Source organism: Ranitomeya imitator, chromosome 6 (assembly GCF_032444005.1).
Source record: "Ranitomeya imitator isolate aRanImi1 chromosome 6, aRanImi1.pri, whole genome shotgun sequence".
Lineage (NCBI taxonomy): Eukaryota > Metazoa > Chordata > Amphibia > Anura > Dendrobatidae > Ranitomeya > Ranitomeya imitator.
Genome location: NC_091287.1, coordinates 292,468,096 through 292,756,453, shown reverse-complemented (window position 1 = coordinate 292,756,453; position 288,358 = coordinate 292,468,096). Strand labels below are relative to the sequence as shown.

At 43.5% G+C, this 288,358-nt stretch overlaps 1 protein-coding gene across 3 annotated transcripts; it reads right to left on the bottom strand.

Moving 5' to 3' along the window:
* Positions 1-64,965: 64,965 nt before the first annotated feature.
* ELOVL2 (ELOVL fatty acid elongase 2) lies at positions 64,966-239,032 on the bottom strand. Of its 3 annotated transcripts, XM_069730659.1 has the most exons (9): positions 141,917-141,988; positions 141,632-141,715; positions 131,800-131,863; positions 126,189-126,376; positions 84,404-84,481; positions 81,466-81,637; positions 81,008-81,132; positions 78,863-78,997; positions 64,966-65,422 (listed from the first exon to the last, which is right to left on the bottom strand). In XM_069730659.1, exons 3-9 carry the CDS (start codon positions 131,813-131,815, stop codon positions 65,300-65,302), a joined length of 837 nt encoding a protein of 278 aa, XP_069586760.1. In that variant the 5' UTR covers positions 131,816-131,863; positions 141,632-141,715; positions 141,917-141,988; the 3' UTR covers positions 64,966-65,299. The 3 variants fall into 3 exon arrangements, with proteins under 3 accessions (XP_069586760.1, XP_069586758.1, XP_069586759.1); XM_069730657.1 differs by lacking the exons at positions 141,632-141,715; positions 141,917-141,988 and adding an exon at positions 238,890-239,032; XM_069730658.1 differs by lacking the exons at positions 141,632-141,715; positions 141,917-141,988 and adding an exon at positions 135,203-135,221.
* Positions 239,033-288,358: the final 49,326 nt, after the last annotated feature.

Sequence of the window (288,358 nt, the reverse complement as noted above, 5' to 3'; positions counted from 1 at the left end):
CCACCAAAAGGATCTAGCCACCAAATCTCTCGTACCAAAGATTCCAGGATGACCCGCCAACACCGAACAATGAACCTCAGAGATAACTCTACTAGTCCATCTATCAGGGACAAACAGTTTCTCCGCTGGACAACGGTCAGGTCTATCAGCCTGAAACTTCTGCAGCACGTGCCGCAAATCAGGGGAGATGGCAGACAAAATTACCCCCTCTTTGAGAATACCCGCCGGCTCAGGAACACCCGGAGAGTCAGGCACAAAACTCCTTGACAGGGCATCAGCCTTCACATTTTTAGAGCCCGGAAGGTACGAAACCACAAAATCAAAACGGGAGAAAAACAGCGACAATCGAGCCTGTCTAGGATTCAACCGTTTGGCAGACTCGAGATAAGTCAAGTTCTTGTGATCCGTCAAGACCACCACACGATGCTTGGCTCCTTCAAGCCAATGTTGCCACTCCTCGAATGCCCACTTCATGGCCAACAACTCTCGATTGCCAACATCATAATTGCGCTCACCAGGCGAGAATTTTCTAGAAAAGAAGGCACATGGTTTCATCACCGAGCCATCAGAACTTCTTTGCGACAAAACAGCCCCTGCTCCAATCTCAGAAGCATCAACCTCGACCTGAAACGGGAGCGAAACATATGGCTGGCACAACACAGGGGCAGAAGAAAAATGACGCTTTAACTCCTGAAAAGCCTCTACAGCCGCAGAGGACCAATTGACCACATCAGCACCTTTCTTGGTCAAATCAGTCAACGGTTTAGCAACACTAGAAAAATTAGCGATGAAGCGACGGTAAAAATTAGCAAAGCCCAGGAACTTCTGCAGGCTCTTCACAGATGTCGGCTGAGTCCAATCATAAATGGCCTGAACTTTAACAGGGTCCATCTCGATAGTAGAAGGGGAAAAAATGAAACCCAAAAATAAAACCTTCTGAAACCCAAAGAGACATTTCGACCCCTTCACAAACAAGGAATTTGCACGAAGGACCTGGAACACCATTCTGACCTGCTTCACATGAGACTCCCAATCATCCGAAAAGACCAAAATATCATCCAAATATACAATCATGAATTTATCCAGGTACTCTCGGAAGATGTCATGCATAAAGGACTGAAACACAGATGGAGCATTAGAAAGCCCGAATGGCATAACCAGGTACTCAAAATGGCCCTCGGGCGTATTAAATGCTGTTTTCCATTCATCGCCCTGTTTAATTCGCACAAGATTATACGCCCCTCGAAGATCTATCTTGGTGAACCAACTAGCCCCCTTAATCCGAGCAAACAAATCAGACAGCAGCGGCAAAGGGTACTGAAATTTGACTGTGATCTTATTAAGAAGGCGGTAATCAATACAAGGTCTCAAAGAACCATCCTTCTTGGCCACAAAAAAGAACCCTGCTCCCAACGGTGATGACGACAGGCGAATATGACCTTTCTCCAAGGATTCCTTTATATAACTCCGCATAGCGGCGTGCTCTGGCACAGATAAATTAAACAGTCAGCCCTTAGGAAACTTACTACCAGGAATCAAATTAATAGCACAATCACAATCCCTATGAGGAGGTAAGGCACCAGATTTGGGCTCTTCAAATACATCCCGGTAATGTGACAAAAACTCAGGGACTTCAGAAGGAGTGGAAGGCGAAATTGACAGCAATGGAACATCACCATGTACCCCCTGACAACCCCAGCCGGACACAGACATAGATTTCCAATCCAATACTGGATTATGGACCTGTAGCCATGGCAACCCCAAAACGACCACATCATGCAGATTATGCAACACCAAAAAGCGAATATCCTCCTGATGTGCAGCAGCCATGCACATGGTCAATTGAGTCCAGTACTGAGGCTTATTCTTGGCCAAAGGCATAGCATCAATTCCTCTCAATGGAATAGGATACTGCAAGGGCTCCAAGAAAAAACCACAGCGCCTGGCAAACTCCAAGTCCATCAAATTCAGGGCAGCGCCTGAATCCACAAATGCCATAACAGAATAGGACGACAGAGAGCAAATCAGAGTAACGGACAAAAGAAATTTAGACTGTACCGTACTAATGGTGGCAGACCTAGCGAACCGCTTAGTGCGCTTAGGACAATCGGAGATAGCATGAGTGGAATCACCACAGTAAAAACACAGCCCATTCTGACGTCTGTGTTCTTGCCGTTCAGCTCTAGTCAAAGTCCTATCACACTGCATAGGCTCAAGCCTATGCTCAGAGAATACCGCCAAATGGTGCACAGCTTTGCGCTCATGCAAGCGCCGATCGATCTGAATGGCCAAGGACATAGACTCATTCAGACCAGCAGGCGTGGGAAATCCCACCATGACATCCTTAAGGGCTTCAGAAAGACCCTTTCTAAAAATTGCCGCCAGGGCACACTCATTCCACTGAGTAAGCGCAGACCACTTTCTAAACTTCTGACAGTACACCTCCGCTTCATCCTGACCCTGACACAAAGCCAGCAAGATTTTCTCTGCCTGATCCACTGAATTTGGTTCATCATAAAGCAATCCAAGCGCCAGAAAAAACGCATCTACATCACGCAATGCAGGATCTCCTGGCGCAAGGGAAAATGCCCAGTCTTGAGGGTCACCACGCAACAAAGAAATAATGATTTTTACTTGTTGAACGGGGTCACCAGAGGAGCGGGGTTTCAAAGCTAGAAACAGTTTACAATTATTTTTTAAATTCAGGAACTTAGATCTATCCCCAGAAATCAAATCAGGAATTGGAATTCTAGGCTCTAACATCGGATTCTGAACCACAAAATCTTGAATGTTTTGTACCCTTGAAGTGAGATGATCCACACAAGAGGACAGACCTTGAATGTCCATATCTACACCTGTGTCCTGAACCACCCTGAGGCTTAGGGGAAAAGAAAGACAAAAAACACTGCAGAGAAAAAAAAAATGGTCTCAGAACTTCTCTTATCCCTCTATTGAGATGCATTAATACTTTGGGCCAGCTGTACTGTTATGGACCTGGTGGTAGGAGCACCCGGAACGACCTGATGGTTAAACTCTCACAGGACAAGCTCTGGGAAGTGGGAGCTCTGCCGACCGCAACCCCTAATCCTATCACACAACTAGAAATAGCCGTGGAGCGTACCTAACACGACCTAGACGCCTCTTCACAGCCTAAGAGCTAACTAGCCCTAAAGATAGAAAATAAAGCCTACCTTGCCTCAGAGAAATTCCCCAAAGGAAAAGGCAGCCCCCCACATATATTGACTGTGAGATAAGATGAAAGTCACAAACACAGAAATGAAACAGGTTTTAGCAAAGGGAGGCCAGACTTACTAAACAGACTGAGGATAGGAAAGGTATCTTTGCGGTCAGCACAAAATCCTACAAAAAGACCACGCAGAGTGTGCAAAAAGACCTCCACACCGACTCACGGTGCGGAGGTGCCACTCTGCATCCCAGAGCTTCCAGCTAGCAGGGCAAGATCATGATAGCCAGCTGGACAAGGAAAATATGAACAAATAAATAACTAGCAGGAACTTAGCTTCTGCTGGAGTAGACAGGTCACCAGAAAGATCCAAGAGCGAGCTGAACCAGTACAAGAACATTGACAGCTGGCATGGAGTAACGATCTGAGTGGAGTTAAATAGAACAGCCAGCCAAAGAATAAACCACGTCACCTGTGGAAGGAACCTCAGAAGCAGCAGCTCCACTCACAGCCACCAGAGGGAGCCCATGGACAGAACTCGCCGAAGTACCATTCATGACCACAGGAGGGAGTTCGATAACAGAGTTCACAACACCCATGCCCCCTTATGGTTTTGGTAGGGCCAGTGTAGTAGCGTTGATTCGGGGGCGTTTATTATTCCAAATGTAATTAACAAAGAAAGAGTTAATTCTGGACAGGTAGTGCTTTGGAATGTAGATGGGGAGCATCTGAAAAAGGTACAGGAATTAAGGTAATATAATACTTTTCAGGAGGTTTTTTCTACCCATCCAGGACAGGAAGGGGGCATTCCAGGAATGAACCGTGGAAGTAACCTGCTTTAGTAAGGGCATTATGTGGAGTTCTAAAAGCTCCCCTATCGACCTTCCAATTTTGATACCCAGATTTGTTATGAACTTGGGGGGCCATTTGAAGGGATAGTTTTTTCAATTTATCAATTTCGGGTTTGGAAATATTGAGGCTCAATGCTTCTGACTTTGTGATGTTAATTTTGTAGTTGGACAGGTCCCCATAAAGTTCTAAAGTGCGGACGAAGGCAGGGATACCCCTCCCGGGATCAGACAGCACTACCATGAGATCATCCGCAAATGCTGCGGATTTGTGGTGAAAGCCACTTACTTGAATCCCCTTGATATCCGCATCTTGTTGGATGCTCTGGATAAGAGGCTCCATAGCCAGCACATATAAGATCGGAGAGAGGGGACATCCCTGCCTCATACCATTTTGGATGTAGAAGGGGTCTGATAATAAGTTTTTAATTTTTAGTCTGGCTGAAGGGATGGTATACATTTGAAAAATTGCATTAACTAATTGGGAGGGGATAAGGAATGCGAGGAGAGTTTCGTGTAAGAATGTCCAGTCCACCCTGTCAAAAGCCTTCTCGGAGTCTGTCCCCAACAAAACAAGAGGAGTTTTGTAGACTTTTGCATACTCAATCAGGTGGAGGATTCTGGAGGTGTTGTCCCTCCCCTCTCAGCCTGCCACAAAACCTGTCTGGTTGGGGGAGATGAGTTGTGGTAATAGCTCCGCCAGTCTTCTTGCAATAAGACTTGCATACATTTTAAGGTCCACGTTAAGCAAGGAAATAGGCCTGTAGCTTCCACAACCTTCTGGGTCTTTCCCGTTCTTGTGAAGGAGGGAAATATGAGCTTCTAGCGATTGAGAGGGGAAGGGTTTTCCATCCAGAACTGCATTGCAGACATTTAATAAATGGGGACCCAAAATGTCGAAGAAGGATTTATAGTATATTTTGGGAAGCCCGTCCTGGCCTGGAGACTCTCCTTTTGCCCTTCCGGACAGGGTGGACTGGAGTTCAGAGAGGTCAAAGGTCTGAGTAGGCATTCTTGTTGAAGAACAGATAATTGGGGAAGGTGTAGGGAGGATAAGAAGGCTTGGGTTTTGGATTGTCTTTGGTTTTTGTCTTCTATTGAATCGTTTTGACGGAGTTGATATAGGTCTTTAAAAAAGGTCATGAAGGCGTCAGTGATCGGATTGTATTGTTGCAAGGTCTGGCCGTCTACAGATTGATTTTATGGATAAACGTTCGGGCTTGGCATTTTTTGATCAAGGAGATCATGAGTTTGGAAGCTTTATCTCCATGAGCAAAGATTTTGTTCTTCCAGGATAAATAGTATTTAGAGGTACGACTATTTAAGAGATCTTTTAGAGATTGGCGTTTTTTTGTGAGTTGGGAGAGTGTGTCATGTGATAACTCTTTCTTGTGGCAAGCATCCAAGGCCACAATATCATCATACAAAGCCAGGATTTTTGCTTTTTTTCTGTTTATTCAAGTACGATGCAAATGAAATGATTATTTCATGGATCGTGGCTTTATGAGCTTCCCACAACAGTGGAGGGTCAACATCAGGAGTAGTGTTAATTTTAAAAAATTCTTGGAGCGATTCGCGGATACGGCTTTTGATGTCTTCTCGCTGTAATAGTGACTCATTGAGCCTCCATGTCCTAGAGCTAGAGTATGGTTTGTGGAATTCTAAGTCGATCAAAACTATAGAGTGATCAGAGTGGATAGCGGGAATTATATTAGTATTTATGGTAGAATGGAGGATGGATCTAGAAATTAGAATGTAATCGAGGTGGTGGTAGGAGTTGTGAGGGTATGAGTAATAAGTCAAAATAAATAACTGAATCCAAAAACCATAATATACAAATATAAATAATTTTATTTGAGACACCAATCCAAACTAACACAAAGACATGATAAAAAAACATAAACGACAAATTAAAAACCAGTGGGAGCAGAGCACCACCCGTAATCTGAATAATTCATCAAGAAAATACTTTATACCATACAATTTCAACTTCCATATAAAGGGAAATATATACTAAATTTCATGAATCTAAATAAAAACTAGTGACGTTGCCGCAGGGCCGGTGACATGGTGCCGTGTTTGGCGGCGGTGAATCAAGCGCCGGATCATACACATGTGAGTGAGAGATTAACCATTGGCTATACTTAATTATGTGGACATATATATATACGGCCCTAGCCCTCACTCCCCATCACTCCCTGACGAAGCAACGTGTGAAACGCGCGTTGGAGTGCGGGGCAGCAGTAGCACCACGTGGGAAATGAATCCTGGTTAGTATATGGAGATTTCTCTTCTGACTATGTGCTGGTTACCGTCCTATAAGGGAATACTATAGGTGATTTCACTATGTGCACTTTATTTATGTACCTGGAGGTTATATATACCCTGTTATTTATGAACTTTATGTAATATTACCTGGATTGGATTGAATACTCATAAGCACTTTATCTACCTATTTATTTAGATTCATGAAATTTAGTATATATTTCCCTTTATATGGAAGTTGAAATTGTATGGTATAAAGTATTTTCTTGATGAATTATTCAGATTACAGGTGGTACTCTGCCCCCTCTGGTTTTTAATTTGTCGTTTGTTTTTTATCATGTCTTTGTGTTAGTTTGGATTGGTGTCTCAAATAAAATTATTTATATTTGTATATTATGGTTTTTGGATTCAGTTATTTATTTTGACATATTTTTTCAAGTGGTTCCTTTTTTTAGTTCATATTTAGTTGTCTGCTTGAGTCTTACTTTGTAAGTTATTTGATAGGTTCTTTTTGCTCCTATTCTTTTTGGGTTTATGAGTAATAAGTGTAGTCAATATCTGTTGGATGTAGAGAACGCCAGGCATCAACCAACTCGAGGGAATGGATAAGTGATTTGAAACGGGCAAGATCTTTTAGGGAAATAGAGCTTTTTTTTGTTGAGGTGTCTAGGGTGGGGTCTAATGATACGTTGAGGTCGTCTCCTAGGATAACAGCGCCTTCCTGGAATGATCGTAGCTTGATTAAAGCTTTGCGTAGCCATTTCAGATGATGTTTGTTGGGGGCGTATATGTTGCCTACAGTAATCATATTACCAGCTATGAGGCCTTTGATAAAGATATAACCGCCTTCAGGATCTGATAGGCATTCTAAGAGAAGGAAAGGGATATCTTTGGCAAATGCTATTGAGACGCCTCTCGATCCCTTCTGGGGGGAAGTAGCATGGTACCATCTGTCAAAGAAGCATTTTTCAAATGAAGGGGTTTTATCGTTGGGAAAATGGGTCTCTTGTAAAAGTAAAATATCGTATTTACCGTATATACTCGAGTATAAGCCGAGATTTTCAGCCCACTTTTTTGGGCTGAAAGTCCCCCTCTCGGCTTATACTCGAATCATATACCGGGAGGTCGGCAGGGGAGGGGGAGGGGGGAGCGGGGGCTGTGTAGTCATACTTACCTGCTGCGGCGCGGTCCCTGCAGTCCCTGGCTTCCCCGGCGCTGCAGATTCTTCCTGTACTGAGTGGTCACATGGCACCGCTCATTACAGAAATGAATAGGCGGCTCCACCTCCCATAGGGGAGGAGCCGCATATTCATTGCTGTAAATGATCGGTAACTGTGACCGCTCAATTACAGGAAGAAGCTGCAGCGCCGGGGAAGCCAGGGACTGCAGGGACCGCAACAGGAGCAGGTACGTATACGGGGAGCGCAGCGCTGCGCTATATTTACCTGCTCCTCGTTCCGGTGCGGCTCCGTCTGCAGCGTCCTCTAGCAGTGACGCTCAGGTTAGAGGGCGCTGTGACGTAGTCAGTGCGCGCCCTCTGCTGAGCGTCAGTGCTGGAGACGGAGCCGCACGAGGAGCAGGTAAATATTGAAAGCGCTGGCGTCCTGAGCAAGAGAGGTGAGTATGTGATTTTTTTTTTTATGGCAGCACCAGCAGCATTCTATATGGCACAGCATTATATAAGGAGCATCTATGGGGCCATAATCAACGGTGCAGAGCATTATATATGGCACAGCATTATATAAGGAGCATCTATGGGGCCAAAAAGTACGGTGCAGAGCATTATATATGGCACAGCATTATATAAGGAGCATCTATGGGGCCAAAAAGTACGGTGCAGAGCATTATATATGGCACAGCTTTATATGGCACATCTATGGGGCCATAAAGAACGGTGCAGAGCATTATATATGGCACAGTTTTATAAGGAGCATCTATGGGGAAATAATGAACGGTGCAGAGCAATATACCGTATATGGGGCACAGCTTTATAAGCAGCATCTATGGGGCCATAATCAACGGTGCAGAGCAATATATCCCACCAAGGACAACATCTGCAAAGAGTTTGTATGTTCTCTCCGTGTTTGCGTGGGTTTCCTCCGGGCACTCCGGTTTCCTCCCACATTCCAAAGACATACTGATAGGGAATTTAGATTGTGAGCCCCATCGGGGACAGTGATGATAATGATAATGTGTGAAAAAAATGTAAAGCGCTGCGGAATATGTTAGCGCTATATAAAAAAAAAAAATAAAAAAAATAAAGATTATATTATTATTAATATATATGGGGCACAGCTTTATAAGGAGCATCTATGGGGCCATAATCAACGGTGCAGAGCAATATATATATGGCACAGCTTTATAAGGAGCATCTATGAGGCCATAATGAACGGTGCAGAGCATTACATGTGGCACAGCTTTATATGGAGCATCTATGGGGCCATAATGAACGGTATAGAGCATTCTATATAGCACAGTTGTATATGGAGCATCTATGGGGCAATAATGAACGGTATGGAGCATCTATTTTTATTTTTGAAATTTACGAGTAGCTGCTGCATTTTCCACCCTAGGCTTATACTCGAGTCAATAACTTTTCCCAGTTTTTTGTGGCAAAATTAGGGGGGTCGGCTTATACTCGGGTTGGCTTATACTCGAGTATATATGGTAGATTTTTTTAAGAAATTTAAGGTTTGCGGCCTAGGGATTGGGGAATTTAGTCGGTGTACGATGTGTGATTTAACCTGAAAAGACTTACGGTTCACCGCCATAATGGGTGCAGTAGAGGTTGATTCAAGCAGAGGGATGGCTCGTCCTGTGGATCATATGGAGAAGAGGGATGAACAGGAGTGAGGATAGATGAAAAAGAGAAATGGTTAGAATCATGGGAACATGAGAAAACAAAGTATATAAAACATAGTATACATGGGAGGGTAGCTTTAGATGATATGAAGCTCTTCATAATTTTAGCAGGAGAGGGGCGAAGGAGGTCGGAAAAGGGAGTCAAATATAACAACAAGATATTGGAGATTAATACTCCAATGGTTGCAGCAAGAACGCTACACAACTACAGATCTTTACAGACCAAGTGGAACAACAGGAAATCTGTAAACTCTAGGGCAGGAAGCAAAAAGATTCAAAAAACATATGAGAAAAAGTAAAAAAAGGAGAGAATTTCCATTTTCTTTCAATCATTCTTCTCTTTCCCCTTGAGCTTAATCAATCCGGGTCGTGGTCTCTATCTCTTGGTGGTGTAGTCTTGGAGGAACGACGCTTTGATCGAGCAGATTTTGAGGCAGAGGAGTCTTGCCAAGGAGGGGGGGGGGGGTACAGGTAGAGGTTTTAACCTGTGGGCCTCATGGACTGTTTCCAAGACGGGTGAGTGATCGAGTTGGATCTCCAATTCTTTGCAAACACTTTTGATATCAGCCGTGGATTTAATCAGGAATTTCCGGTCTTTAGCTGATATAGAGATACCAAAGGGGAATAGCCAGTGGTAAGGATAGTGTCTCTGTTGGAGGACAGAGGTGAGGGGTCTTAAGAGACATCTCTTGTAGAGAGTAGAGGCAGAGAGGTCTTGAAAGATTTGGATTGGAGTGCCTCCATGGGTGATAGACTTCTCTGGCTCTCTTTAGTAATAGGACTTTGGTTCTGTAGTCAAGAAAATGGCATAGGATGTCTCGTGAGGTCTCATCAGGTTTCGGTTTTGGTCTCAGTGCTCTATGAACTCTCACCAGATCAATTTCATGGGGATCTGACGGGTTGAGGATCGAGCGAAAGATTTCAATGGCAGTAGGGATCAGTGCATCTGGGTGGATAGATTCTGGGACACCTTTTAGTCTCAGATTGTTTCTTCGCTCCCTATTTTCGTGATCTTCTAGTATGTTATAGATTCGATTAATGTGCTCTTCCTGTTGTACATGGCAGTTCAGGGAAGAGTTAGTGCACTGGGCTAATTCTGATTGGGAGGCTTCTACCGCTTCGATTCTGTGCCCCAGTTGGTTGAGGTCTTGTTTGATAGTCTACCTATAGGATCTAATGCTTTGCTTAGGATTCTTTTGATAAAGGATCTAGTAACCTGATCACCTCTGTCTTGATCATCTGTATCTCCATCACTTTCACATTCAAATTCTGTGTGGGTCTCCATGTCCCTCTCTTGCGATTTGGGGAGTTTGGTGATGGCGGCTGAGCTGTTTTGTTTTTTTTAGGAATTTTTCTATGTCAGCTTGAGGAGTAGAGCTGATGGATTTAGAGTTCGATCTTGTTGATTTTTGTGCGGATTTAACCATTGTGGGTAAATTTGCTGCAAGTCAAAAATAAGAGAAACTCCCAGATCCCCTCCAGTTCCCCTCAACGGTGGTTACATTTTACGTTATAAGAGAAAGGGAAGGAAATGGAGAGAATTTCGTTCAAGATGGTGGTAGTAGTATCCCAATGTGGAGGGGGGTCCTTTAAGAAAGTTTTAGGAGAGTAAGCTGCAGTAGGAATATTAATAGTTCAGGCAGCATGAGCCCATGTGAGAGGGAGGGCCAGTTCTAATATTGGCAAAGGGTGCTTGTAATAGGAGAGAAGACGCCTTATTCAGTGACCCCAGGGATGGCAACCGATCTAGAGAAATCTCAATAGGTGGGCCAGGGAAGCAGAGATTTTTGGAGCAAACGGGCCTCACCACTGCTTTATGACACAACTCTCCGCTTCAGGGATATCTCCGTGTGTGCCCCGTATGGGCAGCCTCTGATGCCGGACAACAGCAGCCGCAGTGGTCCACAGTTGACTCCCCTCAACACCCAGGACCGGGTGGCAGCCACAGCCCTCAGCCAGAGGCCAGCTCCCCGCTTCTCAGTGCCCGGTGGCCCATCCCAGGTCTCCAGTCGGCTGCTTGCTCTTCACCACCGTCAGCCCCCTAGTGATGATCGTAGTATTGCGGCGGGCACTACAAAGCGCAGCAGGAGTTCGGATGGCGCGGTGGAGGGGCCACTCCAGATCCCCCAGCTGGTGGGTAAGCAATGCAGGCGGCAGGGGGGGTCTCCTAGCGGGGTGCTGCCAATTCACTTACCCCTGCAATGCACGTCTCACACCGCTGATGGCTGCGGTGGGGATTCAGGCAGCGGACAACGCAGCGGCAGGTCAGATGCCTCTCCAGAGTGCTCGTCGGGCTGCCAAGCTGCGTGAGCACTCTCCTCTTCAGGTACCGCCCTGCAGTCCGGCAGCTTAATTTGCGGCCTTTATGGAGGAGGGGGATGACAGGCGGGAACACGCCATTCGCGGCCCGCACGGCCAACGCAAGTCCCCTTACCTCTCTCAGATGGCAGAACTCCTTCAATAATAGGTTTTAGGTGCATTCCATGTCCTGTATTCTGGTGTAAAGGCACGCCAGGGCCGCCGGTTAGTGGCAGACAGTGGGCTCCTCCGTTAGGCCTCGGGCCTGTTTGTAGGCCTCAGACATTCCTCCGTGCCCAGAGCGCGAAATTGTGGCACTATTAGTCTGGAGATGATTCTAGGGCTAAGAGGTATCCGTATTGCCTTTCTAATGCGAGGATGGGTCTATACATCCTCTGGATTGAGTAAATTATACGGGCCGGCCGAGGAGCTTAGGGAATGTGTGTCCTGCTTCCTCGGCTACTAGCCACGCCCCCCCGTTTCCCGGCCTCTTTTCACCAGCTGAGGAATAATGATGGGACAGACCGATCACTAATAGATCACTAACAGATCACCATACAGTATCATGTTATCAGCAGCACATCAACAGTTTACATCGGCGATGTGCTGCTGAGAACAATGCTTTTTGTTCCAGCAAAAACAATTTGAATATGCAGCACTTTACTTGTTTAGTAAAATACACCCCATAGTCCTCCATATATTATAATGTGCTTCACAGTCTTCCATATAGTATAATACACTCCCTATAGTCCTCCTTATATCAAAATTCACTGCTCAGTCCTCCACATAGTATAATACACTCCTCATAGTCCTCCATATAGTATAATGCACTGCCATAGTCATCCATGTAGTACAATTCACTTCCCGTAGTACAATTCACTTCCCATAGTATAATGCACCCCACAGTTTTTCATATTGTATAACATATTCCCCATAGTCCTCGATACAGTATAATGCAGCCCACATATAGTATAATGCAGCCACCACCCTACAGAGTATAATGCAGCCACCCCAGAGAATAATGCAGCCACCCCACAGAGTATAATGCAGCCACCCCAGAGTATAATGCAGCCACCCCAGAGTATAATGTAACCCCCCATAGGATATAATACAGCCCACCTCCTCATAATATATAATGTAGCCTCCATAGAATATAATGCAGCCCCCCATAGTATATAACACAGCCTCCCCCATAGAATATAATATACCCCCACAATTGTATATAACACAGCCACATAGTACATAACATGGCTTCCCCCATAGAATATAATATACTCCCCATAGTATATAGCAAAGCCCACATAGTATATAGCACGGCCTGCATAATATAGCACAGCCCGTGTAGTAGATAACACAGCCCACACAGCAGTACACAGCACAGCCCACACAGTACTACATACAGCACAGCCCACACAGTACTATACACAGCACAGCCCACACAGTAGTATATACAGCACTGCCCACACAGTAGTATATACAGTACAGCCCACACAGCACAGCCCACAAAGTACTATATACAGCACGGCCCACAGAGTACTATATACAGCACTGCCCACACAATACTATATAAAGCACTGCCCACACAATACTATATATAGCACAGCCCACACAGTACTATATACAGCACAGCCCACACAGTAGTATATACAGCACAGCCCACACAGTAGTGTATACAGCACTGCCCACACAGTAGTATATACAGCACAGCCCTCACAGTACTATATACAGCACAGCCCACAGAGTACTATATACAGTACAGCCCACACAGTACTATATACAGCACTGCCCACACAGTACTATATACAGCACTGCCCACACAGTACTATATACAGCACTGCCCACACAGTACTATATACAGCACAGCCCACACAGTACTATATACAGCACTGCCTACACAGTACTATATACAGCACTGCCCACACAGTACTATATACAGCACAGCCTACACAGTACTATATACAGCACAGCCTACACAGTACTATATACAGAACAGCCCACAGAGTACTATATACAGCACAGCCCGCATCTCTTCTTCTCCTCCCCCCCCAAGAATGGCCCCACAGTCCAGTAAAAATAACAAAAAAACACACTCCTCACCTCTCCTCGTGCCCCGCGTTGCTTCCTACTCCTGTCTCAGCGGCTGCAGTCTGCCCGGGACACAGCAGGTGTGCGATGATATGATATGACATCATTGCGCACCCGCAGTGTCAGAGGCAGAGCGGGGAATGATGGGAGAGGGAGCGTCTGTAGACGCTCTCTCCGCCATCATTGCATTCAACTGTACCGGCGTCATAGACGCCGGTATAGTTGAATGCGACGGCGGGGGTGTGAGGCGGCGGGGGGAGGTGGATCGAGCGGCCCACTACTGGCATTTGCAAGAAGTGCCCGATGGCCAGTCCGGCCCTGATATTCATAGAAGAAGGCACAATTCAAACTCTGACATATCATATGCCAACTGATGTAAACAATTATATTTCATTAGATAGTTGTCCCCTCCCGAGTTTGCTCTTAAATGTCCTTAAGAGCCATCTCATACGGGCCCACAGGAACTGCTCTAAAGCACAGGGCTTTAACCGAGAGGCTGATCTCCTGACAAAAAAAATCAACGATAAAGGCTATGCTGAAAGCTCCCTGACGCAAGCAAAACAGCAAGTTGAAAAACTACCAAGAATGCAGCTACTTCAAAATAAAGTGAAAGTGGAGAACTACACGCTACCTGATGAAGTTCATATTATCACCCAATTTAATGCCAATACCCACATTCTCAAAAGGATTGTCAATAGACATTGGGGCATCCTTAAGGAAGATATAATTATTGGGGAAAAACTACCTGAGCTTCCTAAATTCATTTACAAAAAAGCCAATAATCTACAAAAAAGCCAATAATCTAGGGGAAACAATAGCTCCCATTATCCCAAAATCTCTGGTGCCATTTACATATCAATCACAACAAAAACTATCAGGCTTCTTTTCTTGCTGGAAGTGCAAATCATGTAGGAAATTAAATACAAAAAAACAATCTAGTATCTCCAATGGAACCACTGAACTGGAGATTAATGATTTTATCACATGCAATACAGAGAGTAATTTATTCTCTGAGATGCCTTTGTGGGAAATTGTACATAGGTAGGACGAAACGCCCACTACGTGAGGATGAGCGAACACCTGTGGAATATTAATAAGAAATTTTTCTTGCCATCCACTATCTAATCACTTTTTGATGCACCATGGAGGTGCAGTAAAAGGTACTATCATCACAGGCCTCAAAATAGTGAAAAAAAACCTGTATAAAAGGCAATTACATCCAGCAAATGTACTGTGATGAAAGCAGGTTTATTTTTTAACTAATCACTCTGATACCCAAGGGCCGCAATAGCGAGATTGAATTGTTTGCTTTTAACATATGAAAGACTGCCACATGATAATCAGGAACTATAAAGGTACTCAGGACCACTACTGGACCATCCCTGACGAAGGAATCCGTGAATTCCGAAAAGCGTAGGATTATTGGTTCAACTTGTGCTCCATAGCCAGTCACGTGATTCATTAAGTGACCGTGACGTCACGCAAGGTCCTGGTACTCCAGTGTATCTAATTGGCTTATACAGCGGTACTCGGCTCACGATACACGCAGGCTCAGGACGCCTGTCACCAGCCAGGACAGCGCCCCAGAATAATCAGTCTTTTCACCGAAAACACTGGTCCCGCACTACAGAAGGTTCTGACTTCATGTGGACACCACAGACAACAGTCTCCTAGACGCATCTGCCCTGTATAAGGTAACACCGCCTAGGGCTTGTGTGGCTCCATTTATCTATTCATCTAACCCATGCTCAGCCAGGAGAGCACCATATAGGTCCAGGTCCACGGTGACATGCTCTCCTGGGTTGTAAGAACATTGTCATATAGGAACCAGCACTGCTTATGGGATTATCCCTGAATTATTCTTATTACTGACCGAGGAGATTATTGGGGTAAATTATTGTCTCAATATTGATAATTGAGGACCCACTTCAGAGCAAATAAAATACCTTTTTTCAGCTTTTTATAAAAGTCTGGGTATCAGTCTGGCCTTTTCGTCAGCCTTTCACCTGGAGAAGAACAGCCAGACTGAAAGGACTAATCAGTCTTTGAAGCAGATATTACAGTGTCTTGCCACGTCCAGACAGGATGATTGGTGCTCTTTGTTACCCATGGCAGAGTTCGCTTTCAATAATCGCGTCAATCAGTCCACTGGTACTTCCCCGTTCTTTTGCAATTATAGTTTTCACCCTTGCTTTGGTGAGTTGGATTTGGGGTGTCCAGGGGCTGATTTGGCCATTCAGTGGTTGGAGTATGTCTGGAGGGAGGTCCAGAGGAACATTGGGGAAACTCAGAGTAGGTATACATTTTTTGCGGATAGATGACGGTGGGGCAAGCATTCCAGGAGGGGGATAAGGTATGGTTATCCACCAAGAATATTAGGTTGAGGATTCCTTCTGCTATGTTGGGTCCCAAGTTTATTGGTCCTTATGAAATTTTGGAGGTGGTTAATCCTGTTGCCTTTCGGTTGCGTTTGATTTTGCTGCGAATCTCCAGTGTGTTCCATAAGTCTCTGTTGAAGCCTTTGGTGTTTTCCTCAGGTGCATCTTCCTCTCTCCCTCCACCTGTTGTGGTGGATTGCCAGACCGAGTATGAAATGGAACGGGTTGTTGATTCTCGTATTCTCTGCTGTTCACTTCAGTATTTGGTTCATTGGAAGGGGTACCATCCTGAGGACCGGTCGTGGGTGCCTGCGTGTTCGGTCCATGCAGATCAGCTGGATCGGGTCTTTCACACTCAGTATCCAGTGAAACCTGGGGGTCCGGTGGCCCCACATTGAGAGGGATACTGTCAAGATCCAGTCCGGGGTTTGTTTCTTGCTATTCTCTCCCGGTCTGGTCATGCAGTGGTGTTTTGTTACAGTTCAAAGAATTGTGATGAATAAGTAAATGCTCACACGAAAATTGAATAAACTAAAATGAATTTAATAAATATAAACAATCACTAAAAATAGCACATAATCAATAAAGTCATACATTACATTAGCATGGTAGGAGTTCATCACTGATCATCCGGGAAGCAAGAGCAGCCAAGCCACATGTGTCCTCTCATCCAATCTGTCTCTGTGTCCCCAGTCTCAGGCAATATTTCCATTTATATGTTAAGACTGACCATTGAATCTTATCTGAAGGCTTTTTATCTATATCATGGTATGTGTACTGAAGCCTTCAGGCCAAATAGATAAGAACACCACCTGGCATCCCTCAGGGCTTAACAGGTATCTGTCTAATTAACATTTACATGATACCATCGCATGGGAACACTTCCATTCCACTGGTTCTCATATTTGAAGATAAGTGTAAAGTGTACACTAAATGTAAATTACTAGATCATTTACATTCCTTTTAAGGTACCGTCACACTGGACGATATCGCTAGCGATCCGTGATGTTGCAGCGTCCTGGATAGCGATATCGTCCAGTGTGACACGCAGCAGCGATCAGGCCCCTGCTGTGATATCGCTGGTCTGGGCAGAAAGGCCAGGACTTTATTTCGTCGCTGTCTTCGCTGGTAACCAGGGCAGGGCCGCGCTTAGTAACCCGATGTTTACCCTGGTTACCATCGTTAAAGTAAAAAAAATAACCACTACATACTTACCTACCGCTGTCTGTCCCCGGCGCTCTGCTTCGGTATCGCTGCAGCGTCGCTTAGTGTGACGGTACCTTTAGACTGACCATTTGGAACAATTGACATGTGGCTGGACTAGTTTTTCAATTAGCTTTCTGCTGTACTCCTTGAAAGTACATATATACTGTATATTACATAATAAAACCAATCAATATCTCTATCATTCATGTGTTGAAATAATTTAAAATCTATAACATATTAAACAAGTGGTTAACCTCTTTTGACTTGTTTTGGGATTTGTTTTGCTATTTTAGTCCATAGCTGCCTGCAGGCAGCATCCGCTATAGTTCTTGCCCGACTGACCCCGTTACACCCTGATTTGTTCTCTGCCCATTTACCCAGTTTCCCTGCCTTCCCATTCCTGTTTTCCCGCTCATCTTGCTGTGTGCTCCCCGTGCTTTGACCTTGGTATCTGACCCGACTTGTCCTCTGACCTGTTTCTTTGTCTTACGTATCTGGCATTTCCACTCCTGACTGGCTCTGACTTCTTTGGCTTGTATCTGACCACATGTATTGCTTTTTCCCCTGGTATTGCATTTCCTGTCCATTCCTGACCTGGCTTGCCTGACCTCTTTCGCCACACTGCCACACTGAAGTGTTTCGCCATGAGTGCTACCTATCGTCCCTCTCCAGCACCCCCTGGGATAGGACGCACGATACTGCACTGCAACAGCATTAAATCTAACAGCCAGTTCCCCTCTTATAAAGGTCTCTGGCTTTAACCTCAGGGATATCTTTATGGAGTTTGCATGTTTTTTTTCATATGTGTGTTTGAATTTCATCATCATATTCTGGTTTCCTCTTGCACTTGAAAAGCATATGGTTAGGCAAGTAGTCTTCCGACAAAATGCCCGACTAGTGCATATGTAAGCACCATTTCAAAAATGCCAAAATGGATTGAAATGACTAATGACAATCTCTGTAAGTCGCTCAGTAATATGTCACACACCCCTGGAAGAAGCTTGAATGCGAAATGGCATAGATGTTGGGGCTGGGCGGCTGTATCTTTCCTCTTTCTGAACTCCATTTGCCCTTTTTCAGTCAGGTGATGTACAGATTTATGCAAGCCTTTGTTTTAATGTTTGCTCTTTGCTTATATCTCTGTAGATACCTATAACATGTGCAATGTGATTATAGGCAGTAATGTGTAGCCATGTGGAATATATAGGACTGTTTAGTCCTTTTCTATACATCTAAATTTACATTGCATAATTTATTGTTCTGATGATTGCTCGATGAGCACATGTTTGCTCTTTGCTGATACCTATATGTGCAATTGATCATAGGCAGAATATTGTGGCCATGTGACATATGTAGGACTGTTTAGTCCTTTTCAATATATCAAAGTTTATATTGCACTCAGCACTTTATATACAGGTCTGGGCAATTATACTGAATTACACATAGAATTTCTATCACCTATGCTGATATTTATGAGGACACTTTCAGTCCTGTCTCTATAACCTTAAGTCTACATTGTACTTAGCACTTTACTTTTGACAACTACATAGAACGACTTTATAAGTTCAAACTACCATTTTCCCCTAATTTTTTTAAGGGTCCACTTTGGGATTGTGAGGTTTCCGATAATATGCAGCCTCTTTGCACCTCTCCTCTAGGAGGAGGTCTTCTTTCCCCACCTTGTCATCTTGTTGTATTTAATTTGTTTTGTTATTTATACTGGTTTTAATAAATTATCAATAAAGTGTTTTATACTTTTTACTTAACCTGGAATAGTTTCGTATTTTGTTGACAGCTAAAAGAAAAAAGTACAGGTGTTAGCAAAAAAGATAATTATTGCATTCAAACTGTCTAGCATTTTATACTTTCAAGGAATTTGGAACATGTGTAAATCAGTAATGCAGTATGTCGGCTAGCGAGACATTAGCCAATTGCACAATTTTTTATGGAGTACAATGATGTAAATGATGGTGCACCACCTATGTAATCTAAAATGTGCAAATGTTGTCACCAGTTTAAAAGGGTCTACAAGAGTAGGTGGAGTTTGGCTGAAGTGGGTGTCGTCTTATTTTTGCTAAATTTATCAGGTTTAAAACCAGAAAAAGGCTCAAATTGTGTCACAAATCTTGGCTTGCGTATCTCCTTTTTATCACAGCAGATTTCATTTTCTAACTTTGAGACAGACTAAAATTGTTACTCCAGGGCATGGAGATGACCGGCGTGTGACACAAATAGAGGGGGTGAGGGAGTTGATAAAGGGGAGCCCTGACAATAGGGAGAGCGAGAAGATGGTGACCCCTCCACACTCACCATATGGTGATATCTACGCTCCCTATCGCCCTAAGTGGGTCCTTCCTCCTGTGCGTCATCACGTGTCTAAGCCCTGGATGACCAAGGGTCTTAGCACCAGATAGTGAGCTGGGCAGCAAGACTTACTCCTACAATAAGACAAAACAAGTAAAGGGACAGACTGGGGAAACACACAAGAAAGGATATCTACAGGAATCAAAAGTAGCAAAGGAACAAAAACAACTTCTCCAAGAACACTTTGGCTTCTACAAGAACACAACAGCTATTTCAGGTAAGTAAGGCTCAGAATAGTCAAACTTTTTGCTGACATGGGAGAAAGACAGAAGTGAGTTCAAACAATGAATGGGGAGTGCACCAATAATAAGCAGCTGAGTCCAAAGCCAGATGGAATATCAGCAGACTTAAAGCAAGGATTCTTAACTCCTTCTGTACCAAAAGAAAGCATAAACCTGCACCACCCACATGAATGGTTGTGTAGGTTCCAAAGAGGACCTGTGATCAACTAATCTCTGTGATCTTCAGATCCCAGTTGCACCACAAGTGTGCGACACACTCATGACAAAAATACACCAAAGTTATTAGGAGGGGAATGCCACTTGGAGTGTTATTATGAGTAACATGCCATTAGGAGTGTTATTAGCAGGGACATGCCACGAGGAGTGTTATTAGGAGGATCTGCCACTAGGAGTGTTATTAAGATTAACCCGCCACTAGGAGTGTTGTTACAAGGGATATGCCACTAGGAGTGTTATTATTTATATTATTTTTATAACGTGAGGTGTCCCTTATTCTTGGTAACCAGCCAAGGTAAAGTAGACAGCTTGCAGGCTTATATTATCATATTGAGAAGGTCTTTAGATATTGGGCCCTTCTCAGCCTAAAAATACCAGTTTGCAGCTGTCTCAGAATTGGTGGATCACATGAGATGGGCCAATTCTTGTGCTTTACCCGACTCTTCCCGATAACCCTGTTGTGGCAGTCAGGGTAATATTTTAGTTAGTAACGGAGCGGTGTCTATAAGACACCCCCCATAACTTCCCCCAATCCAGAAGAGTCGGGCAAAGCCCCGTAATTGGCACGTCTAATGTGATGTGCCAATCCTGGAACTTTTTTTTCTGCTGGGAAGGGACAAATGATCATGGGCATTTCCAGCCTGATAATATAAACCCTAAGCTGTCTGCGTTGCCTTGGCTGGTTTTAAAAAAAGAGGAAGATCCACACATCATTTGAAATTATTTATTTAGTACCCAGCAGAGATATTGGAGTCAGAGATGCATCCAGGCGTCTTCCCCGTGGTGTTCCTATTTCATTTGGGCACAGTTTTCATCCATTTCAGTAATTTTCCTGCCCCACCAGCTCTTGTGTTGGGAACTTCCCGGGAAACGGTTGAGTTTCTCATTGACTTCCAATATACTCAATATTCGAGTTGCTCACTACTTCAGATATCTTGTCTATGTCTCTATTTTATGCATCATAAATACAGACATTGCACTAGCAGACACATAATTACCGCCCTTGTATTTCTGTTTGCCTTCATATTGTGGCAGTCATGGATCATAAATGAGAACTAACAATTCAGAACAGGATTGCAGATCCCCAATATCGGGGTTCCAAATCCCCAGTCTTAATATCACTGGTGGTCTCAGCAGTCAGACCACCGGCAATCAGCAATTTATACCCTATTAGGAGGAGAATAGGGGCATTTCACTAGAAGTGTTATTAGGGGGGACGTGTCACTAGGAGTGTTCTTAGGAGGCATGTGCCATTAATAGTGGTATTAGGAAGGATTTGCTTTTTAATTAATTTAGTTCAATTTAGTTCAACTAACTTTAGATGGAAGTTTAATATAAATATGGTAAATTAACTCTGCAAATATTTTCTATGAGGATGATAATTCCCACCTTTGCAGATATCTTGTGTGTGGCTCTATTTTATACATTATAAATACAGACATTACAATAGCAGACATATAATTACCGCCCTCTTATTTCTGTTTGCCTTCATATTGTGGCAGCCATGGATCCTAAAAATGAGAACTCTCATATAAAACTACTGTGCTGTATAAAATAAAGACATAAGGAGACCGATCATTGATTTTAAACATATTTTATTAAATACAATCTTTACCATTACCTAAGACCAATGATCCAGAAGAAGGCAAAAAACCTGGACACGTTCAGTCAATTTGTGTTACAGGGAAAAAATTCCTTCTTGACCCCGAGAAAAGGCGATCAGTTCGAGAACCCTGGACCACGGCCATACTACAGCTAACTAACTGACATATATACAGCAATAATATTCAATATGATTACTCGTTTCTGGATAGAAGATCTTCTTTGTCCTGGTAACTCGCCTCACCTTTCCTCATCAGATCAGACCTTGGAGCTCATAGCTTAACTGTGTTCTTCTCCCCTGTAAAAAAACAAACAGAACACTACCCCCCCCCCACAGAACACTACCCCCCACACAAAACACTACTACCCCTCACAGAACACTACCCCTTAATATACAGACATAGGACAGTTGTATCAAATCAGGACCCTTATACAGCTGGCAAACAAATAAAGTTGCACTCTGTAGTGCTAAAGCATGTAAATATGTATGTACTACTCCTTATACAGTTGGGTAAGACAGCAGACACCTAAACAATATCATGTCATGATGCACTGATTCCAGGATTAGATCCATATAATCAGCATATAATGACATCATAAGACAACAAATATCATGTGCAGACATAATAAATGATTAACAAAAAACAATCGCTCTCTTTAGATTCTTCAATCTTCCTTCCAGGATCCAGATTCTCTCCCTGGTAAGAAAGAAATAATAATATGAGGGGAAGTATCAGTATAAAAGCTGTATAAAAGCGTCATAAAGATATTGTACTTTATGCCAGATAAACAAGCCCCCTTTTCTCTGCAGTTTTAAGCTTAGACATAGACACTTAAAATGGTGTAATAAATTTGATTTAAAAAAAATGTTGTAAATGCAGTTATATATAAGTTAAATAAATAGTACAATAAAATGGTAAAAAAATAAAATAGAAAGTAAATAAATAAATGTGTTTTTCCCCAATGTATGTGCACCAACCTCTGTCCCATGTGGGGGAATAATGGTACATTTTTTGCCCCAATAATCTTAAATGAAGGTGACAGAACCACCACCAACAATCTGTGCTAGCCACATATACCACTTGAAGTGTCACTGACCATAGTAGACTAAGTTCACTAAATTATATCCCTGTAAGGTTTCTTATTTACCTGTATCCTCAATCCAGGAACTTCCACTCTTCCACTCTTCTCATGTCCATCTCCTGAAATAAGAATCTTTGTTTTTGATCCTGGATCCTCTGCTCTCCTCATCTTCATCTCCTGAAATGGGAGTCTGTGTCCTCAATCCTGGATCCTGCGCTCTCCTCGTCTTCATCTCCTGAAATGAGAATCCGTCTCCTTGATCCTGGATCCTCCGCTCTCGTCCTCTTTATCTTCTGAAATGAGCCTTTGCCCTAGAACACCTGTTTGTATAGACCCACAGTCATTGTGACATCATGCGGTGAGGTAACATGGCCTCCTGTATTTGATGATGTCACATATGACCATGAGTGATATCTCCACAGGTGTTAATTAATATTCATAACAAGTAGTAATAATATGGACGATCACATTGGTTGGCATCAAGGCTGGAGGAGCCGGGCGATTAAGGAAAAGTTCTCAGAAGTAAAATGCATTTAAAACAAGAACATTGAGTGTTTCTTTGCTGGTGATACATCTAGCAATGCACAAATGACATGTAAGAGTATTAATCATTGTCTATGAAAGAAACCATTTCCATTGTTTCACATTTTCACACATTTTGTAGGTGCAGGAACTATGGACATTCCAGGTTTTGTGGTACTTCAACTCACAGCATTGTCAGCGTAGAGCACAGGCTAAGTATAAAAAAGAATTGCTTTTTATTTATTTTTTTCATGACATTCACCACACGGTATAAGTGATAAGACCGCTTTAGTTTTTATGCCAGTACAATTACAGCGATACCAGATTAATATAGGAGTTTGTAATATTTTCCTACTTTTGCACACTAAAATCGATTTTTTTTTTTATTGAGGTGCATAATATTTGCATAATATTTGTTTAACATTTTAACCCCTTCACACCGCAGCCCTTTTTCGATTTTGCGGTTCTGTTTTTCGCTCCCCTTCTTCCCAGAGCCATAACTTTTTTATTTTTCCGTCAATATGCATTTTAACCCCTTACCGGCATCGGACGTACTATACCGTCCGATGCCGGCTCCCCTGCTTTGATGCAGGGCTCCGCGGTGAGCCCGCACCAAAGCCGGGACATGTTTTGAACAGCTGACATGTGCCCGTAATAGGCGCGGGCAGAATCGCGATCTGCCCGCACCTATTAACTAGTTAAATGCCGCTGTCAAACGCAGACAGCGGCATTTAACTACCGCTTCCGGCCGGGCGGCCGGAAATGACGTCATCGCCGACCCCCGTCACATGTCCGGGGGTCGGCGATGCGTCTCCATTGTAGCCATAGAGGTCCTTGAGACCTCTATGGTTACTGATTGCCCGTCGCTGTGAGCGCCACCCTGTGGTCGGCGCTCACAGCACATGTGCAATTCTGCTACATAGCAGCGATCAGCAGATCGCTGCTATGTAGCAGAGCCGATCGTGCTGTCCCTGCTTCTAGCCTCCCATGGAGGCTATTGAAGCATGGCAAAAGTTAAAAAAAAAAGTGAAAAAAATAAAAAAAACAAAAGTTTAAATCACCCCCCTTTCGCCCCAATCAAAATAAATCAATAAAAAAAATATCAAATCTACGCATATTTGGTATCGCCGCGCTCAGAATTGCCCGATCTATCAAATAAAAAAAAGTATTAACCTGATCGCTAAACAGCGTACCGGGAAAAAAACTCGAAACGCCAGAATTACGTTTTTTTGGTCGCCGCGACATTGCATTAAAATGCAATAACGGGCGATCAAAAGAACGTATCTGCACCGAAATGCTATCATTAAAAACGTCATCTCGGCACGCAAAAAATAAGCCCTCAACCGACCCCAGATCACGAAAAATGGAGACGCTACGAGTATCGGAAAATGGCGCAATTTTTTTTTTTTTTTTTTAGCAAAGTTTGGAATTTTTTTTCACCACTTAGATAAAAAATAACCTAGTCATGTTTGGTGTCTATGAACTCGTAATGACCTGGAGAATCATAATGGCAGGTCATTTTTAGTATTTAGTGAACCTAGCAAAAAAGCCAAACAAAAAACCAATGTGGGATTGCACTTTTTTTGCAATTTCACCGCACTTGGAATTTTTTTCCCGTTTTCTAGTACACGACATGCTAAAACCAATGATGTCGTTCAAAAGGACAACTCGTCCCGCAAAAAATAAGCCCTCACATGGCCAAATTGACGGAAAAATAAAAAAGTTATGGCTCTGGGAAGGAGGGGAGCGAAAAACGAACACGGAAAAACGAAAAATCCCCTGGTCATGAAGGGGTTAATGCAATGTTGCGGCGACCCAAAAAAATAATTTCCTCAATTGTGTTAAAATGAAGAAAAGTTGCAATGGCGGTCATTAAAGGGGAGTCAAGAACGAAAAAAAAATTTCTTTATTAAACTTACTAGTGCACCGTTATTATGATGTCAGGCCTGGTGTGTCGATTTCACAGCCGATCCCAATTCAATTCCAGGTTTATCAGGACACAGAAAGAAAACTTCCCCGCTGTTGGCATGTGACATGTGCTCTGTAATAGAGCAGAGACAGACTGCCGTATAACTCGTGCGAGGATGGCATCGTAAACCTAGTACTGGCTGTCGGCTCTTCTGACCTGACAATTGCATAGAAATACATAACGCTGTCTTGCTCAGGTCAGTAGAAATGCAGGGCCAGGGCGTGCAGTGCCATGCGCTCCTGATAACTCTTTCCTTTGCTTCCTCTGGTCCATGTTGAGTGTGATACACACCATGATGTCACCAAACAGCACAGTGAGTATCTGTAGCCCTATATACAGGCCACTCACTGATCGTAGACACCTGTGATGCTAGTTAGTGGACACACCTTGATTTAACATGTCCCTTTTGTCACATTATTTTCAGGGGTACCATCATTTCTGTCCAGGCCTATTTCATGGGCTTTATTTTTTTTAATCCTGTGGGAGCATGGTTGAAAAGCAATGTCTGACTTTCATTTGCTCATTCTCATAGATCTTTTATTTATTCTTACTTTCGTCAGATTAAAGTTATTTCTGTGACCATTGTGGGTCTTTCTGTCATTAAACGAGGGGTAACAACAATTTTGACAATGTGTGTATGTATAAAGTGCCCGCAACATAATCGGTGCAAATATAAAATTGCAAGGATCTCACCCGTATCTTGAGACACCTGCTCATGGAAGCTCCGTACTGGAGAAAAGTGGGAAGAGAAGTGAATGTAGAGCCCTAAAATCCATGGGAGAAGGTTGTGGAGGTGACTTATATGCTGTTACTGAAGTACTGCCCTTGTTAGCACAGGAGTCTTTATATGGGGCACAACAGGGGGTTTTATGGATATACATTTACATTTCTTCCCCCTTTATTCCAGTGTGGTGCTTCCATGAGCAGGTGTCTCAAGAGACGGGTATTTTTGTAGCCATGTATGTTGGTTTTATATTTATCTGCAATCTGATTTGGTATTTTATTTGGTCCAATTAAAAGTTTTGCTTTGAAAATACTTTGCTCTATACACAAAATATAACTCTAGCATGAACTTTTAACGTTTTTATAAATCTCACCTAAAAGCCAAACATCCCTAACTTTTTGTAAGCATTGTTAAAATTAAATTAATACAGTAATATATGTGCGCACGTTCATGGCAGCGACAAAATCATCTTCAAATCCTGATGTGTAGGCAGGAATAACACTGGGTAAAATACACACATTTTTGCCATGTTTTGTGTTGTTTTTTATGCTATTCAATGTCTTTCCCCTATTCATTAAAATAGGTGAAAAATATTGGCAAAACCCTGAAAGAATTGACACGCTGCAGACTTGAGATTGCTTCAAATCTGCGAGGAAAAAACAAGAGGAGGAAGAAAAGGGGGAAAACCAAACAAAAAGCCCCACTTGTTGTGAATTCTGTGGCAGAGCTCCCTCCTGTGGTCACAAGTGGTACTTCGGCTGATTCTCTCTGGAAGCTTCCGTTTGTGGAGGAAAGTGGTACTGCGGCTTCTGAGTTTCCTCCCTCAGGTGATCTGGTGAGGTCGTTAGGTGCTTCTCTACTTAACTCCACCTAATGCTTTGATCCATGCTTCCTGTCAATGTTCCAGTGTTGGACTTGTTTTTCCCTGGATCATTCCTGTGGCCTGCTGCTCTGCATAGCTAAGTTCTTCTTAGCCATTTGTTTGCTATTTTTTCTGTCCAGCTTGTCTAATTGTTTTGCTGGAAGCTCTGGGACGCAAAGGGTGTACCTCCGTGCCGTTAGTTCGGTACGGAGGGTCTTTTTGCCCCCTTTGCGTGGTTTTCTTTAGGGTTTTGTGTAGACCGCAAAGTTATCTTTCCTATCCTCGCTCTGTTAAGAAAGTCGGGCCTCACTTTGCTGAATCTATTTCATCCCTACGTTTGTCTTTTCATCTTAACTCACAGTCATTATATGTGGGGGGCTGCCTTTTCCTTTGGGGGATTTCTCTGAGGCAAGGTAGGCTTATTTTCTATCTTCAGGCTAGTTAGTTTCTCAGGCTGTGCCGAGTTGCTTAGGCAGAGTTAGGCGCAATCCACGGCTGCCTCTAGTGTTGTTTGGAGAGGATTTGGGATTGCGGTCTGCAGAGTTCCCACGTCTCAGAGCTCGTATGATTCTCAATAGAGGGAAAAAAGAAGTTCTGAGACCATTTTTTTTTCTTTGCACTGTGTTTTGCCTTTTTTTCCCCTAGACATTTGGGTGGTTCAGGACACAGGTGTAGCAATGGACATTAAAGGTCTGTCTTCATGTGTGGATCAGCTCACGGCAAGAGTTCAAAATATTCAAGATTTTGTGGTTCAGAATTCTTTGTTAGAACCGAGAATTCCTATTCCAGATTTGTTTTTTGGAGATAGAACTAAATTTCTGAGTTTCAAAAATAATTGTAAACTATTTCTGGCTTTGAAACCTCGCTCCTCCGGTGACCCAGTTCAACAGGTTAGGATCGTCATTTCTTTTTTGCGTGGCGACCCTCAGGACTGGGCATTTTCTCTTGCGTCAGGAGATCCTGCATTAAGTAATATCGATGCGTTTTTCCTGGCGCTTGGATTGCTGTACGATGAGCCTAATTCAGTGGATCTGGCAGAAAAAAATTTGCTGGCTCTTTGTCAGGCTCAGGATGAGATAGAGGTATATTGTCAGAAATTTAGAAAGTGGTCCGTTCTCACTCAATGGAATGAATCTGCGCTGGCAGCTATATTCAGAAAGGGTCTCTCTGAAGCCCTTAAGGATGTCATGGTGGGATTTCCTATGCCTGCTGGTTTGAATGAGTCTATGTCTTTGGCCATTCAGATCGGTCGACGCTTGCGTGAGCGTAAATCTGAGCACCATTTGGCGGTATTACCTGAGATTAAACCTAAGTCTATGCAGTGCGATAGGACTATGACCAGAGTTGAACGGCAAGAACACAGACGTCTGAATGGGCTGTGTTTCTACTGTGGTGATTCCACTCATGCTATCTCTGATTGTCCTAAGCGCACTAAGCGGTTCGCTAGGTCTGCCACCATTGGTACAGTACAGTCAAAATTTCTTCTGTCCGTTACCTTGATCTGCTCTTTGTCATCGTATTCTGTCATGGCGTTTGTGGATTCACGCGCTGCCCTGAATTTGATGGACTTGGAATATGCTAAGCGTTGTGGGTTTTTCTTGGAGCCCTTGCAGTGTCCTATTCCATTGAGAGGAATTGATGCTACGCCTTTGGCCAAGAATAAGCCTCAATACTGGACCCAGCTGACCATGTGCATGGCTCCTGCACATCAGGAGGTTATTCGCTTTCTGGTGTTGCATAATCTGCATGATGTGGTCGTGTTGGGGTTGCCATGGCTACAAGCCCATAATCCAGTATTGGATTGGAAATCCATGTCGGTGTCCAGCTGGGGTTGTCAGGGGGTACATGGTGATGTTCCATTTCTGTCAATTTCGTCATCCACCCCTTCTGAGGTTCCACGGTTCTTGTCTGATTACCGGGATGTATTTGATGAGCCCAAGTCCGATGCCCTACCTCCGCATAGGGATTGTGATTGTGCTATCAATTTGATTCCTGGTAGTAAATTCCCAAAAGGTCGACTGTTTAATTTATCTGTGCCTGAGCACGCCGCTATGCGCAGTTATGTGAAGGAATCCCTGGAGAAAGGCCATATTCGCCCGTCATCGTCGCCATTAGGAGCAGGGTTCTTTGTTGTAGCCAAGAAGGATGGTTCGCTGAGACCTTGTATAGATTACCGCCTTCTTAATAAGATCACTGTTAAATTTCAGTACCCCTTGCCATTGTTATCTGATTTGTTTGCTCGGATTAAGGGGGCTAGTTGGTTCACCAAGATACATCTTCGTGGTGTGTATAATCTGGTGCGAATCAGGCGAGGCGATGAATGGAAAACTGCATTTAATACGCCCGAGGGTCATTTTGAGTATCTAGTGATGCCATTCGGACTTGCCAATGCTCCATCAGTGTTTCAGTCCTTTATGCATGACATCTTCCGAGAGTACCTGGATAAATTCCTGATTGTGTACTTGGATGACATTTTGATCTTCTCGGATGATTGGGAGTCTCATGTGAAGCAGGTCAGAACGGTTTTTCAGGTCATGCGTGCTAATTCTTTGTTTGTGAAGGGATCAAAGTGTCTCTTTGGTGTGCAGAAGGTTTCATTTTTGGGGTTCATCTTTTCCCCTTCTACTATCAAGATGGATCCGGTTAAGGTCCAAGCCATCCATGATTGGACTCAGCCGACATCTCTGAAAAGTCTGCAAAAGTTCCTGGGCTTTGCTAATTTTTATCGTCGCTTCATCTGCAATTTTTCTAGTATTGCCAAACCATTGACCGATTTGACCAAGAAGGGTGCTGATTTGGTCAATTGGTCTTCTGCTGCTGTGGAAGCTTTTCAAGAGTTGAAGCGTCGTTTTTCTTCTGCCCCTGTGTTGTGTCAACCAGATGTTTCTCTTCCGTTCCAGGTCGAGGTTGATGCTTCTAAGATTGGAGCAGGGGCTGTTTTGTCGCAGAGAGGTTCTGATTGCTCAGTGATGAAACCATGCGCTTTTTTTTCCAGGAAGTTTTCGCCTGCTGAGCGAAATTATGATGTGGGCAACCGAGAGTTGCTGGCCATGAAGTGGGCATTCGAGGAGTGGCGTCATTGGCTTGAAGGAGCTAAGCATCGCGTGGTGGTATTGACTGATCATAAGAACTTGACTTATCTCGAGTCTGCTAAGCGTTTGAATCCTAGACAGGCTCGTTGGTCGCTGTTTTTTGCCCGTTTTGACTTTGTGATTTCGTACCTTCCGGGCTCTAAAAATGTGAAGGCGGATGCTCTGTCTAGGAGTTTTGTGCCCGACTCTCCGGGTTTATCTGAGCCGGCGGGTATCCTCAAGGAAGGAGTAATTGTGTCTGCCATCTCCCCTGATTTGCGGCGGGTGCTGCAAAAATTTCAGGCTAATAAACCTGATCGTCGTCCAGCGGAGAAACTGTTTGTCCCTGATAGGTGGACGAATAAAGTTATCTCTGAGGTTCATTGTTCGGTGTTGGCTGGTCATCCTGGAATCTTTGGTACTAGAGATTTGGTGGCTAGATCCTTTTGGTGGCCATCTCTGTCGCGGGATGTGCGTGCTTTTGTGCAGTCCTGTGGGATTTGTGCTCGGGCTAAGCCCTGCTGTTCTCGTGCCAGTGGGTTGCTTTTGCCCTTGCCGGTCCCGAAGAGGCCTTGGACACATATCTCTATGGATTTTATTTCAGATCTTCCCGTTTCTCAAAAGATGTCAGTCATTTGGGTGGTCTGTGATCGCTTTTCTAAGATGGTCCATCTGGTACCCTTGTCTAAATTGCCTTCCTCCTCTGATTTGGTGCCATTGTTCTTCCAGCATGTGGTTCGTTTGCATGGCATTCCAGAGAATATCGTTTCTGACAGAGGTTCCCAGTTTGTTTCGAGGTTTTGGCGAGCCTTTTGTGGTAGGATGGGCATTGACTTGTCTTTTTCCTCGGCTTTCCAACCTCAGACTAATGGCCAGACCGAACGAACCAATCAGACCTTGGAAACCTATCTGAGATGCTTTGTTTCTGCCGATCAGGATGACTGGGTGTCCTTTTTGCCTTTGGCTGAGTTCGCCCTTAATAATCGGGCCAGCTCGGCTACCTTGGTTTCGCCATTTTTCTGCAATTCTGGGTTCCATCCTCGTTTCTCTTCAGGACAGGTTGAGTCTTCGGACTGTCCTGGTGTGGATACTGTGGTGGACAGGTTGCAGCAGATTTGGACTCATGTAGTGGACAATTTGACCTTGTCCCAGGAGAAGACTCAACGTTTCGCTAATCGCAGACGCCGTGTAGGTCCCCGACTTCGTGTTGGGGATCTGGTTTGGTTATCTTCTCGTCATATTTCTATGAAGGTTTCCTCTCCTAAGTTTAAACCTCGTTTCATTGGTCCGTATAGGATTTCTGAGGTTCTTAATCCTGTGTCTTTTCGTCTGACCCTCCCAGATTCTTTTTCCATACATAACGTATTCCATAGGTCATTGTTGCGGACATATGTGGCACCTATGGTTCCATCTGTTGACCCTCCTGCCCCGGTTTTGGTGGAGGGGGAATTGGAGTATATTGTGGAGAAGATTTTGGATTCTCGTGTTTCAAGACGGAAACTCCAGTATCTGGTTAAATGGAAGGGTTATGCTCAGGAAGATAATTCCTGGGTTTTTGACTCTGATGTCCATGCCCCAGATCTTGTTCGTGCCTTTCATGTGGCTCATCCTGGTCGGCCTGGGGGTTCTGGTGAGGGTTCGGTGACCCCTCCTCAAGGGGGGGGTACTGTTGTGAATTCTGTGGCAGAGCTCCCTCCTGTGGTCACAAGTGGTACTTTGGCTGATTCTCTCTGGGAGCTTCCGTTTGTGGAGGAAAGTGGTACTGCGGCTTCTGAGTTTCCTCCCTCAGGTGATCTGGTGAGGTCGTTAGGTGCTTCTCTACTTAACTCCACCTAATGCTTTGATCCATGCTTCCTGTCAATGTTCCAGTGTTGGACTTGTTTTTCCCTGGATCATTCCTGTGGCCTGCTGCTCTGCATAGCTAAGTTCTTCTTTGCTATTTGTTTGCTATTTTTTCTGTCCAGCTTGTCTAATTGTTTTGCTGGAAGCTCTGGGACGCAAAGGGTGTACCTCCGTGCCGTTAGTTCGGTACGGAGGGTCTTTTTGCCCCCTTTGCGTGGTTTTCTTTAGGGTTTTGTGTAGACCGCAAAGTTATCTTTCCTATCCTCGCTCTGTTAAGAAAGTCGGGCCTCACTTTGCTGAATCTATTTCATCCCTACGTTTGTCTTTTCATCTTAACTCACAGTCATTATATGTGGGGGGCTGCCTTTTCCTTTGGGGGATTTCTCTGAGGCAAGGTAGGCTTATTTTCTATCTTCAGGCTAGTTAGTTTCTCAGGCTGTGCCGAGTTGCTTAGGCAGAGTTAGGCGCAATCCACGGCTGCCTCTAGTGTTGTTTGGAGAGGATTAGGGATTGCGGTCTGCAGAGTTCCCACGTCTCAGAGCTCGTTCTATTATTTTGGGTTATTGTCAGATCACTGTATGTGCTCTGACCTCCATGTCCATTGTGATACTGAATTGCCTATCACAACACCCACTACAACAATGGTGAATGCAAATATGCTTTATTGGAACCTGGTGATAAAAGGGTAACAGAACAATGATAGAACAATAAAAATCATTAAAAATATATTTTTAAAAACAGGAAAACACACGCAGGAATATAGAATCATCCTGAAAAGAGAACCAGTGAGGCTAGCACAGCATAGTTATAATAGTATATAAATCATCCCAAATAAAAAAAGTGCAAAAAAAGACACTGTATAAAATTATTTTATTGGAAATTTTATAAAGTATAAAAAACTAATATAATCAAATATAGCTGATAAACATGCGCACAATATAATAGTAAAAACAGACGCCAACCAAATATTACAAAAAATGTCACCAAATAAATTATAGACCTCCACAATGATATGGTATATACCAGCACTATTCCAAAATAATAAATGATTAAATAACAGCCACACAAAAGTGCATAGTGTGTTAATTGTGCAATTTGTACAAATATATGTGCAAAAAATATTTATAAAGTATTTTTTTTTAAAAATGTGCAAAAAAAACAACAAAATGGTTGTGTAAACAATTATAATAAATGCACAACAAATTGCAATGGACCAAAGTGTAATGTGCTATATAAAGTGCCAAAAAAATTGCAAAACCAGGCCAATATTGCACAATTTAATTAGTAAAACCAATTGCACATAAGCCCATACAAATATAGTACCACTATTGCTATAATAAGAAAAGTGCTAAGTAAAACAATAAAGTGCAGGAAGTGCCGGATAGCTAATAATCACTAACACATTACCATACGAAGGTGGATAAAATTGATAAAAGTCCAGTAATATTGGAGGCTTCTAGTACCTACATGTGCTCAGGACCCTACGTGCGTTTCGGGGCTTGCCTTCTTCCGGCGGATGTATACAATAGCTTGAATAGAGCGGGTTTATATAAGGTGCTGATTAATGAGTTACTCACGCTGGGCAGTTCGAACGGCGCATGCGTGGCCGCCCAGTCAATGGCCGCATCCATCCAGCGTCACCCCGGCAACGCAAAACCCCAACAACCCCGCCCACGTATATCACATGACCAGGGAAGGTGGGGACCACGTCACCAGGGAGACAGACGCCGGAATGAATGAGACCAGAGAGCCGGGAAGACCGCGCACGCGCACAACCGCCAAACTGGAACTCAGAAAATCAAGAGAATATGATTCAGGGACATCTACATAATACAAGGGAAAAACGGATGATAGCTCATATAAAGACATAATATATTATTGCACTGTGCTTCAAAGTGATTCTGTAAATACCAAATAGATTATATAAATAAATAAATAATAAAGAATTTATATAATAATTAAATAAATACCAATACAATTACACTATGCACAAAAATCAATTACACTATGCACAAAAAAATCATTTTTTATATATAAAATAAAAAATATATCATAAATTATAAATCAGTGAATAGATAGATAATAATGAAATAAAATGAAAAGTTGATAATGGACTGACAAATATTCCAATACAATATAAATATTAGTCCATGTTGAAGAATACAGTCCACAAGGAGGTACATCATCCAATGATATTCACAATCTTCACTCCAAGGTTCCAGAATAAGTGAAAAAGGATCTCATAATTCAATACAATTTGTAAGGAATCATAAACTAGAAATAAATATAAAATAATTAATATGAGCATATAAAATCCAAAATTAATACGAGCAAGTTAAAATCCAAAATTAGAAATGTATTAAAAATAAAAACATTGATATTAAAAATTATTATGTAATTCAAGAGATGATCAGAGAAATGGCGAATAACTCAGAGCCTCATTGAGACCCAGAGGCTGAAGTGTACGGAGAGTCCATATCCTTCTACTCTCTTTCTGGGCAAGTCTGCGACTAACATTACCCCCACGCAAATCAGTGATGATCCTATCTATACCAATCACATGGAGACCAGTTGGATCACAACCATGATGGGTCCTAAAATGTCGTGGTAACGTTTTCAAATGTTCCACAGGTATTTCTTTCTCCGCTGCTTTAATTTCCCTTACATGTTCACGCACACGTATTTTCAGGGGTCTAGTTGTGAGTCCGATATAAATCTTGGAACATGGGCATGTAAAATGGTATATTACCGCTTTTGTGCTACATGTAATTGTCTGCGTGATTTTATAAGTTTTATTATCGGATCCAACAAAACTAGTAGCACAATCAATGTTGGAACATGCAATACAGTTCCCACATGGGGCACAGCCCCATTTTTCAATTGGTTTTGGGATAAGAGAGGGAAATAGCAGTGATTGATTATTTATAGGATAAAAACTTCTCGTAAGATGATCCTTTAAATTACGTGCACGACGTGCTGTAACGCATGGTCGTTCAGGTAGATATTGTTTTAAAATGGGGTCACTTGTGAGTATAGACCAGTGTTTTGAAAGGATGTCGCGCATCAACTCCCAATGGGAGTGATATTCAGTAATTAACCTGGCTTTGACATCTTTCTGGGGCTTATAAGTGGAAAAAATTAAGTTCTCACGTTCAGATCTCAAAGCCCGATAATAAGCTTTTTTAACACATCTGTGGCTATACCCACATTTTTTTCATTTCATCTGCCCTTATTTTAAAATCTTCCAAAGATGAACACAAAAATTGCAGCCTCAAAAATTGCCCGACAGGTATAGCATTAACATGTTTGGGATGTGAAGAAGAAGCATGCAAAACTGAGTTTACAGCAGTTTTTTTGCGAAACAGATCAGTCTGTAAAACACCAAAATCATCACGCTTAATAGTGACATCTAAAAAATCAACGGCATTCGCATCAAAATGGCATGTTAATTTTATGTTGAGTTGATTTGTATTTAAAAATTCAATAAATTTTAAAAGATCAACCGAAGTGCCACGCCAGATATAAAATATGTCAATGATAAAACGGGTCCAAAAAACCACCTGATCCATGGCATCGGTAGAGAAAAGCTCACTCTTCCACAGCCCCAGGAACAGGTTGGCGTAGGATGGCGCACAGGCTGCACCCATAGCTGTTCCCTGGAGCTGCTGGAAGAAGGAGCCATTAAAAGTAAAAAAAATTGTGAGTTAAAACGAATTTTAAAAGCAGAATAATAAAATCAATTTCCTCAACTTTAAAATTTAACATGCTTAAAAAATATTTTGATGCCTTCAGGCCATCCTCATGTTTTTTGCTTGTATATAATGCCTCGACATCACACGTAACGAGTAGCATATCATCATCAATCACCATGGATTCAATTTTCTGAAGAAGGTCCGTAGTATCACATAGATATGACGGTAAGGTTTCAACGAGTGGTTTCAAATGTGAATCGATATATCGACAGAAATTGTCAGTTAGAGCTCCAACACCAGATATAATGGGCCTACCTGGGGGGCATAAAGGGTCTTTATGTATCTTCGGTAATAGATATATAGTAGATATAGATGGTGTTAGGACTGGCAGAACGCACCAAGAGAGATGATATAGATGCGTTCGCAGTCCGGGGTCCACCGTGCAGGTGAAACCTGCTGCTAGGAAATGACAGACTATATGGCGGTATCCAAAAGTATACACGCGTGGGTTAAACCTCACCCAGCGTGAAGAAAGCGATCCTGTTGCGTCACAGGACCGCGGTACCGCACATAGAGCGCGAGCAAGTGGTCAGCGAACTTAACCCCAACAGGGATTGTAGTCCGATTAGACCCTTGCTGGCACTACACCGCTACTGGGTGTGTAAGGAAATATATAATTATAGCACCGAAGTGCGAACTGTGCCGTGCTGGCAGGTACCACTAAGGACCCAGACGTGGGTCAGGAAGCGCACACTGGCGCGTGGCACCGCACTGGTGGTCACAGCAATAGACGCTGATACGTGTGTGACACGTTGAGTGATTAGTCGGGCGCTAGATAGCAGCCATACACCATACGCGAACAGTCATACAATAGGGTAGGGGTATTTAATGAACGACTTGCACTCACAACAAACACACGTATTCAATTGTACACTAGCGCATGGCCGTGCGGTCATGCGCAGTTTATATAGTTGCAGGACAGGAAGTGGCCACAGAAACTTTGCCCTTGCAAGACCTGCCAAGAGGACCAATAGAATGCGCTGCAGAGTCTGAGCACATGACCCTCGATCTCCAACGGGAGATCTTGCCCTGGGCATGCTCAGTGTGCGCAGACAAGGACTTAGTCCCAGAGAAGTCCACTCGCTGCTGACCAGCACTGACTTTAATGGCAGGAGCTGAAGAAGCAGCAGTAACTCTCTGAACAGAGTGAGACCGAGCAAGACGCTGGGACCGACGTCCCTGCTGAGCAGGCTCCACTGCGGCTGGATAGGAATGGGGGACCGCAGCGGAGACGGCTCGAGATTCCCCCTGTGCAGAAGTGGGAACTCGAGACCTAACATTACCCCCCCTCCTAGGGCCCCCCCCTCCTTGGGCCTCGCTACGCTCGAAGGCAGCAATGAGCTGTGGGGCCCGAATATTTTCAGCAGGCTCCCATGACCTGTTCTCTGGACCATAACCCTTCCAATCCACCAGATAGAACTTTTTGCCGCGTACCACCTTACACCCCAAAATAGCGTTCACCTCGTAATCGTCCGTAGACGAACCCGATGTCCCGGCAGATGACTCGGAAAACCGGGACATGTATACGGGTTTCAAGAGGGACACATGAAAGGTGTCGGTGATACCCAAGCATGGAGGAAGAGCCAGGCGGTAGACCACAGGATTAACCTGTTCGAGAACCTTGAAGGGACCCAAGTAGCGAGGAGCAAACTTAGTGGACTCAACTCGCAGCCTGATGTTACGGGCGGAGAGCCACACCAAGTCGCCAGGAGCAAAGGTCGGAGCGGGGCGCCGATGAACATCGGCGGAGGACCTCATTCTCTCCTTGGAAGCCCGAATGGCATCCTGAGTGCGATCCCAAATGTCCCGTGCCTCCACAGCCCAGTCTGCCACCCTGGAATCGGCAGAAGACACGGGCATGGGCACAGGTACCCGCGGATGCTGACCATAGTTAAGGAGGAATGGAGTCTGTCCAGTGGAGTCAGCTACAGCATTGTTAAGAGCAAACTCCGCCCACGGTAGCAAAGATGCCCAGTCATCTTGCTTAGCAGAGACAAAATGTCGCAGATATGTGACCAAGGTCTGGTTGGCTCTCTCCACCAATCCATTCGTCTCGGGATGATATGCCGAAGAGAGATTCAACTCGATACTGAGAAGGCGACAAAGCTCTCTCCAGAACCGAGACGCAAACTGGGGACCCCGGTCACTGACAATTTTGTCTGGCATACCGTGAAGACGGAAGATGTGTTTAACAAACAATGCTGCCAAGGCCCGTGCAGAAGGTAGCAGAGGAAGCGGCACCAAATGCACCATTTTAGAAAAATGGTCGGTGATAACCCAAATGACAGTACAGCCACGTGACTTGGGCAAACCCACCACAAAGTCTATCCCGACCATCTCCCAGGGCCTGTCTGCCACAGGCAGAGGGTATAACAACCCAGCTGGCCGTTGACGGAGAGACTTATTTTTGGCACAAGAGACACATGCCCGAACGTAGTCTCCTACGTCACGAACCATATGTGGCCACCAATACATTCTCACCAACAACTCAGATGTCCTCTTTGCCCCAAAGTGTCCACCCACTCTGGACGAATGAGCCCACGAGAGAACCTCCGGACGCAAATTGATGGGAACAAAAGTCTTGCCCGGAGGCACAGACTCAAGCGAAACCGGAGCTACGATTCTCAGACTCTCTGAAGGGACAATGAGCCGAGGCTCGTCCTCCTCCTCCACAGTTGACACCAGGGAGCGAGAGAGAGCGTCAGCACGAATGTTCTTCTCCCCGGCGAGATAATGTAGAGTGAAGTGGAACCGGGAGAAAAACAAGGACCATCTGGCCTGACGAGAATTCAGCCGCTGGGCTGTCTGTAAATAGACCAAATTCTTGTGGTCCGTGAAGACTTGGAATGGGAACTGAGCACCCTCCAAGAGATGTCTCCATTCCGAAAAAAGGCCAACTTCATTGCCAGCAGCTCCCTATCCCCGATGGAGTAATTTCTCTCCGCTGGTGAGAAGGTCTTTGAGAAGAAGAAGCATGGGTGCTTCCGACCTTGAGCATCCTTTTGATAGAGGACTGCTCCTGCACCAACGGATGAGGCATCCACCTCCATTAGGAATGGCTTATCCACATCGGGACGATGTAAGATGGGAGCGCTAGCAAAGTGGGACTTAATAGAAGTGAAGGCCTTGGAGACCTCTTCGGACCACAATTTAGGATTCGCTCCCTTCTTGGTGAGGGATACCAAGGGAGCTACCAGGGTTGAGAAGTGGGGGATGAACTGACGATAGTAATTTATGAACCCCATAAAGCGCTGCACCGCTTTCAGAGAATGGGGTTCCTGCCAGTCCATCACTGCCTGTAGTTTGGCAGGATCCATAGCCAATCCCTGGGCCGAGATGATGTAGCCCAGGAAAGGTAAAGACTCCTGCTCAAACATACACTTCTCCAACTTGGCATAGAGGGAGTTTGCCCGTAGGAGGTCGAAGACTTTGCAAACATCTCTCCGGTGGGAGTCAATATCTGGAGAGTAGATGAGAATATCATCCAGATAGACTACGACCGAGGTGGAAAGCATATCCCGGAAGATATCGTTCACAAAGTCTTGGAAAACGGCTGGGGCATTACAGAGCCCGAAGGGCATCACCAGATATTCATAGTGCCCATCCCTGGTGTTAAAGGCCGTCTTCCATTCGTCCCCCTCACGGATGCGAATCAGGTTGTAAGCACCCCGCAGATCTAATTTAGTAAATACCCTTGCTCCCCGAAGTCTATCGAATAACTCAGATATCAAGAGCAAAGGATACTTATTCTTAACGGTGATGGCGTTAAGACCCCTGTAGTCTATGCATGGGCGCAATTCCCCATTCTTCTTCTGCACGAAGAAGAACCCTGCCCCAGCAGGTGACACTGACTTCCTAATGAATCCTCTTGCCAGATTTTCCTGGATGTACTGTGACATTGCCTCCGTCTCCGGGAGAGATAGCGGATATACTCGACCCCGGGGAGGCTCAGCACCAGGCAAGAGATCAATAGGACAGTCATAGGGGCGATGAGGCGGAAGGACCTCCGCCGCCTTTTTGGAGAACACGTCTGCATAAGACCAATACTGCTTGGGGAGAGAGGATAGATCTGCGGGTACCTCAGTAGTAGCAACCTGAACGCACTCCCTCTGACACCTACCCCTACAAGATTCACCCCAACCCAGAATTCTGCCTGAGGACCACTCGATATGAGGAGAGTGGTACTGTAGCCAAGGTATTCCCAACAGGACCTCATCAATTCCTTCCGGAATGACGAGCAGAGAAATTATCTCCTGATGAGATGGCGACATGGACAGAGTAAAAGGGATGGTCTGGTGTGTTATCTGTGAGGGCAATGTCGACCCATTCACCACTCGCACCGTTACTGGTTGAGCAAGCATTACCAGGGGTATTGCGTGACGTTGGGCGAAGGCAGAAGACATAAAATTGCCCTCCGCCCCAGAATCCACGCAGAGCTCTACCGAGTGGGAGAATGAGCCAATAGTAATTGTCCCCTTAAAGGACAACTTAGAGGCAAACGTCACCGTGTCTAGTGTACCTCCACCTACTACCACTAGACGCTGACGTTTCCTCGACCGCTGAGGACATCTGGTGGCTAGATGTCCTGACTGCTGGCAAACATGACAGACCTTGAGTGCACAAGCGGTCCGGGACTTAGATCCTGCTTGTGACACTTCCCTGGCCTCATGTGGCTCAGGAACCAGGACCGGAGATTCCAGAGGTTTGGCGAAAGTAGGAGCCAGCCGAAACCTCTGCCTACACTGGGCTCGCTCTAACCTCCGCTCGTTAAAACGGAGGTCAATTCGAGTGGAGACAGTTATTAACTCCTCCAGTGTGGCAGGAATCTCCCTAGTGGCCAGAGCGTCCTTTACGTGGTCAGCCAAGCCCCTCCAAAATATGGGGATAAGAGCTTTATCCGACCAATCCAGCTCAGATGCTAAGGTGCGGAATTGGACGGCAAAATGACTGACCAAGGACTCACCCTGAGTTAATGCCAGCAATTGAAGCGCAGTATCATGGGTGACTTGAGGTCCTAAAAAGACCTTTTTCAGAGCGCTCAGAAACAGCGGAGCACTCTGCACCACATGATCGCCACGCTCCCACAGCGGCGTAGCCCATTCCAACGCCTTGTCCGACAATAGAAACAGAATAAATCCCACCTTAGCCCGCTCTGTGGGAAAACGTGCAGCCAGGAGCTCGAGGTGAATAGAGCACTGACTCACATATCCCCTACAAAACTTGCTATCACCAGAAAATTTTTCTGGCAGCGGGAGGCGAGATAATGTCGGAACAGGGGTGGCAATGGACATAGTAGCTGCAGCCACGCTGGCAGCCTGTACAGCTACTGCAGTAACATCCACAGCTGAAGTCGCGCTCTCGAGAGCCGCCAACCTACCCTCCAGCTGCTGGATATACCGCAGAGATTGCTGTTTGTCTGTCATCACTAGCCAGACCCTGGCGCTAGTGTAATGTTAGGACTGGCGGAACGCACCAAGAGAGATGATATAGATGCGTTCGCAGTCCGGGGTCCACCGTGCAGGTGAAACCTGCTGCTAGGAAATGACAGACTATATGGCGGTATCCAAAAGTATACACGCGTGGGTTAAACCTCACCCAGCGTGAAGAAAGCGATCCTGTTGCGTCACAGGACCGCGGTACCGCACATAGAGCGCGAGCAAGTGGTCAGCGAACTTAACCCCAACAGGGATTGTAGTCCGATTAGACCCTTGCTGGCACTACACCGCTACTGGGTGTGTAAGGAAATATATAATTATAGCACCGAAGTGCGAACTGTGCCGTGCTGGCAGGTACCACTAAGGACCCAGACGTGGGTCAGGAAGCGCACACTGGCGCGTGGCACCGCACTGGCGGTCACAGCAATAGACGCTGATACGTGTGTGACACGTTGAGTGATTAGTCGGGCGCTAGATAGCAGCCATACACCATACGCGAACAGTCATACAATAGGGTAGGGGTATTTAATGAACGACTTGCACTCACAACAAACACACGTATTCAATTGTACACTAGCGCATGGCCGTGCGGTCATGCGCAGTTTATATAGTTGCAGGACAGGAAGTGGCCACAGAAACTTTGCCCTTGCAAGACCTGCCAAGAGGACCAATAGAATGCGCTGCAGAGTCTGAGCACATGACCCTCGATCTCCAACGGGAGATCTTGCCCTGGGCATGCTCAGTGTGCGCAGACAAGGACTTAAGGTACCGTCACACATAGCGACGCTGCAGCGATACCGACTACGATCCGGATCGCTGCAGCGTCGCTGTTTGGTCGCTGGAGAGCTGTCACACAGACAGCTCTCCAGCGACCAACGATCCGAGGTCCCCGGTAACCAGGGTAAACATCGGGTAACTAAGCGCAGGGCCGCGCTTAGTATCCCGATGTTTACCCTGGTTACCATCCTAAAAAGTAAAAAAACAAACGCTACATACTTACCTTCTGCTGTCTGTCCTCGGCGCTCTGCTTCTCTGGTCTGGCTGTGAGCGCCGGGCAGCCAGAAAGCAGAGTGGTGACGTCACCGCTCTGCTTTCCGGCTGACCGACGCTCACAGCCAGAGCAGGAGGAGAGCAGAGCGCAGCGCTGGAGGACAGACGGCTGTAGGTAAGTATGTACTGTTTGTTTTTTTACTTTTAGGATGGTAACCAGGGTAAACATCGGGTTACTAAGCGCGGCCCTGTGCTTAGTTACCCGATGTTTACCCTGGTTACCAGCAAAGACATCGCTGAATCGGTGTCACACACGCCGATTCAGCGATGTCTACGGGGAGTCCAGCGACGAAATAAAGTTCTGGACTTTCTTCCCCGACCAGCGATCTCCCAGCAGGGGCCTGATCGCTGCTGCCTGTCACACTGGACGATATCGCTAGCGAGGACGCTGCAACGTCACGGATCGCTAGCGATATCGTCTAGTGTGACAGTACCTTTAGTCCCAGAGAAGTCCACTCGCTGCTGACCAGCACTGACTTTAATGGCAGGAGCTGAAGAAGCAGCAGTTAAGGTACTGTCACACTAGACGATATCGCTAGCGATCCGTGATGTTGCAGCGTCCTCGCTAGCGATATCGTCCAGTGTGACAGGCAGCAGCGATCAGGCCCCTGCTGGGAGATCGCTGGTCGGGGAAGAAAGTCCAGAACTTTATTTCGTCGCTGGACTCCCCGTAGACATCGCTGAATCGGCGTGTGTGACACCGATTCAGCGATGTCTTCGCTGGTAACCAGGGTAAACATCGGGTAACTAAGCGCAGGGCCGCGCTTAGTAACCCGATGTTTACCCTGGTTACCATCCTAAAAAGTAAAAAAACAAACGCTACATACTTACCTACCGCTGTCTGTCCTCCAGCGCTGTGCTCTGCTCTCCTCCTGCTCTGGCTGTGAGCATCGGTCAGCCGGAAAGCACAGCGGTGACGTCACCGCTCTGCTTTCTGGTTGCCCGGCGCTCACAGCCAGGCCAGAGAAGCAGAGCGCCGAGGACAGACAGCGGAAGGTAAGTATGTAGCGTTTGTTTTTTTACTTTTTAGGATGGTAACCAGGGTAAACATCGGGTTACTAAGCGCGGCCCTGCGCTTAGTTACCCGATGTTTACCCTGGTTACCGGGGACCTCGGGATCGTTGGTCGCTGGAGAGCTGTCTGTGTGACAGTATCGCTGTCGGTATCGCTGCAGCGTCGCTATGTGTGACCATACCTTAACTCTCTGAACAGAGTGAGACCGAGCAAGACGCTGGGACCGACGTCCCTGCTGAGCAGGCTCCACTGTGGCTGGATAGGAATGGGGGACCGCAGCGGAGACGGCTCGAGATTCCTCCTGTGCAGAAGCGAGAACTCGAGACCTAACAGATGGCTCTTTAATTTTAAGCAAATCCTGTATTTCTTTAGAAATAAGATTTGAATCCCTTGCGTTTTGTAGGAGCACCCCAAGTTGTGATCTATAGGATAAAAGGGGGTTAAATGTTAACTTCTTATAACATTGACGATCTCTTAACAACCGATTCATTTCTTGCTCATACATTACACATGGCCAAACTACAATATTCCCCCTTTATCGGCAGGTTTAAACACTATATTTTTCTTTTTTTTTAAGGCAGTTGAGAGCTATACGTTCCTCTTTGGTCAAATTATCCGAATTAATATTAGATGGAATTTTAGCAAGTTCCTCAGAGACTGTACGGACAAAAACATCAACACTAGGGCATAAGGAAAGTGCAGGAAATCTCTGAGACTTCTGTTTAAGAGTCACGGGAACCTTACCCAATGGTGTTGACTCATGTTCCTCTTGTAACTGTTCAAGTATTTCAAGTACTTCCTGATCATCAATTCTAGGTGGGTCTTGTTGTTTTTCTTTATTATGAAACCATTTCTTGAAAATCAAGGATCTAGCAAATATATTGAGATCTTTTACAGCTGTTAAGTGATCAAAGCGAGAGGCAGGTGAGAATGACAAACCTTTGGATAATAAAGAAATCTCGCCTTCAGAAAAAATTTTGTCAGACAAATTAATCACCTTAGGTGTATTCGTGTTATCATCCACAGTAGCCTGCCGTTTATTGTTCCCTGGTTTCCTATCCCATTTCCTCTTTTGTTTGCCAAATCGAGTAACCATCATAGATGAGTCAGACAATTCACCAGAAGAGGACATAGATGATACTGAAATTGACCTCTCCCCATGGGAGTTCACATTCGAACGTTTCCATCTATAGACTTTCTTCTGTTTAGAATCATGAGTATCCCTGGATAATTTTCTAGAATGCGTGTCACGTATCTGTGCTTCCTGTTATGACCTGGTGGTGAGGACAATAATGGACCTGGTGGTTAAGAGCACACGGAATGACCTGATAGTTACTAATAATACAGGACAAGCTCTGAGACGTGGGAACTCTGCTGACCGCAATCCCTAATCCTATCACACACACTAGAAATAGCCGTGGATTGCTCCTAACGCTCCCTATGCAACTCGTCACAGCCTAAGGAACTAGCTAGCCCTAAAGATAGAAAAATAAAGCCTACCTTGCCTCAGAGAAATTCCCCAAAGGAACAGGCAGCCTCCCACATATAATGACTGTGAGTTAAGATGAAAATTACAAACACAGAGATGAAATAGATTTAGCAAAGTGAGGCCCGACTTACTGAACAGACAGAGGATAGGAAAGGTAACTTTGCGGTCAGCACAAAAAACTACAAAAAGACCACGCAGAGGGCGCAAAAAGACCCTCCGCACCGACTCACGGTGCGGAGGCACTCCCTCTGCGTCCCAGAGCTTCCAGCAAGCAAGACAAAAATCAAAATAGCAAGCTGGACAGAAAAAATAGCAAACAGAGAAAAACAAGCAGGAACTTAGCTTCTGCTGGGAAGACAGGTCACAAGAACGATCCAGGAGCGAACCAGACCAATACAGGAACATTGACAGGTGGCATGGAGCAAAGATCTAGGTGGAGTTAAATAGAGCAGCCAGCTAACGAATTAACCTCGTCACCTGTGGAAGGAACCTCAGAAGCCGCAGCCCCACTCACAACCACCAGAGGAAGCCCACGGACAGAACCAGCCGAAGTACTATTCATGACCACAGCAGGGAGCTTAACAACAGAATTCACAACAGCTTCCCATTCATCAAAATGCTTATTCATCTTTAATGTAAATGAATTTAATTCATCACTAGAACAAACTGATTTTAAATTGGTTTGTGCTATATCTATCTGAGAATGTAATGTTGTTAAGGATTTAGTATTAAGTCCGATTAAAAGCTCCATAAATTTAAAAGAGCTCTGGGAGCATACATCCTCCCACTCAGATACAAAGGTCAAATCCTCAACTGGAAAAGATGGAAAGACATTAATCCGTAACCCACTGGGTATCAAATGAGTATAATATAATTCTCTAAAAAAGCTTTATTCCAGTAAATTTGAATTCTTTTATGTAATAATTGTTTAATGTTATTTTGAAGTTCAAAAGATTTTCTCTGATCATCAGAATCACTAATACCCTGTTTGCCATTGAATACACCAATCAGCTGGTTTTGCCAAGAAGATTCCCTGGCATTGTAATCCATCATACAAATTGGTAAACAAAATCTGTGAAAACACAGAAAAAACAATAAATTGATCAGATGTGTAACGACTTGTATGTAAAATAATGTGTCATGCACCAATAATTACATAAATCATCCCAAATAAAAAAAGTGCAAAAAAAAAAAAAGACAGTGTATAAAATTTTATTGGAAATATTATAAAGTATAAAAAACTAATATAATCAAATATAGCTGATAAACATGGGCACAATATAATAGTAAAAACAGACGCCAACCAAATATTACAAAAAATGTCACCAAATAAATTATAGACCTCCACAATGATATGGTATATACCAGCACTATTCCAAAATAATAAATGATTAAATAACAGCCACACACACAGCACAGTAAAGTACATAGCCATATTGAAACAATTGTATGTAGGTTGTATAAAGATAAGTAAAGTGCAGTTGATGATAATAATAACAGCTGAAAAATTCATTAAGGCCATTGGTAAGTAAATCTATATACTGTAAGTACATCAGCAAAGATATATATATATATATATATATATATATATATATATATATATATATACTAGCTGAAGAGCCCGGCGTTGCCTGGGCATAGTAAATATCTGTGGTTAGTTATAGCACGTCACTTCTCTTATTTTCCCATCACGCCTTTCATTTTCCCAATCACATCTTTAATTTTCCCCCTCACATCTCTCATTTTCTCCCTCACTCCTCTCATTCCCCCCTAACACTTGTCATTTCGACCTCACATCTGTCATTTTCCGATCACTCCACTATTTTCCCTCACTCCTCTCATTTTGCACTCACACCTTTTCATTTTCACCTCACACCTCTCATTTTCACCTCAGTATATACATGTTTGTCATCTCCCTTATATATAGTATACACCTGTATGTCATTTCCTGTATATAGTATATACCTGTATGTCATCTCCCCTGTATATAGTATATACCTGCTGTGTGTCATCTCCCCTGTATATAGTATATACCTGTATGTCATCTCCTCCTATATATAGTATATACCTGTATGTCATCTCCTCCTATATATAGTATATACCTGTATGTCATCTCCTCCTATATATAGTATATACCTGTATGTCATCTCCTTCTATATATAGTATATACCTGTATTTCATCTCCTCCTGAATATAGTATATACCTGTGTGTCATCTCCCCTGTATATAGTATATATCTGTGTCATCTCCTCCTGTATATAGTATATACCTGTAGGTAATCTGCTCCTGTATATAGTATATACCTGTGTCATCTCCTCCTGTATATAGTATATACCTGTATGTCATCTCCTCCTGTATATAGTATGTACCTGTATGTCATCTCCTCCTCTATATAGTATATACCAGTGTCATCTCTCCTGTATATAGTATATATCTGTGTGTCATCTCCCCTGTATATAGTATATACCTGTGTGATCTCCTGTATTAGACCTCGTTAACACGTTATTTGCTCAGTATTTTTACCTCAGTATTTGCAAGATAAATTGGCAGCCTGATAAATCCCCAGCCAACAGGAAGCCCTCCCCCTGGCAGTATATATTAGCTCACACATACACATAATAGACAGGTCATGTGACTGACAGCTGCTGTATTTCCTATATGGTACATTTGTTGCTCTTGTAGTTTGTCTGCTTATTAATCAGATTTTTATTTTTGAAGGATGATACCAGACTTGTGTGTGTTTTAGGGCGAGTTTCGTTTGTCAAGTTGTGTGTGTGGAGTTGTGTGTGGCGACATGCATGTAGCGACTTTTGTGAGATGAGTTTTGTGTGGCAACATGCGTGTAGCAACTTTTTGTGTGTCGAGTTGCATGTGACAGGTTAGTGTAGCAAGTTGTGTGCAGCAAGTTTTGCGCATGGCGAGTTTTGCGCGTGGTGAGTTTTGCGCGTGGTGAGTTTTATGTCTGGTGCCTTTTGAGTATATGCAAGTTTTGTGTGAGGCAACTTTTGCATGTGTTGCAAATTTTGTGCATGTGGCAATTTTTCCGCGTGTGCAAGTTTTGCGTGTGGCGAGTTTTCCATGAGGTGAGTTTTGCACTTGTGGCGAGTTTTGCTTGAGCCTAGTTTTTGCTTGTGGCGAGTTTTGCGTGTGGCAAGTTTTGAGCGGCGACTTTTATATGGCGAGGTTGGTGTATGTATGGTGAAATGTGTACCGAGGGTGGTATATGTGTTCAAGCACGTGGTAGTGTGTGGCGCATTTTGTGTGTGTGTTCATATCCCCATGTGTGGTGAGTATCTCATGTCGGGGCCCCAACTTAGCAACTCATCGGTATATACTCTTTTGCGCCATCGCTCTCATTCTTTAAGTCCCCCTTGTTCACATCTGGCAGCTGTCAATTTGCCTCCAACACTTTTCCTTTCACTTTTCCCTATTATGTAGATAGGGGAAAAATAGTTTGGTGAATTGGAAAGCGCGGAGTTAAAATTTTACCTCACAACATAGCCTATGACGCTCTCAGGGTCCAGACGTGTGACTGTGCAAAATTTTGTGGCTGTAGCTGTGACACCTCCAACACTTTTCCTTTCACTTTTTTCCCCATTATGTAGATAGGTTCAAAATTGTTTGGTGAATTGGAACGCGCGGGGTTAAAATTTCACCTCACAATATAGCCTATGACGCTCTAGGGGTCCAGACGTGTGACTGTGCAAAATTTTGTGGCTGTAGCTGCGACGGTGCAGATGCCAATCCCGGACATACACACATACACACACACACACACACACACACACACACACACATTCAGCTTTATATAGTAGATATATATATACACACACAGAGATATATATATGAGAGATAGTGTACACAATATGGTATAGACCTAGTGCAATAGATCATCTAGCAGTGGAAGACATATAGTATTGGGTTGTAAGAGCAGGGCACTTATACTGTGAAAGGAGCTCCTTCATCCGAGTGGCTTCCACCCCGATGTGCATTTCAACTTCTGCCTTCATCAGAGGGTGGAATCATGCAAGATAGGCATGGTATATATAATGCAAAGAGCCAATGGATATGTAGAGGGTGTGAAGAACCTCTTCCTGTCAGATCGGCTGTCCTCGATGGACCGCATCCTTTTTTGGGTGCGATACATCAATGACATCATGATCTGGCAGGGCTTATCTGACACTCTTGCTCCTTTCATGTCATCTTTAAATAACAATGACCACAATATATGCGGTGCCCCAGGGTCCTGGTCATCGCAGTAATGAAGAAAGAGCAAGAAAAAGATCATGCCCACATAGACAGGAACACCTTTTTCATCAGTTGCATTTTTTCTTTTTGCCATATGACTAAAGTTTCTATATTATTGAAGTATCCTGCACGCATATTATGTGCCTTATTATAGGGATGTATGGTATTGCAATATTGACATCTTCACACCCATTTCATGGAGTAGTCATTTTTCCTTACATTATCTTCGCTTGTGCAGTCAGATTCTTGTGATAACCTTATTGTGGGAAGCACATGTTTTGTGGGCTGTCATTTTCCTCATTCTAGGATATGACATATATATGGGCATGTTTTCTTGCATGTTTGCATTTTTTAAGTGTTTTTAATGGTTTTTGTGTTGTTGTTTTGTGTGTGCACTTATGTGCAGTCTTGATTTTTTTTGCCAATTTAATAATACAAACTATTTTTGATACTGGATTATATATGGAGGTGTTCCTGTCTATGTGGGCATGATCTTTTTCTTGCTCTTTCTTCATGTTTAATCACAAGCCCACAGTGAACCTTCCAGTCTTTGTTGTATTTTTGCGGTGCCATCCATTTATATATTTATTCCTGGTCATCGTAGTAATGTCGCTTTCCTCCCGGGGAGAGTGATGCTACGTTCAGAGGCAAGGAAGGATAACTGCATCCAGGTATCACAAACATGCAACACATTTCATACTCCAGGCCACCAGGGGGAGCTTCTGATCCTATTTACTAGGTGACTCTCTCTCTCTCTCTCTCTCTATATATGTATACAGTTAGGGCCAGAAATATTTGGACAGTGACACAATTTTCGCGAGTTGGGCTCTGCATGCCACCACATTGGATTTGAAATGAAACCTCTACAACAGAATTCAAGTGCAGATTGTAACGTTTAATTTGAAGGGTTGCACAAAAATATCTGATAGAAAATGTAGGAATTGTACACATTTCTTTACAAACACTCCACATTTTAGGAGGTCAAAAGTAATTGGACAAATAAACATAACCCAAACAAAACATTTTTATTTTCAATATTTTGTTGCAAATCCTTTGGAGGCAATCACTGCCTTAAGTCTGGAACCCATGGACATCACCAAACGCTGGGTTTCCTCCTTCTTAATGCTTTGCCAGTCCTTTACAGCCGCAGCCTTCAGGTCTTGCGTGTTTGTGGGTCTTTCCGTCTTAAGTCTGGATTTCAGCAAGTGAAATGCATGCTCAATTGGGTTTAGATCTGGAGATTGACTTGGCCATTGCAGAATGTTCCACTTTTTGGCACTCATGAACTCCTGGGTAGCTTTGGCTGTATGCTTGGGGTCATTGTCCATCTGTACTATGAAGCGCCGTCCAATCAACTTTGCAGCATTTGGCTGAATCTGGGCTGAAAGTATATCCCGGTACACTTCAGAATTCATCCGGCTACTCTTGTCTGCTCTTATGTCATCAATAAACACAAGTGACCCAGTGCCATTGAAAGCCATGCATGCCCATGCCATCACGTTGCCTCCACCATGTTTTACAGAGGATGTGGTGTGCCTTTTCTTCTCCTTTCTTCCCTTTCTTCTCCAAACTTTTTTCTTCCCATCATTCTGGTACAGGTTGATCTTTGTCTCATCTGTCCATAGAATACTTTTCCAGAACTGAGCTGGCTTCTTGAGGTGTTTTTCTGCAAATTTAACTCTGGCCTGTCTATTTTTGGTATTGATGAATGGTTTGCATCTAGATGTGAACCCTTTGTATTTACTGTCATGGAGTCTTCTCTTTACTGTTGACTTAGAGACAGATACACCTACTTCACTGAGAGTGTTCTGGACTTCAGTTGATGTTGTGAACGGGTTCTTCTTCACCAAATTAAGTATGCGGCGATCATCCACCACTGTTGTCATCCGTGGACGCCCAGGCCTTTTTGAGTTCCCAAGCTCACCAGTCAATTCCTTTTTTCTCAGAATGTACCCAACTGTTGATTTTGCTACTCCAAGCATGTCTGCTATCTCTCTGATGGATTTTTTCTTTTTTTTCAGCCTCAGGATGTTCTGCTTCACCTCAATTGAGAGTTCCTTTGACCGCATGTTGTCTGCTCACAGCAACAGCTTCCAAATGCAAAACCACACACCTGGAATCCACCCCTGACCTTTTAACTACTTCATTGATTACAGGTTAACGAGGGAGACGCCTTCAGAGTTAATTGCAGCCCGCAGCCCTTAGAGTCCATTGTCCAATTACTTTTGGTCCCTTGAAAAAGAGGACGCTATGCATTACAGAGCTATGATTCCTAAACCCTTTCTCCGATTTGGATGTGGAAACTATCATATTGCAGCTGGGAGTGTGCACTTTCAGCCCATATTATATATATATATAATTGTATTTCTGAACATGTTTTTGTAAACAGCTAAAATAACAAAACTTGTGTCACTGTCCAAATATTTCTGGCCCTAACTGTATATATGTATGTATATATATATATATATATATATATATATATATATATATATATATATATATATATATATATATATATATATATATATATATATATGGTAGTCTGTAGGGAAAGTCAGTCAGTCGCCGTCAGAGAAACAGAGAGGAAGGAAACAGTAAGATGTGCTAGAGAGAGAGAGAGATTGCCAGAAGGGAGCTTGTCGAGAAACATCAGCTAGGCAGAGCTGGTACGATAGGAGAATAGCTGAGCAGACGTGGGGGTCTGCAGCTCCTGGCAGAAAGAAGAAACTGAGAAGGAAAGAACATCAGCAAAGTTCCAGACATCTGTCTGAGGAGGACAGAGGTTCCACGGAGCTGTGCATGCCCTCAGAGCTGCAGCTCCCAGAAAGAGACATTTTGAACGCAGAACTGTATTGCAGCGAGTGTGAAGGAAGGCAAAGCAAAGGAGAGGATACCAGAAGGGGACCAGCCCCGAACAGGCTGCCTCCTTCTTGAGGCGCAGAACACCGGTAGCCGGAACACCGAGGTAGTAAGAACCTCTACGCCTTACTTCAGAGACGGCAGGACAGCTAATTGCACGTTACCTGTCCGCACCTACACCCAGGAGGCACGGTGACACCCCACAGAGCTGGGTTATGTAAGAGGCCCTATAAACAGGCTCAAGTCACCAGTCATACGGGTTTTGTCCTATACGGGGGACAGAGAGAGAGACACTACATCTGTGAGGACCTTATTTGAAGCTTATGCAGTAAGGGATTACATCACTACAGAGCAAGGGAAGGCTATTGATTTCCACCTGGACAAAGAGGACTCTGGACTTGCCTATGAACCAGCCGGACTCTGCCTGCCCTGTGGTCTAGTGCCCTGGACTGTGGATGCTGAAGTCTTCAGTAAAGGTAAAGAGATTGCAACCTTGTGTCCCCATTCACCATCTACGTACTGGGAAGCCCTGAGGATATATTTCACCTGTGGGAAGGTATACCATCTAGCTGCTATAACAACACCCCAGCGCACCCCTTAAACAACGTAGGTCACCCTGACCGAATGCCACAGGTGGCATCACGAACATAGACTTTTCCCCTTTAAAGACCTTTCCCTTTTATATGGATGTCCCAGGGCCACGGACCGGGTCAGCCACCGTGACATCCCCCTGTGAACCGCAGGACCTGGTACCGAGTAACCCCTTGCCCTGAGGGGGCGCTCCATATACATCTGAGATACCACGCAGATCCCAACACTATATCGATTTTTTTTTTTTGGCAGTTAAAATCAAACAGGATAATACTGAAACACTTCAAACCGATCTGTATCGAAAACTGACCTCGGTTAATACCATATTGCATGCCTCCTCTGCCCATCCCACCTATATGGTTAATGCAACCCCTAATGGCCAATTTCTTCGCTTCTGCTGTATTTGCTCTTCTGATGCTGATTTCATGAAGCAAGCTGAAGATCTTAAAATACCTCTACTTAAATGGGGGCTACAGTCATCGGTCGGTGAGGAAGGCATATCATTGTGCTAAATATTAATCACGCCATCAATTACTTTATTCAGCCAAGCAAACACCTAATAATAACCACATCCGGTTAATCACCTAATTTAATGCACAAGCTGATGCTATGCGAGAATGCCTTAACAAATTTTGGCCATTCTTACTCGCTGACCTGACACTATCATTCTATCTTCCCAGTAAACCACAGATTAAATTTTGCAGGTCCAGAAACCTTTGTGACTGTCTAGTCAAGAGTCACTATCAATCCACTCCACCTACTACTTTCACGGATAATTGTCCTCTGTCAGCAGGTTGTTCCCCCTGTGGCAGATGTGTGGCATGACCCAGTGTTGAACGTGCCAATTCCTTTACTGATTCCAAAAATCGAAAAACTTTTCATATCACTCAGTCTATAATGTGCACGACCAAAGCTGTTGTCTATTATATGCAACCTGTCCATGTCCCAAGATATATGTTGGACTAACGACACGACAGCTCAAAGTGCGTATTCATGAGCACGTTCTTGGAATTCTTGCTGCAAGAGGTATATCCACCCTGAAAACTATACCTAAGCATTTCAAGGCATGTCACAATTCTGATGTCACTTTTCAAGGTACGTGACATTGACAAAATTATCACTAACATTAGAGCTGGTAATATTGGCTGTAATCTTGCTCAATGTGAAACTAAGTGGATATGGACCCTAAATACGGTTCACCCTAACGACCTCAATGAACATAATGGTTATACCCCTTTCCTCTTACCACCATATTAGTATTTTTAATTGTTTTATCCAGTAATCGTTTTTTAGCCCACATGTTATGTCATCCTGTACTTTACTTATATATTTCAGTTGTTCTTTTGGCTCATGTTGCATATTGGTTTCCTGTCCTAGTGCCACTGCTGTGCCTATCCACCTCAAGAACTCTCGTCTAATCAAGAATTCCTTCCTTCCCTCCCCCCTTCACCTTGATTGTTTACTTATGTTTTTATTATGATTGTTGTCAGTAGATTATATCACTCTGCTTATTGAATTCATACCAGTATATATTGATTTACATTTTTACGCCTCCTTTGCAATCCTTCCCCCACCTTTCTTTTTCTTCTTCCCCCTTCCATCCTCACTCCTTTTCACACACAGTATGTTACAGCACTGAACACACACACTACATATATATTATCCTTATCCCCATGTTTAGGTCTCACTTTATTCCAAATACACTCTCCCTAACTCATTTTTTATCACTCCAATTAGTAATATTGACCTTAACATAGTGTTCAAACTTACTATTGGGTTGTCCTAGTTCTCGTGTTCTTATAACTATCCCCAATTGTATTAATTATATTTCCATTAACCAAATTCCCATGATACATTTGTCCAAAGGTACCTTTCTGCACTTATACCATTATAATTGTGTTTCATTTCATCTATCCATAGAGAAGCCGGGACGCCCACGCACTCCAAGTTGTCTGACAGTCACGTGCCCCACATGGCCCTGACGTCACTGATCATGACACACTCACTTGCGTGTCGCTCCACACCTCCTCCCTGTGATTGGACAGCGCTCTCTCACACCGTCTACATATCCATTGGCCCTTTGCATTATACACTGCTCAAAAAAATAAAGGGAACACTAAAATCCCACATCCTAGATATCACTGAATGAAATATTCCAGTTGTAAATCTTTATTCATTACATAGTGGAATGTGTTGAGAACAATATAACCTAAAATGATCAATGTAAATCACAACTAATATCCCACGGAGGTGTGGAGTTGGAATGATGCTCAAAATCAAAGTGGAAAATAAAGTTACAGGCTGATCCAACTTCAGTGGAAATGTCTCAAGACAAGGAAATGATGCTCAGTAGTGTGTGTGGCCTCCACGTGCCTGTATGACCTCCCTACAACGCTTGCTCCTGATGAGGCGGCAGATGGTCTCCTGAGGGATCTCCTCCCAAACCTGGACTAAAGCATCTGCCAACTCCTGGACAGTCTGTGGTGCAATGTGACGTTGGTGGATGGTGCGAGACATGATGTCCCAGATGTGTTCAATCGGATTCAGGTCTGGGGAATGGGCGGACCAGTCCATAGCTTCAATGCCTTCACACTGCACACTCCAGCCACATGAGGTTTGGCATTGTCCTGCATTAGGAGCCCAGGGCCAACCGCACCTGCATATGGTCTCACAAGTGGTCTGAGGATCTCATCTCGGTACCTAATGGCAGTTAGGCTATCTCTGGAGAGCATGTGGAAGGCTTGCGGCCCTCCAAAAAAATGCCACCCGACACCATTACTGACCCACTGCCAAAACAAGTCATGCTGAAGGATGTTGCAGGCAGCAGGTTGCTCTCCACGACATCTCCAGACTGTCACGTCTGTCACATGCTCAGTGTGAAGAGCACAGGGCGCCAGTGGCAAATTTGCCAATCCTGGAGTTCTGTGGCAAATGCCAAGCATCCTGCACGGTGTTGGTCTGTGAGCACAACCCCCATGTGTGGACATCGGCACTCAGACCATCCTCATGGAGTCGGTTTCTATCTGTTTGTGCAGACACATGCACATTTGTGGCCTGCTGGAGGTCATTTTGCAGGGCTCTGGCAACACTCCTGTTCCTCCTTGCACAAAGGCTAAAGTTGCGGTCCAGCTGCTAGGTTCTTGCCCTCCTACAGCCCCCTCCACATATCCTGGTGTACCGGCCTGTCTCCAGGTAGTGCCTCTAGCCTCTGGACACTACGCTGACAGACACAGCAAACCTTCTTGCCACAGCTCGCATTGATGTGCCATCCTGGATGAGCTGCACTACCTGAGTCACTTGTGTGGGTTGTAGAGTTTGTCTCATGCTACCACGAGTGTGAAAGCACAACCAACATTCAAAAGTGACCCAAACATCAGCCAGAAAGCATTGGTACTGAGATGTGGTCTGTGGTCCTCATCTGCAGAACCACTCCTTTATTGAGTGTGTCTTGATATTTGCCAATAATTTCCATCTGCTCTCTATTCCATTTGCACAACAGCATGTGAAATTGATTGTCAAACAGTGTTGCTTCCTAAGTGGACAGTTTGATTTCACAGAAGTTTGATTTACTTGGAGTTATATTTTGTTAAGTGTTCCCTTTATTTTTTTGAGCGGTGTATATATCATGCCTATCCTGGATGACTCCACCCTCTGATGAAGGCGGAAGCCAAATTATGCGTCGGAGTGGATGCCACTCGGATGAAGGAGCTCCATTGACAGTGTAAGTTCCCAGCTCTTACAACCCAATACTACAGCTCTGGCAAAAATTAAGAGACCACTGCACAGTTTTCTAAAAATCACCATCTCTACATATCTGACAGCCATTCCATTCCAGTGTCAGTTGAATTCCAACCAAAGTACTCCTCATTCTACCTAGGGTATGTGCACACGTTGCGGATTCCATTGCAAATTTTTCCACGTGGATTCTGCAGAACCCGCAGCTAAAATTACCTGCGTTTTACCTGGGGGTTTTCTGCACATTTTGTGCTGTTTTTGTGTGGATTTCGCCTGCGATTTTACACCTGCGGATTCCTAAAAAGGAATAGGTGTAAAACACTGCTGAATCCACAAAGAATTGAAATGCTGCAGAAAATAAACCACTGTGTTTCTGCGTGGAATTTTCTGCAGCATGCGCACTGCAGATTTGGTTTTCCTTAGGTTTACATGATACTGTACACTGCTGGAAAACTGCTGCGGATCTGCAGCAAAATCTGCACCGTGTGCACATACCCTTAATGTGCTTCAGATTAGGTGATCATCTGAACCAAATCTTATTTAACGAGGGAAAGTATAAAAACACTACTGTGGTCTTCACAATCCTCTTGCAATAGGACAAGCTAGATGGCAAAACAAGTCGTAGGAATAGCCCAAAAGTAATTTAAATTAAAAAATAACTTTTAACCATGCCAAAGGTGTTGAAAAAAGTCTTGAGTGAGGAATAGAAGGGCTCAATTCTGGCTTTACTAGCAGAGGCATACAGTGAACTTCATGCTGCCTCCATCCTTAAAATTTTGAAGACAGCAGTCCTTTACAACAAGGTTAAGCAGCAGACATTGGGGACAACAAAGCTACAGACTGCAGAGGGCGAAACCGACTCTCCACTGACCAGGATGACCATCATCTTAATCGAATGTCACTCAGCAACCGCAGGATGACATCAAGTGACCTATAAAAGGAATGGCAGCTGGGGTGAAACGCTACGAAAAAGCCTTTCATCAATGAGAAGCAAAGGAGAGCCAGGCTGACGTTTGCCAAAGACCATAAGGATTGGACCATAGAGGACTGGAGTAAGGTAATCTTCTCTGATGAGTCTAATTTTCAGCTTTGCCCAACACGTGGTCATCTAATGGTTAGACAGAGACCTGGAGAGGCATTCAAGCCACAGTGTCTTGCACCAAATGTAAAATTTGGTGGAGGATCAGTGATGATCTGGGGATGCTTCAGCAAGGCTGGCATTGGGCAGGCTAATCTTTTCAAAGGACATATAAATCAAGCCGCATACAAGGTTATCCTAGAAAAGCACTTGCTTCCTTCTGCTCAGGAAATGTTCCCCAACTCTGAGGACTGTTTTTCCGGAAGGACAATGCCCCATGCCACACAGCTGGGTCAATCAATGTGTGGATGAAGGAGCACCACATCAAGACCCTGTCATGGCAACTAATCTCCAGACTGAACCCCATTGAAAACCTCTGGAATATAATCATGGAAGATGGATGGTCACAAGCCATCAAAAAAAGAACTGCCTAAATTTTTGTGCCAGGAGTGCCACCTCTCGTGTCTCCCCTTTTCCTCATAGTTTGTAAGCTTGCGAGCAGGGCCCTCATTCCTCCTGGTATTTGTTTTGAACTGTATTTCTGTTATGCTGTAATGTCTATTGTCTGTGCAAGTCCCCTCTATAATTTGTAAAGCGCTGCGGAATATGTTGGCGCTATATAAATAAAAATTATTATTATTATAAGGTAACCCAAAAGCAGTGTGAAAGTGTGGTTGAAAGAATGCCAAGATGCATTAAAGCTGTGATTTAAAAATCATGGTTATTCCACAAAATATTGATTTGTGAACTTTTCCTGAGTTAAAACATTAATATTGTTGTTTCTAAATGAATAAGAACTTGTTTTCTTTGCATTATTTTAGGTCTGAAAGCAGTTTCTTTTTTATTATTTTGACGATATCTCATTTGCTGCAAATAAATGCAAAATTTTTAGCTTTGAATTTTGTTCATATGTTGTCAGTAGTTTATAGAATAAAACAACAATGTACATTTTACTCAAAAATATACCTATAAAGAGAAAAATCAGACAAACTGATAATTTTGCAGTGGTCTCTTAATTTTTTGCCAGAGCTGTATATGGCTTACACTGCTAGGTGATCTATCGCACTAGTTCTATACTATATTAGGAGCACTATCTAATATATATCTCTTTACTGATGTACTTACAGTATATAGGTTAACTTACAGATGTACTTTATTAATGAATTTTTCAGCTGTTATTGTTGATACCATCACCTACTGCAATTGCACTTTACGTATCTTTATTAGGGTTGAGCGACCTTTACTTTTATAGGATCGGGTCGGGTTTCACGAAACCTGACTTTTGAAAAAGTCGGGTCGAGTGAAATCGGCCGATCCTATAAAAAAGTCGGGGTCGGACGAAACCCGAAACCCAATGCAGTGCATTGGGTTTCCATGGTTCCCAGGGTCTGAAGGAGCTGAAACTCTCCTTCAGGCCCTGCGATCCATATTTTAGTGTAAAATAAAGAATTAAAATAAAAAATATCGCAATACTTACCCTCTGACGCGCCCTGGTACTAACCGGGAACCTTCCTTCCTTAGAATCAGCCTTCCAGGACCCTGATATATACCTAATAGGAATATACTCACCCTCGGACGCGCCCTGCTTCTTTCCGGCAGCCTTCCTTCCTAAGAATCAGCCCTTCCAGGACCTTCGGTGACGTCGCGGCTTGTGATTGGCCGCGCGAGCGGTCACATGGGCGGCCGCGCGGCCAATCACAAGCCGCGACGTCACCGCGACGTCACCGCAGGGTCCTGGAAGGCTGATTCTAAGGAAGGAAGGTTCCCGGTTAGTACCAGGGCGCGTCAGAGGGTAAGTATTGCGATATTTTTTATTTTAATTCTTTATTTTACACTTAAATCTGAATTCCGATACCAATTCCCGATATCTTAAACATATCGGGAATCGGTATCGGAATTCCGATTCTAGATTCAAAAGATCGCAGACTTCATGGCCCACCCCACACTGGGGTCGGGTCGGGTTTCATGAAACCCGACCTTGCCAAAAGTCGGCGACTTTTGAAAAATTTCGACCCGTTTCGCTCAACCCTAATCTTTATATAACCTATGTACAATTGTTTCAATATGGATATGTACTTTACTGTGCTCAATCCTATGCACCTTATACTATTATTACTGCCAGCCTCACTGGTTCTCCTTTCAGGACTATTCTATATTTCTGGCTGTGCGTTCCTGTTTTTATATATATTTGTAATGATTTTTTTATTCTATCATTGTTCTGTTACCATATTTGCATTCACCATTGTTGTATTGGGACTTTTTTTAACTGTTTTCCTCCTTTTCTTCCTCCTCATGTATTTTCACAGACTGTTCCCCTAGCCTAATACTGTCCGGTCTTTTGGGTTTCATTATTTACAACAAAGGTTTTATACTCATTACTTGTTTCTACCCAAAAATAGACCTACTCTATCCCCTTGTTTTAGGTAAGGAAAAAAATAAGCAATGTGTGCATCAGACTTCAAGGATCTCATTCACTTTCCTGAGACAAAAAATGCTGCATTTTTCTTGGGAAAAACGGGACGTGTGACCATAGCCTTACTCTTTAATAATTGTTCAGCTCAGAGGCAGATTATCACTGTATGCACTAGAAGCACTAGCTAATTGTGGAGTGTTTGTCCTCAGTGGCAGAAGCTATAGCTTTAAATGTAAGAAACTATAAAAGATTTGAAAATTTTTATATTTTATACAATTATTTGTATTTCAATCTATACACTTGGCCTGGGACAACTCATAAAGTCTCATGGATTCCAGTACCACCTTTATGCTGATGACACTCAGATCTACCTTTCTGGCTCAGACATCACCTCTCTACTGTCCAGAATCCTGGAGTGTGTCAGCCATATCCTCCTCCTTCTCCTCTCGCTTCCTCAAACTCAATGTGGACAAATCTGAACTCATCATCTTTCCTCAATCTCATAGATCTTCCTTACCTGACCTATCGCAATTAACGACATCACGCTTTCCCCCGTACCGGAAGTCCGCTGCCTCGGAGTAACCCTTGACTCTGCCCTGTCCTTCAAACCGAACATCCAAGCTCTTTCCACCTCCTGTCGCCTCCAGCTCAAAAATATCTCCAGAATCTGTCCCTTCCTCAACCGTAAATTTACTAAAATGCTTGTGCATGCCCTCATCATCTCCCGCCTTGACTACTGCAGCATCCTTTTCTGTGACCTCCCTGCTAACACCCTTGCACCTCTCCAGTCCATCCTTAACTCTGCTATCCGACTAATTCATCTCTCTCCTCGCTACTCCTCCACTTCCCCCCTCTGCAAATCTCTTCACTGGCTCCCGTTCCCTCAGCGTATCCAGTTCAAATTACTAATACTGACCTACAAAGCCATCCGTAACCTGTCTCCTCCATATATCTCTGAACTAATCTCCCGATATCTTCTCTTACATAATCTCCAGTCCTCTCTAGACCTCCTTCTCTCCTCCACACTTATTCGCTCCTCAGCCAACCGCATCCAAGACTTCTCCTGAATATCCCCCATCCTCTGGAATTCTTTGCCCCAACACGTCCGACTATCAATCACATTCGGATCCTTCAGACAGAACCTGAAAACCCATCTCTTCAGGAAAGCCTACAGCCTGCACTGACCCCACTGTCTCCTCACACCGGAGCTCCTGCAACCTTCAACCTATTGTCTCCTTCCCCACCATCCTGTAGAAAGTAAGCCTGCAAGGTCAGTGTTCTCTCCCCTCTGTAATTGTTAGTTTGTTTACTGTAAGTGATATCTGTAATTTGTATGTAACCCCTTCTCATGTAAAGCACCATGGAATCAATGGTGCTATATAAATAATAATAATTTCCTAATTGTATCCTGACATTTAATACATGCGTATAAGACTTTAAAAAAGTCTAGTGTGCAGATTATGACATTCTCACTTGAATCTTTTATACATACATAACTTTAACAGCTCGCGTTCCTCAGACGGGGTGACACAAAATAAAAAATTTGGTGTGAAGAATGTTTTGCCCCAAGGGGCATATGCCTTCTATGGTCTTTGAAACTGAATCCATTACAATATTGAATTATTTTGTAAATTTTACCCTGTACTAACCACTGCAAATTGTTTTCCTGTGGATTCAAAAAGCTCATGTGTGGTGCAATATCCCTTGTGACTACTGACGTGCACCCAGGAAGTGCAGAGCCCCTATGGGAACCTTGGCCTTGTACCATGTGGGTACCCTAGATTCTGTAAGTAAGTGACTCCTGTAAGGGAATTGGGTATGGATATAAACCAGGGAATAATATCAAAGAAAGAAAAAATGGTCTTGCACCCCTGAAAAATAAAATACATATAAAAAACTTTATTCATTGCAATTCCCAAAATGTGCATTATGACTAGCGCCATTCCAGCGGGAGAGGACTTTTTTGTTGGGTTTGTGCCTATATACTTACCATTTATTGTTGTACCCATATGTTTACACATTGAATCTGTATTTTTGATTGAAGCTAATGGACCCTTCCTCCTTCTTACTGGTTTCAAACGAGGACATTAATGTAAACCTGTCAGCAGTTTTGGCCGATATAAGATACGACCATCACCTTTCAGGGCTTATCTACAGCATTCTATAATGCTGTATATCTGCCCCCAACCTGACCTGTAAGAACTGAAAAATAAGTTTTATTATACTCACCTGCGGGGCGGTCCAGTCCAATGGGTGTTGCTGGTCTTGGTCCGGCGCCTTGATCCGGCGTCCTGATCTGAGAGCTAAAAGCACTATCACTGTGCATAGTGGACATCCTTCTTGTCCTTATACTGGATCAACATCATGTTCTTGCTGTATAATTCCCTGTATAAAACTTCTGAGCAGTTGCCAAATTTACATGGTCGTACCTGGAAACGAGATGCTTAACTTTTGTATTGACCACCTACTTTTTATCTCCATAGAGACTGGTAACATTGGTGCACCAAATCCCACTAGAACAGGGGTGTCAAACTGCATTCCTCGAGGGCTGCAAACAGGTCATGTTTTCAGGATTTCCTTGTACTGCACAGGTGATAATTTAATGACCAACTCATTATTTGTGTAGGTGATTAAATTATCACCTGTGCAGTACAAGGAAATCCTGAAAACATGACCTGTTTGCAGCCCTCGAGGAATGCAGTTTGACACCCCTGCACTAGAATTCACAGGAAAGGGAGGTGGGCATATGTGTGGGATGTTCTCAAAGTGCACACATTGCATTACAGTAAAATAAAGATGAAAGTAAAAAGATCCTTTAAAAAGCAAATACTTATTGTGACATTAAAATCCATGCAGAAAAAAATCCTTCCACCAAACTTTAGCACCAGCACTTTACTACTGAGTACACTTAATGCTAACTCCTAATCAGGATATGATCAGAGTCTTTTGTCACTGGGAGTTTTTTCCATATACAAATTGTTAATTGGGTTATCTCTTCACTAAGCTTTATCAGGGAATACATAGGTTTTGGAAGTTATCCAAATACATATTTAATTTAATTTGATTTGAAATGGATTTTTTTTTACTTTCAATGGAATCAATGTGACTACTGATGCCGGTAGCATGAAATTATAATTGAGATCCATTTTTACCTGCTTCGGCCTGAATATTCTGTTCCTAATTTGATATACCAATGTGTTTATAATAAAATAATTTTTGGCCTAAAATACTCTTTGTCCCCATTTTTACTTCACTGAAGTTTGTTGGGGTCTGGTGTATTACACGGCTTGTTGAGTTTGTGCCCTTATTGTATTCCTATTTATGGTTTTTTTTTGGTGTTTGCCCAATGGAGTATGTATAACACATACTTGCCCTCTGTTCCTAACTCAGAAACCGGCGAATCCTCGCAGTTCACAGTGCGCTGGGGGGATTCATATGTCTGCAGTCACACAGAGTGACTGCAGACTTATCAATTTGGACCAGAAAACCCCTTTAAATATGATGACTTGGGGCTCTGGCCAATAAATTATTGGGTTAAAATGAAATCTGTGTTGCCAATAAATACATGTACTTGTAAGAGAAAAACCTAAACGTTTAGTCCTGCTCGACTCCATCAATAGGTGAGCGGAGGTGACATCCTGTACTGATACATCCGGGATGTGCGCGATACCTGCCGGTCAGTACATTCGATTGTTTCAGTAAGGAAGAAAGCAAAGTGGCACAGCTACAGTAATTTCCTGCATGCAATGTACAGAGTACACTGCTTAATAAATTGTGCACATCTATCTACAGGGTTTCCAACTCAGACTGACACATGATATGCCAGTCTTGGCAAATTAACCCCCAAAGTTTATATTTCATAGGTGTGCCGTTCATTACAAGTAAACAATTTACAATTGCATTTTCTTTTCCAAGCATTCAAACCATTGGAGTACACAGGTCTAATTGTCATGAAATCACTGGGATATCGGTGGAGATCTTGTACGACTAATATGTGTATATTATGTGTCAGAAAACAGGCTCAGTGAGGTAGGGCACAGGAGCAGAGACTGGCTTTTGGTAGTGGTGCACCCTTCTGCTGGCACCACTGCAATTTTCCCTGTGATGCTGTTTGAGAGGACGTTGAGTGGTTTGCCCTGAAGAAGTGTTGCTATTTGGAAACGTGTAGACGAACCGCATTTTCATTCTCCTGGATCCTTGGTTTCATTCATTTTCATTCCTTCAGTCCAGCAGAAGTTATCCCATTTTTCCATCAATCCATAGTTGGTCTGCAGCAGCCGAATCCAAGCGCTATCTATGGTTGTTGTACAAGGTGAGCAGTTTTTCCTAATCTTATTCCAATTTTTAATCAGATAATACCCTATTTGTGCTATTATTTTTCCAGCCTTTATACAGAGGAGATCATGTGACTATTTTTAGCCAATATCGCTCTTAAAGGCTATAGCCACCTTTGAATTTATAGAAAATTTCAGGGTACAATCTACATTTCCCTTCAGACCCCTTGATATGCAGTTTGCATGTGTCTGTACCAGTAATGCAGGCAGGATTTGAGGTTTATGTATTTCCAGGGTGCTGCTGCTGTTTCATTAACTCATGTATCAAAACGGCTTCAATCCTGAACTGATGTCCTTTTCTTGTGCTTTCGTCCATTTTATCCTGTTTTCTGCCTAAGACTGTCCATGCTTTCTCCCCTCTCCATACGGTGTACAACCCTATCTCTAATACTTGGTTTTGTAACATTTTTGCATAGAACCGCGCCAGATAAAGGACTTACACACACCCTACATCAGCAAAATGGTACATTGACTTTCTAAATAGTCTTCATTAAAAAATATACGTAACTTTGTATTTTGGAAGTACAAGACGAAAATTAATGTGTGAAGGTGTACATAGCTTTTAAGGGTATATTCACATCTGGGACAATATTTTGAAAGGGGAGAGGCTAATCTCTATATAATGGAAGGTGGTAGTCCGCTAATCACCTTGGCAGCGTGGAGAAGACGAGGTAAAAAGGTGGCTCCATACACATGCTGCTCTCTCCATTGTACTTTGTGAGTCTTCACGCTTTCACCTGTTTCAGAACTGCCACTCGTTGGTCAATTACTCCCATGCCTTCCCCATTCTTGTGTTTGGTATGTACAAATAAACCCTAGAATTGTCTATATACTTGATATATTCTGATGCTTTGTGATTGGCTGATAAGATACTTGTATTAAAGAAGCCATCCTCCTCCTGCCAACATTTTTATATTGCAGTCATATTATATTGCACTGTGTACTTACAATTGCTTATTTTCCCTTTCTACCCACTTAGACCTAATGGAAAACAGAAGAATTATGTGATTAAAAACTGACTAGCTGAATCCTGTGCTCTATGTAGAAACAAGTCGCTGCAAAAGTCCCTGGCATGGGGAGGAACTGCTGGGTCAGGAGTTGAAGAGGGGAATGATTTTTGCAGGGACAAAAGACTTCATATTTCTACATAGAGTAGACAAAAGAGAAGAATTTACTGGGTAGAAAGACAAAATAAGCAATTGTAAGTACACGGTGCATTATAATATGACTGCAATATATTAAGCGGAGAAAATCTTTGATGGGAGGAGGAGTGCTTCTTTAAGAAAAGCGTATTGAATCTTTATATTCATAATAACCAAATTTTGGAAAGTAAAATACAAGTAGTTCTTCACAGAATTTAAATTTTAGTAAGTACAAAGGTCTACATTAAATTAAAAATTGTTAGATATGTAAAAGAACGTCATCGGGATGATATAAGGCATTTCCTGGACTACAATTAAGTACTTTCAATTTGTTATGGTGACAATTGGACAAAAGCCTTCAATGTCATTATTTTGCCATAATCTATATAGCAAAAGATTACATTAATCTGGGGTAGTAATTATTTTAAAAAATGCATTTAACGGAAACTGTTCAGTTGTTAGGAGGACGCTGCATAGAAGCATGTTCAAATATCGCTTCAAACCACGGCTGCTTCTTAATAATCCTTCATCAGGGTCTAGTTGTGTTTCTTGTGCACAGCACCATTACTAGCATTTACTAAGTCTTTGTGAAATCCATTCTGAAGTTCTGTGCTGGCTGTACCATTTGTATCGGATTTTGCTGGTCTTCTTTTGTAGGTCTAAATAGGAGAATAAAGTTTATATTGTTTAATATGTTTTATCACATTAACTTTTATCTGAAAAATGACAAGAAATCAAGAAAGTAATGGCATACACTAGATGTTTTCATGAAGCAAAACTCATGCCTTCGAGTTAAGGCATAAATGTTGTTTTAATGATTTATTTCATAAATCAATAGTACACATGAAACTAAGCAACTTTTGTAACACATCTGATCAGAATGTTTTTGTTTTTTCTTCTTCTCAGGTAATGATCTTTTGCTCTTGTTTCATGGGCAAAATCTGGAAATTCTGTATTCATGGAACACAGATTTTCCAATAACTGAGAGAGATGTCAGTTGGAGCTTTTAAAATTCCATGGAGAGAAGAGCTAGAGACAGACAGACACTCTGCTGCAAGGTCCATAGAACATCATAAGCACCAACTGTCATTTTTTATCTCCGCAATGGGGAAAAAAAAAAGAAAAAAAAAATCGATCTTCACTGAAACAAATTTTACCTGTTGAGAATTAATGATCACTCCAAGAGGAGAGAGAATTTGATTTCTCTAATGAGATACACTAAAAAAAAGTTGTTTATTTTCATGTGTATTATCTATTTATGAAAAAAAAAAGTAAAACAGATACTCTAAGTTCTGAATTCTCCTGTTAGCTTTCTTGTTCTGGAGCACCTCACACAGCCTTGTTTTACTCTGTAAAGGGAAACATTGGTGGCACATTGTATATTCCATTTTGTCATATCATTATTCTCCCTAAATGTCCAGCATGTTATAGGTAATATTTTTTTTTTCAAATCCAGTTTTGTACATTTCTGCAGTATTGGAACCCACTCTGATGGATAATCAATACAAGATATAATCAATCATTCATCTCTATCATTTGCTTATACATAAACGTTAACTCTTGTTTTTTGAAGAAGTGAACAGGAAGTCACAGTACAGTAAGACTAAAAATATATTTTTAAAGTTGGAATTCATGATATCAGTTTCCTGCTTAATTTCTGTTTTAATGACAGATTCTGATGAATAAAAAAAAGTATCTTACAGAAGACCTGTCACTACTCCTGATGTATCCCCATGAAATAACAATTCCGAGGCACTTTATCAAAGATTTTCTTCCTGAAAATGTACATGCAAATAGTCTCTTCTGAGAAGAAGACTTTTTAAAACTCTGGCGCCACCTATTGGGAGCAGCGATCCTAAAAGTCAATATTGACTCTTTATCGAGCCTTACCATATGACTTGATAAAAGCCAAACCAGAATCTCAATTTGCAGACAGTGTTTTGGGGTGTTGCCCCTCATCAGTGGAAAGTATGAGAACGGATTTCTCTAGGTTAGAGTCTCTGGACTGGGGTCTAAGGAGTAAAGTTTCTCCTTGTGGAAAGTGAGAAACCAAGCCTGGCATGTCATAGTCAGGGTACTTGTAAGCCATGCCTGCTCCTCTGGGAAATTACATATGCAAATTGTCTCTTCAGAGTGCTTCTTCCGAAAGGTGGCACTAGAGTACTAGTCCTCATCTTCTCTGTAGAGGAAATTTGCACATTTCACTTTCCAGAGAAGCACGCTTCGCTTGTAAGTCTCCTCATTGTCATGCCAGGCTTGGCTTTGTCATTCTTTACAAAGTGAAATGTTACGCCTTAAACTCCTGAAAATCAAGCCGCTGACAACTGTACAGTTTGACATTGTCACTGTAAACACAAATGGGAGGACTACGTAGTGACTCTCCATATGTCAGTTTATTCATACTTTGCATCAGATCAGAGGAATGGTACCGTGAAAAGATAAATACAGATATTTACAACAGACATTAATTATGGTGCTTGAACCCTCTAGGTTCAAGCAACATATTGTAATCCGATTTCTTATATTTTATTCTTCTTCTTCGCGTTTTCCGCAATTAATGCGGCCCGAACCGCTCGGCGCAGAGACCCCGTTCAGGTGGCGTTTCGAAGCCCTCGGTGGGGACAGGTGTGCGATATATTTTTGGAGTCGATCCGATTTGTAGTTTTTTTAAAAAAAAAAATTCCCATAGGAATTAATGGCGACCTTTCCATGACCCCCAACTTTACCTTCCAAAGATGGCAGCTACGCAAATGTACAGTGTCCATTTTAGGACATGATCATTTATCAAAGTCAAACATCAGAATAAAGTGACTGACACCTGACACTCCGACACCCTCCCGTCCTGTGTGTGAAAAGTAAGTGCCCCCCGGTCCTGTGTGTGAAAAGTAAGTGCCCCCCGGTCTTGTGTGTGAAAAGTAAGTGCCCCCAGTCCTGCGCGTGAAGAGTAAATTCTCTTCTGATCTTCAGCTATGGCTCCGGCGCAGGCGTACTTTGCTCTGCCCTGTTGAGGGCAGACAAAGTACTGCAGTGCGCAGGCGCTGGGCCTCTGACCTTTCTGGCGCCTGCGCACTGCAGTACTATCCTCTGCCCTCAAGAGGGCAGAGCAAAGTACGCCTGCGCCGGAGCCGTGGCTGAAGATCAGAAGAGGACGTCATGGAAAGAAGATAGGAGGCGCCGGAGCGGACCGGAGACGCCCATCCGACCTGACCAGCAGCGGGACCGCCCCTGGGTGAGTATAATCTAATGTCTTTTTCTCCTTTTTCAGGTAACATCGGGGGCTTATCTACAGCATTACAGAATGCTGCAGATAAGCCCCTGATGCCGGTGGGACTAGCTCACCCGCGATTTTCGGGGTGACAGGTTCCCTTTAATCTCCGCTAAAAGCCGAGATCCTTACATCAGGAACAGACATTATAGGACATTTCATAACTTTCCCAAATGAAAATATTTACAGCACATCCTGCATTGTACTACTGTACCCAATGTATTATATATTTTAGGAGTCGGTCTATTTTATTCGGACTCCAAATCCACCAAAATGGACACCAACTCCACAACTGACCTCCACAGCCCTGCTCCAATGTATCCAACTTCAAAATTCACTGCAGATGTTTTAGAGGGATCGTAATGTATTATAAATATTAACTCCTTTCTGCCATCAGACGGAATAGTACATGCGATGGCAGAACCTCCGCTCTGGAGCTGAGCCTGCATCAAAGCCGGGTCATGTCAGCTGTTTTGAACAGCTGACATGTCCGCCCGAGCCTATTAACGAGTTAAATGCTGCTGTCAAACTCTGAGAGCGGCATTTAACAAGCACATCCGGCCGTAAATATGCTCATTGCTGACCCCCATCACGTGATCGGGGGTCATTGGTGTATCGGCATAACAAACAGAGGTCTCCAGGAGACCTCTATGCCAGATTGCTATGAGCGCCACTCGGTGGTCGGCGCTCTTAGCAATGCAGTAATTTTGCTACGTAGGGGCGATCTGAGCATCGCCCCAATGTAGCAGAGCTGATCAGGCTATGCCAGCTTCTAGCCTCCCATGGCTATTAAAGTATGGCAAAAGTGTGATGAGGGAACAGCCGCCATCTTTGGACGGGCATTCTAACAGAGATTGGCGTGACTCCATTTTGTCTCCTGGTCACAGGTCTGCAGAGAGGAGTGCTCCTGGCCCCCACCTTTCCTAATGAATAAAGTTCCTATTAGTATGGTAATGGGCTGAGCTCAGTGAGGAAACCATGCCAGCAGGGGGCTTGGAAATGCTTGGGGGCTTAATTAAAACACGCATGCCAAGTGGCCACTGGATACACATCTATTATGGCAGCCCAGTCGAACCGTCTCCAACATGGAATTGTGAATTATGGACGCATCATCCGAGGTACCGGCTCATAAAAATATTCTCCTCGCCCTAAAGAAATTGTGCATCTAACAGTGCGACTCCCGTGGCGGTGGGAGGTCTGAAACCCGAGATATAGGGATCAGCCTCCCACAGGGACCGAATTGGTCCAGGTTTGATCCCAGTACGACCGGCAGAACAAACCACAGGCGCTGGTACTGCCCGTGTGCTGATCCATTCATCCTGAGAGAAGTTATCCCATTTATTAGATATTGGAATAAATCTTGCAGGGAGGCAGAGGGGGTGGAGATTGCTAAGCCCACCCAGCTGCAGGCGGGGGGGCTCAGCCAGGTTTAAGAAGAGCTGAGGTCACTGGGGGTGTCTCACTCCACAGAAGAAGATGATGATGATATCTTAAGGAACAGGGTATGCCAGCCAGAGGGGAGCAAGCACACGCTTTCTGGGGGCTGCCCGGCAACTAAGTTTTGGACCTGCGGAATGCTGCACCCCCCCGGCTTCCACAAGCGACCTTCAACCTGGTAAATTGACCTCCAGCTTTATACCTTTAAGCCCTGTATTATTATTGTTATATTGTACTCTGACTGTAACTCTTGATATAGTTTGATTGTATATTTCTTGTAATTACCTAGTGCACCCTTAAGGCAATTAAATCATAAATTAATTTTGGGCTGATCCTTTTACTCTGATTGCGAATCTTAGAATACCCAGTGTGGGTAACAGGGCAGTCTCCCCGGCGGCCATTTGCTCTAGGTGCAGTTCCCTTACTGACCTGAGAGACAAAGGGGGCGCCGGAGAGCTGTACCTGTGTAGTGACGTCACGGATTGGTGACGTGGGAGGAAGGGGTAATCCTTCACAGTGGTGGCAGCGTACGTGGGATCAGAGTAATAGTGTGCGTGGGACCCATACTCCCAGACACTAAAGACTACCAGCGGTAACTTTCACTGCTGGGGTCTTAAGGTCAGCCCAGCACTAGATGGTCAGAGTGTAGATATAATAAGTTGTGTGCAAGGTCAGGGTTACAGCTGTGTCAGTAACCAGATGTTCCAAAGATGGCGGATGGCACCAGGAGTGCAGTGAGGGCACAGGCCAGTGCTATGGCTTATGAGGAGGTGGTGGTGGACGGTACTGTTCCAGGCGAGGGGGAGTTCAGCCAGGACTCCCCAAGGAGCCAGCCACCCGTGCTTAGTCCGGCAAGGGACTACCCACCACCTACCCGCCCCAGCCTGTCCACATCAGAGGCACTTGTTGCAGCGGCAGTGGCACGTCTCGAGGCGGGTAATGAAGACGCCTATATGAGACTCATGGCAGCTGCAGAGAAAGCAGAGGAGCGAGAGCGGGCAGAACGCCGTGAAGCAGAGGAGCGGGAGAGGGCAGAACGCCGTGAGGCGGCGGAGCGAGCAGAGAGAGCGGCAGAGCGAGAGCGGGCAGAACGCCGTGAGGTAGCGGAGCGGGCAGAGAAAGCTGCAGAGTGGGCAGTGGAGCAAGCAGCGGCAGAGAGAGCAGCGGAGCGCCAGCACCGACTGGAGATGGCTCAACACGGGCTCACGCTGGACGCCCCAGCACCACCAGAGTCCAGGGCTTCCAAAGTCCGGGCCGAGGACTTCCCTCTGCTTGAGAAGGATGGAGACCTGGATTCCTTCTTGCCGGCCTTTGAAAGGACCTGCCTTCAACATCATCTGGCCTCGGATCAGTGGGCAAGATACCTGACCCCCCGTTTGAGGGGTAAGTCCCTGGAAGTTTTGGGGGACTTACCTGCCGGGGCGGAGCAGGACTACAGCAGCATCAAGCGGGCCCTGATCCAGCACTACAACCTCACCCCAGAGTCCTACCGCAAGAAGTTCCGGAGCCTGCAGCGGGGCCCAAAGGACACCTGGACCGACCACATGCGGGCGTTGCTGAGAGCTGCAGAGCACTGGACCTCGGGTCTAGCGCTCACCACCCGCCAGGAGGTCCAGGAACTGTTCGTCACGGAGCAGTTCTTGTGGAACTGCCCAGAGGACCTCCAGCAGTTCCTCGGTGACCGGAAACCGAAGGGGGCTTCTGCTACAGCCGCCCTGGCAAACAAGTTTGCCAATAACAGGGCGCCTGAGCCGAAGAAGCCTGCCAGCAGCACCTGGAGAGGGGGTAAGCCCAATCCTGCCCCTGTTTCCCCAGCCCCAAGAGTGCAAGGGGTGTACCCCCCTGCTGCCCTCTCCAGGCCAGGCGCAGAACCCAGACGTTGTCATCACTGCAACCAGCTGGGACACTTCAAGACAGTATGTCCCCAGCGTCTTAAGGCCCCATCCCTGTCCCCGAAACCGTCCACTGTTTTATGTGTGGGAGGGGGTGGTGGGAGGTCCCTGGACAATTACCAACCTGTCACTATCGGCCGCTCAGCGGTCATGGGACTGCGGGACACAGGCGCTGAACGAACCCTAGTACGTCCTGAGGTGGTGTCCCCTCAAGACTTGGTACCGGGGAAAACCCTTTCCGTCTCCGGAATTGGAGGCGTGGAACCGGCGCTGCCTGTCGCCAAGGTGTTTTTGGACTGGGGCGCCGGGAGGGGAATGCAGGAGGTGGGAGTAACGGCAAATATTCCTGCTAATGTATTACTTGGGACCGATTTGGGGCAGCTAGTGTCTCAGTATGTGGCCACTGAACCCCCAAGTTCGGCTCCCCAAGAATGTCATGACTCTACTGTGAATATTGATGTGTTGAATGTGCCTCCAACAGTGGGGGAGGGAGTGGAACCTGAGGGTACTCCATACACTGACACCACACACACAGGGCTCACAGTGAGGACAGGTGAGGAGACTGTAGGGGAGAGCTCAGAGGTGGAGGGAGGGGCTGCTACGGGCAGTGTAGGGCCCCTAAGTGAATCCAGCCTGCTGAGTCTAGGGCCCCTGCAGGAAGAGGAACAGGCCATGGGGGGAGGAGGCGTCCCGGGAGAGGAGCCACCAGGTAAGACCCCAGGGCAGGAGTTCCCCACACCCGGGATGTCAGGAGTACAGGGAAGTCTGCCTGACCCGGCGACTTGGTCAGGGGCCGGGGGGAAGCAGGTGCTACCCATGGGCACAGCAGTCGTGGCCACTGTCAACCGGAGTGGGAGCGCCGGAGCCCAAGGAGTCTTGCAGAGGTCCGACGGCTTCCCCCTCCCTGACCAAGTGGCTGCCAAGTCAGACAGTGGCCAGGAGACAGATCCCGGGGAGCTGACAGCGGATGTGGCAGTGTCGTCCATTCTCGCCACATCGAGTCAGGGATTTCAGGCAGCGTTGGAAGCCGACGCTAGCCTGAAAACTCTCAAGGAGCAGGCGGCACAGCCTCCTGGGGAGTCAGACCGCGAGCGGGTGGTCTGGGACCAGGGACGGCTGTACCGGGTATCGGTCCGGCAGGGTTCACCGGAGGCGTGGCCCAGGGACCGACAGTTAGTGGTACCCTATCCGTTCAGGGTGGAATTGTTGCGGATAGCCCATGAGATTCCCATGGCCGGACACCTAGGGATCGCTAAAACCAGGGCCAGGCTAGCGCAGCATTTCTACTGGCCTGGAATGAGGACCGAGGTAATTGCCTACTGCCGTTCGTGTGACACCTGTCAGAGGGTGGGGAAGGTGGGGCGGCGCCCCAAAGCCCCACTGGCAACTCTGCCCATCATTGAAGAGCCTTTCTCGAGGGTGGCTGTGGATCTCATTGGACCTCTGTCCACTCCCAGTCGCTCCGGGAAATGCTTCATATTAACGGTAGTGGACTATGCCACTCGGTACCCGGAGGCGGTCGCTTTGTCGTCCATTCGGGCTGACAAAGTGGCCACTGCCTTACTGGAGATCTTCTCCAGAGTGGGGTTTCCCCAGGAAATGCTCACCGACAGAGGGACCCAGTTCATGCCCCAGCTGATGGAGTCTCTCTGTAAGCAGATCCAGGTGCAACATCTGGTAGCCAGCCCGTATCACCCACAGACCAATGGCCTGTGTGAGCGGTTCAACGGCACCTTAAAGCGGATGCTTAAGATGTTGGTCGACTCGACACGGGAGAGATTGGGAGCGGTATCTCCCTCACCTTCTATTTGCCTACCGGGAGGTTCCACAGGCCTCAACGGGGTTCTCCCCCTTTGAGCTCCTGTATGGGCGACGTGTACGGGGGCCCCTTGCTCTGGAGAAGGAAGCGTGGGAAGGAGATTTGGCCACCCCTGGAGTGTCGGCCATTGAGTATGTTGTGCGCTTCCGGGACAGAATGACGGCCTTGACGCGGCTGGTGTATGACAATATGGCCCAGGCCCAAGCTGACCAGAAGCGGTGGTATGACCAGAATGCTTGTGAGAGGACCTACCAGGTGGGTCAAAAGGTGTGGGTACTGGTCCCCGTCCCACAAAACAAGCTTCAGGCAGCCTGGGAGGGTCCATACCTCGTGCACCAGCAGCTCAACGCCGTCACCTATCTGGTCACCCTGGACCACGCCCGTGGAAGGAGGAAGGCCTTCCACGTGAACATGATGAAGGCACATCATGAGCGGGAGGATTGTGCCCACCCAGTGTGCAACCTCCCGGAGGAAGGTGAGGTAGAAACCCTCCTGGATCTGCTCACCCAAGCCAAGGCGGGTGGATCCATCGAGGATGTGGGGGTTGGCCACCAGCTCTCGGAGGACCAACGTTCCCAGCTGGGGGTCACCCTACACCCCTTTCGGGAGCTGTTCAGCAGCCTGCCCGGAAGGACTGAGGCAGCCGTCCATGATGTGGACACCGGCAATCACCCCCCGATCCGGCGTTCAGCATATCGGGTCTCTCTCGAGGTGCAGCAGCACATGCGCCAAGAGATAGATGAGATGCTGAAGCTGGGGGTGATCCAAGGGTCCAACAGCGCGTGGGCTTCGCCTGTAGTCCTCGTCCCTAAAAAGGACCGAACTACGCGGTTCTGCGTGGACTATCGGGGGCTCAACGCTGTGACAGTCACCGATGCGTACCCCATGCCGCGCATCGATGACCTGCTCGATCAGCTGGCTGGGGCCAAGTACCTGACCATCATGGATCTGAGCAGGGGATATTGGCAGATTCCCCTGACCCCTAAGGCACGGGAACGCTCTGCCTTTATCACCCCATTTGGACTGTATGAGTCCACGGTGATGCCCTTTGGCATGAAGAACGCCCCTGCAACTTTTCAGCGGATGGTCAACACGCTGCTCAAGGGACTGGAAGGGTATGCGACCGCGTACCTGGATGACATTGCCATCTTCAGTCCCACCTGGTAAGATCACCTACAGCACGTGGCGCAGGTGTTGGGGAGGATCCAGAGGGCAGGGTTGACCATTAAGCCGGAAAAGTGCCAGCTGGGTATGAGTGAGGTCCAGTACCTGGGACACCGGGTAGGTGGGGGAGCTCTGAGGCCAGAGCCCAGGAAGGTGGATGCCATCACCTCCTGGCCCTCCCCCAGGACCAAGAAGCAGCTGATGTCCTTCTTGGGGACTGCCGGGTACTATAGGAGGTTTATTCCACACTATAGCACCCTGGCCAAGCCCCTGACGGACCTCACCAAGAAGAAGCTGCCTGTCGCAGTCGACTGGATAGTCGCCTGCGAGACAGCTTTCCAGGCGCTCAAAACCGCCTTGTCTAGCTCTCCGGTACTACAGGCAGCCGACTTCACGCGGCCGTTCGTAGTACAGACCGACGCCAGACTTTGGCCTCGGTGCTGTGCTCAGCCAGGTCGACACTACGGGACATGAACACCCCGTTTTGTACCTGAGCCGGAAGCTCCTGCCGAGCGAAGAGGCCTATTCCACGATGGAGAAGGAATGTCTGGCAATTGTATGGGCCCTGCAACGTCTGCAGCCATACTTGTACGGACGCCACTTCACCGTGGAAACAGACCACAACCCCCTCAGCTGGTTACATTCGGTCTCTGGGACGAATGGGAGGTTGCTACGCTGGAGCCTGGCTCTCCAGCAGTATCACTTCAGCATTCGCCACAGAAGCTGCAGAGACCATGGTAATGCTGATGGGTTGTCCCGGCAAGGAGAAGGTGCGGAAGGGCGCATGGGGGAACACAGGAATGTGATGCCCCCTAGCGCCCTCTAAAGCAGGGAGGTGTGATGAGGGAACAGCCGCCATCTTTGGATGGGCATTCTAACAGAGATTGGCGTGACTCCATTTTGTCTCCTGGTCACAGGTCTGCAGAGAGGAGTGCTCCTGGCCCCCACCTTTTCTAATGAATAAAGTTCCTATTAGTATGGTAATGGGCTGAGCTCAGTGAGGAAACCATGCCAGCACAGGGCTTGGAAATGCTAGGGGGCTTAATTAAAACACGCATGCCAAGTGGCCACTGGATACACATCTATTATGGCAGCCCAGTCGAACCGTCTCCAACATGGAATTGTGAATTATGGACGCATCATCCGAGGTACCGGCTCATAAAAATATTCTCCTCGCCCTAAAGAAATTGTGCATCTAACAGTGCGACTCCCGTGGCGGTGGGAGGTCTGAAACCCGAGATATAGGGATCAGCCTCCCACAGGGACCGAATGGGTCCAGGTTTGATCCCAGTACGACCAGCAGAACAAACCACAGGCGCTGGTACTGCCCGTGTGCTGATCCGTTCATCCTGAGAGAAGTTATCCCATTTATTAGATATTGGAATAAATCTTGCAGGGAGGCAGAGGGGGTGGAGATTGCTAAGCCCACCCAGCTGCAGGCGGGGGGGGCTCAGCCAGGTTTAACCCCTTACCGGCATCGGACGTACTATACCGTCCGATGCCGGCTCCCCTGCTTTGATGCAGGGCTCCGCGGTGAGCCCGCACCAAAGCCGGGACATGTCAGCTGTTTTGAACAGCTGACATGTGCCCGTAATAGGCGCGGGCAGAATCGCGATCTGCCCGCACCTATTAACTAGTTAAATGCCGCTGTCAAACGCAGACAGCGGCATTTAACTACCGCTTCCGGCCGGGCGGCCGGAAATGACGTCATCGCCGACCCCCGTCACATGTCCGGGGGTCGGCGATGCGTCTCCATTGTAGCCATAGAGGTCCTTGAGACCTCTATGGTTACTGATTGCCCGTCGCTGTGAGCGCCACCCTGTGGTCGGCGCTCACAGCACACGTGCAATTCTGCTACATAGCAGCGATCAGCAGATCGCTGCTATGTAGCAGAGCCGATCGTGCTGTCCCTGCTTCTAGCCTCCCATGGAGGCTATTGAAGCATGGCAAAAGTTAAAAAAAAAAAGTTTAAAAAAATTTGAAAAAAATAAAAAAAACATAAAAGTTTAAATCACCCCCCTTTCGCCCCAATCAAAATAAATCAATAAAAAAAATATCAAATCTACGCATATTTGGTATCGCCGCGCTCAGAATTGCCCGATCTATCAAATAAAAAAAAGTATTAACCTGATCGCTAAACAGCGTAGCGGGAAAAAAACTCGAAACGCCAGAATTACGTTTTTTTGGTCGCCGCGACATTGCATTAAAATGCAATAACGGGCGATCAAAAGAACGTATCTGCACCGAAATGCTATCATTAAAAACGTCATCTCGGCACGCAAAAAATAAGCCCTCAACCGACCCCAGATCACGAAAAATGGAGACGCTACGAGTATCGGAAAATGGCGCAATTTTTTTTTTTTTTTTTTTTAGCAAAGTTTGGAATTTTTTTTCACCACTTAGATAAAAAATAACCTAGTCATGTTTGGTGTCTATGAACTCGTAATGACCTGGAGAATCATAATGGCAGGTCATTTTTAGCATTTAGTGAACCTAGCAAAAAAGCCAAACAAAAAACCAATGTGGGATTGCACTTTTTTTGCAATTTCACCGCACTTGGAATTTTTTTCCCGTTTTCTAGTACACGACATGCTAAAACCAATGATGTTGTTCAAAAGTACAACTCGTCCCGCAAAAAATAAGCCCTCACATGGCCAAATTGACGGAAAAATAAAAAAGTTATGGCTCTGGGAAGGAGGGGAGCGAAAAACGAACACGGAAAAACGAAAAATCCCCTGGTCATGAAGGGGTTAAGAAGAGCTGAGGTCACTGGGAGTGTCTCACTCCACAGAAGAAGATTATGATGATATCTTAAGGAACAGGGTATACCAGCCAGAGGGGAGCAAGCACACGCTTTCTGGGGGCTGCCCGGCAACTAAGTTTTGGACCTGCGGAATGCTGCGCCCCCCCGGCTTCCACAAGCGACCTTCAACCTGGTAAATTGACCTCCAGCTTTATACCTTTAAGCCCTGTATTATTATTGTTATATTGTACTCTGACTGTAACTCTTGATATAGTTTGATTGTATATTTCTTGTAATTACCTAGTGCACCCTTAAGGCAATTAAATCATAAATTAATTTTGGGCTGATCCTTTTACTCTGATTGCGAATCTTAGAATAGCCAGTGTGGGTAACAGGGCAGTCTCCCCGGCGGCCATTTGCTCTAGGTGCAGTTCCCTTACTGACCTGAGAGACAAAGGGGGCGCCGGAGAGCTGTACCTGTGTAGTGACGTCACGGATTGGTGTCGTGGGAGGAAGGGGTAACCCTTCACAAAAAGTAAAATAAATAAATAAATAAATACAAAATAAAAAAAATGTTTTTAAAAATATGAAAAAAATACAAAAGATATAAAAGTTCAAATCACCCCCCTTTCGCCCCATTCAAAATAAAACAATAAAAAAATTAAAGCATACACATTTTTAGTATCGCTGAGTTCAGAATCGCCTAATCTATCAAGAACAAAAAAATTTACCTGATCGTTAAACAGCGTAGCGAGAAAAAAATTCAAACCGCCAGAATTATATTTTTTTGTCGCCATGACATTGCATTAAAATGCAATAACGGGCAATAAAAAGACACTATGGGTATCGGAATATATAAAGTGCCGACGCGCGTTTCGGAGCACTGTCCTTTGTCAGGGTGTCCTTCGGACAGTGCTCCCAAACGCGCGTCGGGTGTACGCAGATACGGGACCCAACCCCCCACAGGTATATGAGTAAGATTTATTGCTGTGCTGTTTTGAGCATTTTTTGCACATATTTTCACATGATTGATGTGGATTGCACAGGTTCTGACCTTCACTATGGTCACAGCACTTTGGCACTTTATATTTTTTGCCCATATATATATATTTTTGCAATATTGCATAATTGCACTTTCTAATCGCTAAATATTTTTTACCTTTCCTTTTTTCATATTAAATATTTTAATATACTTTTCACGGATTAGCACTTGTTTTGTTGATATATTGGCACAGCTAAAGCAAAAAATCCTGATAATGTAGTATCTGGGGTTATTTCCTTGCTGGGAATTAATGATTTTATCCTGTTGCTGCGCAATTATTGAATTTTTTATGTACATTAATATATTATCTCTTGCACATTTTATGTAATCATTTGCCACTTGCTGAGAATAAAGGCTTAATTTTTAAAAATTTCCCTTGGATTGGTATACTTTCTGGTGGTTTTCCTGGTCCATTGCTCTGGTTTTTTAGTCTCTTCCTTGGCAGTGATTTTCACTGTCCGCTTTCACAGCGCACCCTATTTAATGGTCTATTTATTGATATAGTGTGATTTTTTTATGATTTGTGGATATCTTTGGGTGTACTGTGTTATTTAATTGAACATCAAAAACTCACCAAAAAGCTCATCGTGAGAACGTAGCCCAACAGTAAATAAAAAGGTATAAAAAAATGAAATATAAGAACCAATAAACATTTGATGTTTCCACGTAATAAAAAAAGGATTGATCATGTTGTCGTATGATAAATAGTGTACATGGTGTCCTTGTGGATAACTTACCTTTAGATAGAAATTCACAAATAACAAGACCAATGTAGTCATATATGAAGACTGGAATATGAGGCAACCGAAAGGAAACCCACAGGGCTTAACCACTGCACTCAGTGTATGTGAGATGGTGAGCAAGAACTGGATCTGGGAAAGCAAGACAGACACAAAGCCAATGACTACTTCTACAAATTGCTCATAGTATCTCTAAAGTTGTATTGTACTGCAATGAGAATATTGTTTATAATGCTGCATTATATACTGGAACCGACCATGAGGAAATTAAAAAGGAGGTATTCTTAGCAAGCAAGGGGAGCATGTGATGCTGAGGCTCAGTTTTCTCAACAAGGCCAAGGCAAACTCAGGAACTTGTGCATCTCCTAGGTGAAAATGAGGAGGACAGTACACCTGGCTTTCCTCCTCCAGTAGTCTGCAATGATGAAGCAGAGGGCAAAGTCCCAGACTCATTTTTGGTAACATAAGCTCTTTCACTACCTACCGGTAATAATTAAATAGTTTTAATATGGACTTGCTGGTGCTTTAGTAGCTCAAAACCTAGTAACAGGTGCTCAAAGTATTCATACCCCGTGAACTTTTCCACAGTTTTTCAAGTTACACTCACAAAATTAAATATATTTTATTGGCACTTTATGTAACATACTAAGTAGTAAGCATTTGTAAAGTGTAAAGGAAATGATACACAGTTTTCTAATTACTTTAAAAATATAAATTGGGAAATTATGATGTGCATTTGAATTCAGCCACAGAGTCAATAGTTTGTAGAATCACATTTCGCTGCAATTACTGCTGCAAGTCTTTTGGAGTATGCTTCTACCAGCTTTACACATCTAGAGGCTGAAACTTTTACCCATTCTCCTTTGTAAACTACTTCTAGCTCAGTGAGATTGGATCGAGACGCCTATGAACAGCAATTTTTATGTCTTTCCACAGATTCTCAATGGGATTTTGGTCTGGACTTTGACTGGCCCATTCAAACACAAATATGCTTTGACCTAAAGCATTCCATTGTAGCTCTGGCAGTATGTTTAGGGTCATTGTCCAGCTGGAAGGTGAACCTACACCCCAGTCGCAAGCCTTTTGCTGGCTCTAACAGGTTTTTCTCCAGGATGTATTTAGCTCCATCTACTCATCAACTGACCAGCTTCCTTGTCCCTGCTAAAGAAAAACATTCCCACTGCATGATGCTGTCACCAACATGTTTGACGGTGGGGATTGTGTTTTCAAGGTGATACGCAAAGTTGGTTTTCTGCCACACAGCAGTTTGCATTTAGCCCCAAAAAGTTCTACTTTGATCTCAAGTGCACCTTCTTCCACAAGCTAGCTGTGTCCTCTACATGGCTTTTTGCAAATGGGACTTCTTATGGCTTGTGTTCAAAAATGGCTTACTCTTGTCAGTCATCCATAAAGGCCAGATTTGTGGAGCATACGACTACTAGTTGTCCTGTGGACAGATTCTTCCATCTGAGCTGTGACTCTCTGCAGCTCCTCCAGAGTGACCATAGGCTTTTTAAGTGCTCACCTTGCTTGGTATGTCTTTTTAGGTTTACGGCCATGTCTTGGAATGTTAGCAGTTGTGCCATACTTCTTACATTTTTGGATGATGGCTTGAACATTACCCTGTGAGATGTTCAGAGCTTAGCTATATTTTTATACCCTAAACCTGCTTCACTCTTCTCCACAACGTTTTCTGACCTGTCTGGTGTGTCCCTTCATATTAATGATGCTGTTTGATCCATAATGTTCTCAAGGAAACCTCCAAGGCCTTCAGAGAACAAATATATTTATACTGAGAATAAATTACAGACAGATGGACTCAATTTACTAATTATGTGACTTCTGGAGGCAAATGATCACCCAAGATTTTATTTAGTTCTATAAGACTACAGGCAGTTGAACACAAATGCACGTCACAATTTTCAGATACAAATTTTTCTAATTATTTCAAAAATATTTATATTTTACACTAAACAGATACTTGCTACTTTGTGCTTCTATATCACATTAAATCCCAATAAAATGCACTTACGTTTGTGGGTGTAACATGTAAAAATGGCCACAGGATACGAATACTTTTTCAAGGCACTGTGTATATATCGCTAGATAGTCATGTAAAGAAATATATTTGGAATCGCTTACCAGCTGTGCCTGAGTGAGGTATTTCTTCCACCAGAGGTATTTGTGCATGGATGGAATAACTGAGAGGCCATAGTAGGAGTACATGAGGACATGAATGAAACTGTTAAGCGTAGGTCCAAAGAAACCTATATAAGTATAAAAAAAGAGGAAATTAATAAAAAATTAGATAGCATTATCTCACAAGTTAGAGTTCCCAGCATTAATCCAGATTTTTAGGGCTGTATTCTGTGCCATGCAGAGTATAGCTATTTATCTGAAAGTCCACCATGTATTCCATTGTAGGTGCTACACAATTGTGTATGTCAAAATAAAACTACTCTCCAATAAAAACTAAGGACTAATTTCTGTGTATGAGCCAACCCCAAATAAAAAGGAACTTGGCCAACGTACTGCGGCTAATGTGTCTCCTAGTACGACTACTGCTTTTAGCTACTGCTATGCCACCAACAAAAACTTACTCTGACCACAAGGGATCCAGTTCATGACACACCACCATATATTGAACATTGTGGCATGATGATATACATGGAGAAATGTGATTTGGCTGTTCTTTTTCCGTAAAACAAAGAAAATTGTGTCCATGAATTCAATTGCTTTGGAAAAATAGTACCACCACAAAACTTTGGCCACCTGTGTAATGTTGAAAACAGAACAAAAAAAAAATCAAAAATGAAAGGGTAATACAAAAATACATTAAATTAGTTACAGACATACATTACATGAACTTAAGTTTATGGACATTCCCAGTATATTGAGTTCAGGTGTTTCTGCGATGCTAACTGCAAACAGTTGAATAAAATCAAGCACACAGCCATGCAACTTCCATAAAAACCAGTGACCGTAGATCTGTATTGTCATGCTACCCTTGTCAAGTACAACTGCTGTAATTGTGAAGTGGATGTTTTTAGAGGCAACAAGATGAGCAGATCCCCCAAAATTCACATTTTAGAGATTTGTCCGCTAAATTTTTTTTGGGATGAAATCTATTTGAGGCACATCAAAAGTTCCCCGATGTTACATTAAAAGATGTTTATTATGTTCTGAAGTCTATCCCTAAAACATAATAAATGGCAATAAAGGGGTTAGAAAAAATATATATAACCGGCAAGTCAAAAGCAGTTAAATGGACTATGTCAGGACAGAATGACTGTTCAAACCAAGTACAGGCGCTCGTTACTTCATGGCGGGGCCAACAATTTATATACACCTTCCCATCTGCTTGGTTTCCATTTCTCTCCACCCTTCTCGGGCTCTATAAAGCTGGAACTGTCAAGGAGGTGGGTGGAGATTGAGGGAAAAGAAGCAGGTGGGAAGATATATAAATGATTGGCCCCGCTGTGACGCACAGAACGGGGGGACTTAGTTTGAACAGTCATTGTGAGTCCCTTTAACCACACAACCTTATAGAGCTGGGCCACTAAGTGCCAAAGTGGAGCGTAATAATCCTCTGTTGTACAGCTCTCTACAGAATTGTAAACCTCCTCTGCCTCATGGGAAGTGATATATTTCCATGTTTATGCATAGCTTTGTGCCGGTTGTGGAGGAAACTTTGAGATAAACTGGAACACCAATTATGAGTCAGACAATTTTGGCCAACATTAGCTCTTGACCGCACAAAAATGGGCACAAATTCCCAGAGAGACAATATAATCTTGTGGAAAGCCTTCCGTGATGAGGGCTGTTATGGTGGCAAAATGCGGTCCAACTTCATGATGGTAACAGGAACACATGGGCTACTTGCACAGTGAACAAGTCTGTATGATCATGTTCACACACCACCAAGAAACCTGAAGACACAAAAAAGAATAGTAAAACCAAAAACACTCAGTTTGAAAAAATGTTGCAGTAATCCGCAAGTGCTAGTAAAAGATGTAAAAAACAGGGTATTTGGTTGATACGTTTTTTGCAAAAAATGTATACTAAGCTGCTCTACCAATCTTCACGGTATACCCTTATCAGAGCAGTCCTAACTAATGTATGCAATCCCTATCTGATGTATGATGGTGTTGGTGTGAAGGCCAGGTGCCCACATGCCTTTGAACGTATAGCGTATGCTGCATGCGAGATGTGGAGATTTTGACTTGAGACAGCACATCACTGCTTTTATTTTCACAAGAATGCCTAAAACATTAATGGCTATGGGAATAACCTTAAAATGTTCATCTACAATCATTTTCACTCACAAATTTGTCATTTCTGACTATAAAACTGATCACTAAGGTAACAAAGCTGACTTTTTTTTTATACCGGACACTAAAACGATATATTATCAGGGTCCGGTAAAATACCACTAAGATTCTATTCACCCTGGGAGTTTTTGATGGCATATACGCCATCCTCAAAGTATTGATGAGAAAAGGGAGTTGTGTTCCAGCTTCTATGAATCCAAAATTTATTAGAAAATGCTTCTTAAAAAAACCATGGCAATGGCAAAGTTCACATGGCAAGATATAGCAAGGGTGAGCTGGCTAATTCTTATTTCTTTGTTACCCTTTGTTATATACTGGACATACCCAACACTGTTGGGCCAACAGTATATCATAAAGCTGAAGCTCCAGGGCAGGTGAAAATACAAGTTTCCAGTAGGACGCAAACATGCCACATTAAAATAGTTGGGTCAGTCAGGTGCAAATCTCTGCTGAACATCCATTTACACCTATCATTCATGAAGGCGATCAATATCTAGTACTCTAGGGGGTAGAGCAAAATGGTCCGGCCTTGTCATGGCCAGGGTGTAGCTGAAAAGAACAGTGACTTAGGATATCTTAACCAGCAATTATTTGGTTTGCTGGAGAAATAACTGCCATTCTGCAGTTTTGGGGTTGAGAAAGCTGTTCCCTCTAAAAACTTGAAACCTCAGTGGCTGCAGGTCGCTGTGACTTGCGGCCACAATGCGGTTGAGCCATATGGCCTTAGTCTAACTACACACAGAGACCTTCAAGCTGAACGCTTGGCTGTTGCACAAAAGTTAGTTTCATTAACTATGATCAAAAGTAGTCCAGCAAAATTCTTAGTTTGCACTTATATATAGTGCAAGTACGTCCATGCAGGTCAGCCTCCTGTTTTCTGTATCCATCTTGATTTTAAAAATTTACCTTGCATTTTTTCCCCCTCTATCCTTAGCTATGGCTATGTACAGCACCACATGAGCAGCTGGAGCCAGGTTCTCCTAAAAAGCTTGGAACTTACAAGTATAGCGTCAGGAAGGCTGAACTGTTCACTTCATCTTATAAATGTGTGAGAGGGTGCTGTCTAGTTATTATCAGTAACTGTGATAGTGGTTTCTGTCACCCTTCCAACACCGTAAAGGAAAAAAACAAATCACTGGACTGCTACTTTAACTGGAGCGGATTCAAATTCATCTGTTTTTACATGAATATCATAAAAATGACTTACCCGCACGTCTGCTTCACCTGCACTGTCCAGATTCTGGCATTGTAAGTTATAACCACCTTCCCATGTTGAAAGAATGAGCTGTAAAAGAACATTGATTTTAAAATTATCTAAATTCATTTTTACATTTAAGTGCATCAGAGAGCTAATATGACGACATTTATGTACTGTAAGAATTTTTAGCAAGAGAAAAAATCTGATCCTTAGATTTAAAGTCGAGGGTAGGGGGATGGGTACCTGCATAATGCTATTAACCTGCAGATTAACCTCATATCTGCTGGTTAATAGCATTATCAGTCATGACCGATTCCTTTTAATAATCAGGCAAAAGCTTTCCTAAACAAACGGGTCGATAAGACAAACCTACAATACTAAGCACAGAGGCTAAATACGATACAGCAGATGATCTAGCGGTCATGAGAGATTGACAGGATTTGGGAGAGGGGGGAAAGCCTGCGCCTTCAGAGAACTACCTCTGAAGAAACACCCAATTGAATTACAAGCACAGATTTCACATATTGCGCTCCAAAAGTAATATATGAATGTCTCTGCAATGGAATTAAGCAAAACCAGATAGAAAAAGGTACGAATTTTGAAAGTTCATGGATTTTTGTAAAAGGTATTTAACGACAGACATTTGTTTTTTTAACAAGCGACAGGCCCACTTTAATGAACACTTTAGATAAAGAAGTTTCACATTTATATTGAACTAGGATACAAAGTGGACCAATGTGAAGTCCACACACTGTAATTCAATTGTAGAAATTGAGCTACATTAATTTTTATGTAAGTCGTCCCACTCTAGTAGCCATTTACATGGACGATGCTATTGCTTGTCTCAATGTTCCCTCAGGCTAGCAGTTCTAAACCTGGTGGCAAAATTTACAAGAGGATATGCCGCCAGATACCGTCTGCCTTCATTATTAAAAAGATCTTTTGAACCCGATGATGCTGGTGTAATTATTTTGAAAATCCATGTAAAAATGGCGATCTAATCCTGATATCTATGAGTATTTTAAGATCAGGCATTCTTTTACCGATGTTAAAAGTAGGTACACCAGCATCATCTGGTCTAAAAGATCTATTTAATCATGTGTGCCATTTGCATTGTGAAATCTGATGACAGATGCGAGTATTTTCTATAACCGTTGACAGTCAATAATAACTTTCACCACCAGAGGGACTTCTTGAATTACTGTATGATATTCATGTTTGCTACAGTGAAACGTTTGCTAGAAAAAAAAAGTTGCAATCTAATGAAAGTGGAAGATGTATAAAAACTGTAGCAAACTAAAAGTATTCAATGAAGTTGCTGCTTACAATTTTCAAAGGGTCAATGAAGGATGAGGCAGCATTTGACTGCTACATTTTTCTTTTAAACAAGTTTAGATAAATTCTCTCCATTATATGTAGACATAAATGACAAACTGATGCATGAAAGTTGAGTTATGCTTTATAATAAATGCAAAATCTGTAATATACAACAGTCTGCTATATGCCATGTATAATACAGGCATTTTCCTGTGCGAGTCCATGGCACTCTCGGCCACAAATTTACTCCTGCAACAATGTATTCTGCACCTCCAATAGCTACGTCTCTGTTGCAGCAACCTCTTTTTTTTAACTTATGTTTAGCTAAAATCAAATCTGATTGGTTTTATCAAGAACTATTGGCACTTGTTCTGTTTTCATACATGGACAATTTATTTGGGTCTCGCTTGTAGTGATGGGCAGTCCGGCTCTTTTTGGTGATCCGGATCATTTCTCTCGGCTCACCAAATAAAAAAAAGGCTCTTTTGGATCCCAAACAATGAACCTGCAGGTGAACACACATGTATGGTAAAATCAAAGAACTCTTGTGCGTCTGCTTTCATTTTTCCACATACATTTTACCCCAAGTAAAAGCCATTCGCAGACGTCAAGCGGCTCTCACCAGGGTGCCAGCTACCATCGTTCACTGAAGGCAGCCAGATCGGTCGCAAAGAATCCATCACTACTCCCCTGGTTTATGAAATTGACATAAACTCGAATACCCTTGGCGTAATTAACGCTTTCTTTGGCCGATTTCACACGTCCTGATATTTCCGGTATCGGAAAAAAACAGTACGGAAGAGGACAGTGTCCGTGTGTGTAATACTTGCGGCACACGTGTGGCCACCGTGTGCCGCATCAGTACCACATGGATGGGAGCCAGGGAAGAAGCTTTACAGTAAGTGCTGTTCCCCGGCGCTGAAGACTGCTCTCCTCATTCTCCCCTGCTCTGTCGGCGATCAGCATGGGTAAGGGAGAATGATGAAAGTTATATTCGAGTAAAAACAATGACAGCAGGCAGCGACTGATAGGATTATTACTCCCATCAGCCTACACCTGCTGCCACTAATAACAGTGACAGCAGGAGCGGCTGATGGCAGGATTCATCACCCGCCGCCTGCACTATAAATAAAGAATTTTAAAAACATCAGCGTGGGTTCCCCTGTATTTTCTATAACCGGCCAGGCAAAACTCAGCTGGGGTCTGCAACCATCAGCTGTAAGCAAGGCTGGTTATCAAGAATAGAGGGGTCCCCACTCTGTTTTTTTCAATTACTTAAATAATTAAAAATGATGGCGTGGGGTCCCCCCCAATTTTGACAACAAGCCTTGATAAAGCTGACAGCTGATATTCTCAGGCTGGTAAGGGGTCATTGATATTCACCCCCCCCCAGCCTAAAAATAGCAGCTGCCCAAAAAATTTTGGTGCTTTGCCCGACTCTTCCACTTACCCTGTAGCGGTGGCAAGTGGGGTTCACATTTGTGGGGCTGATGTCACTTTTGTGACATCAAGCCCATGGCTTAGTAATGGAGAGGCGTCTATGAGACACCTATCCATTACTAATCCTATAGTTACATGGTAAATATACAGCCAGAATAAAGTCCCTATTAGATATAAAACAAAAGGCCGTTTTCTACTTTCATTTAACCCCTTAGTGACGGAGCCAATTTGCAGCTTAATGACCGGGCCAATTTTTACAATTCTGACCACTGTCATTTTATGAGGTTATAACGCTGGAAGGTTTTAACAGATACAGATGATTCTGTGATTGTTTTTTTTTCGTGACATATTGTACTTCATGTTAGTGGTAAAATTTCTTCGATATTACTTGCATTTATGAAAAAATGGAAATATGACAAACTTAAAATTTTGCAATTTTCAAACTTTGAATTTTTATGCCCTTAACTCAGAGAGATATGTTACAAAAAAATAGTTAAGAAATAACATTTCCCACATGTCTACTTTACATCAGCACAATTTTGGAAACATTTTTTTGTTAGGAAGTTATAAGGGTTAAAAGTTGATCAGCGATTTCTAATTTTTACAACAAAATTCACAATACCATTTTTAGGGACCATCTCACATTTAAAGTCACTTTGAGGGGTGTACATGACAGAAAACATCCAAACGTGGCACCATTCTAAAAACTGCACCCCTCAACGTGCTCAAAACCACATTCAAGAAGTTTATTAACCCTTTGTGTTTCATAACATTAACTGAAGCAATGTGGAAGGAAAAAATTAAAATTTAACTTTTTTTTTCCAAACATTTTACTTCAGAACCAATTTTTTTATTTTCACAAGTGTAAATGAGTGGCCCACCAGAGCAATGGGGACACTCTGTATTGGGTCCGGTCGCTCTTAAAGGGGATTTCACGGTGGCTGCGACCCGGTCCGTGGCCCTGGGCACTCAATAAAAGGGGAAGTCTTTAAAGGGAATTTGGTAATAAAGTTTATTCATGATGCCACCTGTGGCTCTCGGTCAGAGGGACCGATGCTGCTTAAAGGGATCCTCTGGGGTGATGTTGTTGCAGCAAGATGGTGACTCTTTCCACAGGTGAAGCGGGGTCCCCAGGGCTCCCAAGGTGTATGGCAAGGATGTTGGGTTGCTGGTAAATAACGGATGACAGAGTTGCAGTCTTTTCCTGGTTTACTGATGGTAACAGCATCTTGACACCGTCCAGGTTGAAAACTATTTATCCCCCAGACATGGATTACGGCATGGGACAGAATGACGGAGAGGTAAGGGATATTGTTTCTTTTCTATTTTTATTACAGAAGACGATGGCTTTAGTGGAATTAAGCGTTAGGTGAGTATAACCGTGTTTGTTATTTTTAGATAAAAATGGAAAACTGTGTTTTTTTAAATTTTATTTCTAATAAAGGACTTTATTCTGGCTGTGTCTTTACCCACCTTATAATTATAGGATTAGTAATGGATAAGCGTCTTATAGACCCTTCTCCATTACTAAGCCGTAGGCTTGATGTCACCTGACAATACAAAGGTGACATCAACCCCACAAATATGAATCCCAGTTGCCACCACAACAGGGCAAGTGGGAAGACGATTGGCGAATCTAACAGATGTGCCTTTTCTGGGCAGCTGCTATTTTTAAGCTGGGGGGTCAATGACCCCTTACCAGCCTGAGAATACCAGCCCCAAGCTTTAGCAAGGCTGGTTGCCAAAAATGGGGATCCCACGCCATATTTTTTAAATTATTTATTTAAATAATGTAAAACAACATCGTGGGGACCCATCTACTCTTGAAACCAGACTTGCTAATGCTGACAGCTGAGGATTGCAGCCCCAGCTGCGAGTTTTGCCTGGTTGGTTATAGAAAATACAGGGGAACCCACACCATGCTTTTCATTTATTTAGAGCTCAGATGGTGGCTGATGAATACCCCCATTAGCCGCTCCTGCTGTCACTGTTATTAGCGGCAGCAGGTGTAGGCTGATGGGAGTCCCATCAGCCGTCGCCTGCTGTCATTGTTATCACTTGAACATAACTCTCACCATTCTCCCCTAGCCATGCTGATTGCCGGCAGAGCAGGGAAGAATGATGAGAGCCGACTTCAGCACCCGGCGCCGGGGAGCAACGCTTACTGTAGCGCTTCTTCTCAGGCGCTCGGTCTTGTCACACGGAAGACATCCATGCGTGTTCTCAATGTGCGGGACGTTTTGCGGCCTTTGCTGATGGTAAAAAACAGACATGTCAGTGTGTTTTGCCCATGGACACACGGTCCATGGAAACACACTGACATGTGCACAACCCCCCATTCACTTGAATGGGTCTAATTGTGTCAGTGTCTCCAGTACTTGTGGAAACTGTCGCCACATGTATCGTAGACACAGACGTATGAAAGAAGCCTTAGTCCTAGCAACTGTTACATGAGCCAAGAAGCCGAGAAGGCCCTTTCCGATGCAGTGGAGAAATCCCTTTGTGGCTTTCTGCGGTAAGACACTCTTTTATATAGATGCCCCTTGGTGCAGAAAATCTGTTGTATGATAGACCCATCCATCTTTGAATGGATACTGTTCAAGTAGCAATTCAGATTATATCATGGGAGGTCTGTTCTGCATTTTTATATTGGGCAGAACATAAGGAAAAGAGCCCCATAGCAAACATATCCTGAATGCAAGTTTTAAAAATAGTTCTTCAGGGAGAGGAAAATGTCTACGTTGAATGGAGCTGGCATTTCTCCCTGCATTCATGGGTTGCCGACCTTTGGCACACACCGCATTACTTGTAGAGACAGCCAGACTATTAATTCAGCGGTACAGCACTTGTTCATGCTCTGCATGTTAGCACCGACTCCTTCTGCTGGGTGTGAAGAATCAAGCTGATGGGTTCCTAACACACAGAAATTTATTTTCAGTCAATTCTTGAAACCTCTTCAATACAGGACACAGGAGGCTTCTAGTTCAAGATTCATACTACATAATATAAAGTTTTCAGAAAGACATAGGAGGCATTCCCAGATCTTTTCTCCATCCAGCACAGTTCAACTCCCAGCTGCAGTCACCAGGGCACATCCTAATTATGCATTCTACACAGGGCATACGATTAATATGGTCAGGACAAAAGCTTATGCAAAATCCCAGACAATTCACATACGAGAGGAATTTTGATTTAGGAATCAAATTCCTATTTACAAACTACTTTTTAAACTATGGACTGTGCTACACAAATTGAGGATTGTGCTTTGTGGTCACGAGTAGCTCAATGTCAAAAATACATGGTTTTTATATATTTTTTTAAATAAAAATGTAATAAAAGTACAGTAATACTAAAAAAGTTTTTCAATTAAATTATGTAATGTAAGAAATGTATAATTCAAATGTAGCCCAAATCCTTTATTTATTTATTTTTTTCCATTTGGCATGCCACATTTAAACAGAACCCAATCCACTTCCCAATCCACCGTCAACATACATTGGGTACGGAAAGTATTCAGACCCCTTTAAATGTTTCACTCTGTTTCATTGCAGCCATGTGGTAACTTCAAAAAAGTTCATTTTTTCTCACTAGTGTACACTCTGCATCCCATCTTAAGCGAAAAAAAAAATAAAACAAATGTAGAAATTTTTACAAATGTATTAAAAAAGAAAAACTGAAATATTACATGGTAATAAGTATTCTGACCCTTTGCTCAGTATTGAGTAGAAGCACCCTTTTGAGCTAGTTCAGCCATGAGTCTTCTTGGGAATGATGCAATGAGTTTTTCACAGCTGGATTTGGGGATCCTCTGCCATTCTTCCTTGCAGATCCTCTCCAGTTTCATCAGGTTGGATGGTGAACAATGGTGGACAGCCATTTTCAGGTCTCTCCAGAGATGCTAAATTGTGTTTAGGTCAGGGTTCTGGCTGGGCCAGCCAAGAATGGTCACAGAGTTGTTCTGAAACCACTTATTTGTTATTTTAGCAGTGTGCTTAGGGTCATTGTCTTGTTGGAAGGTGAACCTTTGACCAAGTCTGAGTTCCAGAGCACTATGGAAGAAGTTTTCATCCAGGATATGTCTGTACTTGGCCGCATTCATGTTTTCTTCAATGGCAACCAGTCGTCCTGTCCCTGCAGCTGAAAAACACCCCATAGCATGGTGCTGCCACCACCATGTTTATCTGTTGGGATTGTATTGGGCAGGTGATGAGCAGTGCCTGGTTTTCTCCACAAATACCGCTTAGAATTATCACCAAAAAGTCTATCTTCGTCTCATCAGACCAGAGAATCTTATTTCTCATAATCTGGGAGTCCTTTATGTGTTTTTTTTTTTTAGCAAAGTCTATGCAGGCTTTCGTATGTCTTGCTTTGAGGAGAGGTTTCTGTCAGGCCACTCTGTCATAAAGGCCTGACTGGTGGAGGGCTGTAGTGATAGTTGACTTTGTGGAACTTTCTCCAACCTCCCTACTGCATCGCTGGAGCTCAGCCACAGTGATCTTGGGATTCGTCTCACCAAGGCTCTTCTCCCACAATTGCTCAGTTTGGCTGGACAGCCAGGTCTAGGAAGACTTCTGGTGGTCCCAAACTTCTTCCATTTAAGAATTATAGAGGCTACTGTGCTCATAGAAACCTTGAGTACTGCAGAAATTCTTTTGTAACCTTGGCCAGATTCCTTGACCTCATGATTCTCATTTGGTCTGACATGCACTGTGAGCTGTGAGGTCTTATATAGACAGGTGTGTGCCTTTCCAAATCAAGTCCTATCAGTTTAATTAAACAGAGCTGGACTCCACTGAAGGAGTAGAACCACCTCCAGGAGGATCACAAGGAAATGGACAGCATGTGACTTAAATATGAGTGTCAGAGCAAAAGGGTCTGAATACTTATGACCATGTGATATTTCAGTTTTTCTTTTTTAATATGCAAACATTTCTACATTTGTTTTTTTCAGTCAAGATGAGGTGAAGTGTACATTAATAAGAAAAAAATGAACTTTTTTGAATTTACCAAATGGCTGCAATCAAACAAAGAGTGAAAAAAATTAAAGGGGTATCTGAATACTTTTTGTACCCACTGTATATATCAATGACCTGTCCTCTGGTTAGGTTCCCAACAAAGAGGATCACCTTGTCGTTGGCTGCTGGGCAGACATGATTAGGCCAATTTTTGCGCTAACTACCTACATTTTAATCTATTTTCTAGAGCAGTGTGCAATTCTAATTTCATATTTGAATACTATAGCATTACAGAGTGTGGGTTTATTTGTTAGTTATATATGGACGCAGCTACTCTTAGTAAGCACCTGCTTCCTGTTTGGAAGTGATGGTCAGTCTTTGATGACCTAACCAGAAGATAGAAATATCAATTTCAATTTACTGGAGGTCCAACATTGGAAGCGGATTTGCAGTACCTGGGAGCGGCCACTAAATAGTGAGACTACTGTGACAAAGCGGATTAATGGAGGTGCCAGGTGTCAGACCATCACCAGTCCTATAAGAAACAGCTTATCAATATCATGTAGCGAAAAAACTCTTTTAAGAGTAAAACATGTCTATGTTCAGTTTGGGACATTAAAACCTTGATATTTAGAATGAGTAGTTTAGGCTTCACAAGTAATGGGTGAAGACAGATTCATGGCTTATATTCAGTGGCATGTAGATTTGGGCACCCTTGGTCAAAATTACTGTTACTGTGAACAGTTTAGCAAGTTGAAGATTAAATGATCTCTAAAGACCCTAAAATTAAAGATAAAACATTTCCTTTGTATTTTAGGCACAGAAATATGTATTGTAATTTTTTTCATTTTAAAAATCACAAAAAGGAAAATGGACCTATGCAAAAGTTTGACATCTTTGGAGATTTGTGTGCACAGATAACTTTGACCAAAGTTTCAGACCTTAATTAGCCTGTTAGAGTTATGGCTTGCGCATTATCAGGCCATCTCATGCAAATTTCTCAGATTTATAAAAACCCAGCCTCCTCTAACCTTATGCTAAAAAACAACAGTCATGGGTTCTTCTTAGGCTTTTTTCACACTTCCTTCGGTACGTGTCCGTCGCAATGCGTTGGACCAACGTACCGACGTACGTTGTGAAAGTTTTACACGACGTGGGCAGCGGATGCAGTTTTTCGACGCATCCGCTGCCCATTTTGCAGTCCGGGGAGGAGGGGGCGGAGTTTCGGCTGTACATCTGCGGTTGAAAATGGTGGACGCGACGGACAAAAAAACGTTACATTGAACTTTTTTTTGTCCCAATGGTCCGCCAAAACACTACGGATTCATCGCACGACGGATGCGACGTGTGGCCATCCGTCGCTAATACAAGTCAATGGGCAAAAAAAATGCATCCTGCGTGCACTTTTGCAGGATCCGTTTTTTGCCCAAAACGACGGATTGCGACAGACGCCAAAAAACGGAAGTGTGAAAGAGGCCTTAGCAGCTGTTTAGCACAATTATTGAAAAAAACAAACTATTTTCTTGTGTATATGGAGCAGCTGTCATTTTATGAAGAGGTTGCAGGAATTCTATTCTAGACGTCTTAAAAGGAATTTGTCAGCAAGTTTATGCTACTTCATCTGAGAAGCATAATGTAGGAAAAAAAGACCCTGGTTCCAAGTATGTAGCACATATTACTGGGTGCAGCCGTTCTGACGCAATCACAGGTTTTAGATGTAGAATGCAGCAGAGCTGAGAAAGCTGCCCCCGCCCACACCAGGATCTCTGTATACAGTGGCTATTAGCAGAGCTGATTACCACAGGAGAGGGTGCGTGGTTGGATTAATATAGTCAGGCAATGCTAATTACAAGGTGATAAAACCTTTCTCTATAAGTGAACACCACCACCACCACACATGGTTCTAAATAATACATCTTTCAACTCTTTATGTTTCTATCTACTGCTGTCTTCAGATTACAAAAAAAACCTGGTGATAGATCCCCTTTAACCCCTTACCGAAATTGGATGTACCAGTACTTCCTAAATAGCAGTGACCAGTAAGTTCTGGTGATCAGCAGGTCCTGCCTGCACTATCTCTGCCCAGAGATCAGTGATAGCCATGAACCAGCTGTCACAGCCAGGAGAAGTGCCCACACCGCCCCTGACTGTTTAACCCTCTAAATACCAAGATCAATAGCAATCACACCATTTAGAAAGCAAAGTCATTGCTGGGGCCTGATGGTTGCCATGACAGCAGGAGGTCAAATGAGGACCTTTTGATCTACCAGCTACTGTAACCTCTTAGACCATGTCATCAGCATGGTCTAACAGGCGATCTGTCAGTGTAACACTGACCGGCATAATGCACTGCAATGCTGGTGCATGGCATTGCATTAGACCAGCGATCAGAGTAATACAATTTAAAGGCCCATAAAGGGAGTAAGTAAAAAAAAAAAAAAAAAAATGTAAAAATATATATTAAAAAAATAAGACCAAAAAAATGTTATACCAATAAATGCGTATATTTATGTAAAAAAAAAAAAACACATACTTGGTATCATCGTGTACAGAATAACCGGTTCTATAAAACACTTGTTAACCCCTTCAATGAACACCATAAAAAATGAATGTGGCAAAAAAACCATGCTTTTTCATCATGCCGTCAAATAAAAAGTGGAATAAAACCCGATCAAAAAGACTAGTGTAAAAAAAAAAAAAAAATTATATAGCTGAAAACATCATCTTGTCCCGCAAAAAACAAGCCGTCATAGAGCTCCAGCAGCTGATAAATAAATAAAAAAAACTATAGCTCTCTGAATACAGCAATGCAAAAACAATTTTCTTCAGTTGCTTTATCACTTTTACCACTTAATGAACAAAATATAAAAAAAAAGAAAAAAAACTTCCTGATTTGAAAGATATCAAAAAATGTTTTTATTGGTACTATTTTCGGGCCAATAACGTAATCTCGTCCGGCAAAAAACAAGTATAGAAAAATTATACCTCTCTAAATATGGCGATGCAAAAACTTTTTGTTTTTGTAAAAAAAAACAAACAAACATTTTTTTAGTATGTGACAGCAGCCAAAGAAAGTGATATAAATCTGGTATCACTGTATTCGCACCAACCCAAAGAATAAAGTCATCTAATCACTTATAATAATAATCTTTATTTATATAGCGCCAACATATTCCGCAGCGTTTTACAGTTTAACAGTTTCAAACACAACAGTCATAGGTAACAACGTTAACAATACAATAAAGCAAAATAATATGACCCTGCTCGTGAGAGATTACAATCTACAATGAGGTGGGGGAGATACAAAGTACAGGTGTGTATTTACAATGATGTATTTACAATGATGGTCCAGCCATCTTCAGGGGGTGGGGCGTAGATGGAAATAGTGAATGGGCTACACACACACAAACATGAAATGCCTTTGATTAGTTAACATGGTAGGCTGCTCTGAACAAATGTGTTTTGAGCGAGCGCCTAAAACTATGCAAGTTGTGGATGGTCCTAATATCTTGGGGTAGAGCATTCCAGAGGATTGGTGCAGCGCGGGAGAAGTCTTGGAGTCGGGAGTGGGAGGTACGGTTTAGTGCAGAGGTTAGCCGAAAGTCATTTGCAGAGCGTAGCGGTCGGCTAGGCCGATAGACCGAAATGAGGGAGGAGATGTATGGGGGTGCCGCACTGTGGAGAGCTTTGTGAGTGAGAACAAGTACTTTGAACTGAATCCTGTAATGAATGGGCAGCCAGTGTAATGACTGGTGAAGAGCGGATGCATCTGAGTAACAATTTGCCAGATGGACAACCCTGGCTGCCGCATTAAGGATGGACCTCACAAAGAACGGCGTGAAAATAAATTCTTGATCTGCTGTTGGTTTGGTCATTCTGCCTCCGAAAGATGGCAGCAAGTGTCACGACTCTGTTGTCGGGTGTCCCGGGACCAGGGGCTTCTTCCTTGCCCCTAACGTTAGGGGCGCCCTAGCTCGCTCTGCTCCCTGGATTACTTCTGATGGTGAAGATGCTGATGCCACGTACCTTGCCATAGTTCCTGAATTCGCTCTTAGTCTGTACACTTCCTCTACCCAGGGAAGAAGGAAGAAGTAGCGTTCCGTAGTACACCAACTAGACTAACAAGGTAATATGAACAGGGGTAAAGAAAAATACCAAGCATACAAATATACTCACACATACAACAGAGGAATTTTAGGGAGTGGAGGATGGGGTTAAACCAAAGAAGGAGAAGAAAAGGAATTATCACACACTCAAACCGTCACCAATAAATCCACCAAATGCCTTCTTCAATAATAACCAACAACAACCTCCAGCTATGCAGCATAAGCTATCCTCTTGCAATGAGTACTAGTCAGGATCTAGTTTATATAGGAGATGGGAGTGGGTAACAGTGCACAGCTGAGAGCCTAAATGCTCCAAGAGCTCTCAACTGAGCAGATTAACCCCTGCACTGCTAAAAGAAATTTACACCATTTGATATGAAGGTGAAGTGCTTCTAATCAGTGCAGGAGAAATCAGATGCTGCGGTCTCCTGGCTCCTCTCTGTCACTTTAAACCCGTGACAGTAAGGCTCAGCTCACACTTATACTGCGCTCTACGGTGAGCACTTACATCGGGGTTTCCGTGTAAGTATGTGAAATACATGATTCAGATGGAACCCTCAGCAGAAAATTCCCTATAATGAGGCAGGTGGAGACACTGTGAATGCCTTATGGCCTGTGATCCAGTGGTGTCCATCTTTTTAAGTGTGCATAAAAGTGCTGTCGGTCACAGTTTTGTGCACCACTAAAAAGGAGACCACTGAACAGAGGCCAGATGGAGTTAAGGGCAACTCTGCTGCCTCATTATAGTGAATGGATCCATCAGGGGTTTCATCTGAATCACGTAATTTGGAGATTTTGATGGAAACCCCAATGTAAGTTCTCAGTGTAGAGCACAGGATAAATGTGATCCAAAATGTTATGTAAAATATTCCCAATTAAAGTTTCAACTCAATCCACAAAAAAAACAAGTCCCCATTGAAGACCATCATCTGTCAATGGAATTATAGGGGCTGGTGGTACAAAGACTCTGGAAAAACGTTATGACTCCTCTCACCAACAAAAGAAATCCAGCGAATTATGCGCTCTCTTATCCAAATGCTCTTTTCTGAGCCCCAGTGTGCCTAAATCACATTTAGCATCCACATGTTTGTCTGTAGCAATGAGAGTCTGATTAATTTGAATGGTGCGTATCTCCAGAAGCACAAGCTGGGCATAAGGTACAGGAACTAGAAAGTACTGAGCACTACCACACATTGGGCAATACAATTACAGATTTGCAATTTTCATTCACCAACATCCACTGCTGCTCATTTCTGGAAAACACACATGGAGTCAAAATTGTCACTACAACTGTACATAAATTCCCAGAGGGGTGTAATTTCCAAAATGGGGTCACTTGGAGGATTCTGCTCTTCTGGCATTTGAGGACTCTGTATATGGAAACCACAAAATATTTTATGCAAATTTGTTCTCAAAAGCGTCAAAGAGCACTCCTTCCCTCACGAGTCTCACCATGTGGCTAAGCGGTACTTTTACAGCCACATATGTGGTATTGTCACGTTCAGCAGAAATTGTGCGACAAATTTTAGTGGCATATTTACCCATTTCCTCATGTGAAAATATAAAATCTGGGGCTAAAACTACATTTTTGTGGTTAAGATGGAATTATGTTTTCTTCACTGCCCAATGGTTTGTCAATATGATGTCAATATGATCACTGCAATCTTAGAAGCATTCATTGAGACGTGTAGTATGTAAAGTGGGGCCACTTACAAAGGGGTTTTTGCTGTTCTGACACCTCAGGGGCTCTTCAAGTGGGTAATGGCACTGCAAACCAGAACAGCAAAATCTGCACTATAATATGGCACTCCTTCCCTTCTGAGCTTTCCACTGTGCCTGAAAAATAGTTCCTAATTACATGCAGGTTATTGGCGCACTCGGGAAATTGCACAACAAACTGTGAGATAATTTTTTTCCTATTAACCCATATAAAAATTAAAAAAATTGGGGTTAAAACAATATTTTAAAAAATTATTTTTTTCTTCAACACTCAATGGTATAAAATTGTCTGCCACATGTGATGTCAACATGCTCACTGCACCCCTACATGAATTCATTGGGGAGTATAGTTTGTAAAATGGGGTAATTTATGGAGGGATTATGCCACCTCGGACTTTGCCAATGTGACATGGCACCCTCAAACCATTGCAGCAAAATTTGAACTCCAATATGGCACTCCTTACCTTCTGAGCTTTGCACTGTGCCTCAAAAGTAGTTTTCAACCACATATGGGATATTAGCGTACACAGGAGAAATTGCGTAACAAATTGTACCATTCATTTTTTCCTATTATCCTTTTTATAAATTAAAAACTTGGGGCGAAAGCAACAATATACTGGCAAAAAAATTGTAATTTTCCGTTTACTCAGCCCAATGTTATACAATCCTGTGATTCATCTGAAGGTTAAAAATGCTTACTACACACCTAGGAATTAATCAATAGGTGCAATTTCTACAATAGGGTGACATGTGGGAGGCTCGTCAAGTGTGACAAGCATCTGTAACACCCCAGGTAACCGGTTGTTACAGTGATGTTGCCTTCCTTTCGGGGAGGGCGATATCATGCTTGGAGGATTCTCTTTACCAGGTAAGCACCTACACACAACACATTCTGAATCCAGGCCAGAAGAGGGGAGCTCAGGACCCGGATTCAGGGGAGCTTCCCTCAGCTTTAAGTATTCTGGTCTGGAGGAGGAGATAGTTCAGTTGGAGAGAGACACTGAGGAGAAAGGAAGTCTGGAGGAGAGTGCAGACTACGGAGCCGTGCAGCCAGGACTGAGCTGCAGCTCCAGAAAAGGACTAGAACCAGAGGGGTTGTTGTATGCAGTAGAGCAGTTGAAGGAAGAAGCACAGGACTGGAAAAGCGCTCAGAGGGGAACTGTGACAGGGCACCCTCAGAGCCGAAGCGCAGAGACCGGGCACCGGGAGCCCGAGGCTTTAGTGGGACTCTAGGACACTTAGCAGAACCGGAAGGCTTAGAACTGTATGTGATTTGCCCACACCACACCTGGAGGTGAAGCAGCACTGTTGTGAATTCTGTGGCAGAGCTCCCTCCTGTGGTCACAAGTGGTACTTCGGCTTATTCTCTCTGGGAGCTTCCGTTTGTGGAGGAAAGTGGTACTGCGGCTTCTGAGTTTCCTCCCTCAGGTGATCTGGTGAGGTCGTTAGGTGCTTCTCTACTTAACTCCACCTAATGCTTTGATCCATGCTTCCTGTCAATGTTCCAGTGTTGGACTTGTTTTTCCCTGGATCATTCCTGTGGCCTGCTGCTCTGCATAGCTAAGTTCTTCTTTGCTATTTGTTTGCTATTTTTTCTGTCCAGCTTGTCTAATTGTTTTGCTGGAAGCTCTGGGACGCAAAGGGTGTACCTCCGTGCCGTTAGTTCGGTACGGAGGGTCTTTTTGCCCCCTTTGCGTGGTTTTCTTTAGGGTTTTGTGTAGACCGCAAAGTTATCTTTCCTATCCTCGCTCTGTTAAGAAAGTCGGGCCTCACTTTGCTGAATCTATTTCATCCCTACGTTTGTCTTTTCATCTTAACTCACAGTCATTATATGTGGGGGGCTGCCTTTTCCTTTGGGGTATTTCTCTGAGGCAAGGTAGGCTTATTTTCTGTCTTCAGGCTAGTTAGTTTCTCAGGCTGTGCCGAGTTGCATAGGCAGAGTTAGGCGCAATCCACGGCTGCCTCTAGTGTTGTTTGGAGAGGATTAGGGATTGCGGTCTGCATAGTTCCCACGTCTCAGAGCTCGTTCTATGATTTTGGGTTATTGTCAGATCACTGTATGTGCTCTGACCGCTATGTCCATTGTGATACTGAATTGCCTATCACAACAGTACAGGAAGCCAAAAGTGCTAATGATTCTCAATAGAGGGAAAAAAGAAGTTCTGAGACCATTTTTTTTTTCTTTGCACTGTGTTTTGCCTTTTTTTTCCCCTAGACATTTGGGTGGTTCAGGACACAGGTGTAGCAATGGACATTAAAGGTCTGTCTTCATGTGTGGATCAGCTCACGGCAAGAGTTCAAAATATTCAAGATTTTGTGGTTCAGAATTCTTTGTTAGAACCGAGAATTCCTATTCCAGATTTGTTTTTTGGAGATAGAACTAAATTTCTGAGTTTCAAAAATAATTGTAAACTATTTCTGGCTTTGAAACCTCGCTCCTCTAGTGACCCAGTTCAACAGGTTAGGATCGTCATTTCTTTTTTGCGTGGCGACCCTCAGGACTGGGCATTTTCTCTTGCGTCAGGAGATCCTGCATTAAGTAATATCGATGCGTTTTTCCTGGCGCTTGGATTGCTGTACGATGAGCCTAATTCAGTGGATCAGGCAGAAAAAAATTTGCTGGCTTTGTCAGGCTCAGGATGAGATAGAGGTATATTGCCAGAAATTTAGAAAGTGGTCCGTGCTCACTCAATGGAATGAATCTGCGCTGGCAGCTATATTCAGAAAGGGTCTCTCTGAAGCCCTTAAGGATGTCATGGTGGGATTTCCTATGCCTGCTGGTTTGAATGAGTCTATGTCTTTGGCCATTCAGATCGGTCAACGCTTGCGTGAGCGTAAATCTGAGCACCATTTGGCGGTATTACCTGAGATTAAACCTGAGCCTATGCAGTGCGATAGGACTATGACCAGAGTTGAACGGCAAGAACACAGACGTCTGAATGGGCTGTGTTTCTACTGTGGTGATTCCACTCATGCTATCTCTGAATGTCCTAAGCGCACTAAGCGGTTCGCTAGGTCTGCCACCATTGGTACAGTACAGTCAAAATTTCTTCTGTCCGTTACCTTGATCTGCTCTTTGTCATCGTATTCTGTCATGGCGTTTGTGGATTCACGCGCTGCCCTGAATTTGATGGACTTGGAATATGCTAAGCGTTGTGGGTTTTTCTTGGAGCCCTTGCAGTGTCCTATTCCATTGAGAGGAATTGATGCTACGCCTTTGGCCAAGAATAAGCCTCAATACTGGACCCAGCTGACCATGTGCATGGCTCCTGCACATCAGGAGGTTATTCGCTTTCTGGTGTTGCATAATCTGCATGATGTGGTCGTGTTGGGGTTGCCATGGCTACAAGCCCATAATCCAGTATTGGATTGGAAATCCATGTCGGTGTCCAGCTGGGGTTGTCAGGGGGTACATGGTGATGTTCCATTTCTGTCAATTTCGTCATCCACCCCTTCTGAGGTTCCACGGTTCTTGTCTGATTACCGGGATGTATTTGATGAGCCCAAGTCCGATGCCCTACCTCCGCATAGGGATTGTGATTGTGCTATCAATTTGATTCCTGGTAGTAAATTCCCAAAAGGTCGACTGTTTAATTTATCCGTGCCTGAGCACACCGCTATGCGCAGTTATGTGAAGGAATCCCTGGAGAAGGGGCATATTCGCCCGTCATCGTCGCCATTAGGAGCAGGGTTCTTTTTTGTAGCCAAGAAGGATGGTTCGCTGAGACCTTGTATAGATTACCGCCTTCTTAATAAGATCACTTAAATTTCAGTACCCCTTGCCATTGTTATCTGATTTGTTTGCTCGGATTAAGGGTGCTACTTGGTTCACCAAGATAGATCTTGGTGGTGCGTATAATCTGGTGCGAATCAGGCGAGGCGATGAATGGAAAACTGCATTTAATACGCCCGAGGGTCATTTTGAGTATCTAGTGATGCCATTCGGACTTGCCAATGCTCCATCAGTGTTTCAGTCCTTTATGCATGACATCTTCCGAGAGTACCTGGATAAATTCCTGATTGTGTACTTGGATGACATTTTGATCTTCTCGGATGATTGGGAGTCTCATGTGAAGCAGGTCAGAACGGTTTTTCAGGTCCTGCGTGCTAATTCTTTGTTTGTGAAGGGATCAAAGTGTCTCTTTGGTGCAGAAGGTTTCATTTTTGGGGTTCATCTTTTCCCCTTCTACTATCGAGATGGATCCTGTTAAGGTCCAAGCCATCCATGATTGGACTCAGCCGACATCTCTGAAAAGTCTGCAAAAGTTCCTGGGCTTTGCTAATTTTTATCGTCGCTTCATCTGCAATTTTTCTAGTATTGCCAAACCATTGACCGATTTGACCAAGAAGGGTGCTGATTTGGTCAATTGGTCTTCTGCTGCTGTGGAAGCTTTTCAAGAGTTGAAGCGTCGTTTTTCTTCTGCCCCTGTGTTGTGTCAACCAGATGTTTCTCTTCCGTTCCAGGTCGAGGTTGATGCTTCTGAGATTGGAGCAGGGGCTGTTTTGTCGCAGAGAGGTTCTGATTGCTCAGTGATGAAACCATGCGCTTTTTATTCCAGGAAGTTTTCGCCTGCTGAGCGAAATTATGATGTGGGCAACCGAGAGTTGCTGGCCATGAAGTGGGCATTCGAGGAGTGGCGTCATTGGCTTGAAGGAGCTAAGCATCGCGTGGTGGTATTGACTGATCATAAGAACTTGACTTATCTCGAGTCTGCTAAGCGATTGAATCCTAGACAGGCTCGTTGGTCGCTGTTTTTTGCCCGTTTTGACTTTGTGATTTCGTACCTTCCGGGCTCTAAAAATGTGAAGGCAGATGCTCTGTCTAGGAGTTTTGTGCCCGACTCTCCGGGTTTATCTGAGCCGGCGGGTATCCTCAAGGAAGGAGTAATTGTGTCTGCCATCTCCCCTGATTTGCGGCGGGTGCTGCAAAAATTTCAGGCTAATAAACCTGATCGTTGTCCAGCGGAGAAACTGTTTGTCCCTGATAGGTGGACGAATAAAGTTCTCTGAGGTTCATTGTTCGGTGTTGGCTGGTCATCCTGGAATCTTTGGTACCAGAGAGTTAGTGGCTAGATCCTTTGGTGGCCATCTCTGTCGCGGGATGTGCGTACTTTTGTGCAGTCCTGTGGGATTTGTGCTCGGGCTAAGCCCTGCTGTTCTCGTGCCAGTGGGTTGCTTTTGCCCTTGCCGGTCCCGAAGAGGCCTTGGACACATATCTCTATGGATTTTATTTCAGATCTTCCCGTTTCTCAAAAGATGTCAGTCATTTGGGTGGTCTGTGATCGCTTTTCTAAGATGGTCCATCTGGTACCCTTGTCTAAATTGCCTTCCTCCTCTGATTTGGTGCCATTGTTCTTCCAGCATGTGGTTCGTTTGCATGGCATTCCAGAGAATATAGTTTCTGACAGAGGTTCCCAGTTTGTTTCGAGGTTTTGGCGAGCCTTTTGTGGTAGGATGGGCATTGACTTGTCTTTTTCCTCGGCTTTCCATCCTCAGACTAATGGCCAGACCGAACGAACCAATCAGACCTTGGAAACTTATCTAAGATGCTTTGTTTCTGCCGATCAGGATGACTGGGTGTCCTTTTTGCCTTTGGCTGAGTTCGCCCTTAATAATCGGGCCAGCTCGGCTACCTTGGTTTCGCCATTTTTCTGCAATTCTGGGTTCCATCCTCGTTTCTCTTCAGGACAGGTTGAGTCTTCGGACTGTCCTGGTGTGGATACTGTGGTGGACAGGTTGCAGCAGATTTGGACTCATGTAGTGGACAATTTGACCTTGTCCCAGGAGAAGGCTCAACGTTTCGCTAATCGCAGACGCCGTGTGGGTCCCCGACTTCGTGTTGGGGATCTGGTTTGGTTATCTTCTCGTCATATTCCTATGAAGGTTTCCTCTCCTAAGTTTAAACCTCGTTTCATTGGTCCGTATAGGATTTCTGAGGTTCTTAATCCTGTGTCTTTTCGTCTGACCCTCCCAGATTCTTTTTCCATACTAAACGTATTCCATAGGTCATTGTTGCGGAGATACGTGGCACCTATGGTTCCATGTGTTGACCCTCCTGCCCCGATTTTGGTGGAGGGGGAATTGGAGTATATTGTGGAGAAGATTTTGGATTCTCGTGTTTCAAGACGGAAACTCCAGTATCTGATTAAATGGAAGGGTTATGCTCAGGAAGATAATTCCTGGGTTTTTGCCTCTGATGTCCATGCTCCCGATCTTGTTCGTGCCTTTCATGTGGCTCATCCTGGTCGGCCTGGGGGCTCTGGTGAGGGTTCGGTGACCCCTCCTCAAGGGGGGGTACTGTTGTGAATTCTGTGGCAGAGCTCCCTCCTGTGGTCACAAGTGGTACTTCGGCTGATTCTCTCTGGGAGCTTCCGTTTGTGGAGGAAAGTGGTACTGCGGCTTCTGAGTTTCCTCCCTCAGGTGATCTGGTGAGGTCGTTAGGTGCTTCTCTACTTAACTCCACCTAATGCTTTGATCCATGCTTCCTGTCAATGTTCCAGTGTTGGACTTGTTTTTCCCTGGATCATTCCTGTGGCCTGCTGCTCTGCATAGCTAAGTTCTTCTTTGCTATTTGTTTGCTATTTTTTCTGTCCAGCTTGTCTAATTGTTTTGCTGGAAGCTCTGGGACGCAAAGGGTGTACCTCCGTGCCGTTAGTTCGGTACGGAGGGTCTTTTTGCCCCCTTTGCGTGGTTTTCTTTAGGGTTTTGTGTAGACCGCAAAGTTATCTTTCCTATCCTCGCTCTGTTAAGAAAGTCGGGCCTCACTTTGCTGAATCTATTTCATCCCTACGTTTGTCTTTTCCTTTGGGGTATTTCTCTGAGGCAAGGTAGGCTTATTTTCTGTCTTCAGGCTAGTTAGTTTCTCAGGCTGTGCCGAGTTGCATAGGCAGAGTTAGGCGCAATCCACGGCTGCCTCTAGTGTTGTTTGGAGAGGATTAGGGATTGCGGTCTGCAGAGTTCCCACGTCTCAGAGCTCGTTCTATTATTTTGGGTTATTGTCAGATCACTGTATGTGCTCTGACCGCTATGTCCATTGTGATACTGAATTGCCTATCACAACACAGCACCTGAAGAGCCCGAGTCATGAAAGAGACCCTGTAAAACGGCTCAAGCTTCCCATCATACGGGTACCTGTTCTAGGACAGGAGTGAGAGAACTTCACCAGCAAGCTATAGGTAGCAGGGACCTCGCATACTAGCGCGAGTAGGAAGGCTTACGGACCTCACCTGGGAGAGGGGTCACCTTTGCCTCCAGGCTGGCCAGACCACATCACCACCTGTGCCTGGTACCCTGGACTGTGGACTGCTTCTACAGTAAACCAGGTAAAGACTTAACAACTCTGTGTCCTCCACTTATTTTCTGGTATACACCATCTTTGCCATATACTTTTGGAGCCCTGGGGTCCCCGCTTCACCTGTGGGAAGCGTCACCATCTTGCTGCAACAACATCACCCCAGAGGACCCCTTTAAGCAGCGTTGGTCCCACTGACCGAGAACCACAGGTGGTGTCACGAATAGACTTTATTATCAAATTATCTTTACAGACTTTTTCCCCTTTTCGTTGAATCCCAGGGCCACGGACTGGGTCGCAGCCACCCTGACATCCCCTTTAAGAGCGACCGGACCTGGTACCGAATATCCCCACTACCCTGGTGGGCGACTCAACTTTGGCAACACGAACAGGATGGACTGACCCGAAAAATCGGGTCCTGTGCGCCATGGATTATAATGGACTGTGTAAAATTGTTTAATGGCCGCCATTGCTGCACCACGAGGCGGATAAAGGAGGAAGATGTGTTGCCATGGGTGGAGTTCAAGAACTGCAAAAGCTGGATCCACCCCCTACAGAGACTCTAATGCCTACCAAAGATGTCCCTCACCAAGACGGATCCGCCCCCAGAGATGGCTGGTGGAAAAGTGGGAAAGGTACCGCCCAGAAGAGAATCGAGAGTTTAAGCAGGATGCGGGAAAGCGTGGCCTCAGCATGGCTGCACGCTACCCGGTAAAGACATTGGCGGACAGCAGTGGAGAGCTGCGAGAACCTACCGACACCAGTGCAGATGTCCCCGGTCCGCAGCGACAAGAAACCTTGGACCTGAAGCCTACCTTGGACTCGGAACTCCTCAGCGCAGAGATGGAGGAGCTGGCCCAACGACTCCTGCGGACCCAGTTGACAGAGGTGGCCACATGAAAGGAGTACCTGATCCTCAGAATAAAGACCGGAACCCACCAGAGCCTACCACCAGCGCTCACAGCCCTAGCTGAGCCGGAAAGCAAGGCCCTGCTGGAAAGGATGGCGGCACCGACGACAAACCAGGAGTCCGCATCTTTGATCCCGACGGAGCCAGAAAGTAAGGCGCTGCCAAAAAGTGAGACAACACCGACGGAGAACCTGGAGCCCTCACCTATGACCTCAGCAGAGCCAGAAAACAAGACGCTACAATTGGAGATGACAACGCTGCAGCGCCAAGCCTTGCAACCAGTGATCCTGACCCCAGCGGAGGCAGAAAAGGACACCGGCACTGGCGAGACAGGTATGCAAACTGCCCCAGTAGCTGAAAGAACCCGGGTGGGACCCCTAGCACCCACGCCGACTGTATCACCTGGTCAGTCTGTAACAGTCACAGTAACCTGGGACCGTATGCTTGATATGGGAGACACACTTACTGAGCAATGGTACCTGAACCATCGCCCTTGAAAGTATGCAGGCCTAAAGAGACTATTCATTGGAGGCACCCTAAAACGGATTTAATGGGATTCCCAATAGAGGCCCAATCTGCAACTAATAGTGTCCACACAGGAGAAACAGAAAAATACTGTAGACAACAAATAAAGAAACTGGCTGCAGAGGAGAAACACTGCAGAGCTAGGTGGGAAGCTATGGAGGAACATAACCTGCTAGCTAAGGCCCAGTCCCGTACAGCTAGACTTACCAATAACGGTCCTATAAAGTCAGGAACTGTTGTAACCTTCAACCTGGACAGAGGATGGGGTTTCATAATAGAACATGGAGGACATACTGAACTGTTTGAGAACCGCAAAGACCTAGAGTCAAATCTCATAAGAGGACACCCTGACCGTGATCTGTACCTCGGTAACAAAGTGACCTTTACCCGGCACCATGGAGAACAGGGATATTATGCCCTACACCTTAAAAGGTGCCAAGGACAGCATACTAACACCCGTGTTTAGCAACTGAAGGTGGGACGCAGACCCGGGCTACTCCGACTTTGGAAGCAGAACAGTTTTCTATGGAGTCACCTGTTGACACCTGCAACAAAAGACTTCCCCAGCCAGGAAGCTGTGCACATCAGGACCTGCCCTGGAAGAAACTATAAACAGACATTTACGTGAGTGAAAGTTGTAATTATGTTTTATTAATGTTTTCTTTGCAGTTTAAACGGACAGTGTTATCTGAGAACTGTATTATAAATAGTTTGGCACCTGTTCCGGTGCCCCTCATTGATATTGCCACGCGCTGGTAGTGCGAGTAAGACGGTTTACCTGTTTTGCTTTTCAGACTTGGAGCAGAATTGCATGGCGTAGCGAAGATCAGGACTGGTCAACGCGCCTTGCTATCCAAATGTTTGCACTTTAACTGTGTGCACTTATAATAAATAGTTTTGGTTAAGTAAAGTTTTGTTATGCAATGTTCAAGAAACCGTACCTCCCATATAGGGATGCTTAAGTTTTTCACCTGTTAACCTGTTGATATGCATGTCCAAAAATACATTAATGTCTTTAACCTGTACTGTGTGTTTTTCTTTTCCCAGTCCGGAAGTACTGGAGTGTAACACCCCAGGTAACCGGTTGTTAGTGATGTTGCCTTCCTTTCGGGGAGGGCGATGTCATTCTTGGAGGCAAGGAGGATTCTCTTTACCAGGTAAGCACCTACACACAACACATTGTGAATTCAGGCCAGAAGGGGGAGGTCAGGACCCGGATTCAGGGGAGCTTCCCTCAGCTTTAAGTATTCTCTTCTGGAGGAGGAGTTAGTTCAGTTGGAGAGAGACACTGAGGAGAAAGGAAGTCTGGGGGAGAGTGCAGATTACGGAGCCGTACAGCCAGGACTGAGCTGCAGCTCCAGGAAAGGACTAGAACCTGAGGAATTGTTGTATGCTGTGGAGCAATTGGGGGAAGAAGTACAGGACTTTAAAGACTTTTCCCCTTTTCGTTGAGTCCCAGGGCCAAAGACCGGATCGCAGCCTCCGTGACATCTCCCCTTGATAAAGCTATCAAATTCGTGGGCGAAACGCGCGTCGGGGGTTTTGTTGGTGGATCGCTCCCGATGCGCCTGGCTCTGGGACCCTATATTGGTAAGTGCTGCTCTGGTTAACTCTTTGATTGCCATACCACTGGGTTTTGTTGACCCATTAGTATATATCTGACACAGCCATAATTACAGCAGCACGTGTTTATCCTTTAACTGCTATATTGGCCCCATAGTTAGTGCGCACCTGGGGGATACCCACTCATGTTTTTATCATCCTTGCACATTGTGTCTTTTGATACTATTTTGATGATATTGGTCACACTTTTGTATTAACGCATGTGATTTAATAAAGTATTGTTACTATTTTCTATTACCTATATGCTCCTTATTTACTCCTTTTCTTATAAGTTCTATGGAGTTGGTTCTTGTGTTTGGTGAGGGGTCTTTCTGCACTATTTAGTGCTCTATATTCCCCTCGTGTATCTATTATGTTGCCTGGTCTTGTTACCATCCCCTTTAAGAGCAACCGGTACCGAGTATCCCCCCTGCCCTAGTGGGCGACTCACTTCCGCAATCTATTGCAGCCAAAATTGAGCTCCATAATTCAATTGGTGCTCCTTCTCTTCTGAGCCTGCCGTGTGCTAAAAGAGTAGTTTTCCATCACAAATGGTGTATCAGTGTACTCAGGACAAATTGCACAATAAATTGTACAGTCCATTTTCTCCTGTTACGCTTGTAAAAATTAAAGATTTTGGGACAAAACATTTTTGAAGGAAAAATATTTTTTTCACTTTTATGGCTCAACATTATAAAATTCTGTAAAGCACCTGTGGGTAATGGTGCTCACCACACCTCTAGATAAGTTCCTGGAGGGGTGTAGTTTCCAAAATGGAGTTTCCACTGTATAGGCACATCAGGCGCTCTGCAAATATGACAAGGCATCCGCTATCTATTCCAGTGATTTTTGAGCTCCAAAAGTCAAATGGCGCTACATTCCTTCCGAGCCCTACTGTGCGCCCAAACAGTAGTTTTCCCCCATATATGGGGTATCCGTATATATAGGAGAAATTGCACACCAAATTGTACAGTCCATTTTCTTCTGTTACAATTGTGAAAATGAAAAATGTAGGGCTTAGGCTACTTTCACACTTGCGTCGGTACAGGGCCGTCGCAAACCGTCGGCCCAACGTACCGACGGACAGTATGGTAAATGTAGCACAACGTGGGCAGCAGATGCAGTTTTACAACGCAGCCGCTGACCATTGCGATGAGCGGGGAGGAGGGGGCGGAGTTTTGGCCGTGCATGTGCGGTCGAAAATGGCAGTCAAGACGCACATAAAAACGTTACATTGAATGTTTTATTGTGCGTCACGTCCGCCAAAAATACGATGCATCCATCGCACGACGGATGCCACGTGTGGCCATACGTCACAATGCGTTGCTAATGCAAGTCAATGGAGAAAAAACGCATCCTGCGGGCAGCTTTGCAGGATGCGTTTTTTCTCCAAAACGACGCATTGCGACGTACGCCAAAAGACGCTAGTGTGAAAGTAGCCTTAATCAAACATTTGTGTGAGAAAATTGGAAATATTAAACGCAAAAAATAGCAACAAATTTATCACTAACATGCAATACAAAATGTCACAAAAACACTCAATCACCGGGATAAGGTTAACCGTTCCAGAGTTTTTGCCACGTAAAGGAACACTGGTCAGAATTTTAACATTTGGCCTGATCAGGGAGGTGAAAACAGGCTCGGGCTGAAGGGATTAAAGGGACACTGTCACCTGAATTTGGAGGGAACAATCTTCAGCCATGGAGGCGGGGTTTTGGGGTTTTTGATTCACCCTTTCCTTACCCGCTGGCTGCATGCTGGCTGCAATATTGGATTGAAGTTCATTCTCTGTCCTCCATAGTACACCCCTGCGCAAGGCAAGATTGCCTTGTGCAGGCATGTACTACGGAGGACAGAGAATGAAGGTGACAGTGTCCCTTTAAAGGTGGATACAGTTGGTATGTGAAAAATCTGTTGACAGGTACCCTTGAACTGACAACGAGATATTAGAGGAGACATATTATATATATATATACAGTGGGGCAAAAAAGTATTTAGTCAGTCAGCAATAGTGCAAGTTCCACCACTTAAAAAGATGAGAGGCGTCTGTAATTTACATCATAGGTAGACCTCAACTATGGGAGACAAACTGAGAAAAAAAAATCCATAAAAACACATTGTCTGTTTTTTTATCATTTTATTTGCATATTATGGTGGAAAATAAGTATTTGGTCAGAAACAAAATTTCATCTCAATACTTTGTAATATATCCTTTGTTGGCAATGACAGAGGTCAAACGTTTTCTGTAAGTCTTCACAAGGTTGCCACACACTGTTGTTGGTATGTTGGCCCATTCCTCCATGCAGATCTCCTCTAGAGCAGTGATGTTTTTGGCTTTTTGCTTGGCAACACGGACTTTCAACTCCCTCCAAAGGTTTTCTATAGGGTTGAGATGTGGAGACTGGCTAGGCCACTCCGGGACCTTGAAATGCTTCTTATGAAGCCACTCCTTCGTTGCCCTGGCGGTGTGCTTTGGATCATTGTCATGTTGAAAGACCCAGCCACGTTTCATCTTCAATGCCCTTGCTGATGGAAGGAGGTTTGCACTCAAAATCTCACGATACATGGCCCCATTCATTCTTTCATGTACCCGGATCAGTAGTCCTGGCCCCTTTGCAGAGAAACAGCCACAAAGCATGATATTTCCACCACCATGCTTTACAGTAGGTATGGTGTTTGATGGATGCAACTCAGTATTCTTTTTCCTCCAAACACGACAAGTTGTGTTTCTACCAAACAGTTATAGTTTGGTTTCATCAGACCATAGGACATTCTCCCAAAACTCCTCTGGATCATCCAAATGCTCTCTAGCAAACTTCAGACGGGCCCGGACATGTACTGGCTTAAGCAGTGGGACACCTCTGGCACTGCAGGATCTGAGTCCATGGTGGCGTAGTGTGTTACTTATGGTAGGCCTTGTTACATTGGTCCCAGCTCTCTGCAGTTCATTCACTAGGTCCCCCCGCGTGGTTCTGGGATTTTTGCTCACTGTTCTTGTGATCATTCTGACCCCACGGGATGGGATTTTGCGTGGAGCCCCAGATCGAGGGAGATTATCAGTGGTCTTGTATGTCTTCCATTTTCTAATTATTGCTCCCACTGTTGATTTCTTCACTCCAAGCTGGTTGGCTATTGCAGATTCAGTCTTCCCAGCCTGGTGCAGGGCTACAATCTTGTTTCTGGTGTCCTTTGACAGCTCTTTGGTCTTCACCATAGTGGAGTTTGGAGTCAGACTGTTTGAGGGTGTGCACAGGTGTCTTTTTATACTGATAACAAGTTTAAACAGGTGCCATTACTACAGGTAATGAGTGGAGGAAAGAGGAGACTCTTAAAGAAGAAGTTACAGGTCTGTGAGAGCCAGAAATCTTGATTGTTTGTTTCTGACCAAATACTTATTTTCCACCATAATATGCAAATAAAATGTTAAAAAAAACAGACAATGTGATTTTCTGGATTTTTTTTTCTCAGTTTGTCTCCCATAGTTGAGGTCTACCTGTGATGTAAATTACAGACGCCTCTCATCTTTTTAAGTGGTGGAACTTGCACTATTGCTGATTGACTAAATACTTTTTTGCCCCACTGTATATATGTCCACAGCTCTGGCGAAAATTAAGAGACCACCACATCAAATCCTTGTCATTGGCAGCCCAATCTCCAGACCTGAATCCAATTGAAAACCTCTGTAATGTAATCAAAAGGATGATGGATAGTCACAAGCCATCAAACAAAGAATTGCTTACATTTTTGTGCCAAAAGCAGTGTGAAAGACTGGTGGAAAGCTTGTCAAGACGAATGAAAGCTGTGATTAAAAATCATGGTTATTCCACAAAATATTGATTTCTGAACTCTTCCTGAGTTAAAACATTAGTATTGTTGTTTCTAAATGATTATGAACTTGTTTTCATTGTATTATTTGAGGTCTGAAAGCACTGTTTTTTTTTATTTTGACCATTTTTCTTTTTCAGAAAAAAAAGTTTATAGAATAAAAGAACTATTTACATTTTACTCCAAAATATACCTATAAAGAAAAAAAAATCAGACAAACTGAACATTTTGCAGTGGTCTCTTAATTTTTGCCAGAGCTGTAGTTAGTTAATAAGATTTCATGTTAATACACACATGGTCAAAATTGTTGGTACACCTCGTTTAATGACAGAAAAACCCACAATGGTCACAGAAATAACTTGAATCTGACAAAAGTAATAATGAATAAAAAATTTCTGAAAATTAACAAATTAAAGTCAGACATTGCTTTTCAACCATGCATCCACAGAATTTAAAAAAAAAAACAACTCATCAAATAGGCCTGGACAGAAATGATGGTACCCTTAATATTTTGTTGCACAACCTTTTGAGCTAATCACGGCAATCAAACTATTTCTGTAACTGTCAATGAGACTTCTCGACAAGTCTTTTGGCCCATTCCTCAAGAGCAAAAACTGCTCCAGTTGTCTCGTGTTTGAAGGTTGCCTTTTCCAAACTGCATGTTTCAGCTCTTTCCAAAGATGCTCAATAGGGTTTAGGTCAGGGCTCATAGAATGCCACTTCAGAATACTCCAATGTTTTTCTCTAAGCCATTCTTGGGTGTTTTTAGCTGTGTGTTTTGGGTCATTACCCTATTGCAAGACCTGTGACTGAGACCAAGCTTTCTGACACTGGGCATCTAGAATACCTTGATAGTCTTGAGATTTCATTGTACCATGCACCAATTCCAGACACCCTGTGCCAGATGCAGCAAAGCAGCCACAGAACATAATAGAGCCTCCTCCATGTTTCACAGTAGGGACAGTGTTCTTTCCTTGATATGCTTCATTTTTCCTTCTGTGAACATGGAACTTTTTGGCAAGGCACATCAGCTCTATTTTGGTGTCATCTGTTCATAGGGCATTCTCCCAGAAGCTTTGTGGCTTATCAACATGTAGTTTGGCAAATTCCAGGCTGGCTTTTTTATGATTTTTTTTTTCAACAATGGTGTCCTCCTTGGTCGTCTCCCCTGAAGTCCACTTTGGCTCATACAACGACAGATGGTGCGATCTGACACTGATGTTCCTTAAGCTTGAAGTTCATCTTTAATCTGTTTAGCTGTTCTTCTAGGCTTTTTTTGTTACCATTCGTATTATTCGTCTCTTTGGTTTGTCATCAAATCTCCTCCTGCAGCCACGTCCAGAAAGGTTGGCTATAGTCCCATGGATCATAATTTTCTGAATAATATGTGCAACTGTAGTCGCAGGAACATCAAGCTGCTTGGAGATGGTCTTATAACGTTTACCTTTAACATGTTTGTCTATAACTTTCTTTCTAATCTCTTTAGACAACTCTTTCCTTCGCTTCCTCTGGTGCATGTTGAGTGTGATACACACAATGTCACCAAACAGCACAGTGAGTATATGTAACCCTATAAACAGGCCACTCACTTTTATTTTATTTTTTTATTCTGAAGAAGCATGGTTGACTTTCAATTGTTCATTTTCATAGATCTTTTATTTAGTATTACTTTTGTCAAATTCAAGTTATTTTTGTGACCATTGTGGGTTTTTCTGTATTAAACGAGGGTGTCACGCCGATTACGGCGATAAAGGGGCAGGACGGCGTATTTGGAACCCGCACCTGTCCCTGCCACTATAAGGGGCCCTGGCTTTCCCTTATCTCGGGGGTACCTATGAAGGTTAGGAGGCCCGAGCCGCCAGCTTATCCCTGTCTCCTACGCAGGCCCTATATTGACCCCCACTCCCCCCAAGGGAGGTGGACTGCACCAGTGTATAACTATACAATAAACAGGAAAACAGACAAAGTAAAGGAAAACCAAACTTAGCTTAATGTTGCAAGGCACAGCACAGCAGAAAGAAACACCAGATACAATGAACACAGCTGTAGAACAGCAGTTCCCAGCTAGCTCCTACTCCTGGCTTGGTCGCTGAAGAATAACCTAACGCCGACAGTCAGCTGATGAACCAGGTGACCTTTTAAAGGATGGAGGGAGTGGTCATCACAAGCATCAGCTGAGCCAGCAGCAATGCAGTAACATCAGCGGCCACCGGGGGGAAGAAACTGCATTAACCCCCGATGACCAGAAAGGAAAAAAGGTCTTTAACTGAGGCAAACCAGATCTGCCACAGATCCAAACATGGATCGTGACAGAGGGGTACCAACAATTTTGACCATGTGTGCATATCATACAACCCCCTCTTTTGTTTCTTAAGGGATGCAATTGACAATATTTGTACAACAAAGATAATACCTTTGAGTGCAGTCATTCATGTCTATGTACAAGTATATTTTGTACCTTCAATATTAAAGATATGATAGGAGGTTATATGGGAAACAATATGGAGAAATGTCAGGATGAGACGTCTCTAGATTCATCCTCTTAGAGAAGCTCTGGGTTTTATAAGGTGAAACAAACACTCAACTATTCTAAAGGAATGCTCTGTAAATGTCCTTGTATCCTATGTTTGTGATTTCTAGCAGGAGGGAGCTATGCAATGAGATGGCATTTCACAGTTATCGCATCTCACTTTCTCCCGGCTGACCTGCATTGTCCTTGTGATCATTTGTACAAGAGAAATCACTGGAGTAAGAGTAAATGAATCCTACCCATGGCAGCTCGCCCAGCTCTTATACCTTTGTGACTAATTGGCGTGTGTAAAGCTAAGATGACTGCCAGCATGGCACAAACCTTACAGTTCGATGGACCATGTACTTAGCTAAGCAAATAATGGTAGGACCATTTATATTCAACTGCACAGAAGGTGAACTGGGGTCCCATAAATATACTGATACTTAGGCTGTATTCACATGTGTGACATGTCTGTGTTGTTCTTTTTTTTTTTCTTGGACAGGACATTTACCCAAAGAGTGGAATAGAGGTTTATACACATCTGTGAAAACGATGGATTCGAGAGTGAGATTCGTGAGACTCGGAGCAGGTCACATTCTGATTCGCATTTGTGGGTCATACTCAGCCATACAAATCAACAGGGATCTGTCAACCATGGATGCAAATCTGAAGTTTTCAGATTTGCATCCATGTCTCATGGATCTGTTGCTTAGTAGTAAATGTAAAAAAAATGTAGCCTTCCAAGGGTATTTTTTATTGCCTAGGGAACAAACGCACCTCTTCAGTGAAAAAAACCCAGAAAATAAAAAACATGGAATTAGGATGACACAGGTCCGTTTCACAATGATGATAAAATTAACAAGTCTGTAGGACTTATATGACATAATAAAGAAGTTCTATGGACTGAAAGCCTGGTATGATTATCTGTGCATGTACTTAAAAAAAATACAGTACGATATTCTGACTTCTTTGTCATAGAATCATAGAATGTTAGAGTTGGAAGGGACCTCAAGGGTTATCGTGTCCAACCCCCTGCTCAATGAGGGATTCACTAAACCATCTCAGACAGATGTCTGTCCAGCCTCTGTTTGTTGCACCATTTGAGTGATTCAAGCAGTCTGATCGGTTCAAACTGCAGGCTTCTGATTTAGCTTTTATGTACTTGTAAAATGACATTTACCGTATATACTCGAGTATAAGCCGACCCGAGTATAAGCCGACCCCCTAATTTTGCCACAAAAAACTGGGAAAACTTAATGACTCGAGTATAAGCCTAGGGCGGAAAATGCAGTAGCTACCGGTAAATTTCAAAAGTAAAAATAGATACCAATAAAAGTAAAATTAATTGAGACATCAGAAGGTTAAGTGTTTTTGAATATCCATATTGAATCAGGAGCCCCATATAATGCTCCATAAAGTTTGATGGGCCCCATTAGATGCTCCATATTAAAATATGTCCCATATAATGCTGCATAAAGGGAAATAAGGGCCTCATAAGATGCTCCATAGAGATATTTGCCCTATATAGTGCTGCACAAGTGTTATGGCCCCATACAGATGTTCCGCACAGCTACTTGCCCCATATAATGCTGCACAAGTGTTATGGCCCCATTATAGTGCTCCGTACAGCCACTTGCCCCATATAGTGCTGCACAAGCGTTATGGCCCCATACAGATGCTCCGCACAGCCACTTGCCCCTTATAATGCTGCACAAGTATGGCCCCATAAGATGCTCTGCACAGTTACTTGCCCCATATAATGCTGCACAAGTATGGCCCCATAAGATGCTCCGCACAGCCACTTGCCCCATATAGTGCTGCACAAGTATGGCCCCATAAGATGCTCTGCACAGCCACTTGCCCCATATAGTGCTGCACAAGTATGGCCCCATAAGATGCTCCGTACAGCCACTTGCCCCATATAATGCTGCACAAGTATGGCCCCATAAGATGCTCTGCACAGCCACTTGCCCCATATGCTGTGGCTGCCATAAAAAAAAAAAAAAAATCACATACTCACCTTTCTTCGCTCAGGACCCCGGCACTGTCACCTGCTCCTCGTGCGGCTCCATCTTCGGCACTGACGTTCAGCAGAGGGCGCGCACTGACTACGTCACCGCGCCCTCTCACCTGAGCGTCACTGCTGAAGACAGAGCGACACCCGGACCGAGGAGCAGGTGACTATCGCGCAGCGCTCCCCCTCCCCGTATACTTACCTGGTCCTGGCGCTGCGTCCCTGCTTCTTCCCCGGCGCTGCATCTTCTTCCTGTATTGAGCGGTCACCGTTACCGCTCATATACAGTAATGAATATGCGGCTCCACCTCTATGGGGGGTGGAGCCGCATATTCATTTCTGTAATGATCGGAATGTAATGGCGTTAAACTAGAAGAAGAGGGGACGGGAAGAAAAACATTAGACTCGAACAAAGACGACCCAGGAAAACATACTCAGAAGGGAGGTAAGAACATTTCTAAAACAATCCACAGTGAGGAGATTGGAACAAAACAAAATCCTCTAAACTGCATGCTCGCAAACGCCAGAAGCCTGACAAACAAGATGGAAGAACTAGAAGCAGAAATATCTACAGGTAACTTTGACATAGTGGAAATAACCGAGACATGGTTAGATGAAAGCTATGACTGGGCAGTTAACTTACAGGGTTACAGTCTGTTTAGAAAGGATCGTAAAAATCGGAGAGGAGGAGGGGTTTGTCTCTATGTAAAGTCTTGTCTAAAGTCCACTTTAAGGGAGGATATTAGCGAAGGGAATGAGGATGTCGAGTCCATATGGGTTGAAATTCATGGAGGGAAAAATGGTAACAAAATTCTCATTGGGGTCTGTTACAAACCCCCAAATATAACAGAAAGCATGGAAAGTCTACTTCTAAAGCAGATAGATGAAGCTGCAACCCATAATGAGGTCCTGGTTATGGGGGACTTTAACTACCCGGATATTAACTGGGAAACAGAAACCTGTGAAACCCATAAAGGCAACAGGTTTCTGCTAATAACCAAGAAAAATTATCTTTCACAATTGGTGCAGAATCCAACCAGAGGAGCAGCACTTTTAGACCTAATACTATCTAATAGACCTGACAGAATAACAAATCTGCAGGTGGTTGGGCATTTAGGAAATAGCGACCACAATATTGTGCAGTTTCACCTGTCTTTCACTAGGGGGACTTGTCAGGGAGTCACAAAAACATTGAACTTTAGGAAGGCAAAGTTTGAACAGCTTAGAGATGCCCTTAATCTGGTAGACTGGGACAATATCCTCAGAAATGAGAATACAGATAATAAATGGGAAATGTTTAAGAACATCCTAAATAGGCAGTGTAAGCGGTTTATACCTTGTGGGAATAAAAGGACTAGAAATAGGAAAAACCCAATGTGGCTAAACAAAGAAGTAAGACAGGCAATTAACAGTAAAAAGAAAGCATTTGCACTACTAAAGCAGGATGGCACCATTGAAGCTCTAAAAAACTATAGGGAGAAAAATACTTTATCTAAAAAACTAATTAAAGCTGCCAAAAAGGAAACAGAGAAGCACATTGCTAAGGAGAGTAAAACTAATCCCAAACTGTTCTTCAACTATATCAATAGTAAAAGAATAAAAACTGAAAATGTAGGCCCCTTAAAAAATAGTGAGGAAAGAATGGTTGTAGATGACGAGGAAAAAGCTAACATATTAAACACCTTCTTCTCCACGGTATTCACGGTGGAAAATGAAATGCTAGGTGAAATCCCAAGAAACAATGAAAACCCTATATTAAGGGTCACCAATCTAACCCAAGAAGAGGTGCGAAACCGGCTAAATAAGATTAAAATAGATAAATCTCCGGGTCCGGATGGCATACACCCACGAGTACTAAGAGAACTAAGTAATGTAATAGATAAACCATTATTTCTTATTTTTAGTGACTCTGTAGCGACAGGGTCTGTTCCGCAGGACTGGCGCATAGCAAATGTGGTGCCAATATTCAAAAAGGGCTCTAAAAGTGAACCTGGAAATTATAGGCCAGTAAGTCTAACCTCTATTGTTGGTAAAATATTTGAAGGGTTTCTGAGGGATGTTATTCTGGATTATCTCAATGAGAATAACTGTTTAACTCCATATCAGCATGGGTTTATGAGAAATCGCTCCTGTCAAACCAATCTAATCAGTTTTTATGAAGAGGTAAGCTATAGACTGGACCACGGTGAGTCATTGGACGTGGTATATCTCGATTTTTCCAAAGCGTTTGATACCGTGCCGCACAAGAGGTTGGTACACAAAATGAGAATGCTTGGTCTGGGGGAAAATGTGTGTAAATGGGTTAGTAACTGGCTTAGTGATAGAAAGCAGAGGGTGGTTATAAATGGTATAGTCTCTAACTGGGTCGCTGTGACCAGTGGGGTACCGCAGGGGTCAGTATTGGGACCTGTTCTCTTCAACATATTCATTAATGATCTGGTAGAAGGTTTACACAGTAAAATATCGATATTTGCAGATGATACAAAACTATGTAAAGCAGTTAATACAAGAGAAGATAGTATTCTGCTACAGATGGATCTGGATAAGTTGGAAACTTGGGCTGAAAGGTGGCAGATGAGGTTTAACAATGATAAATGTAAGGTTATACACATGGGAAGAGGGAATCAATATCACCATTACACACTGAACGGGAAACCACTGGGTAAATCTGACAGGGAGAAGGACTTGGGGATCCTAGTTAATGATAAACTTACCTGGAGCAGCCAGTGCCAGGCAGCAGCTGCCAAGGCAAACAGGATCATGGGGTGCATTAAAAGAGGTCTGGATACACATGATGAGAGCATTATACTGCCTCTGTACAAATCCCTAGTTAGACCGCACATGGAGTACTGTGTCCAGTTTTGGGCACCGGTGCTCAGGAAGGATATAATGGAACTAGAGAGAGTACAAAGGAGGGCAACAAAATTAATAAAGGGGATGGGAGAACTACAATACCCAGATAGATTAGCGAAATTAGGATTATTTAGTCTAGAAAAAAGACGACTGAGGGGCGATCTAATAACCATGTATAAGTATATAAGGGGACAATACAAATATCTCGCTGAGGATCTGTTTATACCAAGGAAGGTGACGGGCACAAGGGGGCATTCTTTGCGTCTGGAGGAGAGAAGGTTTTTCCACCAACATAGAAGAGGATTCTTTACTGTTAGGGCAGTGAGAATCTGGAATTGCTTGCCTGAGGAGGTGGTGATGGCGAACTCAGTCGAGGGGTTCAAGAGAGGCCTGGATGTCTTCCTGGAGCAGAACAATATTGTATCATACAATTATTAGGTTCTGTAGAAGGACGTAGATCTGGGTATTTATTATGATGGAATATAGGCTGAACTGGATGGACAAATGTCTTTTTTCGGCCTTACTAACTATGTTACTATGTTACTATGTTACTTAAGGTTTTGTAACAATACAGTGCATTAGCTTATATATTTCCAAGCTAGAGATGTGCTTAATTATTTGCAGCTTAAAAAATGAGCATAAATTCCTGAACAAAGAGTTGCTACAAAATCTTAGCACAAAGCATTCTACTATACACAAGTACCTAGTGGCAAACCACAAATTTTGTTTGATTTATTCTAAATTCTTGGACCTTTGCACCGTGTCCTCTTTGTGGTTTGCGTTCTAATTAGTTTTCAGTGTGTCCTATACTGATCCAATATACGGGTTCTATGATCCTAATATTTGTAATCTTTTTGATTATAATGTTTAGATTGGTTATTGAGAACTCTGTGTGTTTTTTTTGTTTCTACAAGTACCTAGTGGGCCTGACACTGCTGGCAGAAAAACGAAGACTCCAGTAGAGGTATAAGTACAATCATACTGTGGGGACATCATACTACGTGGGGGAGATGGGGGAGTTATAAAGTGTGGGGGCTGTGGGACCATAACACTGTGTTGGGGGCTGTAGTGGATATCATACTGCATACTGGTTGAGCAGATGTGGGGACATCATTCTGTGTGGGGCTGTGGGACCATAACACTGTGTAGGGGGCTGTGGTGGCTATCATACTGTTTGAGAAGATGTGGGGACATCATTCTGTGTGTGGGGACTGTGCAGACCTTCATATTGTGTATGAGGGGGCAATAGGACCATCATAATGTGTGCAGGAGTTTGTTATCACCATCTTGTATGGTGGTAGAGGGGGTATTATATTACGTGAGGGGGCTGTGAGACCATAGTACTATTTGGGTATGTGTGCGACCATCATACTTTTGTGGGTGGCTGTGAGACCATCATACTGTGAGGAGGGATGTATTGTGTGGGACGTCATACTGTGAGGTATGTCATGGAGCAGGAAATATACAGCGGGTGGTCATTGTTTGGGGTACTTGGAGGGCTTCATAATGTGTGGGGGGCATCTTATTGTGGGTACTTGCTGTAGGTTCATCATACTGTGCATGTGAGAGGTACTGGAGGGGCAAATTGTGCGAGGGAATTGACTGTTGGGTATGATACTGTGAATGGGGGCATTTTGGGGGACATCATCCAGTATGGGGGCTATAAAATGGTTATGGTAGTATACGTCCATCTTCCATTCTTTAAAAAGTTGTGAAGTATTCTGTTCTGTGACTAGACCTGAGTGTCCTGACCCTACCTACTATAACGAATAGCAGAATATTGTTTTAGGTGTACCTGAGGAATAACACTGTCTGACCATTTGATGACTTGTATCCTGGCTGTTTAGTAGTTTCCATCTCCCCATTGCAGTTGTCTCTGGTCTAGTGGGTGGATACTAGCTGCTTTGATGTCTACCATACACTGTACTCAGAATCCGAGCGATCCCTGCTCCTTTTTTCCCTATGTAGCGCACACAGCACTTGGTAACATTTTTCTCAGATTAGTTATGAAATGGTTTTATTGAGTGGACACTTTTAAGACCGCCTTTGCGACTTCTAAATGGGATTATTACATGCTTCGCTTTTCACTTGCCTTTATTTCCTATCTTGGTTAAAAATCCAAGTACAATATGCTCTATGTTATCTGAACAAAAGAATATTGAATTAGAACTGACCCAGAGGTCACGTCCTTGTGAAAAAAATGTTCCAACAATGTAAATGAAGTCTTGTACGCGAGACAGAAATAAAACATATTTTGTCCCATTTCTGTTCATGTTGTGTTTGTCACAAAGACACAGTAAGACCTTTGGAAAATTCCTCTCCGCACAATTCTAGCACACAGAAATTACCGTGTGAACCCAAAACTTAAGTGTCCCATGTAAAATTCATACAACTTATACAGCTTCTTATCACTGGCAGCTTAAGGATGCAAATTAATCCTTGCAAAACCTAGCAATTTTTTGCTTTTGCGGTTTTGTTTTTTTCCCTGCACTTCTTTCAAAAGTCATAACTTTTTTTATTTTTCCATCAACCTAGTCGTATGAGCTCTTGTTTTTTTAAGGAAGAGTATTGGGTCAGCCTTGAGTGACACCAATCATTTTACCAATGTACTGAAAAAGGGGGGAAAAAATCCAAGTGGGGCGATATGATGGGGGAAAAAAAAGGTAATTCCGATATTTTAGGTTCTGTTTTTATGGCGTTAAGTGCAAATTAAAAATGACTTGGCAATATGATTCTGCAGGTCAGTACAAATTACAGTGATACCAAACTTAGAAAAAAGTTTAACTACCATATTTTTCACTTTGTAAGACGCACTTTTTCCCCCAAAACTTGGGGGTGCGTCTTAGAAAGCGAACATGCCTTACTGATACCGTGGGTGTAGGCCGCAGACTGGGATGAGGGGGTGTCCGGGTGCCCAGCGGTTGCTGGCCGGTGCTGCAGTTGTCTCTGGTGGCGGCGCTGCCCGGGGCTCTGTCGACATTTTGCTACAGGCCAGAGCCCCGACACTTCCACGGTTCCATGTGCAGTGGTCTCCAGGAATATGGCCACCGCCGGGGGTGGCGCATACGCAGATGGTGATCTCGGGACCAAGATCTCGAGAGATGAGATTTCAGTGCTGAAATGTCATCTCCCAAGATCTTGGTCCAGAGATCACCATCTGCGCATGCGCTGCCCCCGGCGGTGGACATATTCCTGGAGACCACTGCACATCGAACCGTGGAAGTGTCGGGGCTCTGGCCTGTCGCAAAATATCGGCAGAGCCCCGGGCAGCGCCAGACACCCACGCAGCACCGGCCAGCAACTGCCGGGCACGCAGAGACACCCCCGCAGCACAAGAACCTGGCAACAGCGCGCTGCACATCGGAGCACCCCCCCATCCCTGCCTGCAGCATCACCCCACTCCTGCCTTCTCCAACAGCAACCATGGGACTCCACTTCACCACAGCCACCACCCCCCCCTAAGCAATAAGATGCAAGAATTATAAGAAGCACCACCATTTTATTAAAAAATATTTTTTTCTTTTATCCTCAAAATTTGGGGTGCGTCTTATGATCCGGAGCGTCTTCTATTGTGAAAAATACGGTACCCAGTTATAAATAAACCAGGTAAAACCCATAATTTTTTTGTCGATGGAGCTCGGTGAGGGCTTGTTTTTTACACGCTGAGTAGTTTTTATTGATACAATTTTGTCTTACATATGAGGTTTTGATCACTCTTCGCTGCATTTTTTCTTGGGTGGGGGGGTGGGAAGTGCAGCGATTGAAAAAACTTCAATTCTGGCAGTTCAGTTTTTTTTTTCTTTGTGTTTACTATAGTGTTTAAATAATTGTGTATATTGATATTTTGATCTGTTATAAAAATGACGATAAAAAATATGCCTTTCACTTCAATTTTTTAATTCCTTTAGGTCACTTGACCTTGAGATGATTTAATGGTACATACTATATACTGCAATACAATCCTACTGCAGTATATATTGTAACTAAGGTCCGTCTCAGGCAGGGCTTCATAGGAGGATCAGATGGCACATTTCGGGGCTTTCAGCTAGCCCTCTGGCTTCCATCGTTAACCCATCAGCTAAACACATCGCCACTGCAATTGCGTTAGTGACTATTACCTGATTCAATCAGGCAGACATTGTAGATGCCAGTCTTAATGAAGGGGTATGCAGGACTAAGATGTGTCCAAACAATTAAGAGTCAGAGGCCAAATTAATTAGCTGCATCTTACAAGTACAGCACACCTCCACCAGAGTTGTACTTCAATGGTACACCACTTACATTTACGCCCCTAAATTTTCATGACAAGCAGCGTTAGTCATGACCAGAGATGAGCGAACTTGGTTGGCTCCCTTCTTATTCGGGAAGCTATAGCGCTTACCGAATAAGCTGCATTGGGAACCCGGATACTTGGAACGCTCCCGATAATCAGATGTCCGGCCCCGCAGCTGTATGTGTAGCGGCTGTGTGACAGTCACAACAAACAGGCTCTCTGTGCATGTGTTGTGACTGTCACTCAGGTGATTATTGGGAGCGCTCCAGGCATCCGGGTTCCCTCTGTAGCTTCTTCGGTAAGCGCTATAGCTTGTCAAATAAGGAAGGAGCCGACGATGTTCGCTCATCTCTAGTCATGACCTGCCCCGCCCCCCCCCAGGCGCTACCCATTTTGGTTTTGCTGGCTGGAAATGAGGTGTATTTACTGGCTGATACAATAAGGCCATAAAATCACCAAAACATATGGAGACACAAGGGCCAATAATTCAAAGTATTGAACAACAATTTTAAGTCTCGGAAAGCATCTCTAATGCCTACTATGCAAGGGTGGGATTCGTTATTGGGCTAGTCTGAGGTCTGTCCTATTGGTGGTCTTTGAGATAGTATATTTATCTAGTTGGTATGCTAGTTGAGAGTTGCTATTACAATTCTGCTGGCTATCACTAGAAATAATTACGGCCACATTCAGACATCAGTTTTTTTCACATAGGAGAAAAACAGGCAGAGTTGAGTTTCATCATTGATTTTCATAGGTTTCCTCAGAGTATCATTCCCGTTTCATCAGAGTTTGGTTCGGATTCAATCAGTTTTTCTCTTATATGTAAAAAAAAAAAAACAACTTACCTATCTAACAGTACGTGTAAATCAGACCACATTCAGATGGCATCCAAGTGTTGTCCGTTTTTTTTTTTCACGGACCTGTAGACTCGCATTACCGATTTTGATATGATATTCTGATGAATATCAAACATGTCTCGGTGATTTTGTGGGGACCGCCAAAAATCACAGACATGTGAATGGTCTCATTCACTATTACAGGCATGAATGCTGTAGGTGAAAAATATGAATAGCAGTCGTATGCAAAAATCTCCCGTTTGAACCTTTACAAGCCATTCCTTTCAGCTTCGCTGAGCTTGTATAATAGTGATTGGCATCGTTAATACCTCTGTGGTAATCACGAATAAACATCTACCCATTAAACATCTACCAATCTACCCATTAAAGTCTATGGTGCGGTTCACATGTCTATTTTTTGAATACCCTGTATTTGGAAAAAAATCGCAGCGACATGTCTTGTTTTTGATCTGAGTCACAGAAGAAAATTACCCATAAAAGTCTATGGGTCTATGAAAATCACGGACAGTATGCAATCCATGAGCTGTCCTAATTAAATACTAATGTATATGAGAAACTTTGCCAAAAAAATGTTGTAGAAAATTACTGATGAAACACTGTTGGTAAAAATGGACACTCTGACCATACACTGATGAAAATCGGTCCATTTGTCTTTCATGCGAAAAAATGGATGTCTGAATGGAGCCTGGAGTTTATTTTTTTCTACATCATATTACTACATAGCACCTGGTGTGAAGACTACACTTCACAGAGCTCAAGGCACCAAAACTCTTTAGAAAAAAAAAAAGTCCTACAATGATTCTTGGATATTTCAGCTTTGATGTCTGCAGAATCACAAATCATCCTTGTTATAAAATGCAGGCTCCAACTCCTAATCAGAGTAATATAAATAATACAATGCACTTCTAATTATTCTTTTCAAAAAGGGTCATTTGTAAAAATTAGCGGTTGTTAAGATACAGGAAAAATCTTTTCCAGACATGTATGACCTGTCGTGTGAAAAAAATGCTAATAACCTGCAGATATGGAGTTTGTCTGCAAGTTGATAGAATTCTGAAGCTACCCAGCGAACTGGAAGCCTCAGTGCTGAGACTGCTGTCAGTCAGTACCGGGGTGTGGATTCAGCACATGCTCACTATGCACTGAGTGTTGACTGAAGCCACGCCCCTATGACTGAAAGCCCAAGGCTGCCAGGAGCAATAAAGTTAACTTCCTCCCAATAGTTGGCCTTTCATTATGACCCCTGGGCAGAATGCTGTTTGTCTGCAGATTAACCCCATATCTACAGGTGAATAGCTTTTTTTCACATGACAGGTTCCCTTTTAAAATGTAAAAAAAAATGGTGGCATACTAACCTTTCAGCACCTCTTTGGATCCAGTACAGACCACCATGGAAGTCTACACCAGCTCCAGAAGCCATGCCTGATTGTTAGAGGATAACTGTAACCTGCGATTGGCTGCAGCGGTCAAATGACTAGAACAATATGTCATCAATTTGCACAATCAAATTTTAAATTTTGACTTTAACTGTTGAAAGTCTACCAACTACATTCATTCAATAAAGAAAGTGACAAAAAAACACGTTAACCACTTACCTCTACTAACATGTATAAGGAAAGCAAAGTGACTGCAAAATTGTAAACAATTAAGTGACCCCTGAGAGAGAAAGCTGCTCTGTTCTTCATATATTTGGTCCCCAACCATATAGAAATTAAGTAGAGTAAAGTCAAACAAAGAGTGGGAAGGCAGGAGTCCAGCATGAACCATCCTCTAACCCTCGGATCTGAAAAAATGCAGAAAATAGAGAGAACGGTGATATACTGACAGCTTGTTATAGGCCAGCTGCAGGCACTAAATTGTTTTCATCCTCAACACTCATCTGAAGTAAATGGCCGCAATACAACCGAGAACATCATTAAAAGGTGATTCATACCGAGAAGTAATGAAGAGGTTATTTTTCTTGCTGAAATACTAAACACAGATCTGTAAGCTGAATATTCTGACCTAAGGGCATCATATTGTAGTGATGGCTCTGCTCTAATATAAGAACAAACTGACTTTTTAAAAAAATATAGTGCATTTGACTATTGGAAGAAACCAAAAAGAGTACAGAGGATGTAATTATATGTCCATAGTTAAAGAACTATCATGCAACTTTTCCGAATAAACTGTTATATTTATATAGGTGAAGAATAACACTATTTCTGGCCCTTATGTCCTCTATCCTGCAGCTTCCACTCTGCAGGCTCTCCTATTTGTAACTGACTGTAAGCTAGTGGGGGAAGAGTGACTGGTATGATGTCTCTCATACACAGCACAGAACAGAGAAATGAGTTTCTCCTCTTCATTCCAAAGCTAGCCCACAAACACAGGCAGCAGCGGTACAGAGGAAATTATACAGCAGAACTGAGTAGTGTAGCTGTGATTCCAGCTCTGGAGTGAGATAAGGCATGTTAACAGTCTTTTCTGTCTCAGTTCCTCCAACCTCCTCTCTCAATAGGATGCAATTGGATTTGTAAAGACACTATAGTGTGCTGACAGGCCGTCTTGTCTTAAGCAATATGTAGTTAACCTGTTTTTTCAGAGTGAATGACAAGTTTAGGAGGAGAAGAAGTGGACTCAAGCACATACAGTGGTGCTCAAAAATTTATATACCCCGGCAGAATTTTTGCTTTCTTGCCCTTTTTTCAGAGAATAAGAATAAGGCTATGTGCACACGATGCGGATTTTGCTGCGGATCTGCAGCGTTTCCGCAGCTGTGGATCCGCAGCAGTTTCCCATGAGTTTACAGTACAATGTAAACCTATGGGAAACCAAAATCCGCAGCATTTTTACATCTGCTCCAATAGAAAACTGCAGATGAAAATCCGCAGTGGAATCCGCAATAAATCCGCATTAAACACCGCAGCGGTTTTCCAATGCGGATTTATCAAATCCGCTGCGGAAAAATCCGCAGTGGACCATTCTACGTGTGCACATAGCCTCACACCAAAACTTTTTCTCCACTCATGGCTAGTGGTTGGGTGAAGACATTTATTGTCAAACTACTGTGTTTTCTCCTTTTAAAATCATAATGACAACCCAAAACATCCAAATGACCCTGATCAAAAGTTCACATACGCCATTTCTTAATACCATGTATTGCCCCCTCTAACAACAATGACAAAGACTTTTGTGGTAGTTGTGTATGAGGTTCTTTATCTTCTCAGATGGTAACGCTGCCCACTCTTCTTGGCAAAAAGCCTCCAGTTCCTGTAAATTCCTTGGCTGTCTAGCATGAACTGTGCGCTTGAGATCTCCCCAGAGTGGCTCAATGATATTGAGGTCAGGAGACTGAGATGGCCACTCTTGAACTTTCACTTTGTTCTGCTGTAGCCAATAACAGGTCGACTTGGCCTTGTGTTTTGGATCATTGTCATGTTGGAACGTCCAAGTACGTCCCATGCGCAGCTTTCAAGCTGATTAGTGCAAATTTGCCTCCAGTATTTCCTGATAACGTGCTGCATTCATCTTTCCTTCAACTTTGACCAAGTTTCCTGTGCCTTTGTAGCTCACACATCCTCAAAACATCAGCGATCCACCTCCGTGCTTTACAGTAGGAATGGTGTTCCTTTCATCATAGGCCTTGTTGACCTCTCTCCAAATGTAGCGTTCATGGTTGTGACCAAAAAGTTCAATTTTGGTCTCATCACTCCAAATTACCTTGTTCCAGAAGTTTTGAAGCTTGTCTTTGTGCTGTTTTGCGTATTGTAGGTGACATACTTTGTGGCATTTGCGCAGTAATGGCTTTTTTCTGGCGACTCGACCATGCAACCCATTATTGTGCATATTGAAACAGCCACACCGCTAGTTTTCAGAGAGTCCTGTATTTCAGCTGATGTTATTTGTGGGTTTTTCTTTGCATCCCGGACCATTTTCCTGGCAGTTGTGGATGACATTTTTGTTGGTCTACCTGACCGTGGTTTTGTTTTTACAGAACCCCTGAATTTCCATTTGTTAATCACAGTTTGAACGCTGCTGACTGTCATTATCAATTCCTTGGATATCTTTTTGTATCCCTTTCCTATTTTATACAGTTGAACTACCTTTTCCCATAGATTCATTGACAATTCTTTTGCTTTTCCTATGACTCACAATCCAGAAACATCAGTGGCTGGATGAAAGAGGCAAGAATCTGTCTGGTTCCCAGAAACTCACTCAGTTTTTATGCACACACACTGATCACAAGCAAACAGGTGAGGATGTTACCTTTAGTAGCCATACAAACCCATTTGCGTCAACTTCTGTGCATGTTATCAGGCCAAAATCACCAGGGTATATGAATTAGTGTTAGCACTCCAGTAATAACGTTAAAAAAAAAATGGATTGGCGCTTTAAATATATAAAGTAATGCAATATGTTAGGGTCATTCTAAGATCTCAGGCTTGAAAGAAGAGACCAGCCAATCACTCGCCTTAGTGGTCTATGGCATGAGGCCGCTAACACCAATGATTAGTTGCAGTGGTCAACTGTGTAGAAGACCCAATATTTACAGCAACAAAGAATATATCAGGCTAGTATTAGAGAGGAGTGAATTGCTTTGTGCAAACTTGGTCCACAGTTCAGGTCAGTGCTCTGTGGCCATGGACAGGAATTGCGTGAATCTCCTGAGATTCCGGGTTCTCTCGTACATCAATTGATTCACTATTTTGGTGTGATGTTATCTGTGTGACGTCATCTGGTCCACAGGTGACGACTCATTAGCCTGGCAAATCTGAGCCTGAAATCACGGATGGTAAAGAAATTCGTGGAGCTCCTGTCCACAGTCAGAGCACTGACCTGGATGGTGGAACCATGCTGCATGAAGCGATCCATTCATCTCATGTTCTTTTGTTAATTTATCTCATTTTTTGTCTTAAAAAATATTTAATGATTTTAAAAATTAATAAATAAAGGAAGTTTTTAGAGTTGGGCAAATTGATTTGCAGGAAACTGGTCCAGCAGTCTGTTCAGTACTGGCCGGGAGCCCTGCAAACCACCTCCTATCTGACAGCATCCACATCTCCCCTTTTGACTAGGTGGAAAAGCAAGTGACCACGGGTAACTGAACAGGCTGCTGGACGAGGGTCCTGTAAATGCATTTAGTTATCTTCAGAAGTTTCAGTTATTTCTTGAGAGGAGTCACACTGACCATGTTAATTCATCTAATTAATCTGTAAGATATTTTTAATCTGCATTGTAATATATTGCATTTCTACTAGCCTGGTATATTTACAGTTGACTAGAGCCAAGTAAATTATCATTAATTTATGGCTTTATGACTGGTTTAGAGCTTAGAAGTAATGCATGGCCAAGGCATTCATAAAGCGTTAAAGGGAACATGTCAGGTCCTCTGTGCCCCCCTACATATCTAAAGACCCTGCCTAACAGTCCCTTTATTACATTACACACAAACAGATCTTTAGAAAAAGTATTTATAAAGTCTGCTTATGATATGTAAATGAGGACTTTGATTAGTCGATGGGGCGTTAGTGTCCCCAAACTAGTCTGCCCTCTTAGCATGTTATCACAACCCTTGTGGGTGGTGTGATAACATGACTTGAAAGCGACGGCGTCATAGTCAGGGCTATACATACCTCACGCATGTGCAAGGCTTCTTTCCCTCACTGCATTGGTCCTCTGAAGCTGGGGGTACGCGTGCTGGCTTCAGAGAGGTGACCTACACATGATCGGAAGTCTTCTGCTCTTCCCACGGGGGCGTGATAACATGTTAAGTGGGCTGACTAGTCTGGGGTTACTGACACCCCATCAACTAGTCAAAGACCTCATTTACTTATCATAAACGGACTTTAGAAATCTGTTTGTGTGTAATGTAATACAGGAACTGCATTCTAGGATGTATTAAGAGAAGCATAGAGTCTAGATCATCTGGAATACTGTGTCCAGTTCTGGGCACCACATTTTAAAAAAGACATTGAAAAACTGGAGTAAGTTCAGAGAAGAGCTACCAGGATGGTAAGCGGACTGCACACTATGTCCTACGAGGAACTGTTAAAGGATCTATGAATGTTTAGCTTGCAAAAAAGAAGGCTAATAAGAGACTTAATAGTTGTCTACAAGTATCTGAAGGGATGTCACAGTGTAGAGAGATCATCCTTATTCTTATTTGCACATGGAATCACGAGAAGCAATGGAATGAAACTGAGAGGAAGAAGATACAGATTAGATAATAGAAAAACTTTTTGACAGTGAGGGGGTTTAATGAGTCGAAAAGACTGTCACGAGGTGGCGAGTTCTCCTTCAATGGATGTCTTCAAACAGAGGCTGGACAGACATCTGTCTGAGGCGACTTTCACACTAGCGTCGGGCAACGTCCGTTGCAATGCGTCATTGTGAAGAAAAAACGCATCCTGTAAAATTGCTCGCACGACGGATGCGTCGTGTTTTTGCAGTCCGTCGGGACAAAAAATGTTCCATGCAACGTTTTTTTTGTCCGTCGGTTCCGCTTTATCTGACCACGCATGCGCGGCCGGAACTCTGCCCCCTTCTCCCCAGACCTTACAATAGGGTAGCGAATGCGTTGTAAAACTGCATCCGCTGCCCCCGTTGTTCTTTCTTTTCACAACTAGCGTCGGTACGTCGGGCCGACACATGGCGACGGCCCCGTACGACGCTAGTGTGAAAGTAGCTTTAGATGGTTTAGTGAATCCTGCATTGAGCAGGGGATTGGACATTATGACCCTGAAGGTCCAACTCTAACATTCTATGATTCTATCACTGTTAGGCAGGGTATTTACATATGCAGACACAACTCCTGGTGGTTCTGGGGACCTGACAGGTTCCCTTTAAAGAGGGAATCTTTGTGTCATGCACTGGACCTTCAGGCCAACAGTAGGGTATACCACAGTGTGCCAATTCTGACCAGTCTGAAAGAATATCCTCCAGAGTGAAGAAAAACTGTCTCGCTAGTGCAACGTATTGGCAGTAGCTACCCTCTAAGTCAAGGGCTGACCCATATAAGAGCCTTAACACATTTAGCATTCTTAGCCAAGTTAGTCTATGTAAAACAGAAGAGACATCCACCTATACACAGTTTTCTCAGGTTTCTGCTCCTCGTCAGTACAGAGTACGGTGCTGGAACTGAACAGTTTTTCTTCTATAGAGATGCAGCATTTTTTCTATAATTTCCACATGGCTATAAATGTGTAGTTCAATCAATTCACTTACCTCTTGGACCAAACATATAATCCACAAAAGCATTTACTTCTCGGTCTAGTGTCTGTATGTGATCCTAAAAGAAAATGATTAAAATGTTTATTCTATTTGCATATATTACTATATAATCTTACGTTTTATAGAGGAAAATATTCAAAATGCAATAACTACAATTTACATTTTTAAATGTAAAAAAACACTTCTATACAGGAAACTAAATGTCTAAGATTTGTTGGTAAATCATTTGTGGAATTTCATATTGAACATGTTGATATGGGCAGAAAACAATTTTTTGGGGTAACCAGATAATTGATAAGATAAGGGGGAGCATACCCCAATAATGGTAGTGAAAATACAGATCACCATAGACAAATTAAAGCATCTTGCTGTATCTTTTATGTTGGAATACAATTTGATAATTCAATACTACTATCTTATAGGGATCTCCAAAATAATATAAATAGTCATAGAAGACCGGAAGATATGCTCTAAACTTGGGATTAGCCATTCTGTTCACTATTAATTGAATAATAAAGGGTTTCTTTGTCATTGTAGCGACCTTGCATTAGTGACCGTGATGAGATGCATACAGAACTTTCAAACAGTGTAAAGCTGGGAAATGGACTTCTGTTCTCATTGAATATACCCCTTAGGAATGCCACGGCACTGTCAAACATCTTGTATGCTTTAAGATTAAACACAGGCTGGGACTGGCCCATAGGTGAGCAGGTAAATCTCCCGGTGGGCCCTCCACCCCACAATATGAGCAGTAGTAAGCACAATACAAATTGATTCACTAGATACAGACAAATGAAGTATTTCATCATTCATGTAACAAAGTACTCAGTTTATTATTACATAAAAGCATAGGTGCATTTGTGGTTGAAGGTAATGTAATATTTACATGTAGCTGAACAGTGAGCCCCCAACGTCAATGTTGACATCCCAGTCCTACACATTTCTAGCCTGGAGAATTGTATCCTAGTTTGAAGGAAAAACAAACCATCTCATAACATAAATTGTGCACTGTCTGTTATAAGTACATCATTTAGGTAATTACCCTCATGCCTGGGATACATAGGATAATAATAAAGTTGATAATTTCAGACTGATTAACCTTGCAATAGAAAATAAGAGATTCTCAAGGATCATGTACAAAAAGTACATTGCTTTTTCTAATTAGGTCATTTTAGTCTAGTTCTGTGACCTAAACCTACAGCTAGGTTATTTGTAAAGAGATAAAAGTTTATTGCTAGACCACACCATTATTATTCTATTACATCACAACATACAAGAACGTTGCATTATTTGTGGAAAATAATAGAAAAAATTGTTAAGAGTTTGTCCATCTTTGGACTGAGTACATATGTTAAAAGAGGGATATATTCCTATTGAAGTTAAAAGTTGTTAGATGTGTTAAATATGGGATCATGTTAAAACCACATACACATGTCGCACTGCAGGGGTGTGTAACGTTTTCTGGTCTGAGGGTCAAAATATCAAACTTTACAGCTCCTAAAAGCCATATATGTAGGCCACATAATCTCACTCCTCGTGCCTCCCTGGTCCCATGTGGACAGGGAGAGTCTTTGTAAAACTGTACCAAGCCGACCCCATGTGTCCCCAGGGGGTGCAGAACATCACAGTGGTGCAAGTGGCGAGACCGCACTACATGATCCTTCTGACGTAATAGTGATGTCAGGCAGGGGTCGAGGTGCGGGTTCATCACACAAACCCTCAACAAAAAGAACTGTGCATTTCTGAAAAGGACAGCACTAAACAAAGGCCAGATAGAGTCCAGAGTAACTCTACTGCTACTGCGAAGGTGCAGGCGGCGCCATCTTGGAGAACTTTTCTTTTCTTCTCCAGCAAGATGGCGCCGCTGGCGCATGCACAATATAATCTATCGGATCTCTATACACACCGACAGCTGCTACTGCGCAGGTGCCATTTTCAAATTGATTTTTTTTTTACACTTGCTCAATAACATTAAGAATACTTATTAACTGGACTCTAAACATGTGATTATGCTGCAGCGCAGGTGCCACGGCTAGCACCTGCCTGTAGAAGCGGTTTTTGGGTTTTTTTCTTCAGTATGTACAGATAATCATTATGCAAATTAGAGGGACGTTCACTGAGAGATCAGTGACCTGTCAGCAGGCTGCAATAAGAATACCTGACCAGAACACCACATGAAGACCCTCCTCCATGCCCTCCCCAGAGCACGAGCATATCATTGACTAAAAACTTAAAATAAAGATTAAAGAACAACCACAAGACGGATTTCATCAACCAAGGTATCATTTTAATCAGTAGAATTGCGCCGTGACACTGTCTGTAGGTAACTGTGCATAATTCTGCTGACAGGTTCCCTTTAAGGGGTTAATGGTGTTGCAAGCTCTGTGGCAGTTCAGAAAATGTGTGTATGTACTGACAGACCATGTGGCACAGATTGCACACAGGTGGACTTACTTTCACATGTGACTTAAGAAGGTAATTCATTGCACCAGAAGTTTTTAGGGTTTTCATAGCAAAAAGGGTGAATCCATATGGACATGCCAATTTTTTAGTTATTTAATCCCATACATGTATCACGTAAAAATTGAATTACATTACAACCTGTGTTTAAATATTTTTGTAAAAAAATAGGTAAAAAGCTAAGGGAGGGTGAATACTTTTGTAAGCCACTGTACATATGATTGTATTCTTGTTTTTTAGAATATTGTAGTCTAAACTTTAGCTTTACTTCTAAAACTTTCATTGGGGTTTATAATTCCTTTTTAGAGTATGCAAAATAACAAATCTTGAATGCAATCAATGGCTCACATTTGTGGGAATATTTTGTAGTTTGGTATACCATAAAACATGTTGATTCTGAAATGGAACTAAAAATTTTAACTAAAATTTTTTGGAAAATATCTGTCGGGTTGTACTTATTTTTTTTAGCACTGTAAAATAACATTTTCTTTGTTTTTTTCTATTCCCTGAGATCCCCTTTAAAATAGATTAAGGAGTATTTGGATACGCAACAACTTACAAATGGATCAAATACATTTTTACAAACACATTACATTACCATTATCTGCGGCCTTGCAGTTCTTGAACCTCTAAATGCAGAACAGTTCTGCTTACAAGACAGATCAATGCAATCCATTTATAAGTAATCCTTCTCAACTCTTTTTTGTTTTATCCCAGAGCTCAAGGCTTCACACAGAGCTCAATTCAAGATTAGGCAGCTTTAAACATGTTTCTGCCACATCTGTTTTGCACTTTTAGTAGAATTAAAATTAAAGAGGACCTGTCACCAGCCCATGAGTGAAGCACAGTTTTAGCTTATTCCTGCTGCTTCATTGTCTATTCTGATATTTCTTTTTTTTACTCTGTTAAGGTTCCAGAGATAAGCCGGATTACTTACCGGTAATACTCTTTTAATGAGTCCATGACAGCACCCCACATGAGAGAGAGGGATCCGCCCACAGGAACAGGAAACCTACAGAATAAAAGGAGGCGGTCCCCTCTTCTCCTCAGTTTAGTTTACAGAGTATAAAAAGGGAACCGCAAAAGCTTTAGTATTCATTCTTACTCAAAGTAAATTTCTTAACTCTACACAACCATTACTTGTGAACTTAAAAGAAAGAACTGTGCATAATTTAGGGAGGGTAATACATGGGTGCTGTCGTGGACTTAAAAGAGCATTACCGGTAAGTAATCCGGCTTTTTACCCTTCGCCACGACAGCACCTGTTATGCTGTGCTATCAGGCAACACAGTGTGCAGTAATCAGCGCACATACAGTGATATGGCAATAACCCAAAAACAATAGAACAAGCTCTGAGACGTGGAATCTCTGCAGACTGCAAAACCTGAACCTATCCTCACACAACTAAAAGCAGCAGTGGATTGCGCCTAACACTACCTATGCAACTCGGCACTGCCTGAGGAGCTGACTAGCCTGAAGATAGAAATACAAGCCTGACTTGTCTCAGAGAAATACCCCAAAGGAATAGGCAGCCCCCCACATATAATGACTGTTAGCAAGATGAAAAGACAAAACGTAGGAATGAAATAGATTCAGCAAAGTGAGGCCCGATATTCTAGACAGAGCGAGGATAGCAAAGAGAACTATGCAGTCTACAAAAAACCCTAAAGCAGAACCACGCAAAGGGGGGCAAAAAGACCCACCGTGCCGAACTAACGGCACGGCGGTGCACCCTTTGCGTCTCAGAGCTTCCAGCAAAAGAGAATAGCACAGCTGGACAGAAAAAACGGAAACAAAAACAAAGTAACACTTATCTAGCAGAGCAGCAGGCCACAGGAAAGATGCAGTAGCTCAGATCCAACACTGGAACATTGACAAGGAGCAAGAAAGACAGACTCAGGTGGAGTTAAATAGCAAGGCAGCCAACGAGCTCACCAAAACACCTGAGGGAGGAAGCCCAGAGGCTGCAATACCATTTGTGACCACAGGAGTGAATTCAGCCACAGAATTCACAACAGTACCCCCCCCTTGAGGAGGGGTCATTGAACCCTCACCAGAACCCCCAGGCCGACCAGGATGAGCCACATGAAAGGCACGAACAAGATCTGGGGCATGGACATCAGAGGCAAAAACCCAGGAATTATCCTCCTGAGCATAACCCTTCCATTTGACCAGATACTGGAGTTTCCGTCTAGAGACACGAGAATCCAAAATTTTCTCCACAATATACTCCAATTCCCCCTCCACCAAAACAGGGGCAGGAGGCTCCACAGATGGAACCATAGGTGCCACGTATCTTCTCAACAACGACCTATGGAATACATTATGTATGGAAAAGGAGTCTGGGAGGGTCAGACGAAAAGACACCGGATTGAGAATCTCAGAAATCCTATACGGACCAATAAAACTTTCTGCACACCGAAGAGACACTTTGATCCCTTCACGAACAAGGAATTAGCACGCAGTACCTGGAAAACCATTCTGACTTGCTTCACATGAGACTCCCAATCATCAGAGAAGATCAAAATGTCATCCAAGTAAACAATCAGGAATTTATCCAGATACTCACGGAAAATGTCATGCATAAAAGACTGAAAAACAGATGGAGCATTGGCAAGTCCGAACGGCATCACCAGATACTCAAAATGACCCTCGGGCGTATTAAATGCCGTTTTCCATTCATCTCCCTGCCTGATTCTCACCAGATTATACGCACCACGAAGATCAATCTTAGTAAACCAACTAGCCCCCTTAATCCGAGCAAACAAGTCAGATATCAATGGCAAGGGATACTGAAACTTAACAGTGATCTTATTAAGAAGGCGATAATCAATACACGGTCTTAGCGAACCATCCTTTTTGGCTACAAAAAAGAACCCTGCTCCCAATGGTGATGACGATGGGCGAATATGTCCCTTCTGCAGGGATTCTTTCACATAACTGCGCATAGCGGTGTGTTCAGGCACTGACAAATTAAATAAACGACCCTTAGGGAATTTAGTACCAGGAATCAAATTGATAGCACAATCACAATTCCTATGCGGAGGTAGGGCATCAGACTTGGGCTCTTCAAATACATCCTGAAAGTCAGACAAGAACTCTGGGATGTCAGAAGGAATGGATGACGAAATAGACAAAAATGGAACATCATCATGTACTCCCTGACAACCCCAGCTGGTTACCGACATAGAGTTCCACTCTAATACTGGATTATGGGTTTGTAGCCATGGCAACCCCAACACGACCACATCATGCAGATTATGCAGTACCAGAAAGCGAATAACTTCCTGATGTGCAGGAGCCATGCACATGGTCAGCTGGGCCCAGTACTGAGGCTTATTCTTGGCCAAAGGTGTAGCATCAATTCCTCTCAACGGAATAGGACACCGCAAAGGCTCCAAGAAAAATCCACAACGTTTAGCATAATCCAAATCCATCAGATTCAGGGCAGCGCCTGAATCCACAAACGCCATAACTGAATACGATGACAAAGAGCATATCAAGGTAATGGACAGAAGGAATTTGGACTGTACAGTACCAATGACGGCAGAGCTATCGAACCGCCTAGTGCGCTTAGGACAATTAGAAATAGCATGAGTGGAATCACCACAGTAGAAACACAGCCTGTTCAGACGTCTGTGTTCTTGCCGTTCAACTTTAGTCATAGTCCTGTCGCACTGCATAGGCTCAGGTTTACTCTCAGACAATACCGCCAGATGGTGCACAGATTTACGCTCGCGCAAGCGACGACCGATCTGAATGGCCAAGGACATAGACTCATTCAAACCAGCAGGCATAGGAAATCCCACCATGACATCCTTAAGAGCTTCAGAGAGACCCTTTCTGAACCAAGCCGCCAGTGCAGATTCATTCCACAGAGTGAGTACTGACCACTTCCTAAATTTCTGACAATATACTTCTACATCATCCTGACCCTGGCATAAAGCCAGTAAATTTTTCTCAGCCTGATCCACTGAATTAGGCTCATCGTAAAGCAATCCAAGCGCCTGGAAAAACGCATCAACATTACTCAATGCAGGGTCTCCTGGCGCAAGAGAAAACGCCCAGTCCTGTGGGTCGCCGCGCAAAAAAGAAATAATAATCAAAACCTGTTGAATAGGATTACCAGAAGAATGAGGTTTCAAGGCCAGAAATAGCTTACAATTATTTTTGAAGCTCAGGAACTTAGTTCTGTCACCAAAAAACAAATCAGGAATAGGAATTCTTGGTTCTAGCATAGATCTCTGATCAATTGTATCTTGAATCTTTTGTACATTTATAACGAGATTATCCATTGAGGAGCACAGAGCCTGAATATCCATGTCCACAGCTGTGTCCTGAAGCACTCTAATGTCTAGGGGAAAAAAAAAAAAAAAACTGAAGACAGAGCTGAGGAAAAAAAAAAAAAAAATGTCAGGACTTCTTTTTTCCCTCTATTGAGAATCATTGGTTTGGCTCCTTGTACTGTTATGCTGTGCTATCAGGCAACACAGTGTGCAGTAATCAGCGCACATACAGTGATATGGCAATAACCCAAAAACAATAGAACAAGCTCTGAGACGTGGAATCTCTGCAGACTGCAAAACCTGAACCTATCCTCACACAACTAAAAGCAGCAGTGGATTGCGCCTAACACTACCTATGCAACTCGGCACTGCCTGAGGAGCTGACTAGCCTGAAGATAGAAATACAAGCCTGACTTGCCTCAGAGAAATACCCCAAAGGAATAGGCAGCCCCCCACATATAATGACTGTTAGCAAGATGAAAAGACAAAACGTAGGAATGAAATAGATTCAGCAAAGTGAGGCCCGATATTCTAGACAGAGCGAGGATAGCAAAGAGAACTATGCAGTCTACAAAAAACCCTAAAGCAGAACCACGCAAAGGGGGGCAAAAAGACCCACCGTGCCGAACTAACGGCACGGCGGTGCACCCTTTGCGTCTCAGAGCTTCCAGCAAAAGAGAATAGCACAGCTGGACAGAAAAAACGGAAACAAAAAACAAAGTAACACTTATCTAGCAGAGCAGCAGGCCACAGGAAAGATGCAGTAGCTCAGATCCAACACTGGAACATTGACAAGGAGCAAGGAAGACAGACTCAGGTGGAGTTAAATAGCAAGGCAGCCAACGAGCTCACCAAAACACCTGAGGGAGGAAGCCCAGAGGCTGCAATACCACTTGTGACCACAGGAGTGAATTCAGCCACAGAATTCACAACAAGCACCCCACATGAGAGACTTTCAGAGAGTCATTATTTGGGTGGGATTACTGTACTAAGAACAGCTCTACCAAAGGCCAGATCAGAAGATGTAGAAAGATCCAAGTCTGTAATGGTTGTAGAAGGTAGAAGGTGTAGACCAGGTTGCGGCCTTACATATTAAGTGGATAGGTACATCTGCTTGTTCCGCCCAGGAGGAAGCCATGGCTCGTGTTGAATGTGCCTTTATCCCCACTGGAGGGATTTCGCCCTTTGATGTGTAGGCCAAACAGATAGCTTCTCTTATCCACCGAGATATGGTACCTCTTGTGACCCCATGTCCTTTCTTGCGGCCCTGAAAGGAGATAAGCAGAGCCCTACTCTGCCTCAATGTCTGAGACCTCTCTATATACGTCAGGATGGCTCTTCTGACATCTAAGGTGTGGAACTTCTGGAGTTACAGGTGAATCAAAAAAGAAGGTAGAAAAATTTCCTGAGATCTGTGATAGGTGGATGCTACCTTAGGGGGGTATGAGGGGTCAGGCTTTAAGACTATTCTATCTTGAAATACCAGTAAGAAAGGCAGGTCTACCGATAGGGCCTGGATGTCGCTAACCCTTCTAGCTGAGGTTAGGGCTACCAACAGGGCTACTTTATATGTTAGAATATTTAGAGGTATGGAATCTAATGGCTCAAATGGCGAGCCAGTTAAGGCCTCTAAAACTAAATTTAAATTTCACGAGGTAGACGGAGAATATGGACCGGATTACTACGTTCACAAGATTTAATAAACCTAGAGACCCACTTGTTAGCTGCTATATTGTCTCCATATAGGGCTCCTAATGCTGAGACCTGAACTCTTAAGGTGTTTACCGATAAACCTAGTTCTCTACCTTTTTGTAGGAACTCTAGAATAGGTATTACCAGGACTTGCTTAGTGAATGGTATTGTATAAAAGTTTAAGAATTTTTTCCATACTCTACTATATAATAGGGTGGTAGATCTTTTCTTACTTAATAACAGGGTGTTTACCAGTTCTTCTGAAAACCCCCTTGAACTTAATAACTGCCGCTCAAATTCCACGCCGTCAAGTGAAGCCGTTTCACTTGCGGGTGGAAAAATGGGCCCTGGGACAGCAGTTCCTTGTCTAATGGGAGGATCCATGGATCGCATAGACACATGCTCTGGAGACAAGAGAGCCATGGTCTCTTTGGCCAAAAGGGCGCAATCAGGATTACTCTTGCTTGTTCCCTCCTGATCTTCCTGATCACTAGTGGTATCAGAGACATCGGAGGAAAGGCGTATGCCAGTTTGAACTTCCAAGGGTGGTGAAGGGAGTCCAACATGTCTGGGTGATCCATGAGGTTCAGGGAAACAAATCTTTTTACCTGTCTGTTGCCTCTTGTGGCGAACAGATCTATTTGAGGTATGCCCCATGCTTTTGTTATTATCCTGAATATGTCTCTGTTTAAATTCCATTCTCCTTGGCGTAGTCTATTTCGACTGAGGTAGTCTGCTTTGGTGTTTTCTGTTCCTCTGATGTGTAGGGCTGTTAAGGATGCAAGATGAGACTCTGCCAACTGGAAGATGTCTGCTGCTACGGTCATCAGGGTTCCTGATCACGTACCCCCTTGACGGTTTATATATGCCACTGCGGTGAAATTGTCCGACAGAACTCTCACATGTGCTCCCTGAACCTGTGGAAGAAAATGGCTTGAGGCATATTCTACCGCTTTTAACTCTTTCCAATTGGAAGAACATGTCAGCTCTGCCTGATTCCAGGTGTCTTGGACCAGATTATCTCCCATATGAGCACCCCACCCCATAGGGCTGGCGTCAGTGGTAATCCTCTTAGAAGGATCTATCATCCATGGTACACCCTTTGAAAGGTGATCCATATCTAGCCACCAGGATAGGGATTTTATGACATCTCTGGAGAGAGTTAGTTTACTCTCCAGATGTCGTCCTATTCCCTGGACTGACAATACTCCATACTGTAATTGGCGGGTATGAAATTGAGTCAACGGTACAGCTGGTATACATGAGGATAACGATCCTAGTAAGGACACAGCCTTCCTCAGGGTCATGTAGGGTTTTTTCATTGCCTCTGACACCTTTGATTGTATAGTTACTTTTTTTGAATGCGGGAGGAAGCTTTTCTGACTTACTGAATCTAGCTGGATTCCTAGAAATATTTGAATGGTGTCTGGATTCAGCCTGGACTTTTCGAAGTTCACGATCCAACCCAACTCCTGTAGGGATGAGATCACATTAGATAACTGCATTTTACATTGACTTATGGAATCTCATATTACTAGAAAATCATCCAGGTATGGTATTATCAAAGTGTCCTGCTGGCGTAAATGAGCCATCACTTCTAGAATCACCTTTGTAAAGATGCAGGGAGCCATAGAAAGCCCAATGGGCATTGCTACATATTGAAAGTGACAAACCTGTCCTGCCAGGATGACTGCTACCCTTAGATACTGCTGGTGTTCGGCATGTATGGGGAGATGATCGTAGGCATCTTTTAGGTCTATCCCGGCCATGACACACCTAGGGAATAAAAGCTTGATGGCAGAACTAATAGATTCCATTTTAAAGGTATGGTTACACAAAAAGGAATTTAATTTTCTTAAATTTATGATGGTTCTAAATAAACATAGTAACATAGTAACATAGTTAGAAAAAAGACATTTGTCCATCCAGTTCAGCCTATATTCCATCATAATAAATCCCCAGATCTACGTCCTTCTACAGAACCTAATAATTGTATGATACAATATTGTTCTGCTCCAGGAAGACATCCAGGCCAACCCCTCGACTGAGTTCGCCATCACCACCTCCTCAGGCAAGCAATTCCAGATTCTCACTGCCCTAACAGTAAAGAATCATTTTCTATGGTGGTGGAAAAACCTTCTCTCCTCCAGACGCAAAGAATGCCCCCTTGTGCCCGTCACCTTCCTTGGTATAAACAGATCCTCAGCGAGATATTTGTATTGTCACCTTATATACTTATACATGGTTATTAGATTGCCCCTCAGTCGTCTTTTTTCTAGACTAAATAATCCTAATTTCGCTAATCTATCTGGGTATTGTAGTTCTCCCATCCCCTTTATAAATTTTGTTGCCATCCTTTGTACTCTCTCTAGTTCCATTATATCCTTCCTGAGCACCGGTGCCCAAAACTGGACACAGTACTCCATGTGCGGTCTAACTAGGGATTTGTACAGAGGCAGTATAATGCTCTCATCATGTGTATCCAGACCTCTTTTAATGCACCCCATGATCCTGTTTGCCTTGGCAGCTGCTGCCTGGCACTGGCTGCTCCAGGTAAGTTTATCATTAACTAGGATCCCCAAGTCCTTCTCCCTGTCAGATTTACCCAGTGGTTTCCCGTTCAGTGTGTAATGGTGATATTGATTCCTTCTTCCCATGTGTATAACCTTACATTTATCATTGTTAAACCTCATCTGCCACCTTTCAGCCCAAGTTTCCAACTTATCCAGATCCATCTGTAGCAGAATACTATCTTCTCTTGTATTAACTGCTTTACATAGTTTTGTATCATCTGCAAATATCGATATTTTACTGTGTAAACCTTCTACCAGATCATTAATGAATATGTTGAAGAGAACAGGTCCCAATACCGACCCCTGCGGTACCCCAATGGTCACAGCGACCCAGTTAGAGACTATACCATTTATAACCACCCTCTGCTTTCTATCACTAAGCCAGTTACTAACCCATTTACACACATTTTCCCCCAGAACCATCTGGCTTATTGATCAAAAACAAAGGGGAATAGAACCCCTTCCCTTTTTGATCCTGGGGAACCTCTATCAAGACTTTTTTGGATAGAAGAGATAGGATTTCTGACTCTAGAGCTTCTTGTTGTTCCTGTCCTTTTGGCGATGTTACTATAAAAGAATCCCAAAGGATTCTATTAAACTCTAATTTTAATCCATATCTAATAATGTCCAGAATCCAATGGCTAGATGTTATTTGTTCCCATTTAGAATAGAAAAATTTTAATCTACCGCTTACTTCATAGTTAGTGGTACTTGCCACGCTTTGTATTATAGGATCCACTAAACAGAGCACCTTTTTATTTAGGATCTTTTGTCTCCCAGTGGTCCCTTTGCTCAAACGGTTTGTTTCTGGTAAAGGGCCGTCTTCTGAAGGCTCTCCTGTAAGACGGAAGATATTGGTTAGGGAAGCCTTTCTTTCGCTCTCCCGCTTTATTTAAAAGCTCATCCAGTGTTTTTCCAAAAAGGAACTCACCCTGGCAGGGGATCGCACAAAGTTTTGCTTTTGCCTGTGCATCCCCTTTCCAGTTTTTTAACCAGAGTGCTCGCCGGGCTGTGTTCACTAGGCCGGCTGATCTGGCTGCTAAGCGTATCAAATCCACAGAGGCATCTGCCAGGAATGCTATCGCTTCTTTAATTAGACGGATTTTCGGTAGGATTGACTCTCTCGAAGTTGTACCTCTAATTTGTTCCTCCAGCTGTTCCATCCACACTAGCAGCGACCTTGCAGTGCAGGTACTAGATATAGCTGGCCTGAATGCTCCCGTGTTAGCCTCCCACGATCTCTTTAGTAAGGCTTCTGCTTTACGGTCTAACGGGTCTGTCAGGACCCCTGAATCCTCCACTGGCAAGACCGATTGCTTAGATGTGGAAGCTACTGCGGCATCCACCTTTGGCACCTTCGCCCAAGAATTCAGCTCCTCGTCGCTGAAGGGATAGCGTCTTTTAGAGGATGATGGTAGGAAACCTCTTGTATTTTGCTTATCCCATTCTTTTTTGATAATCTCTTTAATAGTGGGTATGACGGGGAAGGATCTACGTTTTTTCTGTCCAACCCCGCAAACATGATGTCTTGAGCCGTTTTCTTTCCTTTCTCATCTGGGCACCCCATTGTGCTCCTGACAGATCTTACTAGGTTGTCTACACTGCTGTTAGGTAGACAAAGCCCCCCTTCATTTTCGGATGAACTTGGCTGGGATCCAGACTCGTCTGAGGATTTTTGTATGTCCTCTGACTCTGAACTTGCTGGGGATCGGGACCTGCTTGGTTGGCGGGTACTGGTGCTACTTGTATGTGCTAATCCCTGCATTTCTTCCCGGATTATGGCTCTGACATCAGATGGAGTCATTATATTCTCCTGCCTCAAGGTTTGCATGATACACTCTGAGCATAACCTCTTAGTATAAGAATCCGGGAGGGGCTGTGAACATAAGGCACATTACTTGTGCTTGGACTTGTGCGTCCTTTTCTTAATCTAGAGGAAGGGGATACAGGAGGAACATATATCAGCATATAGGAAGAGGGTTTTATTTAAAAAAAAACTCAACCAGTGAAGCTGACAGGTACCGGTTCTGGAGGCGGATTTTTTGGCAGGTGATCCTTTTGTTTGGTGGAAGATCTATTTTCTGGAGATCGACCACCACTCTTAGTGCTGCTCCTAGCGCTCCTCTCCTTGCTGGGAGAACGCTGCTCTGCTGCGGGCAGGTGCGCTTCGTCGGCCGGTGAAGCCATCTCATACACACACCGGTCCGACGCCAGCGCCGCTTTTTAAATATGGCGCCGAATCTCCTGCCTCCTCGGACCAACCCGGAAGTGCTCCGGCGACTTCCGGGTTAGACGCGCCGCTCTCACTCACCATACAGCGGCCAGAGGTATTAAGCCGGCCGCTGCAGCGCGCGCGTCCTCATGGAGCCGGGCGGACCCACGGTGACCGGACCCGGACCACGGATGGTTGGCCAGACGAGGGGGGAGGCTGCAAGTAGGGGCTCCCCCGCCGCTGCTTCTGGAACTGCAGCCCCTGCCGTTCCCACAGACACCGACGCAGGCGGGTGCATGGCCCAGGAATCCTTTTGGACTGCAGGTACTTCGGATTCCTATAGGAACAAGAAACCTAAAACGGAGGAGGAGAGGGGACCGTCTCCTTTTATTCTGTAGGTTTCCTGTTCCTATGGGCGGATCCCTCTCTCTCACATGTGGGGTGCTGTCGTGGTGAAGGGTAAAATTGGTCCTTTAATTTAGTTCTAATTTTTATTGTCTTTACCAAAGGGGCGTTGCTTACAGGGTTCTCTTGTAGGGCCTTAAAGTGAACCTGTCAGCAGGATTTTGTTAAGTGAACTACAGACATTGTCAGGTTGGCAGTGTTAAACTAATTAAAATGATACCTGGGGTGAAGAAATCCGTATTGTGGTTCTTGTGTTAATCATTGTTAGAAGTTTTCAGTTAATGAGATGCCCGTGCTTCGGGGCGGGACTGTAGGCAGAGTCTTATCTTCCTGCTCTAAGCCAGAGAAAGCAAGGAAAGTCCTGCCCACAGGCCGCCCGAAGCACAAACATATTCCTCATCATAGAGACAGACTGTGCTTCGAGGAGGCCTGTGAGCAGGTCTTTCCTTCTTTTCTCTGGTTTTCAGCAGGAAGATAAGACTCTGCCTACAGGCCCATCCTGGAGCACGGGCATCTAATTAACTGAAAACTTCTAACACTGATTACACAAGAACCACAAGACTAATTTCTTCACCCCAGTATCATTTTAATCAGTTTAACACTACCGAACTGACAATGCCTGAAGTTTACTTAGCAAAATCCTGCTGACAGGTTGATTTTAAGACTAATGACCTTGTGAGCACCACCCCCTTAGTAAACACCACAACGATTACCACTAAATAAAATGTCCCATATCTCTGAAACCGTATATCGGATTTAAGAAAAAAATAAAGGAACACTGAGGAAAGCAGTGGGAATAAAACAAGAGCCCAAACTGTCCACTACTGATGTAGTGATAGGTCTTCTTCAAATTAAGTTTTACCCATGGTGAATAACTATTATCATATAAGTCAGAAAATAGTAGCATTATAAAGGGATATAAATAAGATTTACAAAGATCATCAATTCATCAAATACAGTTAGGGCCAGAAATATTTGGACAGTGACACAAGTTTTGTTATTTTAGCTGTTTACAAAAACATGTTCAGAAATACAATTATATATATAATATGGGCTGAAAGTGCACACTCCCAGCTGCAATATGATAGTTTCCACATCCAAATCGGAGAAAGGGTTTAGGAATCATAGCTCTGTAATGCATAGCGTCCTCTTTTTCAAGGGACCAAAAGTAATTGGACAATGGACTCTAAGGGCTGCAATTAACTCTGAAGGCGTATCCCTCGTTAACCTGTAATCAATGAAGTAGTTAAAAGGTCAGGGGTGGATTCCAGGTGTGTGGTTTTGCATTTGGAAGCTGTTGCTGTGAGCAGACAACATGCGGTCAAAGGAACTCTCAATTGAGGTGAAGAAGAACATCCTGAGGCTGAAAAAAAAGAAAAAATCCATCAGAGAGATAGCAGACATGCTTGGAGTAGCAAAATCAACAGTTGGGTACATTCTGAGAAAAAAGGAATTGACTGGTGAGCTTGGGAACTCAAAAAGGCCTGGGCGTCCACGGATGACAACAGTGGTGGATGATCGCCGCATACTTAATTTGGTGAAGAAGAACCCGTTCACAACATCAACTGAAGTCCAGAACACTCTCAGTGAAGTAGGTGTATCTGTCTCTAAGTCAACAGTAAAGAGAAGACTCCATGACAGTAAATACAAAGGGTTCACATCTAGATGCAAACCATTCATCAATACCAAAAATAGACAGGCCAGAGTTAAATTTGCAGAAAAACACCTCAAGAAGCCAGCTCAGTTCTGGAAAAGTATTCTATGGACAGATGAGACAAAGATCAACCTGTACCAGAATGATGGGAAGAAAAAAGTTTGGAGAAGAAAGGGAACGGCACATGATCCAAGGCACACCACATCCTCTGTAAAACATGGTGGAGGCAACGTGATGGCATGGGCATGCATGGCTTTCAATGGCACTGGGTCACTTGTGTTTATTGATGACATAAGAGCAGACAAGAGTAGCCGGATGAATTCTGAAGTGTACCGGGATATACTTTCAGCCCAGATTCAGCCAAATGCTGCAAAGTTGATTGGACGGCGCTTCATAGTACAGATGGACAATGACCCCAAGCATACAGCCAAAGCTACCCAGGAGTTCATGAGTGCCAAAAAGTGGAACATTCTGCAATGGCCAAGTCAATCTCCAGATCTAAACCCAATTGAGCATGCATTTCACTTGCTCAAATCCAGACTTAAGACGGAAAGACCCACAAACAAGCAAGACCGGAAGGCTGCGGCTGTAAAGGCCTGGCAAAGCATTAAGAAGGAGGAAACCCAGCGTTTGGTGATGTCCATGGGTTCCAGACTTAAGGCAGTGATTGCCTCCAAAGGATTTGCAACAAAATATTGAAAATAAAAATATTTTGTTTGGGTTATGTTTATTTGTCCAATTACTTTTGACCTCCTAAAATGTGGAGTGTTTGTAAAGAAATGTGTACAATTCCTACATTTTCTATCAGATATTTTTGTTCAACCCTTCAAATTAAACGTTACAATCTGCACTTGAATTCTGTTGTAGAGGTTTCATTTCAAATCCAATGTGGTGGCATGCAGAGCCCAACTCGCGAAAATTGTGTCACTGTCCAAATATTTCTGGCCCTAACTGTACTACACGTTCAGTGTTACTATCAGTAAAAAGTTTTTCCATCTCAGAAATGTATCGCATTTTGAAAGGATAGGTCATAAATGCGAGTCTTGTTGTAGACCTGCACCTTTCCCCAGAACAGTGCCTTGTTGCATGTTGTCATGGTTGATGGGTGACCATGCAACTTGATGTCCAAAACTCCTGTCAATATGTGAATATGCGCCCTTCCCCGACGCGCGTTTCGGCGTCAGCCTTTGACCCCCTGACGAAGGCTGATGCCGAAACGCACGTCGGGGACGGGCACATCCAGGAGACGGCAGTGTCGCAGGTAATCTCTGCTCTAGGCACTACTCCTAATATATTATATTATGATATAGGACTTATCCTCTGTGTATCTTACCATACTGCCCAACATTATTTAGCAGGTACCTGCATATACCACTAGCTTTAGTGTGTTCTGGCTGCACTTTTTTGCAACTTATATTGATATACTGGCCGCACTTTTGCACTTTTCTTGGTATATACATATATACACACATCCTTTACTGCATCTGGCAGTCATTATATGCACTTTAGCCTTTAAGCACACTTCAGGCAATTTTTAAGGGTGTATCCCTGTACACTTTATCGTTTTACCATCATATCCATCCACTTTTGTGTGTATTTATATTTTATATTTTATTATTTCTACCTTAAGTTCTGTGTTTGGTGGCATATATTTATTTATCTATTCATTTACTTTTTTTGTACCACATTATTATGTGACCACTCCAGGACTGTGTTTACAATATTGTGTGATAGAAATATCTATATCATGTAGATCTCACTTGCATGTATACTCCTCTATAATCATATATACTCATATAAACGCAAATATATCTATATACACTATAATCAATTGCTTAAAATGGCTGACATAAACTGATATAAGCCAGACAGACTGATCGGTGATTTCCACCCAAAAAAGCGGAAGAACTCCAGATGTCTTAAGTGCTGATGAGATGTCTCAACTTTGTCCTAGATGCAGAGAACTTCATTTTAGTTGCTTAATCAGCAGTCATATGTGCATTAATCAAAATATTCCATATATATTCAGATAACCAATAACAGAGGAGCTAGACAATATGGTAATTAACTAACCACCCCTAACCACTCCTTTCTATATGCAATTATAAAACTATGTATGTACAATAAATCATCAGTATTGATGGAATGCTTTTCTGTCACAATGGTGTACAGTCCATTCTTGATGAGCGCTCAAAATACTCAGTCTTATTGGGAACAGCCGCAGCACACACGGGATAGATTTATCCAACCCAAATTTCCATATCATTACTCTGTCTCCTTGGTATAGCGCCCCTTTTTTGGTTTCTTTTCCCCCTACCATTTGGTGTATAATATATATTTTTTCACAAATAAATTCTATTTAAATTGATTATTTGGGCATTAGTTCGGTTTTTTGTTCTCTTTTTTCTTGTGTATGATTTCCGATTTGTCCATTACAAATGTCCATATTGGGGTACATATGATATTTGGATTTCTAACAAAATATTTCATTTCTGTTGATAGTGTTTTACAAAGTGACTGAATTATCTATGTATACCTTGCCTTGAGTTTTTCATTTAATGTAGGGGAAAGCAGTTTTCTGTATTTTAGTGCATAGATCAACATCTATTTTTGCATATCTCTGTAGGCATAACGTATTAATTAAAATTTAAACAGAAAAAAAAATCTGAATTTGCATATACCAAAGAATAGAATATTTGTCAAGTATGGTATACTTTTACCATTTATCTTCCCTTATCGTTTAAGGAAGCACATTTTCTCATGCTGAATTGGTGAAAAGGGTGTTCTTAGATTCCAGGGTTTATTGAACTTGCAATATGATGACATGACATTAGATCTCTAGAGAAGTGCTGTTAATAATGCAGTTTTATCTTTTGATTATTTATCAGCTCAAGTAGCAAGAAATTAAATATACCCTGAGGAAACCTTGGGACAGAAAGACGCCAGGCTTTAGAGCAGCAATCCAGTTTCATAGTGTAACAATCTGAAAAAAGAGTTATGCATGACAAACTGGTGAACACCTACTTAAAAAGCAATGCACGGTATATCATAATATAGAGCCAAAATAATTATGGTAGAGAATATTAAACTTTTTTACATAGAAACATATAAAGTTGGCTCAAAATTGAACCCAATTATAGGCAAGTTCATTTGTATGAGAGGCATCTGTAAGATGACTGTAGTGTGTCCCAAGCCACTGGCAGGCACAAACAACAGAAGGCCCCTGTGCAAGCACAACATATGGGCCTTTTTTCAGTCCAATAGCTCATTACAATGCACATTAACTCATTTGGAGGTAGACGTGGGCCTTCTTACCTCTTGGACTCCTGTTGGCTGCACAGGTTGCACCAATGATATGTCCGCCCCGTCACAAGCACACTAATCATGGGTTTGAGCAATCTACGGTATGTCCGTAAGGCACTTTGATGGAGTGGACTCAAGAACTAAAGGTCCATTTACACTGGAAGATTATCATGAAATTAGCGTTTTCAGAATCCTTGTTTCACCATAACTTTTCAGTGTAAACAGGCTGCCAATGATCCGATGAAGGATCAAAACGCTCGCTCCTTTGGTGAAAGGCTCTTTTATGCTGTAGAAAAGATTGTTCTTGGCAGTGCATCGATCTGTGTAAACAGGACTCAAGCTGCTGAGAACTATGGCAGTGTATGTGCACTGAGCAATCTCTTACAGATCGGTTAGTGTGCTGTTATGCTAGGCAATTCAGTAACACAATGTACATAGCGATCAGAGCACATACAGTGATCTGACAATAACCCAAAATAATAGAACGAGCTCTGAGACGTAGAAACTCTGTAGACCGCAATTCCTGATCCTCTCCAAACACAACTAGAGGCAGCTGTGGATTGCGCCTAAAGCTCCCTATGCAACTCGGCACAGCCTGAGAAACTAACTAGCCTGAAGATAGAAAAATAAGCCTACCTTGCCTCAGAGAAATACCCCAAAGGAAAAGGCAGCCCCCCACATATAATGACTGTGAGTAAGATGAAAAGACAAACGTAGGGATGAAATAGATTCATCAAAGTGAGGCCCGATATTTTAGACAGAACGAGGATAGGAAAGATAACTTTGCGGTCTACACAAAACCCTAAAGAAAACCACGCAAAGGGGGCAAAAAGACCCTTCGTACCGAACTAACGGCACGGAGGTACACCCTTTGCGTCCCAGAGCTTCCAGCAAAACAAATAGACAAGCTGGACAGAAAAAATAGCAACAAATAGCAAAGAAGCACTTAGCTATGCAGAGCAGCAGGCCACAGGAATGATCCAGAGAAACACAAGTCCAACACTGGAACATTGACAGGAAGCATGGATCAAAGCATCAGGTGGAGTTAAGTAGAGAAGCAGCTAACGACCTCACCAGATCACCTGAGGGAGGAAACTCAGAAGCTGCAGTACCACTTTTCTCCACAAACGGAAGCTCCCAGAGAGAATCAGCCGAAGTACCACTTGTGACCACAGGAGTGAACTCTGCCACAGAATTCACAACAGTACCCCCCCTTGAGGAGGGGTCACCGAACCCTCACCAGAGCCCCCAGGCCGACCAGGATGAGCCACATGAAAGGCACGAACAAGATCGGGAGCATGGACATCAGAGGCAAAAACCCAGGAATTATCTTCCTGAGCATAACCCTTCCATTTAACCAGATACTGGAGTTTCCGTCTTGAAACACGAGAATCCAAAATCTTCTCCACAATATACTCCAATTCCCCCTCCACCAAAACCGGGGCAGGAGGCTCAACAGATGGGACCATAGGTGCCACGTATCTCCGCAACAATGACCTATGGAATACGTTATGTATGGAAAAAGAATCTGGAAGGGTCAGACGAAAAGACACAGGAATAAGAACCTCAGAAATCCTATACGGACCAATAAAACGAGGTTTAAACTTAGGAGAGGAAACCTTCATAGGAATATGACGAGAAGATAACCAAACCAGATCCCCAACACGAAGTCGGGGACCCACACGGCGTCTGCGATTAGCGAAAAGTTGAGCCTTCTCCTGGGACAAGGTCAAATTGTCCACTACCTGAGTCCAAATCTGCTGCAACCTGTCCACCACAGTATCCACACCAGGACAGTCTGAAGACTCAACCTGTCCTGAAGAGAAACAGGGACAAACAGTTTCTCCGCTGGGCAACGATCAGGTTTATTAGCCTGAAATTTTTGCAGCACCCGCCGCAAATCAGGGGAGATGGCAGACACAATTACTCCTTCCTTGAGGATACCCGCCGGCTCAGACAAACCCGGAGAGTCGGGCACAAAACTCCTAGACAGAGCATCCGCCTTCACATTTTTAGAGCCCGGAAGGTACGAAATCACAAAGTCAAAACGGGCAAAAAACAACGACCAACGAGCTTGTCTAGGATTCAAGCGCTTGGCAGACTCGAGATAAGTCAAGTTCTTATGATCAGTCAATACCACCACGCGATGCTTAGCTCCTTCAAGCCAATGACGCCACTCCTCGAATGCCCACTTCATGGCCAGCAACTCTCGGTTGCCCACATCATAATTTCGCTAAGCAGGCGAAAACTTCCTGGAAAAGAAAGCGCATGGTTTCATCACTGAGCAACCAGAACCTCTCTGTGACAAAACAGCCCCTGCTCCAATCTCAGAAGCATCAACCTCGACCTGGAACGGAAGAGAAACATCTGGTTGACACAACACAGGGGCAGAAGAAAAACGACGCTTCAACTCTTGAAAAGCTTCCACAGCAGCAGAAGACCAATTGACCAAATCAGCACCCTTCTTGGTCAAATCGGTCAATGGTTTGGCAACACTAGAAAAATTGCAGATGAAGCGACGATAAAAATTAGCAAAGCCCAGGAACTTTTGCAGACTTTTCAGAGATGTCGGCTGAGTCCAATCATGGATGGCTTGCACCTTAACCGAATCCATCTCGATAGTAGAAGGGGAAAAGATGAACCCCAAAAATGAAACCTTCTGCACACCAAAGAGACACTTTGATCCCTTCACAAACAAAGAATTAGCACGCAGGACCTGAAAAACCGTTCTGACCTGCTTCACATGAGACTCCCAATCATCCGACAAGATCAAAATGTCATCCAAGTACACAATCAGGAATTTATCCAGGTACTCACGGAAGATGTCATGCATAAAGGATTGAAACACTGATGGAGCATTGGCAAGTCCGAACGGCATCACTAGATACTCAAAATGACCCTCGGGCGTATTAAATGCAGTTTTCCATTCATCGCCTTGCCTGATTCTCACCAGATTATACGCACCACGAAGATCTATCTTAGTGAACCAACTAGCCCCCTTAATCCGAGCAAACAAATCAGATAACAATGGCAAGGGGTACTGAAATTTAACAGTGATCTTTTTAAGAATGCGGTAATCTATACACGGTCTCAGCGAACCATCCTTCTTGGCCACAAAAAAGAACCCTGCTCCCAATGGCGACGACGACGGGCGAATATGCCCCTTCTCCAGGGATTCCTTCACATAACTGCGCATAGCGGTGTGCTCAGGCACGGATAAATTAAACAGTTGACCTTTTGGGAATTTACTACCAGGAATCAAATTGATAGCACAATCACAATCCCTATGCGGAGGCAGGGCATCGGACTTGGGCTCAAATACATCCCGGTAATCAGACAAGAACTCTGGAACCTCAGAAGGGGTGGATGACGAAATTGACAGAAATGGAACATCACCATGTACCCCCTGACAACCCCAGCTGGACACCAACATGGAATTCCAATCCAATACTGGATTATGGGCTTGTAGCCTTGGCAACCCCAACACGACCACATCATGCAGATTATGCAACACCAGAAAGCGAATAACCTCCTGATGTGCAGGAGCCATGCACATGGTCAGCTGGGTCCAGTATTGAGGCTTATTCTTGGCCAAAGGTGTAGCATCAATTCCTCTCAATGGAATAGGACACTGCAAGGGCTCCAATAAAAACCCACAACGTTTAGCATAATCCAAGTCCATCAAATTCAGGGCAGCGCCTGAGTCCACAAACGCCATGACAGAATACGACGACAAGGAGCATATCAAGGTAACGGACAGAAGAAATTTTGACTGTACAGTACCAATGGTAGCAGACCTAGCGAACCGCTTAGTGCGCTTAGGATAATCAGAGATAGCATGAGTGGAATCACCACAGTAGAAACACAGCCCATTCAGACGTCTGTGTTCTTGCCGTTCAACTCTGGTCATAGTCCTATCGCACTGCATAGGCTCAGGTTTAATCTCAGGTAATCCCGCCAAATGGTACACAGATTTACGCTCACGCAAGCGTCGACCGATCTGAATGGCCAAAGACATAGACTCATTCAAACCAGCGGGCATAGGAAATCCCACCATGACATCCTTAATGGCTTCAGAGAGACCGTTTCTGAAAATGGCTGCAAGCGCAGATTCATTCCGTTGAGTGAGCACGGACCATTTTCTAAATTTCTGGCAATATAGCTCTATCTCATCCTGAGCCTGACAAAGAGCCAGCAAATTTTTTTCTGCCTGATCTACTGAATTAGGCTCATCGTACAGCAATCCAAGCGCCAGGAAAAACGCATCGATATCACTCAATGCAGGATCTCCTGACGCAAGAGAAAATGCCCAGTCGTGAGGGTCGCCACGCAAAAAAGAAATGACGATCCTAACCTGTTGCGCTGGGTCACCAGAGGAACGAGGTTTCAAAGCCAGAAACAGTTTACAATTATTCTTGAAACTCAGAAATTTAGTTCTATCTCCAAAAAACAAATCTGGAATAGGAATTCTCGGTTCTAACAAAGAATTCTGAACCACAAAATTTTGTATATCTTGAACTCTTGCCGTGAGCTGATCTACACATGAAGACAGACCTTTAATGTCCATTGTAACACCTGTGTCCTGAACCACCCAAATGTCTAGGGGAAAAAAAAGACAAATCACAGTGCAAAGGAAAAAAAATGGTCTCAGAACTTCTTTTTTCCCTCTATTGAGAATCATTAGTACTTTTGGCTTCCTGTACTGTTATGCTAGGCAATTCAGTAACACAATGTACATAGCGATCAGAGCACATACAGTGATCTGACAATAACCCAAAATAATAGAACGAGCTCTGAGACGTGGAAACTCTGTAGACCGCAATTCCTGATCCTCTCCAAACACAACTAGAGGCAGCTGTGGATTGCGCCTAAAGCTCCCTATGCAACTCGGCACAGCCTGAGAAACTAACTAGCCTGAAGATAGAAAAATAAGCCTACCTTGCCTCAGAGAAATACCCCAAAGGAAAAGGCAGCCCCCCACATATAATGACTGTGAGTAAGATGAAAAGACAAACGTAGGGATGAAATAGATTCAGCAAAGTGAGGCCCGATATTCTAGACAGAACGAGGATAGGAAAGATAACTTTGCGGTCTACACAAAACCCTAAAGAAAACCACGCAAAGGGGGCAAAAAGACCCTCCGTACCGAACTAACGGCATGGAGGTACACCCTTTGCGTCCCAGAGCTTCCAGCAAAACAAATAGACAAGCTGGACAGAAAAAATAGCAACAAATAGCAAAGAAGCACTTAGCTATGCAGAGCAGCAGGCCACAGGAATGATCCAGAGAAACACAAGTCCAACACTGGAACATTGACAGGAAGCATGGATCAAAGCATCAGGTGGAGTTAAGTAGAGAAGCAGCTAACGACCTCACCAGATCACCTGAGGGAGGAAACTCAGAAGCTGCAGTACCACTTTTCTCCACAAACGGAAGCTCCCAGAGAGAATCAGCCGAAGTACCACTTGTGACCACAGGAGTGAACTCTGCCACAGAATTCACAACAGTGTGCATCATTTACCATGGTCAGCCTGTGTAACCTGAGAGAAGTGATCCCTGACGTTTAACTCCTACTATCAATAATGGCCCTCCGTCACCATGCTGCAGGAACAAAAAAAATCCTTGCTGCATCATGAAGCCCAAAATAGGCTTAAGAGGTTAAACAGATGCTACCAAGATGCCAGTTGTCCAGTGTTTATCTGATTCATGAGCCTGCCATGCACTGACTTCTGATATCGCCCGGGTGGGGTGAGCTGAATGTAACTGTCGTTTATACCTAGTTACACGTAGTAAATTCTGCAATCATGGTAATTAACAGGCAATATTGTTACACACTTTAGATCAATCTCTGCAGATTAATTGGCCATTAATACTTGTCCACTTTAGACTAACAATAGTCCGACTGCATAAAATTTAGTTAGAAATCTTTCTATGTAAATGTAAATGTCATGTACATATTCTCCAAGTAAAAATAAAAAATGTAACTAAATAGTGCCCTACCTTTGAAGGATTCTACTGCTGTTCATCCTTGAGCGACATTTGTATCTTCCCAATATGGCTGCCACAGTCTATGACTTCTGCATATCGGCCCCCCATACACATTAGACCAGGGGTGCACAACTCCAGTCCTCAAGGGCCACCAACAGGTGATGTTTTCAGGATTTCCTGACTAGTGCACAGGTGACAATTTGATCACCTGTACAGGTGATGATGATTCTAACACTTTGTACAATGCTAAGGAAATCCTAAAAACATGCACAGTCAGTGGCCCTTGAGCACTAGAGTTGTCCATCCCTGCATTAAACTAAAAGTTGTCCAAACTCGCCATGTTTGAATTTAAAGGGAGTCTGACATCCTCAAAATGCAATTTTAAATGAGCTATACCATTACATATGTGACTTGGCACCTATACAAATCATACTAACAATGTACCTGTTACTAGTACAGTATTTGAAAAAAAGCACTTTTAATTTGTATGCAAATGAGTTGGCTGTGGTGCACCCTTGCTGTGGCCAAGAGTCCTGTGCATCTTTGTGCTCCCTCATTTTAAATGTCCGGGGGCTTCCCTCACTTTTGATTGAGAGTACTTGCTTCCTAGAGCGAACACTACTTAAAGAGGACTTTTCACCAAACGTTTCTTGTTGAACTGGACACTCAATGTAATAGTGTCTGCAGAGTGGAATCAAATACACCTCATCTTTACAGAACATTATAATATACCTCAGCTGCTGCAGAACCTTATAAAAATCATCCCAGGTTCTTCTATACTTCTATGTTGCTGCCTTATGATGATTGGTCAGGATATTTCAGGAGACTTAAGTACACACCCTCAGTAAAAACTGTCTAACACCCTCTTGAACTTAAACTAAAGTTAACTCATTAGTTGCTAAAATATTTGATTGCTATTATCTCCACTAAAGAAAAACATTTTGTTCTGCTCCGCAGCCACTATTATATCTATATAAAATTTTGTTCTATCTACGGACAGTGGATGCCCGATTAGAAGCACTGACATCAGCTGCTCCTGCCCAAGTTGCACTACCTGTGGCCGTGTCTATTCAGTCTGCAACTTACACTTCTGAAGTTGAACCCCTTATGCCAGATCCACCACGCTACGATGGGAATTCAAGGCAGTGTTGTGGGTTCCTAGAGCAGTGCACGTAGTGCTATGAGTTATTTGCTCATTGGTTTTCATCTGATCAGGCTAAAAAGGGATTCCTTACATCCTAACTAGCAGGAGAGGCCTTAGCGTGGTTTAATCCCTTGTGAGAGAGAGGAGATCCTGTGACCTTGGTTCTGCATACCTTCATGGTGGCCTTTCAAAAGGTCTTGTGTCTTCTGCTGCATCTTCCCATCTCAGCTTCCAGGAGCAAACCAGAGAGGTGATGCGTGTGAGGAAACTGCCATGTCTGGCTTAGTCCTTCCAGAGACCGCTTGTTCCCCAGCCTTTTGAAACAGCTGCCCGTACTGAACCCATGCAAGTCGACAGTGTTAGGCTGGCTGAGCAACAGCATCAGTCATGATAAGGGATTGTGCTTTTGATGCAGTTGTGTGGAACATCCCTTCTATCTTTGTCCTGGGAAGTATGAAAAACTCCAAAGCCTTGGGCCTGTAGGAGAAGCTACCCTTGGCAAGAGTATTCTTTCTCCACCTATGACTCTGACTGTGTCCGTATCATTTAGATTCTCTGGTTCAGTGTGAAATTTCTTGCTGCAAGCCATGGTGGATCAGATACCCATCCAACATCTCCAGAATCTGTTGAGGGTGTTATCTGGCGAAGCACAAGCCCTATCTGAAAACAGTCAAGTTGTTTCTGAGCAAATAGAATTCCAGATAAGAGTATTACATATGGAGAAGATCAACTTGTATGTGCTGTCTGGTTTATTTCATCCACTTCTCTTAGGTCTTCTGTGGCTGAGAACTCATGTTCCCCTTCAAGTCTGGAGGATCGGTGAAATGCTTTGTTGGGGATAGTCGTGTAACGAGACGTGTCTGGTCCCTGTACGTCCAGTTCAACCACTTGTGTTGCCATTTTCTCCGCCAGGTCTGCTATTTGCTGTCTCATTGTGTCTTGACGTCTCCGAAAGAAGGGAAGAGGAGACAATATATCTCCACACAGTCCTGATGATAGATCAAAGGACCTGTTTCCCGGAACCTCCCTGCCTCAAGTAGTATGTATCTTCTAGGCCACTAAGAGTGCATTCCCTGTTCTTAAAGGGGCAACGCAAGCACTTTGAAAATGTCCCCAGCCAATAGCTGGGAGGCAGTTTGTGTAAAAGACACCCTTTCCCAGTAGGAAGGTGCCTGAGCAACCCATGTAGTTCCCTAGCTAGAGTAAGTGCGCATGTATATTGCCAGGTCCTTCGTTCGAACCTGAATCCACACCGGCGATACCTGAATCCTGACACCGCTGCCTGCGGTACCTGAACCCTGAAGCTGTACAGACGGTACCATAACCGGAAATCGTTTTGGAGGTACTAGAACCAGCACCAGTATCTGTTCTGGTTAGCGTTCCAAAGTCTTTACTGTTGGAGCCTGCTCCAGTATTCAAATCCATCCCTGCCTGTAACTCTGTGTCAGTATCTGTTCTGCCCAAGGATCCTGAACTTGTGTAGTCTGAACAGAGTCCGAATCCTGTCTTCCAGTTACTCCGAGTCCAATCCATGTCTGCGATTTTAACCCTGGGTTCAGTAGCTGCAGTACCAGGGACTAAGAGTGGTACCTGGTGGCTACTTGCAGCTCAAGTCTAACTCATGCTTTGCACAAAAAGGAAAAAAAAAAAAAAAGGCATGAACCGCACCTCCAAAAATCATAAGTTGATCTAAAGCCGCTAGGCGAAAATTTATATAACTGAATAGAAGGTTTTCAGTTTAACATTCTGATCAGACTGTATGAAGCCCACTGCCACGTCACGGCAAACCACGTAGTGGGTCCTACCGCCCTAACAGAGCAGAGCCGTGCAGCGACCACCGCCACAGCGGCAATGCACCAGCAGGGCGGACGGCCTGTTGCCCACAGCACCCATGCTGCAAGACTGAGTCCCCATGACTCTAGACCGCGCCGCCCCACCAGCACAAAGCCACAGCAACAATGGCTGCCACACAGCACCAGCACCAAAATGAAAGGAGTACTGAAACTCACCTTCTTCCAGCTCTTCAGTGCTGTAAATTTATGGCAATAGATCCTGGGAAATAACCCTGTGCAATTATAAATTTCCTGTGCAGGAATAATCCTCCTGCAATCTACCAGGTGCAGGTTCAGACACAGCCAAAGACACTGAGGAGAAGATATAAGTGGTTTTTAGAAGCCTCTGTCTTGTTATGCCAGCTACATAGTGCTCATTAAGTTTTATGCAGCCACAAGCATCAGCATTACAAATGGTTCTGTTGGACTCTGTGATCACATGATCAATAGGCCTCTGTCAGCATAGTAAATGTGCTTCATCCTTGTGGATCCAAATCAACTCTGGCTGTTTGGCACAACAGGCGGATGTTTTCCCCTGTGGCTAGGGCTTTTATAGTTGACTAGCTGAAGAGCCCGGCGTTGCCTGGGCATAGTAAATATCTGTGGTTAGTTATAGCACCTCACTTCTCTTATTTTCCCATCATGCCTCTCATTTTCCCAATCACATCTTTCATTTTCCCCCTCACATCTCTCATTTTCTCCCTCACTCCTCATTCCCCCCTAACACTTGTCATTTCAACCTCACATCTGTCATTTTCTGATCACTCCACTATTTTTCCTCACTCCTCTCATTTTGCACTCACACTTTTTCATTTTCACCTCACACTCATTTTTATCTCATCACCTCAGTATATACGTTTGTCATCTCCCATATATATAGTATACATCTGTATGTCATCTCCTGTATATAGTATATACCTGTATGTCATCTCCCCTGTATATAGTATATACCTGCTGTGTGTCATCTCCCCTATATATAGTATATACCTGAATGTCATCTCCTTCAATATATAGTATATACCTGTATGTCATCTCCTCCTGTATATAGTATATACCTGTGTGTCATCTCCCCTGTATATAGTATATACCTGCATGTCATCTTCTCCTGTATATAGTATATACCTGTAGGTCATCTGCTCCTGTATATAGTATATACCTGTGTGTCATCTCCTCCTGTATATAGTATATACCTGTATGTCATCTCCTCCTGTATATTTATATGTACCTGTATGTCATCTCCTCCTCTATATAGTATATACCTGTGTGCCATCTCTCCTGTATATAGTATATATCTGTGTGTCATCTCCCCTGTATATAGTATATACCTGTGTGTCATCTCCTCCTGTATTAGACCTCGTTCACACGTTATTTGCTCAGTATTTTTACCTCAGTATTTGTAAGCTAAATTGGCAGCCTGATAAATCCCCAGCCAACAGGAAGCCCTCCCCCTGGCAGTATATATTAGCTCACACATACACATAACAGACAGGTCATGTGACTGACAGCTGCCGTATTTCCTATATGGTACATTTGTTGTAGTTTCTCTGCTTAATCAGATTTTTATTTTTGAAGGATAATACCAGACTTGTGTGTGTTTTAGGGCGAGTTTCATTTGTAAAGTTGTGTGTGTTGAGTTGCGTGTGGCGACATGCATGTAGCGACTTTTGTGAGATGAGTTTTGTGTGGCAACATGCGTGTAGCAACTTTTTGTGTGTCGAGTTGCATGTGACAGGTTAGTGTAGCAAGTTGTGTACAGCAAGATTTGCGCATGGCGAGTTTTGCGCGTGGCGAGTTTTGTGTGTGGTGCCTTTTGAGTATGTGCAAGTTTTGTGTGAGGCAACTTTTGCATGTGTTGCAACTTTTGTGCATGTGGCAATTTTTCCGCGTGTGCAAGTTTTGCGTGTGGCGAGTTTTCCATGAGGTGAGTTTTGCACTTGTGGCGAGTTTTGCGTGAGCCTAGTTTTCGCATGTGGCGAGTTCTGCGAGTAGCGAGTTTTGAGTGGCGACTTTTGTGTTTCGACTTTTATGTGGCGAGGTTGGTGTATGTGTGGTGAAATGTGTGCTGAGGGTAATATGTGTTCAAGCACGTGGTAGTGTGTGGCGCATTTTGTGTGTGTGTTCATATCCCTGTGTGTGGTGAGTATCCCATGTCGGGGCCCCACCTTAGCAACTGTATGGTATATACTCTTTGGCGCCATCGCTCTCATTCTTTAAGTCCCCCTTGTTCACATCTGGCAGCTGTCAATTTGCCTCCTACACTTTTCCTTTCATTTTTTCCCATTATGTAGATAGGCGCAAAATTGTTTGGTGAATTGGAAAGCGCGGGGTTAAAATTTCACCTCACAACATATCCTATGATGCTCTCGGGGTCCAGACGTGTGACTGTGCAAAATTTTGTGGCTGTAGCTGCGACGCCTCCAACATTTTTCCTTTCACTTTTTCCCCATTATGTAGATAGGGGCAAAATTGTTTGGTGAATTGGAAAGCGCGGGGTTAAAATTTCGCCTCACAACATAGCCTATGACGCTCTCGGGGTCCAGACGTGTGACTGTGCAAAATTTTGTGGCTGTAGCTGCGACGGTGCAGATGCCAATCCCGGACATACATACATACATACATACACACACACACACATTCAGCTTTATATATTAGACTAGCTGAAGAGCCCGGCGTTGCCTGGGCATAGTAAATATCTGTGGTTAGTTATAGCACCTCACTGCTCTTATTTTCCCATCACGCCTCTCATTTTCCCAATCACATCTTTCATTTTCCCCCTCACATCTCTCATTTTCTCCCTCACTCTTCTCATTCCCCCCTAACACTTGTCATTTCGACCTCACATCTGTCATTTTCCGATCACTCCACTATTTTCCCTCACTCCTCTCATTTTGAACTCACACCTTTTCATTTTCACCTCACACCTCTCATTTTCACCTCAGTATATACATGTTTGTCATCTCCCTTATATATAGTATACACCTGCATGTCATCTCCTGTATATAGTATATACCTGTATGTCATCTCCCCTGTATATAGTATATACCTGCTGTGTGTCATCTCCCCTGTATATAGTATATACCTGTATGTCATCTCCTCCTATATATAGTATATACCTGTATGTCATCTCCTTCTATATATAGTATGTACCTGTATGTCATCTCCTCCTGTATATAGTATATATCTGTGTGTCATCTCCTCCTGTATATAGTATATACCTGTATGTCATCTTCTATATATAGCATATACCTGTATGTCATCTCCTCCTGTATATAGTATATACCTGTAGGTCATCTGCTCCTGTATATAGTATATACCTGGGAGTCATCCCCTCCTGTATATAGTATATATCCTGTATATAGTATATACCTGTATGTCATCTCCTCATGTATATACTATGTACCTGTATGTCATCTCCTCCTCTATATAGTATATACCTGTGTGTCATCTCTCCTGTATATAGTATATATCTGTGTGTCATCTCCTCATGTATATAGTATATACCTGTATGTTATCTCCTCCTGTATTAGACCTCGTTCACATGTTATTTGCTCAGTATTTTTACCTCAGTATTTGTAAGCTAAATTGGCAGCCTGATAAATCCCCAGCCAACAGGAAGCCCTCCCCCTGGCAGTATATATTAGCTCACACATACACATAATAGACAGGTCATGTGACTGACAGCTGCCATATTTCCTATATGGTACATTTGTTGCTCTTGTAGTTTGTCTGCTTATTAATCAGATTTTTATTTTTGAAGGATAATACCAGACTTGTGTGTCTATTAGGGCGAGTTTCGTTTGTCAAGTTGTGTGTGTTGAGTTGCGTGTGGCGACATGCATGTAGCGACTTTTGTGAAATGAGTTTTGTGTGGCAACATGCGTGTAGCAACTTTTTGTGTGTTGAGTTGCATGTGACAGGTTAGTGTAGCAAGTTGTGTGCAGCAAGTTTTGCACATGGCGAGTTTTGCGCATGGCGAGTTTTATGTGTGGTGCCTTTTGAGTATGTGCAAGTTTTGTGTGAGGCAACTTTTGCATGTGTTGCAACTTTTGTGCATGTGGCAATTTTTCCGTGTGTGCAAGTTTTGCATGTGGCGAGTTTTCCATGAGGTGAGTTTTGCACTTGTGGCGAGTTTTGCAAGAGCCTAGTTTTTGCATGTGGAGAGTTCTGCGCATGGCGAGTTTTGAGCGGCGACTTTTGTGTTTTGACTTTTATGTGGCGAGGTTGGTGTATTTGTGGTGAAATGTGTGCTGAGGGTAATATGTGTTCAAGCACGTGGTAGTGTGTGGCGCATTTTGTGTGTGTGGTGAGTATCCCATGTCGGTGTCCCACCTTAGCAACTGTACGGTATATACTCTTTGGCGCCATCACTCTCATTCTTAAAGTCCCCCTTGTTCACATCTGGCAGCTGTCAATTTGCCTCCTACACTTTTCCTTTCATTTTTTCCCATTATGTAGATAGGGGCAAAATTGTTTGGCGAATTGGAAAGCACGGGGTTAAAATTTCACCTCACAACATAGCCTATGACGCTCTCAGGGTCCAGACGTGTGACTGTGCAAAATTTTGTGGCTGTAGCTGCGACGTCTCCAACACTTTTCCTTTCACTTTTTTCCCCATTATGTAGATAGGGACAAAATTGTTTGGTGAATTGGAATGCGCGGGGTTAAAATTTCGCTTCACAACATAGCCTATGACGCTCTCGGGGTCCAGACATGTGACTGTGCAAAATTTTGTGGCTGTAGCTGCGACGATGCAGATGCCAATCCCGGACATACATACGTACATACATACACACACACACACACACACACACACACACACACACACACACACACACACACACACACACACATTCAGCTTTATATATTAGACTAGCTGAAGAGCCCGGCGTTGCCTGGGCATAGTAAATATCTGTGGTTAGTTATAGCACGTCACTTCTCTTATTTTCCCATCACGCCTCTCATTTTCCCAATCACATCTTTAATTTTCCCCCTCACATCTCTCATTTTCTCCCTCACACCTCTCATTTTCTCCCTCACTCCTCTCATTCCCGCCTAACACTTGTCATTTCGACCTCACATCTGTCATTTTTCGATCACTACACTATTTTCCCTCACTCCTCTCATTTTGCACTCACATCTTTTCATTTTCACCTCACACCTCTCATTTTCACCTCAGTATATACATGTTTGTCATCTCCCTTATATATAGTATACACCTGTATGTCATCTCCTGTATATAGTATATACCCGTATGTCATCTCCCCTTTATATAGTATATACCTGCTGTGTGTCATCTCCCCTGTATATAGTATATAATAGTATATACCTGTATGTCATCTCCTCCTATATATAGTATATACCTGTATGTCATCTCCTCCTATATATAGTATATACCTGTATGTCATCTCCTATATATAGTATATACCTGTATGTCATCTCCCCTGTATATAGTATATATCTGTGTGTCATCTCCTCCTGTATATACCTGTATGTCATCTTCTATATATAGCATATACCTGTATGTCATCTCCTCCTGTATATAGTATATACCTGCAGGTAATCTGCTCCTGTATATAGTATATACCTGTGTGTCATCTCCTCCTGTATATAGTATATACCTGTATGTCATCTCCTCCTGTATATAGTATGTACCTGTATGTCATCTCCTCCTTTATATAGTATATACCTGTGTCATCTCTCCTGTATATAGTATATATCTGTGTGTCATCTTCCCTGTATATAGTATATACCTGTGTGATCTCCTGTATTAGACCTCGTTAACACGTTATTTGCTCAGTATTTTTACCTCAGTATTTGTAAGATAAATTGGCAGCCTGATAAATCCCCAGCCAACAGGAAGCCCTCCCCTTGGCAGTATATATTAGCTCACACATACACATAATAGACAGGTCATGTGACTGAAAGCTGCCGTATTTCCTATATGGTACATTTGTTGCTCTTGTAGTTTGTCTGCTTATTAATCAGATTTTTATTTTTGAAGGATAATACCAGACTTGTGTGTGTTTTAGGGCGAGTTTCGTTTGTCAAGTTGTGTGTGTTGATTTGTGTGTGGCGACATGCATGTAGCGACTTTTGTGAGATGAGTTTTGTGTGGCAACATGCGTGTAGCAACTTTTTGTGTGTCGAGTTGCATGTGACAGGTTAGTGTAGCAAGTTTTGCGCATGGCGAGTTTTGCGCGTGGTGAGTTTTATGTCTGGTGCCTTTTGAGTATGTGCAAGTTTTGTGTGAGGCAACTTTTGCATGTGTTGCAAATTTTGTGCATGTGGCAATTTTTCCGCATGTGCAAGTTTTGCGTGTGGCGAGTTTTCCATGAGGTGAGTTTTGCACTTGTGGCGAGTTTTGCGTGAGCCTATTTTTTGCATGTGGCGAGTTTTGCGCGTGGTGAGTTTTGAGCGGCGACTTTTGTGTTTCGACTTTTATGTGGCGAGGTTGGTGTATGTGTGGTGAAATATGTGCTGAGGGTGGTATATGTGTTCAAGCACGTGGTAGTGTGTGGCGCATTTTGTGTGTGTGTTCATAACCCCGTGTGTGGTGAGTATCCCATGTCGGGGTCCCACCTTAGCAACTGTACGGTATATACTCTTTGGCGCCATCGCTCTCACTCTTTAAGTCCCCCTTGTTCACATCTGGCAGCTGTCAATTTGCCTCCAACACTTTTCCTTTCACTTTTCCCCATTATGTAGATAGGGGAAAAATAGTTTGGTGAATTGGAAAGCACGGAGTTAAAATTTCACCTCACAACGTAGCCTATGACGCTCTCAGGGTCCAGACGTGTGACTGTGCAAAATTTTGTTGCTGTAGCTGCGACGCTTCCAACACTTTTCATTTCACTTTTTTCCCAATTGTGTAGATAGGGGCAAAATTGTTTGGTGAATTGGAACGCGCGGGGTTAAAATTTCGCCTCACAACACAGCCTATGACGCTCTCGGGGTCCCGATGTGTGACTGTGCAAAATTTTGTGGCTGTAGCTGCGACGGTGCAGATGCCAATCCCGGACATACACACACACACATACACACACACACACATACAGCTTTATATAGTAGATTTACAGGACAAAAAAAAAAAAAATCAGCAATAAAAAAAATCTCCCCCAGAGAACTTTAATGATGTCATGGAGTATAAATTATGTAAAAACATGAAAAAATACATTTTTTACATACATAAAACATACATAACAAAAAAAGGACACATATTAGGTATCTACATGCCCATAATAACCAGTTGAATTAATTTTCCAAGGTTTTTTAGGGTGAAAAGTGAACAGTAAGAAATATAAACATTAAAAACCATCCCAAAAATTGCTTTTTTTACATGCCTTTCTATAACAGAGAAATTATATAAACTATACAGTTTTATGTAAACCAGAAAAAAATAAAAAAAACATTACAATTTGTTCCACAGAAAATAAAGCTTCATACAGGCCTGGTCACTGAAGGAGGTAGCGGTAATAGTCCTTTTTTTGGACTTTGAATCCTAGACTTCCTCTAGAATGAGCATTTGACTGGCAACAATAAGTACAAAAAACTTATTTTTCAGTGATTTCCTCTTGTGCTTCCTTAAAACTGTCAACATATTGAAATTTATGTGTAAGATTTGTCAATGAAAAATCCCAAAATCAGGGATTAATGTACAGATAGCCCCTCCTGTTTCAGTTGAGGGGATAACATGGGATTTTCTAACACATGCTGCTAGACTGTGGCGCTGTATAGTACAACACTACATGACCTTGTTTCACAGCAGAGTGCTGGATTATAGGAGTATCTCTCATGTTACTGGTAAGTGTAGACCCGGACAGTGATAGCTGAAACACAGGATCACTTTGCTTGAAATGCTGACTTGACAAATGATGCCTCAGGTTTAAGAAATAAATTCAATCCATGTTACTGTGGACGTTTAATGCTCGCCCCCCACTGCTCAAACAGATGGACAAATAATTACTCAAAATACATAGCAACAGTCAGACAATTTGGCACTTCAGTGAGGATGTCATTTTCTGATTTGTATAACATATACTGTATATAGGACATTAGTAATATATCAGGAGTCGACTCTTGGCATACACTCTAATCAGCTGTTATGAGGGGTACTGGAGATCTGGTACAGTTCAAGTGGATAGGACTGAGCAGTAATATCAGGCAAAGCCAAAGGAAGAAGTATGGAGCGGTGTCTGGTAACTAATGCAGGGGACATGGTATTTGCTGGAGCGCCATAGCCATTTTAATTAACTGACCATCGGAGTCAAACTCTCACTTGTATGTTTTTAATTAATAGGTGTTAAAACTAACCTAATAGGGTCGCACATCAATGGTATTGAAGTCTTATGTTTTCTCTTTTTCACTTCACACCAAGTCTAAGAGCTGAAAAAGCCTTAAACACGTAATTCGGTGAATACTTTTACATGTAATTTTATATGGATGCACGTTAATGACCGGGCCAATTTTTACATTTCTGACCACTGTTCCTTTTTGAGGTTATAACTCTGGAACGCTTCAACAGATTCCGGTAATTCTGACATTGTTTTCTCATGACATATTGTACTTCATGATAGTGGTAACATTTCTTTGATGTTACCTGCGCTTATTTGTGAAAAAAACAGAAATTTGGCAAAAATTTTGAAAATTTTGCAATTTTCCAACTTTGAATTTTTATGCCCTTAAATCACAGAGATATGTCACACAAAATACGTAATAAGTAACATTTCCCACATGTCTACTTTACATCAGCACAATTTTGGAAACAAAATGTTTTTTGTTAGGGAGTTATAAGGGTTAAAAGTTGACCAGCAATTTCTCATTTTTACAACACCATTTTTTTTAGGGACCACGTCAAATTTGAAGTCATTTTGAGGGGTCTATATGATAGAAAATACCCAAGTGTGACACCATTCTAAAAACTGCACCCCTCAAGGTGCTCAAAACCACATTCAAGAAGTTTATTAACCCTTCAGGTGTTTCACAGGAATTTTGGGAATGTTTAAAAAAAAAATGAACATTTAATTTTTTTTTCACAAAAAATTTAGTTCAGCTTCAATTTGATTTATTTTACCAAGGGTAACAGGAAAAAATGGACCCCAAAAGTTGTTGTACAATTTGTCCTGAGTACCCGGATACCCCATATGTGGGGGTAAACCACTGTTTGGGCGCATGGCAGAGCTCGGAAAGGAGCGCCATTTGACTTTTCAATGCAAAATTGGCTGGAATTGAGATGGGACGCCATGTTGCGTTTGGAGAGCCACTAATGTGCCTAAACATTGAAACCCCCCACAAGTGACACCATTTTGGAAAGTAGACCCCCTAAGGAACTTATCTAGATGTGTAATGAGCACTTTGACCCACCAAGTGCTTCACAGAAGTTTATAATGTAGAGCCGTAAAAATAATATTTTTTCACAAAAATTCTTTGCCCCCCAATTTTTTATTTTCCCAAGGGTACCAGAAAAAATTGTACCCCAAAAGTTGTTGTGCAATTTGTCCTGAGTACGCTGATACCCCATATGTGGGGTAAACCACTGTTTGGGTGCATGGCAGAGCTTGGAAGGGAAGGAACGCCGTTTAGACTTTTCAATGCAAAATTGGCTGGAATTGAGATGGGACGCCATGTTGCGTCTGGAGAGCCCCTGATGTGCCTAAACATTGAAACCCCCCACAAGTGACACTATTTTCAAAAGTAGACCCCCTATGGATCTTATTTAGGTGTGTTGTGAGAGCTTTGAACCCCCAAGTGTTTTACTACAGTTTATAACGCAGAGCTGTGAAAATAAAAATTCTTTTTTTTTTCCACAAAAATTATTTTTTAGCCCCCAGGTTTGTATTTTCCCAAGGGTAACAGGAGAAATTGGATCCCCAAAAGTTGTTGTGCAATTTGTCCTGAGTACGCTGATACCCCATATGTTGGGGTAAACCCCTGTTTGGGCGCACGGGAGAGCTCGGAAGAAAAGGAGCACTGTTTTACTTTTTCAATGCAGAATTTGCTGGAATTGAGATCGGACGTCATGTCACGTTTAGAGAGCCCTAATGTGCCTAAACAGTGGAAACCCTAAATTCTAACTGAAACCATAACCCAAACAGACCCCTAACCCAAACCCTAACCACACCCCTAACTCTAACACACCCCTAACCCTAATCCCAACCATAACCCTAACAACACCCCTAAACCTGACACACCCCCTAAGCCTAATCCCAACCGTAAATGTAATCCAAACCCTAACCCTAGCCCCAACCCTAACCCTAACGGGAAAATGGAAATAAATACATTTTTTTAATGTTATTATTTTTCCCTAACTAAGGGGGTGATGAAGGGGGATTTGATATATTTTTATGGCGGGTTTTTTAGCGGATTTTTATGATTGACAGCCGTCACACACTAAAAGACGCTTTTTATTGCAAAAAGTATTTTTTTGCGTTACCACATTTTGAGAGCTATAATTTTTCCATATTTTGGTCCACAGAGTCATGCGAGGTCTTGTTTTTTGCAGGACGAGTTGACGTTTTTATTGGTAACCTTTTCGGGCACGTGACATTTTTTGATTGCTTTTTATTCTGATTTTTGTGAGGTAGTATGACTAAAAAACAGCTATTCATGAATTTCTTTTTGGGGGGCGTTTATACCGTTCTGCGTTTGGTAAAATGGATAAAGCAGTTTTATTCATCGGGTCAGTACGATTACAGCGATACCTCATTTATATCTTTTTTTTTATGTTTTGCCGCTTTTATATGATAAAAACTATTTTATAGAAAAAAATAATTATTTTTGCATCGCTTTATTCCGAGGACTATAACTTTTTATTTTTTCACTCATGACGCTGTATGGTGGCTCGTTTTTTGCGGGACAAGATGATGTTTTCAGTGGTACCATGGTTATTTATATCTGCCTTTTTGATCGTGTGCTATTCCACTTGTTGTTCGGCGGTATGATAATAAAGCGTTGTTTTTTGCCTCGTTTTTTTTCAATTTTTTTACGGTGTTTACTGAAGGGGTTAACTAGTGGGACAGTTTTATAGGTGGAGTCATTACGGATGCGGCCATACTAAATATGTGTACTTTTATTGCTTGTTTTTTTTTATTTAGATAAAGGAATGTATTTATTGGAACAATATTTTTTTTTTACTTTGCCCCAGGGGGGACATCACAGTAAAGTGACAGATCGCTGATCTGACACTCTGCTGTGCACTGTGTCAGATCAGCGATCTAACATGCACAGCATGGAGGGTTCCCGGCGCCTGCTCTGAGCAGGCGCTGTGAAGCCACCTCCCTGTAGGACCCGGATGCAGTACCGCGGCCATTTTGGATCCAGGGCCTGCAGGGAGAAGGTAGGAGACCCTCGGAGCAACGCGATCACATCGCGTTGCTGCGAGGGTCTCAGGGAAGCACGCAGGGAGCCCCCTCCCTGCGCGATGCTTCCCTATACCGCCGGAACACTGCGATCATGTTTGATCGCAGTGTGCCGGGGGTAGTCCGTGACCGCTCCTGGCACATAGTGCCGGATGTCAGCTGCGATAGTCAGCTGACACCCGGCCGCGATCGGCCGCGCTCCCCCCGTGAGCGCGGCTGATCGCTATGATGTACTATCCCGTCGATGGGCCTACGGGCCCACCCCAGCTCGATGGTATAGTACGTTTAGTGTCAGAAAGGGGTTAATTCATGAGACTATAGAGCATTATTAAAGAAAAGCTATGAGGTTTTTCTGTTAGGTTGTTGTGTTAGGTTTTTCTGTATTTTTTAAACATTTTGTCAGGGTTTTTTTTTTTGCATATTACAAACTGTAATAATAATAAAAAAATTGTAATTCCCACATTGGCCCCCAGGCCTTTTTCAGATTCTAACTTGCAGCTGTTTCAGGAAACAACACATGTACATAGATCCAGGATCTGAGCATCGTGACTATATTTTGTATTTAAAAGAAACCCATCAGGCGATTCATGATGCCCAAACCACAGACAAGATGAATTGTGTAATGCTGGTGGGTGTCTACCCACTGTGCCACAGGCCGAGCTTACTCTGGAGGGACGTGACTAAGTGTCACCCGGGTCTTCACTAGGGCCTCTGATGGTGAGGATAGGCTGGGCTGATGGTAGATACCATGTGTTAGGGGTCGAGTTCCCGCTTCTGCACAGGGGGAATCTCGAGCCACCTCCACTGCGGTCTCCCATTCTTGTCCAGCCGCAGTGGAGTCTGCTCAGCAAAGACGTCGGTCCCAGCGTCTTGCTCATTCTCACTCTGTTCTGAGAGTTACTGCTGCTTCTCCAGTCTCTGCCATTAAAGTCAGTGCTGGTCAGCAGCGAGCGGACTTCTCTGGGACTAAGTCCTTGTCTGCACATACTGAGCATGTCCAGGGTAAGATCTCCCGTTGGAGATCGAGGGTCATGTACTCAGGCTCTGCAGCACATTCCATTGGTCCTTTTGGCAGGTCTTGGAAGGGCAAAGGTACTGTAGCCACTTCCTGTGCTGCTGCTATATAAACTGCGCATGACCGCACGGCCATGCGCTAGTATTGTCTTACAATTGAATACGTGTGTTTGTTGTGAGTGCAAGTCGTTCATTAAATACCCCTACCCTATTATATGACTGTTCGCGTATGGAGTATGGCTGCTATCTAGCGCCCGACTAATCACTCAACGTGTCACACACGTATCAGCGTCTATTGCTGTGACCGCCAGTGCGGCGCCACGCGCCAGTAGTGCGCTTCCTGACCCACGTCTGGGTGCTTAGTGGTGCCTGCCAGCACGGCACAGTTCGCACTTCGGTGCTCTAATTATAAGAGTTGCCTAACACACCCTGTTGCGGTGTTGTGTCAGCAAGTGGTCTAATCGGACTTCAATCCTGTGTCTTGGGGTTGTGTTCGCTGACTCCTTGCTTGCACTCTTTAGTGCGGTATTGCGAACCTGTGGTTTTACCGGGTTCGCTTCCACCGCCATATTACGCTGCCATTTACTAGCAGCAGGTTTTTACCTGCACGGTGGACCCCGGACTGCGAACGCATCTATTACATCTTTCTTGGTGCGTTCCGCCAGTCCTAACACCAGGTGCCACTCTATGGCAGTCCCCAAGATTGCATTAGCTTACGGAGGGTCAGAGGCGCAGTTAAGAGGTATTGGAAAGTAGTCAGATGGTCCGACGTCGGGGCATGGGTCAACAATACAATGATGGATTCAGGGATGGAGAAGTCAAACAAAGCTGGTAAAAAGACAGGGTCAATAACAGGAAACAGAATAAGAAGAGCTATATAGACAGGTGATAGCAGGCTAGGAACCAACGTTCGGGCAAGGAGTGGTGGAATGAGCTGCCTAATATTGACCCTGCTGGAACGGGATAGGCCAGGGAACCTAATCTCTGAAGGACACAGCAGGGTTAAATTCTGGCAGTGATCAGCCATGGTCCCCTAAAACCAAATGCAAACCACATGCAGTTGCAGCAGTTCTGAGGGTGCTGCAAGAGGCAAACTCCGAGAGATGGACTGACAGGAAGAGAAGCTGTACGGTGACCACAGTAAATAGAGCAGCGCTGAGGAGGCATGCAAGTTACTGCTGTGACAAAGTGCACCCTGGCTACGTGATTACAGCTAAGTACATTATTAACACTATGGCGTTTCAGAGAAAATATACTTTGAAGATATGGCTAAGTACCATACAGGTGCATCTCACAAAATTTAGAATATCATCAAAAAGTTAATTTATTTCAGCTCGCCAATACAAAAAGTAAAACTCATATATTAGATAGTCATTACAAACAGAGTGATGTATTTCAAGTGTTTATTTCTGTTCATGTTGATGATTATTGCTTACAGCCAATGAAAACCTGGTCTGATTGTCTCCATGCCACCCCGCATTGATGCAGTAATTGATGCCAAAGGAGCTCCGACCAAGTATTGAGTGCATTTACTGAACATACAGGCCAACATTTCGGATGTTAAAATCATTTTTTCAAGTTGGTGTTATAAAGTATTCTAATTTACGGAGATAATGGCTTTTGGGTTTTCGTTGGCTGTAAGCCATAATCATCAACATTAACAGAAATAAAACACTTGAAATAAATCACTATGTTTGTAATTACTCTATATATGAGTTTCACTTTTTGTATATTCTAATTTTGTGAGATGCACCTGTAGCTGGAGATGAGACTAGTGCGGCACTGGCTCGTGTTGGCACTAATGGAGGTGATTCACATGTTTCTCTATGTACACACGAGGTACAAACCTGTCAATCACGTTTAGAAGCGTTGGAAACAACTGTGCTTTCAAAGTTTACTTTCTCTGAAGCCAGAACATCGTATAGAAAAATATACCTGGTTGCCATTACGCAGCCTTAAAGTGGTGGTCTCAATCTAACATTGATTTGGATTCTAAATGTCGATCTTAATTGTATACGTTTTTCCATTATGATTTAATTAATTAGTCTCTGCCCCTCCCTCTCTAATCTAAATGCTTAATTTTTTTAGCTATTTTCATTTTAATGATGCTTCATTTGAGAATCCCCAGTGCATGCTGGGAAACTCAAATAAAATGTGATCAGAGGGTAAAGGCAGTGGTCACTGCCACAACCTCTGTCCCTACCCCGAAATAAAGTGTCAGAGACGTCCATTTCAGGGAATGGGCTAGTCCCTGTGACACTGAGCATACATCGGTTGTCAATTCCGATAAATGCTCAGTATGAGATCCCTTCTTATTGTGTAATATTCTTCCCTGTGCACAGTGACAGTGCGCTACTTGGCTCTAATGAGAAGTGACGAGTAGACAAAAGAGCACACTGTCAGTGCACATTGTAAGAGATAACCTAACAATCAGGCTACTACAGATTTAGGCTATTTAGGCTATTTACTATACAATTTTTTGTTTGATGCTTAAAAAGGACAATAAAAAGAAGTTCTTCATAATGAGATCTCTGGAGCGTTATTAGAAATATTTGAGCCCCACAGCAAAACATGAAGCTCTCTGACCTAAAAACAAGTCATGCCGACCTTCATATCTGGAGTTTCACAAGTCAACATTCAAGAAGAAAGTACTGACAGTTCTCTCAGAAGCAATTAACATTTTTCTGAAATCGTGATAGTCCTAGAACAGATCACGAGGACTACAATGACACTATGCTTCCTATGCTGATATTCCGGTGAGGGAAATACTGTGCAGTACAGGTTTGTTACACTCATTCATTATTTTTCCCCAGCCAATCAGAACATTATTACATTTATTAAAAAATCCTTAAATGAGCATAACATTTTACGTTAGACTTACAACTTACTGATATACTTCTATCAAAGGTGCCCTGACAGATGGATATTAGCGCTGTCTGGGTCAAGACAGCTCCATTTCCAGCATGTGCTGGACGGAAGACTACATTTCTGGTGCCCACGCGCCATCAGTGCATGAAGGGGGCTGGCTCATTTCAGGAGCTAAGGCTTTAAGCCTCTGTATAACAGCTGACTCTCTACTGTGTTGAGCACAAGCTAGAAATGGAGCTGCCAGGAACTGGGACTATACTGATTTTTGAAAACAGGGGCGGTGGCTCCTTTTGTAATTGAAGTGTATTGGTAATTTGCATATGCAAATAGGAAAAGATCAAGGCACATCCATAGTCTTCATTAAAAATAGGAAATGAATAAAGCGCATCCATAGTTCACATTAAAAATGTTTAGGACACCTTTATTTCAAAATCAATAAAACTTCACTGAGATACATGGTACAAAACGGACACTTTTCCAGCGCTTGCCACACTCTGTCACAGAGAATAAGACACTATGGTGCAATTTAAAAGCAGCGACAACCAATCATGTGTAAAAAAAAAAAACTGAATTATTTCCAAAAGACATTACATATTATAATTTTCTTTAGTAAACCTCAGCTGTATTATTTGAGTAGCATGTCATTCTTAAGGGGATCTGTCAGTAGGATCTGCTGCTCATTAAATGCTCCTCCTCGGTGCAGCAAGCGTGGGTCTCGCTTCAGTTGCCGCCTATGTGGGTAGAAGACTGCTGTTTGTACCCTGTATTCTGGCTTCAATGTCAGGGTGTCTTCTCCTGTTTCTCCCTAACTACTGAAAAGCAAGACCCAAAATTTCACACTGTGCACACTCACCGCTAGGCCCATCACATCAATTCCCAGTAATAATCCTTCACAGTCCCATGTAATATCAAATAGCTCACATTCCTAGAACTCCTAGTACTGGGATTTGGCAGCAATAACAAAGCAGCGAGCCATAAACGTCACATTTGGGGCTAGTAACTTGAGTGATTATTGGGAAGATTAGGTTTAAATACCCATTGCTCATTGTAGGCACATTTGGAGGTGGGCTGGTGTCAGCCATGGTACTCTAACGCTGAACAGTTAGTGTCTGGGAGGAGAGAGAAAGCGTTAGATAGGGTACCAGAACCCGAACTTCCAAAGGTCCACTCATCCCTAGTCCTGACATCACACTAGGTAGCATTAATGGGACAGTCCATGAAAATTCCTTGAATTGTTTGACAAGTGTAAATTACTAGAACATACTAACATACTTATTTCTCTTTATCAACTTTAGCAGAAAGGTTACTAGCTTAGCAAATAAACTGAGCCAGGCATCCAGCGCCTTCCTTACATCAGCAACAATAAAACAGGAAGACCATCAGCAGAAGGGAGCTCCACTTCCGGGACTACGAGAGGGGTCTGATATTGGAGAATTGGTGCAATTTTTACAATTGAAGTATATTGGTTTTATTGATTTAAATGTGCACTACTCAAGGACTTTTCCTGGTGCCAGACAATCCCTTTAATTTTCTCAGCAATTTGGAGTGTAGTAACGCCTCCGAGGGCTCAGATGAGCTAGCCTTCTCTCTTTATGTAAAGCAAGGAGAACCCACAGCCCGGATATTGATTTTCCTTCCTTAGACGATTATTGGAAGGTAATAACCACTACATACGGTAATTGAAACATCCCACAAGACCTGCTGTTTTGGACCAAGTCATCTGTCTCATGTCATTAAGATCCTTAGACTTGCCCAATTTTCTGGCTTTCCAACACTTCAGCTGAAGAACTGTCCACTTGCTGTCTAAACTATATCTCACTTCTTGACAGGTGCCATAGTTCTTCTGTTAGTGGTTTTAATGTTTTGACTGATAGGTGTACACAATTACCAGTATATAAAATATATATATAATCCTTTCTACTGAACTGGGAAAGATCAAATTATTGTAAATGTGCCAAGCTCTGATATAACGTTGCCATTTGACTGGGTCATAAATTCATTTTGTATCTATCTTTCAGCAGTAAATACATAGCAACTGTTATCAGCTTCTGCAGAGGTCCAGCTAAATAATTGATGCTTATCTGCACTTACTTCATTTAGAGTATATTGGATTACTCTGCAAAGTTCTCATTCAGCTATATTGAACCAGGTGATGCTTTAGAAATGCACTTAGGCATCTGTATATGACTTTGTATTTTATGAATCTTTAAAGTTGTGGGCAGCAAACTGTCATTCCCAAGCAAAAAAAGACTTGCAACATTGCTGATCTTGAAGGACTGTCCAATACTTTGTTTCTGGGTATTTATTATGATGGAATATAGGCTGAACTGGATGGACAAATGTCTTTTTTCGGCCTTACTAACTATGTTACTATGTTACTATGTTCTAGGTCATAGTCAACCTCACTCTACATACAGATAATAGGACCCCAGCTGCAGACGAAAGAAACAAAATGAATGATCGTAATTCCATCCCGACCAAATGTATGGGAGCTTGAATACCAGGTAGAGCCACAGTCCCTTCATTCAGCTGAATGGCGATTTATCCTATGAGGTACTTTGTACTGTTAGTACATGAATTTTGACACCATGAAAATGCTGTAGTGGAGCGTCTTCTTGTGCAGTGTCATCTTTAATGTTCCCCTAAACTAATACTTTAGCCCCTTCATTTTCATTTATGGGTTGGTGTCTGAGATCCCAAAGTGATATGTCATCCCACCAGCGTCAAGGTGTACCCAAATCTGAGATACTCCTAACCTCTAGTATTAATACCTTACCATGCGTCATAGTGACAACAGTGTGAATAAGGGCTGAGCAGGACCGGGTCCCAAACATGGACGCACAGCAAATGGGAAGCTACAGTTAGGTCCATATATATTTGGACAGAGACAACATTTTTCTAATTTTTGTTATAGACATTACCACAATGAATTTTAAGCAAAACAATTCAGATGCAGTTGAAGTTCAGACTTTCAGCTTTCATTTGAGGGTATCCACATTAAAATTGGATGAAGGGTTTAGGAGTTTCAGCTCCTTAACATGTGCCACCCTGTTTTTAAAGAGACCAAAAGTAATTGGACAGATTAAATAATTTTAAATAAAATGTTCATTTCTTGTACTTGGTTGAAAACCCTTTGTTGGCAATGACTGCCTGAAGTCTTGAACTCATGGACATCACCAGACACAGTGTTTCCTCCTTTTTGATGCTCTGCCAGGCCTCCACTGTGGTGGTTTTCAGTTGCTGTTTGTTTGTGGGCCTTTCTGTCTGAAGTGTAGTCTTTAACAAGTGAAATGCATGCTCAATTGGGTTGAGATCAGGTGACTGACTTGGCCATTCAAGAATATTCCACTTCTTTGCTTTAATAAACTCCTGGGTTGCTTTGGCTTTATGTTTTGGGTCATTGTCCATCTGTAGTATGAAACGATGACCAATCAGTTTGGCTGCATTTGGCTGGATCTGAGCACACAGTATGGCTCGGAATACCTCAGAATTCATTTGGCTGCTTCTGTCCTGTGTCACATCATCAAACACTAGTGACCCAGTGCCACTGGCAGCCATGCATGCCAAGCCATCACACTGCCTCCGCCGTGTTTTACAGATGATGTGGTATGCTTTGGATCATGAGCTGTACCACGCCTTCGCCATACTTTTCTCTTTCCATCATTCTGGTACAGGTTGTTCTTGGTTTCATCTGTCCAAAGAATGTTCTTCTAGAACTGTGCTGGCTTTTTTAGATGTTTTTTAGCAAAGTCCAGTCGAGCCTTTTTATTCTTGATGCTTATGAGTGGCTTGCACTGTGCAGTGAACCCTCTGTATTTACTTTCCTGCAGTCTTCTCTTTATGGTAGATTTGGATATTGATACGCCGACCTCCTGGAGAGTGTTGTTCACTTGGTTGGCTGTTGTGAAGGGGTTTCTCTTCACCATGGAGATTATTCTACGATCATCCACCTCTGTTGTATTCCGTGGGCGCCCAGGTCTTTTTGCATTGATGAGTTCACCAGTGCTTTCTTTCTTTCTCAGGATGTACCAAACTGTAGATTTTGCCACTTCTAATATTGTAGCAATTTCTCGGATGGGTTTTTTCTGTTTTCGCAGCTTAAGGATGGCTTGTTTCACATGCATGGAGAGCTCCTTTAACCGCATGTTTACTTCACAGCAAAACCTTTCAAATGCAAGCACCACACCTCAAATCAACTCCAGGCCTTTTATCTGCTTAATTGAGAATGACATAACGAAGGGATTGCCCACACCTGTCCATGAAATAGCCCTGGAGTCAATTGTCCAATTACTTTTGGTCCCTCTAAAAACAGGGTGGCACATGTTAAGGAGCTGAAACTCCTAAACCCTTCATCCAATTTTAATGTGGATACCCTCAAATAAAAGCTGAAAGTCTGAACTTCAACTGCATCTGAATTGTTTTGTTTAAAATTCATTGTGGTAATGTCTGTAACCAAAATTAGAAAAATGTTGTCTCTGTCCAAATATATATGGACCTAACTGTATATCCTTTATTGGTTGGGGGGTCTGAGATCCCAAAGTGATATGCCATCCCACCAGCGTCAAGGTGTACCCAAATCTGAGATGGTCCTAACCTCTAGTATTAATACCTTACCATGCATCAAAGTGACAACACTGTGAATAAGGGGTGAGCAGGACCGGGTCCTGAACATGGACGCACAGCAAATGGGAAGCTACATCCTTTATTGGTTGGGGTCTGAGATCCCGAAGTGATATGCCATCCCACCAGCGTCAAGGTGTACCCAAATCTGAGATGGTCCTAACCTCTAGTGTTAATACTTTACAATGCGTCATAGTGACAACAGTGTGAATAAGGGCTGAGCAGCACTGGGTCCCGAACATGGACGCACAGCAAATGGGAAGCTATATCCTTTATTGGTTGGGGTCTGAGATCCCGAAGTGATATGCCATCCCACCAGTGTCAAGGTGTACCCAAATCTGAGATGGTCCTAACCTCTAGTATTAATACCTTACCATGCATCATAGTGACAACTGTGTGAATAAGGGCTGAGCAGGACCGGGTCCCGAACATGGACGCACAGCAAATGGGAAGCTATATCCCTTATTGGTTGGGGTCTGAGATCCCAAAGTGATATGCTATCACTTCATGGATACTATATTTCTATACTATGAAATATACTACTGTTCCAATGGGTTATTTGATATGTTGATTAAAAGAACTGAATATGAATGTTTTCTCCCCAATAGCTGCATAACAGAATTGTATTCTGTTTTTTCAGATTATCTGGTGGAGAAAGCATTAGCGGGGCCTCTTGCGTTATTCCGCTTTATCTGAGAATCAGATCAATTTATCCATTTACTAATGTAACATTTTTTTCTGAATTGTTCTTAACATTTTACATGATTATTGCACTGTGCCCCATAGTACAAATTACAGTGTCGCCATGGAAACCCTGTATCCTGGAATCTCTTCTGTGTAATGGCACAGACCTTCCGACAGACATGTCCTGAGGCACTTACCTTTTCTATTAACATGCTGTACTAGTTTGTCTGGCAATAAACACCTATGGAATATCCTATGCTCAGTTTTCTTTTTGCATTACTTCACATAGTGATGCAGACATCAGTAGATACACAGAACCCCGAGAAAGTGTTCACCGAATCACCGCCCGTGGTGCTTAGTTTGGATTTTGGTCAGTATGTACCATTTGATTTACATAACATGCCTACGACTTTGAAGGTGCAAAATGATTCTTTTCTATACGAAAATTTAAGACAAAAAAAACCCTGAGATCTTTACACCCCGTTAAGGTCAATTCTTTGTGGAACTATGTTTTCCTGCAATTACAGATGCAAGTACCTTAGCATTTTTAGATATTGGATTTTTCTCCATTTTTTTAAGGCAAAACTCCACCAATTTCTTCAAGTTAGATGTGTTGCATTGGTTTATAGTAGTGTGCAAGTCGTGCCACAGATTCTCAACTGGATTTAGGTCTGGGCTTTTACTAGACCTTTCCAAGTCATTTATAGGGATAGTCAGGACTTTCATTAGTTTGGGTATGGCGCTAAAATCAAACAGGTAGTTGCTGACTGCCCGAGTGCTCTGCCCGGGGAAGATCTCTAGAAAACAAATGGGTAAGCGTTGATATAATCTGTGCTGCCGAATAACTGAAGGTCCGGGCGTATTCTCATAAAGTAGTTTGGTTTATTCTACGCCTTATATGACTTCATCAGAAAGTTTGTGGTACTTCCTCATGAAGAAGTCATAGAACTTCGAAACACGTAGAATAAACCACACTTCTTTGTGAGAATACGTCCGGACCCTCAGTTGTTCGGCAGCACAGATTATATCCACGCTTACCCATTTGTTTTCTACAGTCTGGTCACTTGTGGACTTGTGGATCTGCTGCAGCGGATAATCCTACATGCTATAATGCTATAATAATAGCTCTATCTGGTGAGTACAATCTAATTGTATTAACCCCAGTTGTCTCGGATAAGACCCTATTTTGTGCCATTTTCTCCAGCAGTATTCATGGGGAAGATCTGACAGCTTAGCCAGTGATTCCTCAGCTTCATTTCACCTCTCATCAACTGAGCAGCACCTTCTACATAGTAACATAGTTAGTAAGGCCGAAAAAAGACATTTGTCCATCCAGTTCAGCCTATATTCCATCATAATAAATCCCCAGATCTACGTCCTTCTACAGAACCTAATAATTGTATGATACAATATTGTTCTGCTCCAGGAAGACATCCAGGCCTCTCTTGAACCCCTCGACTGAGTTCGCCATCACCACCTCCTCAGGCAAGCAATTCCAGATTCTCACTGCCCTAACAGTAAAGAATCCTCTTCTATGTTGGTGGAAAAACCTTCTCTCCTCCAGACGCAAAGAATGCCCCCTTGTGCCCGTCACCTTCCTTGGTATAAACAGATCCTCAGCGAGATATTTGTATTGTCCCCTTATATACTTATACATGGTTATTAGATCGCCCCTCAGTCGTCTTTTTTCTAGACTAAATAATCCTAATTTCGCTAATCTATCTGGGTATTGTAGTTCTCCCATCCCCTTTATTAATTTTGTTGCCCTCCTTTGTACTCTCTCTAGTTCCATTATATCCTTCCTGAGCACCGGTGCCCAAAACTGGACACAGTACTCCATGTGCGGTCTAACTAGGGATTTGTACAGAGGCAGTATAATGCTCTCCTCATGTGTATCCAGACCTCTTTTAATGCACCCCATGATCCTGTTTGCCTTGGCAGCTGCTGCCTGGCACTGGCTGGTCCAGGTAAGTTTATCATTAACTAGGATCCCCAAGTTCTTCTCCCTGTCAGATTTACCCAGTGGTTTCCCGTTCAGTGTGTAATGGTGATATTGATTCCTTCTTCCCATGTGTATAACCTTACATTTATCATTGTTAAACCTCATCTGCCACCTTTCAGCCCAAGTTTACAACTTATCCAGATCCATCTGTAGCAGAATACTATCTTCTCTTGTATTAACTGCTTTACATAGTTTTGTATCATCTGCAAATATCGATATTCTGTTCCAGTCTGCTCTGTCAACGTGTGTCCCTGCTCACGTCATGCTGATTGACAGCTTTTTCTTTGGCAGATGGCTCCCCGATACCAAACTACAATCAGCATGACATGGGCAGACATGCCTAATAAACAGAGCAGAGCAGAAGAGAAGACGCTGCTCTATAGATGTAATGTCAGCGGAAGAAGGTGAATCGCCAGCTTAAACATTAGCATCTATATCATGCCAACCATTTTTTCTTCAAACTTTAGCAGCATTCCAGTCCATGCCTATGAGAAACATCCTCACAGAACAATGCTGCTTCCATCATGATTCACTATGTAGGTGGTGTTCTTGGGTTATGCAACACAAATTGCATTTCTCATGATGACCATGAATTAAAATTTTAGCCTTATCTAACTGAACAACAGTATCTTCTAAGAGTCTGGAGAGTCTGCCAGATGCAGTTTGGTGAAGTCCAATTCTCGTTTTTGGCCTCTCTTATAAAAAGCCCCACTCAGTTCAGTGTGGGGCTTATATTATCTAATGCTCTCCTTGCCCGGTCTGTATCTCTTGCTGGGTGATCTTCCCTTGTCAGCTTGACAGTTGTACCATATTACATACAGTATAAATACTTCTTAGATGTCTAGTCATGGCAGTGTGATGCATTTGAATGGGAACATTAACACAAAGGAGAACTTTTTTGTGGGCAAGGGAACTCCAGTCTGTGCTCCTACACAGATATCGGCTGATTCAGCACAAAATGTACATCAGCTTGTTACGCCCTATGCTCATTCCAGCCTCTAAGCACCATTATTGTTTTTAGAAAAATCAGCAATTTCATATAGTGTTAGATATTTAATATTTTTACTATTCACTTCTTATAGATTAGCAGAGTCTACCGATGGCAGAAGTCAATTTATGGCTCTTTGTTTGCACATTATGTTACCGTGGGATAGGTGACATTTTTCTAAAGGATAAGAGGGAATTCGTATACACACACAAGTAAAACAACTTCGTAGTTTGCAATTACATTGTCACAGGCAATGAAATAAAGCTAGCCCCATGCCATTACTAAATGGGCATAAACCAAGAGCTACCAACATGGAATTGATATACGCCTTCACCTGAACTGCGCCAATTCTCTGGAAAGCAAAACCCAGGACAATTCAATAAGTTACCAATACCCACAGTTTTAAACGTGCCCTAAAAACGCACTTCTTTAGACTGGCCTGCTGCCTCACCAATGAAACTATTCCAATTTTGCCCTTCCAAATTTTTTTCCAAATCTGATTACCTATCCTTCATGCACTTTATAGCACTTTGTATCTGTACTTATTCAGATACTGACTGATGACCGGTTCATGACGAATTATGTTTTCGTTTATGATTTTTCATGTGTTATTGAAGTGGTATGCCTCATTTTGGGACACATGGTGATACAACATTCAAGAGTGAGTTTGGAAGATGACAATGGGGCTATATAGCGAAAAAAAGGAGAGTATACAATGTTTTAATATTCTCCATATTAATTCAGTTTACAAAGCAGATCTTGTAGCAGCTCTGTATAAATGTGCAGCCAAAAGACAGGTACTCTTAAGTAGAAAATAATGTAAAGGGAACCTGTCATTATGATTCTGATGTTGTAACTAAAAGAAATACAAGTTATTGACAGGGAAATTCAATTTTAAAGGGTTGTCCCATGAAAACAAGTTATCACCTATCCATAGCATAGGTGAAAACTTATTGATCGTTGGGGGTCCGACCGTTGCAGCCTTCACTTTTCGTCAGAATGGTCCATTGAGAATGAATGGATTGGCAATGGGCATCAAACATGTCACTCCAGTTCATAACTGGGATACAAGTTCCCTGCTCTGCCATACAGTGGAGGTCCCAGTGGTCGCACCACCACTGATTTAGTGAGCTGTTGCCTATCCCCTGGATAGGCAATAACTAGTTTTCTCCAACAACCCTTTAAGGACATAAGAGATTGCGTACATCAATGCACAGTTCAGGAGATATTAATTCTTAAGTCCCAGCACTTAGTGTAGTGATCTGTCAATCACAGGAGCGGGGACAGCAGACGGGATCCACAAGAAATCTGGCAGTCCAAGTGGCTGGGTGGAGAAAATGGAAGGAAGGTTTCTATTAAACACAAATGAAGAAATCGGTCATTTTGAAGGGGCAGATTATAGGGGAGCAGCTTATCAGACACATCTCCCTGAGTCTTTCTGTGGCCAGAAAATATATTATAATTACCTTCTTTCCCAGAACAACGCCAGTGTTATTCATATTCTGCAAACTCTTCAAAGTCATCCATGAAAATACAATAGTTAATGCTGCTGTTTGTTCTGAAGATCTTTGCTTGCTCTAAGTGTATTGGAGCATTCGATAGAACCATGTTTATATTTAGAGGCTGTAAACACGTCCTCGCATAAACCACATATACAGAGCGTATAGAGAGGGCTCGTCTACGTAATCTATGGTTTCAACACAGGAAAATAAAAATCTGCAGTCCCTGTGCAGTGATCATGGAGACCGCAGCTGCAGAGAGCAAGTAAGGCCGTGTCTGGATGACTACATACATAAACATACACTGGCCTCTACGATCCGAGGACCATAGGGACTGCATTGTACTAGAGTGTTAGAACACTTTTGCTATCTTAGCCAGGCTTTATTTCTTAATAGTTCAATTTAAAGAGCAATCTGACTTGTTAGTGCACACCATGCAGTGTCATCACTGGGGGCATACAGTGGGGGAAATAAGTATTTGATCCCTTGCTGATTTTGTAGTTTGCCCACTGACAAAGACATGAACAGTCTATAATTTTAAGGGTAGGTTAATTTTAACATTGAGAAATAGAATATCAAAAATAAAATCCAGAAAATCACACTGTATAAATTATATACATTTATTTGCATTTTGCAGTGAGAAAAAAAGTGTTTGATCCCTCTGGCAAACAAGACTTAATACTTGGCGGCAAAACCCTTGTTGGCAAGCACAGCAGACTTTTTTTGTAGTTGATGATGAGGTTTGTCAGGAGGAATTTTGGTCCACTCCTCTTTGCAGATTATCTCTAAATCATTAAGATTTTGAGGCTGTCGCTTGGCAACTCGGAACTTCAACTCCCTCCATAAGTTTTCTATGGGATTAAGGTCTGGAGACTGGCTAGGCCACTCCACGACCTTAATGTGCTTCTTTTTGAGCCACTCCTTTGTTGCCTTGGCTGTATGCTTTGGGTCGTTGTCTTGCTGGAAAACTCAGCAAAGATTAATTTTTAATGTCCCTTACAGGGATATCTAATGTACGCCATTATTGTATTGTACGCTATTACTGGTAATATCGTATATATTTCATTATCCATCACTGGGTTTATTTACCAATGTAAGAAAATCTATTGTTGAATCCTTTTGATTTTTTTTCTTTTACTGTGTGTTATGATACATGGCAAATTCTAGAGAAACTTTTTTTCAGAGAGGATTTAGTTCCACTTTGGTGGTATATTTTAGCCAAAAATATCAGTCCCACGTTGTTCTTAAGGTATTTGTACTTTTCAACAAATTATGTATTGCAGATGGTTTTCACAATTCTTGGGGAAAATCTGGGGAAAAACTGATGAAGAAACAAAATCTTGCAAGATATCTGCAATGTTATTTTGTTCTTATGCCTCTTCTTATTTGGCTTACTTTATATCGACATTTTGCACCAAAATTTCTAAGCAATTTGCCACATTTGTAAGACTCCTCCAAGCTGCTGACTCTTTTGTAGACAAATGTAAAAACTTTGTAGTGAGGTACAAAAATGATCTAAAACACATATGTAAATCTATGCAAAGCATCTATTGGCAAAAATTCAGCCAGAAATCAGTATCCATTTTTCTTTTGGTTTCCATTGGTTAGGCCACATTCAGTATTTGGTCAGTATTTCACATCAGTATCTGTAAGCCAAAATAAGGAGTGGAATAATCAGAGGAAAAGTAGAACAGAAATACATCACCACTTCTGTATTTATCACCCACTCCTGGTTTTTGCTGATGTGAAATATTGAGCAAAATACTGCGTGTGAACATGGCCTTATACTGAAAATATACAGTTATGGCCAAAAATATTGACACCCCTGCAATTCTGTCTGATAATACTCAGTTTCTTCCTGAAAATGATTGCAAACACAAATTCTTTGGTATTATTATCTTCATTTAATTTGTCTTAAATGAAAAAACAAAAAAGAGAATGAAGCAAAAAGCAAAACATTGATCATTTCACATAAAACTCCAAAAATGGGCCAGACAAAAGTATTGGCACCCTCAGCCTAATACTTGGTTGCAGAACCTTTAGCCAAAATAACTGCGACCAACTGCTTCCGGTAACCATCAATGAGTTTCTTACAATGCTCTGCTGGAATTTTAGACCATTCTTCTTTGGCAAACTGCTCCAGGTCCCTGATATTTGAAGGGTGCCTTCTCCAAACTGCCATTTTTAGATCTCTCCACAGGTGTTCTATGGGATTCAGGTCTGGACTCATTGCCACCTTAGAAGTCTCCAGTGCTTTCTCTCAAACCATTTTCTAGTGCTTTTTGAAGTGTGTTTTGGGTCATTGTCCTGCTGGAAGACCCATGACCTCTGAGGGAGACACAGCTTTCTCACACTGGGCCCTACATTATGCTGCAAAATTTGTTGGTAGTCTTCAGACTTCATAATGCCGTGCACACGGTCAAGCAGTCCAGTGCCAGAGGCAGCAAAACAACCCCAAAACATCAGGGAACCTCCGCCATGTTTGACTGTAGGGACTGTGGTCTTTTCTTTGAATGCCTCTTTTTTTCTCCTGTAAGCTCTATGTTGATGCCTTTGACCCAAAAGCTCTACTTTTGTCTCATCTGACCACAGAACATTCTTCCAAAATGTTTTAGGCCTTTTCAGGTAAGTTTTGGCCAAACTCCAGCCTGGGTCTCCTACCATCCAGTCCCTTTTCATTCAGACGCCGACAGATAGTACAGGTTGGCACTGTTGTATCCTCGGACTGCAGGGCAGCTTGAACTTGTTTGGATGTTAGTCAAGGTTCTTTATCCAACATCCGCACAATCTTGCATTGAAATCTCTTGTCAATTTTTCTTCTCTGTCCACATATAGGGAGGTTAGCCACAGTGCCATGGGCTTTAAACTTCTTGATGACCCTGCGCACGGTAGATACAGGAACATTCAGGTCTTTGGAGATGGTCTTGTAGCCTTGAGATTGCTCATGCTTCCTCACAATTTGGTTTCTCAAGTCCTCAGACAGTTCTTTGGTCTTCTTTCTTTTCTCCATGCTCAATGTGGTACACACAAGGACACAGGACAGAGGTTGAGTCAACTTTAATCCATGTCAACTGGCTGCAAGTGTGATTTAGTTATTGCCAACACCTGTTAGCACCTGTAACTTACCTGTGGCACCTGTTAATTACACAAATTAGAGAAGCATCACATGAATTTTCGAACAGTGCCAATACTTTTGTCCACCCCCTTTATTATGTTTGGTGTGGAATTATATCCAATTTGGCTTTAGGACAATTCTTTTTGTGTTTTTTCATTTAAGACAAATTAAATGAAGTTAATAATACCAAAGAATTTATGTTTGCAATCATTTTCAGGAAGAAACTGAGTATTATCTGACAGAATTCAGGGGTGTCAATACTTTTAGCCACAACTGTACATCCTACCATCTAAATTCGGTAATGCAAGTCATTTCGTGAGAAAGGCAGCTAGTTTAATATAATAAATAGATGTATATGTAATGTATAAAAGAGCTAAGCCTCAAGCCTTTTAATATCAACTGTGAGTCAACAAGCTTTGTTTTGCTGAACGTGCTGATTGTTAGGACACAGCATGGGAATTTTCTTTCACCATCTTATCTAATGTCTTTTAGTTCCCTGGAGAGAGAGTTCTGCATGAGATAATTAGCTTATGAATTAAAAGGAAATATAAACACCTCTTATGTGATTTCATGTGTAGAATATCTACTATATCATTGTCTAAGAATCACTTCTGTCTTTTTGTCCTTCTGTCTGTGTCTGTCTGTCACGGATATTCATTGGTCGCGGCCTCTGTCATGGAAATCCAAGTCGCTGATTGGTCGCGGCAAAACAGCCATGACCAATCAGCGACGGGCACAGTCCGGAAGAAAATGGCTGCTCCTTACTTCCTGCAGTCAATCGCGGGTAACGCACTCCGTTACTGCCGCTATTAACCCTGTGTGTCCCTAACTTTTTACTATTCATGCTGCCTATGCGGCATCAATAGTAAAAAAAAATGTAAAGTTAAAAATAATAAAAAAACATACTCACCCTCCGTTGTCCGCCGAGCCGCTCGCGCCTGCTGCCATCTTCCGTTCCCAGCGATGCATTGCGAAATTACCCAGAAGACTTAGTGGTCTCGCGAGACCGCTAAGTCATTTGGGTAATTTCGCAATGCATCCTGGGAACGGAAGATGGCGGCAGGCGCGCGCTCATCGCCTGCACCAGAGCGTCGCTGGATTTGATCCCAGCGGGTGAGTATATAAATATTTTTTATTTTAATCATTTTTTTAACAGGGATATGGTTCCCACACTGCTGTATACTACGTGGCCTGTGTTAGATACCACGTGGCTCTGTGCTGTACACTACATAGGCAGTGTTATATACTATGTGGGCTGTGTGATAAACTCCGTGGGCTGCGCTAGATATTACGTGGCCACTGTTATATACTGTGTGGGCAGTGTTATATACTACGTGACTGGACAATATACGTGACTGGGCAATATACTACGTGACTGGGCAATATACTACGTGGCTGTGCTGTATACTACGTCGCTGGGCAATATACTACGTGACTAGGCAATATATTACGTGGATCTGTGCTGTATACTACGTGGCTGGGCAATATACTACGTGGCTGGGCAATATACTACGTGGCTGGGCAATATACTACGTGGCTGGGCAATATACTACGTGGCTGGGCAATATACTACGTGTCTGTGCTGTATACTACGTCGCTGTGCAATATACTACGGAGCTGGGTAATATACTACGTGACCTGGCAATATACTACGAGGCTGGGCAATATACTACGTAGCTGGGCAATATACTACGTAGCTGGGCAATATACTACGTAGCTGGGCAATATACTACGTAGCTGGGCAATATACTGCATGGCTGGGCAATATACTATGTAGCTGGGCAATATACAGTACTATGTGGCTGGGCAATATACTACGTGACTGAGCAATATACTACGTGGCTGGGCAATATACTACGTGGCTGGGCACTATACTACGTGGACATGCATATTCTAGAATACCCGATACGTTAGAATCGGGCCACCATCTAGTAACAAATAATGATGCATACGCAGAAATAGTTGCAGTGATGACTCAAATCGTACAACTCATGCCACATCTAAAAACTGCATGAAATGTACTGTGGTCTGTGGCATGTTTGTTCTTAAAGGGAATATGACAGTAACACCATCCTCCTATGCTGCAGACATAGACATATAGATAATAAAAAGTTGAATAAAATGAAATCAGCAATCTGATGTCTTATTCCATTTTTTATTTATATGCAAATAAGCTGTTAAGATCTATGTACTGGATATAGATCTCACTGAGAGTCTGCATCCTTGGCTTATTTTCCTGAGTGAGATGTGTAATGACTGAAAGTCTGCTCTCCTGATCTACATGTCTCACTGTGGTAACACCCCCATTCATTTAAAATAAGCTCTGGAGGTAGATTCATGGAGAGATCTTTGTCCTGCCCATAGATTTTTAACAGCTCATTTATTTAAAATGTAGATTTCTCTGGAATAAGACATTGGATTGCAGATATCAAAGTATCATTTTATTCAGCTTCCTGTCACCTACATGCCCATAGAGGCAGCTTATGAGGGTTGATCCTACTGATAGATTCCCTTTAACCCCTTTCTGCCATTGGACGTACTATTCAGTCCATGTGGGGTGGGCCTTACTTCCCAAGGACGGAATAGTACGTCCAGCGCGATTGGCCACGCTCACGGGGGAAGCGCGGCCGGGTGTTAGCTGCCTATCGCAGCTGACATCCGGCACCATGTGCCAGGAGCGGTCACGGACCGCCCCCAACACATTAACCCCCGGCACACCGCGATCAAACATGATCGCGGTGTGCCAGCGGTATAGGGAAGCATCGTGCAGGGAGGGGGCTCCCTCCGGGCTTCCCTGAGACCCCCGCAGCAACGCGATGTGATCGCGTTGCTGCGAGGGTCTCTTACCTTCCTCCCTGCAGCAGCCCCGGATCCAAAATGGCTGCGGCATCCGGGTCCTGCAGGGAGGGAGGTGGCTTACCAAGTGCCTGCTCAGAGCAGGCGCTTGGTAAGCCTGCAGCGCTGTAAGTCAGATCGCTGATCTGACAGAGTGCTGTGCAAACTGTCAGATCAGCGATCTGTGATGTCCCCCACTGGAACAAAGTAAAAAAAATAAATAAATAAAGAAATAAATAAATAAATAAATAAATAAAGAAAAAAAATATTATTCCCATAAATACATTTCTTTATCTAAATAAAAAAAAAAAAACAATAAATGTACACATATTTAGTATCGCCGCGTCCGTAACGACCCAACCTATAAAACTGTCCCCCTTCAGTAAACACTAAGAAAAAAAAAAAGGCAAAAAACAACGCTTTATTATCATACCGCCGAACAAAAAGTGGAATAACACGCGATCAAAAAGACAGATATAAATAACCATGGTACCGCTGAAAACATCATCTTGTCCCACAAAAAACGAGCTGCAATACAGCATCATCAGCAAAAAAATAAAAAAGTTATAGTCCTCAGAATAAAGCGATGCAAAAATTATTATTTTTTTCTATAAAATAGTTTTCATCGTATAAAAGCGCCAAAACATAAAACAAAGATATAAATGAGGTATCGCTGTAATCGTACTGACCCAATGAATAAAACTGCCTTATCAATTTTACCAAACGTGGAACGGTATAAAAGCCTCCCCCAAAGAAATTCATGAATAGCTGGTTTTTGGTCATTCTGCCTCACAAAAATCGGAATAAAAAGCGATCAAAAAATGTCATGTGTCCGAAAATGTTACCAATAAAAACGTCAACTCGTCCCGCAAAAATCAAGACCTCACATGACTCTGTGGACCAAAATATGGAAAAATTATAGCTCTCAAAATGTGGTAACGCGAAAAATATTTTTTGCAATAAAAAGCATCTTTCAGTGTGTGACGGCTGCCAATCATAAAAATCCGCTAAAAAACGATGCTATAAAAGTAAATCAAACCCCCCTTCATCACCCCCTTAGTTAGGGAAAAATTAAAAAATGTAAAAAATGTATTTATTTCCATTTTCCCATTAGGGTTAGGGCTAGGGTTAGGGTTAGGGCTAGGGTTAGGGCTAGGGTTAGGGCTAAGGCTAGGGTTAAGGCTACAGTTAGGGTTAAGGCTACAGTTAGGGTTGGGGCTAAAGTTAAAGTTAGGGTTTGGATTACATTTACGGTTGGGAATAGGGTTGGGATTAGGGTTAGGGGTGTGTCAGGGTTAGAGGTGTGGTTAGGGTTACCGTTGGAATTAGGGTTAAGGGTGTGTTTGGATTAGGGTTTCAGTTATAATTGGGGGGTTTCCACTGTTTAGGCACATCAGGGGATCTCCAAACGCGACATGGCATCCCATCTCAATGCCAGCCAATTCTGCGTTGAAAAAGTAAAACAGTGCTTCTTCCCTTCCGAGCTCTCCCGTGTGCCCAAACAGGGGTTCCCCCCACATATGGGGTATCAGCGTACTCAGGACAAATTGGACAACAACTGTTGGGGTCCTATTTCTCCTGTTACCCTTGGGAAAATACAAAACTGGGGGCTAAATATAATTTTTGTAGGAAAAAAAAAAGATTTTTTATTTTCACGGCTCTGCGTTATAAACTGTACTGAAACACTTGGGAGCTCAAAGTTCTCACAACACATCTAGATAAGTTCCTTGGGGGGTCTAGTTTCCAATATGGGATCACTTGTGGGGGGTTTCTACTGTTTAGGTACATTAGGGGCTCTGCAAACGCAATGTGACGCCTGCAGACCATTCCATCTAAGTCTGCATTCCAAATGGCGCTCCTTCCCTTCCGAGCCCTCCCATGCGCCCAAACAGTGGTTCCCTGCCACACATGGGGTATCAGCGTACTCAGGACAAATTGGACAACAACTTTTGGCATCCAATTTCTCCTGTTACCCTTGAGAAAATACAAAACTGGGGGCTGAAAAATAATTTTTGTGGGAAAAAAATCTTTGTTTTATTTTTACGGCTCTGCATTATAAACTTCTGTGAAGCCCTTGGTGGGTCAAAGTGCTCACCACACCTCTAGATAAGTTCCTTAGGGGGTCTACTTTCCAAAATGGTGTCACTTGTGGGGGGTTTCAATGTTTAGGCACATCAGTGGCTCTCCAAACGCAACATGACGTCCCATCTCAATTCCTGTCAATTTTGCATTGAAAAGTCAAACGGCGCTCCTTCCCTTCCGAGCTCTCCCATGCGCCCAAACAGTGGTTTACCCCCACATGTGGGGTATCAGCGTACTCAGGACAAATTGTACAACAACTTTTGGGGTCCATTTTCTCCTGTTACCCTTGGTAAAATAAAAGAAATTGGAGCTGAAGTAAATTTTTTGTGAAAAAAAGTTAAATGTTCATTTTTATTTAAACATTCCAAAAATTCCTGTGAAACACCTGAAGGGTTAATAAACTTCTTGAATGTGGTTTTGAGCAGCTTGAGGGGTGCAGTTTTTAGAATGGTGTCACACTTGGGTATTTTCTATCATATAGACCGCTCAAAATGATTTCAAATGAGATGTGGTCCCTAAAAAAAATGGTGTTGTAAAAATGAGAAATTGCTGGTCAACTTTTAACCCTTATAACTTCCTAACAAAAAAAAATTTTGGTTCCAAAATTGTGCTGATGTAAAGTAGACATGTGGGAAATGTTACTTATTAAGTATTTTGTGTGACATATCTCTGTGATTTAATTGCATAAAAATTCAAAGTTGGAAAATTGCGAAATTTTCGCCAAATTTCCGTTTTTTTTTTAACAAATAAACGCAGGTAATATCAAAGAAATTTTACCACTATCATGAAGTACAATATGTCACGAGAAAACAATGTCAGAATCACCGGGATCCGTTGAAGCTTTCCAGAGTTATAACCTCATAAAGGGTCAGTGGTCAGAATTGGCCTGGTCATTAACGTGCAAACCACACTTGGGGGTAAAGGGGTTAATTAAGAGGTTAAGGCTGTGTGCACATGTTGCAGATTTTTCACTTTTTTCCGCTTTTTTTGGTATAAAAACGTGAAAAAACGCATACATTATGCATCCCATCATTTAGAATGAATTCTGCAATTTTTGTGCACATGATACATTTTTTTCCGGAAAAAAAAACGCATCGCGGTAAAAACCGCAGCATGTTCATTAATTTTGCAGATTTTTTGCAGATTTCCCACTATATTATTGCATTGGGAACCTCTGGAAAAAATCCGCAAAAAAAACGCACCAAAAACGCGGTAAAAAAGCTGTAAATCGCGGTAAAATGGCGGAAAAAACAAATGCGGATTTCTTGCAGAAAATGTCCGGTTTTGCACAGGAAATTTCTGCAAGAAATCCTGAAGGTGTGCACATAGCCTTGGGCTATGTGCACACGTAGAATGGTCCACTGCGAATTTTTCCGCAGCGGATTTGATAAATCTGCAGCAAAAATACTGTGTTTTTGCTGCAGATTTATCGCGGTTCTTCTGCGGTTTTCACTGCGGTTTTACAACTGCGGTTTTCCATAGGTGCAGTTGTAAAACCGCTGCGGAAAACGCAGAAAGAAGTGACATGCTGCGGAATGTAAACCGCACCGCTGCATTTCCGCGCGTTTTTTTCCGCAGCATGTGCACAGCGTTTTTGTTTCCCATAGGTTTACATTGTACTGTAAACTTATGGGAAACTGCTGCGGACTCGCAGCTGCGGAAACGCTGCGAATCTGCAGCGTTTTCCGCATCGTGTACACATACCCTTAAAGAGTGTGTCTTTGCCAAAACGTTAATTAAACCAATGATGTATGCAGGCGTAACTAGAGTCTGATGGACATGCAATGAAGACACTCATACACATATGTATTGTACATATTTGGCAGTCTTTATATGCCATCTACTTAATGTAGCCACGTTCACACACTGCGTGCCTTCAAAATGTCAAGTTAACGTTGGAATGTAAGCAGGGATGAGCTGATAAAAGCACTAAAAAAACAGTGTTTTAAAGCAAGAAGTCCAGTAAGGGACCCAGCACTGGAATCAGGATCTCTGCACTTGATTCCTCTAAGGCCTGTCCCACACGTCCAGATAATTCCGGTACCGAAAAAAATCGGTACCGGAGTTATCCGTGTCCGTGTGTCCATGAGCTCACGTAGGCCATCCATGCGGCACACATGTGCCGCCCGTGTGCCGACTGGGTACCACACGGAGCGTGCAGGAGACAGCGCTAGAGATAAGCGCTGTCCCCTGCATCTAGTGCTGAAGCCGCGATTCATATCTTCTCTCCAGCAGCGTTCGCTGGAAAGAAGATATGAAAAATCCTTTTTTTTTTGTTTTTTCGTGTTTTAAATAAAGATCCCTGTCCCCACCCCCCTCCCACCCCTTCTATGGGAGGTGGAGCCGCATATTCATGACTAATGGGTGGCACCACGTGACCGCTCATACAGGAGAAGCTGCGGCGAGGACAGGACGCTGCGAGGGAGCCGGGTGAGTATTTTATTACCAGCGGGCGGGCACACAGGGGGAGGGGGGTGGGGACTGGGACCTTTATTTAAAACACACAAAAAAAAAAAAGGATTTTTCATATCTTCTTTCCAGCGAACGCTGCTGGAGAGAAGATATGAATGGCGGCTTCAGCACCATGTGGGGGGACAGCGCTTACCGTAGCGCTGTCTCCTGCACGGCACATGGACTGCACACGGACAGTGTCCGTGTGCGGTGCGTGTTTTACACGGACCCATTGACTTTAATGGGTCCGTGTAATCCGGGCGCTCCCACGAACACTGACATGTCTCCGTGTTTTGCACACGGACACACGGTCCGTGAAAACACGCTGACATGTGCAGAGACACATTGATTTTAATGTGTCTACATGAGTCAGTGTCTCCAGTACGTGAGGAAACGGTCACCTCACGTACCGGAGCCACTGACGTGTGAAACCGGCCTAAGATGGGCCATCATTAACCTGGTGACAGATTCTCTTCAAACTAGAGGAAATTGAGATTTTGATACATACAGCATTCCAGTATGTTAGGGGGAAAGGTAAATGCAGCACCAGCTGAAACAGTCATGGACAAAAGAATCAAACCAGACCCAGAAAGTCACACGAACGCCAATAAGATTCCTGAAGATTTCGAGTGGAATGCGTGCTCTTATTTTTTTACGCATAGAGTTTTTTATTTTCTATTTTAGCTGAGTGAAAAAAGAATGTTTGGAGAAATTATGACATTTAAATACAAGGAAAGCTATACCAGGCAGGTACAAAAATAGTCCCAGTGCTGGGGTCTCGGATAGCATGTAATTGGGCAATAATTCTAGAGTCAAAATGTACACGCGTAACCTCATGAGAGTCTATGGTTAGCCAGGACAAGCACTGATGACATCTTAAAGCACTAAATCATAGTCCGACTAATTACTAGACTTGGATAGTTTCAATTGTAGAGTAATGTTGGATGTAAACTCACTAAAAGAACAAAGCAAGCAATGACGACACACACACATATGCACTGCACATAAGTGGCAGCCTTTACATGCCATCTATTTAATGCGGCCACGTTCACACACTTCGCGCCTTCGAAATGCCACGTTAACGTTGGAATGTCAGTAGGGATGAGAAGCCCATCATTTATTTTTTCTTATGTCAGAATCACTGATTATGCTCAGACTGTTAAAAAAAAGTCATGAAGAGAAGAACACTCAATGATGTCTGAATGAGGCCTTAGGACTCAGGACTAATGAAATAAAACCTGATATCATGCAGAGTGTTCCCTCCAAGCCCACCTACCAAGGTCGGTATCAAGGTCATAACTATATTTTAGAAACACTGATGTCATTTTTTTTAAGCAGTGGCATGCGTTATGAACAAAGTGGGTTCACCTGTGGTTCTGTACCTACAGAAGGCTATACCAAAACGCAAGGGAGGGAAAGGGGAAATGGAAGGCAGCTGACCTAAAAAAAAAATGTAATGATAAAATTGAATTTTATGGTTGGTACATAGACAACCTGATTACAATATGGAAAGGTACAACATCTGAAGCTGAGGAATTTATGTCCTATTTAAATTAAAACAACTTCAATTGGAAGTTTACATATTGTTTGCTTTCTGATTTATTATTATTTGTATTCATGCATAATGTTTTGTTTTTATTATTGTTTTTTTTCCTTTTGTCCGTGAAATCTGTTTGCACTTTCTACCCCATCCTATAGGGTTTAATTTAGTTGCAATTCTCCAGCCCCTATACAGTTCACCTGTGTTGGGAGTGGGTAGGGTATAACGAATCCTGTTCGGTATGCTGTGATACCCACTCACGTCGCTTCTATACATGCCATGGTGGCCAGTTTTTAGGCTATGTTCACACTTTGCAGATTCCACTGCGGATTTTTCCGCAGCAGAATTCCAAAATCCGCAGTGAAAACCGCAGCGCGTTTTCACTGCGGATTTATCGCGGTTTTTACTGCGTTTTCTTCTGCGGATTTTCAACTGCAGTTTTCTATTGGAGCAGCTGAAAATCCGCAGAAAAGAAGTGACATGCTGCGGAATGTAATCCGCAGCGTTTCCGCGCGGATTTTTCTGCAGCATGTGCACAGCGTTTTTTGTTTCCCATAGGTTTACATTGAAATGTAAACTCATGGGAAACTGCTGCGGATCCGCAGCGGTCAAATCCGCTGCGGATCCGCAGCAAAATCCGCAAAGTGTGAATATAGCCTTATACTCCTTATGGTCATATAATAAAAGGTGATTTTTTTATTCCAACCAGATCATCCCTTTACATAGTGGACATTTACCGCTGGAGGACCTCCTCCTTTCTTGATTTATAGAAGGCTATGGGGCCATGCGGTATTCTTTGTTTTTGTACAAAAAAAAATGGCGGCTCTCATAATAGGGTGAGACAAAAGCAGAAGATTTTTATTCCAAGTATTTGTACAAATCATTAAAAAAAAAAAATCAGGAACTTTGGTATTGTCATAATCATACTGGCCAATAGAATAAAGTTATCATGTCACTTGTACCACATGGTTGTACCTATGAAAGACAAAAAAAACATTATGGTTATTAGTGATGAATGAATATGCCGGGATAAGGTGTTATCTGAGCATGCTCGTAGGCTAACCAAGTGATTTCAGCGTGCTTGAATAATATGTTTGAGTCACCACAGCTGTACCTATATCTCACAGCTGTTCGACAGCCGCAACGCATGAAGAAATTGACTGTTTGTTAGGGGACTCGAACATATTATTCGAGAACGCCGAAGTCACTCGGTTAGCACCCGAGCATGCTCATATAACACCTTATCCTAGCACATTCACTCATCACTAATGGTTAATGCTTATGGGGTTAAGGAGATATTTCCCCTACAAGCATTACCCCCATAGTTTTTGGCTGTGTGATGTTACCATATGGCAGCGCATGAAGTCTGGCAGTGTATCAGCTCTGCTTTGACCTTGCCCAGTGGCTCAGGATCACATCTGTGCGTCTCCGGCTCCCTGCATGTGGCTCTTTGGCCTCTGTCATACTGTTGTACAAAAGTTCATCTAGGGATGTCGAAGAATTGCTGGAACTTGGCACTAGAGTCACATCCGTATCATTTGACTCCAGTAGTCGAGATTATGTAACTGGTGCGAGAGGCTACAGTCAGCATTGTCCAACCGGACTTTGCAGCATAACAATATCCCAAGCACTACACATATTCTGCTTCTATGTTATCTTCTGCACTAAGTGCCGCTTGTACATGCCAGTCGTCAGGTTCCCACTGCCCGGGCCGCGGGCAGCATGACACAGTGATAGGCTCTCCGATTACACAGACCTATGGAGGGAATGGAGCAAGAGTTTTGCGCCATGTTTTGTCATAAAAAAAGTTACACGTTTCGTCACGCGTCACTTTTGTGCAACTTTTTGCTATTTTGTGCCACTTTCAAAAAAATGTTTGTAATCTGGGATATGCACATTTTTTTTGGTTCAACTTTTCAAAATGTTGCGAATCATAATTGTGGCTTAAAATAGCCACAATTATGATTTGCAACATTTTGAAAAGTTGAACCCCCCCCAAAAAAAAAAAATCACAAACTCATTCCCACAGCAGGGCGGCGTAAAGAGTGTAAAATCATTTCCAGACAGCAGTTTTGAACTTAAAGATGTGCCAAATGTATTAAATATTGTGCAACATTTTGCTAAATTTGTCACAAATAACGATATTGGAATTGGTTATCAGGTTCCCTATGTAACCCAGCTTTTGCTATTTTATCTGAGAGCAGCATGATGTAGGGGCAGAGACACAGATTCCAGTGATGTGACACTTATTGGGTTGCTTGCTATAATTTTTATAACATCACTGTTTTACCTATTGCAGATCTAGCAGCTCTCTGAATGCTGAGCTCTGAATAACCCCGTCCACACCACTGATTGGCAGCTTTTTAACCATGTACTGTGTACGCTGAAAGCTGCCAATCATTAGTGACAGGGTTATACAGAGCTCATAAATATGGAGGAGTCCCTGTAGCAGGCTTGCTAGTCTTCTAGTAATTATCTTCTGCTGATAAGTGATTTATCAAAAGTACAGCAAGTAGCCCAGCAAGTGACACATCACTGGAATCAGGGCCTCTGTCTCTACATTATGCTGCAAAAATCTGGTGACAGACTCCCTTTAATACACTTACAGTACACAACATCCACTCTACCATTAGTATTTCCTGGCTAGTAGGGTTGTTATTAATATTAATTGATATCATTTCCAAAATTTCTCATTAATCTAATCCTGGGACCGTAGCATAACCTCACAGGGACAGTAGGTAATGGAACAAAGGGGCTTCACTTCTTTCACATACTCCTTGTAAGTTAGGATCAGAAGCACCGAGTAATTCCAAGAAGCTGCACTGGGCAGATAAAAAGGAGATTTGACCTTTAACCGAGATATTGACACGGTGCACATTAATATTCAGAGACTGATTAACCTTGTACTCTGAAGCTCAAAGCTAAATAACCCTGATATCATACTGTATTTTATCTAAAAAATAACTCTGCTCTCTAGGCACAAAGATGAATGGTAGATATCATTGATTTTCTTCTAGGAGCGTAAGGCTTCATGTGCTAAGATATAGGAGGCTCTTTACATGCACCATGTAGTCCGGGGCCCTAGTTCAGCACCCATAGAAGGCTATGAGACCATGTCTCTGATTTTACATACATTCATAGAGAATACAATAGAAACATATGATACCATGTTCATTTGGACACATGTCATGATCCCAATGGCAGGGGATCACAAAAAGGACAAGCACAGATACAAACAAGCTCTAGGGCGATGGAACCTGAGCTGACCGCGACTCTGAACCTAACACACAAATAAAAGTAGCCGGGGAACGTGCCTACGATGATCCTAGACGTCTCGCTCCAGCCGAAGATCTAACTTCCCCTATCAGAAGAAACACAGACCTCTCTTGCCTCCAGAGAAATACCCCACAGCAAATAGCAGCCCCCCACATATAATGACGGTGAAATGAGAGGAAAGCACATACGTAGTATGAAAACAGTTTCAGCAAAATGAGGCCCGCTAAAGCTAGATAGCAGAGGATACAAAAGTGAACTGCGCGGTCAGCGAAAAACCCTTCAAAAAACCATCCTGAAATTACTTGAACTCATGTGCCAACTCATGGTACATGAAAAGCAATTTCAGCCCACTAGAGCAACCAGCAGCAGAGAATCACATATCTGCAGGCTGGACTAAAAACCAAATTAAGCAAAACACAAAACAAGAAAATCCAAACTTAGCTTGTCCAGAAGGTTCTAGGAGCAGGGAGCAGAGGTAACAAGACACACTGGATACATTGATAACCGGCGAGGAAATGCCAGCAAAGCCAGGTTAAATAGGAAACTCCCATATGCTGATGGAACAGGTGGAACCCAGAAACCCAGGAAAGACAAGTCACCCAGTACCATCAGTAACCACCAGAGGGAGCCCAAAAACAGAACTCACAACAGACACAGTCTTAAGCGGCTAATTAAACAACAACCATTGATCGGATTCCGTCACCACAGGTATCAATTTAATCAGCGTAATGGCACCATTGTGGCCACACCTTTACTTTATAGTGTTAAATCCTGCTGGCAGGTTCTCTTTAAAGGTACCGTCACACATAGCGATGCTGCAGCGATACCGACAACGATCCGGATCGCTGCAGCGTCGCTGGAGAGCTGTCACACAGACAGCTCTCCAGCGACCAACTATGCCGAGGTCCCCGGTAACCAGGGTAAACATCGGGTAACTAAGCGCAGGGCCGCGCTTAGTAACCCGATGTTTACCCTGGTTACCATCCTAAAAAGTAAAAAAACAAACGCTAAATACTTACCTACCGCTGTCTGTCCTCGGCGCTCTGCTTCTCTGGTCTGGCTGTGAGCGCTGGGCAGCCAGAAAGCAGAACGGTGACGTCACCTCTCTGCTTTCCGGCTGACCGACGCTCACAGCCAGAGCAGGAGGAGTGCAGAGCACAGCGCTGGAGGACAGACGGCTGTAGGTAAGTATGTAGTGTTTGTTTTTACTTTTAGGATGGTAACCAGGGTAAACATCGGGTTACTAAGCGCGGCCCTGCGCTTAGTTACCCGATGTTTACCCTGGTTACCAGCAAAGACATCGCTGAATCGGTGTCACACACGCCGATTCAGCGATGTCTACGGGGAGTCCAGCGACGAAATAAAGTTCTGGACTTTCTTCCCCGACCAGCGATCTCCCAGCAGGGGCCTGATCGCTGCTGCCTGTCACACTGGACGATATCGCTAGCGAGGACGCTGCAACGTTACGGATCGCTAGCGATATCGTCTAGTGTGACAGTACCTTAAGTAGTGATAGGTTTATTGTGATAATATTGGTCTTTGTACAGTCTTTTTCTGTAGAAGTTTGGTCATCTAATTTACATCCAATGTTGTAAGGTTGGGGGTAGCCATGGTGTAGCGGTATTACTTGTGCCGTGTATAGTGGTAACTGATCTCTGTATAGTGTGTTTTAGTACGTAGGTAGCAGTAACAGTTTTATACTGTATGATTATCATTTTCATTTTAATGGTGAGGGGGTGGCGATCTATAGTTTGGGGATTGCGCTCCTAATCCTTTAAGACCATCTCAAAGCCCCTGCAGTTGTTTGGTAATCCCTCTGTAGCGGCAGTGAACATAACTTTAAAGTCTGTATCTATGCAGGGCAACTGAAGCTCTAAGGAAAACCGCACTCTACCCATTATACAGATATGTTGAGAAATGTCAATACAGAATCTAGAACTAAAAAGCAGGTAAGTGTCGCCCTAGGGTAACGACTTATGTGTGATAAGTATACAAATACTTATACTATGCTTATAAAATAAACAATGTTTATCGCTTTCCTAAGGATGTACAACAAATATTTTAGTTCTGTACTGTTTTCAACAGGTTTTCTGTTGAAAATAGTACAGAACCCATTGTCAATGTCAGCGAGCACGGCAAACCTTTTATACAGCGCATCCCATATAATTCAGGTTAGCATAATTTATATTACTAAGCAAATCTGGAGCTTAGAAGAAATGGTTTTCAATGGTTTTAGAGCACTCCTAAGGCTGGGTTCACATTGCGCTAGGTGTGTCCGTCTAACGGACTCGTTTTTAAGTAGTAAAAACGCAATGTAACGCACATACTAACGCGCCCATAGACTTGCATTGTCTGACGCATCGTGACGCATCCCTAAATTGGTATGCGTTTGTCACACGTTTTTTTTTTCTGACGGACCTTCAACGCGGCTTGCAGCATTTTCGGGTCCGGCCAAGCTAACGCACTACTAACGGAAGCGTTCATTCTGCCATAGAAGGCTATGGCAAACGCAGTCAGACGCAAATCATGAAAAATTTCCAAATAGAACCACACGTTTTAATAGCGTTTGAGGGTGGTCACATGTGGTCATGTGACAGGAAATGTGATTTCGGCCATTAAAATATCCCACTCACACAAAGTCTCCTGCACGTGACAGAGTGTTTTGCCGTAGCTCTTATAAATTGTAAGTACATTTCTATATATTATATATCTCTGTATACATCATGGGAGTCTGTAATTTCCGTCGGATGTGTGTGTACTAAAAATGTATTGTTTTGTTGCACACAGATGTCGGATACAGATGTCAGCAGCAGCAGCGTGTCTGCGATTTTTTCTTCTGAGTCGGTAGGCTTGCACTTTAAAAAACCATGTTGTGTGAAACTCCATTGTATTGAGCTAGGCATAACAATCCTGTTTATTGTTTTATTGTGAATAGGAGTCTTCTGAGCCCGAGGCTGCTAGACCTCCCCCCAAAAAACACGCAAAAACAACAAAGGTACATAGCACACATGTTGAATTTTTCAGGCATAAATTTATTGATCCAATGAATGTTAACATTATTTAATGTTAAAATATTTTTTTTTACATTTTACATACACAATAGGTTGTGGCACAAGGAGGACAAAAAAGAAAAAAGGTCCCTAGACGTCTGTCGTCGCCACAACTGCCAGTGGTAAATATAAAATAGAAATATTCTATCCAATATTTACCAACAATCTATCTATTCACTTTCTATCTACTATACCTATAAACTATCTATCAACTATCTATCGCTCCATCTATTTGTCTATCTATATCTATGTATCTATCTATCAATATCTATGTATCTATCTATCTATATCTATCTATCTATATCTATGTATCTATCTATATATCTATCTATCAATATCTATGTATCTATCTATCTATCTATCAATGTATATCTATCTATCTACATCTATCTATCTATCTATATATCTATATATCTATCTATCTCTGTATATATGAATATGGCCATCCAGTGAAATTGACACTATCAACATAACGTTTTGTGTTTACATAGTCCAAGTCAGCGACAAAAAAAAAGGATTGTCGTTGACGAAGAGCCATTGACTATCCACAATGAGACACTTATTAACCTTGTGGAAGCCAACCCCTCCATATGGGACCAGAGCGACAGCTCCCACCATGACATCGTGAAGAACCGGAAGTTGTGGGATCAAATAATCTGTCACTTTGATCCCCGATACATGGAGAAGTCGACAACCTCAAAGAAAAAAAATTGGTAAATATTGGTGACGTAACATCGGAAAATGTTTAAAAAAAAAAAATTTTCTATCCTATCAACCTATCCACTTGTTGTCTGCTATCTATCTCTCAATTATCAACTATCTGTACACTATATATCTATCTATCTATACACTATTTCTACACTATTTCTTATCTAACAACTATCTATCTACTATTTATATATCAACTATCGTAGCAAACTATGAACAATTTTTCCTATATCTTAACACAATCTACTATTTTTATATATATATTTTTTTTTTTTAAATTTAAAGCCGATGCTGTCCATACCCGTTGGAAGTCCATCCGCGATCGCTTTGTCCGTGACTACCGGAACAGTCAGAATGCACCAAGCGGATCAAGTGGCAAACGGGTGACACCGTATGTGCATTATGACCAACTGCTCTTTCTTCAGAAAACAGTGTCTCAGCGCTCGTAAGTACAAGAAGGTCTGTGTGCGAGACTAAATTGTTTAAAGGAAAATAAGTAATTTTTGTTTTTGGGTTACAGCACGATATGCAGTACCGCTGCTCCTAGACCAGCAGAGGAACTTGAGCCTTCTTCAGTGGAACCAACGCAACCTGAAGATGTGTCTGGCATCAGCGAGCCACGATCTGCGGATAGAAGCACTGTTGCTGCAGGTGTGAGTGCCCGGTTGCAATCACAGCGTGGACGCAAGCGAGCATCTCAAAAAGATGAAGCAGATGCAATTATCGTGGATGGACTCCAACGGGTAGAGGACATGTGTCGCAGTGAGCTCAAAGACCTGAGACGAGAAATTACCGAGCTGCAAGCACGCGAGTCTGTCTACTCTGCTAATGAGTGGAAGCTACTTTTATTATCCTATGTGCCTGTAGTACAAAATATCCCGGCACATAGAAACCTTATGTTTCGACAAAGACTTAACGAGCTTGTAGAGGAATTTGTGGGCACCGAGGAACCCGCTCCATCGGGAAGAAGAAGACTGGACATGCCGCCCTACAACCCTCAATATAGAGGCCAGGGTGAAACGAGCGTGGAACCTCAAAGACAATGTAGCAGTCCATCATATAGTTGGGCAGACAATACTCCCGTGCAGTACCAAAGTCTTTAGTACAGTTCACTGTCCACAGCCAGGTGCAATTACCGCGTTGGAATTTTTTTTTTTGGGGGGGGGGGTTTTGTTGTTAATTTCTATTTTCCTTTTTTTTTTCATCCCTATGGGATATCATATGTTACACCTGTGTATCAACAGTTTGTTGGGAAAATACAAAAACATTTAGTAAACTGTTTCAAATTTCAGATTCTTGTATGACTTTAACTTTTTACACGACATAAGGTAACTTTTTACACGACATCAGGTTAAACAACATAACTTTTTACACTACGTAACTTTTTACACGACATCAGGTTAAACAACATAACTTTTTACACTACGTAACTTTTTACACGACATCAGGAAGACTTTAAATTATTTTCACACGTGTCTGTCTTGCCATGGAACCTGGCCTTCATGTGTGAAGTAGTGTGCAAATTGATCACGAATCCTCATTATTTGTGATGCAGAACGAACTGTAGTCGATTCAATGCTACTGAGGTTCGACTCACAATCATTGGGGTCTACCAACTGGGGTTCATGTCTCGCCACAAAATTGTGCAGACAGATGCATGCCTTCACAACACGGTCCACATTGTCTGGTTGCAGTTGCATGCAGGTTAGTAAAATCCGCCATTTTAATGTCAAAATCCCAAAGGCACACTCCACATAACGTCTAGCCCGGCTCAAGCGATAATTAAAAATGCGCCTGCTGGAGTCTAGACTACGGCTTGAGTAGGGCTTGAGGAGATTTTGTCCTAGTTGGAAGGCCTCATCACCAACTAAAACATAGGGCAAACTTGGGCCTTCGGTCCCCGGAAGAGGTCGTGATGACGGTATGTTTAAACTTTGGTTGTACAAACATTGGCCCATGTTGGAGTCTCTGAATACTCTGGAATCGTTAGTCCGGCCATAAGCTCCAATATCCACAGCAACAAAACGGTACCTGGCATCCGCAATCGCCATCAATACTATAGAAAAGTATTTCTTATAGTTATAGTAGAGGGAACCACTATGTGCAGGTTTCTGAATCCGAATGTGCTTTCCGTCCACGGCACTAATACAATTGGGGAAATTAGCCACATCCTCGAACTGTTGGGAAATTGCTAGCCACATTTCTGATGTTGGTGTTGGTAGCACAAGTGGTTGCAAGTTGTTCCAAATGGCATCACAAGTTTCCCGAACCAGTTGACAAATTGTTGACTTCCCAAGTCGAAACTGGTAATGCAGTGACGCAAAAGTTTCTCCGGTAGCCAGATATCTGTTGACATTCAAAAACAAAAAAAAAAAATTAGGATTTTAATGATCATCTAAAGGCTAGTTTACAATATAATATACAATTGCAAAATGAACATTAGGCCACACGATACCGAGATCTAGTCTTTGTCAATAGAATGATAAAAAAAATGTATAATTACCTCACAGTCCCTACTAAACGTTGCTCCGCACTGATGCTTTCACGAAAAGTGCTGCGATGATGATGTATCTCATCCTTCACATGTGAGAGCAGAACATCAAAGGTCTCAATGGACATCCGTAGATAGCGTTGGAATTTGAAGGGATGATCCCGAAGCTGCACATACAGGGTGTGAAAGGCACCATATGTACTCCGCAAGAAATTCACTTCGTGGATCCAATATCTCCTTTGCGAACTACGCTTTCTCTGCCGAAGTCGCAACCGCATCAAGCGAAATCTGACTAGCTCAGACACAAACATCTTGCTAGCAGAAGTTCACTCAATGCTTTCAAAATGGAGAATGAGTCTGTGCCCACACCCGACAATGACAAAAGGGAAAAAAAAAAAAGAACAACTTTATTGACAGTGACAAACGCAGACAAACGGATACTTCGTAAACGGACATCAAAATGAAAAAACGCGATCACATGCGTTAACGCTAGCGTTACCGTGACGACGAATTTCACATATTTTTGCTCCGTTTCTGTACATGCGTTTAACGCATCCGTTTAACGCCATGTACTTGACGCAATGTGAACCTAGCCTAAGGCTTATTCCCACTAAGGATTTTCATGCTATACAAAGCAAACTAGACTATGGTGTTTACTGCGCTATAACACAAGAACGGGCCATGTGGTCCCCTCGGGATCTGCTTCATTCTTAATGTAGATTACATGAATCTGTACAAAAGGGGGCAGTCCCCAAATAAGGGCCAAGCAAATATGACCCCTAAGGGTAAATCTCTTTATTTTTCTGTTAAGAATCTAGGACTAATGTACTGTATAACAGAATACACATTAAAATGCTGAAAAACTAAAGTACCTAAATTTCTCACAATGGCTTACAAGAAATCTCATGAGCGCTACACTGGAAGATTAGAACACTTAGGACTTTAATCACGTAGGTTAGGTTGTTAGTCCTGAAACAGTGCATTGCTTAGCTATGTACTGTAATGTTATGGAATATCATCAATGGTGGTGCACAATATGCTACCCAGGTATACAACGTTGACATTTCCTTGATTAAAAATATTTTCTAAGACCTGCAGGGCTTCGACTACAACAGAGCACCATGATGTCACATTCATATTAGAGCTGCAGGGCTTCCACTACTGCAGAGCAGCATGATGTCACATTCATATTACAGCTGCAGAGCTTCCACTACTACAGAGCAACATGATGTCACATTCATATTAGAGCTGCAGAGCTTCCACTACTGCAGAGCAGCATGATGTCACATTCATATTAGAGCTGCAGGGCTTCCACTACTACAGAGCAGCATGATGTCACATTCATATTAGAGCTGCAGGGCTTCCACTACTACAGAGCACCATGATGTCACATTCATATTAGAGCTGCAGGGCTTCCACTACTACAGAGCACCATGATGTCACATTCATATTAGAGCTGCAGAGCTTCCACTACTGCAGAGCAACATGATGTCACATTCATATTAGAGCTGCAGAGCTTCCACTACTGCAGAGCAGCATGATGTCACATTCATATTAGAGCTGCAGGGCTTCCACTACTACAGAGCAGCATGATGTAACATTCATATTAGAGCTGCAGGGCTTCCACTACTACAGAGCACCATGATGTCACATTCATATTAGAGCTGCAGAGCTTCCACTACTACAGAGCACCATGATGTCACATTCACATTACAGCTGCAGAGCTTCCACTACTACAGAGCACCATGATGTCACATTAATTTAAGAGCTGCAGGGCTTCCACTACTACAGAGCACCATGATGTAATATTCATATTAGACCCGCAGGGCTTCCACTACTACAGAGCAGCATGATGTCACATTCATATGAGAGCTGCAGGGCTTCCACTACTAGAGAGCACCATGATGTCACATTCATATTAGAGCTGCAGAGCTTCCACTACTACAGAGCACCATGATGACACATTCATATTACAGCTGCAGGGCTTCCACTACTACAGAGCACCATGATATCACATTAATATTAGGGCTGCAGACCTTCACTACTATAGAGCAGCATGATGTCACATTCATATTACAGCTGCAGAGCTTCCACTACTACAGAGCACCATGATGTCACATTCATATTACAGCTGCAGGGCTTCCACTACTACAGAGCACCATGATGTCACATTCATATTACAGCTGCAGAGCTTCCACTACTACAGAGCACCATGATGTCACATTCATATTACAGCTGCAGGGCTTCCACTACTACAGAGCACCATGATGTCACATTCATATTACAGCTGCAGAGCTTCCACTACTACAGAGCACCATGATGTCACATTCGTATTAGAGCTGCAGGGCTTCCACTCCTACAAGCACCATGATGTCACATTCATATTAGAGCTGCAGGGCTTCCACTACTACAGAGCAGCATGATGTCACATTCATATGAGAGCTGCAGGGCTTCCACTACTACAGAGCACCATGATGTCACATTCATATTAGAGCTGCAGAGCTTCCACTATTACAGAGCACCATGATGACACATTCATATTACAGCTGCAGGGCTTCCACTACTACAGAGCACCATGATATCACATTAATATTAGAGCTGCAGACCTTCACTACTACAGAGCAGCATGATGTCACATTCATATTACAGCTGCAGAGCTTCCACTACTACAGAGCACCATGATGTCACATTCGTATTAGAGCTGCAGGGCTTCCACTACTACAGAGCACCATGATGTCACATTCATATTACAGCTGCAGAGCTTCCACTACTACAGAGCACCATGATGTCACATTCGTATTAGAGCTGCAGGGCTTCCACTCCTACAAGCACCATGATGTCACATTCATATTAGAGCTGCAGGGCTTCCACTACTACAGAGCACCATGATGTCACATAGATATTAGAGCTGCAGAGCTTCCACTACTACAGAGCACCATGATGTCACATTCATATTACAGCTGCAGAGCTTCCACTACTACAGAGCACCATGATGTCACATTCATATTACAGCTGCAGAGCTTCCACTACTACAGAGCACCATGATGTCACATTCGTATTAGAGCTGCAGGGCTTCCACTCCTACAAGCACCATGATGTCACATTCATATTAGAGCTGCAGGGCTTCCACTACTACAGAGCACCATGATGTCACATAGATATTAGAGCTGCAGAGCTTCCACTACTACAGAGCACCATGATGTCACATTCATATTACAGCTGCAGAGCTTCCACTACTACAGAGCACCATGATGTCACATTCATATTACAGCTGCAGAGCTTCCACTACTACAGAGCACCATGATGTCACATTCATATTAGAGCTGCAGGGCTTCCACTACTACAGAGCAACATGATGTCACATTCATATTACAGCTGCAGAGCTTCCACTACTACAGAGCACCATGATGTCACATTCATATTACAGCTGCAGAGCTTCCACTACTACAGAGCACCATGATGTCACATTCATATTACAGCTGCAGAGCTTCCACTACTACAGAGCACCATGAAGTCACATTCATATTAGAGCTGCAGGGCTTCCACTACTACAGAGCACCATGATGTCACATTCATATTACAGCTGCAGAGCTTCCACTACTACAGAGCACCATGATGTCACATTCATATTACAGCTGCAGAGCTTCCACAACTACAGAGCACCATGATGTCACATTAATATTAGAGCTGCAGGGCTTCCACTCCTACAGAGCACCATGATGTCACATTCATATTAGAGCTGCAGAGCTTCCACTACTACAGAGCAACATGACGTCACGTTCATATTAGAGCTGCAGGGCTTCCAATACTATAGATCACCATGATGCCACATTAATATTAGAGCTGCAGAGCTTCCACTACTACAGAGCACCATGATGTCACATTCATATTAGAGCTGCAGGGCTTCCACTACTACAGAGCACCATGATGCAATAGTCAAATTAGAGCTGCAGGGCTTCCACTACTACACAGCACCATTATGTCACGTTCGTATTAGAGCTGCAGGGCTTCCACTACTATAGATCACCATGATGCCACATTAATATTAGAGCAGCAGGGCTTCCACTACTACAGAACACCATGATGTCACATTCATATTAGAGCTGCAGGGCTTCCAGTACTACAGAGCACCATGATGTCATATTCATATTAGACCCGCAGGGCTTCCACTACTACAGATCACCACGATGTCACATTAATATTAGAGCTGCAGGGCTTCCACTACTACAGAGCACCATGATGCAATAGTCAAATTAGAGCTCCAGGGCTTCCACTACTACAGAGCACCATGATGTCACGTTCGTATTAGAGCTGCGGAGCTTCCACTACTACAGAGCAACATGATGTCACATTCATATTAGACCCACAGGGCTTCCACTACTACAGATCACCAAGATGTCACATTCATATTACAGCTGCAGAGCTTCCACTACTACAGAGCAACATGATGTCACATTCATATTAGAGCTGCAGGGCTTCCACTACTACAGAGCACCATGATGTCATATTCATATTAGACCCGCAGGGCTTCCACTACTACAGAGCACCATGATGTCACATTCACATTACAGCTGCAGGGCTTCCACTAGTACAGAGCACCATGATGTCACATTCATATTAGAGCTGCAGGGCTTCCACCATTACAGAGCACCATGATGTCATATTCATATTAGAGCTGCAGGGCTTCCACTACTATAGATCACCATGATGCCACATTAATATTAGAGCTGCAGGGCTTCCACTACTACAGAGCACCATGATGCCACATTAATATTAGAGCTGCAGGTCTTCCACTCCTACAGAGCACTATGATGTCACATTCATATTAGAGCTGCAGGTCTTCCACTACTACAGAGCACCATGATGTCACATTCATATTAGAGCTGCAGGGCTTCCACTACTACAGAGCACCATGATGTCACAGTCACATTAGAGCTGCAGGGCTTCCACTCCTACAGAACACCATGATGTCACATTCATATTAGAGCTGCTTTAAACTTAGTATTTTGCTACTTCCATTAGGTTTATATGCAAGTAGAGATATGGATTGTATACATTGCCGATGGTAGGCTTGTTATCAGAGAGTCAGAGTCTATAACATCGGACCTGTGTACCTCACCTGACACTTACCCTGTCCTGCTCTCAGCGCATTGCCCAATGGAGGCATGCGTAGAAGATAAGCATTTCATCACCTCATGTCTACGGACTCCAGCACTTTGAACATACAAATATCAGTGACTTTTATACTGTACAGACAGAGCTAAACAAGTAGGAATAGCACAACAGGACATGCCATATATTTCTTTACTACTCAGTAAACTGACTTTTCTTATTTTAATGCATTTTTTTTGTAGGGTTAATTGACTTAGGGAATTTAAGAAATACTTTTGTAGGGCACGCTGGGACATCTTTGCAGGAGATTTACTAAGTAGCTAAATATGCCATTTTTTTTCTGGAGCGCAGCACATGGTGCGTAGAGGATAAAAGCGTTACCACAATCTGATTATAAAGTCTGTGGTCGCATTACCCTTGTTCAGGGGACAATATAAAGCAAATTAGCTCTGCGTGTACAGAACTATCTGATCACTCCATTTTCAGGCAGCGAATCATGCAACTAAATTACTTAATCACCTTAGGAAGAAAATCCTCTTATTTGGAAAAAATGTCACGTGTGAAAAGTGTTGCTGTAAAAGACGAGATGTGCTTCTCATACATAAACCTACATGAGCAGAACAACCTGCCAGCAAAACACAGACCTTACCTGCAGACATAATGGTAATCGGCAGGTAAATACCATTTTAAACATATCTGGCAGCTTAATTGGAAGTGCGTTTGCAGGGAGAAAATGAAGTTAAATTCTCCCTGCAGCCACTCTCCTGCGGCCATCGGAGCGGAGTGCGCTGTAATCACTCCCTTGTTCAGGATTGCACACACACATGCTGAGGAGGAATAGGTCTGTCAAGAAGCAGGTGAACTGCTTAGGGTATGTGCACATGTTAAGTATTTTGGGCAGAAAGTTTTGTATCATTTCTTGGCAGGAAAATACTGTGTAAAATAAGCATGTTTTGACACATTTTGGATGCTTTTTAGGGCATGTGCACATGTTAAGTATTTGGTGCAAAAATGTCTGCATCTCTTTACAGGAAAAACTCCATAGCAAAAATGAGCATTTTTTACTTGCGGTTTTGGTGCAGATTTCCCCCCAATCATTAGGCCACGTGCACACCTTTATTATTTGAGGAGTATTTTACATCAGTATTTGTAAGCCTAAACCAAGAGTGGAACAATCAGAGGAAAAGTATAATAGAAACATATGCCCCACTTCTGCTTTTATCACCCACTCCTGGCTTTGGCTTCCAGATACTGAGGTAAAAAACTTACCAAATACTCAACATTTTTTAGTATGTGTGAAATCAGCAGTAAAAAAAAAACCTGAAATAATTGACACACTGCAGATTTAAATCTGCACCAAATCGACAAGTCAAAAATAAGCAACATGTGCATGAGACTTCTGGGTTCTCAATCACTATGCTGTCATAAGGAATCCCTTCAGGTTTTGTGACAAATCTGAGCAAGAAAAAACATGACAAATCTGCAACGTGCACACAGGCCCTTACAGTAATCTCACTGTGTAGTAAGTGCTGACTGATTACTTCCCCGGGGCCACCAGAGGATCAGAAGCGAGTGGCTGCAGAGAGAATAGAAACTTCATATCCTCCCTGTAGCTGCACTTCAATAAAGCTGCCAAATATGGTTAAAAAAAAAAAAAAATATATATATATATATATATATATATATATATGTGTGTGTGTGTGTGTGTGTGTGTGTGTGTGTGTGTGTGTGTGTGTGTGTGTGTGTGTGTGTGTGTGTGTGTGTGTGTGTGTATATATATATATATATATATATATATATATATATATATATATATATATACAGTGGGGCAAAAAAGTATTTAGTCAGTCAGCAATAGTGCAAGTTCCACCACTTAAAAAGATGAGAGGCGTCTGTAATTTACATCATAGGTAGACCTCAACTATGGGAGACAAACTGAGAAAAAAAAATCCAGAAAATCACATTGTCTGTTTTTTTATCATTTTTTTTGCATATTATGGTGGAAAATAAGTATTTGGTCAGAAACAAACAATCAAGATTTCTGGCTCTCACAGACCTGTAACTTCTTCTTTAAGAGTCTCCTCTTTCCTCCACTCATTACCTGTAGTAATGGCACCTGTTTAAACTTGTTATCAGTATAAAAAGACACCTGTGCACACCCTCAAACAGTCTGACTCCAAACTCCACTATGGTGAAGACCAAAGAGCTGTCAAAGGACACCAGAAACAAAATTGTAGCCCTGCACCAGGCTGGGAAGACTGAATCTGCAATAGCCAACCAGCTTGGAGTGAAGAAATCAACAGTGGGAGCAATAATTAGAAAATGGAAGACATACAAGACCACTGATAATCTCCCTCGATCTGGGGCTCCACGCAAAATCCCACCCCGTGGGGTCAGAATGATCACAAGAACGGTGAGCAAAAATCCCAGAACCACGCGAGGGGGACCTAGTGAATGAACTGCAGAGAGCTGAGACCAATGTAACAAGGCCTACCATAAGTAACACACGACGCCACCATGGACTCAGATCCTGCAGTGCCAGATGTGTCCCACTGCTTAAGCCAGTACATGTCCGGGCCCGTCTGAAGTTTGCTAGAGAGCATTTGGATGATCCAGAGGAGTTTTGGGAGAATGTCCTATGGTCTGATGAAACCAAACTGGAACTGTTTGGTAGAAACACAACTTGTCGTGTTTGGAGGAAAAAGAATACTGAGTTGCATCCATCAAACACCATACCTACTGTAAAGCATGGTGGTGGAAACATCATGCTTTGGGGCTGTTTCTCTGCAAAGGGGCCAGGACGACTGATCCGGGTACATGAAAGAATGAATGGGGCCATGTATCGTGAGGTTTTGAGTGCAAACCTCCTTTCATCAGCAAGGGCATTGAAGATGAAACGTGGCTGGGTCTTTCAACATGTCAATTATCCAAAGCACACCATCAGGGCAACGAAGGAGTGGCTTCATAAGAAGCATTTCAAGGTCCTGGAGTGGCCTAGCCAGTCTCCAGATCTCAACCCTATAGAAAACCTTTGGAGGGAGTTGAAAGTCCGTGTTGCCAAGCGAAAAGCCAAAAACATCACTGCTCTAGAGGAGATCTGCATGGAGGAATGGGCCAACATACCAACAACAGTGTGTGGCAACCTTGTGAAGACTTACAGAAAATGTTTGACCTCTGTCATTGCCAACAAAGGGTATATTACAAAGTATTGAGATGAAATTTTGTTTCTGACCAAATACTTATTTTCCACCATAATATGCAAATAAATTGTTAAAAAAACAGACAATGTGATTTTCTGGATTTTTTTTTCTCAGTTTGTCTCCCATAGTTGAGGTCTACCTATGATGTAAATTACAGACGCCTCTCATCATTTTAAGTGGTGGAACTTGCACTATTGCTGACTGACTAAATACTTTTTTGCCCCACTGTATATATATATATATATATATATACATACAGTGGGGCAAAAAAGTATTTAGTCAGTCAGCAATAGTGCAAGTTCCACCACTTAAAAAGATGAGAGGCGTCTGTAATTTACATCATAGGATCATAGGTAGACCTCAACTATGGGAGACAAACTGAGAAAAAAAAATCCAGAAAATCACATTGTCTGTTTTTTTAACAATTTATTTGCATATTATGGTGGAAAATAAGTATTTGGTCAGAAACAAAATTTAATCTCAATACTTTGTAATATATCCTTTGTTGGCAATGACAGAGGTCAAACGTTTTCTGTAAGTCTTCACAAGGTTGCCACACACTGTTGTTGGTATGTTGGCCCATTCCTCCATGCAGATCTCCTCTAGAGCAGTGATGTTTTTGGCTTTTCGCTTGGCAACACGGACTTTCAACTCCCTCCAAAGGTTTTCTATAGGGTTGAGATCTGGAGACTGGCTAGGCCACTCCAGGACCTTGAAATGCTTCTTACGAAGCCACTCCTTCGTTGCCCTGGCGGTGTGCTTTGGATCATTGTCATGTTCAAAGACCCAGCCACGTTTCATCTTCAATGCCTTTGCTTATGGAAGGAGGTTTGCACTCAAAATCTCACAATACATGGCCCCATTCATTCTTTCATGTACCCGGATCAGTCGTCCTGGCCGCTTTGCAGAGAAACAGCCCCAAAGCATGATGTTTCCACCACCATGCTTTACAGTAGGTATGGTGTTTGATGGATGCAACTCAGTATTCTTTTTCCTCCAAACACGACAAGTTGTGTTTCTACCAAACAGTTCCAGTTTGGTTTCATCAGACCATAGGACATTCTCCCAAAACTCCTCTGGATTATCCAAATGCTCTCTAGCAAACTTCAGACGGGCCCGGACATGTACTGGCTTAAGCAGTGGGACACGTCTGGCACTGCAGGATCTGAGTCCATGGTGGCGCAGTGTGTTACTTATGGTAGGCCTTGTTACATTGGTCCCAGCTCTCTGCAGTTCATTCACTAGGTCCCCCCGCGTGGTTCTGGGATTTTTGCTCACCGTTCTTGTGATCATTCTGACCCCACGGGGTGGGATTTTGCATGGAGCCCCAGATCGAGGGAGATTATCAGTGGTCTTGTATGTCTTCCATTTTCTAATTATTGCTCCCACTGTTGATTTCTTCACTCCAAGCTGGTTGGCTATTGCAGATTCAGTCTTCCCAGCCTGATGCAGGGCTACAATTTTGTTTCTGGTGTCAGCTCTTTGGTCTTCACCATAGTGGAGTTTGGAGTCAGACTGTTTGAGGGTGTGCACAGGTGTCTTTTTATACTGATAACAAGTTTAAACAGGTGCCATTACTACAGGTAATGAGTGGAGGAAAGAGGAGACTCTTAAAGAAGAAGTTACAGGTCTGTGAGAGCCAGAAATCTTGATTGTTTGTTTCTGACCAAATACTTATTTTCCACCATAATATGCAAATAAATTGTTAAAAAAACAGACAATGTGATTTTCTGGATTTTTTTTTCTCAGTTTGTCTCCCATAGTTGAGGTCTACCTATGATGTAAATTACAGACGCCTCTCATCTTTTTAAGTGGTGGAACTTGCACTATTGCTGATTGACTAAATACTTTTTTGCCCCACTATATATATATATATATATATATATATATATATCTGGCTGCCAGTACATAATGTTTTTTCTATGGGTTATTTTTTGGCTGATAGGTACATTTTAAAGTGTTTTTCATTTTTTTTTTGTAAATAAAACATAAAAAGAATATATCAACTGGAAAACCATAATCTATATGACTCTTTAACAACATAGAAGGGAGCTTTGCATCAGACAAAGTGGAGCGCCAAGAGAAGGATCAATTCTAGCATTAGTGGACTTGTTACAATATTTCAATGTGAGCTACAATATATTACCTCGTTTTTGCGGCAGTCACTACCGGAGGATAGTGCGGTCACCTACAGTAGTCAGGCTTAGCTGTTTAGCTGCTAGACACACAGCAACCAGCTGATCACTGGGTAGTTTGCTTTTCAGAAAGGGTTGTCCTGTTGGCACTATTATGTAATGTAAAAGTATGCAACTGTCTAATATTCTGTACTATGAAGTTAAAGTCACCGCAATCCACAGGCGGCATGTATCAGTCACCGCAATCCACAGGCGGCATGTATCAGTCACCGCAATCCACAGGCGGCATGTATCAGTCACCGCAATCCACAGGCGGCATGTATCAGTCACCGCAATCCACAGGCGGCATGTATCAGTCACCGCAATCCACAGGCGGCATGTATCAGTCACCGCAATCCACAGGCGAAATGTATCAGTCACCGCAATCCAGAAGCGACATGTATCAGTCACCGCGTTCCACAAGCGGCACGTATCAGTCACCGCGTTCCACAAGCGGCACGTATCAGTCACCGCAATCCACAGGCGAAATGTATCAGTCACCGCAATCCAGAAGCGACATGTATCAGTCACCACAATCCACAGGCGGCATGTATCAGTCACCGCAACCCACAGGCGGCATTTCATCAGTCACAGCAATACACAGGCAGCATGTATCAGTTACTGCAATCCACAAGTGGTATGTATCAGTCACCGCAATCCAAAGTCGGCATGTATCAGTCACCTCAATCCACAAGCGGCATGTATCAGTCACCGCAATCCACAGACGGCATGTATCAGTCACCGCCTCTATTATTTCAGCCATGTATGTTTGACTCTGAAATGCTCCTCGTTTCAGAGAAAACCATACTGTAAAAGTTACTGGGGACTAAGATGCATGGGGTGACTAGTCAAAAAGGCTGATCCTTTGCAGCTTCTCCCAGCCCACTGCAAATGACGGCCAGGTCTCTCTCTACATGCATGTATACGGAGACCCACCTTTTCGATTAATCACCCATGCCACATGATTGACTTTTAAAGCATGTTTTCTTCTGAAATACAGCAGTGTTTCAGAGTCAAATATATATGGCTGAAATCATATAGCCAGTGCCTGATAAATGCTGCAAGTTGATTGGACAACATGTACAAGTTGTAAAGCTTCTAATTATTACACTTACATGTTTTTAGTCCTTTTTTATTGGAAAAAACATAAATATGTTCTTTAAAGCAGGGGTGGAGAATCTTTTTTTTTTGCCAAGGGCCCTTTGGCTAATTATACCACCTTTCGGGGGCTGTTCAAATTGCGCACTAGCTCCTTCCACAAATTATGTACTGACTCTGGCACTGGTGTCAGCATCTAATCTTCCATTGTACGCGCCTCATCATTCAGTAGTGAACGTTTTGTGTATGAGCTCACAGAAATTAATGGGAAGGCGACCGTCAAAATACAGCTGCCGGCCTAAGCACTGCGAATCCCCGAAATCTGCCCAGGGGCTGGATATAAGGTCATCGAGGGCCATAAACGGCCAGCGGACCTGAGATTCCCAACCCATGCTTTAAAGAAAAGCAGGAAATTGTTTTACAAGACTCTTGTGATGGGATCGATTTTTCTTCTTGGCCATAAAAAAACAACCAATGGTATAGCTGTGGGCAAGTGCCCTAGAATAAAAATGCCCATCTTGGATAAGGATGCCGGAGAAATGGAGCTAAGCAGAACTATTTCCAGAGTAAATGCATTGTAAAAAAGAAAATCTGAAATATCAAACTGATGCGCCTTAACTTTAATCAGTGAGAAAATTCCATCGATCACCGAAACAAAAAGGCAAAGAACCTCGGCCAAAAAGGCGCTCTAGCTTGGTATTTGGTCTTACCAAAAGATTGGCTCATAAGACATTTTATGAGCCATTCATAAGCTAGGCCCCCCGTTTGGACTTCTGCTCCTTCATTTCCGTAATTGGTGAGGTTTCAGTACCTTGCCCACACCGATCGATTAAAACCTCGGTCAAGTCACTATGACAAGTGAAAAGTTTTGTAAACGTTACTAAAATTAAACTAAAGTTAATAAAAATTAGCAAATAAATGATAAAAAAAAAACACTGAATACTATTTTTTTAAGACATTGTTCAGAGTACAGAACGGCAGCTCATGGATCTATTTAGTAGACAAAGTCCTTGCACAAAAGGTAGAAGCAGCAAAAAAAGAGAACATATATTATTAAAAATCTGCATGCTTTACTCACTGTTACTACCTGATAAATGGAACATAGTATTCCCCCGGGCTTTGTTTCAACTAGAAACTTATTAAGTGCTGACAATGAAGTCCTACTTTAAAGCAATCTATGCAGCTCTGTAGAGGATTTTTAGCACACAGAGTATACAATAAATAGATTTTTGCAGCGCTTCATAAAAAAAACACTGATACCAGTCTTTTCCATCATAAAACAGCAAGCAGCAGGCATGATCACACCCTTGGGATGGCAGAAAAGCAGATAACTGTCCCCTCATGGCACAGCAGAGACACAAGAAAACAACCAAAGCGTTCCAGTATAACCTGGAATTTATACAGATAAAGTAAAGGGAGCAGCATCTTCTTGAAGATAGGTGATTCCAATGGAGATATCCAGGAAACAAGATAGCACAAAGATAGAATGACCAGGAAGCCATGATCTCCAATGGCAGCCATGATCTCCAATGGCACTTAATCAGAGTCTAAAATTAAACGTGAGATGAATAATAGAAGAGGATGTAAAGAGAGAAGATGAAGAAAATGTCAAATTGTAGAGAAGCAAACTGTTACTGATGAGTGTTGACTCTCATGCCTAGATAGGCCACAAAAACCACCGGACTTGTAATAACCTCTCTGCTCATATTTCCCCATAGCAAAACCATTGCTATTCCCTCTTCGGGTCAGCTTTTGGGTGGACAAAATGGAAAGACCCTTACAACATTCAACCCTCATAACTGGATTCATCCCTCAGACATATAACCTCTACACTTCAACATCTGCTGCACACAAGCGGGTTGTATACACCACTTTCCCTTTATGGGCTAATCACAATAAAAGGCTTGTGGGCACACTATCTTCTGCGTCATGTTCTTCCATGCATCCTCGTATTACCCATTGGAGGTAGTTCCTCGAAGGCAGAAGTTTTCTATGCTTGGGACAGCCACAGAAAGTCTCCTATACGCCTATCGACCAGCTAAAAAAGCACCCATGATTTTGAATGTTCCCAACCCCAGGGTGTTTGTTCTTAGGCTATACCCTACAGTCTTTACTGTCACCTGAATTATTGCCGTTCATGAACAATTCCCGAGGATGGAAAGACATGGCTTGAATAGGTTGTCCACTACTTTATCACTGATGACCTATCCTTAGGATAGTTCATCAATGTCCGACACCCGGCACCCCCGCCGATCAGCTGTTCTCAGTGTCGGATGCCAGAAATGCTCAATTGCTGAGCTGCTATGGTTTCTGATAGTGGCCGCCGCCGGTTACTGCACGTCCGCCTCCCATTGATGTGAATAGGAGGCGGATGTGCAGTATCTTGCCGTGACCACTATCCAAAGATGGAGCAGAACCACAACTGAGAATTTTCGGTTGGCAGCCGCCTCTGCCAACACCGAGAACAGCTAATCGGTGGGTGTGCCGGTTTCTGACTGACAACTTTCTTCCATGGTCTAAAAGCAGAAACGTGCCTTCAGGAGCAAAATCATCTTCATGCATGACAATGCCCCATCTCATGCTGCAAATAATACCTCTGAATCATTGGCTGCTATGGGCATAAAAGGAGATAAACTCATGGTGTGGCCACCATCTTCCCCTGACCTCAACCCTATAGAGAACGTCTGGAGTATCATCAAGCAAAAGATCTATGACGGTGGGAGGCAGTTCACATCAAAACAGCAGCTCTGGGAGGCTATTCTGACTTCATGCAAAGAAATACAAGCAGAAACTCTCCAAAAACTCAAGAATGCAAGACTTGTGAAGGTGATATCAAAGAAGGGTTCCTATGTTAACATGTAACTTGGCATGTTAGGATGTTTTGGAGTTAAATAGCTTTTTTCTTCAGTGAATGTGACCTCCTAATGCTGCAAATTCCACAAATGAGCATTATCAGTTCTTTAAAACATATCAAATGTTTAGAAATTCTACTGTGCCTAATAATTTGGAACAGTGCATTTTGAGTTTGTATTCATTTTGGAGATTATACTGTTATTATTGTGAGGTTTCTTCAATAAAATTTGATGTATACTCTAACGGGTGATAACTTTTATTAGACTGACTGTCATTTGCACCGACCATTTAGGAAAATCCGAGAAAAATGTCATCTGCATAATAATTTGGAACATAGTGTACAGAATTCTAATATGTTGTATATAGGTACCCAACCGACCTAAAAGATAAGAAAAAGAGCTTTTATTATACTCACCTGAAAGGCGGTCCAGTCCTATTGGCGTCGCTGGTCTTGATTCGGTGCCTCCTATTGTCTTGCGATGCCGTCTTCATTCTTGCTTCGTGGGAATGATGCCTCCTACATCGTCCAAACAGTCTACCTGGTATCCGGCTCCTGTGCAGGTGTACTTCTCTTCCCTGACTAGGGCAGAGTAAGGTACTGAAGAAGAAAAATATAGGAATCCAGCTCCAGGAAGTAAAATATCAAAAAATACTTTATTCAAACATTTAAAAATTAGAACAAGGGCTTACAAATGACCAGCAAAATAGTTAGGGAGCAGCCATGGACAACTGAACGCGTTTCGAACAACTGCTGTGTTCTTATTCAGTACTGAAGACTAAGAACAGCAGTTGTTTGAAACGCGTTCAGTTGTGCATGGCTGCTCCCTAACTATTTTGCTGGTCATTTGTAAGCCCTTGTTCTAATTTTTAAAGGTTTGAATAAAGTATTTTTTGATATTTTACATCCTGGAGCTGGATTCCTATATTTTTCTTCTTCAATTTTCTACGTCCTGGCAGAGATGTAATTTCCGAGCTCGGATGATACCACCACAGCGATTTAACTTCTAATGGGTGAGCTGAATTAACTTTTTTTGTACTCAGAGTAAGGTACTGCAGTGCGCATGTGCCAGGACTGTTTGACCTTTCCCAACACATGCGCGCTGCAGTACTTTGCTCTTACCTCTAGAGGGCAGATAAGTACGCATGCGCAGGAGCGCGATGCCGGAGACTGTGTGGAAGATGCAAGGTCGTGCCATCCATTATAAACCAAGGAGGACAACATCGCAAAAAGATGGGAGGCACTGAACCATGAAGAGCGATACCCCTCGGACAGGAACGTCTCGCAGGTGAGTATAATAAAAGCTCTTTCTCTTCTCTTACAGGTCGGGTTGGGGGCAGATATACTGCATTACAGAATGCTGTATATCAGGCCTGAAAGTGGTGGCTGTATCCCATATCAGTCAAACCTGGTGACGGGTTAAGATGATCATTTTATGGAAAATTGGCACATCCAGCCAACGATATATAAAATGACAAGCTTCATTAGAATTTCATTACAAACATGGAATCCAATAGCAAGAAAAAACCTGATGCGTTTTCGAAGTGAAAGTGCCCTTAGTCATAGGGTCCTATGGCTGAACTTCACAAGCAGAACCAGCAGTGTTTAACCAGGATCATCAGCATGGGGGGTGAGCTCATATCCCACTCTTCTTCTAATCATTTTATGAGTCCTACTTCAGAATAAAGCTCGCCATACTCATTAGATGGCTGACAGCCGAACAATGCTGCAGCCAATCGTTAGGCTGGCAGCCAGCTCATCTGGATCTCCCATACATAGGAGTGTATGTCCTTTATGATAGAACAGCCTTACTTCTGGGAGAACAAAAGTCATAAATGGAACATGCCAGAGCTTTAATTCCCCCAACAATCAATTGCCCTGAGCACTTATACACTTTAGACAGCTGTTCGAACTGTCCTGAGGAAGTGACCACACGAAACGTGCGTTGGGGGACGGCGGGAGCACCTGTGTTACAACTGTGTTACTGATGTGTTTATTTAAATTACTCTTTATGCAGATTTTTCAGCAGCACCTTATATCTAGCAGTTAGTGGTTTAAGTCCACTCAGTATATATTCTTACACATATAAGATCTATTCCAGGTAATATCAAGTTGTATTATACACAGTGTTTCCATTGTATAGTTGGTATTGCAGCCTCTGTTATTACTCAAGCAAAATTTGTTTGTTTTTTAATCTATATTTAATAAAATGTATTATTTTATGGCACATATACTCGTTTCTCTTTTTTTGTTAATCCATTGTTCTGAGTTGTGCACAATTGTCTTTTTTCATATCTTGGGTATTTTGTTGTTATCCAAATTGTCCGAACTAGTCAATATTTGCAAGTTCAGCCAACATAAGCCTAATATGTATGGGGGGCTTCAGAGATTTCATGAGTTCAAGTATATTCAATCGCTGCCTCCCGAGCCAAGTTGACATCTGCAGCTCGTACAGTGTGAAATCTCAGCAGCAGGGAAGAGGGACACTGTAGAGCTTAGCAATCAGGCCAGGTGGGCAGAGATGGAGTTACAACTTCAGCCATTCTGACATGGAGAAGTAAACACAACATTCTTATCAATTCTAGTCTACAGTATACAGTGGAAACCAGAAATTTACATACACTATGTAGAAAGATACATATACCGTATTTATCGGACTATAAGATGCACTTTTTTCCCCAAAAATTTGGGGGGAAAACGGGGGTGCGTCTTATAGTCAGAATGTACTTGCAGTTAGCGTAGTGGCAGCAGGAGTGGGGCAATTCTTCCGGTGGTCCGACGCTGCAGGGCGATAATCTCGCTCCAATCCCAGCCTGATGCGGCAGGTTTGGCAGTGTGGGGGGCTCCAGTGACATTTTCGGAAGACCCGGAGCCCCTGAACTTCTATTGCCTTGATGCTGTGGCCTCCTGGAAAATGGCCACCAGAGGCGGAACATGCACAGATTTAGATCTCGGCCCCAAGATCTCGGGACGAGATCCCATTGCCGAGATCTCAATCTGCGCAATCGCCACCTCCGGTGGCCATTTTCCCAGAGGCCACAGCATCGAGGCAATAGAAGTGCGGGGGCTTTGGGCTTTTACAAAATGTTGCCGTAGTCCCCACACCACCGCGCACCACCGAACCTGCAGCACCAGCCGCACCAGGCTGGGATGGGAGCGAGATCATCGCCCTGCAGCACCAGACTGGGATGGGATTTCCCAGAGACCACCACATTGCAGCAATGCAATGCTCCGCCGAACTATGCCGAACCTGTGCACCAGTCTGGGTCATATCATCGCCAGACCACCAAATACCCCTTGTGACTCCGCTGCAGATCCTCCTCGTGTAAGCTAAATTTAGGACTGTAAGACACACCCCCATTTGACGCATTTTTTCCCCCAATTTCCATCTGAAAATTTGGGGTGTGTCTTATGGTCCAGTGCGTCTTATAGTCCGAAAAATACGGTACATGTTTTTCTCAGTATCTGACATGAAATCAGAATAAACCTTTCCCATTTTAGGTCAATTAGGATTACCTAAATATTACTATTTGCCAAATGCCAGAAAGAGAGAGAGAGCGAGAGAATGTTTTAAGGCTTTTTTTATTACTTACTGCAAAGTCAAACATTTACATACTGTACATTTCATTAGTATTTGGTACCATTGCCCTTAAACTGAATGACTTGGGTCAAACATTTGGGATATCCTTCCACAAGCTTCTCACAATAGTTGGTCAGAATTTGGGACCATTCCTCCTGACAAAACTGGTGCAACTGATCCAGGCTTGTAGGTTGCCTTGCTCGCAACGGCCTTTTCAGCTTTGCCCATCAATTTTTAATAGGATTGTGATCAGGGCTTTGTGATGGCCACTCCAAAACACTGACTTTGTTATCCTGAAGCCACTTTGTTACCATTTTGGCAGTATGCTTCGGGTCATTGTCCATTTGGAAGACCCACTTCTGCCCAAGCTTTAACTTCCTGGCTGATGTTTTGAGATGTTGCTTCAGTATGGCCACATAATCGTCTTTTCTCATGATGCCATCTATTTTGTAACGTGCACCAGTTCCTCCTGCAGCAAAACAACTCCACAACGTGATGCTACCACCCCCATGTTTCACAGTTGGGATTGTGTTCTTAGGTTTCAAAGCTTCTCCCTTTTTTCCCCAAAAGTAAAGATGGTCCTTGTGCCCCAAAATTAAATTTTAGTTTCATCAGACCACAGGACAAAATTAAGGTCTTTGTTCCTGTGTGCATTTGCAAACATTAATCTGTTTTTGTATGATTCTTTTGGAGTAATGGCTTCTTCCTGGCAGAGTGGCCTTTCAGCCCATATTGACACAGAACTCGTTTCACTGGATATTGACACAATCTTACCAGCTTCTGCTGTCATCTTCGCAAGGTATTTTCCTTTTGTCCTTGGGGTGATAATGCACATGTAGGACCAAAGCACGCTCATCTCTGGGACACAGAATCTGTCTCCTTCCTGAGCGGTATGATGGCTGGATATTCCCACCTTGTTTGTACTTGTGTTTAATTGTGTGTACAGATGCATGAGGCACCTTCAGGTATCCTGAAATTGTACCCAAGGATGAGGCAGACTTGTGCAAGTCCACAATTCTCTTCCTGATACCTTGGCTGATTTCTTGAGACTTTCCCATGATGCTACACAAAGAAACAGTGTGTTTCAGGTGTGCATTAAAATACATCCACAGATGTGCCTCTAACTAACTCAGATGTTGCCAAAAAAACTATCAAAAGCTTCCAAACACATGACATCATCATATGGGCAGTCCAGAAATGTTTAAAGGCATAGTAATCTTAAGGCCCCGTCACACATAGCGACGCTGCAGCGATACCGACAACGATCCGGATCGCTGCAGCGTCGCTGTTTGGTCGCTGGAGAGCTGTCACACAGACAGCTCTCCAGCGACCAACGATCCCGAGGTCCCCGGTAACCAGGGTAAACATTGGGTAACTAAGCGCAGGGCCGCGCTTAGTAACCCGATGTTTACCCTGGTTACCATCGTTAAAGTAAAAAAAAACAAACGCTACAAACTTACCTATCGCTGTCTGTCCTCGGTGCTCTGCTTCTCTGGTCTGGCTGTGAGCACAGCGGCCAGAAAGTAGAGCGGTGACGTCACCGCTCTGCTTTCCGGCTGACCGGCGCTCACAGCCAGACCAGAGAAGCAGAGCGCCGAGGACAGACAGCGATAGGTAAGTATGTAGCATTTGTTTTTTTACTTTTAGGATGGTAACCAGGGTAAACATCGGGTTACTAAGCGCGGCCCTGCGCTTAGTTACCCGATGTTTACCCTGGTTACCAGCGAAGACATCGCTGAATCGGCGTCACACACGCCGATTCAGCGATGTCAGCGGGACCTCAACAATCAAAAAATGGCCCAGGCCATTCCGACACGACCAGCGATCTCACAGCAGGGGGCTGATCGCTGGTACGTGTCACACATAGCAAGATCGCTACTGAGATCGCTGTTGCGTCACAAAACTTGTGACTCAGCAGCGATCTCGCTAGCGATCTCGCTATGTGTGACGGGGCCTTTAGTGTACAGTCATGGACAAAAATTTTGAGAATGAGACAAATATTAGTTTTTCCAAAGTCTACTGCTTCATTTTTTCTAATGGCAATTTGCATATACTCCTGAATGTCAGAGTGATCAGCTTAACAGCAATTACTGTACTTGCAAAGTCAATATTTGCCCAGAAAATGAACTTTAACCCCCAAAACACATTTCAACATCATTGCAGTCCTACCTTAAAAGGAGCAGCTAACATCGTTTTAGTGATTGATCCATTAACACAGGTGTGGGTGTTGAGGACAAGGCTGGTGATCAATCAGTCATGATTAAGTAAGAATGACATCACTGGACACTTTAAAAGGAGGCTGGTGCTTGGTATCATTGTTTCTCTTCAGTTAACCATGGTTATCTATAAAGAAACACGTGCAGCCATCATTGCACTGCACAAAAATGGCCTAACAGGGAAGAGTATCGCAGCTACAAAGATTGCACCTCAGTCAACAATCTATCGCATCATCAAGAACTTCAAGGAGAGAGCTTCCATTGTTGTCAAAAAGGCTCCAGGGCGCCCAAGAAAGACCAGCAAGCGCCAGGACCGTATCTTAAAACTGTTTCAGCTGCGGGATCGGACTACCAGCAGTGCCGAGCTTGCTCAGGCATGGCAGCAGGCTGGTGTGAGTGCTTCTGCACGCACTGTGAGGCGGAGACTCTTTGAGGGCAGCAAAGAAGCCACTTCTCTCCAGAAAAAAACATCAGGGACCGACTGATATTCTGCAAAAGGTACAGGGAGTGGACTGCTGAGGACTGGGGCAAAGTCATTTTTTCTGATGAATCCCCTTTTCGATTGTTTGGGACATCTGGAAAACAGCTTATTCGGAGAAGAAGAGGTGAGCGATACCACTAGTCTTGTCTCATGCCAACTGTAAAGCATCCTGAAACCATTCATGTGTGGGGTTGCTTCTCAGCCAAGGGAATCGGCTCACTCACAGTCTTGCCTAAAAACACAGCCCTGAATAAAGAATGGTACCAGAATGTCCTCCAATAGCAACTTCTCCCAACCGTCCAAGAGCAGTTTGGCGCCCAACAATGCATTTTCCAGCATGATGGAGCACCTTGCCATAAAGCAAAGGTGATAACTAAATGGCTCATGGAACAAAACATAGAGATTTTGGGTCCATGGCCTGGAAACTCCCCAGATCTTTATCCCATTGAGAACTTGTGGTCAATCATCAAGAGACGGGTGGACAAACAAAAACCAACAAATTCTGGCAAAATGCAAGCATTGATTATGCAAGAATGGACTGCTATCAGTCAGGATTTGGTCCAGAAGTTGATTGAGAGCATGCCAGGGAGAATTGCGGAGGTCTTGAATAAGAAGGGTCAACACTGCAAATATTGACTTGCTGCATTAACTCATTCTAACTGTCAATATAACCTATTGGTACTCATAATATAATTGCAATTATATTTATGTATGTGATATAAACATCAGACAAACTATTAAAAACCAGAGGGCAGCAGATCATGGGAAAATATCATTTTGGTGTCATTCTCAAAACTTTTGGCCATGACTGTATGTAAACTTTTGACTTTGCAGTAAGTAATAAAAATGCCTTAATACATTCTTTCTCTCTCTCTGTCTCTCTCATTATTCTGGCATTTGAAAAATATTAATAATTATGGTAATCCTAATTGACCTAAAATGGAAAAGGTTTATTCTGATTTCATGTCAGATATTGAGAAAAACATGCTTATGTGTCTTTTTATATAATGTATGTAACTTCTGATTTAAACTGTATTTGGTAATGTATGCAGCTGGAATTATGAATTATGGTGATAAATCCTCTTTAAATATGTACATATCTCTAGAAATGACCCATACATCACTCTGTGCTGCAGTGTGAATACTACAACAGTTATGATGATTTCAGCAGCAACCATGCTACCATAGCAATATATATGCTAATACAATAATAATACTATATATGATATATGCTAATACAATAATATAATACTATATATGGTATACTAAGATATATGCTATAAAATAGCTGCTGGTAGGACTGTACAGCAAGCAGCCAATATTGTAGAATCCCAAAGAGACTCCTGAAGGATGCCACAACTCATGTATGGCCCCCTTTACACGTCTGTGTTTCCAGCACGTGTGTCATCTGCTTTTCTCACGGATAACACACGAACCCATTATAACCTATGCTGTTATGCACATGTCCATTTTTTCAGGCAGCATGGATGACGAGGGCCAATACAAGTCTGTGGAAAACACGTACAACACACGGATGATATCCATATGACATCCGTGTTTAACACGGCAAAATATAGTAGTAGTTTCCAATTTATTTTTTCTTTATCTATATCGGAAAAACACTCATGACACTGATGATACAAACACACAGATGAGATGACACACTGATGGAAAAAACAGACACACGGATGACACTGATGGTAAAAACAGACAAACGGATGACACTGATGGTAAAAACAGACACAGGATGACACTGATGGTAAAAACGGACACACGGATGACGCACTGGTGGTAAAAACAGACACACTGATGATACACTGATGGTAAAAACGGACACACGGATGACACTGATGGTAAAAACGGACACACGGATGACACTGATGGTAAAAACGGTCACACGGATAACACACTGATGGTAAAAACGGACACACGAATGACACTGATGGTAAAAACAGATACAGATGACACACTGATGGTAAAAGTGGACACACGGATGACACACTGATGATAAAAACAGACACACAGATGACACACTGATGGTAAAAACGGACACGGATGACACTGATGGTAAAAACGGTCACACAGATGACACTGATGGTAAAAACGGACACACGGATGACACTGATGGTAAAAACGGACACACGGATGACACTGATGGTAAAAACGGACACACGTATGACACTGATGGTAAAAACCAGATACAGATGACTGTTATGAAAGGCAATTCAGTACCACAATGGACATAGCGGTCAGAGCACATACAGTGATCTGACAACCCAAAATCATAGAACGAGCTCTGAGACGTGGGAACTCTGCAGACCGCAATCCCTAATCCTCTCCAAACAACACTAGAGGCAGCCGTGGATTGCGCCTAACTCTGCCTATGCAACTCGGCACAGCCTGAGAAACTAACTAGCCTGAAGATAGAAAATTAGCCTACCTTGCCTCAGAGAAATACCCCAAAGGAAAAGGCAGCCCCCCACATATAATGACTGAGTTAAGATGAAAAGACAAACGTAGAGATGAAATAGATTCAGCAAAGTGAGGCCCGACTTTCTTAACAGAGCGAGGACAGAAAAGGTAACTTTGCGGTCTACACAAAACCCTAAAGAAAACCATGCAAAGGGGGCAAAAAGACCCTCCGTACCGAACTAACGGCACGGAGGTACACCCTTTGCGTCCCAGAGCTTCCAGCAAAAAATTAGACAAGCTGGACAGAAAAAATAGCAAACAAATAGCAAAGAAGAACTTAGCTATGCAGAGCAGCAGGCCACAGGAATGATCCAGGGAAAAGCAAGTCCAACACTGGAACATTGACAGGAAGCCAGGATCAAAGCATTAGGTGGAGTTAAGTAGAGACGCACCTAACGACCTCACCAGATCACCTGAGGGAGGAAACTCAGAAGCCGCAGTACCACTTCCCTCCACCAACAGAAGCTCACAGAGAGAATCAGCCGAAGTACCACTTGTGACCACAGGAGGGAGCTTTGCCACAGAATTCACAACAGTACCCCCCCCCCCTTGAGGAGGGGTCACCGAACCCTCACCAGAGCCCCCAGGCCGACCAGGATGAGCCACATGAAAGGCACGAACAAGATCGGGAGCATGGACATCAGAGGCAAAAACCCAGGAATTATCTTCCTGAGCATAACCCTTCCATTTAACCAGATACTGGAGTTTCCTTCTAGAAACACGAGAATCCAAAATCTTCTCCACAATATACTCCAATTCCCCCTCCACCAAAACCGGGGCAGGAGGATCAACAGATGGAACCATAGGTGCCACGTATCTCCGCAACAACGACCTATGGAATACGTTATGTATGGAAAAAGAATCTGGAAGGGTCAGACGAAAAGACAGGATTAAGAACCTCAGAAATCCTATACGGACCAATGAAACGAGGTTTAAACTTAGGAGAGGAAACCTTCATAGGAATATGACGAGAAGATAACCAAACCAGATCCCCAACACGAAGTCGGGGACCCACACGGCGTCTGCAATTAGCGAAACGTTGAGCCTTCTCCTGGGACAAGGTCAAATTGTCCACTACATGAGTCTAAATCTGCTGCAACCTGTCCACCACAGTATCCACACCAGGACAGTCCGAAGACAACCTGTCCTGAAGAGAAACGAGGATGGAACCCAGAATTGCAGAAAAATGGCGAAACCAAGGTAGCCGAGCTGGCCCGATTATTAAGGGCGAACTCAGCCAAAGGCAAAAAGGACACCCAGTCATCCTGATCGGCAGAAACAAAGCATCTCAGATATGTTTCCAAGGTCTGATTGGTTCGTTCGGTCTGGCCATTAGTCTGAGGATGGAAAGCCGAGGAAAAAGACAAGTCAATGCCCATCCTACCACAAAAGGCTCGCCAAAACCTTGAAACAAACTGGGAACCTCTGTCAGAAACGATATTCTCTGGAATGCCATGTAAACGAACCACATGCTGGAAGAACAATGGCACCAAATCAGAGGAGGAAGGCAATTTAGACAAGGGTACCAAATGGACCATCTTAGAAAAGCGATCACAGACCACCCAAATGACTGACATCTTTTGAGAAACGGGAAGATCAGAAATAAAATCCATAGAGATATGTGTCCAAGGCCTCTTCGGGACCGGCAAGGGCAAAAGCAACCCACTGGCACGAGAACAGCAGGGCTTAGCCCGAGCACAAATCCCACAGGACTGCACAAAAGTACGCACATCCCGCGACAGAGACGGCCACCAAAAGGATCTAGCCACTAACTCTCTGGTACCAAAGATTCCAGGATGACCAGCCAACACCGAACAATGAACCTCAGAGATAACTTTATTGGTCCACTTATCAGGGACAAACAGTCTCTCCGCTGGACAACGATCAGGTTTATTAGCCTGAAATTTTTGCAGCACCCGCCGCAAATCAGGGGGATGGCAGACACAATTACTCCTTCTTTGAGGATACCCGCCGGCTCAGACAAACCCGGAGAGTCGGGCACAAAACTCCTAGACAGAGCATCCGCCTTCACATTTTTAGAGCCTGGAAGGTACGAAATCACAAAGTCAAAACGGGCAAAAAACAGCGACCAACGAGCCTGTCTAGGATTCAACCGCTTAGCAGACTCAAGATAAGTCAAGTTCTTATGATCAGTCAATACCACCACGCGATTCTTAGCTCCTTCAAGCCAATGACGCCACTCCTCGAATGCCCACTATGACATCCTTAAGGGCTTCAGAGAGACCCTTTCTGAACATAGCTGCCAGCGCAGATTCATTCCATTGAGTGAGCACGGACCACTTTCTAAATTTCTGACAATATACCTCTATCTCATCCTGACCCTGACAAAGAGCCAGCAAATTTTTCTCTGCCTGATCCACTGAATTAGGTTCATCGTACAGCAATCCGAGCGCCAGGAAAAACGCATCGATATTACTCAATGCAGGATCTCCTGGCGCAAGAGAAAATGCCCAGTCCTGAGGGTCGCCGCGCAAAAAAGAAATAACAATCAAAACCTGTTGAACTGGATCACCAGAGGAGCGAGGTTTCAATGCCAGAAATAATTTACAATTATTTTTGAAACTCAGAAACTTAGTTCTATCTCCAAAAAACAAATCAGGAATAGGAATTCTTGGTTCTAACATAGATTTCTGATCAATAGTGTCTTGAATCTTTTGTACTCTTGCCGAGAGCTGATCCACAGATGAAGACAGACTTCTAATGTCCATCGCTACACCTGTGTACTGAACCACCCAAATGTCTAGGGGAAAAAAAGGCAAAACACAGTGCAAAGAAAAAAAAATGGTCTCAGAACTTCTTTTTTCCCTCTATTGAGAATCATTAGTACTTTTGGCTTCCTGTACTGTTATGAAAGGCAATTCAGTACCACAATGGACATAGCGGTCAGAGCACATACAGTGATCTGACAATAACCCAAAATCATAGAACGAGCTCTGAGACGTGGGAACTCTGCAGACCGCAATCCCTAATCCTCTCCAAACAACACTAGAGGCAGCCGTGGATTGCGCCTAACTCTGCCTATGCAACTCGGCACAGCCTGAGGAACTAACTAGCCTGAAGATAGAAAATAAGCCTACCTTGCCTCAAAGAAATACCCCAAAGGAAAAGGCAGCCCCCCACATTTAACGACTGAGTTAAGATGAAAAGACAAACGTAGAGATGAAATAGATTCAGCAATGTGAGGCCCGACTTTCTTAACAGAGCGAGGACAGAAAAGGTAACTTTGCGGTCTACACAAAACCCTAAAGAAAACCACGCAAAGGGGGCAAAAAGACCCTCCGTACCGAACTAACGGCACGGAGGTACACCCTTTGCGTCCTAGAGCTTCCAGCAAAAAATTAGACAAGCTGGACAGAAAAAATAGCAAACAAATAGCAAAGAAGAACTTAGCTATGCAGAGCAGCAGGCCACAGGAATGATCCAGGGAAAAGCAAGTCCAACACTGGAACATTGACAGGAAGCCAGGATCAAAGCATTAGGTGGAGTTAAGTAGAGAAGCACCTAACGACCTCACCAGATCACCTGAGGGAGGAAACTCAGAAGCCGCAGTACCACTTCCCTCCACCAACAGAAGCTCACAGAGAGAATCAGCCGAAGTACCACTTGTGACCACAGGAGGGAGCTTTGCCACAGAATTCACAACAGATGACACACTGATGGTAAAAACAGATACAGATGACACACTGATGGTAAAAGTGGACACACAGATGACACACTGATGGTAAAAATAGACACACGGATGACACACTGATGATAAAAACAGACACACAGATGACACACTGATGGTAAAAACGGACACGGATGACACTGATGGTAAAAACGGACACACGGATGACACTGATGGTAAAAACGGACACACGGATGACACTGATGGTAAAAACGGACACACGTATGACACTGATGGTAAAAACCAGATACAGATGACACACTGATGGTAAAAGCGGACACACGGATGACACACTGATGGTAAAAACAGACACACTGATGATACACTGATGGTAAAAATGGACACACGGATGACACACTGATGGTAAAAATAGACACACTGATGACATACTGATGGTAAAAACGGACACACGGATGATACTGATGGTAAAAACGGTCACACGGATGATACTGATGGTAAAAACGGACACACGGATGATACTGATGGTAAAAACGGTCACACGGATGACACACTGATGGTAAAAACGGACACACGGATGACACTGATGGTAAAAACGGTCACACAGATGACACACTGATGGTAAAAACGGTCACACGGATGACACACTGATGGTAAAAACGGACACACAGATGACACTGATGGTAAAAACGGTCACACGGATGACACACTAATGGTAAAAACGGACCACACAGACGGCACTGATGGTAAAGACGGTCACACGGATGACACACTGATGGTAAAAACGGACACACGGATGACACACTGATGGTAAAAACGGACACACGGATGACACTGATGGTAAAAACTGTCACACAGATGACACACTGATGGTAAAAACGGTCACACGGATGAGACACTGATGGTAAAAACGGATACACGGATGACATACTGATGGTAAAAACGGACACACGGATGACACTGATGGTAAAAACGGACACACGGATGACACTGATGGTAAAAACGGTCACACAGATGACACTGATGGTAAAAACAGTCACACAGATGACACACTGATGGTAAAAACGGATACACGGATGACATACTGATGGTAAAAACGGACACACGGATGACACTGATGGTAAAAACGGACACACAGATGACACTGATGGTAAAAACGGTCACACAGATGACACACTGATGGTAAAAACGGTCACACATGACACACTGATGGTAAAAACGGATACACGGATGACATACTGATGGTAAAAACGGACACACGGATGACACTGATGGTAAAAACGGACACACGGATGACACTGATGGTAAAAATGGACACACGGATGACACACTGATGGTAAAAACAGACACACGGATGACACACATGGTAAAATCGGACAAGTAGATGACACACGTGTTTACCATGTATGGTAAAAACGGACACACACGACACACTGATGTAAAAACGGACACATGGATGACACTGATGGTAAAAACGGTCACATGGATGACACTGATAGTAAAAATGGACACATGACACACTGATGGTAAAAACGGATACACGGATGACATACTGAAGGTAAAAACGGACACACGGATGACACTGATGGTAAAAACGGTCACATGGATGACACTGATGGTAAAAACGGACACACAGATGACACACTGATGGTAAAAACAGACACACGAATGACACTGATGGTAAAAATGGACACACAAATGACGCACTGTTAGAAAACGCCCATGACACCAGTACCGGTTTTTCATGTACATGTTTTGTACGGACGTGTGACGGAGGCCTAAGGCCGGGATCACACATGCGAGAAACACGTCCGTGTCTCGCATGTGAAATCCAAGCTGTGGCGTCGGCACTGTGGAGCGTGTTTCTCGCATGTGTGATCACGGCCTTATACAGGGCCTAGCACTATAGAATAAATCTACTAATGCCTAAAGAGTGTCATAAGAGGAATATAATAACAAAAAGAATTTGGTATCGCAGAACCTTTTCCCCCATTCTCGAGGGCCTCATTTTAGTGCCTATAGTTTTTAGTTTTGCTCTTCTTGAAAAAACCAGTAGCGCATGCCATATAGTATCCTGAGGTTACAGGGCAGCTGGCACCACAACACCTTCCTTTGTCAATCAGTTCCCATCAGAACACAGTGTCTAGATGCCAATCCGTGGGTACAAAAGCAAACCCTTAACTTTTACAAACGCATTTAGCGATCCCCGCATATAGATAATCTTTGTTACTGCGCACTTAATGTTTTTTTGGGCACTATTTCTAGAAGACATTTGTAATTGTTTGGTATGAAAAGTTGTAACCAGTTTCAAAACAGACTGCCAAGCTTGTAGCTAGGATCTCCTCCTCTCTGCAGCTCCTTTAAGCAGAAACGTAAAGGGAACAGGTCATGTCCCAAAACGCTATTTACCTGCAGATTTACACTATATTTTAATAGCGTAACAGTGAGATCTGGCCAGCTCACCGAAAGCCCAGACACTGAGAGAAAATGAACTTTATTCCTCCCAGGAGCCGCTGGCTTTCAGTTGTAGAGGCGTTCCTGGATTGCACAACGAGCAGCAGCTGTAATCACTCCCCGACAGTTTGATTGACAGTTCTCTCTGCAGCGCATCTGTGCAGAGCGGCCTGTTCATCAAAGTACCGGGGAGTGATTAAAGCCTCTGATAACAGTATAGTGAGCAGCAGCTGTGAGCACGGCTCTATGACTCTATACCAGTGTTTCTCAACTCCAGTCCTCAAGACCCACCAACAGGTCTTGTTTTCAGGATTTCCTTAGTATTGCACACGTGATAATTTCATCACCTGCTCAAGCATTAATTAAATCACCTATGCAGTAGTAAGGAAATCCTGAAAACATGACCTGTTAGTGGGTCTTGAGGACCGGAGTTGAGAAACACTGCTCTATACACAGAGTGGTGACTGACCCCGCATCGGCGGCGCCCCCATGACTGAAACCATTATTATATATAATAGATAAACCATTATTTCTTATTTTTAGGGACTCTATAGCGACAGGATCTGTTCCGCAGGACTGGCGCACAGCAAATGTGGTGCCAATATTCAAAAAGGGCTCTAAAAGTGAACCTGGAAATTATAGGCCAGTAAGTCTAACCTCTATTGTTGGTAAAATATTTGAAGGGTTTCTGAGGGATGTTATTCTGGATTATCTCAATGAGAATAACTGTTTAACTCCATATCAGCATGGGTTTATGAGAAATCTCTCCTGTCAAACCAATCTAATCAGTTTTTATGAAGAGGTAAGCTATAGGCTGGACCACGGTGAGTCATTGGACGTGGTATATCTCGATTTTTCCAAAGCGTTTGATACCGTGCCGCACAAGAGGTTGGTACACAAAATGAGAATGCTTGGTCTGGGGGAAAATGTGTGTAAATGGGTTAGTAACTGGCTTAGTGATAGAAAGCAGAGGGTGGTTATAAATGGTATAGTCTCTAACTGGGTCTCTGTGACCAGTGGGGTACCGCAGGGGTCGGTATTGGGACCTGTTCTCTTCAACATATTCATTAATGATCTGGTAGAAGGTTTACACAGTAAAATATCGATATTTGCAGATGATACAAAACTATGTAAAGCAGTTAATACAAGAGAAGATAGTATTCTGCTACAGATGGATCTGGATAAGTTGGAAACTTGGGCTGAAAGGTGGCAGATGAGGTTTAACAATGATAAATGTAAGGTTATACACATGGGAAGAAGGAATCAATGTCACCATTACACACTGAATGGGAAACCACTGGGTAAATCTGACAGGGAGAAGGACTTGGGGATCCTAGTTAATGATAAACTTACCTGGAGCAGCCAGTGCCAGGCAGCAGCTGCCAAGGCAAACAGGATCATGGGGTGCATTAAAAGAGGTCTGGATACACATGATGAGAGCATTATACTGCCTCTGTACAAATCCCTAGTTAGACCGCACATGGAGTACTGTGTCCAGTTTTGGGCACCGGTGCTCATGAAGGATATAATGGAACTAGAGAGAGTACAAAGGAGGGCAACAAAATTAATAAAGGGGATGGGAGAACTACAATACCCAGATAGATTAGCGAAATTAGGATTATTTAGTCTAGAAAAAAGATGACTGAGGGGCGATCTAATAACCATGTATAAGTATATAAGGGGACAATACAAATATCTCGCTGAGGATCTGTTTATACCAAGGAAGGTGACGGGCACAAGGGGGCATTCTTTGCGTCTGGAGGAGAGAAGGTTTTTCCACCAACATAGAAGAGGATTCTTTACTGTTAGGGCAGTGAGAATCTGGAATTGCTTGCCTGAGGAGGTGGTGATGGCGAACTCAGTCGAGGGGTTCAAGAGAGGCCTGGATGTCTTCCTGGAGCAGAACAATATTGTATCATACAATTATTAGGTTCTGTAGAAGGACGTAGATCTGGGGATTTATTATGATGGAATATAGGCTGAACTGGATGGACAAATGTCTTTTTTCGGCCTTACTAACTATGTTACTATGTTACTATGTTACTATGAAACCCAAACGTTGCCAGGAGGAATAAAGTGAATTTCCTCCTGACAGTGGGGTTCAAAGTGCGAGCGCCGAGCAGGTTCAGAACCTTATTAACCTGCAGATTAAACCCATAGCTGCAGATTAATAGCATTTTTTTCATGTGACAGGTTCCCTTTAATGGGAGAACTTAATGCCAGAGGATTGGAGCTCTGCATTTCCTGGGCCAGCAGAGCATTGATGACTTCTGACACTAGGCCTCGGCACTCAGCGACCCCGCTCTGTAGCCTTATGTGGTCTACCAATTCATGGCCGACTTCTGGTTCTATGCCTCATGCAATCATTAATCTACTTGGAAGTCTTGTCAGTGCCTACACGTGGCAATATTAATGCTCAATGGAGATAGGAGCTTCCTTGTGATTATTATTTACAGGGGTTGTCCTACACTGAAAACATTTTTAGGCACTGATGGTTTTAAAATATCAACTGAAGGTATATTCACGGTCCAGCGCCTACATGGATCTAGTGCAGGTTGTTCTAGAGGTCTGTGTCGGTGCTGGAAACAATGTCTGCTTGGTTTGGAAGTCGCAGGACCACAACACTCAGTTGGCACAGGAGCGTCACCAGAAAAACGTCTGACGTTGTGCTCTTCTAGTCACCCGAGTGCTGCAGCCAATCACAGGCTGTGGCGGTCCTGTGTCTGACGAAGAAAGCCGACATCGCTTCCAGAGCCGGTGCAGGCCTCTAGAGCGACCTGTGCTGGATCCATGGGAACACTGAAAGATGAAATAGGCCTCCGGGTATTAATTCAAAACCATCAATGCTTAAAAAAGTAATGCTTTCAGTGCTGGTCAACCCCTTTAAGGGCCTCGTAGTAAGTTCTGGAACTTTTTTATTCTTCTTATTGCTAAAATAGCTTGCGTCTATAAGAATGAATTTACACCGAGAATCCTGGACAGCTCCTAAACCTTCAGCTCTTTCCAGCCATAAAGAGGGGCACACAGACAATGCTCCATAGAGGCGGCTCCATCACCGAGCCCCATCACTCAGCCCCATGACAGCGGGGCATTATCTCTATGGGGCCGCGTTCTTGGCAATGGTTTTAGGTCATTCCGCCGGATTCTGTTTCTCTCCTCACAAATCACAGAATGAATGAGGCATTCCCGCCCCTGTCCTCAGCCCACCGTGCTCCCCTCCCCCTGTACAGCCCCTCTCCATATACTCAGGGAGATCAGACCAGCCAGGATCCAGCCTATGTGGATCTCCTGAGAGGTCATACCGGATCACTGCCTCCTGGGACTTCTGCATTGGTCCTGTAGCTCCCATGCTTTCATGGAGGGTCTAGGGCAGGTGGGCACAGCTATCACACTGACAGTTACATCAGATAGCACTAGTAATGCCCAGTGTAGGAGCCCATGCCACTCCCTGGACCCCCATATAGTGCAGGGGGCATCACTACATCTAGTGGCAGTGTGGATGGAGGGCAGCCTGTGCCATCACTGCTAAACAGTAAGACGTGGCATGATGCATGTGTAAGGCAAGTGTCACCGGGAAGCCCCTGGAGCAGCTGGACCCCCAATATAACACTGCTGACATTGTGGTAAAGTGCACACTAATGAATGACAGCAGGCAGGGAGGTGCACGCACTCACCATAATGAGGGCAGCAGCAGCAGCACCGGGAACTCCCGCGGTTGTGACGAGCGCTGTCCAGGGTATCGCGCTCCGGGCTGGAGGACGTCTCCGCTGCTCAGTGCACCGAGGCCGCCTGTGCCACACTGAGCGCAGCTCCTGATGCTGCTGCTGCTGCTGCTGCTGGCTTTGTGACGTCCTGAGGGGCGTGGCCCCGCCGCTGTGTGTAGTGGGGATTACAATGGTGTGAAAACAGTAGTGTACAGCAGGGGGCGCACGACGCGCTCTAACAGACGCTTGTTGCTAGGTAGTAACACCTGCCGCTCCAGTAATGCGAGCGCTACCGTCGGTGTCTAATTCGGCAATTTCTTATTCAGGGAGGGCTCAAGTTGGTTTCTTATTCAATAATTCATTATTTGGCAACTATTTTTTTTTGTTTTTATAGGTTTGACTACAAAATTCAGAATAATAGAATACAATGCAGTGCCCTGGTGTGAATATACAGGTCCTTCTCAAAAAATTAGCATATAGTGTTAAATTTCATTATTTACCATAATGTAATGATTACAATTAAACTTTCATATATTATAGATTCATTATCCACCAACTGAAATTTGTCAGGTCTTTTATTGTTTTAATACTGATGATTTTGGCATACAACTCCTGATAACCCAAAAAACCTGTCTCAATAAATTAGCATATCAAGAAAAGTTTCTCTAAATGACCTATTACCCTAATCTTCTGAATCAACTAATTAACTCTAAACACATGCAAAAGATACCTGAGGCTTTTATAAACTCCCTGCCTGGTTCATTACTCAAAGCCCCCATCATGGGTAAGACTAGCGACCTGACAGATGTCAAGAAGGCCATCATTGACACCCTCAAGCAAGAGGGTAAGACCCAGAAAGAAATTTCTCAACAAATAGGCTGTTCCCAGAGTGCTGTATCAAGGCACCTCAATGGTAAGTCTGTTGGAAGGAAACAATGTGGCAGAAAACGCTGTACAACGAGAAGAGGAGACCGGACCCTGAGGAAGATTGTGGAGAAGGACCGATTCCAGACCTTGGGGAACCTGAGGAAGCAGTGGACTGAGTCTGGTGTGGAAACATCCAGAGCCACCGTGCACAGGCGTGTGCAGGAAATGGGCTACAGGTGCCGCATTCCCCAGGTAAAGCCACTTTTGAACCATAAACAGCGGCAGAGGCGCCTGACCTGGGCTACAGAGAAGCAGCACTGGACTGTTGCTAAGTGGTCCCAAGTACTTTTTTCTGATGAAAGCAAATTTTGCATGTCATTCGGAAATCAAGGTGCCAGAGTCTGGAGGAAGACTGGGGAGAAGGAAATGCCAAAATGCCTGAAGTCCAGTGTCAAGTACCCACAGTCAGTGATGGTGTGGGGTGCCATGTCAGCTGCTGGTGTTGGTCCACTGTGTTTCATCAAGGGCAGGGTCAATGCAGCTAGCTATCAGGAGATTTTAGAGCACTTCATGCTTCCATCGGCTGAAATGCTTTATGGAGATGAAGATTTCATTTTTCAGCACGACCTGGCACCTGCTCACAGTGCCAAAACCACTGGTAAATGGTTTACTGACCATGGTATTACTGTGCTCAATTGGCCTGCCAACTCTCCTGACCTGAACCCCATAGAGAATCTGTGGGATATTGTGAAGAGAAAGTTGAGAGACGCAAGACCCAACACTCTGGATGAGCTTAAGGCCGCTATTGAAGCATCCTGGGCCTCCATAACATCTCAGCAGTGTCACAGGCTGATTGCCTCCATGCCACGCCGCATTGAAGCAGTCATTTCTGCCAAAGGATTCCCGACCAAGTATTGAGTGCATAACTGAACATTATTATTTGTTGGTTTTTTTGTTTGTTATTAAAAAACACTTTTATTTGATTGGATGGGTCAAATATGCTAATTTATTGAGACAGGTTTTTTGGGTTATCAGGAGTTGTATGCCAAAATCATCAGTATTAAAACAATAAAAGACCTGACAAATTTCAGTTGGTGGATAATGAATCTATAATATATGAAAGTTTAATTGTAATCATTACATTATGGTAAATAATGAAATTTAACACTATATGCTAATTTTTTGAGAAGGACCTGTACTTATTGGCGGCTACAAACGTTATGACACGAACACAAAAATGGGCATCAGTAGTGTGTCTGTATTGTGAGCTCAGCGCTCCAATGTCATTTAACCCTTTCACTATAACGCCCTTCGGCGCCCACTTTGATGCCTGTTTTTGTGCCAGTTTTATCATTTTTGAAGCTGCTGTTTTTGGCTATGTGCACACGTTGCGGATTCGTGTGTGGATTTTTCCGCAAGTTTTTGCAAAATCCGCTTGGTAAAACGCACTGCAGATTACCTACGGATTTACCGCGGATTTCCAGCGGTTTTTGTGCGGATTCCACCTGCGGTTTTACACCTGCGGATTCTTATTGAATCCGCACAAAGAATTGACATGCTGCGGAAAATACAATGCAGCGTTTCTGCGTGGTATTTTCCACACCATAAGCACTGCGGATTTCATTTTCCATACGTTTACATGGTACTGTACAACGCATAGAAAACTGCTGCGAATCCACAGAGGCCAATCTGTACATAACCAAAGTGTCTTCACATCAGGCCACTTATTGTGATTAAACCTTTAAAAAACGCACAGAAAAACTGCTGAATAAGAAACTGGATGAATAAGGAACCAACTTCAGCATCATGAATTATTGGAGCAGGATGGGATTGTCCTGGTTTAAAAAAGGAAGTCGATCACCCTCAAAATGTTTATAAAAGCACTTGTACTGGTATGTAGGTGATTTAAGCCCAATAAAGGTCACACCCGTGATATAGATTTTAGTGGTTTAGTGGCCATAACAAAAAATAGTGCACCAGTAGTGTAGCTACCAGGGGGCAGAGGGGGCAGTCGCCCCAGGCTTTATGCTCTGAGGGGGCCCACCCAGAGCTAGGCTACTGTAACTGTAATCGATCTACCTGCTCTGCCACCGGGCTGCTATGGGGCCCCTGGGTGGGTGGGGGGCCCGGTGCTACCAGTGGCCCCCCCACCCGTCGTTGCAGGTTCAACTGTATCGGCCGGATGCCAATACAGCTGACCGCATTGATGAGAGAAGGAGCGTTACGCTCTCTCTCCCATCATCCCCCTGTCAGCATCTGACGTTGCTCACGCAGACGCTGACAGCAAGTGCGATGACGTCACTACTCGGCGCCCACTGTCAGGAGATGGACAGGAGCTCGAAGCAGCGGAGGAATCAGGAGGAAGAGAGGTGAATATTGGATTTATTTATTTTTTAGGGATTACATTATACTATAGAGGCCTAAAGGGGTGCATTATATTACAGTCTACCTATGGTGGTGTATTATATTACAGTCTGCCTATGGGGAGCTGCATTGTATCAGAGTCTGCCTATGGGGGGCTACATTATATTAGAGTCTGCCTATGGGGGGGCTGCCTTATATAACAGTCTGAATATGGGGTATGGGGTCTGCCTTATATTAGTCTGCCTATGGGGGGCTGCCTTATATTAGAGTCTGCCTATGGGGGGCTGCCTTATATTAGAGTCTGCCTATCGGGGGCTGCATTATACTACACAGTCTACCTATGGGGGCTGCTTTATACTACAGAGTCTGCCTATGGGGGGCTGTATTATATTAGAGTCTGCCTATGGAGGGCTGCATTATATTAGAGTCTGCCTATGGAGGGCTGCCTTATATTACAGTCTGAATATGGGGTATGGGGGGCTGCCTTATATTAGAGTCTGCCTATTGGGGCTGCATTATATTATAGTCTGCCTATGGGGGGCGGCGTTATATTAGAGTCTGCCTATGGGGGCTGCATTATACTAGAATCTGCTTATGGGGGCTGCATTATACTATAGAGTCTACCTATGGGGGCTGCATTATACTATAGAATCTGTCTATGGGGGCTGCTTTATACTATATAGAGTCGGTCTAGAGGGGGTTAAGTATACTATGAGGGGTGCATTATAATATATAGAGTTTGCCTGGGGGGTGCATTATACTATTTATAGTCTGTCTATGAGGGGTGCATTATACTATATAGAGTCTGCATCCGGCGCATCCAGACAGATGTATTCAGGAAGCCAACCTCTGTCAATTCTTTACTGCACGCTACCTCCGCTCATTATCCAGCCACGGTCAGGGCCGTCCCGGTCGGACAGTTCCTCAGGAGGCAGCGAATTTGCTCCTCTGAGGCCAAATTTGAATCACAGGCAACTGACCTGAAACAGAGGTTTATGGCCCGCGGCCATAGCCGCAGATCTGTTAAAGCTGGCTATGACCGCACCAGGAAAACCCCTCGGAGTGATCTACTACATTCTACAACGCGACGTCGTGCTGTGGGTGGCGGTGGACATATCAGGTTCGTCTCCACTTACAATCATGAATGGGAGAGCATGCGCTCCATCCTAAAGAAGCATTGGCTTGTCCTTCGAACAGAACCCTCTCTGGCTGCCGCCTTGGGCAGTCTCCCTCTCATGACCCCGAAAAGGTGTAAGAACCTTAGTGACATGTTGGTTAGGAGCCATTAAATTCCTGCTCCAATAAACACTTTCAGCGCAGGTACAGGTTCAGTACACGGAGTAGATCCCTTGCCCGGGATCTACTCCGTGTGGGCACTGTCTTGCTTGCGCCAATGTCCTGCGCTGCTCGAATTTTACTTTGAGCGATGGCTCTAAAGTATTCCAAATAAGACAACGTATAACCTGTGGCACCACTAATGTGATATACTATGCCACCTGTCCATGCCCGAAGGTATACGTTGGTCTTACTACCCGTGAACTTAGAGTTCGTGTACGGGAGCATGTGCGGTACATTGGCGCGGCCAGGACAGTGTCCACTACGACTGATCTAAAAACAATCCCTCGCCATTTTAGGTCACATCATAATTGTAATGAGAGATTGCTCTCAGTTAGGGGGATTGATGTACTTCATTTAGGCATCAGAGGTCGTGATAACAAAAAATGTTTGGCACAGATCGAAGCCAAATGGATCGTCTTACTAGATACTCTGACCCCTAGAGGTCTTAATGAATCTTTGAGCTTCGCTTCTTATCTCTAGCATGACTTATTTAATTCAATCCTCTGGCTCTTTTTCCCTTTTTTCACCATGTTATATCCCATCACATTTTTCTCCGGATTTATTGTTTTGTTTTTATTATTATTTTTTATTTTTTTTTCTTGTTTTTAATTTTATTCTCTTTTTATCATCAGTAATATTTCCAATCTATGGGCCCTACTTTGATTCCCTCTGCTCCGTATGGATCTAACTGACCATCATCCCCGCCATCTGAAAACATGGACATCAATTTTGGATAAGAACTTGTTGCTTATTGTCCGCATAATGTGAATGGATTTTTATATATGTATAGTCTTTTGTAGGATTGTATTATTCTTATATTATTAGGTAGAATACTCCGGATTACAAATATATATGACTACATGGTACTATTTTTCCATCCTGTCTGTGGTTTTCATTCCTCCAGCAGCATGCTTCTTCCTGTGGCCGTGCGCATCGCGCTGTGTATGGTCGGCTCCGGCATGTGGGCGGGCATCTTTGTGCTTGGTGCGCCCTCTCCGGGACATTTTCCCGGCATGTGCGCACTTGGTTTGATGCCCTGTCTTAATGCAGGGACCTGGCTATCGCAGTGCGCATGCGCCGCTTGTGCCACTATGATTTGCTGGAGATGCACATGTGACCGGGGTCAGGGGTTATTAGAAGGTCCTGGATCATCTTACCGCATATCCCCTTGAGAAAGCGGCGTGGCAGTGCCGCGAAACGCACGACGGGGTCTCTTTTCCTGTTGTGCCTCTCCTCCTCACCCCTTTTTCTGGTAAGCCCACCTTTAATAGTTGATGGTTTACCTTGGACAATTAACGACTTTCTGTTTATGCCAGCATATGAGGCTGGATTGTCCAATACATCCTTTCTGTATGAGCTTACCAAATTTACATTGTATATGGGGATTTGTTTTTTCTCCCTGTGCGACTACCTATTATTACTGGGGTGAAAAGGGGTGGCAGCTCTCCTTCTGTTATTGATTGGAATATAAATATTACGACGTATTACCGATAGCTATTTTAATGTTTGTACTAATAAAGATTTTGTTTATATATATTTTCATTGTATGCTCCTTGTCCTCCTTTTTCTATATATATATAGAGTCTGGCTAGAGGTGGTTAAGTATACTATGGGGGGGTTCATTATATTATATAGAGTCTGTCTATGAGGGGTGCATTATACTATATAGAGTCTGGCTAGAGGGGGTTAAGTATACTATAGAGTCTGCCTATGGGAAGTGCATTATACTATAGAATTTGCCTATGAGGAGGGCATTGTACTATAGAGTCTGCCTATGGGGAGTGCATTATACTATAGAATCTGCCTATGAGGAGGGCATTGTTCTATAGAGTCTGCCTATGGGGAGTGCATTATACTATATAGAGTCTACCTATGGGGGTAGTGCATTATAAAATATGGATGCCTATGGGGAGTGCATTATACTTTATGGACACTTATGGGGAGTGAATTATACTATATGGAGGCCAATTGGGAGTGCATTATACTATGTAGAGTCTGCCTATGAGGAGTATATCATGCTATATAGAGGTTACCTTTGGAGAGTGCATTATACAATATGGAGGCCTATAGGGAGTGCATTATAATATATGGAGGCCTATGGGGAGTGTATTATACTATATTGAGGACAATCTTGTGCATTATACTATACTGAGGCCTATGGGGAGTGCATTACACTATAGTCTGCCTATGGGGAGTGCATTATACTATATAGAGTCAACCTATGTGGATTGCATTATACTATATTGAGTACTATCTGGTGCATTATACTATATGGAGGCTATCTAGCCATCATACAGTGTTGGAGCCATCAAACAGTTTGGGGGATACTAAGGAGTCAGTATATATATACAGTGAGGTGGGCATTATACTGTGTATAAGAGAGCATCATGCTGTGTATAGGGGAGAGACTCGGGACATTATTAACCCCTTAGCGACTGCCGATACGCCTTTTAACTGCGGCCGCTAAGGGTACTTAAACCACAGCGCCGTTAATTAACGGCGCTGTGGAAAAAGTAAATAGCGCCCCCCAGAGTCAGATTTTCTCCGGGTTCTCGGCTACCGGGGGTAGCCGAGACCCCGGACAACATGATTTGGGTTTTTTTTTACCGACCCCGCATTTGCAATCGCCGGTAATTAACCATTTACGGCGATCGCAAAAAAAAATCAAAGTGTAATTCTCTGTCCTCTGATGTGATCGCACATCAGAGGACAGAGAAATAGGGGGATTCGGGGACCCTATTATACTTACCGGTGTCCCTGGATCCTCCTGCTGCTCCTCCTGGTCTTCTTGGCAAAAGAAAATGGCGGGCCATCTGCTGGCCGGCAGGAGAAGAGCAGTTGGGGCTAAAATTAGGGTTAGGGTTAGGGCTAGGGTTAGGGCTAGGGTTAGGGTTAGGGCTAGGGTTAGGGCTAGGGTTAGGGCTAGGGTTAGGGTTAGGGCTAGGGTTAGGGCTAGGGTTAGGGTTGGGGCTAAATTTAGGGTTAGGGTTGGGGCTAAATTCAGGGTTAGGGTTCTTTCACACTTACGTCGGTACGGGGCCGTCGCAATGCGTCGGCCCGACATACCGACGCACGTTGTGAAAATTGTGCACAACGTGGGCAGCGGATGTAGTTTTTCAACGCATCCGCTGCCCAATCTATGTCCTGGGGAGGAGGGGGCGGAGTTACGGCCACGCATGCGCGGTCAGAAATGGCGGACGCGACGTACAAAAAAATGTTACATTGAACGTTTTTTGGGCCGACGGTCTGCCAAAACACAACTGATCCAGTGCACGACGGACGTGACGTGTGGCCATCCGTCACGATCCGTCGGCAATACAAGCCTATGGGCAAAAAGACGCATCCTGCGGGCACATTTGGAGGATCCGTTTTTTGTCCAAAACGACAGATTGCGACGGATGCCAAACGACGCAAGTGTGAAAGTAGCCTTAGGGCTAGGGTTAGGGTTGGGGCTAAAGTTAGGGCTAGGGTTGGGGCTAAAGTTAGGGTTAGATTTGGGGTTAGGGTTTGGATTAGAGTTGGTATTAGGGTTAGGGTTGGCATTAGGGTTACGCTTGGGATTAGGGTTAGGTTTGGGATTAGGGTTAAGGTTAGGGTTGTGATTAGGGGTGTATTGGGATTAGGGTTAGGTTTGAGGTTAGGGTTGAGATTAGGATTAAGGGTGTGTTGGATTTAGGGTTTTGATTGGTTATGGTTAGGGTTGACATTAGGGTTGTTTTGGGGTAAGGGTTGTGATTATCGTTAGGGTTAGTGATTAGGATTATGGATCGGGTTGGGATTAGAGTTAGGGGTGTGTTGGGGTTAGGGTTGGAGCTAGAATTGGGGGGTTTCCACTGTTTAGTTACATCAGGGGATCTCCAAACACGACAGCCAATTTTGCGCTCAAAAAGTCAAAAAGTGCTCCCTCCCTTCTGAGCTCTGCCGTGCGTCCAAACAGTGGGTTACCCCCACATATGGGGCATCAGCGTACTCGGGATAAATTGGACAACAACTTTTGGGGTCCAATTTCTCCTGTTACCCTTGTGAAAATAAAAACTTGGGGGCTACAAAATCTTTTTTGTGGATAACAAAAAAATATTTTTTATTTTCACGACTCTGCATTCTAAACTTCTGTGAAGCACTTGGGCATTCAAAGTTCTCAACACACATCTAGATTAGTTCCTTGGGGGGTCTAGTTTCCAAAATGGGGTCACTTGTGGAGGGTTTCTACTGTTTAGGTACATCAGAGGCTCTGCAAACGCAACATAATGCCCGAAGACCATTCTATCAAAGTCTGCATTCCAAAACGGCGCTCCTTCTTTCCGAGCTCTGCCGTGCGCCCAAACAGTGGTTTACCCCCACATATGGGGTACCAGCATACTCAGGACAAATTGGACAACAACTTTTGGGGTCCAATTTCTCTTGTTACCCTTGTGAAAATAAAAACTTGGGGGCTAAAAAATCTTTTTTGTGGAAAAAAAAAAATATTTTATTTTCTCGACTCTGCATTCTAAACTTCTGTGAAGCACTTGGGCATTCAAAGTTCTCACCACACATCTAGATAAGTTCCATGGGGGGTCTAGTTTCCAAAATGGGGTCACGTGTGGGGGGTTTCCACTGTTTAGGCACATCAGGGGCTCTCCAAACATGACATGGCGTCCAATCTCAATTCCAGAGAATTCTACATTGAAAAAGTACTCCTTCTCTTCCAAGCTCTGCGGTGCGCCCAAACAGTGGTTTACCCCCACATATTGGGTATCGACGTACTCAGGAGAAATTGCACTACAACTTTTGTGGTCTAATTTCTCCTGTTACCACTGTGAAGATAAAAATTTGGGGGCAAAAAATAATTTTTGTAGAAAAAATGCGATTTTTTTATTTTCACGGCTCAACGTTATAAACTTCTGTGAAGCACATGGGGGTTCAAAGTGCTCACCACACATCTAGATAAGTTCCTTAAGGGGTCTAGTTTCCAAAATGGTGTCACTTGTGGGGGGTTTCCACTGTTTAGGCACATCAGGGGCTCTCCAAACGCGACATGGCGTCCGATCTCAATTCCAGACAATTCTACATTGAAAAAGTAAAACGGCACTCCTTCTCTTCCAAGCTCTGCGGTGCGCCCAAACAGTGGTTTACCCCCACATATGGGGTATTGGCGTATTCAGGAGAAATTGCATAACAAAATTTATGGTTACATTTCTGTTTTTACACTTGTGAAAATAAAAAAAATGGTTCTGAATTAAAATGTTTGCAAAAAAAAGTTAAATGTTCATTTTTTCCTTCCACATTGTTTCAGTTCCTGTGAAGCACGTAAAGGGTTAATAAACTTCTTGAATGTGGTTTTGAGAACCTTGAGGGGTGTAGTTTTTAGAATGGTGTCACACTTCGTTATTTTCTATCATATAGACCCCTCAAAATGACTTCAAATGTGATGTGGTCCCTAAACAAAAAAAGGTGTTGTAAAAATGAGAAATTGCTGGTCAACTTTTAACCCTTATAACTCCCTAACAAAAAAAATTTTGTTTCCAAAATTGTGCTAATGTAAAGTAGACATGTGGGAAATATTATTTATTAACTATTTTTTGTGACATATCTCCCTGATTTAAGGGCATAAAAATACAAAGTTTGAAAATTGCAAAATTTTAAAATTTTTCGTCATATTTCCATTTTGTTCATAAATAATCGCAAGTAATATCGAAGAAATGTTACCACTATCATGAAGTACAATATGTCACGAAAAAACAATCTCAGAATCAGCAGGATACGTTGAAGCGTTTTAGAGTTATAACCTCATAAAGTGACAGTGGTCAGAATTGCAAAAATTGGCTCGGTCATTTAGTACCAAATTGGCTCTGTCACTAAGGGGTTAAATGTAAAGTGGGCACTTATTGTTATAGGGGAACTCAGGTTACTATGTGTTGTGAATTCAGCTTTTGGGCTCCCTCCGGTGGTTGTAGAGGGTAATGCAGTTGTGCCTGGATTGCAGGAGTGGACATGTGTATCTACTAATTGCAGGACTGACTGGGGTATATAGCTTTGCAGGATCCTTTAGTCAGTGCCAGTTGTTCATTGTTCTTGCAGGATTCACTTCCCTGCTGGTCTCTCCAGTTTGCTGTGCTTTTCTACAAAGATAAGTCCTGGCTTTGTTTTTGCTGTCCACCTGCTGTGGACCTTAATAGTTCTGTGCATGTTCATGTTTTTGTCTTGTCCAGTTTTGTCTGTGAAGGATTTTTTGCAGCCTGGCTATTTCTCTGGAGATGCAGATATACCCCCCATGTCTTTAGTCAGATGTGGTGATTCGTATCTTCTGTGGTGGATATTTTCTAGCGTTTTTATACTGACCGCATAGTACTCTGTTCTTTTCTTTCTTTTTAGCTAGTATGGCCTCCTATGCTAAAATCTGATTTCATTTCTGCGTATGTTATTTTCCTCTCCTCTCACAGTCAATATTTGTGGGGGGCTATCTATCCTTTGGGGATTTTCTCTGAGGCAAGATAGGTTTCCTGTTTCTGTCTTTAGGGGTAGTTAGATCTTAGGCTGTGCCGAGGGGTCTAGGGAGTGTTAGGTACCCCCCACGGCTACTTCTAGTTGTGCTGCTAGGTTCAGGGTTTGCGGTCAGTACAGCGACCACCTTCTCCAGAGTCCGTCTCATGCTGCTCCTAGGCCACCAGATCATAACAGTACAACTGGCCAACAATGAGTTAATTGCATCTCAGAAGAAGGGAAGGAAAGTGCTGGGCCATTTTTTTTTCTGTAGTCTGTTGTGTCTTTCCTTTCCTCTTTATCTCTGGGTGGCTACGGAATCTAGTATTAACATGAATGTTCAGGAGTTAGTTTCTCGGGTGGATCAGCTTGCAGCTAGGGTACAGGGTATTTCAGATTATATTGTTCAAACTCCTGCCTTAGAACCTAAGATTCCCACTCCTGATTTATTCTTTGGTGACAGATCCAAATTTTTGAGTTTCAAAAATAACTGTAAACTGTTTTTTTGCATTAAGACCCCGGTCTTCTGGTGATCCTATTCAGCAGGTTAAAATCATCATATCTCTGCTGCGTGGTGACCCACAGGATTGGGCATTTTCCCTGGAAACTGGCAATCCTGCTTTGCTTAATGTTGATTCGTTCTTTCAGGCATTGGGGTTGTTGTATGATGAGCCTAATTCTGTGGATCAGGCTGAGAAAATTTTGTTAGCCCTGTGTCAAGGTCAAGAAGCGGCAGAATCGTATTGCCAGAAATTTAGAAAATGGTCTGTACTGACTAAATGGAATGAGGATGCCTTGGCGGCAATTTTCAGAAAGGGTCTTTCTGAATCCGTTAAAGACGTTATGGTGGGGTTCCCCACGCCTGCTGGTCTGAGTGATTCTATGTCTCTGGCCATTCAGATTGATCGCAGAGTTGTGCACACTGTGGCGTTGTCCTCTAGGCGGAGCCCTGGGCCTATGCAGTGTGATAGGATTTTGTCTAGAGCTGAACGTCAAACATTCAGGCGTCAGAATAGGTTGTGTTTTTACTGCGGCGATTCTGCTCATGTTATTTCTGATTGCCCTGAGCGTACTAAGAGAATCGCTAGTTCTGTTGCCATCAGTACTATACAACCTAAATTTCTGTTATCTGTGACCTTGATTTGCTCATTATCATCATTTTCTATCATGGCATTTGTGGATTCAGGTGCCGCTCTGAACTTAATGGACTTAGAATTTGCCAGACGTTGTGGTTTTCCCTTGCAGCCTTTGCAGAACCCTATTCCTTTGAGGGGCATTGATGCTACACCGTTGGCTAAAAATAAACCTCAGTTTTGGACACAGCTGACTACGCGCATGGCGCCAGCCCATCAGGAAGATTGTCGTTTTCTGGTGTTGCATAATTTGCATGATGATATTGTGCTGGGTTCTCCATGGTTAAAGCTACATAATCCGGTGTTAGACTGGAAATCCATGTCTGTGACTAGTTGGTGTTGTCAGGGGGTTCATGATTAGGTTCCTTTGATGTCAATTTCCTCTACCCCCTCTTCTGAAGTTCCTGAGTTTTTGTCAGACTTTCAGGATGTATTCGATGAGCCCAAATCCAGTTCCCTTCCACCGCATAGGGACTGTGATTGTGCTATTGACTTGATTCCAGGTTGTAAGTTCCCTAAGGGCCGACTTTTCAACCTGTCTGTGCCTGAACATACCACCATGCGGAGCTATATTAAGGAGTCTTTGGAGAAAGGGCATATTCGGCCATCTTCTTCACCGTTGGGAGCGGGGTTCTTTTTTGTTGCCAAGAAGGATGGATCCTTGAGACCCTGTATTGATTATCGCCTCTTGAATAAGATCATGGTCAAATTTCAATACCCCTCGCCTTTGCTTACTGATTTGTTTGCTAGGATTAAGGGGGCTAGCTGGTTTACTAAGATTGACCTTCGAGGGGCATATAATCTTATTCGTATCAAGCAGGGTGACGAATGGAAAACTGCATTTAATACGCCTGAAGGCCATTTGGAATACCTTGTGATGCCATTCGGACTCTCTAATGCCCCATCTGTGTTCCAATCCTTCATGCATGATATCTTTCGGAGTTATCTTGATAAATTCATGGTTGTATATTTGGATGATATTTTGATTTTTTCCAATGATTGGGAGTCTCATGTGAAACAGGTCAGGATGGTATTTCAGATCCTCCGTAATAATGCTTTATTTGTGAAGGCGTCAAAGTGCCTCTTTGGAGTGCAGAAGGTTTCTTTTTTGGGTTTCATTTTTTCTCCCTCATCTAGAGAAATGGATCCGGTAAAGGTTCAGGTCATTCATGATTGGATTCAGCCCACATCTGTGAAGAGCCTTCAGAAATTCTAGGGCTTTGCTAATTTTTATCGTCGTTTCATTGCCAACTTCTCGAGTGTGGTTAAACCTCTGACCGATTTGACCAAGAAGGGCGCTGATGTGACGAATTGGTCCTCCGCGGCTGTTTCTGCCTTTCAGGAGCTTAAACGCCGATTTACTTCTGCCCCTGTGTTGCGTCAGCCAGATGTTTCTCTTCCATTTCAGGTTGAGGTTGACGCGTCTGAGATTGGGGCAGGGGCCGTTTTGTCTCAGAGGAATTCTGATGGTTCCTTGATGAAACCGTGTGCCTTCTTTTCTCTGAAGTTTTCGCCTGCGGAACACAATTATGATGTCGGCAATCTGGAGTTGTTGGCTATGAAGTGGGCATTTGAGGAGTGGCGACATTGGCTTGAGGGGGCCAAGCACCGTATTGTGGTTCTGACCGATCATAAGAATCTGATTTACCTCGAGTCTGCCAAACGGCTGAATCCTAGACAGGCTCGATGGTCCTTGTTTTTCTCCCGTTTTGATTTTGTGGTCTCGTACATTCCTGGTACTAAGAATGTTAAGGCGGATGCCCTCTCTAGGAGTTTTTTTCCTGATTCCCCTGGGGTTCTTGAGCCGGTCGGCATTTTGAAGGAAGGGGTGATTCTTTCTGCCATCTCCCCTGATTTGCGATGGGTTCTTCAGGAATTTCAGGCTGATAAGCCTGACCGCTGTCCTGTGGGGAAACTGTTTGTTCCTGTTAGATGGACTACTAAAGTGATTTCTGAGGTTCATTGTTCTGTGTTGGCTGGCCATCCTGGGATTTTTGGTACCAGAGATTTGGTTAGTAGGTCCTTTTGGTGGCCTTCTTTGTCGCGGGATGTGCGTTCTTTTGTGCAGTCCTGTGGGATTTGTGCGCGGGCTAAGCCTTGCTGTTCCCGCGCTAGTGGGTTGCTTTTGCCATTACCGGTCCCCGAGAGGCCCTGGACACATATTTCTATGGATTTTATTTCCGATCTTCCTGTTTCCCAAAGAATGTCGGTTATCTGGGTTGTCTGTGACCGTTTTTCTAAGATGGTTCATTTGGTGCCTTTGCCTAAATTGCCTTCTTCTTCTGATTTGGTTCCGTTGTTTTTTCAGCATGTGGTGCGTTTGCATGGTATTCCGGAGAATATTGTGTCCGACAGAGGTTCCCAGTTTGTTTCTAGGTTTTGGTGGGCCTTTTGTGCCAAGCTGGGCATTGATTTGTCTTTTTCTTCTGCATTTCATCCTCAGACAAATGGCCAGACTGTGCGAACTAATCAGACCTTGGAGACCTATTTGAGATGCTTTGTGTCTGCTGATCAGGATGATTGGGTGGCTTTTTTGCCATTGGCCGAGTTTGCCCTTAATAATTGGGCTAGTTCGGCTACTTTGGTTTCGCCTTTTTTTTGTAATTTTGGTTTTCATCCCCGTTTTTCTTCTGGGCAGGTTGAGCCTTCTGACCTTCCTGGTGTGGATTCTGTGGTCGACAGGTTGCAGCAGATTTGGGCTTATGTGGTGGACAATTTGGTGCTGTCTCAGGAGGAGGCTCAACGTTTTGCTAATCGTCGTCGGTGTGTTGGTTCCCGGCTTTGGATTGGGGATCTGGTTTGGTTATCTTCCCGTCATGTTCCTATGAAGGTTTCTTCCCCTAAGTTTAAGCCTCGATTTATTGGTCCTTATAGGATTTCTGAGATTATTAATCCGGTGTCCTTTCGCCTGGCGCTTCCGGCCTCGTTTGCTATTCATAATGTCTTCCATAAATCTTTGTTGCGGAAATATGTGGAGCCCGTTGTTCCCTCTGTTGATCCTCCAGCCCCTGTATTGGTCGATGGGGAGTTGGAATATGTTGTTGAGAAGATTTTGGATTCTCGTTTTTCGAGGCGGAAGCTTCAGTACCTTGTCAAGTGGAAGGGTTATGGCCAGGAGGATAATTCTTGGGTTTCTGCCTCTGATGTCCATGCCGTTGATTTGGTTTGTGCCTTTCATCGGGCTCATCCTGATCGGCCTGGGGGCTCTGGTGAGGGTTCGGTGACCCCTCCTCAAGGGGGGTTACTGTTGTGAATTCAGCTTTTGGGCTCCCTCCGGTGGTTGTAGAGGGTAATGCAGTTGTGCCTGGATTGCAGGAGTGGACATGTGTATCTACTAATTGCAGGACTGACTGGGGTATATAGCTTTGCAGGATCCTTTAGTCAGTGCCAGTTGTTCATTGTTCTTGCAGGATTCACTTTCCTGCTGGTCTCTCCAGTTTGCTGTGCTTTTCTACAAAGATAAGTCCTGGCTTTGTTTTTGCTGTCCACCTGCTGTTGACCTTAATAGTTCTGTGCATGTTCATGTTTTTGTCTTGTCCAGTTTTGTCTGTGAAGGATTTTTTGCAGCCTGGCTATTTCTCTGGAGATGCAGATATACCCCCCATGTCTTTAGTCAGATGTGGTGATTCGTATCTTCTGTGGTGGATATTTTCTAGCGTTTTTATACTGACCACATAGTACTCTGTTCTTTTCTTTCTTTTTAGCTAGTATGGCCTCCTATGCTAAAATCTGATTTCATTTCTGCGTATGTTATTTTCCTCTCCTCTCACAGTCAATATTTGTGGGGGGCTATCTATCCTTTGGGGATTTTCTCTGAGGCAAGATAGGTTTCCTGTTTCTGTCTTTAGGGGTAGTTAGATCTTAGGCTGTGCCGAGGGGTCTAGGGAGTGTTAGGTACCCCCCACGTCTACTTCTAGTTGTGCTGCTAGGTTCAGGGTTTGCGGTCAGTACAGGGACCACCTTCTCCAGTGTCCGTCTCATGCTGCTCCTAGGCCACCAGATCATAACAACTATGACTGTCAAAAGGGCACACAGAGGGCATTATTACTTCAGGGGGGAGAATATGGGCACTGTTTTCTAGGTCACTTGCACTTGGCATTACTATAATTGTCGAGGGGTGCTTTAGAATTTAGAGGGCGCAAAGAACCACACAGTAGGTGCAGTAATAGGGACACATATGGCAGCAGCATTGGGGTACCAGTAGGATGAGGAGTTTGTGCAGGTTGGGAATAGTCCCATTGGGGACGGTGCTGAAAATTTGAGACTTGAAATCTGTCTTTGTTGTATTCTCTGCAGATGAGTCCTGGCTGGAAGAAGTCAACATGTCGGTCTGGGATGGAAAAGACGGGAAAAGTGAACGATTCCATCAGAAAGAACGTCCTCTGCAAGTCACCATCTATAACTGTGCTGTGCTCAGGTTTGGACTGGCCCACCAGAGAACTGGAGAATCTTACGGTTGGCCTTGCCTTATCCTTCAGGAGAGTTCATAGTGCAAACCTTGCAGCTGCTATGGGGCTCTTGAGTTGGGGAGAAATGTGGACCCTCAGAATCAAATCCTCTGGAGGGCCCAATGTTCTACAATCTGACACTGGCTGTGTTTATATGTTCTGTAGGACTGGTATCTACCACTGACCATATGGCGGTAATATCCATGTTGGTCTTTATATAGAGATTATGTTCAGTAACAGCGCTGTCATCTCCTACATTCACTATTAGGATGCGTCACCGAGTTGTAATCAAGGATACCTGGTTAGGGGCCCACTCAGAAGTTTCGCCACCCCCCCTCCCCCGAAACCAAAACCCTAGCTATATCTCTGACTCAATTATATTGAATCTCAAAATGTCACAGATCATTGATTTCAGATACCGTAGTTTAGTACTGCTCTGAGCTTCCCATCTCAGCGGATTTAAGTTGGGCTGCAAGATAATATAAAAAGACATCTGGGATTGCTAGGCCACCTTGATTACATGGAAACTGTCAATAAATACATTTAATTCTAGGTTGCCTTCAACTGCAGGCCACTTCTCTATAGAGACCATCAAAAATGTTAAAACACTTCTGCAAGATCCAGAATTAGCAAAGTTATAAAGTATAATTAGTAATGAGTACCAATTATAGGCACATGTTAAAGAGCACATGTTAAAGAGAATCTGACATATAAGCACATGTTAAAGCACATGTTAAGCACATGTTAAAGAGAATCTGACATATAATAGATACATGCTTTCCCTGGATCGGGGAGTATCAGACACTGGCTGTATGAACTTAACTGGGTATGTTTGATTCTGAAATGCTGCGTCATTTCAGAGATAAACATATTTTAAAAGCTGCCGGGGACCGAGTCACACTGGAGATTAGTCAAGCAGGCGGGTCCTCGGTGGCTTCTCCTCACCCACTGCCAGTAACTGTGACCAGTTTATGAATGATAAAGTAATCTAATAAGAATCTAATTTTATTAATCTAATCTAATTCAGTTGGATCATAGACCTTCTTGATTATTAGAGTAATAAGAGAATCTCTCAAGGAAAAAGGGATCTCCCCAAAGGCCAAAGTCTTTTGCCATATCAATTGGAGATTCATAACCAAAAGCTCATTATATTTCACATACAATTCAGATGGTAATCCATGAAATCCAGAGGATTTATTCCTAGGGAACTTCCTTAACACCTCAACCAACTGTCCTTTTGAAATAAGAACACCTAATTATTCAACTTGGTCTAATGCTTGATGGCATCCAACTCCAATGCGACCTTTAAATTAAAAACCTTACAATACTTAATAAATTCAAATTCCTCATTAATTAAATTACTAATATTAAGGAGGCTCCCTTCATCCCTAATTTGAGTGTAACCCCAGCTTGGTTTTATAATAAGTATTCCAAAAATGTACCCAGTATATTCACTTTGCAAAACAACCTTTATTCAGGATGTTATTAACATTGCAGAATTGAGATAGTTATGTCTTTCTTAGGCATCTTACCACAAACTTTTATTGTTATCTAAAAAATTATCAAGAAAGTCCTCCATCAGGTCCTTTTCCCGCCAAGCAACTAAGTCTCCCTGAAATTTAAATTCCTCTTCGATTGTACTGACTGTCATTGTAGGAGGCCCAATAAAAAGTGTTTCGTCTAACACCATCATAGTAATATAAAGCAAAAGTCTGCAGCTCCAATAAAATAGTCTGGCGGTCTTTCATCATATTCACCCACTGAAGACTGAAGTGGTATTTTTTAAGTCTGACCCTGGAACATTCTGAAGGTTGACTACAACCACTACATAATACCTTTTACTTTGTACTTAACATTATCCATATCCCTAAGTGACAAAGCATTTCCCAATGCTAAATCAATACGTGAAAATGTGTTAAAAGATTTTGAATAATGAGAAAATATGTACTATACCATTCTCACACCCCTGAAGGTGTAGCCCCCCCAAATTCATCTAGTAATTGAACTAACTTAGTAGCAGTGTTTTGTGAGACTACATTATAGCTACATACAGTGCCTTGCGAAAGTATTCGGCCCCCTGGAAGTTTTCAACCTTTTCCCACATATCATGCTTCAAACATAAAGATACCAAATGTAAATTTTTTGTGAAGAATCATCAACAAGTGGAACACAATTGTGAAGTTGAACAAAATTTATTGGTTATTTTAAATTTTTGTGGAAACTCAACAACTGAAAAGTGGGGCGTGCAATATTATTCGGCCCCTTTACTTTCAGTGCAGCAAACTCACTCCAGAAGTTCATTGTGGATCTCAGAATGATCCAATGTTGTCCTAAATGCCTAATGATGATAAATATAATCCACCTGTGTGTAATAAAGTCTCCGTATAAATGCACCTGTTCCGTGATAGTCTCAGGGTTCTGTTTGAAGCAGAGAGAGCATGATGAAGATCAAGGAACACAACAGGCAGGTCTGTGATACTGTTGTGGAGAAGTTTAAAGCCGGATTTGAATACAAAATGATTTCCAAAACTTTAAACATCCCAAGGAGCACTGTGCAAGTGATCATATTGAAATGGAAGGAGTATCATACAACTGCAAATCTAACAAGACCCGGCCGTCGCTCTAAACTTTCATCTCAAACAAGGAGAAGACTGATCAGAGATGCAGCCAAGAGGCCCATGATCACTCTGGAAGAACTGCAGAGATCTACAGCTGAGGTGGGACAGTCTGTCCACAGGACAACAATCAGTCGTACACTGCACAAATCTGGCCTTTATGGAAGAGTGGCAAGAAGAAAGCCATTTCTCAAAGATATCCATAAAAAGTGTTGTTTAAAGTTTGCAACAAGCCACCTGGGAGACACACCAAACATGTGGAAGAAGGTGCTTTGGTCAGATGAAACCAAAATCGAACTTTTTGGCAACAATGCCAAACGATATGCTTGGCGTAAAGGCAACACGGCTCATCACCCTTAATACATTATCCCCACTGTCAAACATGGTGGTGGCAGCTTCATGGTTTGGGCCTACTTTTCTTCAGCAGGGAAAGGAAAGATGGTTAAAATTGGTGGGAAGATGGATGGAGCCAAATACAGGACCATTCTTGAAGAAAACCTGTTGGAGTCTGCAAAAGACCTGAGACTGGGACGGAGATTTGTTTTCCAACAAGACAATGATCCCAAACATAAAGCAAAATCTGCAATGGAATGGTTCACAAATAAACGTATCCAGGTGTTAGAATGGCCAAGTCAAAGTTCAGACCTCAATCCAATCGAGAATATGTGGAAATAGCTGAAAACTGCTGTTCACAAACGATCTCCATCAAACCTCACTGAGCTCGGGCTGTTTGCCAAGGTAAAATGGGCAAGAATTTCAGTCTCTCGATGTACAAAACTGATAGAGACATACCCCAAGGGACTTGCAGCTGTAATCTCAGCAAAAGGTAGCGCAACAAAGTATTAAGTTAGAGGGTCCGAATAATATTGCACGCCCCACTTTTCAGTTTTTGAATTTCCACAAAAATGTAAAATAACTCATACATTTCGTTCAACTTCACAATTGTGTTCCACTTGTTGTTGATTCTTCACCAAAAATTTACATTTTGTATCTTTATGTTTGAAGCATGATATGTGGGAAAAGGTTGAAAAGTTCCAGGGGGCCAAATACTTTCGCAAGGCACTGTATCCAATATCATGTTCAAAACCCCATTAAAATCACCAACTATATTCAGTGCATAGCATACCTTATTTATCATAAATTCCTTAACTAACACATCGGTAGGATTCTGTTTTCACGTTCCTGACCAGGCCAAATTTGACAATTCTGACCATTGTCACTTTATGTTGTAATAACTCTGGAACGGATCGCACCGATTCTGAGAATGTTTTCTCGTGACATATTGTACTTTATGATAGTGGTAAAATTTGTTCAATTTGACTTGCATTTATTTCTGAAAATACTGGAAATTTGGCAAAAATGTTGAAAAATAGCAGTGTTCAAAATTTTAACTGTTAAATTACAGAGATATGTCACACAAAATACTGTAGTTAATAAATAATATTTCCCACATGTCTACTTTAGATCAGCACAATTTTTGAAACATAATATTTTTTGGTAGGAAGTTATAAGGGTTAAAAGTTGACCAGCGATTTCTCAATTTTCCAACAAAATTTACAAAACAATTTTTTTAGGGACCACATCCCATTTGAAGTCACTTTGAAGGGTATATATGTTAGGTGTCGAGTTCCCACCCCTGCACAGGGGGAATCTCGAGCCATCTCCGCTGCGGTCTCCCATTCTTCTCCACCCGCAGTGGAGCCTGCTCGGCGGAGACGTCGGTCCCAGCGTCTGACTCAGGCTGATACTGGGTGACTGGTTACTACTGTTCTTCCAGGCCCTGCCTTTGTAGCAAGCGCTGATCAGCAGCGAGCAGATCTTTCTGGGACTAGGTCCTGCTTTTCCTATACTGGGTATGCCCATGGGACGACCTCCCATTGGAGGTCGGGGGTCACATGCGTAGGTCCTGAAGCGGTTCCTGTTGGACCACTAGGAAGGTCCTTGAGTGCTAAAACTATAAAAGGTTCGCATGGCCGCATGGCCATGCGCTAGTATCAAACCTATATTATGAGCTCTTCGCCAGTATGGTCATGGTTGTATGTGGTCAGGGTTTGGCTGAAATAAGCCCCTAGAACACCGGAACCTCCGGTGAGGAGTTTTGTGTATGTGGATTCAGGGCTGGCGTATAACCATTTAAATTCCGGCTCCACCGGAGAGGAGTATCTTGTGTGCTATTCTGACTGCATGACCGCTGTTGGCTCTATTAAGTAGCTTTGATCTCCTGTGAGGTTAACAGGGCATGGCGTTCTCTTTTCGTAGTGAATATGTAAGGCTACGTTCACACTAGCGTTCTGCTAGTGTGCGTCGCCTTAGCGTCGGGCGACGCAGCGGCGATGCACACGTCATGCGCCCCTATGTTTAACATGGGGGACGCATGCGTTTTTGTGTGTTGCGTTTTGCAACACTTGCGTCTTTTTTGCCGCTAGCGTCGGACCAAAAAAACGCAACAAGTTGCATTTTTCTTGCGTCCGATTTTCGGCAAAAAACGACGCACGCGTCGCAAAACGCAGCGTTTTTGCGTGCGTTTTGCCGCGTTTTTGTGTGCGTCGTGCGTTGCGTCGCCGACGCAGCGGCGCGCAACGCTAGTCTGAACGTAGCCTTAAGTAACAGAGTTTGCTTATACCACCATATAGTACCGCCTGTTACTAGCAGCAGGTTTCTCTGCAGCACGGTGGACCCCGAGTTGCGAATGCACCTACTGTCTCATATATATATATATATATATATATATATATACGGTGCATTCTGCCAACCCTAACTATGTATGACAGAAAATACCCAAAGTGACACCATTTTAAAAAAGTTGCTCAAAACCACATTCAAGAAGTTTATTGAGGCTATGTGCCCACGTTGCAGAAATGATGTGGAAATGTCCGTAGCATTTCCGCAACTCCCTGCCGCGGGTAAAACGCATGCGGAATTCGCGTGCGTTTTCCCGCAAAACACAAGCGTTTTGCAAGCGTTTTTAGCTTGCAGAATGCTTGCGCTTTACAAGCAATTTGAAGCATCGCTTGGAAAAGTGATTGACATTGCTATGCAATTTCTCCTGAGCATGCCAACACCACATATGTGGGAAAAAACACTGTTTGGGCGCACGGCCGAGTTTGGAAGGGAAGGAGCGCCATTTGAGTTTTTAAATATAAAATATGCTGGAATAATTAGCGGACGCCATGTCATGTTTGGAGAGCCCCTACATTGCCTAAACAGTGGAAACCGCTCACAAGTGACACTATTTTGGAAACTAGACCCCTCAGGGAACTTATTTAGATGTGTTGTGAGCACCTAGAACCCCCAGGTGCTTCACAGAATTTTATAACATTGAGCCGTGAAAATTAAAAAATAATCCAATTTTGTTTACAAAAAATGTTTTTTAGCATGAAATTTTGCATTTTCACAAGGGTAACATGATAAATTACACCATAAAATGTGTTGTTCAATTTATCCTGAGCACTTTTTCACTTTTTGAATGCCAAATTTGCTGGAATAATTAATGGATGCCATGTCACATTTGGAGAGCCCCTGATGTGCTTAAAGAGTTGAACCCCCACAAGTGACCCTATTTTAGAAACTAGACTCGTCAAAGAAGGAACTTCTTTAAATGTTCGGTGATCACCTTTAACCCCTAGGTGCTTCATAGAAGTTTATAACTTTGAGCTGTGAAAATTTAAAAAATCACATTCCCCCCCAAAAAAATGTTCTTACCCCAAATTTTGTACTTTTACAAGGGTAACTGGAGAAAATGGACCCTAAATTTGGTTGCACAATTTCTCTGGAGTACGCTAATACCCCATCTGTGGGGGAAAACTATTGTTTGGGGGTACGGCAGGGCTCAGAAAGGATGGTGACGTTTTGAAATGCAGATTTTGATGGAATGTTCTGTGGGTGTCATGTCGTGTTTGGAGAGCACCTGATGTGCATAAACAATGGAAATCCCCCACAAGTGACCCCATTTTGGAAACTAGACCCCTCAAGGAATTTATCTAGAGATGTGGTGAGCACTTAAAACCCCCAGGTGCTTCACAGAAGTTTATAAACTTGAGCCATGAAAATAAAAAAATCACATTTTCCCCACAAATGTTCTTTTAGCCCCATTTTTTTTAAAATTTTCTCCTGAGAACATCAATACCCCATATGTGGTTGAAATCTACTTTTGAGGCACAGTGCAAAGCTCAGAAGGTAATAAGCGCCATATTGAAGTACAGATTTTTCTGGAATGGATTGATGGTGCCATATCACATTGGTAGAGCCCCTGCACTGCCACACCAGCAGATTCCTTCATAAGTGACCCCATTTTACAAACTACACCTCTCAATAAATTCATCTACGGGTGCAGTGATCATATTGACACTACAGATATGTCACAAAATTTTATACCATTGGGCAGTGATGAAAAAATTATTGCATTTTTACCACTAAAATTTAGTTTTAGCCCCAGATATTACATTTTCACGCTGAGAAATGGTAAAAGTGCCATGAAAATTTGTCCCACAATTTATGCTGAATTGTGGCTGTACCGTACTGCTTAGCCATTCATTTAAAGGAAAAATTGTGCACAAAAAAGACCAGTAATTATAAAATAATATAAAAATATTTTTATTTAATAATTAATAATAAATATAATAAATACAGCTGAATCAAATAAAGGTGCATGTCTTTTCTAAATAGTAATAAGTAATAAGCCCCTAAAAGGGAAAAAATAATATTCCAAAAAATACCCAAATAAAAAAACACCTTAATAATAAGATATAAAACCCAAAAGAAATAGATATAAAACTAGCAGAAGAGCCCGGCGTTGCCTGGGCATAGTAAATATCTGTGGTTAGTTATAGCACCTCACTTCTCTTATTTTCCCATCACGCCTCTCATTTTCCCCCTCACATCTCTCATTTTCTCCCTTACACCTCTCATTTCCCCCCTCACTCCTCTTATTTTCCCCTCACTCCTCTCATTCCCCCCTAACACTTGTCATTTCAACCTCACATCTGTCATTTTCCGATCACTCCACTATTTTCCCTCACTCCTCTCATTTTGCACTCACACCTTTTCATTTTCACCTCACACCTCTCATTTTCCCCTCAGTATATACATGTTTGTCATCTCCCTTATATATAGTACACACCTGTATGTCATCTCCTGTATATAGTATATACCTGTATGTCATCTCCCCTGTAAATAGTATATACCTGCTGTATGTTATCTCCTCCTGTATATTGTATATACCTATGTGTCATCTCCTCCTGTATATAGTATATACCTGTATGTCATCTCTTCTGTATATACTATATACCTGTATGTCATCTCCTCCTATATATACTATATACCTGTATGTCATCTCCTGTATATAGTATATACCTGTATGTCATCTCCCCTGTATATAGCATATACCTGCTGTATGTCATCTCCTCTATATACCTATGTGTCATCTCCTCTTTTATATAGTATATACCTGTATGTCATCTCCTCCTTTATATAGTATATACGTGTGTCATCTCCTCCTGTATATAGTATATACCTGTAAGTCATCTCCTCCTGTATATAGTATATACCTGTGTTGTCATCTGCTCCTGTATATAGTATGTACCTGTATGTCATCTCCTCCTGTATATAGTATATACTTGTGTGTCATCTCCTCCTGTATATAGTATATACCTGTGTGTCATCAGCTCCTGTATATAGTATATATCTGTGTGTCATCTCCTCCTGTATATAGTATATGTTAGGAGTCGAGTTTCCTCTGCTGCACAGGGGGAATCTCGATCCGTCTCTGCTGCGGTCTCCCATTCTTCTCCAGCCGCAGTGAAGTCTGCTCAGCAGGGACGTCGATCCCAGCGTCTCGCTCAGTCTGACTCTGTGCGAAGAGTTACTGCTGATTTTCCTGCTTCTGCCATTGAAGCCAGTGCTGGGCAGCGGCGAGTGGACGTTTCTGGATCTAAGTCCTGCTTTTCTCTGTCTGAGCATGCCCAGGGCAGGATCTCCCGTTGGAGATCGAGGGTCACATGCTCAGGTACTGCAGCACATCCCATTGGTCCTTTTGGCAGGTCCTGAAAGGGCAAAACTTCTGTAGCTGTTTCCTGTGCTGCAGCTATATAAACTGCGCATGAACGCACGGCCATGCGCTAGTATTGTCTTGTAAATATGTGTGTGTGCTGTGAGTGAAAGTCGCTCTTTAAATAACCCTCCCTATTGAATGATTGTTCGCGGAAGGTGTATGTTTGCTATCTAGCGCCCGACTTATCCAACAGCACGTAACACACATTACAGCTACCAATTGCTGTGTCCGCCTGTACGGCGCCGTGCGCTTGCTCTGCGCTTTCCTGACCCAAGCCTGGGTGGTTAGTGGCGTCCGTCAGTGCGGCACCGCACGCACTCTTGTGCCTTTATATTATTATTTAGTTTCCTTACACACCCAGTTGCGGTGTTGTGCCAGCAAGTGTCTAATCGGACTTTAATCCTAGTTGGGGTTGAGTTCGCTGACTTCTTGCTCGCGCTCTATGTGCGGTACCGCGGTCCTGTGACGCAACAGGATCGCTTCCTTCACGCAGGGTGAAGTTAACTCGTGCGTGTATACTTATAGTACCGCCATATAGTCCGTCTTACTAGCAGCAGGGTTTTTACCTGCACGGTGGACCTCGGACTGCGAACGCACCTAGTTCCATTTCATCTTGTACTTGGTGCGTTCCGCCAGTCCATAACATAATACTAGCGCCAAGGTCTGGCTAGTAAATGATGGACGATCAGCGTTCACAGCGGTACATCCAGCAGCTGGAGGGAAGGTTGGCGGCTCTTGAGCTGGAGTGGTCGGATAAAGCCCTCATTCCAATATTTTGGAGGGGGCTGGCTGACCACGTTAAGGACGCCCTGGCCACTAGGGAGATTCCCGCCACACTGGAGGAATTAATAACTCTATCCACTCGTATTGATCTCCGTTTTCACGAGTGGAGGTTAGAGCGAGCCCAGTGTAGGCAGAGGTTTCGGCTGGCTCCCACCTTCGCCAAACCTTTGGAATCTCCAGACCAGGCTCCTGAGCCCCATGAGCCTGTGGTAGAGTCACGAGCGGGATCTAAGTCCCGGACCGCTCGTGCACTCCAGATTTGTCATCTTTGCCAACAGTCAGGACATCTTGCCTCCAGATGTCTCCAGCGGTCGAGGAAACGTCAGCGTCTAGTGGTAGTTGGTGGAGGTGCACTAGACACGGCGACGTTTGCCTCCAAATTGTCCTTTAAGGGGACAACAACATTGGGCTCATCCTCTCACTCGGTAGAACTCTGCGTGGATTCTGGGGCGGAGGGCAATTTTATGTCTTCAGCCTTCGCCCAACGTCACGCAATTCCTCTGGTCATGCTATCTCAACCAGTAACGGTACGAGTGGTGAATGGGTCGACACTGCCCACACAGATTACACATCAAACTATCCCTTTTACTCTGTCCATGTCACCATCTCATCAGGAGATTATATCTCTACTCGTCATTCCTGAGGGAATTGATGAGGTTCTCTTGGGGATACCTTGGTTACGGTACCACTCTCCTCACATCGAGTGGTCCTCAGGCAGAATTCTGGGATGGGGTGAATCTTGTGGGAACAGGTGTCATCGAGAGTGCATTCAGGTTGCTACTACAGAGGTAACCGCAGATCTTTCCTCTCTCCCCAAGCAATATTGGTCTTATGCAGACGTGTTCTCCAAAAAGGCAGCGGAGACCCTTCCGCCCCATCGCCCCTATGACTGTCCTATTGATCTCTTGCCTGGTGCTGAGCCGCCCCGGGGTCGAGTCTATCCATTATCTCTCCCGGAAACGGAGGCAATGTCTCAGTACATTCAAGAGAATCTGGCAAGAGGGTTCATCAGGAAGTCAGTGTCACCTGCTGGGGCAGGGTTCTTTTTCGTGCAGAAGAAGAATGGAGAACTACGTCCATGCATAGACTACAGGGGTCTTAATGCTATCACAGTTAAGAACAAGTACCCTTTGCCTTTGATATCTGAGCTTTTCGATAGGCTTTGGGGAGCTAGAGTGTTTACTAAACTTGATCTGCGGGGTGCTTATAACCTGATTCGCATCCGTGAGGGGGACGAATGGAAAACGGCATTTAACACCAGAGATGGGCACTATGAGTATCTGGTGATGCCCTTCGGGCTCTGTAACGCACCTGCCGTTTTCCAAGACTTTGTCAACGACATCTTCCAGGATATGCTTTCCACCTCGGTTGTAGTCTATCTGGATGATATTCTCATCTTTTCTCCAGATATTGACTCCCACCGGAGAGATGTTGGCAGAGTCTTCGACCTCCTACGGGCAAACTCTCGTTATGCGAAGTTGGACAAGTGTGTGTTTGAGCAGGAGTCCTTACCTTTCCTGGGCTATATCATCTCCGCCCAGGGATTGGCTATGGATCCTGCCAAACTACAGGCTGTGATGGACTGGCAAGAACCCCATTCACTTAAAGCGGTGCAGCGCTTTATGGGGTTCATTAATTATTACCGCCAGTTCATTCCCCATTTCTCAACTTTGGTAGCTCCCTTGGTAGCCCTCACCAAGAAGGGAGCAAATCCCAAAGTGTGGTCTGAAGAGGTCTCCAGGGCCTTTTCTTCTACTAAGTCTCATTTTGCTAGTGCTCCCATCCTACATCGTCCCGATGTCGAAAAGCCGTTTATAATGGAGGTGGATGCCTCTTCCGTTGGTGCTGGAGCAGTCCTCTTCCAAAAGGATGCTCAAGGTCGGAAGCATCCGTGCTTCTTCTTCTCCAAGACCTTCACACCAGCGGAGAGGAATTATTCCATCGGGGACAGGGAGTTGCTAGCGATGAAATTGGCTTTCTCAGAGTGGAGACATCTCTTGGAGGGGGCTCGTTTTTCCTTTCAAGTTTTTACTGACCACAAAAATTTGCTATATTTGCAAACAGCCCAGCGGCTAAATTCTCGCCAGGCCAGATGGTTCTTATTCTTCTCCCGATTCCACTTCACCCTCCATTATCTCGCTGGGGAGAAGAACATTCGAGCTGATGCTCTTTCTCGCTCTGTTGTGTCATCTGAGGAAGAGGAAGGAGAGCCTCGGCTTATTGTTCCTTCTGAGAGCTTGAGAACCGTGGCTCCGATGTCGCTTGAGTCTGTGCCTCCGGGCAAGACTTTTGTGCCCATAAATTTGCGACCGGAGGTTCTCTCTTGGGCTCATTCCTCCAGGGTGAGTGGACACTTTGGGACAAAAAGGACATCTGAGCTGCTGGCGGGGACGTACTGGTGGCCGCATATGCTCCGAGATGTCAGAGATTACGTTCTGGCGTGTGTCTCATGCGCCAAAAATAAGCCTCCTCGACAACGGCCGTCTGGGTTACTCTATCCCTTGCCGGTCGCAGACAGGCCCTGGGAGATGGTCGGGATGGACTTTGTGATGGGTTTGCCCAAGTCTCGCGGCTGTACCGTCATTTGGGTCGTTACCGATCATTTCTCGAAAATGGTGCATTTGGTGCCGCTCCCACGGTTACCTTCTGCACGGGCCTTGGCAGCGTTGTTCATAAGACACGTCTTCCGCCTACACGGCATGCCAGACAAAATTGTCAGTGACCGGGGTCCCCAGTTTGCGTCTCGGTTTTGGAGAGAGCTTTGTCGTCTTCTCAGCATTGAGTTAAATCTCTCTTCCGCATATCATCCCGAGACGAATGGGTTGGTGGAGAGGGCCAATCAGACTCTGGTCACATATCTGCGACATTTTGTTTCTGCCAGGCAGGATGACTGGGCATCTTTATTACCATGGGCAGAGTTCGCCCTTAATAACGCTGTAGCTGACTCCACCGGTCAGACTCCTTTCCTCCTTAATTACGGCCAGCATCCGCTGGTTCCTGTGCCTATGCCCGTGTCCTCTGCTGACTCCAGGGTGGCAGACTGGGCAGTGGAGGCACGGGACATTTGGGACCGCACTCAGGATGCCATTCGGGCCTCGAAGGAGAGAATGAGGTCCTCCGCCGATGCACATCGGCGCCCTGCCCCGACCTTTGCTCCTGGCGATTTAGTGTGGCTCTCCGCCCGTAACATCAGGCTGCGTGTAGAGTCCACTAAGTTTGCACCTCGCTACTTGGGTCCCTTCAAGGTCCTCGAACAGGTTAATCCTGTGGTCTACCGTCTGGCCCTTCCGCCACGCCTGGGTATCACCGACACCTTTCATGTGTCCCTCTTGAAACCCGTGTATATGTCCCGGTTTTCCGAGTCATCTCCTGGGACATCGGGTTCGTCTACGGACGATTATGAGGTGAACGCTATTTTGGGGTTCAAGGTGGTACGTGGCAAAAATTTTTATTTGGTAGACTGGAAGGGTTATGGCCCCGAGGACAAGTCCTGGGACCCGGTTGAGTACATTCGGGCCCCGCAGCTCATTGCTGCCTTCGAACGTAGCGAGGCCCAAGGAGGGGGGGCCCTAGGAGGGGGGGTAATGTTAGGAGTCGAGTTTCCTCTGCTGCACAGGGGGAATCTCGATCCGTCTCTGCTGCGGTCTCCCATTCTTCTCCAGCCGCAGTGGAGTCTGCTCAGCAGGGACGTCGATCCCAGCGTCTCGCTCAGTCTGACTCTGTGCGAAGAGTTACTGCTGATTTTCCTGCTTCTGCCATTGAAGCCAGTGCTGGGCAGCGGCGAGCGGACGTTTCTGGATCTAAGTCCTGCTTTTCTCTGTCTGAGCATGCCCAGGGCAGGATCTCCCGTTGGAGATCGAGGGTCACATGCTCAGGTACTGCAGCACATCCCATTGGTCCTTTTGGCAGGTCCTGAAAGGGCAAAACTTCTGTAGCTGTTTCCTGTGCTGCAGCTATATAAACTGCGCATGACCGCACGGCCATGCGCTAGTATTGTCTTGTAAATATGTGTGTGTGCTGTGAGTGAAAGTCGCTCTTTAAATAACCCTCCCTATTGAATGATTGTTCGAGGAAGGTGTATGTTTGCTATCTAGTGCCCGACTTATCCAACAGCACGTAACACACATTACAGCTACCAATTGCTGTGTCCGCCTGTACGGCGCCGTGCGCTTGTTCTGCGCTTTCCTGACCCAAGCCTGGGTGGTTAGTGGCATCCGTCAGTGCGGCACCGCACGCACTCTTGTGCCTTTATATTATTATTTAGTTTCCTTATACACCCAGTTGCGGTGTTGTGCCAGCAAGTGTCTAATCGGACTTTAATCCTAGTTGGGGTTGAGTTCGCTGACTTCTTGCTCGCGCTCTATGTGCGGTACCGCGGTCCTGTGACGCAACAGGATCGCTTCCTTCACGCAGGGTGAAGTTAACTCGTGCGTGTATACTTATAGTACCGCCATATAGTCTGTCTTACTAGCAGCAGGGTTTTTACCTGCACGGTGGACCTCGGACTGCGAACGCACCTAGTTCCATTTCATCTTGTACTTGGTGCGTTCCGCGAGTCCATAACAGTATATACATTTGTCATCTCCCCTGCATATAGTATATACCTGTGTGTCATCTCCTCCTGTTTATAGTATATACCTGTCTGTCATCTCCTCCTGTATATAGTATATATCTGTGTGTCATCTCCCCTGTATATAGTATGCACCTGTATGTCATCTCCTCCTGTATATAGTATATACCTGTGTGTCATCTCCTCCTGTATATAGTATATACCTGTGTCCTCTCCCCTGTATATAGTATATACCTGTGTGTCATCTCCCCTGTATATAGTATATACCTGTGTCATCTTCCCTGTATATAGCATGTACCTGTATGTCATCTCCCCTGTATATAGTATATACCAGTGTGTCATCTCATCCTGTATATAGTATATACCTGTGTGTCATCTCCCCTGTATATAGTATATATGTGTGTGTCATCTCCTCCTGTATATAGTATATACCTGTATGTCATCTCCTTCTGTATATAGTATATACCTGTGTGTCATCTCCCCTGCATATAGTATATATGTGTGTGTCATCTCCCCTGTATATAGTATATACCTGTATGTCATCTCCTTCTGTATATAGTATATACCTGTGTGTCATCTCCCCTGCATATAGTATATATGTGTGTGTCATCTCCCCTGTATATAGTATATACCTGTGTGTCATCTCCTCCTGTATATAGTATATATCTGTGTGTCATCTCCTCCTGTGTATAGTATATACCTGTGTGTCATCTCCTTCTGTATATAGTATATACCTGTGTGTCATCTCCCCTGCATATAGTATATATGTGTGTGTCATCTCCCCTGTATATATTATATACCTGTGTGTCATCTCCTCCTGTATATAGTATATATCTGTGTGTCATCTCCTCCTGTGTATAGTATATATCTGTATGTCATCTCCTCCTGTATTAGACTGCGTTCACACGTTATCTGGTCAGTATTTTTACCTCAGTATTTGTAAGCTAAATTGGCAGCCTGATAAATCCCCAGCCAACAGAAAGCCCTCCCCCCTGGCAGCTCACACATACACATAATAGACAGGTCATGTGACTGACAGCTGTCGTATTTCCCATATGGTACATTTGTTGCTCTTGTAGTTTGTCTGGTTATTAATCAGATTTTTATTTTTGAAGGATAATACCAGACTTGTGTGTGTTTTAGGGCGAGTTTCATGTGTCAAGTTGTGTGTGTTGAGTTGCATATGGCGACATGCATGTAGCGACTTTTGTGAGATGAGTTTTGTGTGGTGACATGCGTGTAGCAACTTTTTGTGTCGAGTTGCATGTGACAGGTTAGTGTAGCAAGTTGTGTGCAGCAAGTTTTGCGCATAGTGAGATTTGCACGTGGCGAGTTTTATGTGTGGTGTGTTTTGAGTATGTGCAAGTTTTGTGTGAGGCAACTTTTGCATGTGTTGCAACTTTTGTTCATGTGGCAATTTTTCCGCGTGTGCAAGTTTTGCGTGTGGCGAGTTTTTCATTAGGTGAGTTTTGCACTTGTGGCAAGTTTTGTGTGAGCCTAGTTTTGCATGTGGCGAGTTTTGCGCGTGGCGATTTTTGAGCGGCGTCATTTGTGTTTCGACTTTTATGTGGCGAGGTTGGTGTATGTGTGGTGAAATGTGTGCTGAGGGTGGTATATATGTTCAAGCACGTGGTAGTGTGTGGCGCATTTTGTGTGTGTGTTCATATCTCCGTGTGTGGTGAGTATCCCATGTCGGGGCCCCACCTTAGCAACTGTACGGTATATACTCTTTGGCGCCATCGCTCTCACTCTTTAAGTCCCCCTTGTTCACATCTGGCAGCTGTCAATTTGCCCCCAACACTTTTCCTTTCACTTTTTCCCCATTATGTAGATAGGGGCAAAATTGTTTGGTGAATTGGAACGCGCAGGGTTAAAATTTCGCCTCACAACATAGCTTATGACGCTCTCGGGGTCCAGACGTGTGACTGTGCAAAATTTTGTGGCTGTAGCTGCGACGGTGCAGATGCCAATCCCGGACATACACACATACACACACACATTTAGCTTTATATATTAGACTAGCTGAAGAGCCCGGCGTTGCCTGGGCATAGTAAATATCTGTGGTTGGAGGAAAAAATCGCCTTATATGCAGATGACATACTGCTTTTTCTTGAGAGCTCTGGGGAACCATTGAGGAACGTAATAGCATTAATCGAGAGATTTGGGCAAATTTCAGGGCTAGTTATTAATTGGGACAAATCAAGCGTTTTGCAGGTAGATAGAGAAGTGGATTGTACAAGGGAGGTGGAAGAAGGTACAAAATTAAGGGTGGTCACTCAGTTTAAATATTTGGGGATTCAAGTAGCTCTTCCCTTAACCAGATTTGAGGAACTTAATCTCGAGCCTTTAATAACTAAGATACGCACTAAGATCTCAGCTTGGAGTAAGCTAAATTTGTCGGTGGTAGGAAGAGTAAATCTCCTCAAGATGGTGGTGATGCCTCAGATCTTATATGTCCTACATAATTCTCCGGTATGGATCCCGATGAGAACATTCCGTAAGCTGAGATCGTTATTCGGAGAGTTGGTGTGGGGAAAGAAGAGCCCGAGGATTAGGCAGGAGACTCTGCAGAGACCCAAAGATGAGGGGGGCTTGCGTTACCCAACCCATGGTTGTACTTTCTGGCTGCACAGAGCCAACATCTTAGGGGATGGGGGAAAGGGTTAGAGGAAGAAATGGGTCACAGTAGTTTGGTGCATATCAGCGGGGTGTGGCCCTTGAGTTTGGGTCTGGAATCAGGACTATTTAGGAAATTGGGGACTGGTTGTCCCACCATGAATTTAATTCATAGAGTATGGCAGATGCTGAAGCGAATTAGGGGAATTGGGGGATTCACGGAATTTTCACCTATCTGGGATAACTCATCTCTTCAAGAATTTAACCATATGGAAGGAATGGGAGAATGGAGGGAAAAGGGCATTAGGCTATTAGGACAACTGATTCACAATGGGAGTCTTAGGTCTTATGATGCGCTTCAGCAGGAATTTCAGTTTCCGGGGTTGAAATGGTATCAATATAGGAGAGTTCAGCACGCTTTTCAGGCACAGAGGAGGAGGGGGCCCATAGTGATTCAGAAGGATCTCATGTTAGACTGTATACTAAATAATAATGGAACAAAGGGGGCTATATCGGAAGTATATGGGGATTTACTACACACATTTTTGGAGGATTACCCGATTAAAGCTAGAGAGAAATGGGAGGCAGAACTGGGGGAAATAGACGATGACAAATGGGGGTCTATTCTGGAATACATTCTTAAATTGTCAATGAGTGAGCCTGGGAGACTGTCGCAACTGTATGTGGTTAATAGGGCCTATAGGACACCCGACTTGTTGTTCAAAGCCGGAGTGAGATTGGATTCTGAGTGCCCTAGGTGCACTCAGACTGAGGCGGGTATGCTTCACATGTTGTGGGTGTGCCCCAGGCTCTTTTCGTATTGGGTAGCAGTGTTGAACCAAATTGGGGTGCTTTATGGATGTGCGGTTCCCAGGGATCCAGTGGTTTGTATACTTGGGTATGTGGAGGAATTGTCGGCCGATGAAACTGCCAAAATGGCAATAGCTAGATTGCTCTTCGTTGCAAGGAAAGTGATTGCGAGATACTGGATTAGGGAGGAACCTCCAACCAGACGAGAGTTTGTTACACAAGTGAATCATATTGTCCAGCTCGAAAAAAGCATCTATACCAAGAGGAATAGGATGGGATTTTTTCAAAAGCTATGGCAGCCATGGCTAAATGGGAATGATTAAGAGGTTGTGGAAAACAATGTTAATAATGCAATATGTTTGTAATAAAGAAGATCTTCTTGTGGAGGAGGGGGGGAAAGTTGGGGTTGGTTATCTGAGGGAGGGAGGGGGGAGAAGGGGTATATTTTCTTGTTAAAATAAAAAACACAAATGCACCTTGTTGTATAAGTAGATAACATTTATTATGATCAATAAAAATTTATCTGATTAAAAAAAAAAAATATCTGTGGTTAGTTATAGCACCCCACTTCTCTTATTTTCCCATCACGCCTCTCATTTTCCCCATCACATCTTTCATTTTCCCTCTCACATCTCTCATTTTCTCCCTCACACCTCTCATTTTCCCCCTCACTCCTCTTATTTTCCCCCTCACACCTCTCATTCCCCCTTAACACTTGTCATTTCGACCTCACATCTTTCATTTTCCGATCACTCCACTATTTTCCCTCAATCCTCTCATTTTGCACTCACACCTTTTCATTTTCACCTCACACCTCTCATTTTCACATCAGTATATACATGTTTGTCATCTCCCTTATATATAGTATACACCTGTATGTCATCTCCTGTATATAGTATATACCTGTATGTCATCTCCCCTGTATATAGTATATACCTGCGGTGTGTCATTTCCCCTGTATATAGTATATACCTGTATGTCATCTCCTGCTATATATAGTATATACCTGTATGTCATCTCCTCCTGTATATAGTATATACCTGTGTGTCATCTCCCCTGTATATAGTATATATCTGTGTGTCATCTCCTCCTGTATATATTATATACCTTCATGTCATCTCCTACTGTATATAGTATATACCTGTAGGTCATCTGCTCCTGTATATAGTATATACCTGTGTGTCATCTCCTCCTGTATATAGTATATACCTGTATGTCATCTCCTCCTGTATATAGTATGAACCTGTATGTCATCTCCTCCTCTATATAGTATATACCTGTGTGTCATCTCTCCTGTATATAGTATATATCTGTATGTCATTTCCTCCTGTATTAGACCTCGTTCACACGTTATTTGGTCAATATTTTTACCTCAGTATTTGTAAGCTAAATTGGCAGCCTGATAAATCCCCAGCCAACAGGAAGCCCTCCCCCCTGGCAGTATATATTAGCTCACACATACACATAATAGACAGGTCATGTGACTGACAGCTGCTGGATTTCCTATATGGTACATTTGTTGCTCTTGTAGTTTGTCTGCTTATTAATCAGATTTTTATTTTTGAAGGATAATACCAGACTTGTGTGTGTTTTAGGGCGAGTTTCGTGTGTCAAGTTGTGTGTGTTGAGTTGCGTGTGGCGACATGCATGTAGCGACTTTTGTGAGATGAGTTTTGTGTGGCGACATGCATGTAGCAACTTTTTGTGTGTCGAGTTGCATGTGCCAGGTTAGCGTAGCAAGTTGTGTGCAGCAAGTTTTGCGCGTGGTGAGTTTTATGTCTGGTGCCTTTTGAGTATGTGCAAGTTTTGTGTGAGGCAACTTTTGCATGTGTTGCAAATTTTGTGCATGTGGCAATTTTTCCGCATGTGCAAGTTTTGCGTGTGGCGAGTTTTCCATGAGGTGAGTTTTGCACTTGTGGCGAGTTTTGCGTGAGCCTAGTTTTTGCATGTGGCGAGTTTTGCGCGTGGTGAGTTTTGAGCGGCGACTTTTGTGGTTGGACTTTTATGTGGCGAGGTTGGTGTATGTGTGGTGAAATGTGTGCTGAGGGTAATATGTGTTCAAGCATCTGGTAGTGTGTGGCGCATTTTGTGTGTGTTCATATCCCCGTGTGTGGTGAGTATCCCATGTCGGGGCCCCACCTTAGCAACTGTACGGTATATACTCTTTGGCGCCATCGCTCTCATTCTTTAAGTCCCCCTTGTTCACATCTGGCAGCTGTCAATTTGCCTCCAACACTTTTCCTTTCACTTTTCCCCATTATGTAGATGGGGGAAAAATAGTTTGGTGAATTGGAAAGCGCGGAGTTAAAATTTCACCTCACAACATAGCCTATGACGCTCTCAGGGTCCAGACGTGTGACTGTGCCAAATTTTGTGGCTGTAGCTGCGATGCCTCCAACACTTTTCCTTTCACTTTTTTCCCCATTATGTAGATAGGGGCAAAATTGTTTGGTGAATTGGAAAGCGCGGGGTTAAAATTTCACCTCACAACGTAGGCTATGACGCTCTCAGGGTCCAGACGTGTGACTGTGCAAAATTTTGTTTCTGTAGCTGCGACGCCTCCAACACTTTTCATTTCACTTTTTCCCCATTATGTAGATAGGGGCAAAATTGTTTGGTGAATTGGAAAGCGCGGGGTTAAAATTTCGCCTCACAACATAGCCTATGACGCTCTCGGGGTCCAGACGTGCGACTGTGCAAAATTTTGTGGCTGTAGCTGCGACGGTGCAGATGCCAATCCCGGACATACATACACACATACACACACACATACACACATTCAGCTTTATATATTAGACTAGCTGAAGAGCCCGGCGTTGCCTGGGTATAGTAAATATCTGTGGTTAGTTATAGCACCTCACTTCTCTTATTTTCCCATCATGCCTCTCATTTTCCCAATCACATTTTTAATTTTCCCCCTCACATCTCTCATTTTCTCCCTCACACCTCTCATTTTCTCCCTCACTCCTCTCATTCCCCCCTAACACTTGTCATTTCGACCTCACATCTGTCATTTTCCGATCACTCCACTATTTTCCCTCACTCCTCTCATTTTGCACTCACACCTTTTCATTTTCACCTCACTCCTCTCATTTTGCACTCACACCTTTTCATTTTCACCTCAGTATATACATGTTTGTCATCTCCCTTATATATAGTATACACCTGTATTTCATCTCCTGTATATACCTGTATGTCATCTCCCCTGTATATAGTATATACCTGCTGTGTGTCATCTCCCCTGTATATAGTATATACCTGTATGTCATCTCCTCCTATATACAGTATATACCTGTATGTCATCTCCTCCTATATATAGTACATACCTGTATGTCATCTTCAATATATAGTATATACCTGTATGTCATCTCCTCCTGTATATAGTATATACCTGTGTATTATCTCCCCTGTATATAGTATATATCTGTGTGTCATCTCCTCCTGTATATAGTATATACCTGTATGTCATCTTCTATATATAGCATATACCTGTATGTCATCTCCTCCTGTATATAGTATATACCTATAGGTAATCTGCTCCTGTATGTAGTATATACCTGTGTGTCATCTCCTCCTGTATATAGTATATACCTGTATGTCGTCTCCTCCTGTATATAGTATGTACCTGTATGTCATCTCCTCCTCTATATAGTATATACCTGTGTGTCATCTCTCCTGTATATAGTATATATCTGTGTGTCATCTCCCCTGTGTATAGTATATACCTGTGTGATCTCCTGTATTAGACCTCATTCACACGTTATTTGCTCAGCATTTTTACCTCAGTATTTGTAAGATAAATTGGCAGCCTGATAAATCCCCAGCCAACAGGAAGCCCTCCCCCTGGCAGTATATATTAGCTCACACATACACATAATAGACAGGTCATGTGACTGACATCAGCCGTATTTCTTATATGGTACATTTGTTGCTCTTGTAGTTTGTCTGCTTATTAATCAGATTTTTATTTTTGAAGGATAATACCAGACTTGTGTGTGTTTTAGGGCGAGTTTCGTTTGTCAAGTTGTGTGTGTTGATTTGTGTGTGGCGACATGCATGTAGCGACTTTTGTGAGATGAGTTTTGTGTGGCAACATGCGAGTAGCAACTTTTTGTGCGTTGAGTTGCATGTGACAGGTTAGTGTAGCAAGTTGTGTGCAGCAAGTTTTGCGCATGGCGAGTTTTGCGCGTGGCGAGTTTTATGTGTGGTGCCTTTTGAGTATGTGCAAGTTTTGTGTGAGGCAACTTTTGCATGTGTTGCAAATTTTGTGCATGTGGCAATTTTTCCGCGTGTGCAAGTTTTGCATGTGGCGAGTTTTCCATGAGGTGAGTTTTGCCCTTGTGGCGAGTTTTGCGTGAGCCTAGTTTTTGCATGTGGTGAGTTTTGCGCGTGGTGAGTTTTGAGCGGCGACTTTTGTGTTTCGACTTTTATGTGGCGAGGTTGGTGTATGTGTGGTGAAATGTGTGCTGAGGGTGGTATATGTGTTCAAGCACGTGGTAGTGTGTGGCGCATTTTGTGTGTGTGTTCATATCCCCGTGTGTGGTGAGTATCTCATGTCGGGGCCCCACCTTAGCAACTGTACAGTATATACTCTTTTGCGCCATCGCTCTCATTCTTTAAGTCCCCCTTGTTCACATCTGGCAGCTGTCAATTTGCCTCCAATTCTTTTCCTTTCACTTTTCCCCATTATGTAGATAGGGGAAAAATAGTTTGGTGAATTGGAAAGCGCGGAGTTAAAATTTCACCTCACAACATAGCCTATGACGCTCTCAGGGTCCAGACGTGTGACTGTGCAAAATTTTGTTGCTGTAGCTGCGACGCTTCCAACACTTTTCCTTTCACTTTTTTCCCCATTATGTAGATAGGGGCAAAATTGTTTGGTGAATTGGAACGCGCGGGGTTAAAATTTCGCCTCACAACATAGCCTATGACGCTCTCGGGGTCCAGATGTGTGACTGTGCAAAATTTTGTGGCTGTAGCTGCGACGGTGCAGATGCCAACCCCGGACATACACACACACACACATACACACACACACACATACACACATTCAGCTTTATATAGTAGATGTGTAGTAACATGATAAACATAAATAGCCCGCTATGTTTATGGCAGTGTTGCTAATGCAATGAAAATGATGCAACAAGCTATTGTTTTTAAAAACACACAAAAATAAGCAAGTACATAAGAAAGTGTTGAAGTGCATATGTAACTAAAGGGCTAGAAATACAAAGTGCCAGTAGATAAAGTGCAAGGTGAAATCAAAGGGGCATTTTTAACAAAAGAACGTGCTGCCTGGTCCCTACGCGCGTTTTGGCGCTAGCCTTCTTCTGGGGGCATGGTTAATCAAGAAAAGGAGAGTGCGATTACATTTTTGGAATATTATTTTTTTCCCTTTTAGTGCTTGTTACTATGTGCTATTTAGAAAAGATGTGCGCCTTTATTTGATTCAGCTGTATTTATTATCTTTTATTATTAATTATTAAATAAAAAATATTTTTATATTATTTCATATTTATTGGTCTTTTTTGTGCACGCTTTTTTCTTTATATGATCCCAATTCAATTTTGTGCTTGACCTTTATTTTCTATACAATTTGTTCCATTTTTGAATACTGCTTAGCCACACAGCCAGACTTGAGAGAGACGGGGCACTATTTGCCTCCTGGAGTGCTGATTTTACTAGAATAGTTTGTAGACTTCATATACAGAGCCCCTAATTGCTAGAAGAGCAGAATCCCCTCTCAAGTGACACAATTTTGGAAATTATATCCCTTTGGCAGTTTATCTACAGATGTATTGACGATTTTGACTCAATGGGTGTTTTCCAGAAACAAGCAGTAGTGGATGTTGCTGAGTGAAAATTGCAAACTGCCTTTGCAGTGCCCAGTACACTGTAGTCAGGATACGTGGTAGTGCCCAGTGGTTCCCTGAAAAATGCCCACAGGAAAATTGCTGACACGGAAAATTGCCCACACGGAAAATTGCCCACAAGAAAAATTCCCCACACGGAAAATTCCTTACACGGAAAATTGCCCACATGGAAAATTGCCCACACGGAAAATTGCCCATACAGAAAATTGCCCACATGGAAAATTGCCCACATGGAAAATTGCCAATTGCAGCATAACAAAGTTTCAGATCTATGATATTTGAGGTGAAAGGTGAGGATGTTCACATGATGTGTGATCAACTTGTGATTTACAGCTGACCTAGTGCAAAACTGCAAACATGCTGAAGATCTGTGGTTTGTAGCAGTCTGTCATTCTCAGCAATAGATAAATCTAGTCTGCTCTCATCTCTCACTGACTCTGCCTTACTCCTCCCACCAGCCCAGAACAGCAGCACATGCAGAAACAGCAGCACTGTGATCCAAAGGAGCCATCACTGCTATCAGTGCGCACAAAAGAATCACTGTATTATCTGTGGAGATACATGGGACTGCAGGTCAGATCTAATACATTATTATCTCAGTGGGTGCCCACCAGAAGCAGGGTGCTGCTGGCTGAGATACATGGTCCTGGAAGCCTAGAAGGTACGGCAGAAAGGTGAGAATCTGTCAGAATCTGTCAGAGGAGCGGAAGTGCCATAGCAGCTCCGCTGTTGTGAATTCCGCTCTTGGGCTCCCTCCGGTGGTTGTAAGTGGCACTTTTGTGAGTTCTGCTCTTGGACTCCCTTCGGTGGTTTTAAGTGGTATGGCTGCTCCTTGGATTTAGCAGTCTGCAGCTGCTTCCACTGATTGTCGTTCTGCTCGGCTAATGGTTCCTAGTTGGATTCACATCTCTTTTGGATTTCCCTGTTATCCTGACCAGTTCAGCAAAGTTAAGTCCTTGCTTGCTCTTTTCTGTCCACAGGTTGTGGACTTATTCGTTCTGTGCTTTCTATATTTTGTTCAGCTTGTCAGTATGAATTCAGTGAAGCTGGAAGCTCTGGGAAGCAGATTTACCCTCCACACCTTTAGTCAGGTGTGGAGATTTTTGTAAACTCTGTGTGGATTTTTTGTAGTGTTTTATACTGACCGCACAGTATTCCATCCTGTCCTATCTATCTAGCTAGACTGGCCTCCTGTGCTACATCCTGGTTTCATTCTGTGTATGTCTTTTCCCTCTCCACTCACAGTCATTACTTGTCGGGGGCTATATATCCTTTGGGGATTTTCTCTGAGGCAAGATAGTTTTCCTGTTTCTATCTTTAGGGGTAGTTAGTTCTCAGGCTGTGACGAGGTGCCTAGTGAGTGTCAGGAGCATCCCACGGCTACTTCTAGTGTTGTATTGAGCTTAGGGACTGCGGTCAGTACAGGTACCACTTCCTTCAGAGCTCGTCCCATGTTGCTCCTAATCCACCAGTTCATAACAGTACAAGTGGCCCAAAATGAATTAAATGCATCTCAAAAGAAGGAAAAAAAAATTCTGAGCCATTTCTTTTTCTGTGCTCTGTTTTGTCTTTTTTTTCCTCTTGATCTCTGGGTGGTTCAGGATTTATGCTCTGGCATGGATGTTCAGGGTTTGTTTTCTCGTGTGGATCAACTTGCTGCAAGAGTACAGAGTATCCAAGATTATGTTGTCCAGACTCCGGCTTTGGAGCCTAGAATTCCTACTCCTGATTTGTTTTTTGGGGACAGATCCAAGTTTTTGAACTTTAAAAATAACTGCAAATTGTTTTTTGCTTTGAAACCCCATTCTTCTGGTGATCCCATTCAGCAAGTTAAAATCATCATATCCTTGCTGCGTGGTGACCCTCAGGACTGGGCATTCTCCCTTGAATCAGGGGATCCGGCATTGCTGAATGTAGACGCATTTTTTCAAGCGCTCGGATTATTGTATGACGAACCTAATTCTGTGGATCATGCAGAAAAAACCCTGTTGGCCCTGGGTCAAGGTCAGGAAGCGGCAGAATTATACTGCCAGAAATTTAGGAAATGGTCTGTGCTCACTAAATGGAATGAGGATGCTCTGACTGCTATTTTCAGAAAAGGTCTTTCTGAAGCCCTTAAAGATGTTATGGTGGGCTTCCCTATGCCTACTGGTTTGAGCGAATCTATGTCTCTAGCCATTCAGATTGATCGGCGTCTGCGCAAGCGCGAAGCTATGCACCATATGGCAGTGTCCTCTGAGCAGAGTCCTGAGCCTATGCAATGTGATAGGATTTTGACTAGAACAGAATGGCAGGAATTCAGACGCCAGAATAGGTTGTGTTTTTACTGTGGTGATTCTGCTCATGTTATTTCTGATTGCCCTAAACGTACTAGGAGGGTCGCTAGGTCTGTTACCATCAGTACTGTACAGCCTAAATTTCTTTTATCTGTGACCCTGATTTGCTCATTGTCGTCCTTTTCTGTCATGGCATTTGTGGATTCAGGCGCTGCCCTGAACTTAATGGACTTAGAATTCGCCAGGCGCTGTGGTTTTTCCTTGCAGCCTTTGCAGAGCCCTATTCCTTTGAGGGGCATTGAAGCTACACCATTGGCCAAGGATAAACCTCAGTACTGGACGCAGATGACCATGTACATGGCTCCAGCACATCAGGAAAATTGCCGTTTTCTGGTGTTGCATAACCTGCATGATGTTGTTGTACTGGGTTTTCCATGGTTACAGGAACATAATCCAGTGCTGGATTGGAAAACTATGTCTGTGACTAGTTGGGGTTGTCAAGGGGTACATAGTGAAGTTCCTTTGATGTCAATTTCCTCTTCCCCCTCTTCTGAGGTCCCTGAGTTTTTGTCGGATTTCCAGGATGTATTTGATGAGCCCAAGTCCAGTTCCCTTCCTCCACATAGGGACTGTGATTGTGCTAGTAACTTGATTCCAGGTTGTAAGTTCCCTAAAGGCCGACTTTTCAATCTGTCTGTGCCAGAGCATGCCGCCATGCGGAGTTATGTTAAGGAATCTTTGGAGAAGGGGCATATTCGGCCGTCTTCGTCACCATTGGGAGCGGGTTTCTTTTTTGTTGCTAAGAAGGATGGCTCCTTGAGACCCTGTATAGATTATCGTCTTCTTAATAAGATCACGGTCAAATTCCAATACCCCTTGCCTTTGCTTTCTGATTTGTTTGCTCAGATTAAGGGGGCTAGTTGGTTTACTAAGATTGACCTCCGAGGGGCATATAATCTTGTTCGTATTAAACAGGGTGACGAATAGAAAACTGCATTTAATACGCCCGAAGGCCATTTTGAATACCTTGTGATGCCATTCGGGCTCTCTAATGCTCCATCTGTGTTCCAATCCTTCATGCATGATATTTTCCGCAATTATCTTGATAAATTCATGGTTAAATATTTGGATGATATTTTGATTTTTTCCGATGATTGGGAGTCTCATGTGAAGCAGGTCAGGATGGTATTCCAGATCCTTCGTGATAATGCTTTATTTGTGAAGGGGTCTAAGTGCCTATTCGGAGTTCAGAAGGTCTCTTTTTTGGGTTTTATTTTTTCTCCCTCGTCTATGGAAATGGATCCTGTTAAGGTCCAAGCTATTCATGACTGGATTCAACCCACATCTGTGAAGAGCCTTCAAAAATTTTTGGGCTTTGCTAATTTCTATCGCCGTTTCATTGCCAACTTTTCCAGTGTGGTTAAGCCCCTTACTGATTTGACGAAGAAAGGCGCTGATGTGACGAATTGGTCCTCTGCGGCTGTTGTGGCCTTTCGGGAGCTTAAACACCGATTTACTTCTGCCCCTGTGTTGCGTCAGCCGGATGTTTCTCTTCTTTTTCAGGTTGAGGTTGACGCTTCTGAGATTGGGGCAGGGGCCGTTTTGTCTCAGAGGGATTCTGATAGTTCTTTGATAAAACCGTGTGCTTTTTTTTCCAGAAAGTTTTCGCCTGCGGAACGCAATTATGATGTTGGCAATCGGGAGTTGTTGGCTATGAAGTGGGCGTTTGAGGAGTGGCGACATTGGCTTGAGGGAGCTAAGCACCGCGTTGTGGTCTTGACTGATCATAAGAATCTGATTTACCTCGAGTCGGCCAAGCGGCTGAATCCTAGACAGGCTCGATGGTCCCTGTTTTTCTCCCGTTTTGATTTTGTGGTCTCGTATCTTCCGGGATCTAAGAATGTTAAGGCTGATGCCCTCTCTAGGAGTTTTTCGCCTGATTCTCCTGGAGTCCTTGAGCCGGTTGGCATTCTTAAGGAAGGGGTGATTCTTTCTGCCATCTCCCCTGATTTGCGGCGGGTGCTTCGGGAATTTCAGGCTGATAGGCCTGACCGCTGTCCAGTGGGGAAGCTGTTTGTTCCTGATGGATGGACAAGTAAGGTGATTTCTGAGGTTCATTGTTCAGTGTTGGCTGGTCATCCTGGGATTTTTGGTACCAGAGATTTGGTTGCTAGGTCCTTTTGGTGGCCTTCCTTGTCGCGCGATGTGCGTGCTTTTGTGCAGTCCTGTGGGACTTGCGCCCGGGCCAAGCCTTGCTGTTCCCGCGCTAGTGGGTTGCTTTTGCCTTTGCCGGTCCCTGAGAGGCCCTGGACGCATATTTCCATGGATTTTATTTCGGATCTTCCTGTTTCCCAGAAGATGTCTGTTATCTGGGTTGTTTGTGACCGGTTCTCTAAAATGGTCCATCTGGTACCTTTGCCTAAGTTGCCTTCCTCCTCAGATTTGATGCCATTGCTTTTTCAGCATGTGGTTCGTTTGCATGGCATTCCGGAGAATATTGTGTCTGACAGAGGTTCTCAGTTTGTCTCTAGGTTTTGGCGGGCCTTTTGTGCTAGGATGGGCATTGATTTGTCTTTTTCTTCGGCGTTTCATCCTCAGACTAATGGCCAAACTGAGCGAACTAATCAGACCTTGGAGACCTATTTGAGATGCTTTGTGTCTGCTAATCAGGATGATTGGGTGGCTTTCTTGCCATTGGCCGAGTTTGCCCTTAATAATCGGGCTAGTTCGGCTACTTTGGTTTCAGTTTTCTTTTGTAATTTTGGTTTTCATAATCGTTTTTCTTCTGGGCAGGTTGAGCCTTCTGATTGTCCTGGTGTGGATTCTGTGGTGGACAGGCTGCAGCAGATTTGGACTCATGTGGTGGACAATTTGACGTTGTCTCAGGAAAGGGCTCAACGTTTTGCTAACCGCCGTCGGTGTGTTGGTCCCCAACTTCGTGTGGGGGATTTGGTTTGGTTGTCTTCTCGTCATGTTCCTATGAAGGTTTCTTCCTCTAAGTTTAAGCCTTGGTTTATTGGTCCTTATAAGATTTCTGAAATTATGAATCTGGTGTCTTTTCGTTTGGCTCTTCCAGCCTCTTTTGCCATTCATAATGTTTTCCATAGATCTTTGTTGCGGAGATACAGGTCCTTCTCAAAAAATTAGCATATAGTGTTAAATTTCATTATTTACCATAATGTAATGATTACAATTAAACTTTCATATATTATAGATTCATTATCCACCAACTGAAATTTGTCAGGTCTTTTATTGTTTTAATACTGATGATTTTGGCATACAACTCCTGATAACCCAAAAAACCTGTCTCAATAAATTAGCATATTTCACCCATCAAATCAAATAGAAGTGTTTTTTAATAACAAACAAAAAAACCAACAAATAATAATGTTCAGTTATGCACTCAATACTTGGTCGGGAATCCTTTGGCAGAAATGACTGGCGTGGCATGGAGGCAATCAGCCTGTGACACTGCTGAGATGTTATGGAGGCCCAGGATGCTTCAATAGCGGCCTTAAGCTCATCCAGAGTGTTGGGTCTTGCGTCTCTCAACTTTCTCTTCACAATATCCCACAGATTCTCTATAGGGTTCAGGTCAGGAGAGTTGGCAGGCCAATTGAGCACAGTAATACCATGGTCAGTAAACCATTTACCAGTGGTTTTAGCACTGTGAGCAGGTGCCAGGTCGTGCTGAAAAATGAAATCTTCATCTCCATAAAGCATTTCAGCCGATGGAAGCATGAAGTGCTCCAAAATCTCCTGATAGCTAGCTGCATTGACCCTGCCCTTGATGAAACACAGTGGACCAACACCAGCAGCTGACATGGCACCCCACACCATCACTGACTGTGGGTACTTGACACTGGACTTCAGGCATTTTGGCATTTCCTTCTCCCCAGTCTTCCTCCAGACTCTGGCACCTTGATTTCCGAATGACATGCAAAATTTGCTTTCATCAGAAAAAAGTACTTGGGACCACTTAGCAACAGTCCAGTGCTGCTTCTCTGTAGCCCAGGTCAGGCGCCTCTGCCGCTGTTTATGGTTCAAAAGTGGCTTTACCTGGGGAATGCGGCACCTGTAGCCCATTTCCTGCACACGCCTGTGCACGGTGGCTCTGGATGTTTCCACACCAGACTCAGTCCACTGCTTCCTCAGGTTCCCCAAGGTCTGGAATCGGTCCTTCTCCACAATCTTCCTCAGGGTCCGGTCTCCTCTTCTCGTTGTACAGCGTTTTCTGCCACATTGTTTCCTTCCAACAGACTTACCATTGAGGTGCCTTGATACAGCACTCTGGGAACAGCCTATTTGTTGAGAAATTTCTTTCTGGGTCTTTCTTTCTTGCTTGAGGGTGTCAATGATGGCCTTCTTGACATCTGTCAGGTTGCTAGTCTTACCCATGATGGGGGTTTTGAGTAATGAACCAGGCAGGGAATTTATAAAAGCCTCAGGTATCTTTTGCATGTGTTTAGAGTTAATTAGTTGATTCAGAAGATTAGGGTAATAGGTCGTTTAGAGAACCTTTTCTTGATATGCTAATTTATTGAGACAGGTTTTTTGGGTTATCAGGAGTTGTATGCCAAAATCATCAGTATTAAAACAATAAAAGACCTGACAAATTTCAGTTGGTGGATAATGAATCTATAATATATGAAAGTTTAATTGTAATCATTACATTATGGTAAATAATGAAATTTAACACTATATGCTAATTTTTTGAGAAGGACCTGTATGTGGTGCCCGTTGTTCCCTCGGTTGATCCTCCTGCCCCGGTGTTGGTTGAGGGAGAGTTGGAATATGAGGTTGAGAAAATTTGGGATTCTCGTTTTTCGAAGCGGAGGCTTCAGTATCTTGTCAAGTGGAAGGGTTATGGCCAGGAGGATAATTCTTGGGTTGTTGCCTCCGATGTCCATGCCGCCGATTTGGTTCGTGCTTTTCATTTGGCTCATCCTGATCGGCCTGGGTGCTCTGGTGAGGGTTCGGTGACCTCTCCTCAAGGGGGGGTACTGTTGTGAATTCCGCTCTTGGGCTCCCTCTGGTGGTTGTAAGTGGCACTTTTGTGAGTTCTGCTCTTGGGCTCCCTCCGGTGGTTTTAAGTGGTATGGCTGCTCCTTGGATTTAGCAGTCTGCAGCTGCTTCCACTGATTGTCTTTCTGCTCGGCTATTTTTGCCTGGCTCTTCCCTTCAGCCAGTGCCACTTGTCAATGGTTCCTGGCTGGATTCACATCTCTTTTGGATTTCCCTGTTATCCTGACCAGTTCAGCAAAGTTAAGTCCTTGCTTGCTCTTTTCTGTCCACAGGTTGTGGACTTATCCGTTCTGTGCTTTCTATGTTTTGTTCAGCTTGTCAGTATGAATTAATTCAGTGAAGCTGGAAGCTCTGGGAAGGAGATTTACCCTCCACACTAGGGTTGAGCGAAACTTTCAGAAGTCGCCGGAAAGAAGCAGGGCGCGTCCGAGGGTGAGTATCTAATTCCTAATCTAGTACCTAATAGGAATATACTCACCCTCGGACGCGCCCTGCTTCTTTCCGGCAGCCTTCCTTCCTAAGAATCAGCGCTTCCAGGACCTTCGGTGACGTCGCGGTGATGTCACGGCTTCTGATTGGTCGCGCGGCGGTCACATGGGCGGTCGCGCGACCAATCACAAGCCGCGACGTCACGGCGACGTCACCGAAGGTCCTGGAAGCGTTGATTCGAAGGAAGGAAGGTTCCCGGTTAGTACCAGGGCGCGTCAGAGGGTAAGTATAGTGATATTTTTTATTTTTATTCTTTATTTTACACTTAAATATGGATCGCAGGGCCTGAAGGAGAGTTTCCGCTCCTTCAGACCCTGGGAACCATTGGAAACCCAATGCACTGCATTGGGTTTCGAGTTTCGGCCGACCCCGACCCCGACTTTTTTATAGGATTGGCCGATTTCACTCGACCCGACTTTTGAAAAAGTCGGGTTTCGTGAAACCCGACCCGATCCTATAAAAGTAAAGGTCGCTCAACCCTACTCCACACCTTTAGTCAGATGTGGAGATTTTTGTAAACTCTGTGTGGTTTTTTTGTAGTGTTTTATACTGACCGCACAGTATTCCATCCTGTCCTATCTATCTAGCTAGACTGGCCTCCTGTGCTACATCCTGGTTTCATTCTGTGTATGTCTTTTCCCTCTCCACTCACAGTCATTACTTGTGGGGGGTTATCTATCCTTTGGGGATTTTCTCTGAGGCAAGATAGTTTTCCTGTTTCTATCTTTAGGGGTAGTTAGTTCTCAGGCTGTGACGAGGTGCCTAGGGAGTGTCAGGAGCATCCCACGGCTACTTCTAGTGTTGTGTTGAGCTTAGGGACTGCGGTCAGTACAGGTACCACTTCCTTCAGAGCTCGTCCCATGTTGCTCCTAAACCACCAGTTCATAACACTCCGCTCTCCCATTGACTTCAGTGGCAGTGAATCTGGAGCCTGCACTTCCTTCCTTGTCCACTTATGGCTACCAAGAGTAAGGGTATCTGCACACGTTCAGGTTTTTTTGCATTTTTTTCGTGATAAAAACGCTATAAAAACCCATAAAAAACACATACATATGCATCCTATCATTTAGAATGCATTCTGCAATTTTTGTGCAAATGATGCGTTTTTTTCTGTGAAAAAAACGCATCGCGGTAAAAAAAGCAGCATGTTCATTAATTTTGCGGATTTTTCGCGTTTTTTTCCGCTATATAATGCATTGGGAAAAAACGCAAAAAAATGCACAAAAAGGCAAAAAAAAACGCATGCAGTCTTCTGGCAGAAATGTCCGGTTTTTGTCAGGAAATTTCTGCTAGAAAATACTGACGTGTGCACATACACTAAGAATGAACAGGCCCTACCTAGTTATGTATCATACACATATACTGCAGGTGCAGGCAGGCATAGGACGGAAGGAAATGCAGAGTGGATGTGAATAAGGGTCTCTAGGCCCAGACACACCACAATGAGAGTGGAATATTAGGGTCTTTAGACCCAGACACACCACAATGAGAGTGGAATAAGGGTCTCTAGGCCCAGGCACACCACAATGAGAGTGGAATAAGGGTCTCTAGGCCCAGACACACCACAATGAGTGGAATAAGGGTCTCTAGGCCCACACACACTACAATGAGAGTGGAATAAGGGTCTCTAGGCCCAGACACACCACAATGAGTGGAATAAGGGTCTCTAGGCATAGACACACCACAATGAGAGTGGAATAAGGGTCTCTAGGCCCAGACAC

What these genes read in the sequence shown, in the direction of transcription:
- ELOVL2 (XM_069730657.1), bottom strand. An exon ending in CCTTATACATGTTAGTAGAG is followed by an intron (nt 84,482 to 126,188) that starts GTAAGTGGTTAA and finishes GTTCTTTTACAG; the next exon opens with CTCATTCTTTCAACATGGGA. An exon ending in CTGGATCCCTTGTGGTCAGA is followed by an intron (nt 81,133 to 81,465) that starts GTAAGTTTTTGT and finishes ATACTTATATAG; the next exon opens with GTTTCTTTGGACCTACGCTT.